Below are 283,005 nucleotides of genomic sequence, written 5' to 3'. Positions count from 1 at the left end.
TAGAAACCCTTCTTGTGTATAATAAGTTTCATGAACATGGGGCATTCACAATTTAAGTTATTATGTGCTGAAGTTTGATCAGCTGCTGGCGGCCATTTTGTTTTTGTTTTCCGACTCTATATTTTAAGGATATTTTAGCATTTGTAACAAAGAAGGTGCATTTTTAATTTGAAATTTTTTGTTGTTGTAGCAACTCCTATGGGGCAATATTGAATGTAAAGTTGTGTGTATCTCAAAACGGCCTGTTGACTACATGTACCGAGTTTCGTTACATTTGGACTTTGCGTTGAGTAGACATTGATCAATGAATCAAAGTGCTTTTAAACCAAGGAATTGTATCATTACGATGTGTTTACGTATCAAAATTATTTTGATACATTTTTGTCAGGAGGGTCTATAGATGATGTATTGTCACGGTTTCGTGTCGTCCGCACCATGTTTCGTGTCGTCCGCACCAGGTTTCGTGTCATCTGCACCATGTTGCGTGTCGTCTGCACCGTGTTTTCGGTTTTGCCGTTCACGTTCCGTGTCACGATCCTTTGTTGTCTGTACCGTGTTTTCTGTTTCAATCATCACCGCCGTCTCTGTGTTATTGTCCGCACCTGTTTGTTATTTTTGACTGTTTGTACCCAGTCTGCATGTTATCTAGTCTTTAGTTTCTTTTACCCATCGTGGTCCTTTTATTTCGCTCCTGTTCTGTGCTTCATTATTTGTTTTCAATAAAGTACCGCGTTTGGATCTGCATCTACCATCTGCCTTCTCCTGGCACTTCACACAATCATTACAGAACGAACGACACAACAATGGATCCAGCGGTCCAGCAGGCCAACTACCGGCTGCTTGGTTTGAGGCAAGGGGACCGACCAGTGGAAGACCACATCCGGGACTTCCTGGAGCCGGCACACTTGTCGGACTTCCCGGAGTCAGCCCTGGTGGTTTTCTTCAGGGGCAATTTGGACGCGTCGCTGAAAGAGCGCTTACCACCGGCGACGCTCGGCTGGTCAGCGGCTCGCCACTCACTGTGGGCATGGCAGAGGAGGACCCTACCTCACCTCCCGCGGTGGCGACCTTCAACTCGCCCATGGCTCTTCCCATCACACCTGTTCCACCAGTCAGCAAACAAACCCCCACACCAGTCGATTCCCTTGAGCCTGCACGGTCTACTTCATCTGCCTGGAGGAGGAAGAGAAGACGGGCTTCCGCCTCCCAGCCCACGCCTGCCCCGGTCTGCGGGCCAGAGCCCACGCCTGCCCCGGTCTGCGGGCCAGAGCCCACGTCAGCCACGGTCAGCGAGCCTGAGCCCTCGTTAGCCACGGTCCGCGAGCCTGAGCCTTTGCCAGCCACGGCCAGCGAGCCTGAAGCCACGCTGACCAGAAACAGCATTCCAGCGTCGCCAGTCGCATCAGCCCGGAGGAAGAGGAGAAGGGGAAAGGCCTCTGCTCTCCAGCCTCCGCCTGCCGCAGCCCCATGCCCTAAACCCCCCGTGGCTCTGTCCTCAGCGCCCAGTGAACCCAAGCCAGCGCATACCACGGTCAACCAGCCAGAGCCATTAGCCTCAGAGGCCAGCGAGCCAGTGCCTGCAGCCTCAGATGGTAGCGAGCCTGTGCCTGTGGCCTCGACCGTCCCTGAGCCAGTGCCTGTGGCCTCGACCGTCCCTGAGCCAGTGCCTGTGGCCTCGACCGTCCCTGAGCCAGTGCCTGTGGCCTTGACCGTCCCTGAGCCAGCGCCTGTAGCCTCGACCGCCCCTGAGCCAGCCTGTAGCCTCGACCGTCCCTGAGCCAGCGCCTGTAGCCTCGACCGTCCCTGAGCCAGCGCCTGTAGCCTCGACCGTCCCTGAGCCAGCGCCTGTAGCCTCGACCGTCCCTGAGCCAGCGCCTGTAGCCAGATACATTTTTGTCAGGAGGGTCTATAGATGATGTATTGTTACGGTTTCGTGTCGTCCGCACCAGGTTTCGTGTCGTCCGCACCAGGTTTCGTGTCGTCCGCACCAGGTTTCGTGTCGTCCGCACCAGGTTTCGTGTCATCTGCACCATGTTGCGTGTCGTCTGCACCGTGTTTTCGGTTTTGCTGTTCACGTTCCGTGTCACGATCCTTTGTTGTCTGTACCGTGTTTTCTGTTTCAATCATCACCGCCGTCTCTGTGTTATTGTCCGCACCTGTTTGTTATTTTGTTATCACCATGTCTGTCTATTTAAACCCGCTTGTTTCCCCTTTCCTTTGTCGTTCGTTGACGTTGTATGTTGGTATTACTTTACATGTCTGCTAATAACCTCTCTCCCTGCTGTTCACAGTTTATGTTCGCTGTCTGCGTGTTCGTCCGAGGATTTCCCTGCTGTTCGTGTTCCCTGCTGTTAACCCGTTCGTGGATCTCCCTGCCCTCCGTGTATGTTTCATTACCCGCACCCAGTCTGTATGTTATCTAGTCTTTAGTTTCTTTTACCCATCGTGGTCCTTTTATTTCGCTCCGGTTTTGTACTTCATTATTTGTTTGTCAATAAAGTACCGCATTTGGATCCGCACCTCCCGTCTGCCTTCTGCTGACTTCACACAATCATTACATGTATACACATTTTCATGCAAATCAGCCTAGGAGAAGTTAAAAAAAGTAGTTTTTACAGAAAATTAAAAATTTAAAATATTTTCGAACGGAAATAAAATCAGAGATGTACGTTTTGACTCCAGCAATCAGAGGAAAACATTTTGAAAGAATTTTGATTCTAGCCTATATGGTTGCAAAGATAAAAAGTGCTTATTATAGCACCACCTAGGGTCGAATGAAGGTGTGTGCTTATGCCGGAGTAGCGGTGAGCATCTGGACCAAGTTTGGGTTCTCTAGGACTTATAGTTTTTGCTGCCCAGATACATTTAGGGCAGAAATACAGAGTAATAATATGAAAGATCAAAAAATCAGTACAAGTCCTTGGCCCCCTAATAAATATTAATGAAGAACATATTAAATACATTTCAATGTATGGTTTTAAGTATATTATTATTCACATTTTTATTTACAATTTTGTGTATGTAGTGATACACAAGTGACCACTTGATTTCCTATGAAAATCTGGGTCCTCAAGCAACAGCATTCAAGAACCACTTGTTTGGTGTATTTATTTTCATGAAGTTAATGTTTAAATAAAGCACAAGAGGCTGTGTTAAAGTGGTTTTTACTACAGGGAGGGGGTGTTCTTAGGCATGATGCAAAATAATTCTTCCGATAAGTAATATAGTTTATTATGCTAACTGTAGGCTGTTTGTGGTTGCCAAGAAACATAGGAAATGTGAGCATAATAAGGAATGTGTGGTCATAGGTGTGCATTAATAATCATTTTACAACAGCCTTGAATGCAACTCATGCAAGCAGAATTTAGTGTCTAAAAAGGAGTAACTAGCTTTATAATATTACTTTTAAGTTTTAATGTTAACTTGTTGCCCTCCCGTAGTACAGTATATGGCCAAATATTTGGGGAAGAGCAACAAAGAGCTTTTGGTCCTTTTATTCTCAGTACATTTTCATTTACTTAATGGTTTCCGTTTTTTCTATTATAATTTGAAAACTAAATTTGTTGGAAGAAAATGTGAATGGTGCCCATCCCAATTGCCCAAAAGGTTGACATGCTTTGGTGTTGTGGGTGGTTGGTAAGGCATTGCTATGTGGTTGCTAAGGTGTTCTGAGTCATTTTTAGCACATTGTGTGGTTTCCAAGATGTTCTGGGTGGTTAGGTTGGTTTGGGTGGTTGTTGTTGGTTACTGGCCCAAGACAAACAAGCCTAACCCAGATGTCTACTATATAGAGAACATATTGTTTAGACATCTTGGTTCTGGAAATATTTTTCCAGTTTATTTCTTCCATAAAAGAGTTCCAAACCATGAACCAAACCAACCAGCTCTGATGTGAATCACAACATTACATGCTCACCATCTTTAATGAGGGCATGAACTACAATCTCATGAAGCATTGTGAATGATGTGTTTGAATTAAAAACGATGGATCATTTTCAGAGATATACAAACATACAAGTAGTTGGATAGTGTAGGGAGGCCAATTCGATTATATTATTCACAGTGTGTCATAGGTGTGGGCGGTTGCTGCTGAGCTTGTGTGATGCGCTTTGTCCGCTGTGACTCTTGATTGTTTCCCTTCGGGATCATGGGTAGTGTACTTCTTCACCAGAAACTCAGCAATGAAACATGAATATATATTTAAAATGAAGATGAAATAGCACTGACCTGTGGCTTCAAAAGAAGCATTTTCCATCGATTAACAACCTCGGAGCTTACGGTAGGCCTGTCTTTAATGGTTATAAGTTATCTTTAAAAATCAATTCCTATATGTAAAAAATTTATGGGATTTTGGACTCCCTAGTATCCTTATGTTTAGGTGTAGATGTAGGGATGGGCTTACAATGAGGTTAGGGTTGGGGTAGGTGTAGTTGTGGGCTTTAGGGATAAGGGCCAATCAGGTAGCGGGTAATCAGAATCTTGTGGGCAGTCAGACTTCGGCACAACACCAGCTGTTGTCGGCCTGACGGGTGATGAAAAACACCAAGGGGGCAAGTGGAAAGCGAAAAAAAAAAATAGGTGTAACCCCAACAGGAAGGTGACAACTACCTAGGGGGGACCCCCCTCCCAAAAGGCGAAAATGAATGAGGGGGACAAGCCCCCTACCCCCTGAAAAGGGGTCCGACATTTTACTAGGGTCAGTAAGATCCAAGTTACGCCACTGTCTGTAGCACAAGAAGTGTGGGAATTGTTAAATACCAACGTTTAATTCTTAGGGTTAGGAGCATGTTCAGATGCCTCACCCTGGATATGAGCTATAGTAGTAGTGATGCTGCATTATTTATCACCACTATTAAGTTAATTTGGTCTCACTTGCTAATTAATTCTGTATGTCATAGAATAAAGTGAAATTAATTTCAAAATTCCAACCCCTGCTCTAAAGAAGAGGCTCATATTTGTAGAATGCTTCTACAAATAAGCATCATGTCTTGCACATTTGACTGCGTGTCGAGGCTGGATGTAGGCATGGGCAGAAACTTGAGTCTTGCCCAGTCAATCAATCAATTGGGAAACATGGTTTTAAATAAAATATTAAAATGTTTCCAATTTGTGCATTGGTTAAACACAATATAGCTGTGTTGCAAACATTGAGAGTGGGCCGCCCAACCAATCACAAAACAGCACCAGAAATGTGCAGTGTTTTTAGATTCCTCTGGTAGGAGGAAATCTAAATTTGTCCAAAATTTGGTACATTGATACTACAGGCCAACAGGAACCCACAATCCAAGAATGGCCCACATTCACCCTTAGGGGGCGCTACAGGCCATGCCCAAAAGTCCCATTTTCTAGTCAAAAAATTTCAAATTTGGTACAATGATACTAAAGGCCAACAGGAACCCACAAACCAAGAATGGCCCACATTCACCCTTAGGGGGCGCTACAGACCATGCCCAAATGTCCCATTTTCAATGTGATGGCATTTCCTACCCATTTGTCCAATTCTTCTGAGACTAACATTCTTCAAGATGAAATCACTCTGAAGTACTATGCAAAGAATGGCCCACATTTGACTTTAGGGGTGCTACACCCCTCAAATATTTGTAAATATTTGATTATATCTTTTCATGTGACAACACTGAAGAAAGGACACTTTGCTACAATGTAAAGTAGTGAGTGTACAGCTTGTATAACAATGTAAATTTGCTGTCCCCTCAAAATAACTCAACACACAGCCATTAATGTCTAAACCGCTGGCAACAAAAGTGAGTACACCCCTAAGTGAAAATGTCCAAAATGCATTTGAACAGCGATGAAACACTTTCTTATGATGTGTTACATTCATACCAGCAGACAGAGAATTAAGTTTTAAGTAAGTTTTAAGCAGAAGAAATGGAAATAAACCTTGTGTAAATTGTCAGCTTTACTTTATGCTAAAATGCTATTTTTAAGGCAAAAATCGTATTCTTGAAAATATTTTTTTTATTGTTTTCCTGTAAAATAAAATCTGAAAATCCTTAAAACAAGATAAATTTGATTGATCTTGTTTTAGAAACAACACTGCATAAGAAATTTGTTTTTTCAGAGAATGTATTTTTAACATGTATATTTTGTCCTACTGTACTGACAGAGTTTTTAGTCAAAACAAGTGAAAAAATCTACCAGTGCTGAAAAAGTAATCCAAAGTATTTAGAATACATTATTGACCTTAAGTAATCAAAAGTAAACCCCCCAATTCTGACAGTATATATATATATACTAAAAGCTGCGAGTCAGACTCAGGCATCTGTTATGGCTCAGTTAGACATTTATAGGGGGACACCTTGTGGCCTGAAAGGGAATGGAAAATGTAATTATCTGAAGGGATGAGGGGATTTTTGCAGGGGACCTCCCAGTAGAATTTCGCTTAGGGCTGCCATGCTCAGAAATGGCCCTGTCCACACGTCTTGATTTATGATTGCAGATTAATGCAATTTTTTGTGAAGTGGTTTCATTATAGCAGTTGGCACACATTTTGTTGCCTCTCACATTTAAACAATCATATGCAATGTAACAAGATCTGCCAACAAACATTATAGGCTCCAGCCTCACATTGAAGGCAGCAGTTCCTTCCACACACATTTTACCAGGAATTTACAGTATGTCGGTGATGTTCACACATACGCAGATGCATGGGTCTTTGCCTTGCTCTCTTTCTCCATAGTCCCCTCTTTCTCTCATGCACTTACATAGACACAGAATGTGGCAATACGCTGAGCGCTTTCATTGCATAACTCTGGTCTGACTCATTGCTCTAGTGGCCTAATTCATCCGGCACATTTAATGGATGAGCTGAAATCCAGTCCTCACTTACACTTCTGCCCCACTTTCTTTTACTTCTTTTAAACTGTAACTGTAGAACTCCTATCTCACACCTTCTTTGGAATTTCAGCCTCCCTCCTTTCACTATTTTAGGGCAGAGACATTCTGTTACCCATTCTTTTGTGGGAGTGATGTATTTAAGTATGGGTGTAATCTTTGCAGTACTCATGTAAAGGAACGATCTGTTCTTGTTTATTTACTGCATGACATAATGTGGAGTTGTTATTCAGGTTGGATTATGTAGTGTATTGATAATAACTCAAATGACATAAAAGGCCACTTATGAATTTGTACTTTGTCAGCGTTGGGTGTGTGCATTTAGAACCAATTACTACACTTCATTCCAATATGTAGAAATTGCAGATATGAATGGGTTTTGCACAGGACACTTAAACCAATAATTTTCTAATAATCAGGGACATATCCTTCTAATTAAAAAAACATAAATGGATCCTGTAAATCTCACACTGGATCCATGAAAAGACACCCATTTGTTTCTCCCATACACTGTAAAAGTGATATTGTGCAGTTGTTACCTTGAGGAGCTATTCAACCTGATCTGATCTTTTGGAATTCCTTGATGTTGGGTTGATTCAGCCATATTAAGTTACCACACAAAGCACACAACCACTTTTTTTGTTACAGTGTAGAACTTTTAAATAGATTATATATGTTTTCCTCTTTTTTGAGTCTTAAAGGGATAGTTCACCCAAAAATGAAAATTCTCCCCTCATTTATTCACCCTTATGCCATTCCAGATGTGTGACTTTCTTCAGCAGAACACAACGATCTTTAGAAAAATATCTCAGCTCTGTAGGTCCATACAACAGATCATAATTTAAGTCCTTTTTTTACTCTAACTCTCCACTTTCACATCTGAAAGTGAAAGTTAAAGTGGAGATTGAGAGTAAAAAAAAGGACTAAAGGACTGTTTCTCACCTTCACCTTTTATACTGCTTCTGAAGATATGGATTTAACCACTGGAGTCATATGGATTATTTTTATGTTTCCTTTATGTGAGTTTTGGAGCTACAAAGGTCTGGTCAACATTCTCTTGCACTGTATGGACCTACAGAGCTGAGATATTTTTCTAAAATATTTGTTTGTGTTTTGCTGAAGAAATAAAGTCTTGTCATCTGGGATGGCATGAGGTTTAGTAAATAATGAGGGAATTTTCATTTTTGGGTAAATTATCCCTTTAAGTTTTGGGGCCACTATTACATTTCCTGAGCTGTCAAAGAGCAAACTCTGAGCAATCCAACTTTACTCTGAGCTTTTACATGTTATGGGAATTCCAGCATCCCTCCCTCTTTGGAGTGGCAAATGTATTTTTATGCAGGCCCATATCTGTCGGTCACATGATAAAAATGTTCCATTAGTGCAAACAGTCGCTCTTAAAATTAAACAGTTGTATTCACAGGGAAGGAGTTTATTCGTGCAGTTTGAAAGCATGTTTTACAGACTTAAACCCCTTAGATCACTACTGGATGCAATCTGGGGGTGGGTGATGTGTCTCTGTTGGTGAAATGTTTCTCAATAGGCATCCCTCCCTCTCCCTTTATTATTTATGTTGAGTAATTTGGGGTTGATTAAAAGAACTGATTTCAAAAGATAGGATAATGATTGGAAATGTCAATTAAGACTCGAGCTGAAGTTGGAAAGCAGTTTGTGACTGCGCTGTGTCACAGGTGCAGTGGAGGAGGTAGATTGATTTTTGAGAGATGAGAGAGAGTAAGAACAATCAAACAAAGTGAGAAAAAAATACATATAAAGTGATAGTGTCGGAGGAAATCTTTTTTTTTTTTTTTAAACTTTTTTAAAGAAGATGTGAGTGGTACTTTCCTGCGTAACCAGTCCTGCTCAACCCGCTCCGATCGAGATTTGAACCGGGGTCTCCGGCATGGGAGGCAGGGTAGGTTTACACACTACACAGCTATCTACCAGTTAAGGTGTTTAAGCATTTTTTTTGTGTGTTTCTATGTGGTTCCACGTACACTGTAAGCAAAACGTAGCGCCACGTATGAAACCAAAGAATACTTTGGCCTTTACTTGCGCAAGTCAAACAAACTCGCCTACAATGCTCTGGCTTCATCCAAACATGCATATACTGTATCTTACTATGTAGTATACCAAAAATAGTATGTCAATAGAGTAGGGTTTCCGAATCCTCAGTATTCCCAAAAGAGTTGGCGTACAATACATGGATGACCTACTACATCTGACGAGATTTTGAAGTATGCATCCAATGGACAGTGTATTATCCCTTAAAAATTGTTTATTTCATTTTCAAGACAAAAACGAGAAAACTAATTATCAGAAGGTGCATGGAGCCTTGTGCTTAAATTGTGCTTGTATAACCCGAGTAGATCATTTTTCTGGTTGTTGTTACTATGTCATATATTCAGCATTCAAGACAAAGTCACATTATTCACCTGCATACCTAAAGAACATACTTTTTTTACTGACTGAGAAGAGTGTTCTTCATCGAATACAGTATGTGATTTCGGATGCAGTTTCCGTGATTTTCTGGCTCGTCTCACTCCCATCAATTTTTTGTTATTTTAATGTCTCAAATTTCTTAGAAAAGTAAAAGCACACCTCTCTTTAGCAAGCCATATGATTTAAAGTACTATCCGTGTCTGTAGCACATATGGTGTGGATTAGTTATGGGCCAAAGCTCATATTTTAAATACTTCAAATATAAGCAAGATATAGAGAATAAGGAGAATAAAGGTAATGGGTTAATGCTGAATGACCTAAAAGCAAATGAGACCGGACAAAATGAAGGAAGATTGTGGCATCTCTATACCACGCTCATTCAGAAGGTCACATGCTTCAGTATTGAGGGAGTAGGGTGTTGGATGGGCACTGGGCAGGGCTGGCTGACCTACATTCTGCACTGCCCTTTCAGTGATATGCCTGTTTGAATCACACTGATTTTTTAAATCTATAACCAACATTACATTTAAAGGAATTATTTACATGAACTTACTATACTAACGTGTAGTCTACACAAACACCCTCACCAATTCAAATACATTATAATACTGTTTTACGTTATGCAAACCCACATACAGGTATGTACAGTATACACAAAAACACCCTCGCTAATATGTTAAAATACTCTTCCAAATGACATATATACAATACAGATAAACACTCAGACACTTCTTCCCTTGTTTGCACTCTATTTTTTTGACCTACATCTTAGGCAGCTCAGTTATGTAACCAGAGTTATGTTGCGCTCTGGAATCCCAGCGCTCCTGCAGATGTTCAGAGACAAAACATCTTCTCTTCCCACTCCATTCCTCTCTCTCCCCATTTTTCCTCTTTGTTTTCCCTCTTCTCATTTTTCTATTCCAACTTCCTGCCTCCCTTATTCTGTTCTGGGTTCATTTCTTTCATGCCTCTCTTTTATTTCATATATCTGTTTATTTTGTTTTCCTTTACTATGCTTGTATAAAGCACTTGTGTTTGAAATGTGCTATATAAATTTACCTCGCCTTTCCTCGATTTTTCAAAGCCTACTGTAAGCAAATCATCTGCAATGGAGCATTAAAGTTGAAGTAATTTTTTTCCATGTTAAAATACTTACTCCCATCCCAGTTTATTGTGCAGAGACCGCTATAAATAAGCTGTTCGGAGGTTAATTTCACTGAAAAGTTTAATCACTTTGGCACTTTCAAAACACTGTGGCTCATTTAAGCATACCAAACAGCCTGGTAAAGCAACATTGGCACAACCAATGGTATGATTTGGGGGAGGACTAGCTTGTTCTCTAGCCAATGGCAATGAGAGTGTGCAGGAAACCTAAAAACAGTTACTGTTACACTTATTACTTGTTACTTAAATTAATTACCATAGTTATTAATTAGAACAAAGTGTATTTACATGCAGATGCATTCAAAACAGTTACACAGTATGTACATGCAGTTCATTAATATTACTTAGAAAAATAAAGTGAGACAATTTTCTTTATTATTTGCTTTACGGCGAATCTTATATGCACATTTTATGTACACTATAAAAGTGTTAATCTACAAATGTGCTTCACGTGGAAACATTTAAATTAATGAACAGGTTTTTTCAACTCAAAAATATTATTTAACATGGCTGAATCAACCTGAATACATTAGGTTACACTATCAAAATGTATTTAAAGACTAATCAAATAGAAATCAGATTGATCAACAAATGGACACCTAAAGGGATAGTTCAGCCAAAAATTCTCTCATTTTTTCACCCCCATTTGTTTGAAGAATAAGAATAAATCAGCTCTGTAAGTCCATATAATGCAAGCGAATGGTGTCCAGAACTTTGAATCTCCAAACATCACTAAAATCCATGTCTTCTAAATCAATATGATAGGTGTGGATAAAAAACAGGTCAATATTTAAGTCCGTTTCCACTATAAATCTCCACTTTCACTTCCACATTCTTCTTCTTTTGTTTTTGGTGGGTTGCATTCTTCGTTCATATCGCCTCCTACTGGTCGTGACTTGTCAAAGGTGGAGATTTATTGTAAAAAATGGACTCAAATATTGATTCATTGAGTTTCTCACCCACACCTACCATTTCAGAAGATATGGATTTAACCACTGAAGTTGTATGGATTACTTTTCATGCTGACTTTTTTGGGGGGGATTGAAAGTTCTGGCCACCATTCACTTGCATTATATGGACCTACAGAGGTGAGACATTCTTCTAAAAGTCTTCAATTGTTGGTGAACCATATTTTTGGATGAACCATCCCTTTAAGTTAGCAATAGCAGACTACCATGTGTTACAGTGACATTGATGAGATTTCAGTAAGGTGTATGAATGTAAATAATGATGGCAAAAATATGTCACAGCAGAAATCTGTGTCATGCCCTGCTGCAAATGGTTATGGAATTATCTGATGATTTTCAGTTATATCAGATAATCTGAAGCAGTTCTATTTGTGTGTTATGTAATGTATTAACTTGTTCCATGTTCAAGCACTCAGATCTGTGTAGAATTCCATTATTAATGAGATCACAATGCAGCTTTCTGCTTACTCTTTCTTTAAGCTCTCTGCAGGCTGAATGACGTGTCTGCACCTCCACCATCTCTGTCTCTTTCTCTCTCCCTCTCTCTCTAAATTCCCCTTTTCTCATCCCTCTCCTCCCTTCACACTGACCTACTTTTCCACTGACCTGCTTTCAAAAGGTTCCACATACTCTGAACAAATTATAAAAAAACATTTGGAAAAAAGGGAAGAAATTAGCAAAAAAAGGCCAGTGAAGAGAACAAAGCACTGCAACTACTAAAAGTCACCTTGCTTTTGTTCTTGTGTTTCGCTCTTGCTACCGTAGCAACCGGTAGCTCAGAATTGTTCAGTAATTCTATTTAATGTGATATCATCAACAACACAGGCTCGTCTTAAAACAAAGTTTAAGTTTCAAATTACATATAAGTCATTTTCATGACAAAATTTACATGAGATGATCCCTATTTTGAAACATGGATCTTGTTATTATGTAAATGAGTGAATTGAGGTATAGGCTAGAATAGGTAACATGCTTTTATATGAAGGTTGTAAAGCAAGATTATAAGTATGCATATTACTTAATGCCACTGATATAACAAACTGGTGCTCTGGACAGCTAAAGACTGGATTATGAACTTAGCTTCAAGCAATATATATTTGTTTTTATGTCAGTTGATATCAGAACAGTTACATAACTTGTTTTCTGCTCTCCTCTATTTTTCTTCTTCTTAGAATTAGAGCCTTCTTTGAGTACTTTTTCACGATCAGAGAACACTGTGACCAGTTATAAGAACAACATCGTGTTCGTATCCAATTATCTCATGTACTTCCAAATTTTGTATAATTAGCATTTTACTTTTTTATGATATCTGGTCATTTAATCCATTAATGCATTTGGAGGAGAGATAAAAAGAGAATGCATGTGAGTGTGTACTTGTGTTTGGTTGCTGCTCGCTAGTGTGTGTGTCTTTGGGCTGTGACACAAGTGCAGTGACTTAGCCGGTGTTACATCATACTGGATGACTCTTGAGCCCTGCAGAAGTACAAAGTGTCCCTATGCATTTGCACAGCTCTCATTTCAATTAATTTGTTGTGCCAGGAGGGGAAAGGATAAATAAGTGGAAGGAGAGATCAGTCTTTCTGTTGGTCAGATTTTGAATCTTGTCTAAGCTGATAAAGTGCATGCTAAGAGTTCAGGCTAGGATTGTTTAAGGTAAAAGTTTAAAGTCAACACAAAACCCTGTTTGAAACAGGATATTCAAAATGTAGGTTAGGAATTGATTTTATCCATTGGAAATTAATTGGATTGTGAAAAGCGGGCATTAGATACCAGGATAGAGCCTTGTGGTTGGTTGGTTGATTGGTTAATAAAATAAAAGACATCAGCAGGCTTCATGACATCAGCAGAAAAGGAAAGTAATTTCAAATATGGAGCATGTTGATAGAAGAGTAATAAAAAGACTAACGGTTTCTTTTATCTTTAATAACACCAATAAATCATGCAAAGTTGACATTTCATGTTGACTTAAGTTTTACAATTGATGGGTGCATTTACGTGGTCATGACATATTTTCCTTGATCTTTTGACATACAGAGCTCATTTTACAATAAAAACATACTGTAAGTTTCAGAACTCAAAACTTCCTCCCCAAAGCTGCAAAAACATTTCCTGCTCGTGAAAGGGGACTTTCACAGGACACAATCTTGTGCCCGTATGGACTATTTTTAATAATTGTTCTATATAAACATGCACAATATTTGCACTGCTTTTAAAAAATGCTGTCAAGTTATAACTCTTTAAAGGAGACCCCCCATTGTGTTTCATTCTGCGTCTTGCTGTTTTGAGTATAACAGTGTCTTGGATGTGTTCTTGCTCCCATCTGCACTATTTTAAATAAGTCTATATAAACATGCACTAGATGTATGTCCTTACCATTTTGATGCGTTTCTGGCAATATGCATCACATTTTAATAGCAGAACAACTTCTAAAACGTCTCGCATCTCAATTTCGCTGAGAACTGCGTCCCGTCGTGTGTAAACAGACACGGGAGATGATAGATGTCGTGGCTGTCTCTGTTTTGGTCTGTTAAAGCATCCCAACATTAGGAAAGCGCGACTGTAGTTTAAAAGTTCCCGATCACATCAGGATTGTGAGTGCGGCCCATTTCACATTGGATTGTTTATGTGTGTCACACACTTCACTGAAGATTATATGTTCGGCTAATTTCAGCATGTATTTGTGTTTTTTGCTCATATCAGCTTGGATTTAATCAGTCATAGTACGATTCAAGCTTTGCAAAGGAACTGTTAGATGGGAAAGTGAAAAAAAACTATTGGACCCAACTGCAAAACCATAAGTAACCAGTTTTATCTTTCATGATTGTTTGATATTTATAGTTTATGGTGCTTTATGAGTAAAAACTTTGATACATTTAGATGCAATGTGTTGCATGTGCGTTCAGTGTAAACCCTGAAATATAATTTTTGTTGTTTTGTAACTGCCTGGTTCATTTTCTTCCAATTGAGTTACAAACATACAGTAAACTGGATATGGCTGTATTCGAGGGGCAGCAGGATGTTAGCCAGTGATAATAATGGGTATTAACAAAGCCCAAAACCAAGGGTTTCAGTCAGAGGGCCAGAGACAGGGTGCAAAAGACAACAACTTTACTAACATTTTAAGTGGACCTCATGAAGAAAAAGAAATATGTCATGACCCCTTTGTATGTGTGGGCACAGCTATGTACAAACAAAAGGTTTATGTAAAAATACTCCTGTATACATGACAACATAAGACTGCTTAAATTTAACATACAACATGTTTTATTTTTCTTGTCGCTCTTTTAGTGTCATTCTGAGGACCTTGACAGGTACGCCCTCCATTTTTTTTTTTACAAACATTTCTTTTTTTTCTGAAAACTTCGGTAAATACCACACAATACACCTGGTTACAGAGGCGAAATAGAATAACAGGACATGAAAATACATACATATTGTATCACATTGAGGTGAACGGACACATGAAAATATGAACCCCCCAAAAAGAATAATAGCATTAGAATACAATATAAAACACAATATTAATAATTATTATTACAGAATGCCAAAATAAACTTGATACAAACTTAAAATACTCAAAAGAGAATTTGTCTGTACATTTTTTACATAATGGCCAGTGCCAGGCACCTGTTTGGGAACAATAAACACAGATTGTATAAAATCTGAAGAAAAAATTCAGTGCAGAAGCAGCTTTCAGCTGTGGTAAATTCTACAAAGACAACTAGTGGGATTGATGCTAAATTTGTGGCTATGATTTACTACTGAGTGTGTAACAGTTGTGTACTGCAGCATTTAATCTGTGATAACTTTTACGCAACAGTTGATGGGTATGACAATGTAATGGGCTACACACACCAATGTATCATTCTCCTTTATGAAGAAAAACATTTCAGTTCTGCGTAACCTCAACAATTTCTTCTCATGAGGTAGCATGTGAGGCATCTCTGAAACCTGACTACAGATTATGGCAATGGTATATCTTACACTTTGTACACAGTCTCAGAAGAGGCTGCCTTGACATTTCTGAAAGGGTTTTGACTCTAATTTGGCTAAATGTCAGGTAGATTGCAATGTTTGTTTGTTTGTTTTTTAAATTGGTCACAGTGACCTTTTGGAGAGGGTCAATCCATCAAGCTCCTTTACAATGATACAATACAGTAAGGTGATAGTGATGGACAAGAGTTGAAAGGTCATTGTCACTAGTTTGCATTGACCTATAAAAGACTGAAACACTATGAAAATAACATTCAGGTATCTTTCAATCAATGTGATACAGTGAGATAAGAATGATGACTTAAAAATCTAAATGGAAGCATCAGACATCATGAAAATGAAGGACTTAACAGGAATCCAAAGTAGAGTCTCTTAAAGACTGACATGTTTTTCCTGATAAAATATATTGAAATATGATATGTTTAGTCATGTCACAGTATTATATAATCCAAGTGCTTGAATAATGCTAAAGTCCAAAGGCAGAGGAGAAGAGTGATACATCTGAGGTTTTCCTTCTGAAATCAGTGGGGGAAAAGTCCTTGTGTCTTGAACTCCATGAACCTGTGGAGAGAACTACATACTGGTTTCAGAAACTACCTGTTCATAAAGCTAAGCTACGAAACATGGCAGAGATATGTAAATATTTAAAGGTGGAGACAAGGAGTTAAAGGTTGCTATACAGATTCATTTTGTAGGTTGTTTTCAAAACAAAAAGATCATTAGAAAGAGCTCAATTTCCACTTTGTAACTTTGAGTTACTATTAAGTGCTTTTGAAAGAGTGAAAGAACAGAGCTGCATCAAAAGGTCACAATTGTTCTCGATAAGAAAACAGATCAAGAGCAAAACACTTTCTGGCTGGTGTTAAGCATAAGTAATAGACTTTCATGCAATTAACTGTACCTTTTTTTTTCCCTCTATAGGGTGGTAAAAATGAAATTTATCAAGTCCTATCTTTACTGTGTTTAAAGGATCTTGCATGCCAGTCTCAGTCACGTTTCTGGTTTCTGTCTTGCCCACCTGAGCTCCTCTTCCCATTTTTCTTCCTTAGCTCATCTTTCTCTCTGGAGGGAGATTGTTGTGTGCAAAGTTCATCTGCTGTTTCACTCTCCTCTTCCCTGCTTCCAGAGCCGCTGCCTTGCTGCTGGCTAATGTGCGCTAGTGCCAGGTATGGGTGCTGAGGCAGAGCGGAATCAGGTGACGTAGCAGTTGTTGATGCAGAATTGGGGACATCTTGGGAGCCACCGTTGGATAGTGCTCTATATTTGAGCCTTAGCTTGTGTGGCAGCGCAGTGCCTTTCATTTCGCCTTGGTTATCTCCATATTGGCAACCATCATTGGTGACCATGGTGGGTGAAGGTACTAATTGGTGGATGGCGTGATAGCCACCAATATCAGAGGAAGAGGATGAGGGCGATTCATCATCAGTGGAGGCTTCCTTATCTGAGCTGCGAGGGTCTCCGTCACTAGAGGAGGTATCCTTGCCTGAAGAGCAGTGCTCTTGGTAGAAGCCATCTGTTCTCGGGCAGCCTTCATATGCGAGCACTGGGGGTTCCTCGTTGAGAGTGCCAAGGTAGGCATTTGAGCGCTGGTATTGCTGGGCTTTTCCAGATTCATTGACAAGATCTGGGGCAAAACAATTTGGGGTGCTGTCTTGCACCTGGCTTCTACATTGTCCTTGAACACTCCGGTCTTGTTGCTGAATGACAAACCGCCGGCTTTCACTGGTATCTGCTTTGCCATATGTGTACTCATAATTTGGTGAATCCAAAGATCTCCTGCCCAGCTGTTGTGCTACCTCTGAAAGAGTCTCTAAACCATCATGTCTTATAGGCAGACTACACCCTGTTTGAGTAAAGTGCGTGATTTGCCCATTTTGTTGCGGTTGAGATACCACCTGCTGCTCAATGTCTTCAACCCTTTGGCTCTCAACAGGGTAGGAACTGCTTCCAGAACGGAAGAGGATAACACTTCTTTGGGGTGTGGCAGATGGAGGGGCTGGGGTGTTGGACCCTTCTTGCTGCTCCATTTCTTGCAGTTGGTGAGACTCCAATTGTGCAAGACTTTGATGGTCATTGAACATGCCGTTAAGAACGCTTGCCTCAAGCCTGTTGATATCCATTCCAGAGCTCTCATGCTTGATGTCATAGTTTATAGGTTCAGGACTGTCCCGTGAAGATCCATCAGACATGTCGGACAGTGATCCAAGGGGGGAGTATTTAGGTAATGTTGAGTAGCGTTCACTCCTAGTAGGCTGCTCAGCCTCTGAGGAATCAGAGCTCATCATGACCTGAGAAGCACTGGAGTATCCACTGCTTGAGTAGTATGGATTTCCGGAGGTTGCTCCGGTACCATTAGCACCATTCGTTGCCGCCTCAGTGCCATTATTGATCTGCTGGGTTTTCTCCATGTAAGAGGCAGAGGTAATAAGTCCGAATCTCAATTTCAATTGCAGGAGTTCTGTCTTCAGTCGCACATTCTCCTCGTTCAGTGCCATTACCCTGTTCTCCAGCACCATATCATTGATCCTGCGCTTCTCTCTTGACCTCTTGGCAGCCTCATTGTTCTTGCGTCGTTTTTCCCAATAGGACTCATCTTTCTTCTCATCAGAGATGAACTCGCGCTTCCGCCGACAGGATGAGTTGGGTTTTGGTTTTATTAGTCGGCCTTGACGTGGAGGGCTGGCTATTTGAGGTGATGGTAAACTCTCACTGTAGTTTGAGAAGGTTTCTAAAGATTCCAAGCTGGCACTATTGTTTTGGGTAGGAAGATTTAGGCTTTCCATTATGGTGCTATTGAGGCCAGTTTGTATAACTGGCACTCAGTGGACATTGAAATTTAAAAAATACAACTGAGTATTAATTTGTGATTAATACTCAAAAAAACACACTTAATTGTCCGTTTTCAAGGAGGACGAGATCTGATGGATATTATTTTCCTCCTACTCTAACCGGTCTTCAAAATGTTCAAGTGTCCAGACTGGCCAAAAAGATAAGAAAAAGATGGAACTCAACAAAAACATCAGTCATTGGATAGGTGTGTTTTCGAGGGTTTTCTTCCCAGAGAAGGGAAAGTTCCTTTTTTTGTTTAGCTTTCTTTCAATTCTGTGTGGTTGAAGACAACACAAGTCTGTTGACTTGGCGAAGCTCCTCCAAAAACCTTTGAAGCCAAGTTAGGTCTTGTTATTGATGGCTGACGGTGACAGTGTAAGCTGGGGTTACTGTCAGAGAACGACCTAGTTTATTCAGGCACCCTGCTAAAGATGTTGATCATTCATCAAACCTGTATCAGCTCACCGTTTTGTCCAGTCTTTGAGCAGATCTGTAGAGACAATGAAACATGATTTGTTTACTAAAAATGCGTCTACAGCAAATTAGTTTAAAAAAAAAAAGCAGGTCATACAGGAATAAATAAATGCTAAAGTAGGTCAAAGTTATTATGATTCATATATTCTTACCAAAGTATTGCCAAGTAGTTCTCCAACTACAATTTCACACAAATTCATAGACAAAGGTCAAATGATGCAATAGCCCAAAACTTATTTCTTATTGCAAGTATTTCAGAAACAGCTCAGTGCTCTAATTTCCAATCTTGACAGCAATTGAAATTCTACTTCTCTCCCTGTCCTAGAAGATCTAGAGAAATGTAGGTCAGTGGAGTAATGAAGCACGGCGAGTAGGAGATCATGGCGTGCTGCAGTAGGACACATATTGTGTAAGATACTGCACTGTCACATAATCAGAGGCACTCCTGACTGCCAGAACTGCAGGAGAGAGATCAGAAACCTGCAGGGATAGGGAAAACAATGGAGGGAGACACCACAGAAGGGAACCAAATCTGTGGAATAACCCTCCTTTTGGATACATTAATTTGTGATCAAACATCATTGAATTAGTGTAACTAAGAAAATTTGGTTTACTAAGAATCAGGAGTATATAATGTGATTCACTGTTTACTAACGTTCAGCATTACTAATGCACTTATTAGCAAATGCCTTTGGGTAATTCTTTAAACAGTATGGGGGCCAAACTTATTAAATGACTTCCCATTGAGCTATTTATTTATTTCCCATTTTGCCAATATTTGGGGTAGATTTTTCAATAATGTGATTTACATTTCTGTTTTTTAATCATTATTTATCATGTAAAACAATTAAGCCTTTTTCCTTGTTTTTGTGAGCTCATCCTATTTTGCATCTTAGCGTGAGAATCTGAGTTAATATTACATAACCACACCGACAGCTATCGCACCATCTCCAAAACACAACCTAAACATTCTCTACATAGTTTAACACTTAAAAAGAGGAAGAGGAACAAGAAAGAATAATATGAACCTTCAATTGTTATCAATACCAAACATAGAACTTAAAATATGCATGTTTAGTTTAAGCCTGATTGAATGTACCCTTATCCTAAACCGCACAGGTGCATATAACTTTGTATTAATATGGTGTATGTAACTTGTTTCATTGTGGTCCAGCTCACAGTTTTGTTGGGATTTTTAACACAATGAAAACATGGAAGCACAAATGCATTTGGCTCATACGTGACTATTTTTCTGTAGGATCGCAAATGAGAACATGGGGAGTGTGTTCCACTGACCTAGAAACCGGCTGCTCCGTAAACACTGTGCGCACACTGGGTCCACGACTACGTTGTAAAATAGGTCAGTGGGCGGCAACTGAGATTGTGAGCGTACGTGCGCGCGCGCGTGAGAGAGAGAGACAGAGAGCGCCTGAGCAATCGGGGAGGAATTATAGTGCCTACCAAAAATAGGTGCGCTCGGGTGAGGGAGGAGCTAAGGATTCTAATTGGGTACTAGAGAGGAATTTACCAGCACTGCGGAGGTATGAAAAAAAGAGAGAATACGTCAGCAGCAGAATATTAGATTAAAGCGGGCTATGAATCATGCCAGTGATGGGCAGATATGCACCCAAAGAAAAAGCAATTTCCTGAATGCAATGAGGAAGGGAGAAAGGTTACGTAATTATGGATTTTGCTTTTACATCACAAGGCTTGCAAATGTGCGATACGGTCCTGCTTTTGTAATGGCACTGATGCGTCAATGCAACCGAGCATGCAGTATTGCGCAGTTCACACCGGAGTTTGTGGCTCAATGTCAGATGGTTATCATAATTGAGGTATCACTTTGGGACATGCCGAGCAAAGTTCAGACACCTAAGTTACTATCCATATGGTGTCTGCAAACCCTATATTTAAATGGCATATATGTAACTGGTACAGGTCTATCATCATGATCAAATAAGGAAGGCAACTCTTTTCTCCCTCTTTTCTCCTTTCACCACATGCAAATTGGAATGGTTGGTTTCTTCAGCTTGTTTACTTTTCCTCTTCCAAGAACCAGAGACCACCGTTCAGGAAAAAGAGGTTGAGATCAAAGCAAACATAGTTATGCACCGTTCCACAAGGATAGTATTTACAACTGGAAAGTGTTTGCCCAGTCACATGCAGGCAGAACTGTTATGCCTCCAGAATATAAAGGCCAAGTACGCTAGTATGACTGCGAGGTATATTGTGTGGTATGTTGGCTAGATTCTTAATTGCAGGAGTTAATGCCAAAAGCACAATAGCTGTCTGAGAAAATCTATTAAATACCACGTACTGTACAAGGACCTCGGTAGGTATCGTTTTTCTGTTTAATCAATCAGTGCCAAAAGTTGCTTTATGGAACTATCGATTATCTGCAAAAATCTATACCGATTTTTAGCCCAAGTTTTTTTTACTTCCTCTTTTTTATTTCTCATCAGTAAACCTCGTCTGGTGAAATATTTACTAAACTCTTTATCTGTTGAATATATTGGTTTTAAAAAGAAAATATATAGAGCATTGTAACAGCCAAGTCTCTAATTTCAAAATAAGAGTCCCCGGAGCATTTTACGCTTGTTTATAGTTTAAAAAAAAAAAAAAAAACTCCCATTTTATAGCCTACACCAAAACGTAATTTTTCTGGTTACTATTGGGATTTTGGTTGTACTGTAAACTGTTTTGGGATTCTATTCATTATACAAATTTTTAGCCTCAATGTATTTGCCCATCATGGAATGTTTTTTTTTATTTATTATAATTTAATGGTTAAGTGATTATTAAATAGCAAGCGTGTTTGAGGAATAACTCGATTAAAAAAAAGTTTATGGAAGAACTAAACACAAAGCCCTGCATAATCTCAGTTATTAAATAAAGGTATTTCTCCTGGCGCCACGCTGGGTGGCCACTGAACAATTGTGCAACCCGACAAACCCCACGCGTTGAGTGACATTGCAATGCATTATCCAGTTTGGGAGCCGCCACGCCATATTTTATGATCAAATGCGTCGGAAGAAATGCTGACTTGCAATTAAGTATTGCCGTGCATGCTTTGAATGGTGCCGCCGCAATACACAGACATTAACTGACCCCGTACTCATGCGTTTGGATTTCGTAATGATCATCACCACCTCCCCCACGCCACGACCGTCTCGACTTGACATTGGATGTGAATATGTAGACAATGCAGAAGATAAACTGTTGCTACCTTACAGTTTTCAGTCATCTAATACTACACGATAACATGCAACGAGATGTAAAATGTAAGACACGACCACTGAAATACCAAATAATTTATCAGCTAAACATTTAGAGTCATGCCGACCTCAGTCGGTTTCCATGTGAACAATAACATGCCCTGACCACGTTGCAGGGTAGCAAACCCTAGCATACAAGTACTTTGAATAAAACACAATTAATGAATCAAACATGATGCAACACACACAAATGATGAAATATTACAAAGAGGGACGGGCACGAATTTGAACTCACCGAAGAGAAATAGCACATTCCTTTCGTTACACAGAATAATCCGCTTTTATTTTTCAATAGACCGATCTTCAGCGCCTCTGTATGCCGTTTCTTGTCCCAGGTCTGCTCTTTTTGTCTGCCTTCCTGCCCTTACAACTCTAGTTTGTGCTGCAAATATCCCGCGTGGGTCGTGATCCACTCACCGGCTTTGTGTCGATTAATGTGACTCTGCATGTGCTGCTATTCGCCGTCTCTCTCTCTCGCCCTCCCTCTTCGTCCTTATGTTATGTCGGAGGCTTTGCTCCAGTTTTCCTATTACTCACACACATACACAATCTCCTCTCGTCGTCCTCGAATGTGTGTTAGTAGGTCAGCGGTTGCATAACAGAAAGCTTTGGATGCCTAGTCACGTTTCCGTTCATCATGCCTATACGTAAGCCACCACTCTAATCGAAGTGACCGGAGGTGGCCAAAAACATACGACGTACACCATATATACTGAGCACATATTCGGCACCAATCAGAGTGCAGTTGCTCTGACACGCCTCTATGTGTCAACACTAGTTTCTCTGGAAGGAGGTTACGAGACTGAAACTGTTGCGTAAATTTTCAGAATTACATAAAATACACTTTTACAAATGATGTGTCAATCAAAGTCAAACTTCATACAAATTCAAACAATGCGATTATATATACAGTGCATTCAGAAAGTATTCAGACCCCTTCATTTTTTCCACATTTTATGTTGCAGCCTTATGCTAAAATGCTTTAAATGATGTTTTTTTCAACATTAATCTACACTCCATACCGCATAATGACAAAGGAAAACCAGATATTTGATAACTTTGGAAATTTATTCAAATGAAAAAACGGAAATAAATATCACACTGACATAAGTATTCAGACCCTTAACTCGGTACTTAGTTGAAGCACCTTTGGCAGCGATTACAGCCTTTTGGGGTATTATGCGACAGCTTTGCACACCTGGATTTGGGGATTTTCTGCCATTTCTTCTCTGCAGATCCTGTCAAGTTCTGTCAGATTGGGTGGGACTGTCAGTGGACAGACATTTTCAGGTCTCTCCAGAGACTTCGTTTGTGCTCTGGCTGGGCCACTCAAAGACATCTACAGAGTTGTCCTTAAGCCACTTTTGCGTTATCTTGGCTGTGCTTAGGGTCATTGTCCTGTTGGAAGGTGAACCTTCGGCCTGGTCTGAGGTCCTGAGTGCTCTGGACCAGGTTTTCATTAAGGATATCTCTGTATTTTGCTGGATTCAGCTTTCCTTGAACCCTGACCAGTCCCCCAGTCCCTGCCACTAAAAAACATCCCCACAGCATGATGCTACCACCACAATGCTTCACCATTGGAATGGTATTGCACAGGTGATGAGCAGTGCCTGGTTTCCTCCAGACATGACAGTTTTGTCTTCATTTCATTAGACAAGAGAATCTTGTTTCTCACAGTCTGAGAGTCCTTTAGGTGCTTTTTCAGTGTCTTGCAGTGAAAATAGGCTTCCGTCTGGCCACTTTGCCATAAAGCCCAGATCGGTGGAGTGTTGCGGTGATGGTTGTCCTTCTGCAAGTTTTTCCCATCTCCACATATGATCTCTGGAGCTCAACCAGAGTGACCATCAGGTTCTTGGTCACCTCTCTTAAGGCCCTTCTCCCCTGATTGCTCAGTTTGGGTGGGGCTCTAGGAAGAGTCCTGGTTGTTACAAACTTCTTCCATTTAAGAATTATGGAAGCCACTGTGCTCTTGGGAACCTTCAATGCAGCCAACCCCAGATCTGTGCCTTGACACAATCCGGTCTCTGAGCTCTGAACTCTGGTTTTGCTCTGATATACATTTTTTAGCTGTGAGACCTTAAATAGAGAGGTGTATGCCTTCCAAATCATGCCCAATGGAATTTTCCACAGGTGGACAATGGAAGTGTATATACATCTCAAAGATGATCCAGAGAAATGGGATGCGCCTGAGCTAAATTTAGACCAGATGAAACATACAAGGATAGACATGAAACTGTTCTTTTAATTGTTTCAAATATGTAATAATATCAAAAATGATTCATGAACTGGCCAAAGAATTTAAAGGGGCTGCATTAAATTAGAAAACATACATTTAACATAAGATGTTAAATTTCGATTTTAAATTCACTATTGTTTATATGATATACAGTATTTAATGCAGTTACATCAGAAATAACTGTAGAATGATATGAAAAAAATGATTTAAAGCATTTTAGCACAAGGCTGCAACATAACAAAATGTGGAAAAATATTAAGGGGTCTGAATACTTTCTTAATGCACTATTATATTACAGTCAGACAGTTATCTATCTATCTATCTGTCTGTCTGTCTGTCTGTCTGTCTGTCTGTCTGTGCTGGCTGGCTGGCTGGCTGGCTGTCTGTCATAATATTTTATAATACTCTATATGTATTATAGGATATTATCTACGTTTTATTGTACACATCCTACAATTACATACATTATATATATACTATTCTGTAATACATATTCTGTCTGTCTCCGTTTATACATATTCTATAAAACAAATACTACAGTTTAATATAATATACATATAATAATGCATATATTAATATTCTATGACACACATTCTATATGCATTATAGAATTGTATCTATAATACATATTCTATAATACACATGTTGCAAATCGTGTAATAACATACATATAATGCATGTAATAATATAATAGAACATTATCTGTCTGTCTGACTCCTGCTCCCTTAAACTGTTGTTCTTTTCTATTTACATAGTGATATTCATTTGCCCAAAAAATGTAGTTCATTGTTGGCAGGATGGCTTAAGAATGTCTGTCATGTATACCCTGCCCATTTCAAAACATGATACTAGCCAAGGATGCAGTCTTAGAACAGGAAGACAAGTTCAGTTTACATTCTCAACATTTTATATGTTTATGCATTCACATGTTTAGGCATATATATATATATATATATATATATATATATATATATATATATATATATGCTCTATATATATATATATATGCCTACATATTTTTTTTCCATACAAATGTGTACTCAGTCTGACTCAGTGATTCTTTGGAACATGCGCAACATGTGGTACAATTCCTCTCAACTCAGTGTATTTTTGACAGTTGCACCCATAATCTCAAGCCAGCTGCATTAATTTTTGTAGCACCTGACCTTATGGCCCATCTGAAACCACACCGGAATAATGCAACATGCTACGATCAAGAGGTGGATCTATGCCAGTTTTAGGTCTCCGCGGCAGCCCATTCACTCCCCCTTCATCTGTTGCAGTGCTGACAGACACTACACAGATTGGGAGTGTTGGTCTTGAACTTGCCTCTCCCTCCCCCTCTGCATTCTCCCCCATTTACTCACAGCTGCGTCTTCTACAGTTCCCTTGGCAACCGTTATGCTGCCTGCCTAGCAACTGGTTTTCCCTTCTCCCCCCTCCCTCCTTGCAGATAGTGAGGGGTTGATGAGGGGTACTGGGAGAGACAAAGAACCCGATGTGTGTATCTAATGTGGATAGTGGAACAGGAAGGAGTGTAGGCATCCTCTATATGGAGCTGTATACAACCACACTCACCGGTCCACTAGTAGATTTGAGTTCTAAGGGGAGCGGATGTTTGCCATTATGAGTAAGGGCATTATTTTGAAATCCTGCAACCATTTCATTCATAAAATGCAGAAATCTTAGTTAGTATTACAGCTCAGTTTTAACAATGAAATATGATTTTAAGTCTCTTTAGCTATATTATAACTTGTTGTTTTGGCAGGTTTGCTTGTAATTGGAGAACAGGAGAAAATACACTTATTTTATTACATCATATTTATCTGATATATCAACCAACCTAAAAATGTATAAACAAAGCTTAGTAGTGCCCCCACATGGTAACATTTATAACACTTTAATTTGATTAATTGAAAGACATCTTTTTTTTTGCCATTTTTACAAAATGTAATTGACTCTTTCAAAATTGACAGGGCACTCATCACATTTAACATTGGAGCTTACATCTCAATACTTATAGGGTAAAGATACATACAAATAAACATACTTGTGTTTTTCTGCCCAAAAGATTTGATCTTAAAATACAGGAGGGCCCATCTTTAAAGGAGCACTGTTTTGTCCATGAGCCTGTAAATCTTTCTTTTCAATTTACTGCTGCTTACCTATTCTTTCTTTCTGCGATGCTTGCATGTTTAACATCTAGCATAAATGCATTCATGAATCAATATCTTTGTCTCTCGCAGCTTAAAATAGCCACAGAAGTGCTGACGTTGACATTGAACTTGCCTCAGAGAACAGGACTGTGGGAATCTCTATAGAAAGTAAATGACGAAATGTTGCTTCTTTCTTCTCTATGTCTGTTAAGTGCAGTTGCGCCATTGCCTGCTTCACCTATGCTTCTTTTAGCATTGCATGTCAAAGTCACACCTTACTACAGGGAATCAATGACTTACACGCTCACATCTTTAAATGGCGGTTTAGGTGCTGACACTGCCACTGAAGTTATTGCTGTAATCAGCCAATTAGTCTTTCTCCAAACAGACCATTGTCCTCCAAAGAGCTGCCAGTCATCTGTGCTACTGATAAAAGATGTAAGGTTTTCTTGTTTTAGATACCAAAGAGGTAATGTGTGTTAATTATACCAATGTCCTTTTCAGTATCGCTCTTTTACTTTTATCCAAAGGAAGGTGAATTCTAAAAAGAACAATAAAAAGAGTTTTTTTTTTAGTGCTTTTAGTCCATGTTCATCAGCTTTGAGACCATCTGTATGCCAGTGTGCAAGTTAACAAAATTGCTAAAATTATTAGCAAATATACACATTTAAAATATTCAGTTTGTCTCTTATGGTAAAACAAACTATATTTATTAAGGACTCAATTTGTAGCAATTTACAATAAGGTTCCATTTGTTAACATTAGATATTATGTTTAATTAGTTAAAATGAACAAATAATGAACAGCATTTTTTAATCTTACTTAATGTTCATTTTAACATATACTAACACATTTTAAAAATCTAAATTTGCATTTGGTTTACATTAGTTTATCCACTATGAACTAACAATTAACAATTTTATTTTTAACTAACATTACCAAAGATTCATAAATTCTGTCAAAAAAACAAACAAAAATATATATATATATTGTTAATTGTTTGATCATGATACTAATGTTCAGGGGCATAGATTCCGGGGGTTATACCATGATCAATGGAAACATGGGTAAAGGTTTCACGCTGCTACACCCCCAGTAATTCAGCTGAATGTGGATGATTTTTTGAACTTTTGGAAGCAACAGGTCAATTTCCATGTTGATTATGTCGCCTTATTCCCCCTCTCTATGTCTACATTTCTGTCTACAAAATACACACTATAAATGGAAGTAATAGTTCACTCCAAATTAAAAAAAAACATTTTTAATCAAAATTAAAAAAATCATAATTTATTTAACTTCAATTTTGGTCAGTTTCTCACACAAAGCTATTGGATGTCTTCAAAAGACTTGGAGTAGAGAGCATTGTTCGTAATGACTACATTAATGGTGGGCTTTTTGGCCTTCTGAAGCAAGAATATGCAGTGGTCACTATGAACTGTCATTGTATGGAAAAGAGCCGTGTATAGATCCTTCAAAAAGTCTCCTTTTGTGTTCAACAGAAAATAAAAAACAGTTGATAGGTTGGAAATGAAATGAGGGTAAGTTCCTTTTTACATCATTTTTATTTTGGGGTGAACCATATCTTTGAAAGCATAAAACCTATAAACCATTACAAGAATAAAACAAAGAAAAGGCTTAACAAGAAACATTATTGCCATATGTAAAATTAGTTTTTCCATATGTAAAACACATTTTTTGTCTTATAGTACAAAGCATCAGACACAACAGTACACAAAGTATTACAGTAAGTATGAAAATGTTTTAACAGTTTAATAGCTTTTATTTCACAAATTTTCATGAATTCCAATACGTATTGAAAATTGTCAGTGGATAGTTGGACAAAAATGGCAAATGGAAATGTACTCACAAAAAATCATAAGTTGTCCTAGCGAGCAACCAGCTTCTTATTATATTTGTGTGCTACTATCAGAACAAATTAACCTGCTCTTTCTTCTGATAGGTCAGACTTCTCTCGGTCACTGATCTCAGTTCAGTTTGGAAAGAAGCTTTTGAGAGACCAGATTTTTGAGCTGGGCCACTTCTTCTGCTAAAGAACTAAGCTGGAATCTAATAGAATTGTTTTCTGTTAAGCAATGAGCATCTGTATCTCTCTGAATTGAAGGGTTATTCTGATGTGGTGTTAAACCTGTTGGTGGCACTGTGTGTGGTTGTGGCCTCCATAAACCCTCTGTCCACCCAGCTGTAGACTGTTCTCTAGAGTGTGAGGCATGGTGTATCATTGCTGAGGAGAGACTCTTGTCCATCTCCACCGGAGGAAAAACCTGACAAGAACTATCAACACCTTCAATTCCACCTGGCGTCTTGAAGCGCAATTTATGAGGAAGGCTTTTCATGCTGTTATCTTGCCACCCTGACACTAACTTCTCCCTATCTAATGAATTTGTATCTACTGCAATGACTGTATAGGGACTGAGTTCCCAGCCTGGCTTCTCTCCACCTCTGTAAAGAGATGGCCTAATGGGTTCTCCAACAGCATCATCAGAGAACTCTGGGCTTCTAATGCTTGACCCTCCAGAGATGGGGAACACCAAGTCCTCTGACACATTGGCCCTGTCTCGAATGCTTTGCACCCCAACTGGACCATCATGATGTGAGTTAGACAGTGAGTGTCGATGTGTGAGTTGTGGGTTCGAATTGGGGCAGTAGTACAGTGTTGTTCGAAACGGTTGGGTGTATGAACCAGATGAATCTGTGGGGTCTTTGATCAAACCGAATCGGAACTTTAGTGCCAATAACTCAGCTTTTAGGCGTGCATTGTCCTCAAGAAGAGCCAAAATTTTGTTTTCTACCACCATGTCATTAAACCTCTGTTTTTCACGTGAACGCCTGGCAGCTTCATTGTTCTTTTTGCGCTTGTCCCAGTAACCTTCATCTTTTTTCTCAGCTGGGATAAACTTGCGCTTGTGATGCAGTGTGTTACTGACATCAGCCTCAGGACATTCTCTGAGTCTCAAACCTCTGGGATGGATGAGAAAAGAGCGGGCTAGCTTGCTGCTGGATGTCAAAATGGACACTGCTTCTTCTGTGAAGGATGTAGCTCCATCCTGACTGACTGGATCAGGTATTTTTTCAGGGTACTTTACACTGTGTTCTGCCAGCATGATGCTTTGGTCCCTCATGCCGTGGTGATTTACTGAGAGTGTGGAGCTTAATGAATGATAACACACTCAAGGTGCTCTTTGCTTGTAAATTTTGCCGCTCAAAAAATCTCTGTGCCGTCCTGAAGAACTTTAGCTTCCCCTAGTGGTTGAAAACAGACATATAATTGAGGCGTTTGTGTGGGCTCACACATTACATAACTGTTGTATTTATATTAATGCAATATGGCAACTTTGAAACGAAAAAGTATATATTATAATTAGACAAGTATGAAACCTAGTGATAAAAAATTTGACTTCTTAAAATTGTAATCAGAAACCTTAAAAACCACAGGATACATTTTTTAATTGAATACCACTTTCCTGGTTTCCTGATAAATACGTTTATTTATAAATAAATACGAACCTTTAAAAAGAAAAATTGCATTAAATGAAATTAAAACATCATGGATATATGCCGCGCAAACAGGGTTCAAACTGAACCAGGCATGACACGTGGTCGGAATTAACGGACTCATCTTGAATATTTGGAAAGATTTAGGGTCAAATTGTTCCACTGTCAACCTATTTTAGCATCGTGTCTGTGATTTCCAAACATTCTGCACTATACACGGTAATATTCAGTGTCAACGAGAAATTTCCCAACAAATCATATCCTCTTAATAATGCGCTCACAAATCCATTAAACATATTTAATTTACTCTTTTATTCCTGAGTGTTTGAAAGCCGAACTAATAGCCTGTATCTATTTTGGGTTTGATTTACTGTCAATCAAAACCATGCAAAAAATTACCTAATTCCTGAAAGAGTTTTAAGAATGTATTAGATGTGCTTACCTCCCTCCAGTAAAACGCTTAATGGCTCACTTTAAAATCACCCCGGCAACTGTTGCAGGTCAGATGAAAATCTAGCGATAGGTTATATAAATGATCATTGCATTAAATAAAAGCACTGCTGCCGTCCTCTGTCTCATCCGCGAATGAGTCTTTTCTCATTTAGAGACCGTCGCTCATATTCTCTCCCTCAGGAGGGTTCAGTTCGGGTCCTGAGCTCACCCGGGTTGAACCGTGCTGCGTCACACCGCCCAACCCTCAACAAGCACGATACATCCGCGGGTCTGATGCACACTAAAGCTGAATTACACGCCCTTGCACAATAATTATTCGTCATAGAATGTTTTTTCTCCGTTGTAATGGGCAGCATTATGCAAATGCGTTGTTCTCTATACAGTAATGTTAGGTCAAACATGAGTGTTAATGTTATAGTGCAATTTCATTAGTAGGGTAAGATAATTATTAACTTAGGGGTTATTATAGTTTCATGCACATTTCAAACATCTTCTGTATTCCTTAAAGCTAACCCATAATCTAACTGATTGAAATTCACTTTAAAGTCACGGGATTGCTATTATGATATGCCTTCAATTAAAAATATCGGTGTCTTTATATGATATATTCATAGGCATGCACAGTATATAATTTATAATTTAAATGAATTATAAATGATCAACGTTTGAAATAAACAAAACCTATTAAAATGAAAAAGCTTTCATAGTTACAATTTCTTGTAGGCTCATTTCTCACTTTCCTAATTTAAAAATAAGCACAATGCAAATGTTAATTAAAAAATGAACAGTAAATAAAATTACGTGAGAACTATAACATTCAATAGAATTAAATTGGATTGAGGCTTGCCAAAGTCTATTAGCAAGTCAGTTCACTCTGTGGCCATTTTTGGAACGCTACCTGGGGCGCTATTTTTCTATGTAAACAAGCGGCATGCCAGTGCAGCTCCTATGTTCTTGAATGGGGAAAGACCGAAATCTCCAAAACTGTTGGTCAAGCTTACGATCAAAGAATATATTTAATATCAACAGTAAATTCTGACTATACTGGTATCATAAATTGTGCTTCTTTATCTCAGATAAAAAAAAAAATAAAAAAATAAATCCCATCTTGTATAGCTGATGCGCATGCGTGTTCTCCAGTTGAGTGACGGGCAATGTCTGTATCTAATAAGTGATTGCTCCCTTTCCTGAAGGCGGGAATTCCTTTCTACATATGTTGACCGTTGGTGACCATTAGGCATTCCAATTTCTCCCATTCATTTTAATAGAAGTGACCTGTCTCTGCTAAAGAGTCTCTGCGCTTGCAAACTGCACATACCTAAACACCTCTTAAAGCGGAATCCATGATATATTTGCACTTTCTGGTAACTATTGTTGTTGATTTTTAGAAAAAATTCTCAGCTCTGTAGGTCCAGACAATGCTATTGAATGAGTGCCAAAATTTGGAAGCTCCAAAAATGCACATAAAGGCAGCATAAAAGTAATCTATATCACTCCACGAGTCCAGACATGAGAGGTGTGAGTGAGAAACATTTTTTAACCTAAATTCTTCACCCTGCCCAGCAGGGGGCGATATGAACGAAGAATGTGAATCATCACACCTATCATATTACTTCAGAAGACATGGATTTTCCTGGAGAACTTTTATGTTGCTCTTATGTGGATTTTGGAGCTTCAAACTATTGGCACCCATTCACATTGATTGTATCCCATTTTTTGGGTGAATAATCCCTTTCATTTATATTGAACCTGGAATATTCCGTTAAGTGTTCACTTTTTCAGGCCACTGTACACACAGACATACATGTACTTATACATACACATTTGGAAATATGATACCATACTTGTTCAACAGTTATTTTGTGTTGATGCTTGTAAATGCCCTTTGTTAGTTTTACTGTTGCAGTTAATTATATTTAATTGTAATATGTATAACATGGACACTGTACCTCATCATACACAATATTCTTTTATGGTCGAGACAGACTAGACAATAACAGAGACACTTTCTTGGTGTAATTACACTAGAGCATATAACAACGTTTGTAGATAATCTTGAATTCTGAGTCTATTGAATTCAGTGCAAGGTCTGAATTTTATCACTCTACAAACAGCAAATGCCAAAACAGCTTGAATAATCACAATAACCCTAAAGACACTAGCTGTATCCTAAGGGATTTAATTGGAATGAAAGATTTCACCTGCAACATCCCCTTTTCACCCCAAAATTTCATTTAACCTAATGAACCAGAACTTGCGGTAATAGCTATGCTGAATGGAGAAAGTGACTTAGAGCTTATGAGCAGTGATTTAGCTGATCTGTAATCCATTAGAGCTCCTTACCGATCCTCAGAGCATGCTGTACTTTCTGCATCCCCTTCTTATGCATTGTTCTTGGAAAAATTAGCCATGCTTTGTGTTTGATATTGTGAAATGTCAAGACATAATTAATAAAAGACCTTTGGAGTTTTTGTTGTTTACCTCTTCACGTTTTCTTACAATGATTGCCTGTTTTAAGTCCTTCTGATCCTATTATTTTGGCATGAAGGGAAATCAGTTTTGAAATAATCCTGTTTTTGTTTGTCTGAAAATGGACTAATTCACTGAATGCATTATGTACTTTAGAGCTTTACTATTCATCATTTGTATCATTAATACATTCATAAAAAAGTTAGTCCACTGATAAGAACTATCCAGTCATTTGTATATATAGCACAACAGATGCCTTTTCTTGCAATCGCCTGGTCTTTTATGAAATGTTGTGTCCTCAGGCAGCCAGTGATAAATATCATAAAGACCCTTTGTACAGCAGCCCTTCATTGAGTTACCACAGTAACAAAGCAACATGCAATGAAATCTAATTTCTCTCAGTCTTTCTGTTAGAGATACAACCATTAGTCTCTTTCTTACCTCAAAGAACCTTCGCCCTTAGCTAATGCAATGTGCGTGGGCAACCACACAGCATGCAGATTTGGTCATATACTTAAACAAATTATTGCATTAATGCTTGAAAAATTCAGGGCACTCCAGTTTGTTCAAGGAAAAAAATTTCTTTAGATAGAGAGATGGATGGATGGATGGATGGATGGATGGATGGATGGGCTTATGCCCTTCTCTGGCCTGTGACGTCTTTGTTGGCTTAAGTACGTTAAGGGAGTCACTGACACACAAACACACACACACACACACACACACACACACACACACACTGCTCCAGGACTGATATCGCAGGGTGAGTTGAGGACAGAGCTCTGTCAACACGTACTATCTCCCTCACTGCTGCTTGCACTGTTAACAGCCTGTAGTGTGAATTTGTGTATGAGTATGTGGTTGAAAATGAATGTTTTTTATTGCATTTATAGCAGTCTGATTATTTTCAAACACACCTTTACATATTCAATATGTAAGACAATTACACCATTGGTTACCTTTTTTACCCTGTTGGTGCAATAATATCTGATTTTGTATATTCTAGATTTACCATATTATGGCAACATGATCACATGGGAAGTTTACATGTTGTTTCAGAGAGTTTCGGTACCCTAGTATGTGCCACATTATGCCGATTCACTGACAGGCACTCTCAGACATGTTTGCATCTGCTCCAGCATGTTAACCTTACTCCTGTAGCGCGACCGGAAGCACATGGGAGGCCTCGATTTGGATCCCATTTTAAAACCAGGAAGTAATCTTGTTCACGTAATCAGTGATGAGCACGTTTCAGAGGTTGCATTTTCCCTTTAAATTGTGTTTTTTACTCTAATGATGATTAAGCTTAGGTTTGGGGGTACTCTTTGTAAAATATGTATTCCTCTTCACTGTACAGATGAAAACAGCTCACTTCACAACTCGCTTTTGGCGCCCCTCCCTGGATTATTACACTCGGAAAATGGAGCTCTGAAGTGCCAATATGCCCAACAACACTTACCGCTTTGGCCACTGGGGGCACTGTTTCACATTTTGATAAGCACAGACTGAATTTAGCTAAAGAACATATTCATGGTTGCTTCTAAAACGTAACTTTTATACATTTAATCAACAGTACCTTTATTGAAAAATTGAATGGCCATTGATTAATTCCTAGTCAGAGGCAGGTGGTATTTGGGGGAGTGACAGTGTTATTCTAGAAAACATTTGATTGGACAAAATGAGTGAGTGCAATGTGAGTTGTCAATAGTTTTGGTCTGTGTTGCTGGAAAAGAGAGACTAAAAATGTTAAATGCCTTAAAGTGAACTTTTAGATCTAATAGACATGAACTAAAAAGCTGCAACAATTTCAGGGTGTCTCCTCTCTCCCTTCCTCCTGTCTCCCTCCTTTTTCTTATGTCTAGGTCACTGATCTCTGTTTAATTTCATAACTTTGCTCAGAATGATCTTATCATGCACAGCAATGCGTCTCTATGATTTAACAGAAATAGAAAGATTTAAAATTCTTGATTTTTATCATCCAGTTGTCAAAAGTAAAGAATAAAAAGCTGATATGAGGTAACAGTCAGCTGCTGTCCAGCTTCCTCCTGCTTTGCCTCTCAAACAGGTGTAATACAACACAAACCACACCCGCAATACACTGTGTCCTTCTATGCTCCCTTTCCTGAGCACACAAAGTTGTGGTGGATGTCTGACGCACAGTCCATGACCCAGGCTAATCCCAGGCTGCTAATCTCAGTTGTATCCCCCCAAATATGGGTTTAACATTGTAAACCAACAATTGTGTTACTATGACCAACAGGCCTTAATTGTGAAACTGATTGTGGTTATGGTCAGACTTCCATGAATTTTCCAGCAGGGTCAGACTTACACGTTAACCAGGGCTCAGGACATGCCCCAGATAATATGTAGATCTGATTTTGTTATTTCATCATGTTCTGTTCTAAGACGTTCTAGTAATGAGTATAGACATCATAGTGAACATTTCAATTAATTAACTAAATTACAGTACTTGAAACAAATGGACAAATAACTGTGCTAAATATTTGCCTGAAAATCGATTATATGGGGGCAAATAATGCCCATGTAAAGTTAATCTCCGAAACATGCTTTGCATTTGTTTATGATTACTAGACAGGATTTGTGGCATAATGTTGATTTCAACAAAAATCATTTTGACTTCTCATAGTTGAAGGAATAATTCACCCAAAAATGAAAATTCTCTCATCATTTGTTCATCCTCATGCCATCCAAAGATGTGTATCTTCAATAGAAAAATAAATATTTTTAAAAGAATATTTCAGCTCTGTAGGATCCTACAATGCAAGTGAATGGTGACCAGAACTCACAAGGTCCATAAAGGACATAATTTCAGCATAAAAGTAATCCATAAGACTCCAGTTGTTAAATCCATGTTTTCAGAAGTGATATGACAGGTGTGGGTGAGAAACAGATAAATATTAAGTATTTTTTTACTGTAAATCTACATATTCCCTTTCACTTCCACATTCTAGTGTGGAAGTACCTTTCACGTTCAGCCACCTAGCGCTCAGGGCTGGTCAAAGGTGGAGATTTATTGTAAAAAAGGACTTATATATTGATCTGTTTCTCACCCTCACCTATCATATAGCTTCTGAAGACATGGATTAAACCACTGAAGTTGTATGGATTACTTTTATGCTGCCTTTATGTCCTTTTTGGACCTTCTGAGTTCTGGTCACTATTCACTTGCATTGTGAGGACCTAAATAGTCGAGATATTCTTTTAAAAATTGTTGTTTGTGCTCTGCAATACAAAAAAAGTCACACATCTGGAATGGCATGAGGGTGTCAATTGTTTGGTGTACTATCCGCTATAAGGGACTTACAATGAAAGTAAATGGGGCCAGTCCATAAACATTAAAATACACACTTTCCACATTACAGTAACAAGATGTAGATATGACATTGATATAAATATTCAGACCCTTTGCTATGAGACTTGAAATTTAGCTCAGGTGCATCCCATTTCTCAGGATAATCTTTAAGATGTTTCAACCCTTTGACTGGAGTCCACCTGTGGCAAATTCAATTGATGGGACATGATTTGGAAAGGCACACACCTATCTATATACAACTGAAAACTACCTGTCTTACAGCTGAAAATGCATATCAGAGCAAAAACCAAGCCATGAGGTCAAAGGAACTGCTTGCAGAGCTCAGAGACAGGACTGTGTTGAGGCATAGATCAGGGGATGGCTCGAAATGTTTTTGGCCACATTGAAGGTTCCCAAGAAAACAGTGGCCTCCATAATTCGGGGAGAAGTGCCGTGGTAAGAGAGGTGACCAAGAACCCGATGGTCACTCTGGTTGAGCTCCATTAATCGTGTGTGGAGATGGGAGAAACTTGTAGAAAGACATTTATATAATTAAAATGCAGTGGAGCAGTTGAGGTGACAGAGGGCGAAAGTTTGCCTTAGTTTGTCATCTATAGGTTAGAAATGAGACTTTCAGAAATGACAGAATATCATATGCTTTATTAATGAATAAGATCATATAAATAGATGATCTAATATTTGATAAAATACATAATGTATCTTAAAATACATGCAAATACATTAGCACCGACAAACATAATATATTTATTTTTTTCTTGAATTTTTGTTGTTGGTTTTTTTTGGTATATAAATAGCAAAATGTACTTAACACATTAGCACTATGACATCTAAAATGTAACAGAACATCCACACAATAAGGAATATGGAAAATAAATAGAAAATTGTAAACTGAAAATACAACAACACAATCATAAAATAATATTATGTTCATTAAGTATGTAAAATGCACATCATACCATGTGGTTTAATACCATGTAGTCACTGCTGTTTTATTTGTGTAGATTGTAAATACTGACCTGTCCTGCTGTATATATTAGTTGCATATTTATGTACATGAGCTACTCATAATTCACATTCTAAAGACTTATGATGTATGCAAAATTACAGCAATGAGAGTCTTCCATACTGTCATGCATGTTGATCTAATTTTTCTATCGGAACATTTCTGAATTTATTATCTACCTTTTCGACAGTTATAATTTTATGATGAAAAGTCTTCGATACATGGCTGCTTCTTTACCGTTTCCCAAACCATACAGTCCAACTAAAGGGTCCAGATCGAAAATAAGTCAGATGGTTGTACTGTATGTAACTATAATGATGTAGCACTTGATTTCTGACCAAAGCCTGTTTTTTGATGACTGAGAATCTTGAGGGATTCCCTTTATTATTTACAGTATGTACATGTCAGTTGTATTATGTCATGAAATAGTGCTTTTTACTGGATAAAGAATGTCCAGCACCTCACCTGAATACAGGTCCTCTTAAAGACTACAAAATGTCCTCACAGTCATAGACCAAACTCTATGTTATGTATACATAACATATATACATAATAGTGTGTATGCAATTCTGTTTGGATTTCTCTGTGTGTGTGTGTGTGTGTGTGTGTGTGTGTGTATACTCTAGGGGAAAAAATTCACCAGAAGTGAGCTAAATCTGACTAAACCTCCCTTTAGGGGCATCCAGTGACATCTTCAATGTAAAAACAATTAATAAATAGAGTAAATAATGTTTTTTTTATTATAAAGTGGAATAGGGTTAATGCATAGTAAAGAAAATTTGTTACAATAGAAGTTTATGGTGTGTCCCCATTTAGATAGCTGAGTAAATGTGTGTGTGCGCCCTGCTCTCAGACATGTCTCTTCATGTGTAGTGCCAAGTGATCGGACCGACTGAAGGCTCTATGGCAGAGCACACACTCATAAGGCTTCAGTCCTGTGTGTTTCCGGAAGTGTCTTGTCAGCTCGTCTGAACGGGCGAACTTCCATCCGCAACCATCCCATGTGCAGTGATACGGCTTTTCTCCTGCAGATTATAGAAATGATTATAGAAATGGGGCATGTTTATGTGGTTTACGAGGACAAAATTATTGGTTACAAACTGGAAATTTCAAGGGTATTATGCTATAAATGTGGTTTATGAGGACATTTCTAGTGTCCCCATAATTTAAATAGCTTAAAAACATCTAAAACTGTTTTACTGAAAATGTAAAAATGCAGACAGTTTTTGTGAGGTTTAGGGGATAGAATCTATAGTTTGTACAGTAAAAAATGATTATGTCTATGGAAAGTCCTCATAATGATAGCTGCACCAACATGTGTGTGTGTGTGTTTAATCATCTAATACATTTATTCATGCCAATCCCCTAGGTATAGATATTATTGCAAAAATAAAATAAAATAAATTATAATAATAATAAAAACAAATTGTACAAAATATTTATAAATACAGTATATATATATTAGGGCTGTCGATTTAACGCGTTAATTCAGTGCGATTAATTTTACAAAAAATAACGCATTAAACAAATTAACGCAATTAATCGCATGCCCGCAGACCATAATAAGGAAGATTCCTGAGAAATGTAAGCTTATAGTACCACCTGTTTACTCCAGAGGGCAGTAAGTGAAATTTCAGCTGTATTAGCAACACACAGTTTATACAGTGAAGAAAACACTTCAGTAGCAACAACACAAACATGCGTTACGTTCTTGATTCAAAACACTTCATGGAGCGCAAATGCGAACTAAGGGATCTCAAGATGTGTTTAAAGATTGAGTATTAAACTATTTTTAACTTGACACAGTGACCTAAACATTTTATGTTTATGATGCAATGCACCTGAGACGCCACACAAGCATGTCTGACGTAGGTGTAAATTGACGGGTCCTTAAACCTTAAACTGATTGACAAATTCACTTGTGAAATGGATTGATGAACTGTATGCCAATGATTGACTTTTGATCAATAATATGGTAGAAAACAATACATTGTCTTATCAATGATGGACTCTTCTGCTACAGGAATGTAATGCATTATAATTATCTGAATATTTTTTTATTTTATATATATATATAAAATTTAATTTTTTTTGGTATTTCACATAATTTTTTAAATGACTAGGTTAAAAAATGCCCCTTGAAAATCATATACAGGTGGCAAATATTGCCCCTTAAATGGAAAAGTTAATTTCATGACACTGTTTGAGACCAAAAGCTGTTCAATAAATCAAAACTAACTCATATTTTATATTTTATTTCCAACATCATGAGGTGCATCCTGAGATGTTTTTTTTAGGTAGTATTGAAGAATATACTGTCTACTAGACACACGTTTGCTGCTTTTCCTTCACTCTCCAAACCTATTAATCCATTATAAAAAGAATAAATTCAAACATAGGAAAAACGATTTTTAGTTTACGAAACTAATTTTAAACAGTTAAGCATAAAAAATTAGCTATAAATGAGTTTTGTTGACAAATATATAGTGACTTTAAATCGAAAGGATTTTAAGATCCTGAAAAACAAAAATTAATGCAAGTGCGTCCAAACAAGTGCGTCCAAACATTATTTGGTTCATTCAGAACATCTGTATGTGTGTTTGTTGAATTGTGTATTTCTGATTACCTGTATGTGTACGGAGGTGAGCTTTGAGGTGGGAGCTCTTAGTGTAAGTCTTGTTGCAGTCCGGATATTCACACATGTGCACTGGGACTTTCTTTCTCACAGCCCCCCTCCGGATGCGCTTCCCCTCCAGATCTGCGGGGGGAACTGTGGAGTCAGGCAACATGCTCTGTTTGGAGGGATAGTGGCTGGCTGGATGGCTGTGGGCATAGTGCACTTGCTGTTGGTAGAGTCTGGGGTGTGAGTAGTTTTGAGTAAAGTCATAGTGATGGCGATGAGGAAAGACCATTGCGTCCATGCCAATCCCAGATGTCTGGACAAATTTGGAGTCTGGGAAGGGTATCAGGGGTGCAGGTTGGTGGTAGTGTCCAAAATCCCATGACTTCATCTCCATGTTGCCACTTTCACTTGCTCTGTCCATGTCATTCGCAAGATGGAAAGTAAACTGTTGGGGGTTTTCTGGTGGAGAGACTGATTTTCCAGTTTGTTGCTGCTCCAAATATCCTCCGTTAAAGAGGTCAGGCATTGAGGAATTTAAAGATCCGTCATGAGGAAGCAGCTCAGCTAGTGGACTTGTAAGGGAAACTTGGTGTCTATTTAGCCTTACCTGGTCTCTTTGTGCTCTCAAGTCCTCCATCTGGTAGAGATCAGGACTGTGAAGCTGGTCCTGCAGTAGCGGTTGCCTTTGGTAAGTGTAGTTTTGATCAATGGACAGTTCAGGTGATGAGCTGCACCAATCAGACAACAAAACCTCCAAGCTTCCCTCACTGTCATCATTGTGTACATCTGTCATACACTGTGACGACTCACAACTGCCATAATCCTTGAAGTCCATATCCAATAAGCCATTTTCAAACTTACAAGCCTTTAGAGTCATACACAAATATTTTACAACCAATATTATTGACATTCATGATGTTTTTGTTGTTGTTTTTTTTTTTTGCATTTTAAGTAGTGTATAAAAATGTCCACACTGATGATTTTGTTTGTGTTACGAGCACACACTCATACTCACACTTAGTATCAAACTAAGCATGTTTAGAAATGGATAAATTACAATAATAAAAAATTAGTCTACAGTTTATTATTACTTTCAAATATAGAGCAATGATGTATTCATTTAGTTGTCAAAAGGACCACAAATTAGGAGATAAATGATCTGAAATAATCATACCTTCATGTTTTCAGAGGCGATGCAGAAGTTTGAAAATGAACTAAACGAAGGCAGTACGGCTTGAGTCACGGCCATTCCATTTGTCGTTTTAGCATTTATTAGAGACCAATTTTATAATGTCTCTAAAAGAGGCCAATATACACGTCATCTTTGTTGTTTGTCCAAAATGGTTTCACATGTGCAAAATGCCAATGAACAAAAGCCCAGGAATTAGTGTTAAAGTCAAAATATTTACAAACAGTGGTGTAAATGCTTGTCTCTCTTTCTCCCTCTCTTTTTCACTATATCAGTGATAAACATAAGTTTAAGACCCCTGACAGTTGTGATTGTGGGTGGCGCTTAAAATTGAGCCAAGAATTTTAAAAAGTGCCATTCACTCTTTTTAAGCACAATAAATTTAAACCATTTTAACAGTATAATTAAGCAATGAAACTGATATACTGAATGGGATTTAGAAACCACATTATTGATTTTGATTGTGATTTTATGGTTTTTAATTAATATTTGTCCAACAGATGTCCAACATCTGACATTTTCATTTTGTTTCTGAAGGACTAAACTAAATGAGAGAAATTTAAATAAATACAGCACATGAATATGTCAGTTGGTGATGTTAAATCTCACTTAGATGAATTAAATAGCAGGGTCAGAAATTAAGGGGTGCTCTGAAAAAAAAAATGCAATGAAAAGTGTCAAAAATGCCCCAGAAATGCAAAATATGTACCCGTGATGAACTTTCATCTTTTAAATTTTTATATAGTTCTAAATATTTTTTCTAGGTCTACTTATACGTTTTAGCACATAAAATATGAGTTGACATTTCTTACATTTTTTGGGTAAGAGGGTAGTCTGCTTATAGGGAGTGGCGGTACTGTACCTAATGCATTTACTAATGTTAACAAAAGGAACCTTATTGTAAAGCGGTACAGATGACACAATATATTTTTCATAGTAAAAAAAGCCCTCTTAAAAGTAAAGAATGCCCCAAAAATCTAATCAAGGGGGTAAATATTGACTCTTATAGGAAAGGTTCATTTCTGACATTGGTATATACAACTAAGTTGCACAATAAATATGCAATATCTTATGGTGAAGTCATTTATATGTCAACAGAAAATGTTGTGTGTATTTGTGGTTTCATCTATGCTAACAGGCACAAACTGTTGAAATTTGAAATAGTCTAATTATATAGAGTTTTTTTTGCGTATGTGTGTCAATAATGTGCTAATTTACATATTTTACAATGTTAAATTATTTAGGATGTAAATAAAATGCTCAAATTGATTACATTAACAGATGATGATATTGCAAGTTAAGAACAGATTCTTCACAGATAGTATCAAGCGCTTACGCCAGCTAAGTGATGTATACAGTGTCGACATTTATGCACAGAACTCTAATTTCAACTATACCTTTTCCCTGAAACATACGGCATACTAAACTCACTTTACCATCTCTGTGAGTGTGCGATTCTCAGAAGCCCGGTGTTCAGTAGGTGATTATGCTCTGCAGAGCAGTTATCAGTGTGGGTAGGCTGATGAGAGGCCTCCTGTCCTGAGTGAGATAATAGAGCCCTGGGTCCTGTCTCCATCTGATGCCTTTTTCACCACAGATAACACCTCATACCCACACTTACACCATCAAACCTAAACTGTTTTTTTTGAAAGCCATTGTATTGACTCATTTGAATGTGAAAAAGTAATTTTCCTATGCATTTTGTACCATGAGACATTTCTGTCCTCTGAGAATGAAATATGCAATTAAATAAGGTAAGACCACTCAGATGAGTGGCTAAATAAACCCAAGCAGGTCTATAACATGAGAATCACTTATAAGTATACAACTATGAGCTCAGTTAAAGAACATCCGGAATATAAGCACGCTACTCTCTTGAAATGAAAGAGTGAATTAATACCTTTATTTAGACAGCTCTCGCTATTGCTACTCGATGCAAGCAGTTCAATGGTTTTCAATTCACTTTTCATCATCTAATGTAACAAGTCACAATATACAACTCACTATTTCCAACTTTACTAAAGTATGTGCATTCAATAGCTCTATAGAGTTTACTTGTAAAAGATTGGCTTTCTGCGACATCAATACACATTCTAAACAAGCTGTTCATGCTAAAAAATCATCCATGCTGTGTCTCTGATGTCACATCCCGTTTGATCTGTCACTAACAAGATACTACATTTGCAAAAAAGTTAGTGACAGAATGCTATTTTGATCTCAATACGCTCAATACTCTCTCAATACGCTGCATCTGAACATTCAAACATCCCTTCTATATAGTATGCCAAAAATAGTAAGCCAATGGAGAAGTATATCCGAATCCTCAGTACTCATAAAGCAGTATGAAAGAAATACCCAGTTGACCTACTATTTCCGGCGAGATTCTGAAGAGCGGATCGACTGGACACTTGGCGCAGAGGAGACGGCAAGTTCAAAACACTGGATTTAAAAGAACGGCAGTGAACCAAGAGACAGACGGCTCTTTTCAACTTTAAGTGTTATATTTGCCAAGAAAGTTGTTCCTTGTGCTTAAATGGTGCTTGTTTAACAAAATTTTAGTAGAATATTTGTGGTTGTTGTTATTACGTTGCATTCAGTATTAGGGACACGGGTCAATACACACATTCCTGGATGAAGTATTTCCAGAATCTATTCATACTATTCGCATGCATACCTACAGAACGTACTGTTTTACCTGCCATAAAGTGCATCCTTCATCAACTACATTATACATACTCTGACTGTACACAATTTCAGATGCATGGTTAGGTTTTGAGTTTGGAGTACATTAATAAAATTACTACTCAAATGTTTCCGAAAAAAATAAAAACAGGGGCTGTACTTCTAGTTAACTGTATAAACTGTTTGCTCATCATGCATTATACATGCACATGTGCATGTGCATGACTGCACTTTGAGCTTCTGCAGTTTGAAAGTTTTTAGAGCATAGACCGATTTTAGCAGACAAAAATAATTTGACATCCTGTCACAGGTTTTCCTGTGAGACCAGTCTACTTTCTCACAATGATGTCACTGTGAATTTGGAAATAGTACGTTGATTCAGTTTGTGCTAAACGGTGGTGTAGGTGAGCTGATCCTTGTCCTTTTCTGCATATCACGGTGGCGTTTTGTGGTCCATTCTGCATTACGCGGCGGCTCGGTTCATTTGAGCTTATCTCGGCCCATTCGGTCCGCTCAGTTTTCCCGATGGCCAGTCCTCCCCTGATTGGCCCCAAAGTGCGTCTGTCCACCAGGAAAATGCCTGGTATGCCAGATTACCAGTCCAGCCCTGTGCCTCAGCACCCGAGGGATTATGGAATCATTAAGTGTCCAGTCGATACACACTTTAGAGTCTCACCGGAAATAGTAGGCCATCTGGGTTCTTCTCGCTTACTCCTTGAATACTGAGGATTCAGACATACAGTACTACTCCGTTGGCATACTCTTTTTGGCATAATATATAGTACAGAAGTATGGATATTCAGACACAGTTTTGGTCTGTGTTTTCAGAAATGCGAAACACTGCCCCCACTGTCCGAAGTCTGAATAGTTTTTGAACGACACAGCATGTGTGAGCTCCAGTTTCCAGGAGCGCCAAAAGCAAGTTGTAAAGTGAGTCATTTTTTACGGAAGCCAGTTTTGTACCTTTTTGTTCCCTCCTTTTTGTTTCCTCCTTATCGCGACATAATTTTCTCATGATCTCAACATGTTCTCATGGGGCTCTTTTTTTGTGAGCACGCAAAGCGCAGCGCTTCGCACAACGACAGTCCGCAATGTCTTATTCAATTTTAGAATTTTTTGTGCCAGCACAAAGCGCAAGTGGCCATGGGTGGGAGTGTTTGTGCTATTGTGGGTGTATGCGCACAAACTATGGGTGTACTGTATCCACAATTTGCTATTTTCCTGATAAATAGGTCATTGCGCTAAGACGTTTGAAAACCATGTCTTAACTCAGCGCAAAGTTTAAACTCAGTTCCTGCATTTGCTGTTCGGATATTCCACCAGCAGATTGTAATAAAGTTAATGTCCCTGACAACCAGAATTGTAGCCATCTTATATGAAAACAAAATATGAGATTTGTGTTTTACTGTCATGGTTTATTTTTCAATTATTATTATGTTTAAATTTACAATTGTATTTATAGTCTAATTTGGAGGCCTAAAAGGTATTTTTCCACCTGTTGTCTTAGAGTGATTTGTATGTCACTGCAAAATGGGTGGTGGAAAAAGTTAAATGTTTGGAATTGGTAGGCTGTGATTTTTTGACCACTTCGTTATTTTGATTATATTTTAATTTCATTTGATGTGTAATTTCAAGTTAGAAATACTGTATGTTTGGTTACATTTTCAGTAAAAGTATTGAATTTATATACGATTTCGCCAAACCTACATGCGCCTAGACTTAGCGAATACTTGAAAATACCTACGTTTCATGACCATGCCCACTGACATTTTTCTTATGATTTATGGCATAGTGCTGTGCTTAATGCTAGCCCTCTTCAAATAGGGCCCATGATCTCAATTTCACAAAATTAGTTTTCTCGTGAATCCAACTGAATTTTTTCAAGATCTCAAAATAACAAAAGTAGTTTTTTCAAGATCACGACTAAAGTGTAAATCACTGCAGAATCATTCATTCAGTGTGGCAACATCAGAGGAGCAGGAACATGTCACATATCTTATTAATCAAGGCCTAACTTTGTTTCATTTGGGAGAAAATACACATAAGCTACGGTAAAAAGTGTTCGACATCCGAGAAGACTACATCGCAGGTCAGCTACGAGGATGTGACATTCGACATCGAAGATTCGAAGCTTGTGTTGAAAAAACAAAACACCTCTTACATTGAAGAATTTGTTCGGAGCTTCAATCTGTGACATCCAAAGTTTCATTCGCCTGAAAACCTGACTAGACTGCTTCGGAATCCCAAGTAGGTTTAGCTGCACGCCGGAGATCCACAAAGGGGGGCGGGATCTCCAATATAGGGTGTTGTTTCTCCAGATGGGGGCGGAGTTACTAAAAAAGGGAGCGACACCTCCACAGACGGTTAGGGTTAGGGAAAGGGTTAGGTAAGGGGCTTCTTATATCTTTGCTGGTTTTTTGGAGCTCCCGCCCTTTTATGGAACTCTGTCTGCAGCTATACCCTTCTCCGGAATCTGGTTCAAAAGAAGTGCAAATTCCAATTCAAGTTTAAACACATAATATGCAGTCACATAAGCACATTTAACTCCCATTTTATTGCAAATGTAACATCCCAGCCCACATTGCTTCAAAATACTGTCTGCTTACAAGTTGCGCTTAATTTTTTTGACCACCAGATTGATCGAGAAGCTTTGAATAATGAACCGAATTTCAATACTATTGTAATGAAAGCCTCATTGCATCAAAAAGTGTAATTTTCTCATGATTACTCCATGGATACCGGATAATGACTTCGAGAAGCAGGCCAGCAGACTCACTAGATAAGAATCCTTGACCTCGAGAAGTGTTTACTGTTGCGATAAACGTAAGATTCAGTCGTGATCAATAGAAAACAACATTTGTTGTGTCGAGATCATATAACATTAAGATGTGATCATGAGAAAACATGACAGAAAAAAGTGATAAACCACAGACCAAACAGGCTTCCGTGGTTCTTAGCTGTAAACAATTGAACAAGGTAAAAGGTTACTGGAACATTCAGAAGCAACATGCCGACATTGCATGTTTTTTCTGCCATTAATAGAGAAGCGTGTATGACTATAATTCTTTAATAGAGAATCACTATAATTATTTTCCACATTTAACTAAAACAAGAATATAAATCTAAAGGTTGAATCTATATCTAAAAACAGTGCATTCATAAAGTATTCAGACCCCTTAATTTTTTCACATTTTGTTGCAGCCTTATGCTAACACGCTTTAAATTATAATTTTTTAACATCAATCTACACTCCATATCCCATAATGACAAAGCAAAAAACAGATTTTTGATAACTTTTGCAAATTTATAAAAAATAAGGAAATAAACTTGAAATATCACATTGACATATGTATTCAGACCCTTTGCTATGACACTTGAAATTTAGCTCAGGTGAATCCCATTTCTCTGGATCATCATTGAGATGTTTGTCTTTGATTGGAATCCACCTGTGGCAAAATCATTTGATTGGACATGATGTGAAAAGGCACACACCTGTCTATATAAGGTCTCATAGCTGAAAATGCATATCAGAGCAAAAACCAAGCCATGAGGTCTAAGGAACTCAAAGACAGGATTGTGTCGAGACACAGATCTGGGGAAGGCTATTTTTGCTGCATTGAAGGTTCCCAAGAGCACAGTGGCCTCCAGAATTCTTATATGGAAGAAGTTTGGACTCTTCCTGGTTGCCTGGAGCTGGCTGCCTGGCCAAACTGAGCAATCAGGGGAGATGGGCCTTAGTAAGAGAGGTTACCAAGAACCTAACGGTCACACTGGTTAAGGTCCAGAGATCATGTGTGGAGATGGGAGAAACTTGCACAACCTGACAGAGTTTGAGAGGATCTGCAGAGAAGAATGGCAGAAAATCCCCAAATCCAGGTGTGCAAAGCTGTCGCATAATACCCCAAAAGACTTGAGGCTGTAATCGCTGCCAAAGGTGCTTCAACTAAGTACTGAGTTAAGGGTCTGAATACATATGTCAGTGTGATTTTTCATTTTTGTCTTTATCATTTTTGCAAACTTAACATAACAGAATGAATACTTTGAATACTTTATTAATGTACTGTATTGAGCTAAAAGTTGAAAGAGGAATAGAATATAGGAATAGCAATTGTTGACGCTCCATGGCAGTCGAAACACTGAACTGAATTTGTAGACAGGCAAAGCAATGAACGGCACAATTTTATCAGGGCAGCAGGGTCACTCCCAAAATATCATTGAGCAATCTAATGAGACAGTTGAGCAAGCAGTGAGGGTCTGTTTGTTCATGTGGGTTATTTACTGCATGTTTCTATAGCCTAACCTAATGCTCCATAGTACAGCGTACAGCACCAGTTAAATGTTAGACACACCTGTCTGAATGTATATATTTCTCAGGAGCATAAAAACGTTTTGATTTGAAGGCTTATTCTTAAACGCTTGAAATTACTGTAGTTTTGTATACAAATTACACTTTCCTTTTTTTAACCAAACAAATATTTTAAATGAAGAATTATTATGATTTGTTAAATCAGATCAGATCGGTTCTCAGCAGGAAACCGATGGAGTGCGAACCCCGGGTAGGGTAGGAGGTATTGCCTCAAGTGAAGAAGTTTAAGTACCTTGGGATCTTGTTCACGAGTGAGGGGACAATGGAGCGTGAGGTTGCCCAGAGAATCGGGGCAGCGGGGGTGGTATTGTATTCGTTCTATCGGACCGTTGTCACAAAAAGAAAGCTGAGCCGGAAGACAAGGCTCTCGATCTACCAGTCGATTTTCGTTCCTACCCTCACCTATGGTCATGAAGGCTGGGTCATGACTGAAAGAACTAGATTGCGAGTACAAGCGGCCGAAATGGGTTTCCTCAGAAGGGTGGTGGGCTTCTCCCTTAGAGATAGGGTGAGGAGCTCAGTCATCCGTGAGGAGCTCGGAGTAGAGCCGCGGCTCCTTTGCGTCGAAAGGAGCTAGTTGAGGTGGTTTGGGCATCTGGTAAGGATGCCCCCTGGGCACCTCCCTAGGGAGGTGTTTCAGGCACGTCCAGCTGGGAGAAGGCCTCGGGGAAGACCCAGGACTAGGTGGAGAGATTACATCTCCACACTGGCCTGGGAACGCCTCGGGGTCCCCCAGTCAGAGCTGGTTAATGTGGCTCGGGATAGTGAATTTTGGGGCTCCCAGCTGGAGCTGCTGCCCCCGCGACCCGACTTTGGATAAGGAGTTGAAGATGGATGGATGGATGTGGTGGTGGTGTAGTGGACTAAAGCACATAACTGTTAATCAGAAGGTCACTGGTTCAATCCCCACAGCCTCCCCACAAACTCCAGGTTGCTCCGGGGGAATTGTCCCTGTAATAAGTGCACTGTAAGTCGCTTTGAATAAAAGCGTATGCCAAATGTGTAAATGTAAATGTAATAAATGGATGGAAATCAGATCGGCCCAGTGCAACGTATATGGAAACAAATTTAAGAATGTATGCATCTCATGTTGAAGGAATGTCCAGAGACTTTAGAGCTGTAATTTAGGCAAATATCAGCTAAAAAATAAGAGATTTTGCTGAACATTGTTTAGCCCCCGGCAAAATTACTTCCATTTGTATAATGTTTTGACTATATTTTGACTTGTCCAAACCTAGAACTAAATATACACTAGTAGTGTATTGTAGAAAATTTCCAGGGGACATTCTCAAAATGTGCAATTTCCCTAAAGTAGTTTCAGAATATCGAAGTGAACAATGAAGTGTGGCCCATGCATTTATAATAACACCACTACAGTACAGTATATTATCACAAAATACCCTGATTTCTATTTGTTCATTTAAGCACAAGACTAGATGACTCAAAATAATTTTTAGGTCAGCATCTATTGTGGCAAATAAATAATTTCATTAAAGTAATATGAATACAATCCAATGGCCATTTAATTCGAAAGACAGATAGTAGTCCTTGATTATGAAAGAAACACCAAAAGAACACAGGGAGAGAATGTACAAGACAACAAGCACTTTGGCATTACATGGTTGTTTTGCCCTATCCATGTGACACTGTCACTGACTGACAGCTATTCAAACTTAGTGGAACATGTCTATGATGACATGCTATATGATTGACTTCATACATCCTCTAAAAATGACCATAGGACCAATTGGTTTAAAAGTAAATGAGGAAAAAATATTTTGAGAAAAAGTCTATTCATCATTTGTTTGCAGATGATGTCACAATTAAGATTGTTTGGATAGATAGGTTTAAAGACACAATATAAGTTAAATTTGTATCTAAACTTCCTGTCATTGTCATATAAAGCATCAGCACTCATGGGCCACTCACGAGGAGGGATTGACTTTTATAATGTGATGGAAGGATGTGGTTTCTTTGTGCAAGTGAATGGTATGGGAGGTTCAGTGGTGATGTTATGCATCTGTTGTACCACATAATGTCATAGAGGTCTTTTATAATATACAAATACACATATATAGGACATTTAAAGCACAGATAACTGTGAGCACGGGAGAACTTGGAATATTTGGGGTAAGCATTAGAAGAATGTCATTTTGTGGGAATATCTTCACAGCTTTAATCATCATTCTGCAGCATTTATGTGGTAAGTTTATCATCACACTCTGCAATTATCATCATTGTCATCAGAACATAAACTATCTAGCACATTGTAATCTAAGCCGCATAGCAAATCTCTTGGTGTATGCTCTTTACATACTGTAAAATCGAATTATCTGTGTGGCTATCAATATAGGACAGTTGTTTACTAACTTGAATCTTGATGAAAGTGATTTTGGGGGAAATATGGTTGAATTGAATTTGTGATTACATAGATGTTCTTCAATACCAGCTGTAGTGCTAGTCTAGCTGCTGGATAACTTTGCCAATGATGTTCACCAGCAAAACTAGCTAATAAATCTGGTCAATCTGGTCTGGTCACAATAATCTTTGTTGATTGACCAAGGAGTTCTTGCTGGTTAAGCAAGTTAGGAGGCCTGGTCCACCAAATACACTAGTTGGTATTTTTTTATCAGCAGGCATGTCTGAGTACCTCTTGGGTTATAGACATATACAAATTTACATCTACCTAATTAAATTGCTTTATCCTATCTTTCTGGTCTTAAAATGTGTTTAAGACTGTAAAGAGAATGTATTAGAGTAATATATTGACTCTTTCTTCGCACTTCCAGCTGCAGGACAGCCCTCTGCCTTAGAAGCTCCTACTTTGACCCAGGTAGCTGAGAGGGGTTCATCTGTTGAGTTGTTGTGCCAGGCCCCTCAGGGTTATGGTGGTCTGATATTTAAACTCTTCAAAGTGCAACAGTTAATAGACACTATACAGCATTCAACTGAACAGCAAGAGGCTCGCTTTATGCTTCGGGGAAAAGACATGGACAAAAATATTACTTGGTACTGTTGTCAATACCAGAACAGCATGAACAAGTACAGCATGTACAGTTATTACATGGAACCAAAAGGTGAATATAAACTCATTGTCTGCCTACCATCCATCCATGATTCTGATTGGTCAATGTATTACATGATCAAATGTTTATAAAATAATGCTAAACTGTATATTTGACATCAATATTTAATGTCCATTTATATTTGGTAAGTAGCTGCGTAAGTGAAATTTTGCAATTATGGCCATAACATTTATAATATTATAAATGTAATAATAGTAGTGTATTTATAATAATATATGTGATGCATCTACAATCATACAATGAGATATAACATATATATATGACATGATCTATATATAATGTAACTACATGTACAGTATATGAAGTTTTGCTCTTTGTGTCGAATTGTGGATCTAAGTTAATCTCTGTTGTCACATTGGCTTCATTCTAAGGCACAGGTTTAGTTTAGCGAGTTGGCAGCTGTGTTGAGGTGGGAAGAGTTTTGAGGTCACAGAGGTGTGACTGTTAAAGACCTCTGTTAGTAACCACCAAACCAAGATTCTCCACCCAATAGTAACAATAGTATACATCTTTTCATTTTTAGCGTTGTAATTCAAAATGCATCTTAATATTTTTGCCTCTTGCTTGTAGTTTTGAACAAAATTGATCTCTTATTCTCATTACATAGTTTCCATCTTGCCACCCCCCCTTTTGGTGGTGGAGCCCTCTAGTGGTCATGTAATGCCTGGTCAGACAATGTCATTCCACTGTCAGGCTCCACATGTCCCTGAAAAGGAGCTCCCAGAGGCTTTCCTTTTGCTCCAGAGGGCCATGGTGGCTCCAGACAAGCTTGTATCCCAGTCCCAGCAGTCTCACTTCACTGTGAGTGCAATGGGAAGGGAGGATGGTGGGGAGTACATCTGCCTCTACCAACTCACGCTTCCAAAAATGGGACAAGTGAACTCTACAGCCAGTCAACCTGTTCACATTACTGTAAAAGGTGAGAAGACAACTGTTGGACTAATGTGCATAATATCATAAAGTATTTCATGACCTTAAAATATCTCAGATATGATAAAATATAAGAGACGAGAAACAGAAGCAAACAGTGCTTATGCAATGGGTAGATTATTTAAAATTTTGAACTAAAATGAGTGGTGATCTGACTGAACAGGGTTAGGTATCTAAACAACCCTATAACAAACCCCTAAAGGATTAAACTTTGGCACATAACTTGTCCCACACCTCAAATAGTGTGGTTTGTTAGGAGAGATAATCTTAGTGATCTGACAAGATTTTTGCTTGATGAAATTGCGATAAAGTGGGTGAAAAGAATCCCATATACTCAGGTTAAATGAGAGGCCCGAGCTAAATTCAGAGAGAATATCATTATGGGTGTGGGCTATTTTGACTTGGGCCAGTAAGCAACCACCTAACAACCACCTAGCAATGCCCTAGTATAGATCCAGCGCTGGTATGTGATAGTTGTGCGGTATGTGTAAACCTCACTCTTCTGGCCTCAAGAGGCATACAAGAGGCTAGGGACTGTAACCTTTAGCCTCCTGGTTAGCGCACCTGCCTCCCATGCCAGTTGAATCTGGTTCGAATCCTGCTCGGAGCGTGTTGAGCTGGACCGGTTACACTAGCAATCACCCACAACACACTAGCAGATGCACAGCAAACACCCAGATCACCTTAGAGGCCATTTAACACTAAACGTGATGTGAAAAACAATTTGTTTACAAATGGTCCTTTCACACCAAAACCAATTGGAATATTTGTCACCAGTAAATTAATTCCGGCACAACTAGTTGCAAATGCAAACCACCAGAGAGCAAGTTCAAGACTCTAGTTTTACATGTGTTTTTTGTATGGTTTGTATTTACATCAGCATTACTGAATTATTGCAGGCTTGCATAGAGCACAGTGTTTACGTTTCCCTGTGCATTTCGATTCATTTTGAGGAATATAGAGACTTTGTTCTTTGTGTGAGTGGGATGCTGTTGCATTGATCTGCTTCTGTTTGCTTCTGTTTCTCGTCTCTTTTTTTATACCACTGTGGTGATGAGTTTTGCATAGAAATGTAGTCATAGAATACACACAGAAACTAGGAAGCCATATTCTTCAGCATTGACATTGTCTTGACATTACAGTTTTTGCCATATCAGTGCAGCATTAATGTTCATATAACTGTATATGTGTGTGTTTGCTCAAAGAGCTCCCAGTCCCCACTCTGTCAATATCCAGACACGAGAGTGAAGTTTTGGAGTGTGTGGGGTCTCCCTCATATCCACAAGCCTTCTTCTCATTATTTTGTGTGGGCAACCAGTCACCTCAAGCGACCTATCAGGCTTCCCTGACCCAACAGAGTGCAAGATTTCCCATACCCACCCAGTATGAAAACGGCACAATGTTTCAATGTCAGTACAGTGTGCAACTGGGCAACTCCTGGGCATTCTCTAAAATGAGCACCCCAGTGACTCTCTCATGCATTAAAGGTGTGTATTCGTCTTTTTGAATGTGACATGCTAACACTTAAAATACAGAAAAAAATTAATTCCCACAAATACAGTACACTTTGATGTTCCACTACTTAAAAAAAAAAACAAAAAAAACATTTGAATCAGAAATCTCTAGCTAGCCCATACAGAGTGATAGCTTAATTTTGGCCAAATTTGCAACCATGTCATTTTTAACACTGCTCTAGTGCAGTTTTATTATTATTAGTATTGGTAGAGGCTATTCCACTAAGTGTGAATAGCAGTAGATTCTTTTTGCACCCCGGCACAAAAACAAATCATGTAATACATAGTCCACCCGAGTATTGGAGTGCAAATGGCCACCGAGCGAAAATAGTCACTGTTTTTTATTTGATACACTTGGTCTATTTAATGCTGATGTTTCTTGTTAGAATATCACAACAATCAAGTTTTAAACTATATGTAGACACAAACTTTGGTAACATACCTTATTTGAAATAAATGTAAAATAAAACCATATACCATATACAGAAATTATTTTGTTTGACCTTCTGAGGCTGACAAAAGTTTGACATTTAAAAAAAAGTTAAGTATCTCTTTTCACTGACCAAAAAGAAAAATGAGTTTCTAAAGGGTTTAATGCCCTATTTTGTACCATTATGATTATATAGATAGAAAGTACCAAAAGATGTCAACTTAACATGTAAACTCTAATTGCATGATTTTTCAGGTCATCAATTATGCATGCCATCCTATGCAGGTAACATTCAACATTTACTATGGTCTTGTAATGCAGAAAATCAAATGTGCCCAACTGAAATAAATGGGGAATTTTTTTATAATATGTTTAATATGTGTAAAGGATCCCTGGGAGGATACCGGACAACAGGTTCCTTCAACTCAAGTGAGTAGACTTTTATTTGGCTTTCACAGGGCGCCACAGCATGCCAGCTTCACAGTAGATGTCAGCTTCAAAATAACTTTTAGCTTTGCAAAAACGTTCAGCTTCACAATAGACATTCATCTCTACAATACTTTAGGTTCACGGAACTTTCTGATCCAGACTCTCTCTCTCCCCGGTCTGCTGGCTATGTGGCCGCTCTCCCCGTGTTCACTAGAATCAGAAACAGGTGTTAGACATAATTTAGCTCAGGTGCAAGTGCCCTTACCGCTCTCTCTCTCTCTCTACGGACGGACACTTGACCACGCCCCCGCTGCCACAATATGATTAATTTATATAGCGCCTTTACAGAAAGGATGCTTTACAATAGTAGGTGAACCAATGAAGAGGGTATTGCAATAGTCAAGACATGAGAATATAAATGCACAAATCAGTGTTTCGGCATCTTAGAGACTGATAAAGGGATAAAGGCGAGCAATGCAGCGAAGGTGAAAGAAGGCAATTAATATAATAATAGAGTTAGAGTTAATATGAGCTTCAAAAGTGAGGGAGGAATTAAAGATGATACCTATAATTTTTTAGAGTACTGGATGGTGTAATGAAAGTATGTAAGATATTTGGTATGCAACATTTAGGAGGGAACTTTAAAGTGCCCTCATTCTCACACCATTATATGAAAGGATATTTGGTATGTTAAATTTAGAAGGGATTTTAGGGTCTTGAAATATGTGAGCTATGAACTAAATTAAACTGTCCTTATTGTACATTATTAGGTAATGAAATGTATAATGGAATTAGTTACATTTGACAACCATTATAAATTAGAAAAATGACAAATAATTAGATTATTTGTTTTGATAGACTCTCCATTACAATTGTAATGCAATGTTTTGTTGTTTCCGCTCACAATTTCTACTGTAAGGAATTAGCTTTAATAAGTGAATTATGATTAATTCTCTTATTGGAGTGATATTATTCTCAGGGCTTATTGAAATTAATATCACATGTATTTAGGTACAGCTTTGAAGCGAAATATTTTAGAAACAGGGATGAGATTATTTATCAAAATATACCACAGCCATTCATCTTTGAACACAGACAAACTTTATAAATATTCTAAACATAAATCTAATCTAACACACACACACATATATATATATATATATATATATATATATATATATAAAAGCAGGTTGGTGAAAAGAGTGACAGAATGTGAAATAAATGATCAGTACAGTGAAAATGAACTTTATGGGGTCTGTTGACAATACCTTAAGAACCATTTATCCTTCTTTGAGTCTACATCGATTTGCTATCGGATTACCCAAATTATTGAATTAATACACCAGCACTTTGAGCCCAATTGCCGATGTACTTGTGTGTCTTTGTGGTGTTTCCTTGCATTCTTTGTGTTGCTTGGTTCTTGGTCAATGTTTTTGACCTCTGTAAGATCGAAGAGTTATTGTCTGTATGAATGATGAGGTTGGCTTTGAAGTGAGGCCTTCTCATGGGTGTGTGAACCATAGAGTGGCGAGCTTTCTCTGGACGTTGAGTCCCGAGCTTCCTTGAACCTCACATGGCATGGACCTAGTTCCGACGAGATCCCGAGAGGACCACGAGGGACAAGTCAGAGCGAAGTCTGAGCAGTCAGCGAGCAAGAGAGACAACCGAAGAGGTCGTGCAGAGGGGCCTTTCTGACCCATGACCCTTTTGCTTTAAATTAGGTTGTTTAGAGTGTCATGACCATTTTATTGTCCAAAGACAGGCCTTCAGTAGGAAGCTGAGGCTTGGTTCATTACTTTATGATGCTGAGGAATTCCAGGATTAAAAGAGCAAATCCTAGATTCAAATCATGTCGTTTTAATTCTTCTGCATGTATAATCTAACAAATATCACAACTAAAGTCACAAGGAATTATTTTTGTAAGTGATGCTGTTTTTTTAAAAATTTTATTTAAGTTATGCTGATAGTCTGGGGAGTGGGAGCAGACCTACAAGCTATACATATTTGAATGTCAATGGCATAACAGTGGTAACTGAAACCGTGGTGGCGAATGAGTTGACCCAAAGGCAGTATACAGTGAGGGAAAAAAGTATTTGATATTGTACGTTTGTCCACTGACAAACAAATGATCAGTCTATAATTTTAATGGTAGGTTAATTTGAACCATGAGAGACAGAATAACAAAAAAACAAAATCTATTGTATTGAATTGCATTTTAATGAGGGAAATAAGTATTTGACCCCTCTACAAAACATGACTTAGTACTTGGTGGCAAAACCCTTGTTGGCAATCACAGAAGTCAGACGTTTCTTGTAGTTGGCCACCAGGTTTGCACACATCTCAAGAGGGATTTTGTCCCACTCCACTTTGCAGATCTTCTCCAAGTCATTAAGGTTTCGAGACTGACGTTTAGCAACTCAAACCTTCCACAGATTTTCTATGGGATTAAGGTCTGGAGACTGGCTAGGCCACTCCAGGACCTTAATGTGCTTCTTCTTGAGCCACTCCTTTGTTGCCTTGGCCGTGTGTTTTGGGTCATTGTCATGCTGGAATACCCATCCACGACCCATTTTCAATGCCCTGGCTGAGGGAAGGAGGTTCTCACCCAAGATTTGATGGTACATGGCCCCGTCCATCGTCCCTTTGATGTGGAGAAGTTGTCCTGTCCCCTTAGCAGAAAAACACCCCCAAAGCATAATGTTTCCACCTCCATGTTTGACGGTGGGGATGGTGTTCTTGGGGTCATAGACAACATTCCTCCTTCTCCAAACACGGCGAGTTGAGTTGATGCCAAAGAGCTCTATTTTGGTCTCATCTGACAACAACACTTTCACCCAGTTGTCCTCTGAATCATTCAGATGTCCATTGGCAAACTTCAGACGGGCCTGTACATGTGCTTTCTTGAGCAGGGGGACCTTGCGGGCACTGCAGGATTTTAGTCCTTCATGGCGTAGTGTGTTACCAATTGTTTTCTTGGTGACTATGGTCCCAGCTGCCTTGAGATCATTGACAAGATCCTCCCGTGTAGTTCTGGGCTGATTCCTCACCGTTCTCATGATCATTGCAACTCCACGTGGTGAGATTTTGCATGGAGCCCCAGACTGAGGGAGATTGACAGTTCTTTTGGGTTTCTTCCATTTGCGAATAATCGCACCAACTGTTGTCACCTTCTCACCAAGCTGCTTGGCGATGGTCTTGTAGCTCATTCCAGCCTTGTGTAGATCTACAATATTGTCCCTGACATCCTTGGACAGCTCTTTGATCTTGGCCATGGTGGAGAGTTTGGAATCTGATTGATTGATTGCTTCTGTGAACAGGTATCTTTTATACAGTTAACAAACTGAGATTAGGAGCACTCCATTTAACAGTGTGCTCCTAATCTCAGCTCGTTACCTGTATAAAAGCCACCTGGGAGCCAGAAATCTCTGATTGAGAGGGGGTTGAATACTTACTTCCCTCATTAAAATGCAATTAAATTTATTACATTTTTGACATGCGTTTTTCTGGATTATTTTGTTGTTGTTATTCTGTCTCTCACTTTTCAAATTAACCTACCATTAAAATTATAGACTGATCATTTCTTTGTCAGTGGGCAAATGTACAAAATCAGCAGGGGATCAAATACTTTTTTCCCTCACTGTATGTATAATGAATAGTAGAGGTCCAAGAACCGAACCCTGAAGGACACCTAATTTCAGGGAGACAGTAGGGCGACTGATAATCCTGCATTGAAATTGTGAAAAATGTAAAACTGTCTATCTGAGAGGTATGAAGAAAGCCAGGAGACAGCAGCACCAGTGACACCAACATCCGAGAGGCAGGAGAGAAGTAATTCATGGCAGACAGTATCAAAAGCAGAACTAAGATCAAGTAATAGAAGAATGGGGAGAGAACCAGAGTCACCAGAGAGTAGTAGGTCATTGACAACCTTTATGAGAGCAGTTTCAGAACTGTGAAGTGAGCGAAAGCCAGATTGAAAGAGAGTCAAAAATATTATATTGAACAAGGCAAGATTGTAACTAGGAGGCAACAACACTTTCCGGTATTTTGGAAATTAATAGTAAGTTAAAGATAGGGCAGAAATTTGAAAGAACAGTAGGGTCCAAGTTAAGTTTTTTAAGGACTGGAGTGACTGCCACAGTTTTAAGTGGTAAAGGGAGAGAAGCAGAAGCTAAAGATCTGTTTATGAAATGTGAGATAGGTGGAAAGACGACAGAATTACAGAGTTTGAGTAGAGATGTAGGAGCAGGATCAAGTCGGCAAGATGAAGAATTGGATTTCAGTATTAAGTCACTGATAGAGGAGGTGTTTGTAGGAGTAAAACTAGACAAATATTGAGTGGTCTGGCAAAAAACTAAAATATGATGCCTCATCTATAAAGCACTGGCAGACAGCATTCACCTTTTCCTGGAAATAATTCAGGGAACAACAACGGAGCTCATCAGATGCATGGACATTGTGAGCTGGAGGTAGGGTGAGCTTATTTATCATATCAAACAAAACCTTGGGCCTATTTCTTGCTTTATTGATAATTGTAGAGACATAGTTAGACCGTGCAGAGTTCAGAGCAATTTTGAATGTGTTGAGGTGTTCAATGAGAGCTAGATGGTGAACAGTAAGACAAGCTTTCCTGTAAAGCTGCTCAAGCCGTCTGCCAGTGACTTTTAAGGCCCGGATCTCAGGTGTATACAAGGGGGAAGTGTGGGAGGCGGAAACAGACCTAGTCTTAATAGAAGCATGCACATGCAAAATTTCAGAAATAACTGAGTGGTACTTAGAAAGCATTAATGAAGCACATCTTTAAGATACTTTTTTCTTTGATTTTTGGGAAGGCAACACAGGGAACACAGACCTGGCACTCATTGTTGGCTCTGTGTCTGCGGGTGTTCTGTTCCTCATGGTGGTGTCACTCCTGGGCTTTGCTGTACACAGACACAGTGAGTACTATATATATATATACACAGTAATAATTTTTAGTAGCCCACCTGTTTCCAGAGTAGAGATTAAGGTCTGTGATGAACTTGAGCTAGAATAGAATGTAGAATATGTTAATAAAGTCTCTTGTTTCTCATTCATGCATGTAATCCTCATTAATATAAATTGCATTGCAATCTCTCCCTGTATATTTGTAGTAAACGCAAAGAGGAGGTGGCAAAGGTGAGAAACAATAAAATTACATTTACTTTTTATTTACTCACTTCTTGTTAATAGTTATTCGCTAGTTATTAGTTATACTGTTAATTCAAGGCATGCATGACTTTGGTGTTGCTAGAACAATGCTCTACCATTTTAGCTACAGAAACAAAAATGTATTAGGTTATTTTAATAGTAGATATTTAAATAATTACTTAAAATGAAAGCACATGGATGTTATATAAAATACAAAACTATGAAAAAACATTCTGTCCACAGAGAACAAGATAAATTTTGGCAACCTGTTCACTTCAGAGATCATATTGTTGGTAAGTTATCATGATAAACTGTTTGAAGCAATGACAATTCAACCTTTTTACACTTGAATGCATACCTCAGATCTTTGGTGACCCTGGCCCTTATTTCACACTCTGTACCCTATCCATTTTTTAGTGGGAGTTATGCCCACACCTCTTTAGTATTCCTCAACTATTCTCTTCTAAATGGTGTAAAAAAAAAAGTGTGAATATATATATATATATATTCTTCAAAAAGCTGACTACAGACTACAGCATCGCTGCTTGGGAGAGACGGGTGATCCCACACACTCCATCGCTCTCTCTCACACAACCCCCCCACACACACATATAAACATAATTGTTTCTCCAATAACATGTTAGAAACAGCCCAAGCCGTGATACTTGTGAATTTTTGAATTACTAACAGAGGCTTGGACGCATCACCAGCAAAGGCAGATTCTGATCCGTCGTGTATGAAAGTAGTTCCATGTACACTCACCTAAAAGATTATTAGGAACACCATACTAATACTGTGTTTGACCCGCTTTTGCCTTCAGAACTGCCTTAATTCTATGTGGCATTGATTCAACAAGGTGCTGAAAGCATTCTTTAGAAATGTTGGCCCATATTGATAGGATAGCATCTTGCAGTTGATGGAGATTTGTGGGATACACATCCAGGGCACGAAGCTCCCGTTCCACCACATCCCAAAGATGCTCTATTGGGTTGAGATCTGGTGACTGTGGGGGCCATTTTAGTACAGTGAACTCATTGTCATGTTCAAGAAACCAATTTGAAATGATTCGAGCTTTGTGACATGGTGCATTATCCTGCTGGAAGTAGCCATCAGAGGATGGGTACATGGTGGCCATAAAGGGATGGACATGGTCAGAAACAATTCTCAGGTAGGCCGTGGCATTTAAACGATGCCCAATTGGCACTAAGGGGCCTAAAGTGTGCCAAGAAAACATCCCCCACACCATTACACCACCACCACCAGCCTGCACAGTGGTAACAAGGCATGACGGATCCATGTTCTCATTCTGTTTATGCCAAATTCTGACTCTACTATCTGAATGTCTCAACAGAAATCGAGACTCATCAGACCAGGCAACATTTTTCCCGTCTTCAACTGTCCAATTTTGGTGAGCTCTTGCAAATTGTAGCCTCTTTTTCCTATTTGTAGTGGAGATGAGTGGTACCCGGTGGGGTCTTCTGCTGTTCTAGCCCATCCGCCTCAAGGTTGTGCGTGTTGTGGCTTCACAAATGCTTTGCTGCATACCTCGGTTGTAACGAGTGGTTATTTCAGGCAAAGTTGCTCTTCTATCAGCTTGAATTAGTCGGTCCATTCTCCTCTGACCTCTAGCATCAACAAGGCATTTTCACCCACAGGACTGCCACATACTGGATGTTTTTCCCTTTTCACACCATTCTTTGTAAACCCTAGAAATGGTTGTGCGTGAAAATCCCAGTAACTGAGCAGATTGTGAAATACTCAGACCGGCCCGTCTGGCACCAACAACCATGCTACGCTCAAAATTGCTTAAATCACCTTTCTTTCCCATTCTGACATTCAGTTTGGAGTTCAGGAGATTGTCTTGACCAGGACCACGCCCCTAAATGCATTGAAGCAACTGCCATGTGATTGGTTGATTAGATAATTGCATTAATGAGAAATTGAACAGGTGTTCCTAATAATCCTTTAGGTGAGTGTACAAATGTGTTTATGGCCGTACTCAGTTTTTCCTAATTTTTAAAATGTACTTGTTCATTGAACTGTTGTATATAAGCAATATCACACTCGCAATCGTGTTATATGGCCCTAAATCAGCACCTGCTGTGATTACCTACGACACTAAGCCTGTGGCCGAATAACAGCAGTGCTGATATAGGACCATATAGCATTCTTGCTCATGTAATATTGCATATATATGTATATATACACAACAGTTAGTTCCGGTCCTCAAATCTGATTGGACGAGAGACTTTCCATGAGCACTGATGGTCTGACAGCATCAGCACACGGACGCTTCACTGTGTGTGTATCACTCCGCTTGTGTTCATGCGGTTCTAAACTAAAGTGAAAGCGTAGTGCATATCTGTTAGGAGTTACTTTCTTTATTTTTGAAATTACATATGTTAGCCAGCAAGTGGTGGCACAAGATGAGCCAGTTGGTGACGTAAAGTGAATCCGTTAGTCATTGTTTACATAGAACAGCACTCTGTGATCGCTGGTATTACCACTACATTACATAATCTGGGACATTGTTTTAAACAGGAGTGGCAACAGGTGATTGCACACGCTCCGTCTCTCTCTCTCTCTCTCACACACACACACACACACACACACACACACACACACACACACACACACACACACACACACACACACACACACACACACACACACACACATCAATCCATCCTTGTTTATCCAATAACTTGTTAGAAACAGCACAAGCCGTGATACTATTTCTGGGGGGATACTATATAAAAATGGGGGGTACTTCCTGTAACAGTGTAGTACCCCCCAAAAAACACTGTAAAATTTAAACAAGAGGGAAAAGGCCAACACGGATCAGCAGTGAGAGCAGCAGAGGGGTGACTGCTCCAGGCGGTCAGTTAGGATCCCCTTCTCCCTTCGCGGTCGGTGGCCGTTCCTCCGCTTCCAGGCGGCCGGGTTCCTCCGTCCCCCTGCAGACGGCCGCGGCTGCTCCGTTGGGGTGGATGGTAGTGACGAGAACTCTACTACGGCGTATCCCTCCTCCTTCCCGGGTTTTGGCACCAGTGTAAAGCAGTCGATGGAAATGAAACATTGCACCACTCAGGGTGGTGCTGATGTTTCAGTGATTGACTTGATTTACATTCAACATTCAGGGGCCTGGGTAGCTCAGCGAGTATTGACGCTGACTACCACCCCTGGAGTAGCGAGTTCGAATCCAGGGTGTGCTGAGTGACTCCAGCCAGGTCTCCTAAGCAACCAAATTGGCCCGGTTGCTAGGTAGGGTAGAGTCACTTGGAGTAACCTCGTCATGGTTGCGATTAGTGGTTCTCTCTCTCAATGGGGCACTTGGTAAGTTGTGCGTGGTTTGCGGAGAGTAGCATGAGTCTCCACATGCTGGGAGTCTTTGCGGTGTCATGCACAAGAGTCACGTGATAAGATGCTTGGATGGACTGTCTCAGACCTGTCCTCCACCACCCGGATTAAGGTTTGTAACCGTGCCACCACAAGGACCTACTAAGTAGTGGGAATTGGGCATTCCAATTTGGGAAGAAAAGAGGAGAAAAAAAAATTGACATTGCAATTTGACGAAGAAGTAACGTTAAAGACACCTATAGCAAGTGTAACACATTAACAGTATGATTTGGCTATTGATGTTTGTGTGAACTACTGAAATTATGTGTAAATTGTGCTACTATTTAGACTCAAAATGTGTCTGAGAAAGTACATATGTGTAGCTTATGTGTGATGTGTACTTGTGTAGTTCAATTGTATGAATAATGAATCCTGTTCTATATTTGTTGCATCATCACTTTGTTACGTAAATAATAAACATAAAAAATAAAAATTCTATTATTTTCTAATTGTCTTAACAATCGTTTTGAAAATTTGACAGTTTCTGGGTATTTTGTAGATCTATGTGTGTGGATATACACTGGGTTGGGAGGGTTACTGTTGAAATGTATTCCACTACAGATTACAGAATGCATGCAGTAAAATGTAATTGGCAACAATTATGAGATTTCTCAAGGTCAGTAATGTATTCTAAATACTTTGGATTACTTCAGCACTGGCAGATTTTTTTTCAATTGTTTTGACTTTAAAAACTCTGCCAGTACAGAATACAAAATACACATGTTAAAAATACATTATCTGAAAAACCTAAATATCTTATGCAGTGTTGCATCTAAAAACAAGATAAAGCAAACTAATCTTGTATTAAGGATTCTGATCAAGAATAAGATTGTTTCCTAATGTAAAAAAGGGCTTACTAGAGAGAAAAAAACATAATCTAACGTTTACTTTCTTGATAAAAATAAGACCGTGCTTGGTAACAAATGCAAGTAAAATGGCTAGAATGAGCATTTTAGCTTAGCAGAAAGGTATGAATATGATATAATCATAAGATATGAATCCCGAGGTTGAGACATGGAAACAAATAGAATAATGTTTGGTGAAACACCCATGCATTTAAGGATTCAAATCTTTTCATTGCTATCGCACATACTGTATATCTGCCATCATATGCACCACAAGGTATCTGATTTTGTCCAAATTACCTGATGTTTTTCTCACTATTGATTGTTTTTCCATCAGACCTCACACTGCAGCCTGTTGACATTGGATCTGAGGTAATGATGCACCATTTACCAGTTACTTAGACTGTTTTACCACTTTATTGTAACTTGTGACTATCTACCACTTTAAACAATACTATTATAAGTAATTAACTTTAAATAAGACTCCTATCAACAAAATCTAGTAAGAGAGAAACCTGTTGTCTAAACACTTGTATGGTGACCTAAAGTTACAGTATCTCATATCTCACTTCAGTGCTAAGGAACTGGTATTGAAATTTTCATTTACTTTGGCAGGAAGTTAAAAGTTCTCTTTTAAACTGTGTGAACTCTATTACATATCTTTGCATCATGCATGCAGGGTTTAGCAACATCCTCCTATTTCATTAGAATCACTGTGAGAAACACTGTTTCTGTTTTACATCACTAACGTTTAATCTATATATGATTGAATGACAACAGGACTTTGGACGAACCTTTAAAGGAAGTGCCTCTGTCTTAGAGCCCATCTACGAAAACCTTCACTAACCCCACCATTTGCTAATGATCTATGTCATTTGTGGATAGTTTACTCTGTATACTGTGCTGTTCATTTAAAACCCAACATTTTGTATGTTTGTAAAATAATTAATAAGAAATTGTTTACTGTAGTTCTTATATTTGTTGATATACTCCCTCCCCCTAACCATCCATCAACCTACCTTCCCATCTCATTTATAGATGTTTCATTCTATATGCTATGCTGTTTATTCAAAAGCTGCTACATTTTCTATATTTCGAAATTAATAAATTACCAATTGTATCCTGTTGTTCTGTGGTTTGTATTTTTCAGTGACATTTTTACAAAATTTCTCTTGTCAGTAGAGGGCTTCAAAAAAATTTTATGTCTTTGATTTATGTCTCTGATTTAAGTTTTATTGACACAAAGGATGTTGGTAAGTTCAATTCATTTCTATGAATAAGTTCAAACGGTCCTTTTCAGTGAATCGACTCTTTTTGCGTCATTACTTTAATACTTGCGTATTAAGTCCCTGTGTATCCTATTCAAAAGCTTGACTGAACATTTAAATCAAAATATCAAATACCGCCAAAAGGCAGAAAAATAAAAGCTACTGTATCTGTGTCATGGCTTCGTATTCTTTCCTTACTGAAACTCTGCAGATTATCAAGTCATAAACCATTTTTAGCTCTTTCACAATCAGTTGTGATGTACATGGCATATGGCTATTTGAAGATTCTCTACTTTGTCCTCTCTAGCACCATATATTTACTAAGAGACTCTTGGTTGACATCCGAGACAGTGTCCTGTATGCAGACAATTTTAATATCATGTCTGGCATAATGAAGCAACAAGCAATAAAAGGTATCTCTTTTCACCGTAACCAGTCAACAAGGAACTCTAGACGTTTTGTCTGTCATTTCTATTTCTGTGACATTGTGCTGGGTCAGAATCATCTACTAATCAAATCAGAAATAGTAGGTTGACTTTACTTTAGCTAACAGTCTAAGCTTACTGAAATATGAAACACTGCCCCCAGTGGGCAAAGTGTTAACTATTGTTTGGCATATGTGCACATGTGAGTTCCGTTTTCTGATTGAAACGTCCATGTAGGGGCACCAAAACTAAGTTGTTTACAGCTGTACAGGCAGTAATACAGTGAAGAGGAATGCATGTTTTATAAACTGATTTGTAACTAGTAGGACATAAGACAAAAGGACAAGGACAAAATAATTTATAAAAAATTCTAGAGCAAATACGTTTCATAAAAATAATTTCATTCAAATTTGTAAAAATGCATGCTCAATACTTGGAAGCACATGTAACTTAACCTGTCCTCTGCAAGGTCACAATGTTAAACTGCTAAACAAAGTGTATAAAAATGCAACAAATTTATAAATATAAATATCAAATGAAAGATAGGGATCTGTAAAAAATCAAACAATACATTAAGAAAACTTTAAATGATATTTTTCATAAAAATCAAAGTTATGTCTTCACTTTGCGTCAACTCCATCAGATTGTTTTTTAAATCCTCAATAAATCAGAAAATAACCTGATCAGCTTTACCTCCGAGTACCCCTTCCCACGTCCTGCTCATGATGGATGCAACAGTAGGACATGTGGTCTGGTACGTTTGATATTTTTCATAATTGAAACGGTGTATAAGTCTCTGCGGTCAGAGCTTCAACTTGTCAACTCCATCATTCTCATTATTATAATTTCTGTTAAAATTGTGGGGTCAATTTTGGCATTTTTGTTTAATTTATTGAGGCATCTTCAACTGAGAGGGTAAAAAATGGCTGCAGTGTACAACACATGGTTAAGATGGAAAAATATTAAGTTTTCAGAATAGTATGAAAACAGAAAAAAAATATATATATACAGTGCATCAGGAAAGTATTCACAGCGCTTCACTTTTTCCACATTTTGTTGTTACAGCCTTATTCCAAAATTGATTAAATTAATTATTTTCCTCAAAATTCTACAAACAATACCCCATAATGAAAATGTGAAAGAAGTTTGTTTGAGATCTTTGCAAATTTAAAATAAAAAAAAAATTAAAACATTACATGTACATAAGTATTCACAGCCTTTGCCGTGACACTCAAAATTGAGCTCAGGTGCATCCTGTTTCCACTGATCATCCTTGAGATGTTTCTCCAACTTGATTGGAGTCCACCTGTGGTAAATTCAGTTGATTGGACATGATTTGGAAAGGCACACACACCTGTCTATATAAGGTCCCACAGTTAACAGTGCATGTCAGAGCACAAACCAAGCCATGAAGTCCAAGGAATTGTCTGTAGACCTCTGAGACAGGATTGTATCAAGGCACAGATCTGGGGAAGGGTACAGAAACATTTCTGCAGCATTGAAGGTCCCAATGAGCACAGTGGCCTCCATGATCTGTAAATGGAAGTTTGGAACCACCAGGACTCTACCTAGAGCTGGCCACCTGGCCAAACTGAGCGATCGGGGGAGAAGGGCCTTAGTCAGGGAGGTGACCAAGAACCCGATGGTCACTCTGACAGAGCTCCAGAGTTTCTCTGTGGAGAGAGGAGAACCTTCCAGAAGAACAACCATCTCTGCAGCACTCCACCAATCAGGCCTGTATGGTTGAGTGGCCAGACTGAAGCCACTCCTCAGTAAAGGCACACGACAGTCTGCCTGGAGTTTGCCAAAAGGCACCTGAAGGACTCTCAGACCATGAGAAACAAAATTCTCTGGTTGAGATTGAACTCTTGGCCTGAATGGCAAGCGTCATGTCTGGAGGAAACAAGGCACCGCTCATCACCTGGCCAATACCATCCCTACATTGAAGCATGGTGGTGGCAGCATCATGTTGTGGGGACGATTTTCAGCGGCAGGAACTGGGAGACTAGTCAGGATCAAGGGAATGATGAATGCAGCAATGTACAGAGACATCCTTGATGAAAACCTGCTCCAGAGCGCTCTGGACCTCAGACTGGGGCAAAGGTTCTTCTTCCAACAGGACAACAACCTTAAGCACACAGCCAAGATAACAAAGGAGTGGCTACGGGACAACTCTGTGAATGTCCTTGAGTGGCCCAGCCAGAGCCCAGACTTGAACATCTCTGGAGAGATCTGAAAACGGCTGTGCACCGATGCTCCCCATCAAACCTGATGGAGCTTGAGAGGTCCTGCAAAGAAGAATTGGAGAAACCGACCAAAAATAGGTGTGCCAAGCTTGTAGCATCATACACAAAAAGACTTGAGGCTCTAATTGGTGCCAAAGGTGCTTCAACAAAGTATTGAGCAAATGCTGTGAACACTTTTGTACATATAGATTTGCAAAGATTTCAAACAAGCTCCTTTCAAGTTGTCTTTATGGGGTATTTTTTTTAGAATTTTGAGGAAAATAATGAATTTAATCCATTTTGGAATAAGGCTGTAACCTAACACAAAGTGGAAAAAGTGAATGCGCTGTGAATACTTTCCGGATGTACTGTATATATTGAATGTATTTTATCAATGAACTCCTTTACTGAACAATATTATTAGATAATTAAAGACTTTACACTTGTTGGACGAATCAAATTAAAATAGCATGCTTTTTAGCATGTCTAACAGATTTGACACAAATGACAGTATGATGTAAGTTATGAAGTGAATAAATGTCAATTTTCAGAAAGAAAAAGCGTTTTTATAAAAACCTGTTCCCTTACATCGTTCGTTAGCTAAGACCTATGTCTACAAATATATACATTTCAAATTACTTCAGTATAAAAAAAATAAAAATAAACATGTTTTGTCCCTTATCTCAAGAAGTAGTGTGTAAAGTGATTAAAGACAATAACAACAAGCAAACTGACACACAGATGTGTTAATGCTGAAAAATATTCAAAATAACTAACATGGTTTTTCAACTTCTGCGGGAACGTGACCCTAATTTCAACAGTTTATCAGCATGCTGACGTGTGAAAAATTAACAGATTTTTTAAAGCCGCATATCGAATGAAACTAGAGATGCTACTCTGTACAATCTAAAAAAGATTAGATTTAGATTTATTTCCAGAGGCACTTTTGTTGGCACTGCGCCAGTAGCAGTGATTCCTGGAAATCAACGTCATGCTGTTATATCACATGACGTAGTGCTCCAGAATTTTAACCCTTAAAAGACCGTGATATATTCTTGCGAACAGTGTTCAGTCGGTTTTAATTCATTTTAATTATGCGTTGCGTATAGCGAAGCAAAAATACAATGTCCACACATGTTGACACGGGGTCACAAAAGGTTAGTCTCAGTGGCAACCCTGTTATTGGACACATGCCCTGCGTCCGAAACCATGTAGAGTCACAGTATGTTCGGAATTTGATGAGAAACGCTCTTCTTGGCCGGTAAAACAGTACGTTCTTTAGGTATGCGAGAGGCAGTAAGAATAGAATTCGGACATACTAACATCCGGGAACATATGACGTGACAGCAACAACCATGAAAATAAGCCACTCAAGTTCGGTTAAACAAGCACCATTTGAGCACAATGAGCAACGTTCTTTGTGTATACAGCCCTTAATGTTGAAAACAGCCTTCCGCCCTGCAGTTCTCCGCCATTTGTTTGGAATCTAGCGTTTGAACGTGACATCTCCTCAGCTCCCGATGCATTGTGGGATAGGAAAGTGTTCAACCGATCCACACTTCAGATTGCCACCGGAAGTAGTAGGTCATCTGGGCATTTCTCGTTTACTGTCCAATGGACATACTACTCCGCTGACATACTGTTTTTGGCATACTATATAGTAGGGAAGTATGGATAATCGGACGCAGGGTTTCACTAGGATTAAACTCATCATGGTTGGGGGGCGTGGGTAGCTCAGTGAGTCAAGAGGCTGGCTACCACTCCTGGAGTCATGAGTTCGAATCCAGGGTGTGCTGAGTGACTCCAGCCAGGTCTCCTAAGCAACCAAATTGGCCCGGTTGCTAGGGAGGAGTAAACTCCTCGTGGTTGCTATAATGTGGTTCACTCTCGGTGGGGCACGTGGTGAGATGTGCGTGGATGCTGCGGAGAACAGCGTGAAGCCTCCACACACGCTATGTCTCTGTGATAATGCGCTCAACAAGCCACATGATAAAATGCACAGATTGACAGTCTCAGATGCGGAGGCAACTGAGATTCGCCAAAATACCCGGATTGAGCATGTCATTATGCCACCACGAGGACCTAGAGCGCATTGGGAATTGGGCATACCAAATTGATTTCACAACCATGACCATAGGTGTCAGTGTAAAGTCAAGGCAACACTTATCTTTTGTGTGAAAATAAATAATAAAAATAATGTATTTTCTTTTGTGTGAAATAATAATGTAAGGTTGCTTGGATTAAAATTATTATTATTTTTTAAGTGGTGAGGGGGCCTTTTACCCCACACTTGAGGGTTAAAGTGAAATAGTGTAGTGTGCAAAATATGTCCATTTATGCAAAAACCTTTAAGACAGCAAAACATTTGAGTAGAATATTAAGATGTCATTATTTAGAAACCATTTCCCAGCCAAAATCAAGTGAAATTTTGTTGTACTCGGATAAGGTTTTAAAGGTGAATAGTAGATGGAGTTTTTAATGAATAAAACATACCTCCATAACCGAAAACTTCAATCTAAACCTAACCATTAGTGTTGTAAAAACAGTGCTCGAAGTGGGCGGTTACTCGCCGGTATGCAGTACCTGCACTTCTCTAATTTATTCAACAGATCGCTGGCAGTTTTTCTTGCGTAACACCACTTCTCAGAGTTTACCGGTACGATGTAATTTATTTATTTAATTTAATATAGTGGATGGTTTGATGCGGCCCAGCAATTTCCCTAACCGTCCAACGGATTTTGGTAAAATTGCATCACATGCGCTCTCTGCGCATAACTCAGCGGCGAGATTAACAACACTCCGCGGTGAGATTAACAACACTCAGCGATCATTAGAAACTGCCCGTGGTCCAGCTACGGACCGAAGCTTGCGTGTTTAAGCTTGTCTGGGCTTAGTTCAATTACACTGCCATTTAAAACATGAGAAAATGTTGAGGAAACAATTAGTCAAATGGTACGAACAGATGTGTTTCAGCACACAGTCTTATTCTGTGGTTCTGTCTGCTGCCTATGCATTTAAGATACATGGACAAGATCTTGAAAAGGAAAATGATCGACGATGGCTTTATTGGTGTGCAGTGGGATTTTTATTTGTAATAAAAATTTTTTAAAAAAAGTGTGTCATGACAGAAAAATGGTTGGGAAACAATGGATTACGGAATAGCCTAAAGAAAGAAAGAAAAAAAAAAACCTTTAACCAATGCTATTATCAATAATTTATTCCTGAAATGTTTTTCTGAACAATGAACTGCATTTTTGCGTTTCGCAAAATAGCAATTAAAATCGCAATATCTATATATTTTTTTTCTCAAATTGCACCAATAGCTAGCTTACTCTCATCTTGTAGGCTACATGCTGGTCGTCCTTAATCCTGTTCCCCTCTGTCGTCACTCCCTGTGCCCTCCTTATCACGCAATGATCTTGCCAGCTGTACCTGTCACGCCAACAGATTTTTTCTAGTAAAAACATATTAGCAAGGCAAAGACAGCTAGCTTGTCTAATTAAGGGAAGCTAAAATATGATAGATAGAAAGATAGATAGCTTATCCACCTCCTGAGTAGATGGGGCTGGAGTCAACATTTACAATATTTTCCCTTTTTAATTTTTTTATTTGAGATGTTTGGCACTGCTGCCAATACTACAGCTTCTCTATCTTTCTTTACTTTTTTTTCTTCAGGAATACAATGTTAAAATAATTATCAAGAATACGATTTTTGCCCTAATAGCAAAGGTCTTAATAGAAAAAGAAAGAAATTATGATCCAATGTGAATTTTCTTGATAAAAAAAAAATATGATCGTGTCTGGTAACATGTGCATGTAAAATGGCTAGAAATAGCATTTTAGCTTAGCGTAAAGCTGACAATTTCCACAAGGTTTATTTCTATTTCTTCTGCTCGAAATGTACTTCTCTCTCTGCTGGTATGAATGTAACACATCATAAGAAAGTGTTTCACCGCTGCTTAAACGCACTTTGAATCGCATCATTTATATGTATAAATGTTTTCCATGTGAAAGGACTAAATATTGAATGAATCCAATGACAATAAAATGCAAAGTAATCTCTTCAGACACTTTGGGGTCACGTGTCAGCATGTGTGCTTGACTTGTGTCGAACCACGGTCTACCGAGTCCAAAGTGCAACACTCAGGCGAGCTACTGCACAAGTGGTGGAGTGGGCTACCCATCCCGTAGTGGTGGTGGTGTAGTGGGCTAAAGCACTTAATTGTTAAGCAGAAGGATGTCGGTTCGATCCCCACAGCCACCACCATTGTGTCCTTGAGCAAGGCACTTAACTCCAGGTTGCTCCGGGGGGATTGTCCCTGTAATAAGGGCTCTGTAAGTTGTTTTGGATAAAAGCATCTGCCAAATGCATAAATGTAAATGCACAAGATCATGATATACTAAGTCTGTAAATGTGGGTGTTTCTGTAATACAAATAATGGGTTATTGTTAAAGTGGTTTGATTTTATTGTAATTTGTTTCTTTTTTTTTTTTTTTTTGAAAAATTGTTCAGGAATGGTTTGAGGAACATGACAAAGAGTTCAAGGTATTTTCTTGGCCTTCACATTCCCCAGATCTCAGTCCGATTGAGCATCTATTGGATGTGCTGGACCAACAAGTCCAGGTGGGATGCCCCACCTCGCAACTTATAGGACTTAAAGGATCTGCTGCTAAAGTCTTGGTGCCAGATACCACAGGACACCTTTAGATGTCTTGTGGAGTTCATGCCTCGACGGGTCAGAGCTGTTATGGCGGCACAAGACCTATCGACCTAAACGATATTAGTCAGGTAGTTTTAATGTTGTGGCTAATGACTTTGTATTAATTTAGCAACTACATGGGATATCTGTAATTTTAAATAACATTTTCATTTAAAACGAACTAGTAAATTTAAAACTGTGATGGTGACACCCAATACATTGTCCCTAACCCATTTGACTTTCTATCTTTCTCATGTGAACACATGTGCCACTGTGAACGAGCTTCTCTCTTGCAATCATTAATGCACAAGTTGGTCAGTTGAAAGTTGGTCACTATCAAATGACATTGCATTGAAATCATGGACTGGGATCTTCATTAAAACACCTTTTGTGTTCTGCATAATAAAGAAAGTCATATGGGTTTAAAACAACATGAGATTGAGTAAATAACGAAAGAAATTAAATTGCTGAGTTAACCAATTTAAAAAAAAATGGTGAGCACCTAAAATGTACACTTTCTCCAGTGGTATTGACGAGTCGCTGCCATTTTTGCAAATTAGCATTCCCATGCAGCCTTTGCTAATGCTGCCAGAAAGAGTGAATGAATAATTCACAGGTGACTAGAGTCAGTAAAGCATGCTGTGTGTGCAGTGATCTCACTCATGACTAATCGGACGTTTTCTTTGTACTTTACCAACAGTACCATCATCACCATGGCGACTCATTTGAATGGTCATTGGCGTGTAGAGTCACAGCGGCTAAGTACTAGTACCACAGGCAGACTATATATAGGGATAGAATGGACGATGACGTCATTAAACAAGCAAAGGAATTTGTATTCAATGAAAAGCAGAATAGAATCTTGGAACGTCACCCTCTTTAATAGTTATACCCTTCTGGCAAAAATCAAAGCAATAGATATGACATAAATAAGCAATACATCCTGGTGATTGTTGTACCTATTGCAAATGAAGTGATCTAATTTTGGACTCTAAGAGCCAAACCTCTATTATGATACCAACAATTGGTATGAATGACTGAGCAGGTAGTGGGATTGTCATCTTTGATATAGGTTACCTTTCAGACACATTCATTTAATTTCACAGATCTTCAAAATATTCACAAATAACAAAAAAAGCTAATGAATATTTAATTTATTAATTCAAGCATTTTTATATCTATTATCCGTTTAACTTAGCATTTCCAATGAGTAATAAAATATCTGTATGATTACATTTCTCTAAATGTACTCTTATCTAATCTTAAAGCATAGCAATTTTATCACTATGCAATGTGTAGTATATCAATTATGAATGATTGTATAAATGTAATGCAGAGAATTTTGATTTCACTAAAATCTTTGAAACCAATGAAACACTATTCAGATATTGCCAAACATTCACAAACATAACCATTAGATGTTTTTATAACCAGTTTGACTTGTCAGTCATTTTTACAGACTCCTGCGGTGTCTTGAGGAATGTTGGGTTGGATATCCAACTTTTCACTTTTTCATTGTCTTTTGGAGGGAATGGTATGCTCTTTCATCCACCCATAATGGCACACAGTCCTCCTACTGCCTTTTCTTTAGAAGATCAGGGTGGTTTCTGTGAAATCTGATCATTTGTTCATACGCTTCATCACGCTGGCTCATTTGGTAGAATGGACTCCTGATTATTGTATACAGTATTTCAGGATGCTGTAGATTGGGTTTGGTCTCACTTGTTGTTGTTCATGTGGCCGTTCACCATCCCTGACTCCCAACGCTCTAGTAATGGGTTTCGCTGCCTTGGGATCTTTAGGGTTTTCTGTATTTTAATAGAATGAACAGGACTGTTAATGAGGACATTAGATTACATTTTCACAATGCCAACATTTCAGTGATAGATACCAGTGCAATTTTACAACTCTTGATACCAATTTCAGTACCACAGCAAAACAAATGCTAACTAATTTCTTAATTAAGAAAGGTAAGTTATCAAGTAATTATTTATGACAAGTAACTACAAGTACAACTGAATTTAACTGTTCAGGCTGGTTTCAGGACCCAGATTTCAACATTTATCTCACATAAAAATGTATTTATATGACCAGTAACGGCATAGGCCCAACGAAAGGCAAAATTATGAACATGATATAATCTGGTGTAAATCGGTCCTGCTCGACCCGCTCTGAGCGGGATTCGAACCGGTGTCTCTGGCATGGGAGTGTAGGCGCACTAACGAGGAGGCTAAAGGCTACAGCCACTAGCGTCAGCCGCTATTGCGCCTCTTAAGGCCAGGGGAGTGAGGTTTACACACAGCATAGCTACCTACCAGCTGGCTAACGTTACACTGGGAAACAGAATCAATGGAAATTTTGCTTTCTAAACAAACTTTGTTGATCCTCACTTTAAAGGAAGGTTCTGGGTTCAATACAAGTTAAGCTCAATCGACAGCCTTTGTGGCATAATATTGATTACCACAAAAATGTATTTAGACTTGCCCTTCCTTTTAAAGATGGTAAAAATCCAGTGATACAGTGTTACATCGAGTGACGTATTATTGTATATACATGTTCTTTTTCTCTTGTTTAATGTTAGTTAGGGAGTAAGAGGGTTTATTGTATTTCTTGTTAGGTTATTTAGTTGTTTGTCAGGAGTTAGTGTGGGAATTTGGTTTGTTGTTTTGGCATATGCTCACCCCTGAATTCCACTTTGGTGCTTTTAAATAAAAATTGTAAAAAGGCATTAATCTTGTGTTCCAGTTTTATGTTGCGGCCTCACCCTTGACAGGATGAAGTGAATGGGGGCCAATCCGTAAACGTTAAAATACTGTTTCAAAAGTATAGCCACATGACATAATGTAATATGAATGTAAACATGATTGCAGTGTGATAAAATCACTTACAAACCTTTTCTATGTAAAGCATATCCAATTTTATGACTGGACATGATGATGTAATGTAAACAAAACTGAAAACGACTGTAAAAATTATGATTTAAACAACATTACATCTCAAATAATACATGAGTTTTAACAGAATAATTTATCTAAGTGCTTTTATAGACTTATAAGCTTCACAATTCTGCTTTTTAAACCCTCCAAAAATTGGCCATATTCCTTCCATTGCAAGTGCCTCACTGGAACCCAGATGTGTGTATACATTTTTGTGGTAATCACCATTATGCCATAAATGCTGTCAATTGAGCTTAACTTATATTGAACCTGAAGTATGCCATTGAATGTGCACACGCTGCTTTCTTCAAAGTTGTATACAGCTTTTCAGGTTGTAGTCCAAAAACCCAGAATTTCCTATGGGTTTTTATAAAAGCAGTTTTGGATTTCAGCTTCAAAATTCACTTTTAATATTTGAAAGTGTGTAATTTATGTTGTAGAACAAAACATTCATGTATCTTCAAGTAATGTTAACACATACCTTATTTTACTCAAGAATCAAAAACTGGCATCATAAAAACCCATAGGAAAATCCCAAGGGAAAAATCCCCATGGCACATTAGCCTTCCGGGTTTGCCTACAAATTGACGTCACGACTGAACAGCTGTATTTTTTTAACGTATTACACATTCTAAAAGCCCGCTTGTGGCTTCTGATAGTGTTTAACGGTTTCAGAGGAGTTCTGTGCACGCGCCACGACCTCATCTAGTGTTCATAGTAACAGATGTGCTCTGAGTTTGGTTCTGTTTGCTTTCGTGGGCTGAGCGCGTTGAATTTAAAGTGCTCCACATTCAATTTAAATAAAATTTTGAGTAGTTCCAAATGTGTTAGACAAATAACACCCCATGGCACTGGGTATTTGTGGACAGAGGAGGAGCTGTTACAATAGAAGCACATTATACAGCTGTTTAAATGTATACTCGGCTACAAAGATGTTTATTAGCTACAGAAGAATGCAGCTGGTATAAACTCTCCTAGATATCATTATCTGAGGAAGATAAGCCTCTCTTTCAGCTGTCACTTTTAAGTGTCTGTGGTTGTGTTTGCACAGAGAGGGTTATTGAAGCTTTGATACTCACTGATTACTTATTAAAGGGTAAATTGCTTTGGTGTGTTTTTTCTTTGGTCCTTGTTTAGCAGACACTTAGTATCTCAAGCGACTGACAATACATTTATAATGGAAACCACTTGCACTCCTACTCTACCCTCCCTGGGGAACAACTGGTGTATTGTCTAACTAGATTTACATTTCCAAAATACTATTTTATCATTTGAAGAAATAGCCATGCTAGCAAAGCAGAAAAAACACTGTTCAGTGCATGTCTTCATAGTGTATATGTAGTTCAATAAATGCAAATCACAATTCAATATTCAAATAGATGTAGAAATGAAAACTGATTGGAATTTTCAATGCAAATATTACAATAGCGTCATTGCTGTCAGATGCATTTTGAATGCAAATTCAATCAATGCAAGTCAATGAGAGATTTTAAAAAATGTAGTCTTAAACTTACTTTAATCTTAAATCTAAAAATGAAATAATTGTAACATTTATAAAAACAAAAATAGACTTCTAGACACAAGAGCAAAGCATTACACAAAACAAAGTTTGAATGGAGTCTGTATGTTGCGGGGTCAGTTTAGATTAATTTGCTATAAGCAAGGGCGTAGCAGCCATGGAGGACGTGGGGGACACGTCCCCCGCTCTCTTTAAAAATGTGATTTTTGTCCCCTGCACTTTTCCAAGCTAAACCCATACCGAGTCCAAATGGTGGATTTGTATACAGTATTCTTTGTGTTTTGTTACTTTGTGCTATTTGAGTGACCATCCAGCCAATCACAGGTGAGTTTCATGAGCCGAAACAACCCTTACATAATAGGCCGTCAGTCAGAGTGTCTAATCAATGCGGATCCATTCATTTCTACAAAGATGCTTTCAACAACGCTCATTTATCCGTGTTTTTTTATCGGCATTGATGTTGATCTAAATTAATTATCTAGAGATGAGGAACACACAATATGAGTTATTTATCAGCAATGCCCTTTACTTTTGCAGAATCTTTCAAATACTAAAAGTAAATAATCCATATATCTATATATCTATATATCTATATCTATATATATATATTAATATAATACTTATATCGCACTTATATATTAATATATACTGTCATATATTAATAATGCACTGTACTGTAATTGTTGGGTTTGTGCGAGCCACCTACTGACAGCTGTCTGTTACCCCCCCCCCTTTTAAAATGACTGCTACGCCCCTGGACATAAGAGTTTGATATTATAACATACTTGGTTCCTGAGGTTAAGGGTTTAGAAAAAAATTATACAGTGCGCCTTGCAAACACATTAATAATCGAACTAAGTTACTCCCTTGTTCATGGTTCAACCAATAGGATTTGAACCTCAGACTTTTGAGTTACCACTCCAAATCTTTAAATACAACCATACTAACACCATTTCAGCTGGTATGACACATCTAATTCTGGAGTAGTGTGGAGAGGAATTTATGCTTTTTTAAAAGAGAATAATACAATGAGGTCCTCTACCTCTGACTGTTGTCTTTGTTCTTCACAAGCTTGGGGTGGAGGCCATGTCAGGTCCAGTTTTCCGGTGGACTGTTGCACTATAGAGAAAGGATATGGCCATTATTTTCATTTTTTTTAATGTTATTCCATTGAATACATAATCTATTATTACATAAATTCATGTTTTGTTTAGGAAAATATTGAAACAAAGTGTATAAAAACACAAAGAATGAATGTGTTTGGTCTACTTTCAACACTAAGAGGCAGTTATAATTAGAATACCATTCCACTACACCGCTAAGTAATGTTGAACCTTTCATACATGGAATTAGCTGTAACGTTTTTCAATAAGATTCTATTTGTTAAAGGATTAGTTCACCCAAAAATGAAAATTCTCTCATCATTTGCTCACCCTCATGCCATCCCAGATGTGTTTGACTTTCTTTCTTCTGCAGAACACAAATGAAGATTAATGTCTGCTCTTTAGGTCCATACAATGCAAGTGGATGGGTGTGGGTGAGAAACAGGACAATATTGAAGTCCGTTTTTCCTATAAATTCTCCTCTCTGCTCAGTCCATCTCCATTTTCACTTTCACATTCTTCTTCTTGTGTTTTTGGTTATTCACATACGTCATGCATATCGCCCCCTACTGGGCAGGGAGAAGAATTTCTAGCAAAGAAGGACTTAAATATTGATCTATTTCTCACCCACACCTATCACAATCCTTCTGAAGATACTGATTTTTTTCACTTGCATTATATGGACCTATAGAGCTGAAATATTCTTCTAATCACAATTTGTGTTCTGCAGAATAAAGTCAGTCATGCACATCTGGGATGGCATGAGGAAATTTTCCCATTTGGGTAAACTATCCCTTTAACATTATTTAATGCATTGGGTAGCCTATTATGAACTAACAATGAGCAATATTGATTGATTTATTTGGTTGGTATATGTTAATTTATGTAAATACAAGTGTGCATTGTTAGTTTTTTATGCATTAACTAATGTTAAGATATACAACATTACATTTAAAAAATGTATTAGTATATGTAAAAATTTACATTAACCAAAATGAATAAGTGCTGTAAATGTACTGTTCATTGTTCGTTCAAGGTAACTACTGTGTTATCTAATACAACCTTGTTTTTAAATTTTAAAGTTGCTTTTAAATACATTAAAATAAATGACAGAAAGAAAATGAAAGCTTTCTATGGTGTTGGAAGAATATGCCAAAGTAAATTATTATTTACAGTAGCAACATTATGAATTACAGTAGCAACAATAACTGGAATTTTGGAAAAAAAACCATGCTACCATGCAAACTTTTTGTAAGGAGTTGGTGTTTCCAAGAATGAGGGGGGAAGTGATTAATTTTACAGGAATAAAAGTTAATTTCACTTCCTCTCAGTTTAGTATGAAATCTATATGCCAATTATTTACATGAATCCCTGGTGCATTTGCCTATATGAAAACTAGCAATGGACTTCACTCAGGGCTTTTTCACTAGAATAGATGACTCATACAGTATTAAGACAATAAATTAAATACGTCATGACCTGACTGTGGTTCAGTAATTGAACATGCAAACACACAATGAGCACTTTAGTTAAAAAATGAATGACAAAAACACTGATCCAGACCATACTAGCTACTCTTAACCATTCTTTGCTCATTCCAACACATTTGACTAATAACACTTCATTTCAATATCCAGTTCAACTCCATACTGATGACATCACACCATATTAGCATTGTGGAAGTGTTTATTTGTTATCTGCCATGGAGATGCAATAACTACCAGCTTCAAGTCCAATAAAAAATTATTTACGTAACTGAATAATCCAAAACAGGACTGCAAAGTGTTATAAGCTCTCACTGTAAACAAAGTCAGTTAGTTTTGCAGGTGTTTGTTTGGCCATTTCATTTATGGCCCACAAATAAATATATCTCTGCAGGATTTGCTTAGGTAGACGTAAAATGTGTCTTGTGCATATACAGTCTCTCAAAATGTATTTGAACACTTAAAAATGGTGCACTAAAAATGTAAAAAATGTCACTGCCTTAATGACAAAAATATCAAATCAAGAGCCATTTAGTTTAAAGAGATTTGCTTTTTAAATAAAAAAAGGTTTTTCAAAAATGACATTTGTAAGGTTTTAAATTATAAAATGGTATAGATATTGTTAGAGTATTTGGGCACTTTCTGTCAGTCAATCTAAGTGAAACTTTTCCATAGTTAATGTGATGAACTACACCTGTTGTTACTCTGCTATAGGACACGTGTGTAAACTTGAGGGGCCTGACTTCATACATCCACTAAAAATCAACTTGGGACCAGCTGGTTTAAATAGATAGCAAAAATGGCTAGGAAAGAAAAAAAATGGATGCCTAACATCTCCCTTTGTGTTACACAAAAGGAGATGTTAAGTTGATTGGGGTTGGAATAATATGTGGTTGAGTAAATAATAGAATTTACCATTTTTTTGGTAAATTTTTATCCCCTTTAATTGTCCAAATACATTTTCTGGCAACTTTCTGTTCACCATTCACACCTTCAATATCAGGAAAGCATCAAAGGTGTGACAAAACTTACATGAGCTGCTTACAGTCACTCACCTGACATGGTGGTGGAGAACTGATCTGATTGGCGGCCTGCTGGAGTTAGGTTTGAGTGCTGAGGTGTGGGGCTAGGCATCTCCTTGCTAGATGATTGTGTTACCCCACTCTCACTTGCTTTCCTTTCCATTTTCTCTCCTTTTGCCACTAAATCCATCCCTGGTATGCTTTCTGCATCCACGTCCATGGGTGCACCTCCATAATGCCTATTTCTCTGTCTTTGTAGCTCTCTTTCCCTCTCCTTCGCCTCCTTAATGTCCTTCTCCACCTCTGGCCGCAGAGACATGGAGGACCGGAGCTTGAAGAAAGGGTTCTCCTTCACCGTGATTGAGTCTTCATCATTTTCATTTTCAACATTTAATTGTTGTCTTGGGCTAGCTCTGACAGGCCCAGCAGAATGCATGACTTTCAAGGACCCTCCATCTGTCCATGGGGCTGTGTTATAAGAGCTTCTTATAGATCCGTTTGAGACTCCAACTGTTGTGGGAATCGAGTTAGAGGACTCTATGATTATTATCTGGCCCTTGATTCCCTCAGTTAGACCAGGTCCTCGAGAAGCAGGTTGGTTGCTATTAGGAGCCCCCTGTGGAGTCATTGCTGGTGGGGTTGGAGAATTCTGGGATTGTCTGATCTCCAAAGGAGGATCAGCTTCTAGTATTCCAGAAGAACTCTCTACATTGATGGAGTTTGATCTTCTACTAAGGAATGGCACTGATTCCTTTGGCTCTTGAAAGGCTTCAAAGAGTTGCCTTTTCTCTTGAAGCTGTACCTCTTTGCCCTTGTCATAAAAACCAGGAAGACGACCAAGCTCAACCAGAACCTTCTCCCTCTCTGCCTCTGCACTTATTTCCTGCTGCATCTTCTTTCCAGCAAACTGTCTGTCCTTGCCCTGGCTTTGGTTGGGTTTTAGCAAAAGATCCTGAGAGAAAATGGGTCTCCTCGTTGGAATTTCCACAAACTCGTTAGTCCTGTCTGTTGTATTGTCCATTCCTCGTGAACGCCGTAGACTCTGTTCTCTCTTCATGGCCAAACGGATCTCCCTCTCTATGGGAGTTTCGTTTGAAGGAGATTCAACGGGTTCAGGAGCACTGACGTTAACAGGACACTCAGAGACATCTGTCGTGCTGCTGGGAGAGAAATCTGTTGATAGACCACTATCACTCTGGCTGTCATCAAAATCCATTCTGTTGACTCTACCTTCTCCCAAATGAGGATTTGTGTTTGGCTTGGAGTCTGTTTTTCTCTGTCCTTTGTTGTCCCGTTCTTGTCCCTGATCTTTAATCTCTCCCTGCCTCTCTCCTTTTGTCTCACTGGTTTCTGTGACACACACAGTTTGCTTTCGCTCTTCACCTGTTTCGCCACACTCTCTCTCCTCCCTTTCAATGTCCCTACCCCCCTCTGTCATTATTAATGGCTCTTTTACTTCAGTAGAGCTACAGGCAGGGCTACCTTGCTCTGGATTGGCTGGCTCACCTGCAACTGTATCTAGGGGCAAAGCAGCACCACACACCTGTTGCACCGCCTCATTTTCATTCAAAGCTCTTGGGTTGTTCATATCAAACTCCCCCTGCTGGACAGTATCAGACATGAATATGGATTGACTTTGGGTGCTTTGTGAAGGGTTGTGCTTCATAAGACTTTTTGAAGAGATCTTTGACCACTCCACCAGGTTTGGTGGTTCATCATTACAACTGTCCCGTCTCACCCACTGCTTTTTGGTGGTGGCAAAATCTACAGGTTTATAGTCTATGTTTTGCTCTTTGCTATTCTCTGATAGAAGAACAACTGAGTCTGAGTCCTCCTGTGTCTCTAGCTCATGCTCAGTGAAATGCATCTGTTTTTCACTGGTTACTGGCAGATTTGGTGAGTCTGTGCCTTCACCCATCTGTGTCATAATAAAAGCGTTTTCACCCTCAGTATCTTGTTGTACATCTTGACTAGTTTCAGTGTTTTCTTTTACCTTGTCCTGAATCTCAATGTCCTGACCTTCTTTTCTTTTGTAATGTTTATTTTTGTAATCTTCTTCCAGTTCAGGCTCTGGTGGCCAATCTTTACCCTGTTCACCATTGAAGTCATTTTCAATTGAACGGTTGAAGTCCTCCATTTTTGGCTCAATGGCTCCATCTGCTGATAAGGAAGTGGAGGCACTGTGAGGATGGTGAAGGAAGTCTCGGTCTGGTGATTCTGTTCTTTCTTTTTCACTAATAGGCTTTATGTCCTGCTTTTCCAGCTCTTGAGGATCTTTGGCTGTTTCTTCCTTTTCTGCCTTATGCTCTTCGCTTTTTTCTGTTTCCCTGCCTTCAGTTAACTGGGAATTATTTTCAATCCAAGCCACACTGCTGCAATTATTCTGGGTTTCAGATCTCTGAGGGCAAGTTTCCATTTTGCAACTGATCTGTCTGGAATAAATGGCTAAATGTGTTACTTTACACAGTGCAACCATGACAAAAAGCCAGATCTTGGGTCTAAGTAAAGCCTGAAACAGGCTTCCTTTATTTTATTTAATTTAAGTATAATCAACAAAGTTTTTGTTTCTCTCTTGCTGTCCGTCTACCCATCAAGGTGTCACTTTTGAACCCCTGAAGGCTTTTCCTTTGTACAGGCAACACTTATTGTTTTTGCTGATTTAATGCAAACTATAATTGGCTTATATTTCAATCCCAGTGGCTCAGGAAGGCTCACACAAGTTAGTTGCAGCCTGTCTGATCTGACTGTAACTCTCTTGGAAAACTTTTAACCAGGCCACTTTTGTAGTCTTGGTGTTTGGGTTTAAACCCTGGGTATTTGTTTTCTCAATCCCCTTCACAATTCTTTGACCTCTTGGAAGGTCTTAATCAGACTAATACCTCAAAGTCAAATCAGTTACCGTTCTCATTAAGCTCACCTTGCAACATTTTACATGGAACAACTCTTTTATTTATTTATTATTATTATAACTTACACTTAGTTTTTACTTAATCTCTTTCTAATTGCACCAGTCTGCTTAGTTTTAACTTCCTCTGCTCATAACCTCTCTCTATTTTGAGTGCTATAGTTTCATTGTCAAATGACCTATCAAACATTCACCCATGCTCATTGATCCATATGAATGTTGCCATACATGATTGAGAATGATTAACAAGTTTATTTAACTTAGGAAAACATGTGGAACTTTTTTTCACCTTCACAGAGAAATCAATAACATTTTCTGCATATTATGCATAAAGTAACTATTTAACCAGGTCTTTTGTGAATCGTATTTACATTAATCCAAAAGATCACTGGGGCATAAATTCTGTCAATTCTATAAAAGTAGACAATGGCTATTTGTCACACAATGTAGTGAATGTTTTCAGGGTAAGTTTATTTCTGTATAGGTACATAAATAATAAATAAAATAGCAGTTAATTTAACACATTGTCTTTTGGGGGTTGACTGTGGGCACCATGGACACCAGCGGTTTATGGACACTGATTTGAGATGAATACCTTTTGATTATCTAAAGAAAAAAATCTATCTTCAATCCAACATTTAGTGACTTTTCAGCAATATTTAAGCAGTAAAACGGTTATGAATCACAAAAGAATTCACGAAACAGCAAATATAGAAAATGTATTATGTTCCCTTGTTTGCCCAAGAGCTTTTATAAACATATGTGACTATATTGGAATTTAGCTTTTAGTTTAGGAGGACAGAATACACAAGTACCTTCATTTACAATAGCTTTAATAAACTAATATATAAAACCACTGCTAAAGACAACAAGCATTTGTGCAATTTGACTTTTCACTAAAACCTTACATGGAAATAGCCCTTGTGACAACTCCCTCGTGTGACAACTATCCCTGGTCTTCCCTAAAATTAGGACATTTTTTGGATGCCAGTGAATGGATAATTAACAATTTGGCTTCTGTATTGCATTTACCCATGGGACTCAAAACAAACACAAGGACTTCATGGTGTGTCATAGCCTAATGCCAATTACATAAAGGACAGATTAATAATGTTTAATCAGATTACACTATGACCACGAGTGTCAAAACAACCTGGAAATAATGATTCAGGAATAACAGAGTTATAAAGGTGTTCTGAGTGTCTTTATAAATGATAAAATACTAATTTAAAATCAAAATGATTAAATATTCATATTTGCACAAAATATATAAACAAAAAATGACTGATAACAAATTAGGTATTAATAATAAAATTAAAAAAAGAAAATCAAGAAACATGAATGTCCATCTTTAAAAATTGTTTGTAGCCAACATTTTTTGTACTTATCGTGTTTGTTTTGAAAAGTCTTAAGCAACTCTGCAATCATTTTAACATTTGATAAACTTTTAGGTTAAAATTGTCAACACTTAATGTAACCCTTAGAGCCCTCTCAAATTTAGAATGGAATGAAAATAGAAAAAAGATGGAAAAGGAACTGAACCTACCAGCTGATTAGTTGAAAGTCAGGAAAGAAACAGAGGTCACCTGGAAGACACAGGGAACTGATATTGTCCACCTGATGTACCAAGAAGCTTTGTAAAATCTCTGCCTTGCTCACACCTAACTGTGTCCTTCCCTTTCTTGGTTTCCTTCTCTCTCTAACTGTCTCTCAGTTTTGTCTTTCTCTCTGTACCCCCCCCCCCCGCCCGGTAATCAAGGTTACAATCTGTGCTGTTCTTTTCCCTCCAACCTCCCCAATGACTTAAAGCTCGAGTAAATCGCAGGCCTTGCATCACTAATCCAAACAGCTCTCTCAAAGCTCTCCTGACTGAAGCAAGAGCTTGTAGCAAATTGAACAGTGAAAGCAACTAATTTCTTTCTATGGATAACTTTTAAATTGTTCAAATATATTGTACACATGTCTCCATATTGCATCCTATTTTTTGGTCAAGCAGGTGGCCCCAACCAAAAGTCACACCATTGGTTAAGTCAATGTTTGTTCACTCTAACCTGACTGCAATTCTGTTCGGTGCTGTAGAAATTACACAGTACACATTAAACAAAAGCTGTCGTCATTATTATATTCCACCTTACCTCTTAGTAACAATTTACCAAGAAAACAGACTTTACAATAACATTTTATCAACTTAGTTTATTCATTTACCACACAGCTCTTCCAATGTAAACTTTATATACAAAATCTTCAACCACTCCCCATTCCATTAATTATAGAAACTGTACACGGCACTCAGTTAAGGCACTGAGAATTTGTATCAAACTTAAAACTTCCATGCTGAAAAACACGATGGTCCTTTGAAACTTTGAATAAAAATGATTACAAATCATTATATGGAACTGCATTTTTTACAGCTTATACAAGTGTTATACAAGTGTCAAGAAAAGGCAGCACAAAAAGTCCTCACAGAAATTCAAGTTGGATAATTAACATTAAAAAGATTATGTTAAAGCTGTATATGCTTGAAAAGATTCCAATGTTGCTTCTCGAATCAGATATGAGCTAAATTCATAGATGCATTCTTAAAAGGCATTGTTCACCCCCCAAAAAAATTTGTTTACTCAAATTTAAGTTGTTCTATATCCATTACAGCTGCCTTTCTAGTAGGACACAAAAGGAGATATTAGACAGTATGTTCATGTTGCTCTTTGCTCCATGCTGTCTAGCTCCAAAATTGACAAAAAAAAAAAATACCATAATAGTAACCATGCAACTCATGCACTGCATGTCAAGTGTTCTGAAGTCAAACGATAACTCCTTTATTTACTGTAAATCCTGTTCTCCACAATAGCTCTCGAATCTAAATCTCCTTTTGTGACACGTAAGAAAGTCATGTAGATTTTGAATGACATGAGTGGGAGTAAATAATGGAGTTTTGGGACAACAATTCATTTTAAAAAACAGAAACAACAAAATATACTGCAGAACAGAAATATACTAAAGTACTGATATTTCATGGATACACAACACTTGTCACCACAATCTTTTTATGCTCTAAAAACATTTCCATCAGGCAGTTGAAGGCACAGTATCAATTAAAACTGTCACATTGAAACAACTCATATCACTTCGGCAATAAAAAAAAAAACATCTGAAGATTGCTGTAGTAGCAGCACATATAAAATCAAAAGTAATAATTTCTCTGCAAAATATAAAATCAGGTTTTGATTCATTATGAAGGCACACAAATGCTTTATGACAGAGTAATACACCAGAATTACTTTAAGCAGGTAATTATTAGCGAACCTCATGGGTTGATTCCCATGGCAATAATAAAACAAATTTTCCTTATGGTAGTGTTAAAACCTAGTAAAGGCCTAGTGGGTCAGCAGCCAGTGCTCTAAAGCGTTAGTTCCCAGCTGGTGGCTTGTGACCCAGAAATCGGTCGCAGGTCTGTTGTGCAAGGATCTCAGACCGAAGAGAAAAACAAGGCTTCATGCAAATAATAAAATGCAGCTAATCATTTAATCATATGTTTAGGATAGTGAAACAAATAGTCTTATCAACTTTTAAAAAAGGAGTTAAAAACACTTCCCATTTCTTTAGGTGTTGACGTCAAAGGCTGTGAACCCAATCTCACGCAACAGTATCAATGAGTTTACGGAGTTACTTGGTTAAAGCTATCTAGCCAAACAGAGCATGATAGTCTGGTTCCAGAAGTAAAAATCCCATTCACTTTCTCCATAGAAAAATAGATTTTTTAACAAGCTCTGAGGTTATTAATCAATGACATACAGTGTGCTTGTAGAAGCCATTAGTCTGCGTTCTTCCTGGTGAAGAAATACACTACCTATGATCCTGAAAATAAAGCTCAACCATTCAGAGTCACAGCAAACAAACCATGGCCAAAAAAAAAAAAAAACCTCCACACTGCAATAACATACTGTTCGTGGCTTAGAACACTTTTATGAAGGATTTTTTGAAACCCCTAGGGAAAAAATGAATGGTAAAACACGTTCGGAACCAAGGTGGCTGAAAAAGTGGGCAGCCACTGCTGTGCTCTATTAGGCAGATGCAAACATGGACAGGTTGCATGACATACCCTCATCCTCAAATCCATGAACAACCCTCATCCTCAAATCCATGAACAAACCTATGCAAGTTAAAGAAAATACAACTTTGATCTCCAATGTAAAATCTGGGAACCACTGCTCTACAGTCACCAGAGTTAAAAACCTGAATCATAATCAGACACTAAAGACAAGTCATCAACATTAGCTTGCACATGGAAGCTCTAACAAGTCCTGTCCTCCAAGGCAATTAAGTAAATTTTTTGTACAGACAAGAATTATGGTCATCCATACAGTAATCAAAGAGAGCATTACAAGGAATGAAGTCTTTAGATTTAAGACTCGGTTTTGAAGGTATGCTGCTCTTTAGTAACAATACATAAGACACCCAAGGGGCTTTGAACCCTCTGCAAAGAGAAAGGATTCGTTCTGTCGTGAGTTTTGACGTGTACAGCTGAAGATCAAAATATGAACGTCTTGACATACCCACCATATTTTCAGAGAAAAAGGCAAGATGACAAAAGTGACGATGAAAAATGGGAAACACAGTCGACGGCAACAGACAAGTTCACATGATTGAACAGCATTGGCAGGTTTTTCGTTTTGGTACACCTGCATAATCTGCCCGATTGGGGCTGCTGGTATCGAGCTGGGCAGATGCTTTGGACACCAGCAAAGGCTCTTGTTCTGCAGGTGGTTTCTCAGTTCCTGCCTTAGTGGTGGAGACTGCTGTTTCTCCAACAACATCAAGGGGAACCTCTTGAAATTGGCCCAGGGAGGTGCAAATGGCCGCCACAGCCTCTTCTTTTGAGGTTTGTGGTTCTACTGCCTTGCCCTCTGCTTTGGGTCTGGTTGTTGGTGATGGTTGTGTTGTGGTATACAAGGGAACTTGGGCAACCTCAATATCATCCTCATTATCATTCAGGAGTTGCATCTCATGTAGCTCTGGGCCCATTTGCTCTTCTTCAACTGCCACATCCGAAACCACCTTCTTAGCAGAACTGTCTAAACTTTGAGAAACTTCACTTGATGCATCCAGCTCCATATCAGCAGAACTTTCGGGGTGGTTCTCAGTCTCTTCTACATCACCAGTTTCCTCTGTGCTTCTCAGTGTGTCTTCATTCGTAATGGGCATAGCAGATTCTTCTGTTGTGCTTGTGTTGTCTTCAGTGATTTCCTCCCCTTCATCTGTGATGATCACTCTTTCTGCTCTGATAATTGCTCCAACATCATCATCCTCACTGTCTCCCTGGCCAGGCTCCACCTCTTTGAAGCCAAGGAAGGTCATAGTAATGCCACCCGCACCAATAGCTTCAGAAGAGTGGATGGCCAAGCCATTTGGATGTAGTTCATCATCCTGTTCTGGGGTATTGTTGGAATTTTCTCCTTCCATACTTCCATTAACACCACCAGGTGTTGCGGTGGCAACTTCCACCTTTACATCAACAACAGGTCCTGCTTCATCTAAATTGTGGTTTTGAGTATGCACGGAGTCTGCAACTGAAACCACAAGTACAGATCATAAATCAGTTTTTAACATTCATACTTGGACGCCAAAAATGAAGTTGTCTTTAGCTGTTATTCCACCATCGGGCCAAATGGTTCTCGTAACAGAACCATGACGTTCTGTCCCGATCCGGATTGTTGGCACGGTTATGATTTATTTTTTCAATGTGGTGCTGTGATATTATAAATAGAATGGATTGACTAGGTAAGTGACCAATCGTGAGTTGCCACAATACTAAAGTGTTCCTTCAGAAAGGTTGGCTAACCGTGCAAAACATCCAGGCCGGGAACGTTTTTTTAATAATACGGTCCTGAACCAAGTGGAAATGCTAATGAACCATTACTGACTGTGCACAGAATGGTTCGGCCCAATGCAGGAAAAGTGCTTTAGGATATTCTGGTCCATAGATATGGCATTTTTGCCGTTTTTTTTTGTCTGCCAGTTACAATTGCCAGTTTGTTGCACAAACGGTGTGGGACGAATTACGCGCCAATATTTCATACTTGGGTTCAGGGCTCATTCAAATCACAAAGCTTCATTCAAGGGTTTAGAGTTTGTAGTAATTGTAATACTTACCTTAGCAAGCATCAATAATAAGATATGAATTATTTAACAGATGTCTAAAAAGAGAAAACAGACAAGCAGGTATATTTAATACAAGAGGAAATAACACAGATATTTAATACCTTTATTTTCGTCTTTTCCGTTCTCCACAATAGGTCCATTAGGAGTAGTCTCAGCAACTACTGTTAATTAGAAATATTTATGGCTATATTAGTCTGCTGTTCTGCCCTGTAGATTAGTTATTTTGTTGTTAGTAAAGTTTTTCATTAAAAAAAGATTATAGCCAATTTAGATTACAAAATCTAAGTGGGCTGAATTCCTGTGTCAACATTAAGCCTCAATTAAGCCTAAATCACAATTATCTGGGTGATTTAACAATAGAATCACTACACTTGTTTTGTCACAGATAATACTTTTTATGTAAGCAATAATCAGTCTGATGCTCATAACCAAAACACTACTCAGGCTAAAGTAAAGTAGACACACAGGTGGTTAACCCTGACACAGGTGTGTGTCAGAGAGTGGACAGGTGACATACACTCACCTGTTTCAACTGGTACCATTGCAGTCTCTCCCTATTGGATGAACAAGAGGAAAGTTCAACACACTTAGCGAGGTCATTTCATCTTAAGCAGCTCAAATTACCCCACTCTGCTGGTTAATATTTCTTTCAAGGCCATGGCACATTTATGAGTGTAACAGCCCAGCTCCTTTCCAGGAAGACTATAGAAGTTTTCTTTCATTAATATGAATTCATAAATGCAGTATGCACACAAATATTCCAACCTTATTCAAAAAACTACATTATTCTGGTGTAACTTATAGAAACACCATTAAACACAATTTAGTTTATTGATTTTCTCCATGTTTAGCATTTTCAGAACAAAGTGTTAATTCATTGCAATTTGAAATGCTATTAATGTCATATGAAAACTGCTTTAGTAAGAAGTACAGTTGTAGTATAAAAACAAATACATAGTTGTATAGTGCTACAGTAGCTCAGGTGATAGAACAAGGCATTAGCAACTGCATGAGTTTTATTCTGAGAGAAAGAATGGAATGGTAAAATGTGTACCCTGAATGCACTTCAAGTTGCTTTGGATAAAAGCATCACCATGTAAATAAATGTACATTTCAGGTTTGGGGAATATATCAGACTGAGACAGTTACAGTTTGATTTTTCCTTTTTACTGCCCTGTGTCTGTATCTCATCCCTCCTCTTTAGTTTATGATAAAGATCAGCAATCATCTAATATTTCATGGGTGGTTTAAATTTTAGGCTATACTGAATTGTAACAGCTGCTTACATGTTGTACTTCACTCACTAGGATCATTTAATTACCCATTTAAAAAAAATCTAAAATATGAGAGCTTTGCCAGATTCATTTACAAGCAGCCACAGACACAAAGATTGCTGGTCCCGCCACAAGGGGGAGTCAAGTCAATACAATTTATATGCAGAATTTATATTTGTATTTAATAAATGTGAAAGGCGCTAATTGTTGAATACACATTATTCTGTGACATGTATATGTTATTCTTAACCCTCATGTTCTGTTTGGGGTCTGAGAAATCCCAAGGCTCTTAATAAATAATTATGGGTGTGTTGTGACTTTTATTCAATGTCTGTTAGCTTTGGGACCATCTATATGTGCTAGTGTACTCCTGAAAGAACAAAATTATGTTTAAAATTAATACTCGTTAAAAAAAAAAAAAAAAAAAAGCCAGCCAAATAAGGTCCAAACTGTCCAAAAAGGCACTGTCCAATTAAAGGCTCTCTAGAATGAGAATGCGCTTCCCCTCAAAGCATTTTTCTGGGTCCAAATTGACCCCCAAACAGAAGCAACATTTCTATAACTATAATATTCACTTTTCTTTTAATTCATTAACCATTACTGAGGGTTAAAGCTAGAATAAATTCTGTCAAATGGATTTTGATTAGGTTATTAAAGGGAATGATATTAAAAGAGTTTGAGGGGAAATAAGAGTGTGATTTTGACTTTTCTATTAGCAAATTACTTTTAGACTTTGCGACTGCTTTTAATGAAGATCCTAATTGAAGTGCTTGATAACTTAGGTAATGATTTTGTGTGGTTCATCTGACCTTCATACGAGGCTGTAATGGTAAGAACTGTTGAAAAAATAAAAGTACGTACTGGCACTGACCACCACTACAGAAAACAGGTCTGTAGTTTTATGTACACATATGAAATATGTATACGTTATGTGTCAGCAAAAGCTCTGCATTCAGCTTAATCATCTTTCGTGGCATCTCACCTTATTGTTCATTTCAGCATTTGTGCCAGTTAGAGCGGGACCATCTTCAATATGTTTGTTTAGTTTGCCCTCCTCCTCTGCCAACCTCTCGGATGTTGCCTGTAATCTAATGCGTGTACACACACACACACACACAAATATATATATATTACCATGAACTTCACAGCCAACGAAATGCAAACTTATTACAAAAATGTAGGCTCAATATGAAAATCGACAATTTTATAAATGCATAAACAGCAGCAACAAAATAGAGGGGTTTACCACACAAACCTATATTTTATGTTGTCTGGGTTGTATTTTCTTTTACCTTTTGTAGTTTTGTCAATGGTTTTTAGATTAGGGCATGTCAAGCACTTTCTATGTTGGCATCTGCCAAATATGATTATGTGCATTGTATTTGGATTTTAACATTGCTTTTCCCTGCCATCTGCAACCCTTTCAGAATGGATCTGTGACCCATTACTGGGCCATGATCCACCATTTGAGAATCAATAGACTTCTGTTTTTTATATCTCCAAACTCAAAACCTTGCCACAATAGAAAACTTAAGGACATCTCTGGGTCCTCCAAAAGAGACATTTTATCAAATTTAAACCCACACACAAATGTCAAGTGTTACAGTGATATTGGGAACCTCCTTTTGGATTATTATATGCTTTAATCTAAATGTACGTACTTACACCATAATCTTGCCCCTTATTAAACACCTTCTGGCTTTTTTTATATGTGAAATAAGCATACAAGCAGTTTGTAGGGGTTTTCAGGTTTTACTATTATTATCATCAGGATAATGCGAGCACTATCAGAATTGACAAACAAGACCAAAAACACCCCACTTTTTTAGACCCTCATTAAATTCTTTCTGGAAATCAACGTATGCATTATCTCAATATAAATCTGCATTGTGACAAATACACACATTAAATGATTCGCTCCTCATTGGACGAGAAGCCTTAAACGACTGTTTACATGCCACAAAAATGTGCTCCCTAGGACTGTAAGCAGCTTATTACCGGCAAACTATGCTCAGACTAATTAAAGCTCTGCTTCAACACAGAAGAGCATCTCTGTGGCCAACTTATAATAATCACCATATCCTTAAGTCAAGCTTTTGGAGAACTAAGAAACCACCTAGTAACTGCAAAACAAACCTCACTAAAATATACCAAAAAATAGGAGTGGGTAAAAATAGTTTTTCCGATTAAATGCGATCTTCATTTGAACGATCTTGATATCAATTCTTAAATCCCAAGATCGATATTTTACTCTATGCGCAACTTGTAAAAAACATTAGAGGAAACCACTCGCATTTGCAACCAAATTTCACACTCTGCGACTAAAGTGAATATATTTGGCAACTGGCTGGTAAATGTTTACATTTTACACACCTATAGCTGGTGTGTGGTGGGCGTTCTGGCGCACTGTGGCTGCCGTCGCATCATCATCCCTATGCTATGTAAAGTGCTTTGAGTGCCTAGAAAAGTGCTATATAAAAGGAATTATTATAATTATTATTGTTAGTTTAGTCGTGAAGTGTTCAGCAGCGAGATCCTTTTACAGTGTGTTGAGAGTAAAATTGTTCAGTGTAATGTGTGTCCGAGACGAGATTTTTTTTTCATGCATTTATTTTGTGGAATTTTATAATTTTCCACTGCACACTTGAAAACCTTTCACAGCACAGTGGTTGGGAAACAATGTATTAGGTGACAGGCTTGTGCAACAAAATAGCATTGCCCACCTGTCTGAGTGGCCAATTCAAGAATGATGAAAATAAGACTAACATAATATAAGGCAACTAATGTTTATGTTGTTGCATTGGTGAAAGTGAAACATTTATATATTTTTTTTTTAATTGCAAAACTGGCCCACTCTGTCCAACTAAAATCATTTGAACACCTTGTAAGTACAAACGTCCCAGGAGGACTTGAACGCAGTTTAGCCTTAACCACAACATAACCAAGTAGTGTACCCACCCGCAACCACCCGTAACAACATACTGCATAACATCAATGTGCTAAAAACAAATAATTCAGACAGATTTTTTAAATCTTTGATCGGTTCAATTGAATCAAATGTAAAAGATTCAACTCAAATGAATCTTTTACGAATCAGACATCACTATCACGGATCTGCATTATTGTTATTTTTTTGTGGTGTTCAGTTGCAGAAGTAACGAAAGGGTCTGGAGAAATTTATCAGACTAAAAGTATTAATTTTCTCTTCAAAATGTAGTCAAGTAAAAGTCTAAAGAAATATTTACACAAGTACAAATATTAAAAAACTGTACGCATGTATAGTAACAAAGTATTTGTTCTTCATTTCTATACACCTCTGATACCCTTTCTGTTCTTCACAGTCAGTTGTTGATGAAAAACAACTTTTTCAACAAACATTTAATTCAATCATGCATCGCACAGATTCGTTTCCACTAGAAATGCCATTTTTTTGTTAGAGAGACCGTATCGGTTTTAGCACGTGTTTAACAATACAATTTAAATACTTGAAACAGTACAAATTATGATGTTCGGTAATCCTCAGCTATAAAGTGCACATTACTTCAATGTATCGATGTGCGCTGAACTAGCCCCGACAGCGCATACAAATTAACAGAGCTTTTAACGAATGCAATTCATTCTTTGTGAATTCCCCCCTTAATTTATAGACCGTAATGCAAAAAGTGGTTTAAAATATATAAAAATATGTCTTACTTGTCAAAGTGTTTCTCCATCTCTTGAGCCTTGGGGCCCCAGAGAGGCGATCGGGGCCCCGTACTGTCAGGAGACGTAGGGGGTCCTTCCATCAGCCATTGGTCTCTAAGGGACTTCCTCTGTGAGAGAAACATAGAGAAGGATTAAAGAGTTAAAGGCTGTAGTGATTACTGCTCCCTGTACATTATTAAAAGTGATTTCTTATCAGCAGTTCACACTAATGGCTAAAGAGAGGCACGGCAGCATGCTTGCCTGGTTTTGAATGTCAACACAAAAATGCTACATTTTTTTATAAAAATGTGTATAATAAATTTAGTACAAAGTACTAAATCAGAGCAAGAACGGCACAACAACATCAAAAGCACAACAAATCGCAGTCCATTCACACGAAGAGCAAAATGAAAAAATGTCATTCAACAAGCATCATTCCTGTAACATTCCTGTCTGAAAAGCTGCAAATACAGACGTGTGGAGTGATCTAAACGGTGAAAATTTCCAGTGTTATCATCTTAAAATCCACGATCCGGATCCGGATTTAAAATTACGTCAGTAATAATGTACTTCCAATTTTAAATGTATGCGGAGGAGTTATAAGCTCATATCTGGTACCATTTGAAAGCTTAGAATGTCTACTTTCTTGAGATATGCATCACTTTGGCATTTGTTTTACACTAAGTAACTTATTTACAATAAATTACATAGTTCCACCCATCAAAAGTCATGTCATAATGTGCGTTTTTGAATACGCATATTTCTCATATCGCTCAAATATGACGCACTTGTACAAACCATGTATCAAATGAAAGCTCTCATTGCCAGTAAGAAGTTCCAATAAGTCTTTTTATTGAGGTATAATCACATATCTAATACACTTCGAATGAATCATGAAGTATACAATCAACATTTGTAAACATACAAGTGAAATTATTGAATATTTGCCGTGCTACTCGCACTAGACAGCACAGTTAGCCACAAATGCTACATAATCCTTTACCTTAGGTTATTCTCTGCAAAATGAGCCGTTTTTCAGTGTTTTCTGTGGTTGTGTGCCCAAGTAATCCCTCGAGTGCAGAAACACCACAAAGTAATGTTATATGATATTCAACAATCCAGGAAAATATGTAAACATCCGATCCGGATAAAGCATATATTGCCGTAAAGCTTAGACCCTCTGCTTTCCGGCAATGTCTCTCAAGATCAAATAGACCAATCAGGGGCTGTGATATTGCATCCAGACTGTGAAGTGATCACTGGGTAGGTTACGTGCCCAAAACACACAGACGCGTCTCACCAGACACCAGAGCGCATATTTACCACTTTCAACAGTGTTTTATGTAATGACAAAGGGTTTTCTGTAAAATTACACTGGGATTTTGCATTTATAGCACTGTATATGGGTATGGGGAGACTTTAAATTTGGGTAGGCGGAAAGTACACCAAAAAAAGGTAATATTCCTCCCTTCAAATAAATTTAAATAGATATTAAACAAAACATGATACAGACAAAATTCCTTTTTCAGGTATTTGCTGACATCTAGTGGAAACAGCCAAAACTGTCTGCTTGCTGCTAGGGTTTACAGGGCTTGAGTTATATATACACACACTTTCAAAAATGAATTTATATAAAAAAAATCAAAAAGCGCCTCTTTTTTTAGGAGGGTTATTACTGTTCAGACAACATACATTTTTTAGCAGTGTTTTATGCAACTTCAAAGGGTTTCCTGTAAAATGACACCAAAACTGTGTATTTAGGCCAAAGTATGTGGGAATGGGAAGCTTTTCAATTTGGGTAGGTCAAATCCAGGCGGAAATCCCCAAAAATGGCAAGGTTCTTAAGCGGTTATGTTAATATCAGCAGCTTTTAAATGCCAATCAGATAAGAGGACCTGAACTACCTGCTGTATAAAATAAGTACATGACAATGACAATAATAGAGGTGTACTGTTAGTTATAAGTGCAGCTGCTGTAATAAAATGGTGCTAGGTAGGTAAAGTATAAATATATTAAAAACTAATTTCACAATTGCTTTTGAGTATTGTTTTCTGCTAAATCATTAACAACTGGAGTACTAGAGCATTGTTCCTAATTAACTAGGTGAAAAAAAATTATCTCCTCTCTAAAAAACATTGGATGCATTTTTGTCCCTGGTCTGAATAGGAACATTCAAAGTCTTGTTTGTTTTTGAAAACCTCACTTTGTGTGAATAGGCCTGTATACACTGCTAAAAATAGAAGAGCATACTTGGGGTTAAACTCATATTGGAGAGTTTTTACATCTGATGGTACAACTACTACTGTACATGTGACGGTATAACAAAGGTTGCATAATGTGAAGCCGCAGTGACCTTTATTAGGTAAACGTATTTGTGATATAAACTGGAAAGTTCAGAAACCTATGACCAAAAGGTTGCTCATCACTTGTTTTCCAAAAGGGAACACACATATGGGTCAATCTCAGGAAACACAATTTGTGCCAGAGAATTTCAGGAAATTTGTCATTATTATTGCACTTTATCTTTTAATTTTAAAAAAAGGTTACTTTTGCACCATATTTCCTCATATCAGGCCCAAAGTACCAGGGCTGAAACCACCAAAAATATTGTGGTAAGTGGTGGTGGTGTAGTGGCTAAAGCACAGGGCTGTTAATCAGAAGGTCGCAGGTTCTAACCCCATGGCCACCACCATTGTGTCCTTGAGCATGTCACTTAACTCCAGGTTGTTCCGGGGGGATTGTCCCTGTAATAATTGCACTGTAAGTCGCTTTGGATAAAAGCGTCTGCCAAATGCATAAATGTAAATGTTACTAACCCTAAAGCCCTTCATATCATTATATAATGTTTCAGGGTTCAAGAGCAGCGAGAGAAAATAGCAAGAAAAATATTTTGTAACACTTTAGTTAAGGGATCAGAAATTAGACAGTAATTAATGACTAATAATTGGACTTGTAAAGGACTAGTTAGGAATTATTGTTCTTACCCTTGCCTAATAGCCTTTCATATATTTTTCCTAACAATTCCTAACAATTCATATATTAGGTTAAAAAAAAAAAAAAAAAAGGTACCAATAGCTAGCAAGGTGCAAAATACATCCTTATAAGTATAAAATACATTTAGAAGCCAGAGACGTTTAATGCTTACTGAAAATAGCAACAAAAAGCATCTCTTTGCACTAAGGGCAAACAGTGTTAGATGCTATTTTCACCCCAATTAAATACTACAAACACCCTACACAACCCCTAACCTTCCCTGCTTTGTTGAAATACTATACGCATTCTACATGCATTTCATACTTAAAGCTGCACATTTACACAAAGTACTGAGAACCTATAAAAGATGTATATTGCATCATACTAGCTATTGATATGTTTTGCTTTTTAGATCAGAAATTCATTATGACAAAAGTAAATATAAAGGGGCTATAAAAGGAAGAATAAGTAATAAGCCAATAATGGGTAAATAAATACTTTATAATGCCAATCAAGTCCATAACTAGTAATTATAATCATGAATTACGGTCTAATTTCTGATCCCTAAAGTGTTACCATATATTTTGTGTAAAAAAATAAGATCGAATTTCATTTCTTACAGTATCTACAATAGAACTATTTAACTTGACAAGGACCATATAAATGTAAAGATAATGAAATCTGATAAAAACTATGAGAGAACTTTTTATGATTCCAGTCCCTTAAATATGATCTCAGAAAGATCAAAGTATTATTTTTAAAAAGGAATTGTCACAGCATAACAGGGTTTAAGAGAAAGTGATGAACAAACACAAATTCTGAGAGAACTACATTTAATAGAACTTGATTTTACTCTACAGTATATAACCAATTACATTTCAAACTGGCTGAAATTAACACGGAAAACGAACTTTAAAACAAAAAAATAGAATTAATATCTTTAGAGGTTCTTTTGCATTGCACACTAAACAGACTTAAATATACCAAATAACCTCACTAAATTCAGCAGAATTATATCCATATCTTTAGATTAAAAGCAGACTAAATTATAGGGCTCTATAGCAGATTCAATTATTTTTGAACAAATTCTTATGTAATGTTGATACGCCTTGTTTTTTCATTTCCTGTTGAGTCAATTAATTACAAGTGTGTTTTTAAGCATATCGTCTATTTTGACAAAATTGTTTTAGACTTGTCTTGTCAGTTTTGGAATATTTGTAATGTTTTGAGCTTAACTGAGAAGGCCCATGTCTGTCTGATGTTTTGCTGGAGGGCAAGATTCTGCTATAGGCTGAAGGACAGCAGGACAAAATCTTCTGCAAACATGAGACATTTGCCTTCAGAATCTTGGAGTAAGAGTGGGTTCTACAGTCTTAATTCCTGTGCCAGTTCATTGATGTGTATTGTGATGTAATGTGTGGTGTGTGGTTGAATTTGTGCGGGGAATTTCCATTTCCCAGGATGCTCAGCGTAGAGCTGGAATATGTTAAAGCAAGCAGTTAAGTGTTTTAAAAAAAAAAGTGCGTTTAGAAAGAAATTCAGTAAATAGGGATATGTTTATTGTTCCGTTATGCTGGGGTTGAAAAGAGGTGTTTTTATTTTTGGGGGGTTACCATGACAGAGAATGTGGGGTGTTTAGCTGGGGCCTGGCTTGTTGAGTGATAAGACTGTTCTTTAAGTTGTGTAAAATAAAGTGTTGTCCTTGAATCAGCAAACATGTAACACTCAGTCTCCTCTTCATTTCCACATCCACCCACACCTTATGCTACAGTATATTGAAGAGTGCTGGCCTTAAATTACTACCCTGTGGTGCTCCGTAACCTAAGGCAGGACAGTTAAGAAGGTATTGATTAAATGCTATTGTAAAAATCAATGTGCGGACCCTCGTTCCAATTTGAACTAAGGGCAGTTTTTTGACATCAGTGAACCTGTAAAAATTTTGCTTTGGTTGATGCAGTGTGTACAGATATTTTGTTTGGAAGTCAGGTTAACATTTTTTCAGCAGATTTCGCTCTGAGGAAAGGGAGAGGTCTGCTGTTCAGGATGCTGCAGATGATTTTACTTTGGATGCCGTTTACACAAATTCCACTGTAATTATTAGGGTCTCTGCCCCTTAAAACTATGAAAATAAGTTAGTTCCACATGATGGGGAGTATACCTGACCTGGAGATGATACTGAAGTGTTTTAGATGAACCAGCTTCAATTTGCAGACTGTTTCATATACAATTTCATCAGCACCCATCAAAATTAATGATATGAGAGTTAACATTTTTCTATCAATTTGATTAAAGAATCCAAATGTTTATTTTAGACATTTAACTGAATATTCTGGGTTCAATACAAGAACACAACGATTTTTATAAAGAATTTTTATAAAATTCTCAGCTCTGTAGGTCCATACAATGCAAGTAACACCATTGTAGCTCCAAAAATCACATCAAGGAAACATTACAGTAATCCATATGACTCCAATGTTTAAATCCATATCTTCAAAAACGATATAATACGTGTGTGAGAAACAGAACAATATTTAAGTCCTTTTTTACTCTAAATCTCCACTTTAACTTTCAGATGTAAAAGTGAAAGTGGAGATTTAGTAACAAAAATTTTGATCCGTTTCTCGCACACACTTATTCCTTCTGAAGATGTGGATTTAACCATTGGAGTCTTAGGGATTATTTCTGTTTCCTGTATGTGATTTTTGACCTCGATGTGACCTTTTGCTACAAAAGGTCTGATAACCATTCCCTTGCATTGTATGGAACAACAGAGCTGAGATATTCTTCTTTTTGTTTGTGTTCTGCTGAAGACAGTAACTCATACAAATCTGGGATGGCATGAGGGTGAGAGAATTTTCATTTAGGGGTGAACTATCCCTTTAAGCTTAACTTGTATTGGATTATTCATTTATTCATTAATTTAAGGTCAATTCTAGACATCGTAGTTTGTCATATAGGGCTCTTGATTTAAAATTATTATTGAAATGATTGGAGAAGGTGTTAATTTCTGATCATGAGATTTGTTAAGTGTGTCTTCTGTTCTTTATGGGCTATTCACAGAGCAAGATTTGTTTCCGAAATGCCCAAAGTGACAACAAACAAAAGAGTTGAAGAGACAAATATATAATTATATATATATATATATTTTTAAATGATGAATAACTTACCAATGAGCCAAAACATTATGACCACACACAGGTGAAGCCACTCCTAGCAGTGGTGAGCACCTACTGACAGTGGTCCGAGGAGGCACAAACCGGCGACAGGGTGTTGGGCATCCAAGGCTCATCAATGCGCAAGGGAAACAAAGGCTATCCCATCTGGTTTGAACCGACAGAAAGTCTATTGTTGCACAAGTCACAGAAATTTTTAGGATAGTCATGGGAGGAATGTGACAAGTTCACAACACACGGGGCATCACACCCTGCTGTGTATGGGGCTGTGTAGCTGCAGATCGTTCAGAGTGCCCATGATGACCGTTGTCCACCGGCAAAAGCACCTACTGTACCAATGGATATGCGAGCATCGCAACTTGACCTTGGAAGATGGTCATCTGGTCCGATGAGTCTCGCTTTCTTTTACATCACATGGACAGCCATGTTGACGTCAATTTGACACATGCCACCTACCTAAACATTGTTGCAGACCAGGTACACCCCTTCATGGCAATGGTAATCCCAGATGGCAGTGGCCACTTACAGCAGGATAACGCACCCAGTCTTGGTGCCAGAACCCTCAGGACACCTTCAGGGGTCTTGCAGTATCCATGCACAGCGGGTTGGCGGTGTATTGGCGGCACGCGGAGGACCAACAGCACATTAGGCAGGTGGTCATAATGTTTTGGTACAATCACACCTATTTACTTCCATCGTTCCAGAGAATTAAAACATTTTTGAAAAAGTAAAAATACACTATTTTGTCCAAAAAACAAAACAAATACACACACACACACACACACACACACACACACACACACACACACACACACACACACACACACACACACACACACACACACACACACACACACACACACCTCTAGAACCAGATTGTCCCCTTCCCATTATAATGCACTTTAATATATGTCCCGACCCAACATCCAGTTTCAATTGGAACAAGAATAGGAACACGGTTCGTCACAGTTTGTGGTCTTTAAAGGAAGCAAAATCTGCAGTGTCAGATGGACTGTATTTTGCATTAAAGCATGTCAATGACTGAAGTGTGTTTCACTTTCATTCAAGTATGCAAACTGTTCTGAGAGAAAATGCGCAGGGCACTGTATCAGTTGAATTTCGCCTTTGATTCATTTTTGTTGGGTCACTTTGTATAAATGGGCCTTTATTCTGCAGTGTACAGGCTTAACATTTTAATGTATTATTTGTATTGTTTTAAGAAAAAGGAAAAGAGCAATAAAAACTTGAATTATTGTTGGTATTAAACAAATGAAGATGCCTTTTTCAGCTGAAAATTTTCGACGCTGAAAGGTTAGTCTAAAATTCCTGCTGTGCATAATGTACTTTCACTCTTCTGCTTATTTCACCTTCACCAGCAAAAACAAGTAAAGACACATTTCTAAAAGGTTATTTCTACTATCAGGACACCAAGAGTGGATTTTATTTTCTCTAGCAGTAATAAAGCAGGGCTATCAATCTATGCACCACAGAAACTGAACACAGAAGTTATCTAAGGTTGTAAAAGAGGTCCATTGTAGTCATGATGGCATTGCAGCAGTTTAACACAAGCCATCACAAGATAGCACTGGCTGTCTGATCAAACCTGACTAATGCACCTTTAGTTACATGCATGATATCATATAATCAATATGCATCTCAAAAACCTACCCTATCACAAACTCACCCCAACCACATACCTTTTGTGCAAAGGCCTACAGTAGCATTTGCAATAAAAAACGTTTTTTTTTGGTGAGGAAAATAAATTACATATTGAATGTCACAGCTTGCTAAAGTCACACAGCAATGTCATTGCTGATATTTATTACCAAGGGCTTCCTACATGTTTAAGAGGGAAAACATTATATATACTCCGTATCACTCATTGGCTCTTTGAGGGTCATAGGTCATGCGTGTAATACTTTCTCCCATGCCAGCTTAATTTGCGGACACAACTATGAGCAATTTGTAGGTTGATTCCCATGCAAAGTGTAAATATTATGGTGCTACAAAAATGTTTAAGCACCCTGACCTGCTTGATATTTGGCTCAACCAATTGCATGAGTTTAGGGTGGGACTATCCTTTTGTCAGGCCAATAGAAAAAGGGGGAGTGTTCGGGAAACCTGTTTGAAAATGCTCATCCATTCTGCAGTTCTGTTTGGTGACATTAGTGGTGCAGAAATGATACACTTTGCCTTTAACATAAATGTGCACATACGGACTGTGTGAAAAATTTGTCTTGGAACTGACTAAGAACACAAAGGAATAGGAAGAGGGAACGCCAATATTGAAGTTTGTGGGAACAATGGGGAAAGAGTATGTAAACAAACCTTTCTACACACACAGGCACATGTTCACACACATTTCATTTCAAAGGAGGCAAGAAACTCCCAAGATTAACACTGCAGTTCTCAAGAAGGGTGTGTGTGTGTGTGTGTGTGTTTACATATGCCGAATACTAAATGATTATTAGCATGTATGGGTGTTTAAGACATGACTTTGTTGACTGAGTACGGTTGTGCGATACAGTTGAAGTCAGTGAAGTTTACATACACCTTAGCCAAATACATTTGAACTCAGTTTTCACAATTCCTGACATTTAATCATAGAAAACATTCCCTGTCTTAGATCAGTTAAGATCACTACTTTATTTTAAGAATGTGAAAAGTCAGAATAATAGTGGAGAGAATGATTTATTTCATGTTAAATTCCTTTCATCACATTCCCAATGGGACAGATGTTTACATACACTATGTTAGTATTTGGCAGGTTTATCTTTAAACTGTTTAACTTGGGTCAAATGTTTTGGTTAGCCTAGCACAAGCTTCTCACAATAATTTGCTGGAATTTTGGCCCATTCCTCCAGACAGAACTGGTGCAATTGAGTCAGGTTTGTAGGCCTCCTTGCTCGCACATGCTTTTTCAGTTCTTCCCACAAATGTTCTATCTGATATAGGTCAGGTAATTGTGATGGCCACTCCAATACCTTGACTTTGTTGTTCTTAAGCCATTTTGCCACAACTTTAGAGGTATGCTTGTGGTCATTGTCCATTTGGAAGACACATTTGCAACCAAGCTTTAACTTCCTGGCTGATGTCTTAAGATGTTGCTTCAATATATCCACATAATTTTCCTTCCTCTTGATGCCATCTATTATGTGAAGTGCACCAGTCCCTCCTGCAGCAACTGTCTACATCTCAGCATCTCTAGGAGACAGAATGTGTCTCCTTTCTGAGCGGTATGACGGCTGCACGGTCCCATGGTGTTTATACTTGCATACTATTGTTTGTACAGATGAATTTGGTACCTTCAGGCATTTGGAAATTGCTCCCAAGGATGAACCAAACTTGTGGAGGTCCTCAATTGTTTTGGCTGATTTCTTTTGATTTTCTCATGATGTCAAGCAAAGAGGCACAAAGTTTGAAGGTAGGCCTTAAAATACATCCACAGGTACACCTCCAATTAAGTACACCTCATATCAGAAGCTAATTGTCAAAAGGCTTGAAATAATTTCCTGGAATTTTCCAAACTGCTTAAAGGCACAGTTAAATTAGTGTAAGTAAACTTCTGACCCACTGGAATTGTGAATTGTAAAAGGGAAACAATCTGTTTGTAAACAATTAGTTAATCTAACGATTATTAGGACGATTATTTGACTATTCGCCGATTATTGCAAAGATTATTCATTAGCTCTTAACCGATTATTCAGCTTGTGGCCCAATTAAACGTGCTTACTAACAATAAAGAGGATAAAATCATCTTTTAAAAATACCTCTAAAAGACATTCACTGAATTAACGGGAAAAAATACTTTGTTTAATTCAGTAAAGAAATTCACTGCAAAAAATTATATTATCAAGATTTGTATCTTGTTTTCCATTTAAAATTGTCTGAAAAACAAAATATATTTACTTGAGAAGCAACAAATAAGATACTTAGACTTGCTTTAAGAGAATGTATCTTAAATATCAGTGTATTTTGTATATATGTGTGTATTTTTTCACTTATACTTTTGCGAGTGCAGTAAAGACAAAACATTTATTTTCAAGATATATTCTCTAAAAGCAAGTATATCTTACATGCTGCTTCTCAGGTGAATGCATCTTTTTTAAAAGGATTTAGATATTTTCAAACATTAGCATTTTATATTATATTCAAAATTCTCAGAAAACTATTTCTTTCTTTTGCATTATAGCTGCTAAAGAAAATGTACATTGTTTTAAAAGAGTTTTAGATATTTATATTTGAACAATAAAACAAGCCGAAACAAAAACAAATCAAAAACCTATTTTGTTGCAGTGTATAATGGGGTGAAGACTACCCTCTCTCACCTTTCTGTTCACTTTAATCCATCTTTAACTCACTAAAAAACGAACTCACTCTTATTAATAAAGCTGCATATATTGCCAATTTTCTTCACAATAAGAAATGCACAGTGACATATATTATGATTCAATAAGTTGAGCAACGTTATATTCTAGCTGCATTGGGTGCCGGGTGCAGTTTCAATCTCTCCCTTTAGATCGGGACATTTGCGCAACTAATAGAAGAGGCGCTGAACACACAGAAAAATGTTTGTAGTTATTTACATGATCTGATTCTGTATTATTTTAACTTCAATAAAGCTATAACGCATTAAATATAACTGCATTTAAGATGTAACGCCAGGGTGTTTCCTTTAAAGAGCTCCGGCTCCGCTTATTCCACAACGAGAGTGCATCTGTATTTACTTTTGTATTTTTTTGGTATAATTCCCTCATACTTTGCGATCTACATCACCTGAAGCTGTTTGGTAAGTTTTGAGTGTATCTGGACTGTGAGCTTTGTAAATTCTTCCTCTCCTCAGTCAGGCGCTGCAGTACTGCTCTTGCGTGCCATCATTACAGTTTTATGTGATCCCATGTTACATTAAATGAGATCAAACGACTATTCGACATTTTCTTTATTGTCGACGTTGTCGATAATGTCGACTAATCGATTCACCCCTAGTCATGCACATAGTAGATGTCCTAAACAACAAGCCAAAAATATTGTTCGCTAATATTAAATCTGTGGCGTGGTTGCAAAAATGACTTTTAAGGACTTTAACCTAAGAGTATGTAAACTTCTGGCATCAACTGTATAGCCGAAATAATAAATCACTCACTTGCAAATTAAAATGTACTTTAATCTTTAATTAAAATTAGTTTTTTTGGAAACTGACATAATGTGTATGGTGTGTGTGCAGATACATTTCCACCCCATGACGCAGCTGATTTATCATAAACATGACCTGACATGTCTGGCTGCAGAATGGGGTTAGAGGTTAAACAGGTATGCATGTATCAGGCATGTAATGTATCATGTTGTACAATTTGTGTACCATATGATACAATACATAGCCTCACGATATGAGCACCCACAAATATTTTTCTCAATCAATTTTTCATAAATGCCACAATAATGTGTGCATTGGCAACAAAAAGCAGAGCTCTAAGTAACTTAAACAACAGCACTGCATTTAATTTGATGATTGTTGAGAAAAACTAATATGAATGCACAATTGTAAGGTTTTTCTTGATAGAATAAGGTTTTCTACACTCTTGTCATCTATATTTGTATAGCACTGTATTCATAATTCACAGTTTTATAGAAATAAGCAGCTTTATAGAAAATAATGCCTTGTTTTTTTAAAGCCCTCTGTGAACAAGCTGAAGTGATTGTAGCAAGGAAAAAAACTCCTTTCCATGTTATTTTGTGGTGAAAAATAAATAAATAAATTAAACTTTAGGAACCTGACCTCTGATTTTAAGATGTACATAATCATACAATATTTTTAAGTGGCTTGAGCAAAAATCGATCTGCACAAGCCCTCTTCCCCCATTTCACTTTGCATGTAAACGTTTCCGGTGTTATTACTGCGCAAGTGTTCACAAAGTTGCTTACATTTTTAAGTCAAAAGCAGATAATTATAAGCCTCATTTAATTGTGTTGTTTTTTGAATAAGCTGTTTTTTAGGATAGTTATGACTCTTATGAGCATCTTACTGTGCATGTCATGCTCAGTGTCTGCTACTGTTTCTGCCTCACAAATCCACTGATTTGCAGCGTAAATAAAGCAAAGATTTGCATGTACTGTAGCACTATGACACCACTGTTGGCTGATTCGACAAGCTGTACCACTACAGTACAATCTACTTGGCATTTACCATCATTCTTCATGCCTAATGTACTGGAAGTGTGTTGCTCTGTTTTTCCTGTGAGCACACAGCACCGCCTCTCACGGGAGGAGACTGTTCCGCAGCTCTCAATATTGCACTGCTTGGTTTTAATTACACTATAATGTGTTTGTTTATGTATTGTATGAAACATATGGTATTATATAGTGAGCTTTATTTTGCATGATACAATACAATACGGTATTCTTTTTTACACCCCTAGTGTGTGTGTATATGTAAAAGAGAAAGGTCACACCTTAAGCTGCTGAAGTCTCAGTCTTTCATCCTCTTTCTCTCTCCTTACTCGCTCTTGTTCCTCCTGTATCCGCCGTTTCTCCTGAAAGCAAAGAATATAACAGACTTTACATGATGCATGCTTAAAACACACCTAAGAATGCTGGATACAAACACCTCCTGTTCTATACTGACAGCATTACAATTGTGCAGGTACTGTGGTTTTAAAGGAATTTTCTGGGTTCAATATAAGTTCAGCTCAATTAACAGCATTTGACATTTCATTTTAATCTGACCCTCATTTATTAAAAAAGCAAAAATAACAGTTACAGTAAAGCACTTACTCTACAACATATGTGAATGGAGTCAGTACATAAACGATAAAATACACTGTTTCAAAAGTATAGCTACAAGACGTAAACTTTATACATTTTAAAATGGTTTTAGTGTGGTAAATGTAAGTGTGAAATTGTAATTTTGGCTATATCTTCATATACATAAGGCGAGTAAGTGCTTTTATCATACTAAAACCATGTAACATGTATGATGTTTACATCTTGTAGCTATACTTTTGAAACTATGTGTATTCACGGACTGGCCCCATTCACTTCCATTTTAACTGCCTTATTGTGACAGAAATTTGTGCATTTGTTTTTTTAAATAAAATATATATTTTTTAAATCAACATTATACCACAAACTGTGGTTGAAAAAATCCTGGTCACTGATTTGGTTTGGCTATGACCTGTTGTTTTGATCGTTGCTCAGATAGAGCTAGCAGTTTTTCTGTGACCTTAAAAAAAAAAAAAAAAAAAAAAAACACCTCTGTCCTTACCACTATCGCATGATGCACACCTTAAAAAACAGCCTATGTTGGACATACTGTGTGTCTTGTCTTTTCATACATTTCATAAACTTTTGAAAAAGTATGTAACTTTTTTCACACATTCCAAATTTTTCTTCTTGTAACTCAAAATAAAGAGAGCTTTCACATTCTTATAATAAATTAGTGATCCTAACCGAACTAAGACATGGAATGCTTTCTACAATTAACCCTCTGGGGTCTGAGGGTGTTTTGGGCCCTGGAGAAGTTTTGACATGCCTTGACATTTGTGCTTTTTTTCAGTTGCTTAAAAACACATTAATGGCTAAAGTCTGATAACACTGTATTCAGCACAAACTGGGCTACAATAATATGTGAGCAACATGTATGTACAGGTTTGTATTTTTGAGAAATAATGTTTATGCATGGTTTTTGAAAAAAAATTAAATAATTTTAAGTCATTGAAATAAGACCATATAACATATACTAAACATTTGTCCACAAGACTTTTGAGAACTGGATCTTGTAGCCTAGAGTTTTTGCTACAAAATGATGTGAAAAACATCCTGATCACTTATTCAAACAAAACAATATAGTAATTAAACTTTTGTAAGACACTTTTAGTGTTGAAAGCTCATATGCGAGGAGGCGTGAACTATCATGAATATTGAGGACACAAAAGACCCCTCCCTTGGGCATATCAATGAGGAATGTGACTGAAAGAGAATGAATGTGAGGAGACTTAACTATCAAAATCAAGTTAAAATAAGTTACATCTTTACATAAAGACTTTACTTAATTTTATACCTACACTACCATTTAAAAGTTTTAGAAGTCTCTTCTGCTCACCAAGACTGCATTTATTTGAACCAAAATACAGTAAAAACATTGTGTGAACTCATTTACTCACAATTTAAAAGAACAGTTTTCTATTTGAATATATTGTAAAATGCAATTTGTGATCAAAGCTGAATTTTCAGCATCATTACTGCAGTCTTCAGTGTCACGTGATCCTTCAGAAATCATTACAAGATGGTGACTTTCTAATATGGCATATTTAAAGTGCATTTTACTCATTTAACCTGAACACATATTTGCAAGCACAAGCATTGACGATAATGAGGCAGCATAAACACTAGATCAAATATATTCTAAATATTCATAGAATTTTATATCATATTACATATCATATTTATATCATACAGCATACAATTGAAATACCTGCTTTAGCCGAAACAACATTTACATGTAACTAAAACTTGCTTATTAGGACATATTTCAAATGTCAATACTCTGAATCCTGGCTTGCAAGTCTGGAAACAGTTCCACTAATAAAATATGAACATGTTTATATAAAATAGCATGTCAACTAAAGAAAACTAAATTTTATCCTCGGCTGGATCAAGTCTCTCTTCAAAATACAAACGTTCATCGGAGTCCTGCTTTTCTTCTGAGGAAATGTTAACTCTTCCTTCCTATCCAGGAGTTTCATCGCCTGTGTATCATTACAAACACGCAGTAAAATGAATGAATTGTTTACATCAAACCTCTGAACATTTTCGGGGGCGTTCACCATTTCCCTTGATCACCTCAGCAAATTAGCGTATGAATAGCACGCTCTGCTGGTGGGTGGGATCACATTATCTATATTTAGAAAAACCGGTAAAAACTGTACATCGCTTTGTTTCATACAGATTACATTGCAGTAGAATATTTGTTTTCATTTTATTTTATTTAAAAGTAGAAATCTTAAGCTTTTAGACATATGTTTCATGTTTGTGTGATAAGTGTTCGCGGAGTTTCAGTTCATTTGTGACGCGTTTCAGAAATATGCTCGTGAACACAGAGACTGCTGAAAGCTCACCCTTTTATTATACAAAGCACAAGGTTTTGTTGTGAGTGTACACAAATAAAAGTAGACCCTTTATAGTCTCTAATGATGTCTTACACTTATCTGTATACCCAAAAATGACAGAGTATTTTAAGTTGTTTCCGCTGTAATGACGAATATATCCAGCAGGATGCGCCGGCGCATTCGTCGACCCCAGAGGGTTAAATGTCAGGAAATGTGAAAAACCTTTTAAAATATTTGGCTAAGGTGTATGTAAACTTCTGACTTCATCTGTATATACACTTATTCCAACATGACTAACTTGCGTGGTAGCTTGCCTGATAGGGCGCTGGATTTAAAATTGGAGGATCACGGTTCAAATCCAGCCTTGAACTCAAGCTGACCTGTGACACAAGTCTTAGAAGTAGCACGTAATGACATGGTTGCTTCAGCAATTGTGGTTTTTAGGTTTAGGCATAAAAATGATCATCTCCTGTGCAGTATATTTTAAAATACTAATGTTAGGTTTAGGTGTTGATTTGGTAAGGATGTCTTTTTAAATGTCAAAAGTTGTCATGTTCACATAAATTTAATGAGATCAGGCTGTTACCTTTCCAAGGCGAAATTATGCAGGCGAAATACAGTCAACTCAAAAGGGAATATCACCGAATGTGTATTTTGAGCGATGGACTTCCTGTGGTGAAGAATTCCCCCCAGAGGATTTTGCATGGAGTTTGAGTTTTGTGAACTTTGACACGCAAATTTGCCGTGTTGACCAATAGGAAGTTTCTTGGTTTGGCAGAGAGCTCTATATAGGTGTTGCTTCATCCACAGCTACACTGAATATTAACAATGGACAAGTATATCATTTTAGCTGTGAGCTTTTTTCCCCCTTTACTATCCCAATATAAAGTGCAGCTTTAAAAAGTGGCTGCTTGGCAATTCTTTTATTTTTTTGCTGGTTTCACACGTGCTCAACATCCACCCACGGCTTCTTTTGGAGACGAGACCTTTGATATGTTCTGGTTTTAATAGGAAATATGTCAACAAACACATGTGCTCGTCAAGCCATTTTATGAGAACTACAATGTTTTAGTATTTGTATCCTAGCCAACTGTAATAAACACAACATATCTTGTATGTGGACTTGTTGATGAAGCATCTTCCAAACATCGTTTATGAAAATGTAATATACAAAAAAGCTGTGAAAAACACTTCAAGATGTGTTTGTGTATTCTCAAAGAGTATCATCTTTCCATCCGGATTATTTTACAAACACACTTTTTTTAAATTTAGTCTAATCCACCTTGCCTCTTTTTAATGTTTAAATGTTGAATTTCTAACATAATCGAAAAACAAGCATTAAAAAAGCTCACTACATAATGAATGCTTGACCGCACTATAAAACAACAGGTGGAGAGCAGGTGAAGAAGATCTTTGGTGCAGTCATTGCTGTAGTCTGGTGTAGTTTTACCCTGACCTGGACAGACTCCATCACACTTAATAATTCAGAGGAAACAGAAAGCTTTGGAAACACAGCTAACACCAGTTTCCATGCCTATTTGTGGGTGTTTAAAAATAACAGTCGTCTATTTGTTATTGCAATCATGCATTTTTCTGTTAAAATGAATCTGTAACTGCTACCACTGATATGGCAATAAAAACGGTTGTCACACAGCACCATATAATAAAGTGATGGATGGATGTGTCTATATGTTTAAATAATTCTATAATTCTATTTACTGAATGGTGCTATCATTGCAACAAGTTAATCAACTGCACACTGTGAGCAGTTTCGCCTGGTTTGTCATATAATGATGAAATGTCTTCTGTGTTACCTACCGCTATAGCCTGCAGTCGCTGCTGGTATTTCTCTGCTTCATGTTCCATTCTGAACCTGCAATATAAGAGACATTATATCAATTAATATCTTTTGTTTTTATTATTATTAGATTGAGTTTCTTTAAACAGGCTGTTAAGCACTTTCCAAACAGCTGTTAGCTCAACACTAGACTTCAGCAACAGTAAAAGCATGTCTTTGTAGTTGTATCCTACTTTATTTTTAAAGGACAAAAATAAAAAAAATAGGCCATTTGAATCGTGCGTCATCTTCTAAGTCTTCTGCTCTTTTATAGTGGCTTGCATGTTCACTCAAGAACTTGCATTGTTTAGTGCTAAAAACAATGCAAGTACTCTTTAACTACTTTCTCACCAAAACCTACTGTGCTTATCCCAAGAAGACTTGGGATAAGCAGCACAAGTTAAATTGACTACTTATATGCTGATTTTGGGTCCTTTTATAAGCTTTTAATTCACTATCAACTACAATTAGCACAGAGATCTTTAGGCCTATTAAAACATCTTTTGTTTCACACAAGACCGAAAGTCATAAGGGTTCGGAACAACATAAAGGTGAGTAAATTATGACAGAATTAACATTTTTGGGTGAAAATTTCCTTTAACTTTGAAAAATGACACTTCACCTTTACATATATATCCTACATTCTTAGAAAATCCTTTTCATCATTCTCTCTAGCTGTCATACATGGCCTGAAGTGCTAACAGAAAACACACGGTTCAATGCAACAATTTCACCTTTAGCTTTCAGTGCTGAATAAAGAAGCCTGTGTGTTACTTTCAGCACACACAATCAAATACCAACGTTTGATCCTTGTTGATGTTCATACCTGGAACACCCCTGCAGCAGGGAGTCTGTTTCAAGGGAGGGGAAAAAATATGGGCGTGTGTATGATAAATAAATTGAGGTGCACAAGGATGAACAGAATAAATATTCCACCTTTGTCTGAGTTTGATCCAGTGAATACAGCACAATCGGTAAATTACAATCCATATATGAAGATTTAGGAATAGTTTGGAACCCAAAAATGGAAATTCTGTCATTATTTAATCACCCTCAGGTCATTCAAAACCCATACTACTTTCATATATGAACAACTCATTGATTTTAGGATCCAGTCTCACAGTTAACAGTTCACAGGAGTGGAAAATTATCTGTGAATAACCATTTAAATTTCGGTCTGTTTAAGTATTAGAAATTAGCTTTTATATTTAGGGACAATATTTGCCCGCTGTATTTGATTCTCATGGGCCTTTTTTTTTAAATTCCATTTATGATGGATTTTTTTTTCTAACCATTCAGGAACTCTTGCGTGTTCCTAACTTCCTGCCAGCAGTCGATGCATCAGTGTTGTAAGCACAATGGCACGTTCATGCAAGAAGTCATAAGCACACGCTTTGTATACAACAGAGGAACAAACGACACACAAGAGTTAGTTCATTTCAAACAGCAATACATCGCTGACCAGAAGCAATGATTTAAAGTTAAAAAGGTTTAATTATCTTTGTTTCTTACACCAACCTGTCGATTAGCTACAGAAAACTTTAATTGATCGACTGGAATCGTGTGGATTACTTTTATGCTGCCTAAATATGCCTTTTGGACCATCAAACAGCCAGCAGCCTGATGGCACACATTCACATGCTGAAATCAGCTTCTAAAAATCTTCACTTCGGTTCTGCTGAAGAAGGAAAGTCATGCACATCTGGGACGGCTTAAAGCCAAGTAAATCATGAGGATTTTCATTTTTGGGTGAACTAACCCTTTCAATTCTGATGCTGGTCTGTTTATCACACAACACTTCGCATGCTTTCAGAAGACTTGGAATGTAGCACACAAGTCACCTTTTATGATACTTTCAGATGCTTTCATTTAGTCATTTTGGAGCTTGACAGTCTCAGTTCTCATTCACATTAAATAGAAAAGAGTGGTCAGAATTTCTCCTTTTGTGTTCTATGAAAGAAAGAATTATCATACGAGAGTGGATGACATGATGGGGAGTAAATAAATAATGATGGAAAGTAGGGATGCACCAATACCAATTTTTCTCTTCTGATTCGATTCCGCTAACGGAAATCTCAGTATCGGCCGATACCGATCCCAAGCCAATACCAGTGTTGTTTTTTTTGCATAATCAGTTTAGAATATCTTTACATTATTGTGTGGAACTAATTAAGAGTGCTCTTTAATATGTAAAGAAACAAACCTCAAACTACACATTATTTCAATATAAATGTATAGATTATTAAGAAACACTATTATTAAATAGAATACTGGATAATGTACCAGCAAAATTAACAGTAATTCCAGTCTTCAGTAGAAAAAAAAAAAAAAAAAAAAAAGTGTTTTTTCCCACAAAAAAAAAAAAAAAATGTCAGCTTGCATTTGGACTTTCAAGGATTCAGATCTCTCTTTTTTTGTTCAATTTAGTTGGAAGACATCAGTCCACTTTTCATTCACACAGTTATTTTTTGGAACCCATTCAACTTAAATATAGATATAAATTGTAAACAAATACCAATGATGACAATAATAATAACAACAATAATAAATTGTTATTAATATCATTATTATTGACTTTTAATTTTAAATACAACAGTAATATATTTAAATCATGCACTTTTTAAACCTTAACACCTTTTGGCATTCTAAATTCTCCAGGAAGTCCTGCATGTTTGCTTCTTATTCAAATTCTGGTAAAATTCCAGAATAGCCACGAGTGCATCACCAGCCTGTGCGCGAGTTTGTGTCAACAGAGCAGCACCATTCACTAACTCGCTCATACCATACATTTACTTATTAAACGCAGCCTTTTGTGATTCACAGAACTATTGCACGTCTTCTAGTGGCTGTGAATAAAATGCACGAGTCATATGAACTTATTTAATGGTGTTTTTATTGTCCTTTTGTCATTTTTGGAGCTTGACCATAACAAACAAGACTAACACACAGTATCGGATTTGGATCGGGCTCGTCGGACCGATACCCGATCCATCTAAAAGCTTCAGATTTGGAGCAGATACCGATCAAGCTATCAGATCGGTGCATCCCTATTGGCAAGATTTTGAACACCAGCTTTTAAGACCCCTGATTTTCTATCACAGAGAATGACAAGACTTATAAATTCCATGTCAAATGAGGTCTTGACTGTGAGAAAGAACTTTCCAATATTTCTCATGTGCTTTGTGAATGGGGAGAGATATGCTTTTACCAGGATATAAAGCGTTTACTCATCTTCTTCCCCAAGGCTAATGGGTAACTTCCAAACGGCCGCGAGGGGAAGAGACTGTCTCAGAGTTCTAAAGACAAACTTTGCCGAGAATAAACACGAACAAGCCTTTGATGATTCACTCCTCAGGTTTCAACATAAAGTTTGGTGCTAATTAAAATCTGAAGCTCTGCATTTACATCAGGCCCAAAAAAGATTCAGAGAAAAAGAAAATAGAGCGAGAACGAGCAAGAACGAGAAGGCGAGAAACAATACACTCCTTCGCCTTCTCTTTTGTACACTTTATTCTCAGGTGTGTCCAACCCAGCTGTTGCCATGGCAACGTGCTGCCCTCTACAAAGGAACAATGACACCAACACCAGCTGTGCATTTAGATGTACAGTAATTGTGACCTGGAAATTGGTCTAGAGTCTGAATGTGTGAGCTACCTCTGATGTTTGATTAAATAAATATTCCAGGTTCAATACAAGTTAAGCTCAATAGACAGCATTTGTGGCATATTGTTGATTACCACAAAAAATTATTTCTAATTGTCTGTTGTCACTCCTTTTGAAAATTGAGGTCACAGTGAGGCATTTGCAATGAGAGTGAACAGGGACTTACATTAATTATTTGTTTTATGGTTTATGGTGTTACAGTGTCATGACAACGAAGTTGTAATATGGGATATAACTTTACACTAAAAAGTTTAGGAAGCGATTTTATAACACAAAAATCATGTAAACATGTATATTGTTTATGTCTTATAGCTATACTTTTGAAACTGAGTATTTTAACGCTTACGGACTGGCCCATTCACTTACATTGGAAGTGCCTCACTGTAATCCAGATTACTGCTTTTTTTTTTTGAGAAGGGAACAGTACAAATTAATTGTGGTAATCAACACATTTTGTTTGCCATTTACAGTCTTGTGCAGTCAAAACCTTTCAGGTATTAGGAATATTTCCTCCATGCCATTCCATACAACAACAAAAAAGCCTCAACAACATGCAGTTCTCTTGCTCTGAAATAGCCTTGGTTAACTGCAGGTCATTTGTCAAATTTCTGCATGGGTGACCTCTATTCTTGATGCGTTACTAAATGCAGAGCAATCAAGCTAGTAACTCAGGCTGTCACTGAGCCCTGAATGACGTCAACACAAAGATCCAAACAGAGTAGAGAGCAACCACGCAGAAGCTGGTGCAGTAACTCCAAGTATGCGCCCCCAGCTCTGTATGACACACTTCCCTGCACTGGCCTGTAGGCTTACTGCTCTTGTTCTCTCCATTTTTCAAAAAGTGATGGAGGATGTTCCTTAGGGGTGGGAATCGCACGGTAACTGACGATACGATATCACATCGATATCTAGGTCACGAATCATGTTACAATATTATTGTGATTATTTTTGGTGTATTGCAATTCAAAATATATTGCGATATTTCACTCAATGTTTATCATTCGTCTTCATCGGACTTAAGAGAACAGTTTCCAAATCACCAAATGCCTCGATAAATTAATATAAAACTGGCAGTTTACAAAACAAGGCCAGTTTACAGTTGTGTGCAAAAGTTTGCATACCTTTGGAGAATTGGTAATATATGTGCCATTTTTAAAGAAAACATGAGTGAGCAGGCAAAACACATTTCTTTTATTTCTTATGGGATTCATATTCAACTGTATTTTATAACAGAATGGCACAATCATAAGAAAAAAAAAGAAATCACCCCTGTTCAAAAGTTTGCACACCCTTCGTTAGTGACAGCATGCAGTATTTTTGCCCAAATTCTTGCAGGTGGAATAGCTGCCCATTCGTCTTGGCAAAATTCCTCCAGCTCATGCAAGGTCTTTGGTCGTCTTGCATGAACCGCAAGTTTGAGATCTCCCTAGAGTGGCTCGATGATATTAAAGTCAAGAGACCATGATGGCCACTCCAGAACCTTCACCTTTTTTAGCTGTAACCACTGGAGGGTCAACTTGGCCTTGTGCTTAGGGTCATTGTCGTTCTGGAAATTCCAAGAGCGTCTCATGCGCAGATTTCATGCATAAGAATGCAAACTGTCTGCCAGCATTTTCTGCTTACATGCTGCATTCATCTTGCCATCTATTTTCACAAGATTCCTCGTGCCTTTAGAGCTCACACACCCCAAAACATCAGTGAGCCACCAACATGCTTCACAGTGGGGATGGTATTCTTTTCACTATAGGCCTTGTTGACCCCTCTCCAAACATAGCGCTTATGGTCGTGACCATAAAGCTCTATTTTGGTCTCGTCACTCCAAATTACAGTGTCCCAGAAGCTGTGAGGCGTGTCAAGGTATTGTCGGGCATATTGAAAGTGTTTTTTTGTGGCATTGGTGCAGTAAAGGCTTCTTTCTGGCAACTCAACCATGCAGCTAATTTTTGTTCAAGTATTGTCGTATTGTGCTCCTTCAAACAACCACAGTCTTTTTCCAGACCAGCCTGTATTTCTCCCGAGGTTACTTGTGGGTCTTTCTTTGTACCCTGAACAATTATTCTGGCAGTTGTGGCTGCAATCTTTCTTAGTCCACCTGACCATGGCTTGGTATCAAGAGATCCCTGAAATTTCCACTTCTTAAGTGATTGAACAAACTGGCATTTTCAAGGCTTTGGCTACTTTTTTTAATATCCTTTTCAATCTCTATAAAGTTCCCTTACCTTGTTACGCAGGTCTGTTGATAGTTCTTTTCGTGGCTCAGTATCTAGCCTGCTCAGTGCATCCACGTGAGAGCAAACACACTTATGGACTATTCATATACAGACACTAATTGCAATTTAAAAAGCCACAGGTGTGGGAAATTAACCTTTAATTGCCATTTAAACCTGTGTGTGTCACCTTGTGTGCCTGTAACAAGGCCAAATATTCAAGGGTATGTAAACTTTTGATCAGGGCCATTTGGATGATTTCTGTTATCATTAAGATTTCAAAAGGAGCCAAACAACTATGTGATAATAAACGGCTTCATATGATCACTATCCTTAAATAAAAAAAGTTTTGTTTCATGATCAGTCATATTTTCAAAATCAATGCCAAAATGTCACAATTTCTGTCAGGGTATGCAAACTTTTAGCACAACTGTATTTCATAATATCCATGTACAATGCAAAGCCATAAGCATATAAGACCATAATGTCTCCTTATTTCTGTGGTTATGTCAATGTAGTTAGTCTTTCCAAAAATAAACTATAGGATTTATGAATACAATAGTAGCCTAAAATAGTAGTGTTACAATAAACATTATTTATTGTAACACCATTTCAATACACAAAAGAATAAAAAATTTCACCAAAAAGGTTAGGTGTTTTATAGGATACAAAAATTTTGGTGAAAATACCTGTTAATGTTACTACTGTAAAATCATAATACATTTTAGTAAGTAGTTCTAGTTTAGTCATGGGGTTAAAGATTTGATTATTGGCTGAATATAATAAACGTATGAATCCCAGAGAGAGGAGACCATGCTACTATCGGTTATGTGAATTAGGCCTAATCTGTGAATTAAAAATGTGGACAACCCATACAACCATAAACAACCCATACAAGACCAACACTGACTGATACACAAAAAGAAAGAGTCCAGAAATGAGAAATGTAGCAAGTGTGTTATGAGGATTTGAAGCAAACTGTTTTAAATGTCATCTTCACCCTGCAACTGAACAATTCTGAAAATAATAATCTCCATAGTAAATTTGCTTCTTTTCATATCAAATGCCATTAGGATGTCAAATTATTGTATTCATTTTGAAACATTACCTAATTAATCGGGCTGTAACGGTTCATTCATCTCATGATATTGTTCGGTTCACAGTAACTTTAAACAAACCCTGAATCAAGAAGCATTTTAATTAATCAAAACATTTCAAATTTAGCACTGTTATTAAAAGTGCTAAATGATCCATCGATACTGGGATTAAAAATCAGCCTAGAACCGGGCAATTGTGACACCAAATGGAAATATTAGCTAATAATTAGTTTTGCTGAAAATATGGAATAACATTATATACATATGCTGCTTATACTCGGTCACCGATTACATACATTGAAAATATTTTAAATTAAAGCTGTATTTTCTAAAATGATATTGTCTCTGACTACATCTAAATATTCTTTTCAAAACTACATATTTCATGGTCCAAGTCTGTGATTATCCATTTAAATAATGTCCCTACTTAAAACCCTACTGGAATGTTCTGATGAAATCAAATCAGACATGACATTTGACATAGCATAGCATTATTATACATATTCAGCATTATATATAGAAGATTTATATGGCACCATCATCAAAGCTCTGTAAAATTGTATTTTCTCCCACGCAGTCAGAGTATATCACTTGATCTTACGCATCAGATAGACATCAGATTCCCTCTCGGCTTCTCTCTCCCGCTCCCTGTATTAAATTCGCTTAGATGGTTTCACATTCAGTTCTCAGAGATTCAGCAAGTTACTGCATTTTGGAGCTCCTTGTGTGGATTGAAGTGATGTTCATGTATATTCCCACATTGGAGTAGAATGTCACGTGTATTGGATAGGGACGCTTGTAAGATAAAAAAAAAAGACCAATCTCCACGATGCGTATTGTAAAATCTTTGAACCGCAATGTATCATGCCAAAATACACTGTTACACCCCTAATAATTAAATGTGTAATTGCATTTTGGTTAATTACATTTCATTCAGCACTTCATATCTAAAAGGTAAATTAATGAGAAAATGCACTATTTTAACTGCTGGATCAATACTTGCGCTCTGTCCTTTTACAAGAGCGCATGCATGTTAAACAGCATCTACGCTGCACAGAGAGATATGGCTTTACAGTCCAATAGAAAGAAACTATTTCTTGTGTTTCAATGTGTGGATTTCTAATGAAAAAATGTGTGAATTTCACGCACCATGAACATGGAATGTGCAGGGATAATTAAAATGTTGCGTAGATGTGCAAACCCACTCAGATATTCGTGTTTTTGTTCCTGCAGTGAATTGATGTTGCTCAGACACTTGTGAGGACAGTTCTAAGAGTGTGCTAAGTGTCTGAACGCTCGTGCGTTCCTGCGACTATACCTTGGCGAGTCCAGAATATTATTCGCTCTGTGCCAAATATAATTGCAGTGTGTGCTTGTTTAGAAGACTGTGTTCGCTCCATGTAATTTTTGTGCTCTCTCTCTTTGTCTGCTTACACTAACGTTATCAATGCAGCACTGGCCCGATCGGGCAAATAACAGTTCTAGCAGCTAGCCCAATCTCCTCTAACAGTGGCCCCGGAAAATTGTGCAGTCCTTATTGTCGAGCCCTGTTTTGACTGAGCAGCCATTCTCAATGGCTTTGCTCTGACCCTATGCTCCACTGAGTGAGATACTGTCAGCTGTGACTGTTCAGATCCTCACATCAGTGGTGATGAACAGAGTTGCTACATTAGTGCGTTTAGAAAATGCTGGGAATAGTTGGTAGCCTTAGCAACAGCTACATGTGAAAATTATTTGAACCGGGTTAAAACAATTTGCGTATTTGAGGATGAAATAGGCTAATCAATAACTGGATTTGCCAGGAAAGTGACCAAATATTTTGGAATTAGGCACATAGACGCAAATAAATTTGATATCCACAAGCAAAACTTTGTTCTGCTTTGTTCTCTTAGTTATGTCTGTGAAACAGTCTATACTTGTTTTCTCTACACATTTTCCACCTTTTGTTTTCCATGCAATCACTTGTGGAAACTGCTGTGCATTAATTTACTTTTATTTCAATATTTCATAAGAAATGTCTTTTCCACTTTGTGGGTCTTTTGTTTAACCTAATTCTTTGTTAAATAGCAGCTACCACCTAGCAGGAATTCTAAATGGACATACTAGTGCTAACAAACCAGTGTGAAACCTGTCAACATGGCACCTGGTGTCCGACATGCAGAGGAAACACATCTGTGTTCAACTAGCCTTGAATGTTGGCAGTGAAACGGCAACAGGAAACGGTGTTGGTGCGATTGTTGAGTGTTTAGAATCTTGCCCTGCCCGGATATTCATATCTCACTTTTGTGCAAGCAGAGGGTTTCAAAAGGAGCATTAACAACTGGTACCTAATTGCCAGCAGTCTACTGTGAAAAATAATTGTTTAAACATTAGCAAGATTTTCAGATTTCTATAGTGACCGTTATATTTCTTTTTTCCCACAAAGTACCCAGAAATTATTTTGTTAAAGCTGTTACCATCTACACTTTTACACTGATCTGAACCTCATTACGTTCCACCATTGTAGTAGTCCTCATTTCCGAATATGCATACTTCCTTAATATACAGTATGCTAAAATAATGCATCAATTCAGCAGTATGTCCAAATGCTCAGAATTCAAAAAACATTAGGAGAGCAATCATCGGATGACCTACTGCATAAGCCAAGATTCAGAAGTTTGCCTCCAATGGACAATTTACTTTAACATAAATGACACGGGATCTGAGAGGGCATTGTTTTCGAAACGGTGAAAAAAAAAAAACTTGGGTCAGACACGGTTTCCAACTGTGTGTGTATGTCTGACATTTTAATACTAATATATATATATTAGTATTAAAATGTCAGACCTGTAAGTATAAATGTAAGCTAATTAGACCTGCTGCCATCTAGAGTGACATTATAATAAAACAACCATAACAAAAAACATTAATATGTGCCATAACATTATTGTTATTTTATTACTGACTGTTTACTAGTCTAAAATAGTTACTTAAAAACTTGAAACCATTCTACCATAATTAACATAATGTTATTATTTGTTGTGCTTTTGAAGCTGGTATTGAGAATCGTCACATTTCACTACCGACTGCTGTAATTTTGGTATTGTGATAATCTGTAGCCTTTATTGTGCATGGTAGATTTTGCTGCAATAACATGATGAAAAAGTAGATCTCATCTCCAAAAGTAGATCGCACTAAACTTTTCGAATTCTTCTCATACCCCCCAGTGTAGACACACACAAATATTCACGCTGATACAAAAATTATCCAGATCCAGAAAAGCATGTTCTGCGGTACTCCAGGCAAATTCCACAAACTTTATTTATTGTAGTGCAGGTGTCTCTGGCACAGTGAGAACTGAAATAGGGCTGGGCTGTGGAAAACTGCCACAGTGAATCAATGCTCTAATAGAAGAGAATAGTGGCTGCCCCCAAAGTAGTAATAAAGTCAGAATTATGAGCTAGGCATCTGGTGATTAAGCAATTACAAAGTTTTATGGATTTACATAGACTAATATTGTTTTAAACCCTTTTCCATACAATGAAAGCAAACAGTGACCATGGAGTGTCAGGCTTTAAAAATGACAAAAATGCACCATTAAAGTGGTCCATGTGACTCATGCACTACATTTCAAGTCTTCTGAAGCCGTATGATGAACAGACCAAAATGGAAGTTATCCACTGAAAATCTTCCCCTCCATCATAACATTTTATTTGCACTTCCGCATATTAAAGGAGTCATGAAATGGAAAATGAAATTTTCCTTAATATTTAGACATATAAGTGGTAACTGTACTATAAAAACATACTGTAAATGTAATAACTCAACTTCCTCCTAGGGACGGGAGATATACTGGTAGACACGATAAACCGGTAGTCATTTGGCAACCGGTATACACTTTGGATTATCATCTGTATCACGGTTATGTAAAACCGCCACCGCAAAATTTAGTCTAAGCTAAATTTTGGGCCATCGAAGCAAATTCAATGATATTATTATCACGTTCTGAATATGGTTCTCATCTTACACCCGCAGCTGTGTTTCACATGATTTTCTTTCATGCTTGTGTGCGTGTGTCCAGCATGCTTCCAGATTGGTCCCAATAGACTCCTGTGCTACTCAACACGGTTTCCCTCTATTGCTGCACAAACTTCAGAACTTAGAAATGTTTTTACCTTAAAGCGCTATGATGAAAATCAAACATCTCAAATGGTGAGAGAGCCTGACATTCTACACTGTAAAAAAAATTGACATTTTTACAGTAAAATACTGTATAAATGCTACAGAAATAAAATGTTAATTGATTGATTAATGATATAGTTTCTCTACATGTTTATTGGACATTGCTCCTGGAAGAGCCACTATTGATGAACTTCATGTCATCATGTGCCCTTCTGTAGTTACTACAGTGATTAACAAATACCAAATGAAGTAAAAATCAGATGTTTACAGTTTCAGAAGGCTAATATCAAGTTTATGACATTTTGTACTGTAAATGTAACATTTTTCTTTTTTTTTTTTTAAACAGAGTAGCCAACACTAACAAGGAAAACAGCTAAAACAAAGTGTCATGCACCAACAATTGTGTCATTTGTCATGCTGATTTTTTTTAACCACATCACCATTAATTCAAACTATGTTTGATATTACAAAACAAACCGGCTTTACTTTCAGATATTCTAATATTGTCAACAGAGACAAGAGCAGAAAATCAGACTGAAATGTAGCATTGTAGTAAGGTTGATTAGCACTTTTCAAATACCACCAATATTTGTTTTTTTTCACAACAGGCGTCGTTTCAAAGCAGCTGTACATGAAACTATGCTACAACAGAAAATTAATATAATGCCATATACGATTTTGGTAATATTGCCCACCCCTACATCCTCCCCAGTCTAAAATGAGCATGAAAAGTTCCCACCTTTTTAAAACCATTTGTTTTGAAAACTGTGTTTGTGACATCACGAGACATTGCTCAATTGTATTTACATGCCCTACATGTCATCACACCATTCTTACCAGGTTATCCAATGTGCACAAGTGTTGTGTGCATGCCTGTTTACATTGAGACTTCAAACTCAGGGAATAATCAGATTACTTCATCTCATGTAAACACAGGTTTATGTTGTTGGTTTTCTTGAATAAGCTGATTTTTACAAGTTATCGATGTGTTGCTGTGCATGCAAAGACATTCATGTCTAATGGTTCACCGTTCTCTGAAAATATACAGGATGTAACAATTCAAAAATGAAAACAGAAATGCAATAAAAGGTTATTCTACAACAGAACAAACCAAAAATAATCGTTAAAAGCAAAGCACTCCTTCAACACACTAAACCCCATGCATCCTTGTATCTTGTTGTTAGTTTTCTCTCATTGTTAACACAAAACTAAATGCATAGCAAGGCATTCTCAGACTTGCAGTGTAAACATGGGACTCCAGCCAGAAAACATTTAACGACACTCAAAATCTACCCTATTGTTAATTTGCTGAAAAAGCAGTCACTGTTTAGTCAGCAGGTATAGTATGTTTTGTCATAACTCCTTTGCATTTACATAATCACAGCCATTCCCACACACGCAACACATTGGCACTATTGTGTTTATAATCTCTGCCTCCTGTAGGCCACTAGACACAGGTTGAATTGAAAGAAATTCCTGTCTGTTTGACTCCATGATTGTTTTGTGAAGCCTCCACAACAGAGCTTTGTTTTTGCTGTTGCACATAACAGGCATGTGTACTTAGAACTACAATTTAGATTACACAATACAAAATATATATTTTTTAATTGTACTTTTTTGTACTTATTTAACTGTAAATACTTGAGATGCTTTTAAAGTTTTAAGTGATGTAAATATATATATTTTTTAATGCTTATTAGATTATCGTGTAATTACATTCATTAGCAACATGCGCTGAGGCCAAATTGTGAGTCACATCTCTCGTAAACAGCCTGACTGAGTGACCAGCCCCAAAAGAAGGCCTGCAACATGCTGCCTTTGTAGAAAGCAAGACAGCTCACTATGTTTTGGATCAGAGGCATTAGCTGCCTAATTTCACATTATGCCACATTTCAGTCTGATGTTGTTGACCAGTATTAGAATTCTTATAAACTTTCCTCAACATCTTCTGAAAGTAATGCAACTAAAGGAAATATCCATAAGTTAAAAAAGAAATAAAATAATATACATGTTATATATATATTTTAAAGTCATCTCTGTAGGGGCCTGAGTAACTCAGCAAGTAAAGACGCTGACTACCAACACTGGAGATGCGAGTTCGAATCCAGGGTGTGCTGAGTGACTTCAGCAAGGTCTCCTAAGCAACCAAATTGGCCCGGTACCTAAGGAGTGTAGAGTCACATGGGATAACCTCCTCGTGGTCCCAAAAATGTGGTTCTCGCTCTTGGTGGGGTGAGCTGTGCGCGGATTCCGTGGAGAATAGCGTGAAGCCTTCACAGGCGCTATGTCTCCATGGTAACAAGCTCATGCCACATGATAAAATGTGCAGATGGACATCTCCGACACGGAGGCAACTGAGATTCATCCTCCGCCACCCGAATTGAGGAGAGTTACTACGCCACCATGAGGACTTAGAGCGCATTGGGAATTGGGCAATCCAAATTGGGGAGGAAAAAAAAAAGGTTTGGTGCCATCTACAGGTGCAAAGGCTTAACTTGGAAAAACTGGTCAATTAACTAATCTGAATGAATCTTTATGGTGAATGGAATCAAAAGAATCAACTCACTGAAATTAATCAAAATCACAAACACAAAAACATAACTTCAATTCTCGCAGTCTCACTTGAAGCCGCTCCACATTCCTCCTCCATTTGTCAGACAGAATAATGTATTCCATGTACATGTAATGTGAATAGAATGAGGTGCACATATCTTTACACATGGTGGTGATTTTTTAACCACGATAAGAGTTAATCCAAAATATACACCGGTTGTCAGATATCTACCGGTTTATCTTGTCTACCTGTATGTCACCCACCCCTATTTAGAGGATGTACTTCTTAGCTGTTAATAATCTAGGATAGGGCTGGGCAATAAAACTATATAGATATACATCATGATAAAAATCCACGATAAGCTTTTGAGGAATTTTCGATATTTACTGCGTGTCGCTGAAACACGAGCAGTTCGGCTTTCTCAGGCTGCGTATCCACAGGGCGGACGAAATCCGCTCAAAAGGCGCTCACAGTGCTAGGAGAGAGCTTGCTCCACACCGCTGCCAATCCTACGATCCACCTTGCGAGCATGACGCTCGGCTTTCATAGGAATGAATTGAAAAGGCTCTCAGCTTCGCTCAACGCGCCAGTGGTAATGTAGGGTCAGACTGGATGAACTTGCTAATGCTAGTTGCCTTGTTAACAATTAGGTTACATCGGACACCGGGTTGATTCCATCCGCACAGCAAGATTCATGACAACGGTTGCACCCTCTCATCGTCTCTAGTGAAGAGCATGCCAGAACAACAGTGATGTGGACAACAGCTCTTATCTTTCTGCGCTGTAATCTTGAATATTGTTCTCTAGCACCAAACATGCATAATGTCTGCCCTGTCCCGCTTCACACGCGTTGCCTCTTTTCCCTGCATGTGTGTAAACATGAAGTGCAGCATGAATTAACGTGGTTTCAAAAGCACCTTTTAGACCATAACAATTTTCCCTTCTAAATGTATATTTATTAATGCGCATGTTACGAACCTTTACTAATAAACAAATCGATTTCTGTTCTAATTTTGTGAAAATTAGAAAAAAAAAATTTAAAACGTTTTCAAAATTTTCCCTTGGGACAACCCTGAGCCCACATTAAGCATCATTCCAAAGTTACAAGGGCTTCTATGCCCCATACTTTGGTATCTGAATCTAAAAGAAATATAAAAAAATATTCCATTTTAAATGTAAAATTATTCCAAACAAACACTTGACTGCTGTCACTATGCATAGATGATTTTTTAACATTAATTTTCAATTGATAAACGGTAAAATTGGTAAAAGATCCCGCAGACCCCACTGCTTTGGCTGTCTCTGGACCCCCTGTGCAGTTTTGTAGAGACCATTTCTTCAGTCAACTTTGAAAGAAAAAAAAAAAAAGTGCAATGTGTAAACGTATATCGTGATAAATATCGATATCTAACAATATGATAGATTATGGCCAAAATCTTTAATCACTAGGCCTATATCGCCCAGCCCTAATCCAGGAATTGTCCTGTGACCTAAACGTGTGACCTCTTACACCTTGTCCTAACTAGAAGTGACACGATAAGATACCAGTGATGCGATACTGCAATATTCAAACACTAAAATGAAGACAATTGACAATAAAAATAAGAAAACATCAATCACAAATGGAAAAGTATGTTTATTGAACGTCACTCATTTTCTCACATAAGCACCATAACGCTTTCTACAGCAAGCCCCGTGAGCATAAATACACAAATCACACACATACACAGGGAAAAGTTACTTTATAAATCGCATCCTTATTCAATCAGTTACAATTGTTTATGTTCACGTGGTCCTCCTGTTGTTATTTTGGCAATCTCCACGTGACAGGGAAGCAGAGAGAAAGTCAGAATGAGCCGGTATGTCTCTCCTCTGCCATTTTGAACCGGTGTGTGTATGCGTGTTTGTAACAGAGGTCTGGCTGAAGAGAACAAGACCTCAAGCACAACATTGGTAGGGGTGTCGACACCCTCGGCCAAAATCAGGTTGTTCTGACCGGCTAGTGAGATGCCTCTTTAATATACTGTAAAAATAATAATTTTAGACCCCTTTGTTGACTGCACTGTGTGGTGCGACATCGCAGAAATATAGAGACCATTTCAAAAATAGAAAGCCCCGTCTCTCGTCGTGTGTCGCGGGCTGTTTAGGACACCATTTACCCACCTTCATCATATCCCAGGTGTGTATTACTTTTTTCACCAGAACACATTTGAATAGATTTTTTTTAAGTATCTTAGCTCAGTAGGTCCTTAAAATGCAAGTCAATGGAGATTTCCCTTTTAAAGCTCCAAAAATCACAGACTGTCAGCATAAACATTATCAATACTCCAGCGGATAATTTTATGTCTTCTAAAGCAACATGATTGCTTTTGATGCGAAAAAGATCAATATTTAATACTTTAATAATAATCAAACACTTTACGAGGGGGTGGAGTCCAAGCGGTCTCTTGTATGACGTATTCTCATTGCCTTGGATACAGACCCAAACCCACCATTGTGAACAAAGGAACAGATCAATACACATCTAAAACAAAACAAACTAAGGTACTGTACAGCGTTCCTCCTCATTTGTAACTGCTGCTCTTGCAGCTGTGAAGCAAGTACGTCAGTTCTCGTGTTTAAAATGCCAATGCGATTACTTCACACACTCATACCGCTGTAGAACAGAAGCATGATTTAGAGTAAAAAAAAGTACATAAATATTGATATTTTTCACATCAAAAGTGATCGTGTCACTTTAGAAGACATTAATTTAACAGCTGGAAGTATATGGATCAAGTTTTTGCTGACTGACTGTGATTTTTGGAGCTGCAAAAGAAAATCACCATCCACTTGCACTTTAAGGACCTACCAAGTTAAGATAATTTTCTATTTTTCTTCAAATATGTTCTGGTGATGAATGTCATACACACCTGGGATATCATGACGGTGAGTAAATAATAGGCCTGTAATTAACAATTATTTTGCTAATCGACTAATCTAACGATTATCGCACCGATTTATCATTAGCTCTTAACCATCTATTCAGCTTGTGCCCCGACTTTAAAGGTTGTGTTAAACAAGCTTACTAACAATAGAGGACAAAATAATCTTTTAAAAATACCTCTAAATGACATTTACTGAATTAAAGGGGGAAATACTTGAGTTTAATTCAGTTTTATTTCTTGTATTCAATCTAAAATTGTCTAAAAACAGCAACATATAAGATATGTAGACTTGCTTTGAGACAAATAAGTGTATTTTGTATACAAGTATATTTTTTCACTTGGTTGTACATCTGTGAGTGCAGTAAAGACAAAATATACTTTTATTCAAGATTATTCTATTCTCTAAAAGCAAGTCTCAATATCTTATACACCGATAAGCCACAACATTAAAACCACCAGCCTAATATTGTGTAGGTCTCCCTTATGCCACCAAAACAGCAACAACCTGTATCTCAGAATAGCATTTTGAGATGATATTGTTCTCACCACAATTGTAGAGTGGTTATCGGAGTTACAGTAGACTTTGTCAGTTCAAACCAGTCTGGCCATTCTCTGTTGACCTCTCATCAACAAGGCATTTCCATCCACAGAACTGCCGCTCGCTGGATGTTTTTTGTATCATTCTGAATAAATTCTAGAGACTGTTGTGCATGAATATCCCAGGAGATCAGCAGTTACAGAAATACTCATATCAGCCCATCTGGCACCAACAATCATCCATGCGATTATCTAACCAGCCAATCGTAGAAATCTGACAACTGGTATACATTTTGGATTATCGTCTCCATCACGGTTACACAAAATCACCACCATGTGGCAAGAAATGTGCACCTCATTCTATTCACATTACACATACACAGAATACATTATTCTGTCTGAGAAATGGAGGAGCGGCTTCACGTAAGAATGTGAGAATTGAAGAAACTGGGTTTTTGGGTTGTTTACTCTGGTATAGAATGTACTTATTACATTTAATAAATTTACTCTGGCGTTTGTTAGACAAGTACAATTTAAAATCACAAAGAACACCCTTCTTGGCATGAATATATACACCGATCTGCCACAAAAAAGAAAACCAACTGCCCAGTATTGTATAGGTACCCCTCGTGCCGCCAAAACAGCGCTAAACAGCATCTCAGAACAGCATTAGCTATAGCATAGCAGTTACAGAAATAATCAAACCAGTCCATCTGGCACAACAATCATGCCACGGTCCAAATCATTGAGATTAGTAGTTGACATATGGATTTTTAATGGCCTATGGATATTAATGGATATCCAGAGAGCAGGGATGGGCCAATACAATGCCGAAATGTCACACAATTTAATATAGTAAATAAACATAAAATTTATTTTTAAAATAATAATATATGTGTTTTTTCTTTTTCTCCACTCTTATTTAGCACTATATTTACTCATTTTCACACAAAACTATAACACACCATATACCACAAAAAGCTCAACTACTGCAAGACACCCCTGGGGCAGATTCCAAATGATGAGATCACAATGATACAAATGGCATGTAAGCCTGGAAAACAATAGACACAGACACAATCTGATCTTTTCTCACAGGCACTGTACATACAGTTGACTGTCCCAAGGTGCGATCACAATTTCAAGCTGCTGTTGTCAGTACATTTTTTTAAATGTAAAAGGTGCAGTGTGTAAATTTTTCGATGTTACAATACTTTCTCCTATCCCAGCTAAATATATGGAGTACGCCATTCATAGGTTGGTTCATCTGAAAAAGAGTAGCGAAACATTGTGGGTCTGTGGAACCTTTTAAAACCTAGTTGTTAGTTTGAGTATCCTAACCAGGCTGACACAGCACTGGCCCAACCAATGTCGTGAGTTTGGGGCAGGTCAATATGTTTCCATGGCAACCAGTTTGAAAACATTGTCAAAAGGTGCATTCACAATATGTCAGAATTACCATAATTATGAGATTCAGACATGTTAAAAGCATTCACATCTTCGTAGAATTATTAATTACAAGTTGTAAACTTGGAATTCTTTAAAAGCTCCGACTTAACAGTCGTGATGTCATGTAAAAAGAACCAAAATGGGCAGCAGCCTCAACATTTAAAAGTATTTGTGGCGGAATGATTGTATTTTAGTAAATTGAGTGTTGCCGTTTATGTCTAAAAAACATGTATGGTAGGCTGCCATATTATTGTATGTACAGTGCATCCGGAAAGTATTCACAGCGCTTCACTTTTTCCACATTTTGTTATGTTACAGCCTTATTCCAAAATTGATTAAATTCATTATTTTCTTCAATTCTACAAACAATACCCCATAATGAAAATGTGAAAGAAGTTTGTTTGAAATCTTTGCAAAATTATTCAAAATAAAAAATTAATGTTTTGTACATAATTATTCACAGCCTTTGCCGTGACACTCAAAATTGAGCTCAGGTGAATCTTGTTTCCACTGATCATCCTTGAGATGTTTCTACAACTTGATTGGAGTCCACCTGTGGTAAATTCAGTTGATTGGACATGATTTGGAAAGGCACACACACCTGTCTATATAAGGTCCCACAGTTAACAGTGCATGTCAGAGCTCAAACCAAGCCATGAAGTCCAAGGAATTGTCTGTAGACCTCAGAGACAGGATTGTATCGAGGCACAGATCTGGGGAAGGGTACAAAAAAAAATGTCTGCAACACTGAAGGTCCCAATGAGTACAGTGGCCTCCATCATCCGTAAATGGAAGTTTGGAACCACCAGGACACTTCCTAGAGCTGGTCGCCCGGCCAAACTGAGTGATCGGGGGAGAAGGGCCTTAGTTAGGGAGATCAGGGGGCAGGGATGGTCACTCTGACAGAGCTCCAGTGTTTCTCTGTGGAGAGAGGAGAACCTTCCAGAAGAACAACCATCTCTGCAGCACTCCACCAATCAGGCCTGTATGGTAGAGTGGCCAGACGGAAGCCACTCCTCAGTAAAGGCACACGACAGTCTGCCTGGAGTTTGCCAAAAGGAACCTGAAGGACTCTCAGACCATAAGAAACAAAATTCTCTGGTCTGATGAAATAAAGATTGATCTCTTTGGCCTGAATGGCAAGCATCATGTCTGGAGGAAACAAGGCACCGCTCATCACCTGGCCAATACCATCCCTACAGTGAAGCATGGTGGTGGCACCACCATCCTGTGGGGATGTTTTTCAGCAGCAGGAACTGGAAGACTAGTCAGGATCAAGGGAAAGATGAATGCAGCAATGTACAGAGACATCCTTGATGAAAACCTGCTCCAGAGCGCTCTGGACCTCAGACTGGGGCGAAGGTTCATCTTCCAACAGGACAAGGACCCCAAGTACACAGCCAAGATAACAATGGGGTGGACTACGGGACAACTCTGTGATTGTCCTTGGGTGGCCCAGACTTGAACGCAATTGAACATCTCTGGAGAGATCTGAAAACGGCTGTGCACCGATGCTCCCCATCCAACCTGATGAAGCTTGAGAGGTCCTGCAAAGAAGAAATGGAGAAACTGACCAAAAATAGGTGTGCCAAGCTTGTAGCATCATACTCAAAAAAGAATTGAGGCTGTAATTGGTGCCAAAAGGGCTTCAAAGTTTTGAGCAAAGGCTGTGAATACTTACATGTGATTTTTATAATTTTTTATTTGTAATAAATTTGCAAAGATTTCAAACAAAATTCTTTCATGTTGGCATTATGGGGTATTGTATGTAGAATTTTGAGGAAAATAATTAATTTAATCCATTTTGGAATAAGGCTGTAAAAAAAACAAAATGTGGAAAAAGCGCTATGAATACTTTCCAGATGCACTGTACATAATGATTTTTATATTACAAAGCTACTGAAATAATCATTAAATAATGTACAGCAGGGATCTACAAGATCTCCATACCCCCTCCATAAGAAGACATACCTTTACCATGCAGAATATATATTTTTTAAAAGGTTACTAATATGGTATCTTCATCTCATGTGTGTGATCAATTTTATACACATTTTAAAATTACATTTCATTAGGAGGAAAACAATGACTGAGTGCACCATTAATTGTGTTGTTTAGAGTGTCACCATCTTGTGTGTGTGAAACGTTAAGGAGTCTATGCCAGTTTGATCATCTCAGCTGTATTTATTTACACCAGGCAAGTAGGCTATTATTCTGAAAGCAATACACAACTAATAAAAAAAGAAACTGTAGGCTGTCATCTGCTGAACAGCACAGCGCAACCAAGGCAAAGCAGATGCATTTACTCACGCGACCCTCTACTGCAGCGCTGCTGAACCTGATGTGTCGCGCTTTGAGCGGCACATGATAAGCATGGGCGCGTGAATGATTTGTCTTCTGCTGACTAGCTCAGTTTCGTCACACTTTAATAGTGTTTAGCATTCCAATCAATTCATAACTAAATACACAAGATGCGCGAATGAGCAAGAATTAAAAAGTGGAAGCTTTGGCATGCAGGTATGAGGAACTTCAACATCTCGATGGATTAAAATGCATACACTTATCCATATCGCTCACATGAAAGTTATTACAAGTGCCAGTGGTGGATCAAACAATAACTGGCAGACCCCCTGTTGAAGACCCTTACTGCAAGTGATTTTATATCACACCAATTTACTTCTTGTGGCAATACATTTGAAACTGTGCATTTAAATGTTTTTAATATAGCCCATTCATTTACATTGTAAGTACTGTTTTTCTTTTTTTATGAATGAGGTACAAGTCAAATGTATCAAATGGAAGACGGGGATTGTGTTCAGGAAACTTTGTTTAAAACTGTGACAATTTTTGCAATTCCATTCACTATTCAGTTAATAATTTTTTTTACACATTTCAAGAACACACTAAATTAATGTCCTGACATTAATATAAAAAAGGTCCTGAAAAAAAAAAAAAAAACACAGCTGACTTCTCTTATTTCAACTCTTCACCCTCCTACTTTGATCCAACCGCTTGTGTAATAACATTACATAAACCTCTCTAGGGAGGACCAGGGGTTGCTGGCCGACAGATAGCTGATAGTGTTGGCCTCCATGGGCATCTCTCTTTCTTGCTTGGGGTGTTATTGAGCTGCGCTGGGAAGCTAGAAATGGATTAATGGCCTCTCTGTCAGCTGCTCCTCCGTGCAAAACCTTTTCGCCCCTGTACAATAGAGTCTATGTTCAGACAGGAACAAGCTCTTCACAAACTCAACATTTCTCCATCTTTAATATCCTCTGCACAGACCTACACCCAGCCAAAACTCGATGGAACTCATAACAGCAAAAGCAACATCACACCATCACAGAAAATTTGTAATATTGTTTACGAATGCTATGGAGGTCAAGCACTGCAAGTAACCCTAAATGGTATGCATGGAGGAGTGCAAACATCATGATGAACAAAACTGCACACTTATGGAACTCCCACTGACAGTTTACAGACCGTCTGGTCATTTTACATATTGGTCAGATGCTGACTTCTTGTCCAAGTGGGCGGTGTTTGCCTGAATTAGCTGCAAAATGGACCAGACACAAGGCTAATTTGGTGATTGTAGATCAGCTACTGGGGATCTACTGAGTTCTTGCACAAGCACAGAAACAAAAAGGTTGAGTCATGATGAGTCAATAAGTTAGATAGTGAGCTAATCATCAAGCTGAGATTCTAACTATTATGTATGTAGGTGTTTGAAGTGCTATTATCTGCCTACTTAACTGTAGAGCTGGTGAGAAACTTGATTCGATTTAAAATGACTTAACCGCACTGTTTATTCTAAGTGTCAGCTGGAGTTCCTCAAATATTCCAAAGCCTGCGCCAGAATGTCCATCTTATCGGAGCAAGCTGCATTTAATCAATTTAGGAAGTTTGTCAAAAGCTGCAGGAAATGTTGCACTGGAAAAGAAAAGGAAATGAAGCTGCATTAGGAAAGGTCAACCCTCATCAAAATGCATGACGACAGTTTGCCTGATTATAAACTGGAAAAGCCATCAAATCCTCTGATACATAGGAGGATTTCATATTATTTCACAACAAAATGTGCCTTTACATTGCTAAAAGCTGCTACAGCTTAGGCAGATTAAAAAATGTCAACTTGTAGGCTATTTGTAATCTTCTCAAGTCATACAGGAGGATGACTTTCTTCAAAATCAGTATCCATTAGTCATAGATTAATTTTGGAGGTATCACAATTAGGAATGCACAAATCTGATACCTGGATCGGCATCAATACTGATGTTTTTAGATGGACTGGGTATCAGCCCGACGAGCCCCATCCAAATCCAATATTGTGTGTTAGTCATGTTCGTTACTGTCAAGCTCCAAAAAAAAAAAAAAAAAAAAGAACCATTAAAACACCATTAAAGTAGTCCTCATGACTCGTGCATTTTATTCAAATACACTTAAAAGACATATGCGAAAGCTCTGTAAATAGCTAAAGGCTGTGTTTAATAAGTAAATATATAGCATGCATGCACAGCGCCAGCGTGTTAGTGGATGCCGCTGCTCTGTTGACACACACCCATAAACACGTGTAGGCTGGTGATGCACTCGCAACATTTGAACGCTTCATCTCTGTAGTTCAGGGATTCTCAATGGGGCGGTACCGCACCCAGGTGGGGTTCAAAGGATGACAGAGGGTGCTGAGAGCAAAATAGTAGAGATGGGGCATTAAGTTACAAATGGGGGGGGCGTTTATTAGACATAATCAAATCTATCGCCAAGTTCCTCTTTGCATTAGATGTTTATTTAGACTTGGGAGTATATCAGTTGGTTCTCCATTATACAGGTTGGTATGCATTTGTACTGCGGTTCGTCTGATTTTGAAGTCTAGCAACGCATCTGAAGTATCTAGTTTAGCAGATTCAAATACACAGGCGGAGGCATAATCTCGGCTAATGCACCAGTATGGCTCTGTAGATGGATACGGCTCAGTGGACAGAGCAGCACAAGCGCAAAGCTCTTAAAGGTGTTCATAAAAAAAAATATGTTGAGAACCACTGCTGTAGATGCTCAATAGTTTGGTTTTGAATGGCAGTGGAGGTGCATTTTACAAGAATATGCATAAGCCAATTAAACTACTGTGATCTAGCCTACATACAGACACTTACAGGACTTCTGGAGAGTTCAGAATGAGAATTATCAATATTATAAGTTTACAAATTATAAAAATATTTAAGATGAATGGATTCCAAAAATTAACTGTGTGAATGAAAAGTGAGCTTACAACTAAACAAGAGAGAGATCTGAATCTTTGAAATCCAGATAAAAGTTTTCTACTGAAGACTTGGACTGGAATTACGGTTCATTTTTCTGACTAGTTAACAAAAGTTCTTAATAGGCTATACATTTGTAATAATGTGTAGTGAAAGGAGTGCATTTCTTTACATGCAAAAAATTAAAACAAACGGGTATTGGATCAGCCGATAAAGAGATTTCAGATATTGGAATCAGAATTGAAAATGTAGTATCGTTGAATCCCTAATTAAAATTGTCACAATTTTTCTTTGTGAAGTTGTGCTGCAAAGCTTTGTTTGAACAGCTTGTGAGAAACACAGCCATGTATGAGCAAAGGCCATGGATCTAGAAGTGACTTCTGGGTCATGGGGAGATAACCACAACCAGTGCGTGTGGACTCACAAGCAAAGCGTCTAAAATGAATTAAACAGGGCTAGATTAAATTTCTGTCAGCCATGCAAACGGAATTGTCAAGTGAACGGTTAGCTGCAAAGGGACTGTGTCTGGTTTTATTTCAAGAGAATGCAGCAAAAGGATTATAAAAGCCCCCTGAAATGGCTTAACGACAAAGGCGAATTCTCAGGGCCAGCAAAGATTTCTCTGCTGGCCTAACATGGCAAATAAATAAATATTTTTCAACCTTTCATTCTCACCTTTTTGCCCATGTATTTTTAATTGCCTTCCATGCTTAATTAATCTACAAACATATAAAAACAAAAAGTTTATCCAGTCAGAATTTATTCCTTGATGCTCATTAACAAAGTGACAACCGTTTCACAAATCGCATGCCGGAAGCAGTGCGTGAGTCTGAGCTCCACCCCCTCAGGCCTTCAGAATTTCCACAGAATCCCTCAAAAGTGCAAATGAATGAGCAACTTAAGTCCGATTCATTAGCCAAACAGATTGATTTATTTGTTCTTGGTGGATGTGTCCCAGTGGAGGCCTTCTAGCTGGCCTTGAGTGACACAATCACGCTTTAAGTGGTGTACAAGAGGGAAAAGCAAAAGATCAAGCGGTCTGACGAGTCGGCTATCATCACTGCTGGTATTGCCATTGAGAAAGAGATCCTTATGGATTTAAAAACACAAGATTTTCTGCATGATTGTGTGATTCCTTAATTTATTAAATGGGAAAGGAGGGCTGATTTTCACCAAGCAAATTGGTAAGTGCTCTTTGCATTGTTATGGCAACATCAGGAGTTTTCTAAGTGTAAATTAGGCTGCTTGAGCATTCAGTGTCAGATCAAGTTTTGAAAAGTGCTGTGTTCCATTCAACTCAGAAAGTCAGATTTTCCAACTTCCAACTAGGAAAACTTGGAATGCGTCTTTAAGTAAGAAATTCTCAACTCCGATTTTATCGAGATGAAGGGGCATGATGTCACAAAAACATGTCGACACTCAGAGAGATATACAAAGTGATTAACATTCACTTTATTATGTAATATCGATAAATGAGTTAGTTTCCACATTACATAATATTAAAGCTTGTGTAACAAATGCCTGCAGAAACAGGTATATATAATCTCTTATAAGGTCAATTATAATCTCTTTTGACAATCGTAATCCTGTCAAACAAATGCTAGCGCTGCAGCGTTGTTAATCAGTTGGGTTGCTAAGAGAGATCTCTAATGAGAGTCAAACCCCTACTAAGCTAACGGGAGCGTTGCAGTTCAGAATATTGGGGAATGGAATGAATTTATGGTCGGAGATATTAAGTAGGAATATTCCACATCCAACTTCAATGAAACGCAGCATAACAGTGTACCCTGACGAAATGAAATTTATTGCAAGGAACATTTAAATTGCAAATATCATTAGATAGATTTGTCCAGGTATTACAGACCTCCTTGGTAGATTCATATGAAAAAATTTGATTTTTGAATGTCTGATCAGGAGACGTTCATTTCACAAAACAAGTCATGCTGCAGTTAAAATTAGGCTTGCTTGAGCATTAAGTGTCATTTCAAGTTCTGGCTTTCGTGCGTGGATGTGTATTTAAAATATCAATTGGTATTACTAGTTAGCAGCGACATAATGCATGATGCCCAAAGGCATAGTGTGTCTTATTCATTGTGAAACTGCATTTTCTTAAATGGCATGAATCACACTGAAGGCCTAAACTTTAAATGCACGTCCCACCACTGCTTAACGTGCCAAGTTTTCCTTCCTGTGTTTATGTATTTCCTATTGAAATGGAATTTGGGTGGGAGACATTTTCAAAGGGTCCATTTTTGAGTGGGAGACATTTTCAAAGGATCCATTTTTTTTTTTTTTTCAATAGCCAATAGGCATTAGTTACATCAAAACCATGACCCATGATTTGCTTTGTTAGTCAATTGCAGGTGGTATAAGGGAAAGGAACACTCATTCTAGAGAGCTTTTAAATAGACAAAAATCTGTGTACTGCAAGATGAGTCATCAATACATTTGACAGATTTTTCAGCAAGAGTTAAAACTGTAAATGCATTTATATGCATATATACACAGTTTTACTGACCAACTGATCAAAGTATACTGTAGGTCTCTGTGGAACAATAATGGCCGTTTCCCAATCTGTGGGTGAATTCCAATCGGGATGGGTGTTTTTCAACTATTCAATTAAAGTAAGGAATCTCAATGTAGTAATCAGTGCCAATTTTCAAACCAGGATGAGCATTTCAGAATTTAGGACCTCTCTGAGCAATGAAAGTAGGGAATCTCAATTTAGTAGGCAATTTGTGTAAAGTGGTTGAAAACGCCCATCCCGGTTTGAAAACTACTGATTGGAAAACACCTATTTTGTTCTGAAAGTCTCAACCAATGGGTGCTGCCATGATAATACTAATTGCAGTTGATGTGCGTTATGGTTCTCCATATGAAAAACTACCAATACAAGCATTATAGATTGAGAACAACAACCATTATTACAAAACATTTTTGTGTAAGCTCAACTTGTGCAGCTGTTGGCTGTCATAACAACTAGGCTACTGATTTCCATGTAACTCACCTCAAGCCATAGCTTCACATCATCCACTCACTTGTTAAACTTTGATAGGTGAGGCGCTATCAAAAAAAATAAATCAGTATTTGCGACCCTCATTTATGAGCAGTTGGGCACTATCAATGTCATTATTTTTTTTACTAATTTATTACACTAAACATTATCAAATTATCCACTAAGAACATATGTGGAATCACTCTGTGTGATCACTCATGGAACACTTCTGCATTCAGGTAAAAGGTGGATAGTTTCCTCATGTAAATTTTGAGGAGTACGCTAACATACAGATGGCCTCAAAGCTAATACACATGGACTAAAAGCCATAAAGCTCCTCCATAGGGTCTTTAGTGTCAAAATGAAATTCTATTCACACCTCATTTTGCTTCCATAATCTGCCGCCTTTCTGTGAAAAAGGATATTCAATGAGAAAAATGTAGAGTCTGGGTTGATTTTATCCATCGGATATTGACTGGATCATGAAAAGGAGTTATATACCAGAATGGAGTCAGGTGGTTGGAGGACAAGGGTTGAAAAGTACAGACTTGTAAAACCAGCCAAAAAAGAAAATAAGTTGTTTTAGGAGGCAAGTTATTAGATTTTGATAAAAAAAAAAAAAAACACATTGAGACAACAATTGTGCACAATTAAGCCAGACCATTAAAAGGAGGTTAAATTCATGTTGAATGATTGTTGTGGTATACACACGTTTGTGACTTAGAAGGGCGGATAATGCAATGTTTTGTACTTTAGTTCCCTCTTTCTAGGACACACACATGCATAACAGAGAGGAAGGGAAGAGGTCTAGTCAAGAACAGGAATGTTAGTGTTGTGCCTATCCCTCTTTGGCCCTTTTTCTCTCCGTCTGGTGGAATGCCCAGAGTCTGTCTGCTTTTTGTCGGTTTATAATTTAATGCTCCGTCTCTAAATCAAAACAACACCTCCAAGCTACGTTTCAACAAACAGTAATTTCAGTCAAATGACTCGCTCTTTTTTTTTTTACAGGCTTGCGCTGAGAAAAATGTTGTTATTGCTCAGATGTTGCTCTATAGTTCTAGAGACTACACAGAATTCTTAATTATGTTTAATTGAAAAATCATCTTTGCCTCCAATGTTTCTCCTAAAATTCCAAAAGGGAAATAGAAACTAATGAGATAATAGTCAACATACATTAAGAATACAGAGCTGTACAATAAATGTGGATGTAATGCTCAGATAATTTGTTTTTAGAATAAAATTGTCATGAAATGTTTGGGTTCTTACTGAAAGACTTGATTCCAGACTTTGATTATTAGAGTATTTTCAGAATTATCTGAGAAGCAGAAGTGTCCATTTGTTCTCCATTTAACCTCATTACTGTCTAGAAGAAACAACTGCGATATTAGAGAAAATATTTGTCTTTCCAACAGGTGGAGGGGTTCACTGAAAACAGTGTATTGGGGTTGGGATTTTGTGTTCTATAAAACTTTATTTCACTTTAGCAAGAGGTTCTTCTAAGTTTTAAATGTATGTTCTTTAAAGAATGTACATTAAAGAAAAGGGGAAAACATTTGATATAATATTAATAGTCATGTTACACCATGTTCCAACCAAGCATGACAGAGAACTCAATTGCATCTTCCAAAATAAAAAAATGTTTTTGCCTAAAGCAGCGTTATCAATATTTTTGCACGATAAGACATGTTGTTGGTTGCTTGGTTTCTATTTTCATCTAAATAGCACTGGGTAGCCCCACCTACAGTGAAAGCTCATTGGTCCAAAAACCCAATATAAATGTAGTTCCTCAAAGACACAAAAATTTACAGGTGCATCTCAAAACGTGAATATCGTGACATTTTTTTTTTGTCATTTCATTCAAAAAGTGGAACTTTAATATATTCTAGATTCATTACACATGAAATTAAATTTTTCAAGCCTTTTTTTGTTGTAATCTTGATGATTACGGGTTACAGCTCATGGAAATCAAAAATCCAGTATCTAAACATTAGAATAAAGAATTTATTATACAGAAAATGTCGACCTTCTGAAAAGTAAGATAATATATGCACTCAATACTTCGTCGGGGCTCCTTTTGCTCGAATTACTGCATCAATGTGGTGTGGCATGGAGGCAATCAGCCTGTGGCACTGCTGAGGTGTTGTGGAAGCCCAGGTTGCTTTGATACCAGCCTTCAGATCGTCTGTATTGTTGGGTCTGGTGTCTCATTTTTCTCTTGGTTCAGGTCTGGCGAGTTGGCTGGTCAATCAAGCACAGTAATACCATGCCAGCAAACAAGTTACTAGTACTTTTGGCACTGTGGGCAGGTGCAAAGTCCTGCTGGAAAAGGAAATCAGCATCTCCATAAATCTATTCAGCAGATGGAAGCATGAAGTGCTCCAAAATCTCCTGGTAGATGGCTGCATTGACTCTCGACTTGAGAAAACACAATGGACTAACACATCATCACTGACTGTGGAAACTTCACACTGGACTTCAAGCAACTTGGATTCTGTGCCTCTCCACTCTTCCTCCAGACTCTGGGATCTTGATTTCCAAATGAAATGCAAAATTTACTTTTCATCTGAAAAGAGGACTTTGACCACTGAGCAATAATTATTTGCAGTAATTTGTGTAAAAGGAGCCCCGACCAAGTATTGAGTGCATAAATTAACACACTTTGCAGAAGGTCGACATTTCTGTATTATAAATTATTTATTCTAATATTTTGATACTGGATTTTTTATTTCCATGAGCTGCAAGCCGTAATCCTCAAAATGACAAAAAAAAAAAAAAAAAAGGCTTCAAATATTTCACTTTATGTGTAATGAATCTTGAATATATGACAGTACCACTTTTCCACGATATTCAAAAGTTTTTGAGATTCACCTGTATTTGATGTATGGGACTTGTAATTGAAAATAATATATAAAAAAGTGTGAAATCTTACAAGAAATTCAAAATAGAAAGATGGGAATAAAGCCAATGCAGATAAAACATTTTTTTTTTAAAAAGGCCCAGATGGCAAGACACCTGTTCTGACGGGTCCCGACAGAGCTGTGGGATTTTGGGTTTTAAAAAGCATGTCACCTCAAGATGACAACAACTGTCATTCCTTTTCTACTGCACTTCACATAAATTCACAGAAACAAACAGCCCTGATACTGAGACCAAAGAGCATCAAAAAGCAGCATTTTTATATCACTTTTAATAACACTGGAATGTTCATGTTCAGCTTCAGTTATCACGGTCTGTGCTGAATCGGCTTATTACTGACACAAATATTTAGATGACATCACATAGTGGTTTAACATCACAGCAAGAAAGTGAACTTAATACATAGAAACAGATATATTTTTAAGAGACCTTTCTGAAAGTGAACCTTATGTGTGTTCTATATAAGGGTGTAATCTTTTTCAATGTTAAAATATTTCTCCTTTTCAAACTTAATATGCAGAGACAATTATAAGTAAACCATTTGTAGGTTGCAGCCCTCTAAATTGCAAGTAAATCCCTTGCATATAATTTTGTGCTATGCAACTAAAATATCTGTTATTAGCCACTGGCTAGAAAATCTAGTGGCGAAGAAGAACTTAAGCACTGCAATCCTTTTACTGAATAAGAGGCTGGTGATTAAGAAGCTGGATTCAGCCTTATGTTTAGCTGCGTGTTGTCAAGTGAGTGCCCACTCTAAAAGACATTTAGCTTTTTTGGCTGCAGTGGGTCCCCAGACTGTTTAAAAACATTCTAGGTTTAAAAGCATGGCTAGAGACCAGTGTAAGGCACCTGTTGGACATCTGCTAGAAGGTAAAAGTGTTGCAAAACTCGAGAGCTTGTAGATTTGAATTTGAAAACATGTACAATAAATATTTCTACAATCAAGTCATACACATTATGCAAGTTAAAGTTTCCTTTTGCTTCTATCGGTGCATTTAGAATCAAAGATGAGACCCGTACACTCCATTTTCATTTCACGTCTCTTAATCTTCTTTCTGTTATTTACAGTCAGTTGGTGATCAAAAGAAACAGGAAGGATGAGGGAAAAACAACCGTGCAACTACTCTCTCATTAATTTGTGGCAGAGATCTTCTATACAGAGATAACAAAATCTGTGCCTTCACCATAGGAGGGAGTGTAACTGTCAACTAACTTTGTGTTACGATAGTGTGGCAAATCGGGTTCCCAATGTGGAAAGGAGGAAGCGAGGACCAAGTGAACAATCCACGTCAGACATTTAATAAACACTTTTCAGTGTATAACAAAACAAAAACACACTGCTTTTCAGCCAGCATTAATAGCTTGTGTATACTTATTTGAAAAATGTGTATGAATTTGCCAACAGTGAGTACAGCTTTTCTCATCATTGAAAGTGCAATTTCATGACATCATAAAAATTTATAGAATGTGACATTTCAAAATATTTACACAAGCTAAAAGGTCATAAAAATTAATCAAAAGTGAAATATGAAAAAACGTACAGTCTTGCATTCTATATTGCATGCAGTCATATCTATGAATGTAAAGATGCCTACTACTCAGTTTGCTTAATTTCTTTTTCAGTTGCATTATGGGGCAGTCACACTAAACTCTGTGCTCCATTCACACCCATTCAAACGTATCTGAACGCGTGAGGCCAGAAAAACAAGATAATGCGAAGAAATTTTGTACAACGCTGCTTATCAAAGTTCAAGCTTGGTGAAATCTGAACAGTGAATTCGTACAGCAAGAGGACTCGTGACTAATTGAAGACCAAAAATTCACACCCAGAAATCTTGACAATACAAAGAAATCATATTTTAAAGCTGTGTTTTATTGTTGCAAGAAAGCATGTAGATAATATATTTTAACATTTGTAATATAGTATTATTTGTGATGTATTATTTACTTACACAAGAAGCCCTCCCTGACATCACATCCTGGTTCGGTGCATTTCCTCCCCCAAAATAAAATAAACAAATAAATTGTGTGCTCCAAGCCTAGTTTGACTGACTATCTACATGTCGTTAAAGTCTGGCGATTCTTTCACCAATGTGTCCGTAGAGGGTTGGGTTGATTCCCACAAAAAGTGTAATCATTGTGGCTCCGTGGCGCTTTCAAAACAAACTGACACTGCAACTTTGGCTCAACCAATGGCATGTGATTGGGGCAGGGTTACATGTATGTTAGACCAATGGAAGATGGGAAAAATCTTAGTAAAATCTGTTTTAAATAAACAATTCCATTTAAGTAATTATTTCTGTGATTATGTTTGGTGTTTGGTGATGCTAGTAGTACAGCCATAACACGTGACCTTTAACAATCACTTCCTATTGTGCATACTACACAAGTATTTAAAGCACTGGATGAAATTGCCAATACCTTTGAAAAGATATTCAAGTGTTTTGTTTGAGGCATTTAGGCCCTAGTAACAAGTAAATTAGATAACAGAGCACAACCGTATTCTTCCGTATTCAAAAGTGTAACATCCGAATTTAGATTTACCTGCCCTTCAACACTGGTAAAAGAAACAAACTGACCAACATGGTTTTTGTTTTTGGTTTTACATGTAGGTCAGATGACCTCTTGTCTAAGTGTAAGTGGCCAGAATAAGCTGCAATGTGCCCTAGACTTTATGATGATAGTCTACGAGACTAGCCGTACTGTGAGTCAAACCACAACAAGTTTCAGCAGACTATGAACAAGACGAGAGGTTACAAAATTTATCCGAAATCCATCCTGGCTTCTTTTAAGCTCCGCTCTCATTTACTCATTTTGACTTTAATGAACTGGAGACACAGTAAACCATGGTCAAGGATTAAACGCATCTCTTTCCACAATGTGCACCCAAAAGCATACTTTCCCCTCCAAGAGTCCTGCTCTTTTATAATGAATCATTTTGCACTAGATATTCTTAAGATGATGGGAAGCAGGCAACATGACATGTAACAGCTCGTTTCTGTTGTTGTCCGGGATTAGTGATTTTCTTAAACAGGTTTGAGGAAGAATGTAAGACTAGCCTAATCCTGCCTACACCATACACACAGATTGCCATCAGCAAACCTCAACAGCAGGACGAGGAGGACATATTTCCTCAAGCATGTCATTATACACTGTGAAACACAATTACTGACCTTCCTCACATACTTGTGTCCACTTATAGACAGCCTTGATTCATCCAAGCGGCTGAAATTTCCTCTGAGTAGTGCCCTGGTCTGTGTTTTCTGCGGTTTGAAACATGGTGTAAACTGAGTTAAAGTAAGTAGTACCTACAAAGAGCAGTTTGTGCAAACTAGTGTCGTCACGGTACCAACATTTCAGTAGTCTGTACTGATACCAGTGATATTTCACGGTTCTCTATGCCAATTTCGATACCACAGCAAAAATAAGCCAATATTTTAATGTGCTATTGAACATATAAGTTTAGTTATTTTTAATAATAAGAATAATCATTTTCCAGAACATGTTTTAAAATGTAATCATCAAAATAATTCTTAACTTTTAATAAGTGAATATAAAACTTAACATGTCATTGCATTTTTTTTTTTTACCAAACTTTTATTCAACAGCTGTCTTGCTTGTGATAAATTGATAAATTATTGTTATTAGAGAATATTACATTACTATACATTTGTAATATATTTGTATTAAATATTGTATTTAATTTCTTCAATTTCAAGCATTTAGTTTTTATTTTTAATCATGCATTTATTATGACGTGTGTTTTTTTGCCGGAAGCTTCACTTCCAGTGAATGTGGTAAGTGTATTTGGTCAATTTGAAATGTTATGTTTTAAATTTTATTACAACTCTAGTTTACACGTGCCGTGTGGTTCACAGTGGTTTACTGCTCTGCTGTCTCAAACAACGTGAATGATTCTCAATATCTGTTTATATTCAAAGTGTACAGCTCATCAATGCTAAGATTGCAGCCTTCAGTGGATTAATAAATCACACTAGGACATTTGACTTGTATTAATTGTCTATTTCAGTGTAAAAGGAGTAACAGAGCACAGGTTCATAAGTCGGTGTCAGTCGGAACATTTTAAAGCTGTCGTGTGTCATATAGAGCACAGGTACCGGATCAGTCGGAACTCGGTAATGCAGAAACACTGGTATCATTCAATCTTTTTTATTATACCAACTTAGTACCAAAGTACCGGTACTTTTGACAACACTAGTGCAAACCAAACATATTGCACTAATAATCTATCAAAATGGCCTAGTAATTATAGTCCATTGGATGCATATGTGGGACACATTTAGAGTGATTAGGTGACACTTTATTGACCCCATATGCTGCATAAAATGCACATTACTGCTGCTCTGTTGATCCAGTCACACACAGTAATGAGCTAGTAATTGAGGGGAAATTAAAACTGAAAATGGAATTCCCTTTCCTGATTTATAGGTGCTGAAGTCAACATGAAATCAAAATGAATCCCATTTTCTCTCTTAAAACATGTTCCTGATCATGTCATGAATGATTCATCAGAGTGTGTTAATCCAAAGAAAAAAGTGCTCTAACACACTTGCTTCTGTGCTGCCTTTGAGATACGTTACTCTTAGAAATGACACATGACAGGTCAGAAACCATAGAGATGCCAATAAATACAAAGTGACTCAAAATATGGATATTCAATTTTTAGATAACAAGGCCTCATTTTAGCACCTCTACAGCAAGTTTTCCTGATAAAGTGTAGGGAATGGAAATTGTGAGGTTCCGGTGCCAATTCCTCTTATAGGATTGAGATTCCTTAACAGTTCAAGTAACGATTCCAGTAATTCTTTTAGTATTTTTGAGGAAAGATTCTTTGAGAATGATAGAAGAAATTCTTATTGGATTTACTACCCTCTGCAGTCTGTTGCCAAATTATGAGATCAGGGTACGAAATCAGCACCCACCAAATGCAGTTGTTTAATGCGCAGTGGTGGGTAATTTTGCTCATCTACCCACCACTGTGGCAGGTGTAAGACGTCTCGGAGTGACAATTGAAAAAAAATGCTTTTAAACACAGACACGCATTTGAAGAAGCACACTTGATTATATTTTGAAGAACACACAAATACAAGTGTGATTCTCTGGAAGTTCAGACATTGGCACTTTGATGCTCATGCACAGCACGAGCATGTCTCGTGGTACAGCATACAACTAATTTTGCACTATATTTCTCAATTTCACACAAAACTAAAAAAAAAAATATATATATATATAGTATTTTAAATGGTAGATAACAGTTTCTTCAGAATCCTGTTTAGTCAACACATTTTAGTAATTTATTTGCACATGAAGAAGCTGTTCACATATTAGGAAGTAGGAAATAACACAACAGCCCAGCAACCATGGATGGCATTTCCACATTAGCGATCACATTTACTCAAAAAAAAAAATACAAAATCAAACCAATTGTACATATAGTGCATAGTGAATAATGCTGTGTTTCATTCAAATCGGATGTGGGTTATTCCTACTAAATATCTCTGACATTTTTTGATTCTGGTTGATAGAATATGCGCGTCAAAGTAAGATTTTAGACGAGCGCTCAACGGGAAGAAAACGCTGGTTTTTCATGAGGTTCGTGAATGACATTTGTTTAAACAAGATCTGCATTTTTGCAAACGGTATACATAATAAAATAAGTTTTATTGATATTTGCCTTTTATCATTTGAAAAGTTACAGGGAACTGTTGAGGAGAGACTGTTAAAATACATGCTTTAGAGGTAAATAATGGAGCGCTCCACTGGATCTGCTGAAGTTGTGTGAGGTTGGTTTATTACATCTGTTTAAATGGTATATGTGCATTTTTGCAGACGATATATGATATTAGTTTTATTGATATTTGCCTTTTTCTCATAAGACATCACCTTCACAAAATCAAAACGATTTTACATGAATAAAAGTAACTTATGTTTTGACAAAAGTTTATGGTTTATGGTTTCATATTAAATAATCTAAAAGGTAGAATCTATAAGACCTCATTTTATATCAACAGTGGCAGTTGTAATTAAAAGTTTTAAGATGTGTTTTAGCTAGTATTAATTTTTTCATAAATAATTTGTTATTATTATTATTACTAGGGCTGTTGATTTAACACGTTAACGTGCAATTAATTTTACCAAAAATAACGCATTAAAACAATTAACGCATTTAAATCGCAACGCTTTACAAAGAGATTCAAGCTTGTAGTACCACCGGTTTATTCCAAAGGGCAGTAAGTGAAATTTCAGCTGTGTGAGCAACACACAGTTTATTACAGTGAACAAAACATTAACAACTCTTCAGGGGACACACAACATAAACGTGCGAACTAAGGGATCTCAAGATGTGTTTAAAGATTGAGTATTAAACTATATTTAACTTGACACAGTGACCTGAACATTTTACTTTTATGACGCAACACACCCGAGACGCGACACAAACATGTCTGACGCAGGTCGTATGGTCTTTACCTCACACATATTTAATTACCAACAATGTTAAACTGTTACACCGTTTTTACCCAGTCAATCTTTATTTAAGAAACATGCTCCCTGAAATAGATCCACTTTGCTCCTTCAGTAATGCTGTAGATTAATCTGCCCCACACATTTTTTGGGAATGTGTCCACGCTGTAGTATTTGAGAAAATTTTGTTTGTCTGTACGTACCTCTATTTTAACTCGTTTTTCTTTGCTTTATAAAAGACGTTTTATTTGGTTTTCACAGTTTTGATAAGTTAATATTTTCTGATTAATCTGTTTATTTTTCTTGCCAAGTTTTTTTTATACAGAAGTGTGCATTTATGTCTATAAAGCCCCTATTTGCAATTTTGTAAAGACTTAAAATATTATTTAAATACTCTTTGTACCTCCAACAACTCCAAAGCATTGAAAACCATTGCTCTATGTAATGAATATAATGTCTTGGCATTATTGTAAAATATTATTGTGAACTATGTATACCCCTGGCTTGTTTCTAAAAAAACAAAAATGTCTGGTGCAGGTGTACATTGACGGGTCCTTAAACAAGCCCTCATAATTCATCTCCAACTGATTGACAAATTCACTTGTGAAATGGATTGATGAACTGTATGGCAATGATTGACTTTTGATCAATAATATGGTAGTAAACAATACATTGTATTCTAAAGCTGCTTTTTGTATTGTCTTATCAATGATTAAATCTTCTGCCACAAGAATGTAATGCATTATAATTATCTGAATATTTTTTATTATATATATATATATATATATATATATATATACACACACACACCTAAAGGATTATTAGGAACACCTGTTCAATTTCTCATTAATGCAATTATCTAATCAACCAATCACATGGCAGTTGCTTCAATGCATTTAGGGGTGTGGTTCTGGTCAAGACAATCTCCTGAACTCCAAACTGAATGTCAGAATGGGAAAGAAAGGTGATTTAAGCAATTTTGAGCGTGACATGGTTGTTGGTGCCAGACGGGCCAGTCTGAGTATTTCACAATCTGCTCAGTTACTGGGATTTTCACGCACAACCAATTCTAGGGATTACAAAGAATGGTGTGAAAAGGGAAAAACATCCAGTATGCGGCAGTCCTGTGGGCCAAAATGCCTTGTTGATGCTAGAGGTCAGAGGAGAATGGGCCGACTGATTCAAGCTGATAGAAGAGCAACTTTGCCTGAAATAACCACTCGTTACAACCGAGGTATGCAGCAAAGCATTTGTGAAGCCACAACACGCACAACCTTGAGGCGGATGGGCTACAACAGCAGAAGACCCCACCGGGTACCACTCATCTCCACTACAAATAGGAAAAAGAGGCTACAATTTGCAAGAGCTCACCAAAATTGGACAGTTGAAGACTGGAAAAATGTTGCCTGGTCTGATGAGTCTCGATTTCTGTTGAGACATTCAGATGGTAGAGTCAGAATTTGGCGTAAACAGAATGAGAGCATGGATCCATCATGCCTTGTTACCACTGTGCAGGCTGGTGGTGGTGGTGTAATGGTGTGGGGATGTTTTCTTGGCACACTTTAGGCCCCTTAGTGCCAATTGGGCATCGTTTAAATGCCACGGCCTACCTGAGCATTGTTTCTGACCATGTCCATCCCTTTATGGCCACCATGTACCCATCCTCTGATGGCTACTTCCAGCAGGATAATGCACCATGTCACAAAGCTTGAATCATTTCAAATTGGTTTCTTGAACATGACAATGAGTTCACTGTACTAAAATGGCCCCCACAGTCACCAGATCTCAACCCAATAGAGCATCTTTGGGATGTGATGGAACGGGAGCTTCGTGCCCTGGATGTGCATCCCACAAATCTCCATCAACTGCAAGATGCTATCCTATCAATATGTGCCAACATTTCTAAAGAATGCTTTCAGCACCTTGTTGAATCAATGCCACGTAGAATTAAGGCAGTTCTGAAGGCGAAAGGGGGTCAAACACAGTATTAGTATGGTGTTCCTAATAATCCTTTAGGTGACTGTGTATATATATGAGATGCGCCTCACGTCTTACCAATTCCAAGCCGGTCCGTTTTGTTGCCAGCAGCGCAGGCAATAACGTCACAGCCGCATGTAAACATGTCATTGGCGTGGAAGATCTTCACTGTGAGTGAAGACTATATAAAGTTCGAAATGTGTAATAATTGTAAGGCCAAAGTAAACCGTGGGGGAACCACCACAATAACTTTCGGATCAACAAACCTAATTAGACATTTATAACACCGTCACCCAGCTGAAAATGCCCATTTTAAAAAAGAAGCTAAAAAGTGAAAGCGGCTAAAGCTAGCCAGAGCTCAGAGCCAATCACCAGTCAGCAGCCTCTCCTATCATCCCTTGGAATGAGCAGCGAAAAGACCAAAGCAATTACGAGGAAAATTATGGAATTCATGGCCCTGGATGACCAGTTGTTCTCCATAGTTGAGGACAGAGGCTTCAGAAATCTGATACATTTCCTCGATACAGACTATGAGGTACTTTCCGACATCGCGTTGCCAGAGTTGTTTAATCTCGTGTCATGTCACACACGCAGCCTGTTATCTGTCAACATTTGGGTACACAAATCCGGGAGAGGGGAAGGGGGGTGCTGGATGGCAGAGGCAGGCTAAATACATACAAATTGTGATTTAACGTAATTTTTCCCACCGTGTCCGATATTAAAATCAGTGCGACACACATTGCAAAAGGCGTGGGCATTGTCGATATGGCTTCGGGATATGAAATTTAATTATTCCAGCTGTTTTTAAATGTACATGTATATTTAGTTTTTTTCACCAGAACACCAGCCGAGTCTTCCTCTCCCCTCTACCAGTGATGCTTGATTTAACATCCCGCGTCTACTGCCTGCGCAGATATCAACAGCGCAAATGGGTTGTAGGTTGCCAGGTTGTGGTCATAAATGATTTGCAATGTGTATGATGTGTCAATTGTGTGAGTAGGATGCGTTTCATAAAAATCTGGCAACTGGACCAACTTGGAATAATATACTGATGCGATTATTCATATAACGTGGTTTGGGCCATACAAATTACGGGAGTTTTTTTGGGAGAAATAACAAAACGGGAGACTCCCAGGGAAAACGGGAGTGTTGACAGATATGGTTACAAGCCGTTCCCGAAGCAGTGCTCAGTTTTACAACTGATATTTGTACATCTAACGTAAGTTGAGCGTATTGAAAACTTCAGTTTTTCAGATCTATGTAATTGTTTTGTTAGACGAGTAATAAAGAGAGAAAGGTCCATTTATAAAAATAGTGGAAAATGACATCTGTTATATAAAGCAACTCATTTGCAGTTAATTGTTATTTCTACCTCTTTCTACTCACAGAGCACTTTATTTTGAGAGTGGTTTAAGTGAGAGAAGATCCTGTAACTCAGTGCAGTTTGGGGGAAATTGTAATGTTTAATAATTTATTTTATTATGAAAATAAAATTTAGCATTGAAGAAAGGTAGATTTTGTTTGTATATGTGGTCAATAATAGTTCTTAGAAAAAAAATAATAAATAAATAAATAAATAAATATCGGTATTGGCAGGTCACACTTGAAATCGAAATCGGCCAAGAAAATTGCAATCGGTGCATCTCTAATATATATATATAAAAAAAATTATATTTAAAGATAACTATGTATAATTATATATTGATATAAATATGTATAATCTTTATATATTGAATTATTGTTTTATGAGTGGCTTTCTCAGCAAATATTTGTATATGCAATTAATTAATCGGGACACAGTGTAATTAATTTGATTAAAAATTTTAATCGATTGACAGTGCTAAATATTACTATTATTTAAGACTAGCTACACTGACCTAACCATGGTCATGTGTAATATGTTTTTTCTGTTTGAATTATGTTTGAAATTAGGAAACAAACAGGATAATAATGGGCTCTTAAATTTTTAAAAGGGGGAACAGAAATCTTCCTGTCACTTTTGTTGTTGACATCAACAACAACAATAATGTCACTTGATGCATGTCCTTGAACAAAACTATGCAACGCAAAAAGAAATCCACTACAGTGTGTCGCCACTTGATGTCCAATGTAAAATCTGTGTCCTGAAGCAAAACCAGTTAAAGGTACAGACAGGAGCAGTCTGGCTGCGCTGTCACACAACTACAGTACATGTTCATTATTAAGAATCATAGGACATTAGCTTAAAAGCTCACACAGCTGATGTAATTGGAGAATTTTTTTACACATACTTCAATTGAAAAAAAGGTTTCAAGTTTCAATAATAATAATAATAAAGCGTTTGTTCAATCCCCAAAAAACTTTCACTCCTTTAAGGGTCATTGTAACTGATAATAATAATAATTGTGTAATACCGTATACCGTGATATATCCTGAGACTTTTATCGTACCGTGAAAATCTCATACCGTTGCAAACTAAGCCGACACACACATAAACACTTGCAGAGGCTCATGATGCGCTGCTCAGCACAATATGTGGTGGCTCCAGACAAACTCTCAGATGTAAATGATCAATAGTTCAGTCCACCTATAACATACATAGAGAACAGCACCGAACAAGCATTTTACCATATATTGAATAAGAAACAGATTACACTGTGAATTAGCCTACAAACAAACATTCAAACACAGACTTCCTGGAGCACTCAGTGACGGACTTTCAAAAATAAAACCCTTAAGAAATTACAACTGAACTGCATTACCAATGTATCGAAAAATTATTATTATAAATTACAATAAAAACTAATTGGGTTCCAAAAATGACTGTGTGATTGAAAAGTGGATTGATATACTAATAAAACTAAAATGAAATAAATAGAGAGAGAGAGAGAGAGAGAGATCTGAAACCATTTACAAGTCCAGATACAAGTAAAAAAAAGTGTAAAGAGAACTGGCTTTTCTACTGAAGACTTTCACTGGAATTACTGTTATTTTTTGCTGAGTAATTAACAATTAAGTTTTGCACATGCTCTTATGTAATTGTTTTTTGTCTTACTATTTTATAATGAAATAATGTATTGTTAGAGGTTTGTTTCTTTACAGAAAGAGTACTCCCAATCAGTTTCACACAGTGAATTATAGATATTCTAAACACATTAAGAAAAAAAAAACAACAGTGGTATCAGATCGGGATCATATCGGCCGATACAGATAGTTCACATTAGAATTGGAAGAGAAAAAAATTATCGTTCCATCCCTATTTCATACCCTGGATGAGATCATTTCAGATCATATGATTCCAGCATTTTTAGAACCAGTTCTGAACAAGAACCGATTCTCGGTTCCAAACCTTAATAAAGGCTCCAATCTGAAAGCACATTTTCCTTTTGCAGTTCTTTGTTTTTATAAAAAGTTGAACACTCTTACGTCTTTACCTAGCACAAACCAATGTCAAACCAAATGTAAACACACGCAGAATCATTCTGGATAAAAGCACCTGCTAAATGAAAGCACAGTTGGAATGATGTGTTGATCACCATCCAGGACAAGCACTATCCATTTTACAAGATTGCTTCAGTTACATTTGATTGACAGTGTTGAGTCATTACAACTAACAGTTTAACCAATTGAACAGCATGACTGACATCAAACTACACAGTGTGTGTAATCATTAACAACACTCTACTACCCTGTATAATCATATACCTCTTGATCTTAGGGATGTGAAATTTGAGACAACATCTCAGCACATCACAGAGATGCAAATCTTTGTAACATGTGAACAATGGGGATAAGGAGGAGCTTGAAAGGCCAGACATTGACTGGATACCAAACACTCGAGTCAATAAAGCAGCTGAAGTAATCAACTAAGCAGATAATTGGTGAGGAAAGAGCAGACACATGATAGAAAAGTTCCTGGCAAGAAAATCTGAGTTGTTTGGGATATTGAGCAGATAAGCAGGTAATATCAATATCTGTATATAAAAAAAAAAAAAAAGCAAGCTAGACCAAAGGTAGGACTGGGCTGTACATTGAAAATTCAAAATATAGTATATTTGCAATCGTTTTGCTGAAGATATAAAATGAAGTGATATAGTAAATGTTGTAATTTTAATGTACTTTTAGTTTCCTAAAAAGTGTGTCATTTGATACATTTTGCAATCATTCCTTGTCTAACAACTTGCGTATGAAAACAGGGAGACGCGCCTCCCTAGAGGGGAGCCAGAGCATGTCAGAGGAGGTGGAGACATAAATTCCCCAAGTGAAATCAAAACATACATAAATACTATAAAAATGTATTGTGAATATAGATGAAAATTATTGTCTTAACAGACCATAGTCTAGCTTAATAGACCTTCACTCTATGGCGTTATAATACTGTTGATGTTGTGAACGCATGCATATCATGCGAGTGCACATCCATGTACCAGTTGCGCGAGTGCAAATCTCTCCACTCACACGTGGACGTTCTTACTGGACACGTGCTCTCAAATATATGCTGCTCTATGAAATCTACCTGCTCTTGCTCAGAGAGTGCGTGTGTGACAGTGTGCACTCAAAACATGTCATATGCACTCGCAAATCTATTTTAAGGCCACATAGCTCTTACTTGTTTATTTATACAAATATTCTGCCTATGTAGATGTGTTATATCAAGGGAGAAAGATACTAGAGATAGAGTAATCAACTCATCATTTGGCCGGTAACATTTATTTATTTTTTGGTTGGAAATGCAGCATAATACACGGAACAAATCAAATCAATAAACTTGTTTTTGTATCAAACTGTCATTCCAGAAGAAATTCTAGAAGTAAATTTCACCCTCTCACTTGGAGACATATCTCTGCAGAACAAAAATGGGTTTTTCCCAATCAGTGGGTATTTTCAAACCATTGAGATTCACTACTTTCATTGGTTAGTTTAGAAATGCCCATCCTGGTTTGGAAACACTCAATGATTTCTACACTGAGATTCCCTACTTCCTTGCACATTGACTCATCTCACTGTCTGAAAAAGCCACCCAACCAGCAAGATGCCAAAAATGATGTTATATTAAGTTAATCAGGTCTGAGAGAACACAAAATGTGATGTAACCAAATGCTACGATTTTGTTAATAATATTATAATCAACAACAATAATACCTGGATAAATAGCCTTGATGTTGTATTAATGATACAGTAATCATTTTTTATTAACCACATTTACTTTATAAATCTAGTGTTTGGCTTCTAGCAGGTGAGTAACTTTTCTTATGGGCTGACAGACAGCAGCAGAGGTAGGAGGGTGTAATAAGTGGAAAGTTTAGCACAGCAGAAAAAACCCAGCTGATTCAGAGACTGCGAGAATGAACGATTCTCTCATTAATCGTCAAAAGTTTCTAAATCACAGAAAAAACACAGCAATGATCATTTCCGTAAAATATTACGCCAAGACTGATTATCGGGACAAAAAGGCATCCCAACTGTCAGGACGTAGGACACGGCTCATAAAATTTACTCCGTCCCGGTTTTATTGGGACGTCTGGTCACCCTGAAAGCATTGCTGAATGAGTCTGTCAGATTGAATTAAAGGTTATTATTTCTATGTAAATTTGTAAACTTTCCTTGGGGGGTGGGGGCTTACTGTCCAAGAATTTGAAAACCCCTGATTTTTGCAGATCAGTTTAAACTCTCCGTTTCCTACAATCTACTCAACTCATTCAATTATTTATTTGTGTCATCACTCGAAAAAGTTCACTAATGTTTCTGCATGGCATTTTAACTGTACCAAAATGTTTTAGGAAAAATATTTTCAGATGAATATTGCTTTTTATTACTATGTAGTGTTGCATATACCTATTGTAATATATTGGCATTGGTGAATCAATGTAAATTATTAAATATCAGTGTTCTTTGTGTTTAGTGATAAACAGGGTGGATTTTATTTATTTAATTTAAATACTTTAGTATGTCTTTTTGTTTTACATCAAACATTTTGAATCTAAATTACTGTTTGGTTGAAACAATGGTTACTCCGACTGCAAAAAAATCGAATAAAAAGAATAATAATTTCAGAGCAAAAACTGTATAATTACCAAGCACCCAAGTAACAAAGGCTAGTCTGAAATATTTTAGAACATTAAATTTAAGCAATTTGAGCAAGCCTTTTCACAGTAGTAGTCGAATCTAAATCATATCTTACTGCTATTCATAAATTACAAGCATCCCTAACTGCCCTTCATGAAAGCAGAAGAGATTATTCAAGTCACGTATTAACAGCGAGCCTGGTTTAAAAATATTCATAGAAATTCAGTGTTCATTACTAATTCTCAGCTCCATATGGCAGAGATGACAGAAGAGTTGTGACCTCATATCCTTCACGCTCTGCAGGTATCAGAGCATCTGCTTGGTTTAATGACACCTTGTGTGTCTTATTCACAGAATATTTTTGTGACAAGTTTTTGAGTTCAAAACTATGTATCTGTGATAGATCAATTTTGATAGGTCATGTTAAGGTTACTGGATAATTGTGCCTGGACTGTGTACGGTGGTATTTTAGAGTTAAAAGATCCCAAAGTTTGTAGGTTTAAACCCTACAGAAGGTGATCTATGAAGTTTAATGTGATCTCATGTTACATTAAATGAGATCAAACAACTATTCGATAACAAATATTTATATCAAATGTTTTTTTATTTTCGACATTTTTGATAACGTCAACTAATTGTTTCAGCCTTAATAACAACACAGGGGTGGGTAAACAATGACTGAATTTTCTTTTTCTGGGGGTGAACTAACCCTTTAACATCTCAGACAAGAAACAAAAACTTGCTAACATTCCATTATAGAACTGTACAAAGTTTGTCAAATTGGGTCCAATTCACAAAGAACATCTCATGTATAAAACAAAAACAAGACAGCACAGAGCGAGACCTCTCTGGAGAGCCACCAAGCCCCCAGAAAAAGCACCAGACAGAGAGATCCACTTGGTAAACTTTACACTTATTACCTGTAGGCAGTTTAGAAGGGTGTGTTAGCTTCCTAAGGCCAGGCAACTTCTCTTTCATGAGGTAATATTAAGCTTGGCGTGACAGCGAGTCCGGTGGTGATGTGATGGTAAACTGCTGTCTATTTTAACAAGAATGATTTATTGATTTATTCCGTCAGCAAAAAAAGTGTTTTAAAAGCAGTTTATTTTTGCGATTCCATTTGGAGGCACAGAATACTTCAGCTTTAAGTATGGAAGTGCTCCTGGATGTGGTTCTTTTTGACCTTGTACCTTAAGTTCATCATGTGGTCGTATCGTGTGGAAGATGCAATATTAAAATGCAAAGCACTTATCACAGGATTAAGGGGGCTTGGTAAAAGTATGGGATAAGTCCTGTTCACACCAAATATGTGACAGATTTGCAAGATGAATTGCAGACGAAAGGTCTACACATCAATCACTCTAATGAATCAAATGAAAAACAATTTCACTTCTATACAATAGGCATTCTACAAACATGTTTATTTTGTTTTCATTCGGAGACCTTATTCAGCTGTTTACGGGCATATAGCATCTGTGTTATTTATAGAAGTAAGATGAGTAAAGAGCACTGATACCTTACAAACCTTCAAATTGTGGGCGGATGATTTGTCAGACCCGATGTGAATCACCCCATTGGAATGCATTGTTCCTATACAAAAGCTTGATCGGAACTAACATTCACATCGAAAAAATAAACAGACTTGGCATGAATAGACCTTTATTAGAACATGCAGTCGGAGCTGGTTTAGGTGCCCTATTCACTAAAGGAATAATGCCAAAACGGCAACGGTGCAAACACAGCCACAAAATCGCTGCCGAACACACTTTGCACATGCAATTCTGATCTTACAGGACAACTCTAAATGCTATATGGCGAAGGATACAGCAGACCACCATTATATGACACTAGGGTTGAAACGATTAGTCGACATAATCGACAACAAAAAATTTTACAAAAATGTTAATTGTCAAATAGTTGTTTGATCTCATTTAATGTAATATGAGATCACATTATACTCTAATGATGATGCACAAGAACAGCACTGCAGTTCGCGCCTGACTGAGGAGAGGAAGAATTACAGGCATTCAGGCACACCAACTAGTCGATTTTGGTAATATAAAGTTCTATGTGTGTGCAAAAAATTCAAGCACCCACTGTTTTTCTGTGGTTCTCCACAGCAGTTCCCCATCAAAAGTAAATATATCTCCTGCAGCTAGCCAATTCTTTAGCCAGCAGGAGGCTGTGAAACAGTCCAAGCAACCCACATTACTGATGCGTACAAAGACAGCAGCGAGGGATGATGGGGAAAATACTCTGTATAGAATTACACACTGAGCAATAACCCCTTTGGCCTCAGACTCTTTTCTTGAAGGGAGGGAAAATGCATAAACTTTTTAGAACACAAAATGAAATGCATCTAATAGGATGGCACATCTCCCCAAGTAGATTTGTTTAAACTCTTCGCAGACAAGTTTTTTTTCTCAGGTTATTTGTCCCCGATTATGCTGACAGTACATATTTGGCATGCATTCTCAGATTGAAAAGACTGATCCATTCCTCTGCTAAATTGTCCTGGCACACATGTAGGTTTAACGCCTACAGAACAGGCTTCGGAGGAACCCAAAGAACAGGATCATCTCACCAGCAGCACCATCTTGCAGCATTTTATATGTATATTACACAAATCATCATGTACCCATTAATCTTGCATTGTGTTGGGATTTGGATGTGCCCCATTTTTTTATGACTAATATTACTTTATCTTTCACGTTGCGCTATGCTACATCTTATCCTACTCTATACTGTAGCAGTCAATATTTTGAACATTTAATTAATGTTTCTTATGTTTTCAAAAGCGTTTTGACCTCAAGGCTCATCCTTAAATTAGTTTTGTAGGCAAATATAAACTTTTTATATATATTAAATCTTTACAAAACAACAATGTTAATAAAAAATTACAAAATGGTTGGTTTTCAGCATTCAGTCCTTCAGTGTTATTCAAAAAGCATCCCAAGTGGCACCTCATGAAGCTGGTTGAAGGAATGCCAAACATAAAATAAAAGTTGGCTACTAAAATAGTGTTATTTCATAGTGATGACTACTATTTCTATAAAATTTATAAAATTGTTATAATAAATGGACAGGTGTGACCAACCTAATGACTGATAGTTAATTTGTGTAGCCTTTCCAGTTTCAAGTAGTTGTTTCTACAATAACTATAAGTTTAATCACCAGAAAGAGAGAACATCAGTTAATCAATATTTGTCAAAAAGTGTGTCCAGCTTGAAATCGAGATTGAAAGTAATGCTTCAAACTGGACAGGCTATTTTTCTTGGGATAAGTGTGTGTTTGACATCCATGACAGTGAGGAATTGCCCTTCAACAAACTGAACATCCATCACCAGAGGTCTAGGAACACTCCAGAGAACCTTCAGCAGGATACAACTGGCCAACTGAAACCATTTCCATTCTCTGATTTCCATTCTCCCATTCATTTACACACCCTCTGCTATCTATATCACTCAAATTTCTCCAGCCGAATTATTTTCTGTCTGAATCTTGTTCACTCTACTTTTCACTCTGGTGGACCTCATCACTTCATAGATGAAAAAGCACTGGATGGATTTTTTTTTTTTAACCCTCTATTGCATGCAATATGATGCAAAAAAAAGTCTGATTAACTTTTCTTGCATACAATTATTACTAAAATCAAAAGCAAAGTTTGAAAAATAATAATTGGGTGGTTGCAATTGTTTTAGGGAATGTTGTCTGAAGGCAAAAATGTGTGACATTAGAAAAAAAATTATTAAGGATAGGTTGTTTAAATGTTTGTAGTGACACTGAGAGACTACACAAGATATGATGAGAGATATAACAAAATAAAAAATAAATATACTATGTGTCAATTGCTTGTCTGAATGCAGTTCTCCAGAGCATGTACATCCAATTTATACATGTCTGCATCAACATAATGTTTATTGGTTTATTCAAAACCATCTCTTCATTATTCACTTTTTTGCCATCTTATATGCATCATATGCTTGCAAAGTGAAGAAAATGGGTTTTTTACCCTGAAGCACCTTCCCACAACAGAGGGTTAAAACACAAGAACAGGTTGGAACTCCACCAGTAGGAAGGGCTTCCAGCTCTGCTACAGTTCACGCCAGGACAAATTCTTGCACGGACAAGTAGGAGTCTTAGAAAGCTCCAGGTGTATGTTCTCTCTAATCGTTCAATTAGGTGAATTTTAAGAGCTCCATTTTTTTTCCATTATGTAGTTAAATACTTGCAATGTCCAAATTTTATGTGTGCTTTTGAAAATGACTGCAGCATGAAATGGGGTTAGCAACTAAAGTCGCTTTGGATAAAAGCGTCTGCCAAATGCATAAATGTAAATGTAAATGTAACTAATCCTGAAAAGAATCAGCTGATGGTAGTCTTACCTTGAATTTGGAATACATACTTAGGTTTTAATACTTGTGTTTTTTTACAACTATGGGTTATTCAGATAGAACAGAATCATCACCTAAAATAAACATACTGATCCTTGCATCAAATGACAACTGATAGCCTGTGAAATCTAATATGATGCATTAATCAGTTGCCATGTAGTTTATGGGATTAACAGTATAGGCTTCAACAGAGTATTGCACTCCCATGCACTTTAAACACGAAGACACCTGCTTGGCACGTCAAGTGATTTCAGTCTACTTTAAGATTAATGTTAAAAAGATTAACGTCATTCATGCATATTCAAACTTTACATAAATTACCATAAGCATAGTTACTTTCTAAATGCCAGTTCCAACAATTATTGTTACTACTGCTAAATCATATTAAAGTTATAAATAGTAAATAAAGAGGTCTCCTTCAAGCTGTGCAAGAAGCTTTCATCCATTTCTGGATGACTTAAGAGCTTCCCTTTGAAAAGTTTTGGTTTTATATTAGTAAAAATTAGGCTGCTGCAGTAACTTACAAAAGTAAATATTTTGGAGGAAATTATGGTTATGGTATAAAGTTCATACACATAGTAGCTTGTTGGTCAAGAGTGAAAACTACCTCTATGCCAAAGTGACATTTTTAGTTATGTTTAAGCAAGTGTAACTTCAATGCATTGAAAAGTTACGTGCGATTATTTCTAAAAACGTGCGAGGCAAATTGTCGTCAGAACTATGAAAAAATAGCCACCTGTTGAATTCTGTACGGCCGTGAAACATGTAACGCAACAACCACAATAGTTTTCAAACATCCTTACCTGATACAGCGTGGCCCGTTGATACGTATTTCCTTCCCAACAGGTATAAAAAGTATACGGGAGAAAAAGCTGAAAGCGGAACTGGCGGTTAATATTTAAACACTAGTTTGCCGCGCAGGGTTACGCTGTAACATCAACGCCGAATGCGTGAAGTCGATAAACGTTAACGCGTCTGTTGTAAGAACGAAACACCTGAGAAAGTTCGCCAGGAGCTTCTCATAATTTGTATGGTTTCAACTCAACTTTGTAAACCGGTTCGTTCATAACGGGTGCCAAAATACATAAAACGCCGCTGTGACCTAAAGTTTAAAAAAAATTAGGTTCAAACATCCACTGAAACTTTGTGCCTCTCCCACCTGACGGATGTCATGCACATCGAATGAAGAGACTTTAGTCGAGAGGGTTCTGGTTACCTGACTCGCAGTTCCTGTTTATGAGGCCAACCCACTCCTGGCAAGAGGTATACTTTTTTTTTTTAATAAAATATACTTTTTTCTTTCTTTCTTTCTTTCTTTCTTTCTTTCTTTCTTTCTTTCTTTTTTTTTTCGTTGACTTTTTTGGCATTAAAGAAATTAACTGCTCATGTTTTGTGCAGTTAAAGCAACTTCTGACCCATTTAAATTATCGGTGCATCATCAGCTAAAGAATGGACCTTTGATGTTCAAGAGTGAACTTTTGTTATTTTAAAATCAACCACATGAAGACATATACCTGCCCATGTTCTACTGTAAACATTATACAGCAATACCACAAGAGGGAAGACCTTTGTAAGAGCATTTCAAATAAGTTTATATTAATCTGAATTTTCAAATTAATTTATATAATTTTTTTTATGAATTCATATTATCTACATGACAATTTGAGTGAAAAATCGAACTGAAATAAAAACAACAAAAAGTATTAATTTAATAATTTCCTAGGATTTGGTATGATTTAAGAACATTCCAAAGATCATCTAGTGTGCTTCAAAATACAAAGGAGTTAACGCGGTCTGTGTCAAAAATATATAGTGTTTCAAAAGATCTTATTGTGGCATTTCATTGATTTCAATTATTTAATATCCTATTATCCAATATTATTTTGCAGTTTTAAATGTTTTTGCAGTTTTAGACTTTTTACCCACTCTATATTTCATATTCGGGTCTGCACCAGTTTTTTTTTTTTTCTTTCTGTTTTGTTCTTTATATATATATATATAAATGATCCATGCCTGTCCAAAAATCCACTGCCATTTCCATAAAATTGATTTGGCCACTGTCCACATTGCATAAATAAATCTGGGTGTGCAGGCTCACTGCGACCTACTTTGGATCTCTGCTGCAATGCTCTGGAGGAGTCCTATAGAGGGATCCAAGACATGGTGAAACTTGTAAGGTATGTGTAAGGACTGTGACTGTTCCACAGCATGGCAAGAGTTGCATGCATTCAGCCTCCTGTCATCGATTCAGTTTCCCTTGTTTTTGCCATGTTTATCATCTGATAAAGATTGAATGGAAGGAGGGAAATCACCACAAAATGGTTAAAGTTGCAGGACAATTAAATGTGGCTGCTTTCAAAACTAAAGGATGAAAACAGGGGCCTGAAAGAAAGAAAAGCTTGTAGAAAATGAAGAACGATACAATAATGTTTTCTGGAACTCCAAGCATTAGTTTTGAGGTTTAAAATGGATTGCCTGATTTAGAATATTATGTTTATTTTATTATAAAGGTTTGTTATTGTTTTTAAAAAAGGACTTAAATATTGACAGGTTCTCACCCACACTTATCATATTACTTCTGAAGACATGGATTTAACCACTGGAGTTGAATGGATTAATTTTATTTCAAAATCTCCATGCCCAATGCAAATGGGTAGTACCATTCTCTTGCATTGTGAGGACCAACAGAGCTGAGATATTCTTCTAAAATAATTTGTGTTTAGCAGAAGAAATAAAGTCATACACATCGGGGATGGCATGAGGGTGATTAAATGGTGATGGGTTTGGGTGAACCGTCCCTTTAAGTACCTTTCTCAAGCACATTAGAGATGATAATTCATCACTCAGTAACCTTCCAGTTCACAATTCACGTTTGCCTAAGGTTGTGATCTATCCAGCCCATAGCTTTAACCTATGCCCTACTATCACCTTTTTTTGGTGCACTCAGTAACTTTTATCTTTGTGTCATCTTGGACTTACACTGACACTTAGTGGCTTGAATGTAGCATCATTTAAAATCAATAGTTTTCAGTTTTAGATGTCATTGTAGAAATGTTGTTTTCAAAGTCAGAAAATGTATTACTTTAATCAATAAATGAAAGTGTCAAATAACAGGAAGGTTACTGAAATTAATCTAGTTGTATTCAGCTGGTCATGTGTTTCTAACATGGCAGCCCCCATGTGCGGATGACCGCAATTCATATCGCAGGTACGCATTGCATTCTCAAGGGCGCTATTTTGGGCAGTAGTGTGAACTGGTCAGTTTTATTTCTCAGTTCAACTGCTATAATGGCAGAGGAACAGTTAAGCGAACATTGCTAATCACGCAAGTTAAAGTCAATATAATTATAGCAGCAGTAACATAATAATGCACTTTATGCATGTTCAGCCAGACCGCACATTGGCAATGTGTTGGCCAAGTGCTCGCATCTGCATAGTATGCATACACATGCACACGTACTTGCCTAAAGTACGTTTCTGGTCTTAAACTGAAACACTATGGAAGCAATGAGGAAATTGCATGAATCACATCAGATTTTTTTGAGGTTGTGGCATGGCTATGACCAAATGCTTTGCTTTTGTATAGTTTAGGTAAGTCTGTAGACAAACTTTGATAATTCTTATTTTAGTTCAGATTTAAACGAAACTGTATTGCATGGCTAAATTTACTCTTTGTTTTGTTTAGCTTGGCTGCAGTTGACCCAGAACATTTGCAATCTTTCGCATAGATCATCCAAGGGATTCGAAAATGTTAAGAGTGCACAGGATCATTTCTCTCCTGAGGCATGGTGCCTGAGTTTCCATGGGAACTGCAAATTCACCTCCCACCCTACATGTAGACCTTGTGATATTTTTTAACAATGTCAGGCAGCAATATTAGCTTGATCTAGGTTGATCTCTCTCTCTCTCTCTCTCTCTCTCTCTCTCTCTCTCTCTCTATATATATATATATATATATATATATATATATATATATATATATATATGAGAGAGAAACATCTTATGTATATACACACACACATAAGATGTTTCACAAAAGCATTTGTCTTAAGATGGTTATTTATATCTTCAGCTTTAGCGTGTCAATAGGAAATAGAAATGTTAGACTCCCAAACATTACTTGTGCAAATTGAAAATATTAGAATAGAAGAACATGGAGCCCTGCAACAGATGTCATGGCCCCCACAAAGCCCCCCTTTATATATATATTTATTTGTCGCTATTGACCTTTTCACTGTAGCGCCATCTTTGATTTTTATAAAGCTGTATAAAGTTCCTAGATCCAATCTGATTTTCCACAGCTCGTGTTGTCTGGTGTTTCTTGACTGCCGAATTTTCTTGGAAACAAATATTTTGTTTTGTTTTGTCAGCAAAACTGTCCAAATACACGTTAAACTGCAGTATAGCCCATTGAAGAGACTGGACATCTATCCCTCACAGCCTTGTTGTCATTCCCGTCAAAAATCAAAGATGGTGCGAGCATGAATAAGGGCTATATTCCAAGTCTCTGAAGTCATACTTCAGCTGTCATTCACTGATAATTTTCCCCTCCACTAAAGCTCTAACATCTCAATTGCGATTAGCGCTCAGATTCACAAATGGCATTTCAATGCATCACGACAGGTTTGAAGTAATTTAGTCCAAAACTTTGTTCAATCTCACATTGTTTGTAAACACAAAGTGCCAGTTTGAATATGTGGGATAGTGAGTGAGATTGAAGAGCTGCAGTGGATTGCAAGATTTTCTGTGTATAACAAAATTTTGTCTCAAAAGGCTTGCAACATAGTGCATGTGTAAAAATTTACTATTTTATAGTTTGTGATACGTTCTGAGTTTGTGGGTAAAGGAGGAGTCAGGAAACAACAAAACAGGTTCAAGGTCAGTCTTTTTAATTAGTGGCTCTGATACACAATTGATGGTAACGTTCGAAACATAAAAAAAACTCGCAGGTAAATCAAAGCACTAAATAACAAAACACACTCTCAGTTCGGGGCTGTTGGGCTTTCTGGTCGCTCTCTCTCCCACACTGTAACTCTGGCATGCCTTTTCAGGTTCCCTCCACTATCACTATAATTAGAGACAATTGTTAGAGTACTCACAGCCCAGGTGATAAGCCTTACCACTCTCCCTCTCCCACGGACCACCTACTCCCCCCCCTTTCTGGAGAGAAAGTCAGCCACAACCATCTGCGTCCCCAGTCTGTGGACCACCTTGAATTTAAAGGGCTGAAGAGCCAGATACCAATTGGTGATCCGTGCATTAGAATCCATCTTGCAGTGTTGCCTTTGCAGAGGAGCGTGATCGGAACAGAGGGTGAAGGCCTGCCCCAGCAGGTAGTAGCAGAGGGTAAGAACAGCTCACTTAATCGCAAGGCATTTCTTCTCGATGGTACTGTACTTTTTCTCCCTGAAGAAGAGCTTGCGACTAATAAACAGCACTGACTGTTCCTCTCCTCCAACCTCAGTCTAGAGCACCGCCCCCAGACACCTGTCAGATGCATCAGTCTGCAGAATAAAGGGGAAAGAGAAGTCAGGAGCATGTAAATTCTCCCTCTGCAAATTTGCATAGTTGAGCACCTCTGCCATAGAGTCAGCATTGACATTCTTGTGTTTGGAGCAAATTCTCCTGTGTTACCTGCCCCAAAGTGTGGAGTTTTGCTCTAAGGCCAAAAGCGTATTGAATTTGGTTTTTGCTATTTGAAGGTCCTTCCTCCCAAGCTTCCCATGTTTTTGCTATTTGAAGGTCCATCCTCCCAAGCTTCCCATGACATCAAGCACACTGTGCGGCCAACGCCCATACAGTAGCTCAAATGGGGAAAACCTTGTGGAGGATTGCATGACCTCTCAAACTTCAAACAACAGGGGTTCGAGCCACTTATGCCAATTATTAGCATCTACTTGTACAAACTTACGAATCATGTTTTTCAAGTTCTTATTAAATCATTCGACCAACCCATCCGTTTTGGGTGATAAACACTGGTGCAAATCGATTTAATGCCTTATAATTCATACAGTTTGCGTGGTACACATGACGTTGTGCCTTGGTCAGTGAGGATTTCCTTTGGAATCCCCACTCGGGAGATAATTTTGAAGAGTTCCTCCGCTACACTATGTGCTGAGATGTTGCGTAGAGGCACTGTTTCTGGATATTGCGTTGCATAGCCCACCAGAAATAATACAAAGTGATGCCCACATGGTGTGCGCTCTAATGGCCCGATGAGGTCCATGCCTCATCTCTTGATGGGGACCTCGATCAATGGCAGAGGGCGCAATAGCGCATACCATTTGCGTACATTGCCGTGAATGCCCGTCCAAAAGAAATGGGCTATTATATGTTCAAAGTGTTTTCTTGACATAAGTGAACAGCCATTGGGTTATAGTGAGCCGCCTGGAAGAGTGTTTTCCGACAGCTCTTTGGTACTAATAGCTGAGTTGTATTCTCTTTGGGCTGAGTGTCCTGTGTCACTCGATACAACCGCTCTTTAATAATAGAAAAGTATGGATATGTGAGTGCAACATTAGGCTGGAGCTGTTGACCATCAGTTACTTTCACTTGGTCAAAAGCGTGCGTGAGGGTCTCGTCATGTGACAGCTCTAGGGAAATCCCTGAGTATGTGAATTCTCTCATCTACATCATCATGATGCAGAGCAGACGTTGACAGCCCTAGCACCACCTCTTCAGCCATAGCATCGGACGTCACACAACACCACTTTGCAGGACCCATCCACACACATATTACCCTCAATACATTTTTAAAACTAGGCTAATTGGTTCCCAGAATTAGTGGATGGTTGAGGTGGGAATCAACCACGTCCTCGACTCTATGCCTTATACCCCTGAATCGTATCTCAATGGTAATCACTGGATACTTATGAATGTCTCCTTGCACACTCCTCGCCTTGCATCCATGAATCCGAGATGCCGGACAGTGGCACTGAACCTACTCGGACATTCCTCTGGGAAGTTGGGAGACAAACTACTCCAGTACCACCAGATCTACAATGTCCATGGCGCCAAGTGTTTCTTCAGCCAGCAACCATTTCCGGCAGGCATCTCGGAGCTGTTGTGCAAAGGCGAACGGGTGGATGTGCCTCCTGAATCTCAGTGATATAAAGTGCTGGTGACTCTGCAAATGGGCTCCGACCAACCCGTTACTGGATGACGTTTCTCATGTGTTGGTAATCAAAGAATCTAGCGGTGGGGAGTTGTTGTGCGGTGGGGTCTGTGGGAGTCACAGCATCAGCCCCTTCTCTGACGATCAGTCTCCGGAACACCTGCCGGTCCTCCACTTGTGCCTGGTGTAGGGCTTGGAACCATTGTTCTAGCTCCAGGCATACCTCCATGAGGGCTTGGAGTTGTTCTTGCTGGATGCGAGTGAGGGACTTAATAACTTTGTCCAGCGGTGTAGACTCCATAACAGCGTTATCCTCCAAAGCCAGTTTTCAGCACCATTCTGATACGTTCTGAGTTTGTGGGCAAAGGAGGAGTCAGGAGACAACAAAACAGGTTCAAGATCAGTCTTTTAAATTAGTGGCTCTTGTACACAATTGACGGTAACCGTCAAAACATTAAAAAAAACTTGCAGGCAAATCAAAGCACTAAATAACAAAACACTCTCTCAGTTCGGGGCTGTCTTGCTTTCAGGTCTCCCTCCGCCATCACTATAATTAGAGACAGGTGTTAGAGTACTCACAACCCAGGTGACGAGCCTTACTGCTCTCCCTCTCCTGCAGACCGATCGATGACCACGCCCCCTGTGCCACATGGTTATTTTATGTTTGTTTGATTTTTTTAGGAAATTGACAGCTGGAGTCACTATGAAATGTTGCTGTATTAGAAAGAGCTGTAAATCAAAAGAATATAAGAGAATCAAGCGCATACAAGTTTTACAGCACCATGAGGGTGAGTAAATAAAGAATTTGTATTTTTGAGTGAACTGTTCCTTTAACTTCTGTGAAGTTACTAGCAAGACTTCCTTGGTCATCCAGAAAGACCTTTCCGGTCAACCAGCTTCATCAGCGAATTCGCTCATTGAGGATTAGCAGATGTAGGTCCTTTGCAGGTCAACCAGCTAAACCATGGAAATGTATGCTGGTCATAGGTGATTTGTCAGCAGGGTCTCTCCTCACAGTTTCTCCTCTACAAGCTTTTCCATTCCGTCTTTATTTCGCTCTCTTCCTCTTCATCTCTTTTCTCCAACACTCACTATCATAGGCACTAAATGAATAAGCTTGATTTTTGCTCTTGAATGCTGGTACATCAGTCCAGGCAGCTTGTTCACTGCAAATCTCTAAATGTAGAGAGGGATGGCGCTGAAGCCACTAGCTATGTGTGTGTGTAGAGAGAGAGATGCCGTGAGAGAAGGATAGAGAGCGAGATGTGTGGCAGTATGCTTCTGCTGAAGAGACAGCATGCAGAGAGCTGAGTTAAAGAGGTGTCTGCTGTTTCATTGATACACACTTCCAAACCACTTGTGCTCACGTCCAACCGAAATGGCTGGAATTTAGCGCCTTCACTTTCAATACTGCTACAACTAATAGAGGTAAGCACTCTCTCTAGCTCGCTGTTGTGTTTGTAATGGATGCATGTGTTCTGTGGGCAGAGATTCAGGCGACTCAATAAGCCGGCTGTAATGGATTCAGTGCTTTTGATTGTGAAGGCAACAGAGGTGACACTAGATCAAGGCGGCTACGGGGAGAAAGTGTGCTCAGGGCTCTGACCCACACTGGGGATTCCTAGTGCAGTGGCCCCATCACAGATACTTTTTAATTTTCTTCTCAACAAAAGTGATATAAAGAAGAGATTTGTGCACAAACTGACACAGGAGGCAATGATACACTATGATTGTGTGTGTGTGTGTTTAGTGGTGAAAGTATGTATTTCAGTTGTGGGTGCCCAGGACACACAGGCTAGGTTAGGTGAGAAAATAATTTGTGAATGAGGCTTGCAAAATCTGTGGATGTGTTTGGACTATGTGTGTGTGTGTGTGTGTGTGTGTGTGTGTGTGTGTGTGTGTGTGTGTGTGTCAGGTTTTGTCTACATTGTGGGGACCAAAGGTACCCATAAGGATAGTATAACCTGAAAGTCCCCCAAGAATTGTTAGTACACTTCTCCTTGCATTTTTCAGTGTGAACACACTGCTCACTACTTAAACTAAAAATGGCATAGAATAGTGCTGCAGAAATATGTTATTATGGATGCAGCCTAATTAGATATTTACAAGCAAAACTGTATTACACTTTTTTTCTGAAATGTCTGTGAAAGAATCTGTACTTATTATTCTGGCAATTTCCTCAGCACAAATAATCACGTGCACAGCCTTGTGTACAAGTGAAGGAAAGTCTACAGGGGCAATGACCCCCTTAGATCCAGCCATGGTACAGAACGCATTCGAACAAATGAGCTTTTACACAACAAGCCCATTATGGTCAAATGCAATTTCAACTAAATTTGACCACCTTCGAATGTGGTTGAAGTGGACAAATTTAAAAACATTTTGGACTAGTTTACACCTGTCTTTCACGTTGTTTCCATTTCAAATGGAACACTCAAAACACTTCTTAATACTAGGTGTAAATGGTGCCTAAGTAGGCGGTTCCTGGCGAGAATATGCAGCAGTGTGGACCAGATTTTATGCCGCAAGTCAATAGTCTGGCTAGAGAAGACTATGTGATTTCAAAGTAATGGACTCTGAGTGTGGACGTGTCTTGGCTGCCATGCAGAAGATGGGTCTTTGAGGATAAAGCAGCCAGTCAGCATCTGGCATTGTGGTTTTTTGCACTGTGGCTGACGGGATGTGCATAGACCCATGTGCCCCTGTTTCTGTGAGTGCCCTTCGAGCATGGAACATCTGAGCACTGTCATAACATTAATTCTGTTGGTTTAGATCTTACTGGATTTTCTCTAATCTTTGAGTCCTCTGCTGATGTTCAAACCACAACAGCTGAACGATAGCAATAAATTAAGTTATAATATAAGTTATCTGATAAAGATCATTCATGTCATACACTGTTCCAGACATTCAAATACTGGTTGAAATACCAGTTAGGCCATTTGGTTAACAAAGCACACTGTATTGATCATTTCAATACCTGACAGGCACATGTAATATCTGTATCTGTGCTATTATTGGGCTTTTCAAATATGGAATTGGTTACCCGGGATTCACACTGTTCATATTTTATTCTTGAATAGTAATGCTGGGCAGTCAAGTTTTGAGATTTCACACTGTACATTTATAAAACATAGGTTTATATTCTTATTTGCATATTTGTAATGTTAACAACATTAACTGGATAAGTACAGCACATGCCAAGCAAGCAACTTTGTTTTAATACCTGCTTGTCCATCTGTGTTAATGTCATACATTAAAGACAATAATAGAAGGAAAATGCTGAGGACGGTTTGCTGTTACTGTTTGACATTTTTAACTGTTTCCTTTGAAACTAAACACAGCATGTGAAAGTTTCTGTGAATTGAGTAAGTGCATGAAAATGTAATGAGGCAACTTTATGATTGGTTGTCTGTTGCTAAACAACTATTACATTTTAACAGCACATATATCACTGAAATCAGTGTCCTGAGATATCACACCTGTCTCTGTGACAGCTCTAGACACTGAGTGGCACTCTGCCTGTCTGTTTTTCACATTCAAGTTTGCTGACATGTCTATGGAAGGCAGGATTTTGGAGAGAGGGGCGGTAGTCAGTAAAATGGCGAAAAGCTCTTACTGCACCATTAACCCAGGGTTAAAGGGAAAGTTCACCCAAAAATGTAAATTCTGTGATTGTTTGCTCATCCTAATGTTGCTCCAAACCTCTGTTGAGTTATTTTCTACCATGGAACACAGAAGTGAAAAAATGTAAAAGCATCTTCACATGCTTTTCGCCATATACTGTAATTATAGTGACTTTGGGCTTTTAAGCTCTGAAAAGGACAACAACAAAAAAAAAAACATTTGAAAGTAATCATGCACTATATACCAATTATTTTGAAGAAATATAATCACTTTATTTATTTTTTCTCTTTCAAATCAAATCATTGATGAACATACAACACTACCTAAATCAACAGCCAAAGTATTTTTAGCAAGTCAGTCCATCTTTGGAATGCTTTTGGGCAGACTGGGCAGCTATTTTTATGTAAACATGTGGCATACAAGTGCAGCTCCTATCTACGTGAATGGGAAAAGACAAATCTCCAACATGGTTGGCCAAGATTACAACCAAAGAACATATTTCAAATCAGCAGTTAAATCTGACAACATCATAAATTGTGCTTCTTTACCTCAGATTATGCTAAAACGCAATTTTCCCAGCTTGTCTAACTAAAGCGCATGCACGTTATTGAGTTGATTGACAGGCGATATCTGTATCCAAAAGGTGATTGGCTCTTTTACCTGTAAGGTGGGACTTCCTTTTCTGCGTACATTGACTGTTGGGCATTCCAGTTTCTCCCATTCATTTGAATAGAAGTGACCCGCCTCTGCTAAACGGTCCCTGCTACAGTGGTGGTTGGACGTCAGGAACATCAGTCCTCACTGGTTCTTGTGCGTCTCATGACCATACACACCCTGCGCTCAGTTGCCATATTTGAATTGGGTGCTGCTATTGGGAGTTTATCAACTTTAGATCTGTTCAGTCTATTCATCACCTAAAGTGGCTCATATTCCTTCAAAAGAATTGGAATATAGTGCACAAGTCGTATTGACTATGTTACAGTGTTTTGGGATTTGTTTTTTCATGGAAAAAAGCAAGTCTTATGTTGATATGATGGTGAGTAAAGGAGGTCTGCATGGGACTTAAGTTAAATCCCAAACTGGCCCGCACCCGAGACCGTGTGACATGACGGATACTGTCAAATTTTAAGCCTGAACCCGAAATCGCTCACTCTCTTTAAAATGTGTTAATTTGTTGCTGTACGCTGTATTATATTTAAGCATTGTAGGCAACATTCGTAAGAGTAACAGTGCACATGTACATGGCCACCAATCACAGCAGAAAGGACAAAACATTAGCTTACCGTTTATCAAGCATAGAAACATTACCGGGTGAAGAACAATCTGGAATCATGTGTAACAGTGTTATGTCACATAAAGCCCTCTTTACAACCTGAACTTCTCTGAACAACAGATCTAATTATTTTAATATTCTCATTATTATTGTTAAATTATTATTCAAAGTCATGTTTTAAAACCAAATTAGCAAGTGATCAAGAGATTGCAAATACAATGGTTTTGATGTGCACTATGGTGCTAGTGGAGACTTCTTTTCTATCTTGTTCCTGTGGTCCCTCCTGTCCCTTGTGCTCTCCTTCAGTAGCCTATCTTTACCAGTGACCTAAATTTGTCTTCTCTCTCTGTTGCTAATAGATTGTATATTTTAAAGAGTTCAGAGGATAGATGTGTCATGAGAGGTGCAATAGTCTGCCCTTTTAAGATAGAATGCTTGCAAAAGTACACCTACAGGATGCTCATTTTTCCTGCGTTGTGTGTTTGCTCTAAATGTAGCGGTCCATTTTTCAGTTTGGTGAAATTTTATGATGCATATCAGCAGCCTGTCTGGGTGTTTTTAAATGAAAGCACTGCATCACTAAACCCTCATGTAAGAACTGATGTTTACATGGTTCACTTTCAAGAGATTCCACTGTAAAGTCAGTACATCACCCCACCACATCATGCTTTTAGGCACAAAAGCTTATCCAGAGGCAGCTGGTCCTTAGAACAAAAACTATAATGCGTTAGTGCCACTGTCACTTCAGAAGAAAGCTTTGAAACTAAAAACAGATCTTTACACTGGAGAACATGACTGAAGTATTTGAAAATTGCTGTTTGGTTTAGTGTTTGATATTGTACTGCTATAGTTTGTCCAGCATGAACAAATTGTTGCCCTTATGTTATTGTATGGTTCATTGTTTGTGATTTTAGTGAGAGCAAATTCGTAATAGAAACATTCTATTTCCTTAAAAACCTTGCTGATGAGTATAGCTGGTGACCATTACAGTATGTTATGTGTTTTGGATACTGGTACCAGTAATGCTGGTGAGCTGGTGTTTCTACCTCACTTTCTTCCAGAAGAGAGTGCAACAGTCTGGTTCCGAAAGAAAAAATTAATTAAGGCGAATTGACCTTAAGACAAACCTAATGTGAGCTCAGAGGTTGTTAATCGATGGCTTCTGTTAAAGTCATCAGTCGTGTTAAAAATCATGTTAAATAGCAGAATTCCAAGAACTACATTACCCATGATCCTGAAGAGAAAAGATCCACCAATTAGAGAATCGCAGCCAACCAAACCTGCCAACCAAGCTCTGCTGCCACCGCCCACTTTCATGCTGTAAATGACGCAATCAGGTATGTCTAGTAGGTCTACACTCTCAAACTACTTATATATTTGCGTATATCTGAATATTTTGCTTACAATTTTAAATATATTGCTTGTAGACTAGTAATCAACTTCAAAATGAATAGTTATATTTTTCCAACTTTTTTATTTAATTAAATCATTTGCAATGATTCCTGGGATTGTTGTTCATTCCCTCTTGAAAAACAGTAAGTACACAGTCTTGTACCTTTGTCTCTTTGTCCAATTTTCAAATACTTTCTTTGCTTCAAATCAAAGTTTGTAATGTTCTGATGCACCTCAGAGCTGGTTGTTTTGGTTCATGGCTTAGAACTCTTTTACAAAGGGTTTTAAGAAATCCCTGTGGAAGAATGAATGATAAAAATACTTCCGGAACCAAGGTGTTTGAAAAAGTGCACAGGCACCGTTGCCCTCCAGATGAGAATATTTAAGAAACTTTCTTTAGATTCTGTCCATACAATGACAGTTCATAATGACCTTGTCAATCGCCATAAAAAAATACAGAAACAAAATTACCATAAAAGTAGTCCACGTGAACCTATATAGTCCAAGCCTTTTATTTATTTTTATTTATTTTTTTGTTGCAAAAATGCCACCAGGTTTGATATATTATATGGCAAAACACCACTGGTTCACCAACAACTTTTAGCTGATATGCAGCATGACTATACAGGGTCCCTACCAGGCTAAACCAGCCCCAAACTAGCGTAAATCAGCCAAGTCCAGCATGGAAACAAAAGTCAACCGGAAAGGAATCTTAAAAAGATCTGTTCAAGGAAGGTTTTCAAAAGCTAGCATTCCCTGGGAATGAAAAATAGTTGGGAGCTTCCTATTTGTAATAAGTACTTTATTTGTGCCCTGAAGTTCTCTTCTTTCATGATTTAAAGTACAGAAAATGTCTTGTGCTTCACTTTAATTTGGTTAAGTTACATACCAATTATAAGTTAAGCGCATCTCAATTGGTGCATAAAATCACTTTCTTCCCTTTTCGATCTGAGCCTCAGCATTTTTAGAAGATGATTTTTAATGGCTCTGTTCAGATGGTGACAGCTACAAGATGTTGGTGTTGTAGTGTTTGCTTTAGGGCCTGAGGAACATATCGCTAAGACACAAGCTAAACCTCATGTTTTATTAATCTGTCTTTTTCCTCACTCTTTCCCTCTTTATATAACAATGGTAGAGATAAGGTAAAACACCCCATGAGTATTAGGGTCCCAGAAGAGAGCTTATATTCATATTGTTGGTCTTTTTAGCTGCGTATTCAAGGGCAACGTGTGTGAGTGTATGTTTGTGATCTAACATCAAACTTAGAGAGAATATAGAGAGAATTGTCTGCTCTCTTAAGGCACATGTTCTTTCTTTCTCTCTGTGCAAATTGATGGAATACGATTCTAATTCCTACCTCAGCTTCTCATCCTGTAACTCATCATGTGTTCTGCACAGTGGGAATTCGTTTTTTTGTTTCACAGAGTCCCTGCTGAAAATGGAATGAGCAGTCGCTGTGCTGGTATTGTTCCTGATGCTGCACTGCTAGACTGGATTTTAAGAAACAGTACAAAGTTGGTGATGTGGGGGGATTATTATCAATGCATTATAGATATATGGATCATCTCATGCCAAAGTGTTACTGCTTATGGTATAACTGCATTAATCTGTCCATTTAATGTGCTGTAATACCACAAAACATGTAATTGCATCTAGAACCCTATGTAAATTTATCATGTGGTTTATAATCATGCAAGGGTTCAAAATGTATATGTGATTTAAAAAAAAGATATAATATGCGAGCGTGTATTACATAACGAAATGTGGTCTGCATGCTCAATCTTGATATGATGCTCAATCTTGATACTGATATTCCTCGAATATTCTGGGGCCGGATTCACAAAACATTCATGTAAACATTCTAGTATGGTATTGAAAAATACCTCCCTTTGGTATTTGTGGTTCGTGGTCTTAGATGTTAACCCTTTTTTTTTTATGATAATGATAAAAAAATTTCTTCCCTGAAGTAAAAACATTCAGATTCTGCATTTCTTTTGGGATTTTATGCTTTTTTTTAATCTTATTTAAATGTAAATTTCAAAATGTTACCATTCATTTGCTTAAACAAATAAGCATATTTTTGAAAACTAATTCAGAACCCACACTTCTATAATTTGAAACATTAAGAAAATATGAGAATGTGACAAATTGGTGGCAGATTTCTGCCATCTGGTAAACAAAATCTAAATAACATGTCTTGAAAACCATTTCATGCCAGTAAATGTTTGTAGCCACCTACTGTGCAGACTGATGCTTGTTGTAACCTAACTTTATATTTTAAGATTTAAAAAATGTGGATGTATATTTAGACATTAACAAACTATTATTTGTCAAAGTTTATTATTATACATTTGATTTGAAGTGTTTTGCAGTGAATGTCATTATGTTTGCAATCAAACCTGACCATGGTGTTACAAAGAGACACAGAGAAAGACACAGAATAAGCATTTTTCTACCAATAATTTATTTCAAACATAAAAATGTAATAACTCAAAGTAAATGCATAAATATGTCAAGAAAGTTAACATCAAGAAACAGAAATGAACTGCAAAATTCTGGAAATTCAAGAGGAGTATAAAATTTCAAACTTTCTATGGTCATTTTCTTTTAAATGTGTGTGTGTGTGTGTGTGTGTGTGTTTGTTTTGTGAGGGTTAGGTTTAGGGGATATAATCTATAGTTCGTACAGTATAAACATCATTATATCTATGGAGAATCATAATAAGGATAGCTGCACCAACATGTGTATCTGTGTGTGTGTGTGTGTGTGTTGTGCATTTTGAGTGTGTTATTGTCTCACCCCTTCATTTCTGAGTATGTGTGTTTAGCATTGGGACTAACTGGGACTGAGTCTAACCGGTTAATTTTTGTGTGTGTGTACGTGTGTTTTGTGTGAGTGGGTGTGTATGTTTTGCACTGAGGATGTTTTAGAGTCTTTACGCCCACTTTGACATCGAATCAAGCCCAATTTTTTTCTTAAAAATAAATCAATAAAAAAATGTATGCTCAGATGGCAAATGGAGGAAACGTCAACAAGTCTTGTACAGCTCAGATAAAGGAAACCATTTTCATTAAACAAGGAAAATTTATTTCGGTCAAAAAAGGCTGAATACCATACCATACTGTACACAACTTTACAGCTGAAATAATTCACTAGTTTTAACAGAAGAATTAAAGTAAGTGTTTTTAAACATTTATAAGCTTTACATTTCTGCCTTTTATACCCTCCAAAAATTGGCCCCATTTAAAAAAAAATATTGTTTTTTTGAGGTAATCAACAAATGCTGTCGCTTAAGTTTGACTTGAACTTTCATGGACTTCTTGGACTTTCATACTTTTCTGTTTGAAATACTTCTTAGGAATATTCCTTATCTTTTTTCTTCGGTAAATTCTTATGGACTTCTTATATTTTATCCTAAGAACTTTCTAAATATGTATATACTCAGATTCACAGGTAAATGTCTAAACCAACCTGCTGGGCATTACTGCTTGCCGCACCTCTGCACCCCCGGATAAGGACCTAATGGGTCAGCGGAAACAGTTCCTCCCCACCCTTTTCCTCTTCTACTTGCTACCTCACCACATATAGCAACTGTTCTCTATTCCTACTTTCTCACTTTTGATCCCCCCACTTTTCATCCTTCTTTCTCCCTTTTTCTTCTTCCTCTGTTGGCCCCTGGTTAGGGTTTGTTCTAAACCTTAACCCTAAGTTCACTTCTGCAATTAATTCAGAATGAACGCTGCACTCTTGACATACAGAGTCCATTCAATCTTTGTTTTGTTGGCACTTTCATAATTTTTGTAAGCTTTTTTAAAAGTCTCCCATTGATTTACAGTTATAAAATGTTCAGAATTTAAAATGTAACCAACAAAGGGGTCATCATGGTAATATCTGCTGACTGAACTACAATTGGTCTTTCTTACATCTATTTGTTTGGTATGTACTTTGCTTTATCTTGTCTTTCTTGCCTATAAGCTTTATTAAAACTATGCCTAAATCTATTCTTTTGCTGCCTTGCAAAATTTCCAGGATATGCCTATTTTAAATACCCGATCCCTTTGTGTTTTGTTTTTTTCAGGGTGACTCACTGATATACTGCAGACAGCGAGATGGACAGAAGGAGAATTGTCGGGATGGGGGGAGTTAAGAGGAGCACATATATAGTGCCATGTTTCCTGTTTGTAGAGGTGAGTTGTAGACTAATCAACGCTTGTCTACTTCTCTTCTCTTTAGCTGTTGTGTACCCTTCTTTCATGCTCAATGTGTCTGTCTGTCAACACCTTCATGATCTGCCCTCTAGTGGAGCTCAAGTGAATTTAAATATTACTTTGAAGGGTTAGTTCACCCAAAAATCAAAGTTCTCTCATGATTTACTTACCTTTTAGCCAGATGTGTATGACTTTACTTCTTCAGCAGAAATTAATGAAGATTTTTACAAGCCCATTTCAGCTGTGTTTGTCCATACGATGCATGTGAATGGGTGCCATCAGGCTGCTGGCTGTTTCACGGTCTAAATGGCATATTTAGGCAGCATAAAAGTCATCTACACGACTCCAGTCCACCAACCGAATCGATACACCAACCGAATCGATACGTTGGTGTAAAAATAAATAGTTAATTTAAGCTTTATTATCTTTTAAAAATCGCTTCCTGCCAGAAGTCGACGTATCAAGTTAATGTCACGTGACACAAGCGCAATGGCGTGTTCACGCAAGAAGTCAGAAGCATGCGCTTTGTTTACAACAGAGGAAAGAATGTCATGCAAGAGTTAGGTCAGTTCAAACAGCAATCCAACGCTGGCCGGAAGTAATGATTTAAAGTTAAAAATATTTGAATTATCGATTTGTTCCTTACACAAATCTATCAATTTGCTTCAGAAGACATTAATTGATTGACTGGAGTCATTTGGATTCCTTGTATGCTGCCTAAATATGCCTTTTTGACCATCAAACAGCCAGCACACCCATTTACTTGCATTGTTTGGACAAACTGAGCTTAAATGGGCTTATAAAATATCCTCTTCATTTCAGTTCTGCTGAAGAAGGAAAGTCATACACATCTGGGATGGCTTTAAGGGATGTAAATCATGAGAGAATTTTCATTTTTGGGTCAACTAACCCTTTAAGTCTTTGAAGGGTTAGTCTTACAAGCACCACTATAGTCACTAAGTTGGTATTGTCTATATAAACATATCAGTAAAGTCACAATGGGAGAACCCATGCTTGTAGTTATTGAAGGGATAGTTTACCCAAAAATGAAAATTCTGTTATGGAAAAAAAAACTAATTTACTCACCTCATGTCTTTACACATGTATGCTGTTATTTTTTTTCTGGAGAACACAAAAAGATACATTTTAACTTCTATGAAAGGACTGTTCATACTGTATGACCATAGGTGTCAATCTCCCAAAAGGACAAAAAGAAAAAGTAGTTCATATGGACAGTTATGATCACTATTAATTGTTTTTGGTATGGAAAAGAACTGTTTGAAAATTTGACAAAATATCTCCTTTTGTGTTCCACTGAAGAAACAACAGCATCCGATTTTGGAACAACATGAGTGTTAATAAACAGTGACTGAATATTTATTTGTTGGTGAATTTTTCCTTTAATGGAAGGAGTTGTTTACTCAGATTTTTATGTCTGTGGTAAAAATGTTTGATGTTTGCCTGAAGGAAATAGGAGAGTAATGCGGTTTTATGAGACTCAAAGACTGCTCTCTAGAAATGCACTGCCTTTTTCAATAAATGTGGTATGGGATGGCAGATCTAATAAATAGACATACAATCTATATACCTGGCAATGTTGCAAGAGTTACTGAACCTACAATAAACCTGAACAATACTGTTATACTTTGATATGATATCCATGATTAATACTGTATGTTTGCCACTGTTGTGTGACCTCTTTTCTCATCTCTGATCTTCCACCCTTTATTTCTGAGTACTCATTGACTCCGAGTACAGCAAAGACCCTCAAAAGTGCTCTTAATTAATCCTGCTAATGAGCAACGTTAGTGCACACAGTGCCTGATTGCCTCAGTCACCCGAGGCCCAGAGCAGAAGCAGCAAAGATTTCAGCTAATATGTTTGCAACAGTCTAATATACACTGATCAGCCACAACATTAAGACCACCTGCCTAATATTGTGTAGGTCCCCCTCGTGCTTCCAAAACAGTGCCAATCTACATCTCAGAATAGCATTATAAGATGCTATTCTTCTCACCACTATTGTACAGAGTGGTTATCTGAGTTACCGTAGACTTTGTCAGTTCGAACCAATCTGACCATTCTATGTTGACCTCTCTCATCAACAAGACATTTCCATCCACAGAACTGCCCCTCACTGGATGTTTTTTTTTTTTTTTTTTATCATTCTGAGTAAATTCTAGGCACTGTTGTGCATGAATATCCCAGGAGATCAGCAGTTACAGAAATATTCTTATCAGCCCATCTGGCACCAACAATCATCCATATGATTATCTAGTCAGCCAATCGTGTGGTAGCAGTGCATAAAGTCATTCAGATATGGGTCAGGAGCTTCAGTTAATGTTTACATCAAACTTCAGAATGTGGAAAAAATTTGATCAAAGTGATTTTGACAGTGGCATGATTGTTGGTGCCTAACGTGCTGGTTAGAGTATTTCTGTAACTGCTGATCTCCTGGGATTTTCACACACACACAGTCTCTAAAAGTTACTCAGAATGGTGCCAAAAACAAAAAACATCCAGTGAGGGGCAGTTCTGTGGACTGAAATGGCTTTTTGATGAGAGAGGTCAACAGAGAATGGTCAGACTGGTTCGAACTAACAAAGTCTATGGTAACTCGGATAACCGCTCTGTACAATTATGGTGAGAAGAATGACATTTCAGAATGCTATTCTGAGATGCGTATTGGCGCTGTTTTGGTGGCACAAGGGGGACCTACACAATAATAGGCATGTGGTTTTAATGTTGTGGCTGATCAGTGTAGAAATTTGATGGCACTAGGTTTGTGTGCCAGCACAGCAGAGCATTCACAGGCTTTCCAAAGACAGTTCAAACCTGAAATCCGCATGTACATATTAGCATAGTCAAATCACAAACTTGGTGCCAAATTCAGTGTCAGCTAAGATAGGTGCATAGCCCATCTGTCCCTGTGTAATATGTACAGACAACTATATAATTTGTAGGTTGATTTCTCCTGCTTGTCCTACCAATGTCAAGCGAGTAGAGTGGAAACCTGTTTTCTCATTATCAATCATTATTTTTGTAAATCCGTTTGGCGTCACTAGAGGAATAGAAACTTTGGCAGTAACTCCACAGCCTGTCGTTCTTGCCATTTAGCAGATGCTTTTTATCAACTTAGAACACTAATTCAATGCATGGCCAACTCCTTGCTTGAGCCTTGGTTTACATGTTCAGCACGTCCTTAGACCAAAATACCCACAGTCCACTCACAAACCATCAGAAGCAAATTGCACATAAAACTGGTAAGATCCTTTTGAAATCAATACAGCCTGATATTTAACATCCCAATTTTGTATTCATTATTTGACTAGACTGTAAAAAGTTTCTACAAAAGAAATTGTTACACAAAAACAATGTAATGAGTTCATGTTACAACCATACTGATGGCACTGCAAATTTAGCAACAGTAGACTGAAAGTTCTGCTGCCGAAATCAGTCTCCGCATACCGAAATTCGTACCAGTGCCCCTAGTGGCCAAAGCTAGAAGAGTTTTTGAATGTATGGGCATGTGTGAGATCAAGTCAAAGAGTGGAGGCAAAAGCGAATGGTATTTTTTGTTACAAACGATATTATACAGTCATTATTAACAGGATTGCATATTTTATTAATTCTACCCTCCAACCCTAAAACTAGCCATCAGTGGAGTAGAAATGTCATTTTAGAGTGAAAATGCCACTTCTGGTTCGCGCTCACCATTATTTATGTGAACACAATAACTTCCTGGTTTCCATGGGAAGGAATGCATGTCTTTGAGGTTTCTTGCAAAACACATATTATTTGTGCCAGAGGGAAAGGTGAACATATTTGAATCAATGCTAAATATCTAATGGGGGATAGTTCTTGTTGGTAATTCGGTAGAATGTGGTTGGTTTCAAGGTACATCAACTTTCAGAAGCAATGCCGATTTCCTGTGTAATCATGTTGGTTACAACAAAATACACTACTATTTGAAACGTTTAATCTAGCCTTCTCCTGTGGCATATAATCCTTTGTTCTACATTTATATCTCATTATCAGATTCGTTTGGTAGCTCTGTATCAGGCATTTTTCTTTCCCCATTTCTTCAAGTTGTTCCAGAAGTGTTTTGGCTTAGCGCTGTGTGAAAATTTTTAATATACCCATGAATAGTGTAGCTTACATTTAACATGTCTTTGTTTTATGTTTTCAAACCTAAAATGTTCTGTTCATTTCCAGGTTTGAATTAGATTTTAAACTTTTGAACCCCAATCAAACTGCTCTTTAGCTATAATGTACTGTATACAGTAGTATGCAACAAGGAGATCTCTTTATACTCACATTTAACTTAGTTACCACCCATCTCAGTCATGTAGCAGACACTTCTCCAAAGTAAGCTACAGTACACTACTCAAGGCCTCAATGGTGACACATCTATCCTCCAGTTTACAGTTCATGTCTTCCAGGATTTGAACCTGCAACTTTTGTAATACTAGCCTATGCTTCCACTTCTAAGCTAGCACAACCCAGTATTCTTGTAATTTTTAAGACGTGTTGTGTTAAGGATCAGTTTTTGAAGTACCCACTCATTCCCCCTAAGGAGATAACTCATTCCCATTTTGATGTTCAGTGAGTGTTTTGCTGCAGATTAGATAAGACCAGAGATAAGAGACTATTTCTGAACTTCCAGAACAGCAGAGGTGGGCGGAACACAGTGTTTGCCTAGAGAACGGATCATTACTTTGATCAAAATATGTCTTTGTTCATTGCAGCCCAAACAAACACAGCTAGCTGGAAGATAGAAAATTAGATAAACAATACAACGTATTGCATGAAAATTTAATGTGTAAAAATAAATAAAATATAAAATAAAAAAGAAGTATACGCACCAAAGAAATAAATATGCTTATACAGTGAAAAGGTTAATAAAATCACCAAAAAGTGACACCAATATATGTCTATGCATGAGAAATTAACTAAAGAATCTGGTGGAATTTGAGCAGTTTGCAAAGCATAAATTAAATTAAGTATTACTCTGCAAGAGTTTACCTGGTGTCTCTGTTTACTTGCTCAGCAACTTAAAGTGTCTAGTCTTAGCACACTTCTAAAGCCCTAAACCATATGTACTAACCTTAAGTAACCCTTACCTTTCTAAACCCTTAAGCCTGATATTAAGCTTTGTTGTACAACACACATCATATCTAGGGTCCATAATATTATAGTGACTTTGGGGTGGGCTTTTTTAATTTGGGCCAGTAAGCATCAAGCTAGCAACCACTCAGAACACCCTAGCAACACACAAACAATCAGAAGCAAATTGCACACAAAACTGGTAAGAGCCTTTTGAAATCAATACAGCTGGATTATTAACATCCCTGTTTTGTATTCATTAATTGATTAGACTGCCAAAAGTTTCTGCAAGACATTTTTACACAAAAATGGATTGAAAATGGAAATAACTGTTATTGTTTCCAACATGATAACTGGAAACCACTCACTCACAATGTCATGAGTTCATGTTACAACCAGACAGATGGTACCGCAAATTCGGCAACAGTAGGTCGAAAGTTCTGCTGCCGAAATCAGTCTTTGCATTCCGAAATTCGAACCAGTGCCCCTAGTGGCTGAAGCTGGAAGTGTTGTTGAACATAAGGGCATGTGTGAGCTCAGATCAAAGAGTGGAGGCAAAAGCAAATGGCATTTTTTACTTACAAATGATGTAATACAGTCTTTATTTTTTGCAATTAACATTTTGTATTAACTCCACAAAACATATATACAAGAGCAAAACAAGTACAAAAAAAATACATGGAATCATTCAAACATTTAAACCCCACAACCACCCCTCCCTATCCCCAACCCCACCCTAACCCCCAACAAACACCCCTGTGGTCATATAAAAGTATATTCGGATGGTTACAGACACATATAACAATAAAAAGATTATTAAATATATATAATAATATTTACAATAATGTCAGCCTTCTAAACAACCCTTTTTCAAAGGGTGCCGCCCTCGCCATCTCTGAGCACCACTCATGAAATAATGGCGCTCCAGCTGACCTCCAACCCCTTAATAGAACCTGTCTGGCGATCACGAATCTAGTTAGGACCCAACTCTTTATAATATAGTCATTATTAACAGAAATGCCTATTTGATTAATTCTCCCCCAAACTCTTAAAACTAACCATCAGTGGAGTAAAAAAGTAATTGTAGAGTGAAAATACCACTTCCTGTTCAAGCTCACCATTTTTTTATATGAACGCATTAACTTCCTGGTTTCCATGGGACCAGAACACTAAAGCTTCTAAACCCTTAAGCCTAATATTTAGGTTTGGTGTTCAACACACTTAATATCTAGGATCTAGAATATCATAGAGACTAGGGGGTGGGCTCTTTTAACTTGGGCCAGTAATTATCAACCTAGCAACCACCCAGAACACCCTAGCGACCACAGAGACATGTGCTAACAACCACTCATAATGCTTGAAACCACATTACAACATCCCTGTGACCACCTAAAATACCTTAGAATCGTGGTGGTGATTTTTCCACAGACAATTCACATATTGTTAAGGGGAAATAAAATCTTATCTTACATTTCTTTCACCTTTGAATTCTTAATTCAGCATTCTTTTGAAAACTGTAAATGTTGTTTAAACAAACAACAATGGAGGATATTCGAATGAGTTCTGTTCAAAGAGTTTCACAAACCCCGTTTGTTGTGGAACATAAAAAGAGATATTAGAGTTGTTTTTTGTCATTTTCAAGGACATTTCATAGGTTACACATAGAATTACGAGGGTATTATGTTCTAAATGTGGTTTGTGAGGACACCCCTAGTGTCCCTGTAATTCACACGGTTTTAAAAACATACTAAACAATGTTTTTTAATGTAAAAATGGCAAAAGGTTTCTGTGAGGTTTAGGGGTAGGCATTGGGTTAAGGGATAGAATATATAGTTTGTACTGTATAAAAATAATTATGTCTATGGAGAGTCCTCATAAAGATAGTACCAACGTGTGTGTGTGTGTGTGTGTGTGTGTGTGTGTGTGTATGCGTGTGCGTGTGTGTGTGTGTGTGTGTGTGTGTGTGGCACCAAAATGTCTTATTAGTTTTACATAACTTTTTTGTTTGTTTGTTTGTTTGTTTAGAATGTTTAAAAATACAAAAAATGTTTTAGTAAAACAAAAATATTCATTCAATTATATAATTATCAATGGTTTGACAGATTGAATAGCCCTCTAAATACTGTTTGGTTAAAAGAAAACTATCATGTGTCGTGTCTTGTCAGTCAGTGTTACAGTGCTCTAGGTTAGTAAATTAAATGAAAGAAATCTTAGTAGATAAAACATAAATTAACAGTCAACATACAATATTAGCTGTGAGTCTAAATTTGTTTTTAACTAATTTCACGAATAGCCTTTGAAATGTATTGTGTGAACAGCAGAGGGCACAATTATCCCATAGATTTGGCCCTAAAATTGCCTGGCAACTGTCTTATGAGACTATAAAACTGTTATATTGATTTGATTATACACATCTTTTTTTGTTGATATTTTTTGTTTGTTTTTTGTCTGTCTGCTGTTGTGTGTAAGGAAAGCTTTACTGTTAAAGAAATGACTCTCTAATGGAAGAATATGTAAATTGAATATAAATACATCTACTGACTATTAGATCACCTTCCTGGAAAAAAATAAAAATAAAGTCTAAGTTGGTTTCCTGGGTTTAGCTGGTTTGTCAGCACTGTAGTTCACCTGGTCTACCTGGTCTCCAAGCCTGGCCAAGCTCGTGTTTAGCTGTTCGGGCATCTGGTCTCCCAGTCTGACCATCTGTCAAGTGCCCAAACCCCTTTAAAACAGACCAGTCTGTCCCAGATGGGAGATGAGCTAACCACCATTTGGTGGTTTAAGATGATTTTTTAAAATAGGACAATTCCTATTTGTTTTCCCTATGCATTAATGCTAATAGCTAAAGTTAGCTGGTGAGATTGAAAGACATCTTTCTCTCTCTCTCTCTCTCTCTCTCTCTCTTGATTTTTTTTTACTCTTTTTTTCTTCAGTTTTCTCCATGTTTTGGCAGAGTTGAGTTGAGTATGAAGGTTGAATTTTTTATGTGCAGGCACAGCAGTTAAATATAAAAAAAACACAAAAAAAACTGACTAAGCAAAAGATTGTGAGAAATTAGGCCACAAGAGTGGGAATGCTTTTTAAAAGTCCTTTGTGTAATTAAAAAGGTGACATACTGTATTTTATTTTAAATAAAGTTTACCCTTTCTCAACACACAAACTAAGAACAGTGTTTAAAACTTTAAATAGCAAAACTGGATTAAACCAGCTAAGACTAGTGTAACTTAACTAATGTTCCTGAAGCTAAATAAGTAGAGCATGGTGATAGCAATTACAGGGCCATGGGTTTGATTCACAGGGAACACTGGGTTTCCATCCAAATATTTTTATGCGCATTTTGAAATTGCGCATAAGAAATCCTGAATGGAAACGTTTGATATGTGAATAAACGTTCTAAATTGGCTTACAATTGAATGCCTATTTAGTTAAAATGCTCATTAAGAGTAAAGACGCTGACTACCACCCCTGGAGTTCGCGAGATAAGCTGCGTACACACTGCCAGCTCTTCATTTGAATAAAGTTGAACTTGTCTCAACTTTGTCGTGTCGCTGGACACACCCACATTTAGTCGCCAACGGTCGCGACAGCTCGTGTTGCAGGAAGTCGCTGTGCTCTCATTGAAAATGAATGGGATGGAGTCACTGTCGTGCGCGATGTCGCTGGCAGTGTGTACGCACCTTTAAGCAACCAAATTGGCCCGCTTTCTACGGGGAGTCACATGGAGTAACCTCCTCGTGGCCGCTATAATGTGGTTTGCTCTCAGTGGGGCGCGTGGTGAGTTGTGCGTGGATGCCGCGGTGGATGGCATGAAGCCTCCACACGCGCTATGTCTCCGCAGTAACGCACGTAAATAAGCCACGTGATAAAATGCACAGACTGACATATCAGACGCAGAGGCAACTGAGATTTATGCTATGCCACCCGGATTGAGGTGAGTCACTACGCCACCACGAGGTGCATTGGGAATTGTGGAGTAAAAGGGGCGTTCTGTTGTGATATCTATGATAAAATGGGCGTGTGGCAGGGCGGAGGGCGGGGCCGGGTCCCGTATTAAGGTGCGTACACACTGCCAGCGACATCGCGCGCGACAGCAACTCAATACCATTCATTTTCAATGCGAGCACAGCGACTTCCGGCGACACGAGCTGTCGCGACCGTTGGCGCTAGATGTGGGCGTGTCCAGCGACGCGACAAAGTTGAGAAAAGTTCAACTTTGGAGCGACTAACTGAAGCGACAGCCAATAGGAGAGACGACGGGAGAGCTCACGTGATCCTTCTCTCTCTCTCAGCTCCTGCAGTAACGGAAAGATGGATGAAAGGCTAATTCTTGCTGTTAGAAATGTTCCAGTGCTCTGTGATATGTCTCTTCCCACGTTCAAGGACATTTTTAAGAAAAATACTGTGTGGAAAGGTGTATCTGAGATCGCGGGATTTTATGGACCCAGACAGACCGGCATTTGCATTTTCAGCCGCAGATAAACAGCCGCTATGGCAAACAGCACGCCTTGTTTCTCATTCATCTTTGATATAAAGCATTTTATGTACTGATTCCATTTATATTTAGTCTTTTCCCTCCAAAATGTTTGTTTTTAGTGGCAAGAAAAGAGATTCGCTGTCAACAGCAATGGAATGACATCCGTGAATGTCATTTATAAACGTTACTAGGCAACCAGTAGTGGGAACACCCACTAGCGACTTCACCGCCAGCCACTGGCGACCTGCAGCGATAAAGTCGCTGGCAGTGTGTACGCAGCTTTAGGCTAATCAAGCCTCCGTGAGGGATAAAGGTCGACTGCAGAGGATCGTGCGGGGGAGAGAGATAGTTTACGGACATGTACGTCATGTGAGTGTTTGTCTTTTAAGTTTATCATTAAAACTATTATTTATATTGTCAAGCCAGTTCTCACCTCCTCCTTTCCATGGATCCCTTTACACTGGTGCCAGGGGCTTGATTAGCCTAATACGGGACCCGGTCCCGCCCTCCGCCCAGCCACAGGACGAAAAAGACGTACTTGCATTGTAGGGGGGACCGAAGCTAAATCTAGGGACCAGAATATCATATAACTGGTGGTGGTCTTTTTTTACTTGGGCCGGTAAGCAACTGGATAGCAATGCTGTGGCAACCATACACAACACCCTAGCATAGAGGTGCCAACTTTTGCAAAAGTAAATACCTCACATTTTCTTCAGACAATTAAAAAAATCAAGTTTGTTCTGTTCACCGTAGAAAACAACGCTAATACCAAATTGCTTCCAATTAGGGCAAGTTTTTAAATTTTCATGTTCTGATGTGGCTTTACCTTAGCAACATTAGCCAACAAAGAGAACCCTATGTGCCAGATGTCTGAACAGGATTTGTTATGGGTGGCCACCAAGCAGACTAAAGCTGACAAAGCTGATTGCATATTTGTGTTGATAGCTTTTAGATGGGCGAGAACTGAAAACTTGTGCTCATGTTCAATGCTGGGTAAGAGCTAGAAATAACATGAAGACGCACACAGCAGGAGGAGGAGATAGAGGCAGCCAGCAGAAAACATCTCAGTAGTTTCTCTTGAACTAGAGTGAAGCAATGACTAGGCAATAGTCAATCAAATAACTTTATGGAATGGATTTTGCAGAATTGTTTATCTTGAACTCAAGCACTGAGAGATGATAAAATTGTGCAATTATCCAAGACCAGGAACAGAACTGGCCTTCTTGATCAATTTGTTCAAGCTTTGGAATCCCTCAGCATTCCACAGCTTAGAAAAACACACTGGGTATTGTAAGCATAATTGTAGATAAGCTCAAACACCTGCAACTACTGAAAGTCTCTGCTGGAAGTAGCACCTGCTCTGGCTTTTCTTGTATACTGCAACTGTGTTCGACCCTAAATAGCTCTTCGTCAGGTCAACATGACGTTTTCGGCTGATTTCCTACCTCAGGCCCAAAGTACCAGGTAGATATTTATATACTTTGACCACAATTTCAATAGATAATTGAATAAGTTGAGGCATTGAACTCAACATGGTGCAAGCTGAGTTGTCAAAGTCAAAATCAATTCTTCGTGCTTTGTACAGACAATATTTTGTCTGTAAAACAAATCAATATGATCAGTAATGGATCACTATTGTTTTTCCTATAACAGAGTTCAACTTGAGCTTGACAAGGCCAGTATAATTGTAAACATAATGTAATTCTGATAAAGACTGTAGGGGAATTTACCTCTGTTTGGGTAAATAGGATGTCATAAAGATCTGCATACAGTAACAAGAGTTGAACAGAAAGTGTAAAATGATTCAAAGTGCTGTTGGCTAGTTTATGGATTGGCTTAAAAAGATGTGGGCCGCTCACAGAAACCATGTAATTTCACAAGACCCCTTTTTCAATGAAATCTGCCTGGTAGTGGGGATATATTAATGTATGGTATTCCAAAAGAAATCACTCCCAACACCTACAAAAATATCAGGAGTATATCAGTGTATCAGTGGTCACACAAATGCCACTGTGTCCTAAAAATAAATTAAGGATTTATAATATCTTACTGTGTATTACAATAGGAAGGCATTGTTTGAAGTTGTTGGCATGTTTAGGAAGCAAATGACAAAATGTGTCTTTTGACTGTTTGTTGTAATTTAGTATTTGAAAAAATAAATTATGAAGGGAATATATTTGGGCTCAAATGACAAGGCTGCAATAATGAGTTTTGGACCAGGGCATTATAGATTAAACCAATTGATATGTGTTTACTGTATAAATAAATCAGAACATTAGCCGCTGTGAGGTTGAGCTGAGCTACAGCATGTTAATGTTTCACAGGACATTAATAGAAACTCTGACACAAGTAGGTTATGGGTCCTGTAAGTCATCGCTTATGCATGAACATACAGGTGCATCGACAGTACATGTGCATATATGAGTGCATGCAAATGCTCTTACTGTATATTTTAACCATCACTTTCTATCTATCTGTCTCTCTCTCTCTCTCTCACTCTCTTTGAGCTGTCTTGTGTCCTCTCTCTCTCTCTCTCTCTCTCTCTCTCTCTCTCTCTCTTTTTCTCTCTCTCTTTCTGATTTAATAGATTTTAATTAATAATTAATAAACGATTAATAATTTAATAAATAATTAACGGGGCAGTGGTGGCTCAGCGGTTAAGGCTCTGGGTTACTGATCAGAAGGTCGTGGGTTCAAGCCCCAACACCACCAAGACACCACTGTTGGGCCCTTGAGCAAGGCCCTTGAACCTATCTGCTCCAGGGAGCCGTATCATGGCTGACCCTGCACTCTGACCCCAGCTTAGCTGGGATATGTGAAAAATAAATAATTTCACCATGTATATGCAGAAATGTATGTATAATGTGTGACAATTGGTCAAATTAAAATTAAAATTAAATTAATTAAAATTAAATTAAAATTAAATTAAAAAGTCAGGCTCAAGCTATGTCAATACTAAGACATAACATGCTGTTGTGCAATGTCATTTGACTTTTTTCTTCTTCTTCTTTTCTCTTTGACAAACCTGTCTTAAAATACATTTAATGTATGTTTTGGACAAGAGAGATATAAAAAATGTGTAATATTTGCGGGCCTCCATGTCAGGTTTGAGAAGCACATTTTGGTGTCACATTACTTCTTCAAAGTATTAGAGGCACAAACTAACATATTTTGGTGGGAAGAAGGATTAGGTATGTGAGAGAACCTATTATCGAACATAAAATAACATAGAGTAGAGTAGCATGAAAGTTTGCTGGTTTTAATTACATAAAATTTCCATACCGTCAACTTGTTTATAAATTGCAGTGTTGCCTGCATTTGTCAAACTCAAACATACAACCCTGTTATTAAAGTTATTCGAAGTATTTTAAAAACATGTTTTTCAGCATTTGGTCTCAAACTAGCTAGCTCAGAGTGAGTTTGCAAACCCTGTTACACAACCTGGACTCATAGAAACACATTACTAAACAGTAATAGTAAATCAGTAAAAATCTTACAGTAAAATTGGAAACAGTAGGATGACTTTTCAGTAGCTAAAATCGGTCTGTGTCTACCGAAATTCAAAACACTGCCCCCAGTGGCCAAAGCGGTAAGTGTTGTTGGGTGTATGTGCACGTGTGAGTGCACGTTAATGTCCACGGAGGGGCGCCAAAAGCGAGTTGTGAAACAAAATGTTTTAAGCTGTATGGGTTGCATATTTTATAAACTGTACCCCCCAACCCAAACCCCAAACCTAAACCAAACCATCAGTTGAGTAATAAATGTAATGTTAGAGGGAGAAATGCAACCACTGAATCACGCTCGTCACTGATTATGAAAACACAATTTATTCCTAGTCTGGGATACTTATTTTGTAATTGTTAAAAGGTTGTTTATGTATTTTTTATGTTTATTGCTAGAAAATACAAATTCTCACAAATCAGGGTTTTAAAATATATTTAGACCAAATTTTGTTGACAGGTTTGCTACATTTGCAAGATTTTAGGCCCTATTAAGGAAAGTGGCATTTCATAATTTCTCACAAAGAAAATGAAGCTATTATTTGCTGCCACAAAAATTATGTTTTACTTCTAGCGATGTATCTATTTCCTCTCCCGCTGTGAGCACAGATGCACACGCCCCCCATCCCTCTCTCTCTCTCTCTCTCTCTCTCTCTCTCTCTCTGATCTCCCTCCGAAGGCTGCTCTATCACTCCCATCCTTCCTCCCTCACTCTATAATATTGTCACCACTTCCCCTCCTCTCCTATTTTTCTTCTCTCCCTTGATTATTCTCATCTGTCTTTTTCTTTATCATGGAATGCTTTTCATTCTTTATTTGTGTCTTCCATGCCTCTTCTTTTATTTCTATTGATAGACACAGCTGAAGGGATTCTTGCCATTCTCCAGGTCTCAATTCATGCTGCTTTCTCTCATTCATCCAAGGCACAAAATCTTCTGTTACTTTTCTCAAGGAGGGAGAAAATCTTCTTCTTTATTTTTCTCTTTTTGTTCCTCAGCTCGGCCGAAGATTCCGGATTCGGCCTCTGTTTCATTCCAGCCCCATTATCTACATTCTAGCTCAGATTGTAGGATCTAAACTGGAACCATGTTCTATTTCCAGCTGGTGATCATGGCCGGAACGGTTCTCCTGGCATACTACTTTGAATATACGGACACGTTCCCGGTGCACATCCAAGGGTTCTTCTGCTATGATAAAGCCTTCTCTAAGCCATATCCTGGACCTGAAGATGACAGCAAAGCTCCTCCAGTGCTGGTGTATTCGTTGGTCACCGCCATCCCCACCGTCACTGTAAGAGTTTTACTGCCTTTCATAAACTCACACTTTCGCTTAGTGCTGCATGTGGGATCATTAGTGAGTGTATTTAGATAGGAATTATTGTGAATGTAATTAAAGCATCTATCACTTTAAAAATTAAGTTTACTTGCTCTTTTTCAAATTTAGATTATAAAATGAGAAAAGGCATTGATGAAAGCTGCAATTTTATTACCTCCTGAAATTCCTCAGGTGAAATGAAAATAGGCACAGATGAGATTATTGTTATTAAGCTGTAAAAGTAATGTGAATGGCAACATTTAAGTAACATTTGTATCTCTTTTTATCTTTTTGATTGCAGACAAAAGGCAAAAGTCTCTGATTACTTTCTATTTAATTTATTTGGCATCAAGGAGAAATAATCACATTTAAGAGTGAATCATAATGTTAGTAAAAATAAATGTTGGTAGTGAATACCTTTTAATGTCAATGACCAGTTTAATGCTGTTTACCAGCATTGTCTATGTTATGAGCACATTCGTGCTGCTTTTGGCTAGTCATTTGTGCCAACATTTCCCAAAATAAGTAGATCAGTTTGAAATTGAAGCTTGTCCAGGCTGTTTTATTTAGCTGTGTACTTTAGAAATGGATAAATGCAAATGAGGCAATAATAGCATCTGTATGGCCAGACAGATACTCTATGCAAGTATGCAAAAGCAGATGTGAATGCCTGGCCAATGCATTGCAAGTATGTGGTCCAGTTGTACATACTTGAAATGATAGTTCACCCAAAAATTTACATTCTCTCATTATTAACTCACCCTCATGATATCCCAGGTGTGTATGACTTTCGCCAGAACACATTTGAGGAAAATTTGAAAAATATCTTAGCTCAGTAAAAATACAAATAGTGGCCTGAGGGGCAGATTTCTGAAACGTGAGATGGCAGGATTCTCTTCAAGCTGCTTTGCCATGACAGATGTATGAAAGAGAAAACTGACCAGGAAGACACTAATGAGGTCTAATTTTGCTAATGAACTACTGTATTTGTGTAGAAGATGTTTCTGGCCTATATTTGACTTAAATTGGCTAGAAACATACTTTATGCAAGTACACAAAAGTAAACCTGAGCATTTGGCCAGTGCATTGCCAACGCATAGTTTGGTTACATCCATTTTTGCATTACTGTGGTGTTACTTAATTGTTCAGCAATATTTTCTTCTAACTGTTGGTCCCCATTACAGTTCTTGACTTTAAAGAGAAAACTCTGCGCACTTTGCTCATTTTTTTATTATTTTCAAGTTATAATCCGGTGAGATTCAATACACCTGGTTACATATTTGTTCTTTGAGGTAACATGGCAAAGAAGTCAAAATCCTCGGGCTCTGGAGACATTAAAAGACACTTACGTGCTCAAGATTAAACCTCTGACAGGCCTGCAGACCGGGGACTCGATTGAATGTCACGGCGGGAGAAGAAATCCAGCGTCAACTGTCCAACTTGCCTGTGATGCTGACGAAGGTTGTTGATTACTTGGAGGATCCTACTGTACGTTTATCAATTAAGGTGATGGAAACAAAATTCTCTGAGTTGGTTACAAGAGTGGCAGATGTTGAGAAATGGATTGATTATCTGGAGTCATCCCAAAGTGAATTATCCGTTAATCCGCTCGCGAACAAAATAGATGTGGAAAATATTTAGGAAAAACTGAAAGATCTTGAAAATAGGAACCAAATAAATAACATTGGATTATTGGATTGTTGGAATTCCTGACCATGAAGAAGACAGAGATATGGTGAAATTCCTAGATGAGCTCTTCCCGGATCTGCTCGACATAACATGCCATAAGCTGGAAATCGAGCGAGCTCAGAGTTCTTGCTCACAGATCGGTTTAGGGAAACAGGCCTCGATCAATTCAGCCAACTTCTTGAGATCATCCGATAAAGATCTCATGTTGCATGAGGCGAGGAGCAAAGGAAAGTTTTTTGGAAGAATCGTAATATTTTCTTGTTCCCAAGTTTTGCGAATTCAACATGAAAGCAAAAAAATTCTCTTGAATCTGAGATAACCTTTCAGGAGCTTGACAAGGTAATTAAGGCCTTACCTACAGGCAATGCTCCGGGGCCAGATGGTTTTGCCGCTGATTTTTTTGGATCTTATGCTACAGAATTGGCTCCACTTTTGTTAGAAGTTTATACGGAATCATTAAAGAATGGAAAGCTTCCCCCAACCATGACACAAGCCTGGATCAGTCTGATTCTTAAAAGGAAAAAGATCCAAGCGAGAGTAAAAGTTACCATCAAATTTCCCTGATCCAGCTAGATCGAAAAAAATTATCAAAACTTTTGGCTAACTGGTTAAGTAAAGTTATGACATCTCTATACATAAAGATCAGGTGAGGTTTATTCTGGGCTGTAGCTCTTCTGATCAATGAAAACATAAGGCGCTTCATCAATATCATATGGTCAGTAGTGAATGATCAGTCTCTGGTCGCTGCCATCTCACTTGATGCCAAAAAGGTGTTTGATATAGAAGAATGGGATTATCTTTTTAAGATTTTGGAAATGTATGGGTTCGGGAATACATTTATTGGTTGGATTAAGTTACTTTATAGACACCCTGTAGCAGCGGTACAAACAAATGGATTAATTTCAGATTATTTTAATCTGAATAGGGGCACTCGACAGGGTTGCCCTCTTTGCCCATTATTGTTCTGTCTTGCCCTAGAACCATTAGCAGCCACGATAAGAAAGGAGGGGGATTTTCCAGGGGTGATGGATGTAGGTGTGGTGCATAAGCTTCTGCTTTATGCTAATTATATTTAATTATTTGTCTCTGACCCCACTAGATCTATGCCTTGCCTCCACAGTATTATTAATTCCTTTTCCAAGCTCTCAGGATACAAAGTCAATTGGTCTAAATCCACAGCTGTGACTCTGACAGCGTACTGTCCAGTAACAGCCTTCCAGCCAGGCGCCTTCCAGTGGCCCAAACTGGGCAATACGAATTTGGGTATTTTATTCCCAGCAAATTCGTCTTATTTAGTTAGAGTTCATTTTGACCCTTTAATAAAAAGTTTTTCAAGCTTCATTACATTTATCGATGATTGGGAAGGTTAATGTCATTAAAATGAACTGTGTTCCAAAATTAAACTACCTGCTACAGTCACTCCCTACAGATATCCCCCTCTCTTATTTATAAGCAATCTGATAGCATAGTGAAGTCCTTCATTTGGAATGTTAAGCATCCCAGACTACATTTCAACAAATTACATAGCCTGATTGACAAAGGATGACTAGGCCTACCCAAGATTTAATTTTATTATTATGCTTTCGGTCTCAGGCATTTGGCTCATTGGTCGTTGCACCTCCCTGGTTTTCTATTGAACAGGAAGTCCTTGCCCCTATTTTGCCATTGCGAATCCTTTCTATCAAACTACCCAGAGAAGATAAGTCATACCCCGTTATTTCACATTTGCATGTGATTTGGACAAGAGTGGCCAAAGTATTTAATCCGAACATTTATTTAAATGTTGCCTCAAGCATATGGCTGAACCCCAAATTATGTATCATCAAGTCCACTTTCTGTTCATCAGAGTGGATTGTGAGGGGGGGTCGCTACACTTGGCGACCTGTTTGAGAGTGGAGTTTTGTGATCTTTTGAGAATTTTGGTCATCATTTTGGGATTCCCAGATCTCAGTTTTATAGGTATTTACAGCTGCGCCACATACCTGTACCCCCCCTGGGAAGGCAGGTGCTTTGGGAGAGGTGATTGCTGCTTTTGGAAAAGGTCACAAGGCATCAGTGTATTATTCCCTTCTAACTCAAAGTCTGGGGGATGGAGCTTTAACTTCTATCAAGAGATTGTGGGAGAAAGATTTTAATTTGGTATTGGAGGAAGGAGTGTGGACTAGGATTCAAAAAGAATGTTAAGTCTGCATCTAGAGATGCAAGGGTTCGCCTTATGCAATTTAAGATTTTACATAGATTTTATTGGACCCCCTCTAGATTATATAGGCTTGGTCTTAAAACCACACCCACCTGCTGGCCATGCCAATCAGAAGTTGGAGACTTTTAAATTATAACATAAAAAAATTGGCTTCTGACCAGTCTCATGATCAGCAGGCAAATATTTTAAGGGGTTGGAAATGGAATGGAGCACCCTCTTTTTCAGAGCGGTGTGTGGAAATTAGGTGGGTAGCTGCATTTGAGGAAGTGGTAAGCAGAAGGCAGGGGTTTAGGGACGTATTTGTAAAAAGAAATGGGGCAATTATTTAGTTTTTTGGGGGGACTCTCGGGGAGGAGATGTGGAGAGTGTAGTTTAGTTTAATTATGTATGTTTATTATTATAAACATGGTATTATATTATATTATATCTTTTTATTTATTTATTTTTTTGGGGGTTGTGTGCATGTGTTATTATGTGGGACAACAGGGGTGTTTGTTGGGGGTCAGGGTGGGATTGTATTAGTGGGGTTGAATGTAAAGTGTTGATTCCTTGTGTATGTGTTGGGTACAATGTCAGGAAGAAGAGCTACTGCTGCTCTCTCTCCTTTCTGGATGTCCAGGAGCATGTAATTTATGCAGTCAGGACATCTTGTCATTAATATTTAGGTCAGACCAAACCAAACCTAAGTGACATTAACAAAGTCAGATGTCCACAGTGTGATGCAGAGCTGTTAATGTAAACTGGAAGAGCTAAATGCTTCAGCCAAGAGTCTCGATTCAGTTAGCCTGGAAAAATGTCCCAGTGGTGTCAATTGGTTCATTATCAGCGGGAGGGCGAATTAATGTCTGTCTCAGCCAACATCACACAAACAGATGGTGAGCTACCACAATATCAGACCTCAGAGGGGCTTTCTTCACTTTTGAGTATTTTTAAACACACACACACACACACACACACTCATCTGTGCAAATGAGAGCAGAAGGTGAAAAAAGCTCACCGTCCTTTCCTGCATATAGAGCTGACAGCAGCACGCACAGGGACACCTGTCAACTGAGGTTTTATTTAGACAAATCTCTCTGTGTGTGTGTGTGTGTGTTGAAATTGTCCTCACTTATATAGTGAAACATGACGAGATGAGGTGTCCTCACTAATAAAACAAGTGTGTCTTTGTGGGTTTTGTTTTTTAGGGGTCCATGTGGATGTGGTTTGCTTATTTTTAACTTCAATTTTTTTTCTTTTGATGTTGATGTGAAAAATTTACTGGACAACTGGTCTTTGTGTCACCCACAGTTAAACATATCTCTATAGGAATTGTGTGTGTAGTAACACACAAAGCTTCCTTTGTGTGTTACTACGCCTACTATCTCTTTGTCTTGAGGATGATAGTTTGGGTCCGCATCTTCGCTCTGTGTGTGTGTGTGTGTGTGTGTGTGTGTGTGTGTGTGTGTGTGTGTGTGTGTGTGTGTGTGTGTGTGCGTGTGTGTGTGTAAATATGTGGGTTCTCAGAGTGTGTGTGTGGGCAGTTGGAGGTTTATATCTTTTGCTGCAAGCAGAATCTTGAAACAGTGATAGTGAATATGAAAAACTCTCTTGTCAGTTCTAGCATCTTTAATGAGGCTGCTTTTCCCGCTGTAAACACACATATGAACCACGCCGGAGGGTTTAATTACTGAGACATACGGCCTCACCACATCTGAAGATGTCAAGTGGTCCTCTAATTCACAGCAGACACAGTCTTGTGTGTTCCCTAATGAGCGGTGTGCCACAGAGTGCTGGATCAGGGTCAGGTGCATTTTATTACAACTAGTTTCTGACTGATCACACTGTGAATGTGGCATCAGGAGCTCAGAAGTTCTGCTGCTGAAATCAGTCTGTGCTCATCAAAATTCTAACCACTGCCCCCAGTGGCCGAATCTGGAAGTGTTGTTGGTTTTAAATGTCCACAAGTTGGCACCAAAAGTGAGTTGCATTTTTTGCTGTAAAATATACAATCAACAGGAATCCAAATTGTATTAATCCTTTTACTAACCCTACTCCTTAACCCAAACCAGATCCCTAAACCTAACTGTCAGGGGAGTAAATCTTTTTATAACAAAATGTCATGCTCACCATTGTTTATGTGAATGTTAGTTCTTCCTGGTTTCCATAGAACTAAAACCCACATCTCAGAGGTTGCTCACACAATGCTCTAGAGGGAACGGTGAACACGTTTGAATTGAAGCAAAAATGTATGATGGAGGGTGACACTTGTCAGTCATTTTGGAGAATTTAATGAATATTCATAACAGCATGTCTATTTCCTGTATGATCTTGTTGTTAGTTTAACAGGTGGAGTGATATTTGATTAAATACAAATCCTCCATTCTTACCAACACATTAAAGGAAAATGTGAATACAAATAATTTAAATTCTGTCATCATTTACTCTTAAATCATTACCTTAAATCATACCTTAAATCATTCCAAACCTGCAGTGATGGGTGAAGCTTTTACCTTAACTATTAGCTTAACTAGCTTAGCTTAACTAGTAGCGAGGTGGAAGCTTAGCTAGTTTTTAAATCAAGTAGCTTTTTAGCAGCAGAGTTATATTTTTGATTAGGTAGCACGTAGCTTTGACAAAAGCTACACCGCTACATCATACATCACACCTGTTTACGACATCCAGTTTTAAATCAGAACTAAATGTCCAACTCACAAATTAATCCCTCATCTGAGTCAGGTTTTTACAATGAATTGGTCACATTTTATAGTAAAGCTGTCTGAATCGGTTTGCAATTCAGTCTGAATAACTCACAAAGCTCACGCGCATGTTGCTGATAATTTGGTGCACGTTCTCATTTGCCAACACGCTTGCAGAATATTTTAAAATATGGAAAATAAAGATAAAATTAGTCACAGTGGATCTACAATCATTGGAAACCAAACCTATAAAAGCATCCTATCGTTTGCCAGTGATGAAGATGGTCTTTATTTATTTTTTTATCCCCATATCTCCCAATTTTAAATGCCCAATTCCCACTAATTAGTAGGTACTTGTGCTGGCGTGGTTACTCACCTCAATCTGGGTGGCGGAGGACAAGTCTCAGTTGCCTCTGCATCTGAGACAGTCAATCCGCCCATTTTATCACGTGGTTCATTGTGCATGACACCGCGGAGACTCCCAGCATGTGGAGGCTCATGCTACCCTCACGATCCACGCACAACTTACCATGCACCCCACTGAGAGCAAGAACCATTCATTCTTGCAACCTTATGCCATTTAGATATTTAATGTATATGCCTCCCAATTTGCTCTTTTAAATTTCCACCTAGATATGTTGTTCTCTACAATTTCAGTTACATGAATACCTATTTTACAAAATATTGGAAAATGATAACTACCTATTGTAGTGTCTTCCCAGACATCTCATAAACAATACATCCTAAAACCAGTGTTAAGTCTATAGAGGAACAACTACCCCAAGCAACATCAATTCTTGTGGCTTTACCATTGTTAAGACATACAAATCCCTTCCAGTCTATAAATTCCTCTACTATATTTCCATTATGATTATTATCGAGGAGGTTACACCATTTGACTCTACCCTCCCTAGCAACCGGGCCAATTTGGTTGCTTTGGAGACCTGGCTTGAGTCACTCAGCACATAATGGATTCGACCTCGCTACTCCAGGGGTGGTAGTCAGCATCATTAGAGGGTAGGGAGGGTAGAGTCACATGGGGTAACCTCCTCGTGGTCGTGATTAATGGTTCTCACTCTCAATGGGGTATGTGGTAAGTTGTGCGTTGATTGTGGAGAATAGCATGAGCCTCCACGTGTGGAGTCTCCACAGTGTCATGCACATCGAGCCACGTGATAAGACTGACAGTTTCAGAAGCGGAGGCAACTGAGACGTGTCCTCCACCACCTGGATTTACCAGGCGAGTAACCGCGCCACCACGAGGACCTATTAAGTAGTGGGAATTGGGCATTCCAAATTGGGTAAATAATAAAAAAAACTTTCAAAAAGTTTACTGATTATGGAGAATGCAAGCCTCATATTATATGTGTACAAAAAAAAAAGTTGAAATCACATTTAGATATTGTGCTTCAAGGATATATAGCAATAAGGAGAGACAGATAAATAGGCAATGGTGGTGGGGTGATAGTGAATCAGAATATGAATCACTGATAGTAGAAATAATTTCACGAGCACAGAATATAAAGGTGATATATTATTATAATCCATGTGATAAGTTGAGCAGAGAAATATTGGAAACGATTATGAGAACAGATAACCACAAAGTAATATGGTGTGGGGGTTTTAATGCACACAACTCTTTATGGGGAAGTGGTGATAATAATCATAATGGAAATATAGTAGAGGAATTTATAGACTGGAAGGGATTAGTATGTCTTAACGATGGTAAATCCACTAGAATTGATGTTGCTTGGGGTAGTTGTTCCTCTATAGACTTAACACTGGTTTTAGGATGTATTGTTTATGAGATGTCTGGGAAGACACTACAATAGGTAGTGATAATTTTCCAATATTTTGTAAAATAGGTATTCATGTAACTGAAATTGTAGAGGACAACATACCTAGGTGGAAATTTAAAAGAGCACATTGGGAGGCATATACATTAAATATCTAAATGTCATAAGGTTGCAAGAATTGGATAGGAGGGAGTAGAGGATATGTAAAACTTTGTATAATACTGCAGAGGAAGTTACTGGCAAAAGCAAAGGATCAAAAAGAAAGAAAGTAGTACCGTGGTGGACAGATATATGTAGCAAAGCAATATAAACTAGGAATAAGGCCTTTAGGAAGATTGAAAGAACTCACACATTTGAAGATCTCATTTTATATAAGAAAGCGCAAGCAGAAGAAAGGAGGGTAATTAGAACTGCAAAAAAGTATTAATGGAGGGATTTTTGTAAATCTATTGAGGAAGTAGACATTACTGAAGTGTGGGGCATGATCAGGAAAACGGGAGGAATACATAGTAAATAAATAGAAAAGGAAAGATAATAACTTAAAATCTTTAAGTGTAATATTGCATCTGTTTAATAAAGTATGGAGGATAGTCAGACTTCCTTCTTCGTGGAAGTATGGAGTGATTGTTCCAATTGAAAAGCCCGGTGAGGATAGCTCTAAAGCTGACAGTTATAAGGCAATAGCACTGACATCCAATATGTGTAAGATTATGGAGCATATGATTGTACACAGGCTGAATTATGTGCTGGAAAAGAAAGGACTTATATCTCCATATCTGAGTGGCTTCCGTAAAGGGCGTAGTGCAATGGACGCTGCTCAATGTTTGAAAGGAGATATCAGAAAGGCACAGGCTAATAATGAAGTGATAATATATGTGTGTTTTGAAATAGAGAAAGCTTATGAGATGCTTTGGAGAGAGGAACTTTTAATAAAGCTAAAATATCTGGGTATTGAAGGAAGAATGTACAATTGGATAATGGATTTTTTGTTTGATAGAACAGTACAAGTGAGTGTGGGGTCATCTTATTCTAAAATCTATATAACAGACAATGGCACACCACAAGGAAAAGTATACAACCCAATACTGTTTAATATCATGATAAATGATGTATTTTAGCAAATAGAAATAAATATAAGAAGGTCACTATGCTGATGATGGAGCCATATGAAGTGAGGTTGTAACATCTCACATGTAATAAAAGTCATACAGTTAGCAGTAAACAAAGTTGAGAAATGGGCCAATACTGTAAATAGAGTTTCAGATTATCAGTAGCCAAAACTCAGGTGATATATTTTACAAAAAGTAACAAAGTTCCCAAAGTAAAAGTGAAACTCTAGGTTGACCTTCAGTATACATGCTCAGAAATTACTGGAAGGTATAAATATATTAAGGTGTTTAGCAGGAGCTGAATGGGGTGCAATTAGAATATCATTAAAATGAATATATTGTGCACTGATTAGGTCTACACTGGATTATGGTCGTATTATTGACAATTCAGCGTCACCAACTCTGATAAAAATAAATTGAAACAAGCTTTATGAGTATGTTGTGGTGCTTTAAGATTATCTCCAGTACCTGCATCGCAGTGTTTATGTAGATTAAAATTGACAATGACATATTGGGTTAATTTGAAAGGACATTCTGAGAATCACCCTGTAAAGAAAGTTTTGGACGAATGCTGGGAGCATGGAAAGTTTTGGATGGACACTAATAATGATGCACAAGCAATGGGTCTTACAGAAATAACAATAAGTCCCATTGTTGTAATACCAAGTATACCTCCCTGGCTGGTCCCTATGCTTAGAGTTGATCTCCAACTACGTGATTCATAAAAAATTATCCCTAAGGAGTTTATTATACAACAATATTTAGATCAGGCATATTTCTCAGTGCTCAGTATATATACAGATGTTTCCAAGAATCATAACTCTGGTCCCACTGCTTCAGCAGTATATATTCCTAAATTCAAAATCAACATAAAGAAGAGGATGACTGATGACATTTCAGTATTCACAACAGAATTAATAGCCATTTTATTAGCCCTAGAATGGGTAGAGAAAGATCAGCCCATGACCTTGGTTATATGTTCTGATTCATACTCAGCCTTAACTAGTCTCGTAAGTGGGCAGTCTTTCATCAAGACAAGATATAGTTTATGAAGTTTCCTGTGGGTATCTGCACATGTGGGATTCTCAGGAAATGAAGTAGATGATGATTTGGCAAAACAAGCAACTGAACATCCAGAAGTTGACATTTACGTACCACTAAGTAAGGCAGAGATTAAAGGGAAATACGACATAGATGCATTCAAAGTGGCAAGAATTATGGGTGGAAGAAACAAAGGGGAGAAAACTTTACAGTATCCAAAAACAAGTTAGTACTGGGAGAATTGTTCAAAATAACAGGAAAAATGACATAATCACCCGTCTTCGAATAGGGCACACTGGTTTAAAGGTGCAGTATGTAAGATTCAGAAACCCTTGTTATTAATGACACCTGTGGCCGTTAAGTGAACTGCTGCCAGCTACCTGTTCCTCATGCACTCAGTCCATAGGGACGCGAGCGATCGAGCATCAACCAAAACAATGTTGTAACGTACAAAGTGACTGAACATGATCCACCGGCATCATGCTGACAGATGAGGTAGCATAATTAAAATTCCATAGTTATGATTGTTTAACTAGAAAATTTGAGACTAAACTAAACTAAAACTACTTATCAGCTAACATAGTTACACATAGCTGATACACACATACAGCTATATACCGGTACTACCGAACAATACCAGACAGTTTACAGTTGCAATATTGTATGTTTTGAATGTCATATGTTGTACCATGATTAAGAAACCAGCATATTTGCTTAAATTTATCCTGTATACCTGACATTTAGAGTAAAGAGAAGATCGTTGAATCTATTTTAAAGTTACGAAGCAAGGTAGCTTGCAATTCGTCAACGTTAGCAGGCAAGATCAAGTTAGCTAAAATTACACAGATCAATCCTTATGGCACTGTATTTCACATGCTTTGCAGTTATGTAAGCTTACCTGTCCAATAAGAAGAATGCCAATTTAGGGTCTGTTTTGATCCCCAAAACCGAACGATGGTCCCTCCAGGAATCAAATGCCTTGCCGATGTTTACTCTACTTTTCGCTCGAACTCGATCACTTTCCTGCTTAGCTAGACTGGATGCAGTAGATCTTTTTTTTTTTTTTTTTTAATGTTTGTGTAGGAGTCAGTGTTGTGCTGGGAGCCGGACGTTTGCTGGATCCCATCTCTAAGATAACGTTAGCTAGTGTTGCAGTTTGTTGTCTCTGTTGAATAGCGGAAGCACTGAGGCAAGGCTCTCGGGAGCACGCATAAACGTCACAGCCTTTGGATTTTCTCGGTAAAAGCAACCCGGTCCCTTCAAATGAAAATAAGCCTACAGGCTTTAATTGTCAACCTAGGAAGTCCGGGAATGTCACATTTTTTAAGTTGCGTCACAAGCTGTTCACATATTGGCAAAAAAAGGCAAATATTACATGAAAATTGTTAAATGTTGCACCTTTAAATTATTCATTATCCAGAATAGGGCAGTCAAATAGAAACTCTTGAGCATGTGCTCTTAGTACGTACAGCATATGAAAGTGAAAGTCATGAGCTTGCACAGATACTTAGAACAATTGGTGTAAATAACCTCACATTGCAAAATCTCCTTAGTAATTCCCCAGGACAAACAAAAGTACACAGTGCTTTATTAAAATATCTCAAAACAACAGTACATTTTTTATAGTGTACTACATATTCTAACCACTACCCAAGAATATTAAAGTACAGTTTAGCAGCATTCTAATGAAGTCTACAAACGCTGACAAATACACTTTAAATTATTCATGCCTCTATCTGAGCTTTTGGCAGTGTGTTTTTCTAGTAAATATGGCAGAACTAGTAAAGTCTTTGTTTTTCTTTGATCTAAAGAGAGCTTTGGCCCAGCAGAGGTGCGCAGCATCATTCAGTGACATGCTCTCAGAGTCTGTTGGTGCCTGATGTCACATCTGTGTATTTATCATGCATGTTTGGGGACTGTGTGCTCCTGTATGGCAGTAATGCGAGTATGCCATAAGTGTGTTTCTGTGACCTCATTCTGTTTGGAAGAGAATTCTCACATGAAAGAAGAAGAAGAAGAAGAAGAGAGAGAGAGAATGCATGTGCCTGCATATGGGTGAGAAGGATTACACATTATATGTATGTTCTTAGTAAGTGTAAGAAGAAAACTGTAAAAATACTACAATACATTTTACCTCTCTAAGAAGTGGGTAAGAAAGGCAGAGAGAGAGAGAGTAACATATGTAAAATATGATGATATTCTCATTGAGATACACATCACCCGCACTCAGTTCTTGTAAGTGTACACCCAGAGGATGCATTTAACCTCTCTCGCCTTAGATTAAGCCAGCCGCATTTGTTAACACTTCTACTCAGCCTTGCTAACAAAAAAGAGAAAAAGTTGGTCATGTGGGCATGGAGCAAGAAAATAGTAATACAGAAACAAATATGAAACATATATGAGTTGGCATGCACAAATAATAGTTTATCAAATACCAAATGAATCATAAATAAAAATCAAAAGGCTAAAAGTCTGCATACCAATGCTCAGATCGACAGAGGGTATATTCATAATGGTGTACTACCATTCTAGTCATAATATTGTTGCAGTATGCAGTCTCTCACATGCGCTTTAAACTGACCTTCCATTCAGAGTGTAATGAAAAAACTGGACTAATAAAGAGCGTTTTTTTAATAACATCCCCTTCTTGGCTCATTATTTCATTGGACAGAAAAATGTCATATTTTACCGAAAATGTTATTGAAATTGCACAATAAACGAATTTAGGTGAATCTTTCAAAACCTGTCATGAACATGTCCAGGACTAATTTCACAAAAAAACGAAATAAGAAATGTTATTTTGCATGAAGAAAATAAAGCATCATTTTAGGACTATTAAGATTATCATTCAAATTCATTTTCATCTCAGTTAAACAAATTCTCAAAAGCTAATTATTTTTCATGTGACAACAATGTAGAATACTACAGTTTGAAATGTGCATTGTTACTAATAATCTGCACAGCATTCAATACAACATCACATGGCAAATCGACATGCTGCTTCCAAATTTTCATGTACCCTGAAATCGATCCCATTCAGCTTTTATTATTATTATTATTATCTTTGCATCAATTAAAATGTTTTTAACTCTCCCTGTGGTGGGACTGATAGCATATTGCAGAAACCAAGGCATTTGTTCTAGTCCACTGGAAATAAGTATATAATCACATTCACATAATCAATGCAAGCGTGATATAGAGGCAAAATTTAGGGTTAGGTTTGGGGTAGGGGGTAGAGTTAATCAAATATGTATTACATAATTTATTACCAAATATACAACTTGCTTTTTGCACTACCTTGTGGATATTTGACGTGGAATCTGGTAAACAACACTTCCAGCTTCAGCCACTGGGGGCAGTGGTTCGATATTGGTTCGTACAGACCAATTACTGCAGCAGAACTTTCAACCACCTGTCGCTGAATTCACAGTGTGATCAGTTTTTTAGTAAGCAGTACACTAACATAGCCAAAGACTTGGGAGTGGAGACCTACTGTGGCTAATAGACTGTGAGGAAAGAGTGAAGTGGTGCTGAAAACTATGACAGGGGAATAGAGAGAGAGTGTGACAACTGAGCTGAGATATGCTGGATTTTTTGGAAGATTTCAAGATGAGTTGCCATCAGCATGCAACATCATGTGGTGTATTTCAGAGTGAAACGGGATATTCAATGAGATAAAGAAATTAATTTAAAAAAAACCTGTAGGCTGAAACTTAATATTACCCATCAGGAATTAATTGAACCGTGACTGGAGGGAAGGGGCTGAAATATAAGACGGTTCGATGTCAGCCAAGAAGGAAGACATTTCAGAGGCTGAGCAAGTTTTTTAATGAAAGATTACAAAGTCTACTTTTTATTTTTCTCTAGAATAATTTGCTCTGATGAATCGTTCACAGTAAGACCAGGAACATGAATTAAGAATTTAAATGAGGTCAATTATGATTTCATGTTAAAGAAGAGAAATAGACATGACAATAAAGGAGAGAAAGAGAAGAAGAGTGGAAATGAACTGGTTGTGGTTACACTGATAGTGGGATGACGCTAACCCAATTACCTTGGATGCTGCTTGGAGAGATGCCTGCAGAAAGACACAAGGACAAATTCCTTAAGATAAGGAATGGCAGTGTGTGAAACACACAGAAAGGACAAGAGAAAAGAATGACTGAATAAAAAATATTTAAGAATGAAAGAAAGATTGTTGAAACTATTGATCTATAATAACAGTGGCCAGATAGCCAAACTTAACAGTGATGACATTCTGGTACTGAATCTTTGTTTGATGCATTGAAATGACAGCTAAAAATCTAGCTGACATTCTAATCTGCTGACAGCATGTGGAAATGAATGTAATATTTGATGCGCTGCCTGTCTAGTTGTGATCTGTATTGGATTAGCAGGAGCATGGATGCCTCAGCTGTCATACTGATGCCATGGTAACGCTATGATAACAGAGTGTGTTCTGTTGTATCTTAAAAGACTTGAGCATGTCACCCAGAAAACATCCTAAGTGGTCTTTTAGTCTCAAGAGGATCAGGAAAGCCAGCTGTGCAAGCCGTGTGTGTGTTTGAATAGTGTCCAATAGAGACTGTGTGCATTTTCTGCAACATGATCACAAGGGAAATCGACATGGAGCCTGAAATCGACCACATTCTGCTGAATTACTGACAAGGGCCATCCCCTATCAGACATTTTTGCATCAGTTCAAATGCAGTCACCCTTCAAACACTGGGGGCAGTGATTTGAATTTCGGTAAGCACAGATCAATTTCAGTAGCAGACCTTTCGACCTACTGTCCTCAATATCTGAGTTCAATCAAACCAAAGATCATTTTTTGGTGAACAGTCCCTTTAACATATCTTACAGTAGCAAGCAATTTTTCCTCTTCTCTCTTGAAAAGATAATCTTGCTTGTTTAACAAACAACCCCTTTAAGGCATATGGAGTGAACAATTAATTATTAATATTGCTGTGTGTCACTGTGCCCTGGAAGATATATTGTACTGTATATACCCAGTCCATCGAGAGAATTGGGTTGACAGATGAGAAGTGGGCCAATGCCCAAGGCATTGCACTGCTGGTCCAATGACCAGCACTGTTGGTGGTGACTTTGTTCTACTTTGCAAAACTGTTAAGTGTTGTTCAACTGTTGTTCGTGCTCCACATTGCAGAAAAGGTTCATCACCAGTATATGTTGCATTTCAAATGTTTATCCCCTTCATGGGATGCTGGTGTCCCCTATAGGCTTCTTAACTAGCTTAACAAGCAAGCGATCCTTGGTCAGCCAGCTTCAGGTGATGTTTTACTAGTTAACACCATAACTAGGCTGGTCCACCAGCAACCAAACCACCATTAGCCAACCTGGTCTTGAGGGGTCTAATATGGTCTCTAAGGGGTCAGATGAGCTCTAACATGGTCTAATGAGGTCTAATAGGAACTGATGGGATCTCTTGGGGGATTATGATGTCAATATGGATCTTATGTGGTCTTTGGAGGGTCTGATGAGATCTAATGTGGTCTGATGAGATCTGCTTTGGTCTGATCTGATCTCCAGGATGTCTAATGAGTTCTTATGGGATCTGATGTGCTCTCTATGTGGTCTAATGTGGTCTGATGTATTCTCTAGAGGTCTGATGAGGTCTAATGTGTTCTGATGTGGTATCTTGGGGATCTGGTGATGTCTAGTGGGGTCTGATGAGGTCTCTAAGGGGTCTGATGAGGTCTAATATGGTCTGAGAGGGTCTGAGTTGGTCACTAGGTGGTCTGATGAGCTTTGATGGGGTCTGATCTGTCTGTCTGTCTGTCTGTCAAACTTAAAGCTTTTACAATTATTTCAAACTCGCAGCCAATACTTTGTCAAACAAAAATCTGCATTTGTTTTCAAGAAGAAATTGTCAGAACCTTCAGATCAAGCCAAATGGTGGTGTTTGTGTGGTTTATTTTTTGACTAACATTCTGACACCTTCCACTATAGACTGCAGGGGGGTTTTAACTTTACTAAGTGTCTGCATTTTATGGTGCTCCACTTTTCTGCTTGAAGCTTTTCATTTGACAGCATTCCCAGCTGCCATGAAAACTGTACAAACACTGTAATATGATTGTATGATTTCCACAGGAAACAGGCAGCCCTGTCAATCTTTTACCCTCTTTATCTCTCTTTCCTCCTCTTTCATTTATCTCTCTCTCTCTATGTTTTGATTTTGCTATCAGTCTGTTTCTCTCACCATTTCCCTTCGCTTTGAACTCCATGGCTTCATCCCTCCCCTTTTCCGTCTGTCTTTCCCTCACAAGTCTTCAGACTCAGCAGTGCTGTTTCATCAATTAAACATTGGAGCACTTAACTTCAAAAACTTCCATTAATCCCTCACTAAAGACAACATTTTTGTCCTCTCTAACTACAACTTCTAGAGGACATGTTAAACTGTTTGTCTTAATTTAAAGAAATGACACTGACAGCTGCTTCCCTGCCTGTTTATTGAGGATGATGTTGTCATGGAGGTTTGCTGCTTGTGCTGAACGCTCAAAAAGCTGTGCTGGTTTGTCAGTTGTTGCATTCTCATGAACTGTATCTAAACTAGAGCAAAGTGGTAGCTGAAAATGTCATAGTCATGTAAAGTTGAAGAATTTGTCATAATTTACTCACTCTCTTGTCGTTCCAAACCCATATGATGCTCTTTGTTGCATGGAACACAAATTAATTTTAGAGCAAAGTGTCCATGCTGCTCTTCTCCATACTGGTTTGGTGAGTAAACGATGGCAGTATTTAAATCACTGGGTGCACTATCCCTTTAAATGTTCACACCATTTATTAATTGAACACCCATTTTATATTTTATATCATTAGAATCATGCAGAACTAAGCCCAAACTAAACAATACTCCTCTATCTGCATATTTCAGATTAAAAGTTTTATTGGTTGCTCCTTCAGCATGATGCACAACAAAACATTCATATTCAATCAACCTTTATCCTCTTTAAACTACATTACCCCCCTCCCAATCCCCAACCCCCAACAAACATCCATGTGGCCAAGCCTGAGAACACATGCAGATAAAATTCATATATATATTTTTCAGCCAACAGCCGACTCTGTTATGTCTGATCCCCAACTGAACATTTTCAGCAAAGGAATGCAGAAACCGTGGTTCACTCCTGTCCTCCATAAGAAATGGACTCAAAGCCCAGAACAACAGACTTCTCTTCACTAAATTATAGACAAACTGTCCATAAATGAACATGTTTATCCCCAGGACATTGTGAATAGGTTCATTGCTGTCTTGTAAAGTGTACTTTTTAGTTTGTACTGTATACTGTTTTATGCATGACTTACAACAGGACTACCAGCTAATGTAAAATTATTTAGTATCATGTTTCCTACCAAATGAATCCTTGTGTGACACCCTGCACAATGGTATATATAATTCTGACAGCATGCATTGTATGCTTGCTATATTAATCAGAGCATAAAGGGGCACACATTAACAACTTACCCCCCCAATCATGCAAATGAGTCAGCTTCCAAACAAAGGAACATTTCCCACTAGGCAAAAACCGGACTCAAGAGGAGGGCCTCCAGTAGAAGTTAAAAGGACATGTCCAGCCTTTTTCTTTCTCTTGTTCCCTGGCTTTTTCCACTGGATCTGTCCCCTGACCCCCTCGTGCTGACCATGAGGTTGCAGGCTGGCAGGCCTCAACACCTCAAGCCATGTGCAACTACTTGGACCATAGTCAATGAGTTCATCCTAATTTCTTCATTCAGTGTGGAAGAAATTGATTGCAACTTGAACGGCATCGACTCGAGGAACCATCAAGACGTTATCCTGTGACTGTATCCAGGCTCTCTCAACAGCCAAGGCAATTGAAAGTATCGTACCAGTAACTAACTGAACATAGTTTAGTATAAAACATGAAAACCCCTTTGTAACAAAGGTGCTTTTAAATTAAGAGCTCGATGGTTCTCTCAGATGGTCAAAATGACTCTTTTCAAAACTGCATTTCCCCTATTCTGTGCTGGTTTCATTTTATTCCTGTTCAACTCAGGTGGAAGTAACCAATGAGCTAAATGTCTGAGACCAAATGCATAATAATAAAACTAAATCTTGGGTAGGCCTAGCCCACCTTTGTCAATCAGCCTATGCAACTTACTTTATTGAAATAAGAGAGGGGGACATCTACAGGGAGAGATTGTAGCAGTTAGTTGAATTTTGTAATACAATTCATTTGAATAATATTAACCTTCCTAATCATAGATAAATGCAATGAAGCCCACCTGCCCACATCGCTCGAAATCCTTTTTATTAAAGGGTCAAAATTAACTAACTAATTGACACAAATTTGCTGGGAATAAAATGGCCAAATACTTTTACCCTGTTTGGGCCACTGGAAGGTGCCTGGCTGAAAAGGCGTTACTGGGCAGTACACTGTCAGAGCCAAAGCTTCGGATTTTGACCAATTTTGACTGTATACTGAGAACTTAGAAAAGGAATTAATAATTCTGTGGAGGCAAGGCATAGATCTAGTAGGGTCGGAGACGAATAATAAAATATAATCTGCATAAAGCAAAAGATTATGCGCCATAACTTTCGACACCACCCATGAAAAACCTCCTCCATTCTTATAGCAGCTGCTAATGGTTCCAGGGCAAGACAGAACAATAATGGGGAAAGAGGGCAACCCTGCCGTCTGCCCCTATCCAGAATAAAATAATCTGAAATTAATAAATTTGTTTGTACCGCCACTATCGGGTGTCTATTAAGTAACTTTATCCATCCAATAAAAGTATTTTCAAACCCATACATTTCCAAAATCTTAAAAAGATAATCCCATTCTACTATATCAAACGCCTTTTTGGCATCAAGTGAGATGGCAGCGACCTCGGCACTTTTAATATGCCCTTCCAATTCCACGAGTTCTTGTGCCATTTTTTGGTGTATGAGGCATACAGTATGATCCGGCCCCTAAGAACCGCCTTTAGCGCCTCCCAAGCCACGCCCACATACTGAGGATACTGAGGCCTAGTTGGTCTCCATGTAGACATTGATTTCAGCCTTTAGCATTTGTTGGAATCCGGATTTTGCAAAAGGAATACATTAAAGTGCCAACTATATGATTTATTTTTCTCCGTATGTGGCAACACCTCTAAACACACCAGGGTGTGATCTGAGACTAAAATGTTTCCAATTGAGCAATCAACAACAGATGAAATGAGGGACTTAGATATATTTAAAAAAATCTATTCTAGAGCCAATCTTATGGACTGAAGAAAAAATGTATAGTCTCTACAGATGGGTTCAAATGTCTAACCAAGATTTTTACATATCCTGTGAAGCGTCATTGTTGCTCTAGGGACACGTTTGCTTCACTATGATCAAGGACTGAGTCCATCTATAGATTAAAATCTCCTCCCACTATTATATCATGAGGGGTGCCAGCGGCTTGCAGCATAATTTCAAGACCTATAAAAAAAGCCTTGATCAGCAACGTTAGGTGCATAAATATTTGCCAAAATAAGACTTTGTCCCTGAATTTCAGCTAAAACCATAATGACTCTTCCTAATTTATCTTTACTCTGTTTGAGACATTTGAATTGTAGATGTTAATTTATCAGTGTAATGAATCCCCTGTTCTTACTAGAACCAACACTATAGAAAAAATACCCACCCCATATCTTTCCAAATTTTTCAGCTTCCTGCAGGGGAAGGGGAGTTTCTTGAAGAAACACTATATCATATTTCTTATGCTTAAGAAGAAATAGAAATATCCTTCCTTATTTTTATAGGGTGCCCCAACCTTTCACATTCCATGTGGAGAGACACAATCCACATTTAACATTTTGACATGTAATAACAAAGAGATTGTTTGTCAAATACAGGATCATATAGAACACATTTCAACATTGGTGCAACAGACAAACACCGAACATTCCCCAGAACCAAAAAAAAACACAAAGAGTGTGTAGCTTCATCCATAAAACTGTCCTAAAGGTGTATTATTCTACAAAATATACTCCAGCCGCAATGCGGAACCAGCACAAAAAGAGTTCTTCAGACTGTCAAACAAATTTTCAGTGAGCCAGTCCATTTGGCTGCAACATGAGTACATGCAAATTACTTACTAAATCCAATGACATTGCAAATAATACTCCACAAAATAAACTCCAGCCAATAGGCAGTACCAGCACAAAAAAAACTTGCAGGTTCCTCAAACTGTCAAGCGAATGTTCAGTGAGTCGTCCACCTGGCCACAAAATGAGCACCATAACACGACTCACTCACTCTATTGACTTTATGAAGGACATCACTTGTTGTAAGCATGTGAATATTTTATGGCCATCCTTAGCATCTATTCTCAATTTGGCCAGGAATATCAGTGCAAAAGTGACCTTCCATTGATGTAAAAGTTTCTAGCAATCCTTGAATCGATCACGTTTTTCTCGTGTTGAGTTGGCAAAGTCTGGGAACAAGAAAATGCTGTGGTTCTTCCAAGAAAGCCTTCCTTTAAACCTCGAAACACGTAACACAAGATCTTTAACGGAAGATCACAGACATTTGGCCAGAATTGATCGGGTCCAGTCTCCCTTAGCGAATCACCGAGCCGGAACCCTGTGAGCTTGCACGATTTCCATATTATGGCTCCCTGGTCCGTGGCCTTCTCAGGGTGTCAGCCTGAGCTTGTAAGTGTCTTTTAATGTCTCCAGAGCCTGAGAATTTTGAATTCTTTGACATAATGTCCTCCTAGAACTGTTATGGAACAGAATGTATAGAATCTCACCGGTTTATCATGAAAAGGATTAAAACTAGCTAAGTGGTGTCCATAACTCCTCTCATCTATCTGCATATTGAATTATGCTTTACTAAGAGTACTAATAGTTCCTTTAATGTTTAGCACAGAATGAACTCAGTGTTTGTGGATTGAGTTTTGCAACTCTTAATAACATATATGTTAGAGGTGTAATGTGTGTTGAGGATTTTAAGAGAATAATGGCTGCCACTATTACTGCTGCAGAGAAGCAGAGCACTCTTATATGTCAAGGATGTTTTTGTGAAATATACATTCTCTCTGCCCCTTTTCTTTTTGTCTGTCTTCTGCTCTCACTCTCACTCTCATACTTTCCCTTTTCCCGTTTTTGTAATGCAACAAGCACCAATATGCCACACACCAAAAATAATACAAAGCACCTCACTAAACATTTGAAGGTTACTTTGCAATTCAGGCTTTCATGTACCTGAATAATTTCCATTTCCTGTTAGAGAGAGGGCTGGAGTGGCATCTATGAATCTGAGGCATCAGGATGCAGACAAGAGAACTTTTAGCACAAGCAAGAGCGCAGGATAACAAGCACCACTTTTACCACACTGTCACACACGTCAGACTGTAGAGGTTAAATGGTTAAAAAATTTCAGAAGTCAAGTATACAAAGGAATGATGGTTTGGCTGGCTAGCCTCTGCTAGTAGATGCCGAACAGCACCATCTTGGCCCACAAAAGAGTCTGATCCCGGGCAGTAGCTAGTGGGATGAAAGGTGGAAATGATTCTAGGGGCCCGAAGGTCCAAGGGAGCCTACAACAAATTCGAAACTGTATTTTTTTACTAGGTAAGGGGCCCAGAGCAATATACAGTCAGGGGGCCCAGACTTCCTTGCTACGGCCCTGGTCTGATCTCATGGAAATTGTGACTTTGGTGATATTTTTGCAAAATTATATTTCGTGGTCAATACACATAGGTTACAGTGAGGCACTCACAATGGAAGTGAATGTGGCCAATTTTTGGAGGGATTAAAGGCAGAAATTTGAGGCTTATAATTTTATATAAGCAATTACATGAGCTGTACATTTGTTTAAATTGTCATTTTCACAGGGTTTTAGGGTTTGTTGACATCACATTGTCATGGTAACAACGTTGTAAAATTGGCTATAACTTTACAGAGGTTAGTAAGTGATTTTTTTCTCTCTAAAATCATGTTTACTCACATATTGTGTACATCTAAGTTAGTATTTTAATGTTAAAAAATAGCCCCCATTCACTTCTGTTGTAAGTGCGTCACTGTAACCCAGATTTTTGCTTTTTATAAAGAAAAGGAGGGCCAAGTCAAAAGTAATTTTTGTGGTAATCGGTATTATGCCACAAATGCTGTCGATTGAGCTTAACTTGTATTGAACCCAGAACATTCCTTTAAATAAATAGATACAAATAATTCTGAGATATAGAATCTTGATTCTATGAGACCAGGTTATCAAAAAGCATCTCCCTCTCCATTGATGTGTAATTTGAAAGATTTATTTATTTATTCATTTTTCCGCAAATATTGAATTATATTAGGCCTTGTACATTTTTGTCAGAGCACAATTCTTTGAAGGGCTCTTAAAGTCATTAAAGGGACAAATATTTTCCCTTTCTTCTGCCTTTGACATCACAGCTCAAGATAGTTGCTAGTGAAGGGCTTTGTACGTTCTTGTGGTGCCATTAGCCAATAACCGCTCATCATTTTCCAGAGTGATTAGTCACATGGCATCTATAGCTCAGGTGATTGGATCAGATCACCTGATTGCAGAATTGAGTGTGCAAAGATGACACATTGCTCTTCACTGAATCTTGAAAGTTATCTATGAATTCTGATAAATTTCAATGTGTTTTGGATCCAGTCATATGGTCTTGCTTTCCTTGAAAAATTTCAACTCATCAGATCATGGTTTATTTGTTTATTATTTTATTGTTTATTTAATGAAAACATATATACGTACATATGTTTACAAATTAAAATACATAAAAATATGTACACGAAACACATTAATACCCACATACAGTATATACGTACTGATTATACACACCCGGTCCCTTATCAGGCTAAATAAACCTCCGAGAGGGATAAAGGCCGATGGCAGACGGTGGTGCGACGAGAGAGAGATAGTTTACGGACATGTCCATCATGTGTGTTTTGTGTTTTAAGTTAATCATTAAAATTGTATTTATATCGACAAGCCGGTTCTTGCCTTCTCCTTCCCATTGACTGCTTTACAAACATATAGATCATTAAACATCTATATAACCTTGTATTAAACTGTGCACTGGGCATTGTATGTTGTAAGGCCAGCATGTATAAATAAGCCAGTATCGATGAAATTATAAAGCTTGGGATTCAGAAGTCATGTTATTTTAATGCTGTCCCATTAAGGTATATTGAGTAATATATATAAATTGCAGCTGTACTGGTACATTTGGCATTTAAACATTCATTGAATTGAACATGAGAATCTATTATTGTCCTGGAAATTGGACCAATTTCTTGTAAATTCTGGATTCGAAGCCAGAGAAGTCATGACATTGACGAATGAGTCCTCATATATTCCATCAGTTTAAGGAAAGTAAATATTGTTGTCCCCCTTACCCATCCAAATATCATTCCTGCTTCTGTGTTTTGCAGATACTGCTGGGGGAGCTCACATCCTTCTTCACTAAACCTGAGGATGTACAGGAGAAGACGATCGTAACGGCTGACTGTTGTTATTTCAACCCACTGCTGAGACGCATCGTCCGTTTTCTAGGTAAACAATGTTTAGATGTTCACCAGCATATGTTGAGTTTGAATGCTGGAGTTCAGCATTGCTCCCCCAAGTATGCTTATAGTCCATAGAAACAAACCAGATGAAATAACGATTGATGCGCTTGAAACTTTTTTTATTTATTTTAGTCTCTCTTAACCTTTCTTATCCTTTTGCACTTAGGTGTGTACTCCTTTGGCCTCTTTACCACCACCATATTTGCCAATGCAGGACAGGTGGTGACAGGAAATCAAACTCCTCACTTCCTGTCTACATGCCGCCCAAACTACACAGCGCTGGGCTGCCATTCACCAATGCAGTACATTACAGAGCGCCGCGCATGCACTGGGAACCCTTACCTCATCGCCTCCGCCCGCAAATCTTTCCCCTCAAAAGATGCAGCGCTGAGTATGTACTCTGCTGTTTATACGGTGGTGAGTACTTCCTGTACACACATCACTATCCTCTTCTCCTCTCCATCATTAGTGCTGACCCTAATTGACATGTGTGCAGTTTTGATAGAGCAGCCACTCTCTGTCTCATTCTTTTGCTCTAATGGTATCACTTCTAATAATGGAAAAGATGATTCAGGGTACTTGGACATGGTTGATAGGTTGATGGTATTTTGTGCCCTTGTGGACAAATGAATGAACGTTGGCTATGTTTGGAATGGAATGCTATCTTACTTCTAACTGAATACTGTGCAGTATAAACGTATGCCTAATATTTTTACATTGTTGTCACTTACCTCATCTCATTAGATTTGAGTGGCTACTAGATGTCATTTTCAAATTAAAATCAGTTATTGTCCGTCTGATCAATGTCCGTCTGATCAAACAAATAAATATCTGTAAACTGGCGCTGTAATTACTAGTGCTGCAACTAACAATTATTTTGATTAATCTGGGAATTATTTCTTCAATTAATCAGATTTTTTAAACCAAAATAATTATTAACTGGTTTTAATAATTAATATATATATATATATATATATATATATATATATATATATATATATATATTTTTTTTTTTAAGATATTTTATATTTTTATACATTTATGATTGTTTTTAAATGTAAGAATATAAAATGCATATACTTTTTCACCAAAAAAAACATCAATCTGACTTTCATCATGCAAATGCATTTTTCACTACTGTAAAATGATGTTATTTACAGAATTTCTCTGTGGATAGTGCACATATTAAAATGATAAGTAATTAAATTCCCTGTTGATTATTTCAATTACCAATTATTATTTTTATTGAATAGTTGTTGCAGCAATAGTAAGTACATAATTCCAGTTAATTAATCACACTAGAAATCAAAGTCCATGTCAAGCACATTGCAGATTATGGGATACAGTTTTTTGCGCAGTGTGCTCTTTTGTACACTGTACATTTTGGCAAATATAGTAGGTCACCTAGGTAGTTCATATGCACAAAATGTAGCCAATTAAGCGTAGCATGTTATCATGCTAAACAGGTTTAATATACTAGTATATGTAAACAACTAATGACATTATTATTTTTATATTATTTTATAGTTTTGAATACTAATGCTATGTGTATATCTTTGTGCATATTTAGGGGCCGATCAAATTGAACACATTCTTGCCCTAAAAAAGATAGGTGCAGCACAACAGAATGCAGGTGTTTTGAGGCACATTCTTAAAGTTTAAATTTTTTGTTAACTTGACACAGCATCTAAGTAATGTGCAAAATGGCCAGTGTAAATGGCCCTTAATGTGTGTTTCTTTTGTATTTGATATGTGTTTTCTGCAGATGTACGTAACTCTGGTTTGGCGCACTAAAGGCACAAGGCTGACCAAACCCACTCTGTGTCTGACTCTTCTGTCATTGGCTGTTCTGGTCGGCATCGTGCATGTAGCTGAGTACCGCAATCACTGGTCTGATGTTCTAGCAGGATACCTCACTGGGGGAGCCATTGCTGCTTTTCTAGTAAGGATCTGGCAAACCTTGATATCCTAGATTTGAGCTGCAAAATTTGGCTGAAGTTCAGCCAGTCTTGCATATGCATTATGGGAGCCAAACCGTTCCAGGTGTTCTTCAGTTTAGGTCTTTATTACAATTTAAATACTTCTACTACACACTTTAAGTGTGTACTTCACTGTTAGAAATGCAACAATGAACTTGCGTAGCTAGAAGCGTCTGTGTTCACATACTTTCTTATAGTTTGTTTCGGGCTTTAATGAGACAGTGTATGCTTTTAAATATGTACTGTAGCAAGCCAGTACAGCAGATACAGTGCATTTTGAAAGTATTTAGATCCCTTCATTTTTTTGACATTGTGTTATGTTGTGCCTTATGCTAAAATGTTTTCAAAAACAAATTTTCACATCATCACTCAGGGACAACTCTGTGAATGTCCTTGAGTTGCCAATGTGAAATTTTAGCATAAGGCTGCAACATAACAATATTTGAAGAAAAAAAATTAAAGGTTCTGAATACTTTCTGAATGCACTGCACATACGTCATTGCATAGCTCAAACCTACATCATAAAATTGCATTTTGATACCACAGGTCCACCAGCTAGACTAACACTAAACCAGCACTAACTGCTGGTTTAAGCTGGTCTTTTCAGCAGGGAGGATCATGTATTCCACATTGAGTTTCAAATTCACTTGCATTCCATAGATCTCAGACAGTTGAATCCGATCTAGACAGGTAGTACTGGGGAGGAGGAGGGTTTCAGAGAGAAAACTCTCATAATGCACTGCAGTGAAACCAGCTTACCTGCAACAACTTAAATGTCAATTTAAATGTTAAACAAAAAGAGACTATACAAGTTAATTGGCTAGCAGATTACATGTTCAAATGACCTATCAGCTTGTGCCATGTCGAGATTCATGACTGAATTTAGAATATTTTTTTGTCATTAGCAATTTTTATTGATTCCAAAATTAAAAGTTAACACAGACAACACATGAAAATACAGAATCAACTTTTATCCATATATGTCCCCCCACCCCCCCATCACCAAACATACAACATACAACATATATCCCAGTGGTCAGACATTAAATAACAACAGACACACATATAAACATGCAGTTTAAAGAAAATACTCTATGACATAAAAAGACATAAAGAAATTAAACAACCGAGAAAAAAAAGATTCCACATATTAATTACTGAATTATCCGGTTGTCTCTCTCCACTACTCCTCCCCCAGAAAGGCCAAATAAGTGCCCCACTTCCTGCTATAATCACCCACCCTGCCCAGTAGTCTATAAGATACCTCCTCAGAAGCCGCCACTCACCACTCATAAAATGAGGGTGCACCCGGTGACTTCCATCCCCTTAGAATCACCTGCCTGCCAATCATCACGCAAGGAGCCAATTTTTTATGTTTTTATTGATAATATTAATACCCGCCCCATCACCCAAAATACAAAGTCTGGGGCAGAATAAATTCTTAAAATAAAAGAGTGCCCAAGACCTCACAGACAAATCTCTGCACCCCTGACCAAAACTCTTGAATCTCAACACAGGACCAAAAACCATGAGCCATATACCCATCCTCCAACTGGCATCGCCAGCAAGTAGGTGTGTCTTTAAGGCCAAGCCTATACAGTCTAGAGGGGGTCCAATAAAAACGATGCAGTATCTTAAATTGAATGAGGCGCACCCATGCATCCCTAGACATAGACTTGACATTTTTAAAAATCCTACCCCATTCTCCATCTTCTAGTCCTAAATTCAAGTCTCTCTTCTTAAGAGATGTTAAAAACCCATCCGCTAGACTCTGAATTATCCAGGAATAGTACGCAGAAGCTTCATGACCTTTTCTAAAAGCAGAGAGCACCATCTCAAGAGTGTCTGACGTTTTAGGGGGCTGCGTACTACACCCAAAGGTGGTACAGAGTAGATGGCGCAGCTGTAAGTACCTGAAGAATTGAGATCTGGGAACCCCAAACCACTGTATAATATTTTCAAAGGATCTCAATGCTCCATTTTCATACAGATCACCCAGCATAGCAACACCCTTCTCAATCCATTCTGTCCAGCAAAAGGGGGACTTGTTAATGCACAATTTAGGGTCTAACCAAATACTTGCGGCAACGTTCAGGTAAATGTCAGAATTGAGTATGCAGGAAAATTTTGTCCACAATAACTGTATGTGTGAGATAACAGGATGTCTTTACTTTTCAAGGCAGCTTGGTAGGAAGACATTGCAATGGCAAGATAGGGGCAAGGACCTCCTGTTCAATAAAGAGCCAGGGAGGAGCTCTTTCAGGTGGAAGCGACCAATGCGCCAAATGTCTGAGACCAAAAGCATAATAGTAAAACAAAATCTTGGGGAGACCCAACCCACCTTGGTCACTTGGCCTGTGTAACTTTTTAGAATGCATCCGAGGACGTTTACCATTCCAGATAAATGATTTAGCTATACTATCACATTTTTTAAAATAAAAGAGGGGCACTTCAATGGAGAGAGACTGAAATAGGTGGTTACATTTTGGTATATAATTCATTTTAAAACATTAACCATCATAGATAAATTTAATGAGGCCCACCTGCCTACATTGCTCGAAAACCTCTATATTAAAGGGTCAAAATTAACTCTGACTAAACCACATACATTTGCTAGGAATAAAATACCCAAATACTTAATACCCTGTTTGGACCATTGAAAAAAACGGCTGAAAAGCCGTTACTGGGCAGTACGCTGTCAGAGCCAAAGCTTCTGATTAAGATCAATTATCTCTGTTTTCTGAAATGTTTAAAAAGGAATTGATAATTATATGGAGGCAAGGCATAGATCTAGCGGGGTCGGAGATGAATAATATAATATCATCTGCGTAAAGCAGAATCTTAAGCGCCATACCTGCCGCCATCACCCCAGGAAAATCATCCTCCTTTCTTATAGCAGCTGCTAATGGTTCCAGGGCAAGACAGAACAATAATGGGAAAAGAGGGCAACCCTGCCGGGTACCCCTATCCAGAGTAAAATAATCTGAAATTAATCCATTTGTTTGTACTAAAGTAATTTAATCCATCCAATGAAATTATTTCCGAACCCATATATTTCCAAAATCTTAAAAAGATAATCCCATTCTACCATATCAAAGGCCTTTTCGGCATCAAGTGAGATGGCCACGACCGGAGACTGATCATTAGCCACTGACCACATGATATTGATGAGACGCCTAATGTTATCAGAAGAACTACAGCCCCATATAAACCTCACTTGATCTATATATATAAGAGATGTCATAACTTTACTTAATCGATTAGCCAGAAGTTTTGACAAAATGTTTACATTTTACTGGATCATGGAAATTGGATGTTAACTTTTACACTCGCTTGGATCTTTGTCCTTTTTAAGAATCAGACTAATCCGGGCTTGTGTCATGGCTGGGGGAAGCTTTCCACTCTTTAATGATCCATATAAGCTTCTAACAAAAGTGGAGCCAGCTCTGTAGCATAAGATTAAAAATATTTATCAAAAAAAAGCATAGCATCTTGCCCTGGAGCCTTGCCTGTAGGGAAGGCCTTAATTACTTTGTCAAGCTCCTCCAAGAATCAAGAAATGTTTTTGCTCAGTCATCAATTTAGGGAGTTCTATTGATTCCACAAAGTTTCTAATATTATGACCAGTAAACGAAGACATGGGGCTATAAAGATCAAGATAGTACAGTATAAACTCTTTAAAGGCGTTATTAATATCAATGGCCGAGGTAAAAATTTTACCACCAGCAGATTTCACTGAGGGAATGGTAGAAAAAGACTCTCTCTGCTTTATATATATAGCCAAACATTTTCCTGCTTTGTCCCCCGACTCAAAGTATGTCTGTCTTGCCCTGAATAACCAAAACTCCACTTTCCACGACAAAATAGTATTATACATGTATTTCAATCGGATCAATTCTCTGAGGCCATCAGATGACATATGGCACTTCAGCTCTGCCTCTGCACTTTTAATATTTCCTTCCAACTCCACAAGTTTTGATTTTTTGATGAATGAGGTATACTGTATGATCCGACCCCTAAGAATTGCCTTAAGTGCCTCCCAAGACACTTGGTTGCCCCAACCCATTCACATTCCACGTGGAGAGAGATAACCTACTCATATTAACATTTGACATTTTTATGTAATAGAAAAAATAAATTGTGTGTCAAAAACAAAATTATAAAGACCACATTTTAGCGTTAGTGCAACATTTAAACTCCGAACTTCCCCCCGAACCAAACAAACAGAAAAAAGAAAAACGTGTGCATTAACCTTGCACATGACAGCACCAACCAGCATCAATCCCTCTAAACTCAAAAGGTCCACGTGCACCTAGGAGAGCACCCGTGACAACTTTGCCATCGGATTGCTCAAATTTGCCTCACAAATTTGCAAGGCAAAATTACGTAACAGAAAATACTTTGTAAAATAAACCTAGCCAATAGGCAGAGTAAATATAAATAATGTGCAGATTCATTCACAGAACTGTCTTGAAAGTGTGCTCCTCCACAAAAAAAAAGCTCCATTCAGTGTCCTCGGACAGACAAACGAATGTTCAGTGAGCCGGCTGTCCATGAGTGTAGCAGATGACGTAATCATTCCAATGTCCCATGAAAATACTCCAAAAATCAAACTCCAGCCAACAGGTGGCATAAGCACAATGAACAAACAGATTCATACACAACTGTCCCAAAGCAGTGTAATTCCACAAAACAAGTTCCAGCCGCTAGGCGGAACCAGCACATAAAGAAACAAAACAAGCATCCCGGTTCCTCGGATGGTCAAAAGTGTATTCAGCAAGTCAAATGCACTCGGAGGCCGCATGAAAGAATACACCATGACTTACTCAGTCCGTCAACTTTATAAAAGACATCCTTTGAGTAGGCATGTAGATATTTAGCGATCACCCATTGTGTCCATTCTCAATCTAGCCGAAAACTTCAGTGTAAAAGCGATCTTCCGTCAATACACAAGTCCCTTGGAGTGTCATTCCACAAATCAAACTCCAGTCGCTATGCGGAACTAACACAAACAGAAACAAAAATTACGCCCAGCTTCCTCCGACAATCGAGTCAGTGAACAGCGAGTTGATCCACTCTCATGGGAAACACCCGAAGGTTAATCACCCATTGTTTTTATGACCGACAATGCTTGTTTTGGGCACAAAATACCTTGCGACATCCCTGGTGTCTATTCTCAGTTTGGCCGGAAACATCAGTGCAAAAGCGATCTTCCGTTGACGTAAGAGCTTCTTACATTCCTTGAACTGATCGCGTTTCTCTCTTGTCAAATTTGCAAAGTCTGGGAACAAGAAAATATTGTGATTCTTCCAAGAAAGATTTCCTTTGCTCTTCACCTGTCGCAACATGAGATCTTTATCAGATGATCTCAGAAATTTGGCCAGGATTGATCGAGGCCTATCTCCCTCAGCAGATCTCCGAGCCAGGAATCTGTGAGCTCGCTCAATTTCCAGCTTATGGCCTGTTATGTCGAGCAGATTCGGGAAGAGCTCGTCCAGAAATTTCACCATATCTCTGCCCTCCTCATGCTTAGGAATTCCAACAATTCCTGTGGCTTCTATTCTTAAGATCTTCAAGCTTTTCAAAAACATATTCCAAATCAACTTTGGTCACTAGCAGATTAGCAGATAATTTCCTCTCCGATGACTCCAGAGAATCAATCCATTTTCAGCATCCACCACTTTTGTAACTAACTCAGAGAATTTTGTTTCCATGGTTCGATTGCTTCCAATCAATCAACATATTACAGCGAGATCTTCCAAGTCAGCAACAACCTTCATCAGCATCACAAACATGTTGGACAGTTGACGCTGGATTTCTCCTGCTTCGCCATCCAAATCGAATCCCTGGTCCACAGGCCCGTCAGTGCTCTCATCTTGAACACGTTAGTGATGGGTCATTCATGAACGAGTTGGCTCTAAGAGCCGGCTCTTTTAAGTGAACGTTGGGAGCTAGCTCGCATATCAGAAGAGCCATATATATTTATAAAAATACAAAAAAAATTAAGATATGAATAATCAAAAGATTGAAATTAATAGACTAATTCAAAGAACAAAAAATAAATAAAATAATATAGGCCTAAATGCTCAAGCACACACATTCGTTCTGACTGTCTGCTCAGACTAAAAGCTTCACCTGTTGTTCCTGTCAATCAGAAACGCAGTGTCAACCAATGAACCAAAGATGCGTGAGGGAGGGCGGAGCCAACTTATTATGTCGTTCAGATTGTATTAGTTTTGAATTGTTACATTTAAATGCACTTAGTTTAAATACATTAAAAAAGTTTAAATTTAATTTTAAATACACATACTGTCTGACTTGAAAAAAATACTTTTTTAAAGAGCCGTTTGGGAGCCGGCTCTTCTTGGAGAGCTGAGCTGAACGAGCCAGCTCACTAAAAAGAGCCAGAATGCCCATCACTAGAACACATAAGTGTCTTTTAATGTCTCCAGAGCCCGAGGATTTTAACTTCTTGGCCATGTTTAGCTCAAAGAGCAAATCTATCACTGGGTGTATCGAATTTCACCAGATTATGTTATGAAAATAATAAAGTGTGCAGAGCTGTCGCTCACATGCTTGCTTCTCGCATTGCGTCACATCTCCTTCAAATTTAGAATAATTTTAACACAAATCTGTTTAAGAACAAATACTAACAAGTGTTTAGTGAGTCTGCAGCTAATCCACCTGCTCCAGACTCCTTCCTTTATCCTCTTAAAGCAAGTCCAGTCACAAACATGCCAAGGATTTAGCTGAACATGCTCTGGGCATAAAGTCCCTAATCCGCAACAGGCTGATTCATCCATAATCCTGCATTGCCATAAATGCCTTATACAACTTTGTAGTCACAATTAACCTTCTCTCATTTCTGCTCTTTTTATTCTTCTAGGTCACATGTGTGATCAATAACTTCCAGCAGACCCAGCCTCCGCTCCCACCTATGCCACCCCTTCTGCAGTCCCCGCACCCAGGTCCCCCACTCAACATGCCCATGGTGGCCATGCCCTGCATAGAAAGTCCACTCGAAAAGTTAAGTGGCCCTAAGGTAAGGGGTTATGGGTGGACACCATGATAGGGAGGCAAGGCATGGGATATCTAAACAAGAGCACTGTGTTTTAGCTAACTGTATGTGATATAATGTACTGTTCTTCACCTGAATGAAGTATGCTGCCTACATGGAGTTGTTGTATAGTCTTAAATAATAGGATCATATATCAAGCAGCATGTACTAAATAAAAAATTATTTCAAAGTGTTTCATTAGCAGTGTTGGGGAGGTGTTAACTAAAAGTACACTTCCTTGTCTTGCAAACTTTCTCACCTTTCCCTAAATGTTTATTTCACAGGAAAATGTTGCACTGTTTCTTATTTAAGCCACTCTCTCCATCTCACACTCTTTCAAAAACATTTGTTTTCTCTGCTCAGCAGGTTCCAGGGGTTTTGTACACAGGCATCACATGACCATCAGCCATACCTGTCCCCCGCCCCTCCCGATGTTCTCGTCCACTCTCGTCGCTCCATTTCCAGCGCAGTCTAGACATGCCTTCTGAATACTCCACCTGTATCCGCCCTAGACCCTCTCTTATAAGATCATTCTCGACTCAAGTCTAGAGCTGTCCCATACTCGCCTCTACTGCCCCCTACTGGAAGACAGAGGCAATTACAGCAATATTGCTTATTTTAGTCTGGATTGTTTCATGTTTGTATTATTCATCTTGGTTTCCCTCTCTTGTCTTTTGAGTGGGTAATTTAATTATTATAATTTTTTATTTTTTTTTTAAAGGAAAATGTTCCAGCTGATAATAAGCTTCCACAGATTTCGTAATGATTACAGTGCATTGCTATTATTAATTAAAGGTGTTGATATATGAGCGTTCTGTGTCCATTACAAAAAGATTTTCTCATGTAATAGCCATACATAAACTGAATATCTACTGTGAGATTATTATTTACTGAATTGAAGGGTGAAGAATAAAAAATAATACAATTCTATTTTTAATATAGAGGTATTGGTAGGTTGTAGCACTCAAGTAAACGTATTTGAAAGAAATTAAGTTGATTATTTTACAGTTAGCACTATCTTTATGGCTAAGGTTACTTTAAGTATTCTCTATCAAGTAACCATGGGGAAAAAAAACATTGGATTATTCCAAAAAAAAATCTAAAATACATTGTATTATAGATCAATAATAAAAGAGAATTGCAGCACTATAGAATTGTCTAGAATTGTACAGGATGTAGCAAATATGTACAAGATGTAGTTTTATATCTTACATTGTTTATAATGTTAAATGTTCAAATGTTTTTCCCCTTTTAAATTGTTAATTTCTTCATGTACATATCCTAATTGACGCACTGACATTAAGTCAATGTATTAAATTAATCCCAAACCAAAAATATATGAGACCTCAGACTTTATCTAAGGTTTATTTGGGACAACATCTGTATCACCAGCCTCTCAACTCACCTCAACTGTCTGACAGTCCGAGTCTTAACATAAGATTATATACTTTTGTAAATAGATCTTTTTCACATTGAGAATGCCATTTTAGAATAATAATAATGTGTTACCATTAAATAACGTAAGTCTAAAGACGTAACTTCATGAGACTTGTGTTAAACAATCGTTTGTGGTTATTTTGAGAGATTACGAAACTGAACAGAGGCAAATATTCTGTAAAGCTTGTTATCAGACATTTTGTCTATTGACGTTAACTGCTATTTTGTAAGCCAGCATTTTTAAAAATAGTTTGTTCACTGAAGGAGGTGAGATAAAGCCTCTGTATGTAACGCTGTGCTTGGATGTGACTGTTCAGGTTTAGCGGCCCTTTTTTTTTTTGTAAAAAATAAAAAATACACCTGAAGAAGTGATTCTTGCGGTACAGAACTGATTGCTAATTTAACGTTTGATAAAAGAAAATGGCTTGAATTTATGATTGCACTGCCCCCTGGTGGTACTTGAAAATATAAATGCATGAAACGCACTACAGTCAAAATTGGTCACACATAAACATTCCTTATTATTACTTTTTAACATTTTAACATTTTAGAATAATAAGTAAATTAATTACAATAAGAGTATTAAATAACATTAATATAACTATTTGAACAATGCTGTAAATATATATATACACACAGGGTTGGGGAGTAAAGGAATACAAAAAGTTTACATAAAGTAAAATACAAAATATAAGTAACTGTATTCCACTACAGTTACAATTTCAGTCTTTGGTAATTAGAATACAGTTACATTAAAACAAATATTTTGATTACTGAAGAGATTTCTTTGCATTTTATTGTCATTTGTTTCATTCAATATTAAGTCCTTTCAGATGGAAAACATTTATACATATAAATGATGTGATCCAAAGTGCGTTTAAGCAGCGGTGAAACACTTTCTTATGATGTTACATTCATACGAGCAGACAGAGAAGTGAGTTTGAAGTTTGGGGCAGAAGAAATAGAAATAAACCTTGTGTAAATTGTCAGCTTTACGCTAAGCTAAAATGCTATTTTACGTGCACATGTTACCAGCGCAATCATATTTTTTTATGAAGAAAATTCACGTTGGATCATAATTTCTTTTTTTCTAGTAAGTCCTTTGATATTAGGGCAAAAATCATATTCTTGATAATAATTTTTTTATTGTTTTCCTGTAAAAAAATCTAAAAATCCTTAAAACAAGATCAATTTGATTTAAGTTTGTTTTAGAAACAACACTGCATGAGATATTTAGATTTTTCAGAGAATGTATTTTTAACGTGTATTTTGTCTTACTGTACTGGCAGAGATTTTATAGTCAAAACAAGTGAAAAAATCTACCACTGCTGAAGAAGTAATCCAAAGTATTTAGAATACATTACTGACTTTGAGTAATCTAACAGAATACATTACAAATGACATTTTACAGCATGTATTCTGTAATCTGTAGTGGAATACATTTCAAATGTAATCCTCCCAACCCTGATAATATATCTATATATATCTTCTTGAGATCAAAAGGTTTTTAATGATCATCATAATAAACTGAATCAAGTGCATCCAAATTTTGACAGGTTGTGTACATTGTACGTAATGATAACGTTTAAATAAATTTGTTCAGGAATGCAAATTGACCTTGTCTAATATGTGCACAATAGTCCAATAATGGACACTTTAGGTTTATGGTTAATTCTGTGACAATATTGATGCTCCATATTTTTGTTAGTGTTGAAGTTGGGTTGTTGATAAATGACAATAACTTTCTTTTCAATATCAAGATTTTAGGTGAAAATGTATATGAATGTATAAGAGAAAGTGTGCATTCTAGATTCAGTGACTGGTCGCCGTTTCTTTTCTTTTTTCATCTTTGTTTACCATTGTTAAACAATATTCTTGGTTCAATACAAGTTAATCTTAATCGACAGCATTTGTAGCATAATGTTGATAATCACCAAAAAAATGTCGCCTTGTTCCTCCTTTTCTTATAGAAAAAAAAAAGCTAAAATCTGGGTTACAGTGAGACATTTCCAATGGAAGTGAATGCGGGCCAATCAGTAAATATTAACATACTGTTTCAAAAAAATTATAAAATTAAAAGGATCACATTTGTGTCTTTAAACGCTCCAAAAATTGTCCCTATTCTCTTCAACTGTAAGTGCCTCACTGTAACTCACTGTAACACTGATTAAGTAGGGATGAGTCAAAAAAACAATTGTGGTAATAAACATTCTTTAATCAACAAATGCTGTTGATTGAGCCTAACTTGATTGAACCTGGAATATTGCTTTACTTCAATAGTTCTGCGGTGTAACAAATGAATTTTCAAAGTACAAATATTCCCTATAAACTCTAATTAAAATTCATGAACACAGCATGCATAATAATTATAAATGAATTTAACAGTAATAATAATAATATATTAGTAATAATATTAAAATCTTGTTTAACACTTGTGTGATCTAAGGGACATTTTTGTCTTTTTCATTTTAGTTTTTTCAATGATTTTGGCTGTTTTAATGCCAATGGCATACATTTTGCCAAAGGTGTCTATTTTGGGGGGAATTTTGATATTTACATTTACATTTACGCATTTGGCATACGCTTTTATTCAAAGCGACTTACAGTGCACTTATTACAGGGACAATCCCCCCAGAACAACCTGGAGTTAAGTGACTTGCTCAAGGACACAATGGTGGTGGTCGTGGGGCTCAAACCAGCGACCTTCTGATTAACAGATATGTGCTTTGACCACTACACCATCACTCTCAACCTCATTTCCTATAATACATCTATAATACACTGTGTACACAAAATAATTACACTCAGGACCTTGAGGACATACATTCCCCCATTGAAACGCATTACAACTGCAATATTTGTGCTATTACAGCATAACATTATGAATTCTATGATATTATGCTTTCATTCCAGAGCCCTGGTTTCAAAATTAAACATTTTTATATTTTCCTCCAGATGGAGCCATTTTTCTTGTGTTTTCCCTATGGAGCAAATACATGCTTTTTTCCTATTTTCTGTTTACTGTATTATAGAGCACTGCAGGCCAATTGAATAAATGATGCAGCTAATATTGTGTGAGTGTGTTGGTGTGGATATCAGAGTGTGTTTTGTATGTGTGTATTGAGAAATTTGTGTATATGTGTGTGTAAAACAATGGTGGCACTATGTAAACAACTGGCATTTAAAGGGTGAAAATCCTGAGTCAGTGAAAGTGGAAAATAATATTAATAGATAATATTTTTATGGCAGTTTTTTTTTTACATGGACATTTTTGTCTGTGTGAGGGTTTTTTTTATTTATCTGACACTGCACAAAAAATTATAATGCATAATAATCAGCGTTGTTGCTAATCACTGACATATCCCAGACTGTGATCCCCTTAGCATTTTGTATATGGAAAATAATTATTTTTTGCAGTTTTTTTGACACTAACATTTTTGTACACCTCTGAGTAATTCTTTTATTGATGCACAAGTTTAAATCGTTTTTTGGATGCTGTATAGTAGTCCACCACTGTGACAAATCATTTCAATTGCCCAATTGTCTTTCTCCCTCTGGGAGTAAAATCAACAAGAAACAAATAACAAGGCAATCACAAACACACTATGAAGAGAGACCAGGACCAGCCTGGCCACTTTTTTCACATTCATTATCATCTTGTCTAACACAACCTATGTAGGCCTGGTATTATTGCAATGGATAAGATAACAGATAGTGCAGAGTCTATAAAGCAGGACACAGCCGAACAAGGTGCGAGCAGGGTTTAGAAATCTTGTATGCTCATTTGCTGTCTGCTCATCTGGTGTGAAGTTGAGTAGTAACAAGCCTTGTCTTGCAAATGTATCTTTCCATCTTTCATGCCATTGATTTTTTCTGATGAAGGAAGGAGGAAAGAAGGTAGAGAAGGCAGTGGACCTGTGGGGTTGTGGGGAAATCCAAAACCATTGCTGCAGAAACAACAGACCACTCCTTTCACTGTGCGTTAGCTTTTCTCTCACACCATATAAGGCAGAATCAACCCACCTGAGGCCAGATAGACACTTATGCCACCTAAACTAGTCATTCTTGGATCTCTGTCTGTTTTGCTGTGGGCATCTGTTTTGTTACATTCCATTGAATTCAGTCTTAATCTGCTTTCTAAAAGGGATACTTCACTGAAAAAAATTAATTCTGTCATTATTTACTCACCCTCATGCCAGTCCAACCCTGCATTTCTTTCTTCTGTGAAACAGAGGAGAAAACTCTTCAGGCGGCTCTTTTCCATTACACTACAATGAGGACAAAGAAAACACCTTAGTTCATCCAACTTGCATTATGTAACAAGTCTTCTGAAGCCATCTGATAGCATTGTGTGTGAAACAGGGTGAAAATTAAGCTGCCATAAACTTGAAATCTTAATCTCAACCAAAGCCCTGAAATGTCATTTGGGATCACGTCAGATTTAAGCATGGCACATTAATGCGTCAAACCATGTTTGATATCCAGCGCCATTGGTTTTCGAGTGTCATGACTGATCATGATGTGGCAGTTTGAATATAAGGAATGGTGGATAAGGAATATTCTGGGTTCAATACAGGGCCGCCACTGGCCAAATTGATACCCTATGCAGAGTTCCAGGGGTTCGCATGATATGAGCGTGAAGCAATCATCTGTGTTCCGCAACTGCTTTCAGGTCCTTGAATAACGTATAACGTGTGAGTAAGGGCAGCCGGTGGACTTTCTGGTGCCTGCCAAGGGTAAGATGGTGCCCCCCTAGGGAGTTGATGCCCTACGCAGACTGCGTAGTCTGCTTATAGGGAGTGGCGGTACTGGTTCAATACAAGTTAAGATCAATCTACAACATTTGCGGCATATTGTCAATTAATAATTTTGACTCGTCCCTCCTTTTTCTTTAAAAAAGCACAATTTGAGGTAACAGTGAGGCACTTACAATGGAAGTGAATGGGGGCCAATTTTTTTGAGGGTTTAAAGGCAGAAATGTGAAGCTCATAATTTCATAAAAGCTCTTACCTTAATTCTTCAGTTAAAATGTTTGTATTATTTCAGCTGTAAAGTTCTTTAAATGGTCATATTTAGATTGTTTTATGGTTTTAGGAAATTGTTAAATTTGTGAAATAGTGCATAACTTCACACATAAAAGGTTACTAATCAACTTCATCACACTAAAATGATATTAACATGCATATTGTTTATGCCTTGTGGCCACAAGTGCTGTCAATTGAGCTTAACTTGTATTGAACTCAGAATATTCCTTTCAGAGCTGCAGCAGAGGGCGAGATTTTCAGTGAATAATGACTTAAATTTCGATTAAATATAACACACAAGTCAAACAAACTTCTTTTAGTGCTTTTTCCCCTTTTTAGAGCTTGACAGACATGGTCACTATAATTATACAGTATGTAAAGAGTGGCGTGAAGATTCTTAAAAAAAAAAAATTGGTTCCACAAAAAAACAGCGTTAAGCTAAACTGTAAAAAATGGCAGAATTGTCATTTTTGGGTGAATTATTCTGTTAGAAACTTCAGTACAGGATTAATTGGACATATCTGTCCATTGTCTGCCTTTACCTGTGAACTTACTTGTTCTTTGACCTTTTGATTTGTCCACAATGGAGATCTGTTTACTTAAGTGACAATAACAGTATTACTTACAATAATCAATGCACAAGTCTGTCAAACCTTCACTGACACACACAGAAAAATGCGACGTCTATAACCTTCCAGCCAATGGAAAAAACGTCTCTCTCTCTATCGCCACCTCATCAGTGCGACTCTTCAAATCTACCAAGAAAAATCACTGCATGTTTGCAGGTACAGACAAAACTCTGCATTCTTTCACCCACAGACACCCTCCACCAGTAGCTTCACTGCAATCTTTTAACTCCATGCATTTACCATATTGAGTTAAATATTGTGACATAGCATCATAACTGTCTGAACTTCTTGATGTAAGTATGCAGTACTCAGATATACCAAATCACGATTTTGTAGCATTTCATTAAAAAGTATTGCAATTTTCATATGGTTAGCTGACATATTTTTGGTACTATTTTCCAGCAGTGCGGCACATCATCTAAAACTATTTAAACAGCTTTTGCACATTCTTTAATGATAATTATGCATGCAGCTTTTAAGATCTGAAATTAATTGAGAAACTACATGTAATATTTGTACTTATTAAAACTTATTTTGTTGCACTGCAGAACCATTTGAAATAAACCAGTGTAGGCTAAATCATCAAAAAAAGAGTGAAAAACTAATAGAAGAGTGACCAAATACTGGACTGAGATATACACTTTCCCTTTATGGATTCATATAATGTTTTAGCTATAGTCTTGATGTTGATCAAAAGTCCACGGACACATTATTATTGTGTATTGTGTCAACTACCCAAACAGTGAGGCTCAAAATTCCACTAGTGAATATGCTTCTGTTTTGCATTTATTCTCATTTAACACACTTTTTTCATTACAAATTATATTATCAGCACTATGAATAACAATTTGAGTGAAAAGGTTTTACATGAATATCTGAATTTCATGCACACGAGCTGGCATGCACTCCACAAGTTTATGTAAAACCTAATAATCCATAATACAATATGATTTAAAAATCACCAAAGAGTTTGTGTGCATCAATGGAAGCAGGAATAAACAATTACTGCTGTCACAAATTTAATCTACACAAAAAAGCCTTAAAGCCCTAAAAAGCCTACCCTAAGGTACCTGTTTTAGAGCGCTGAGAAATGACCAATCGGTGAAAGCGTATCTCCTGATTGACACTGCCAAAGCAGCGTTAAATGAATTAGAGTAGGCGAGGTGATGATGTTAAGCCACGCCCATACAGCTGGTTTAAGAGACAGAGGGAGTTTGTCAAGAGAAGAGAGGAAACTGGTGAGGAGGACGCCGCCGATGACACAAGAAAGTATCGCAAACTCTACTGTTTCACGTTTTTTCGGATACGTTTCTTGTATCCGTGTTATACTCTGTTGAAAAGTTGGAGATTTGGATTAAGCAGATCTTCTCAACTAAAAGAAAGCAGGTAAGTGCTACACAATCACCTGCGCGCGCACACCTGAAACAGTTCTTCACAATCAGACTATGCACGCGCCTCTAAATATGTTTGAATAATTGTTAAAATTCATTCAAGATATTTTTTTTTTCTTTTCTTTTCTTTTCTTTTTTGTGGAAACTACTAATAGTTTAAAGACTTTGAGAAACATTTATTTTTAAAATATTTTTTATTCATATTTATTGCTACCCAGAAGAGAGTTAGCACGCGCGAGAATGCTATGTTATTCAACATATTCCCCGCTAACATTTAAGATGTGCTGCTGGCTGCTTGCGCAACAGGCCCAGCTGCTTTGAGACCAGTTTCTAGAGCAAACACGACCTGATTATACACTCAGCCCTGAGGATACACATTCAGATGATACTGAGTGCTCTTTGAGCAATTTGAACATTACAACAGTTGCCAAGTTACATGAATGTCACTTAATTGCTTTGTACTAGAGCTGTTTCACATAGTACTTCTGTTCAATGCGAGCATTGGTTTCTGTGTTGCTTGTGACTATAATTATCTATCTCTGAGCTGTTGGGATTTGAACTGTAAGCATGATTGAACGTCAGCCAAGATTACGCATGGGATGGGGAAAACGAGCTGATTTAGGGATCAAATAAGGCATGGCACTACAGGTGACCACAGAAGATCCGACTTTTTAAAGTAATAGTTTGCCCAAAAATGGAAGTTTACTCCGATGTGTGACACTTCTTCTGTGGAGCACAAATGAAGATTTTGAGAAAATATATTTTGCTCTGTAGGTCCATAAAATGCAAGTGAATGGTGATCATATCTTTGAAGCTCCAAAAAGTACAAAGGCAGCATTAAAGGTAATCCATGCTATTCCAGTGGCTTAATCCATATCTTCTGAAGCAATCCAATCAGTTTTGGGTGAGAAGAGACCAAAATGTAACTCCTTTTTCACTGTACATCTTGCCATTTCAGTCTCTAGGCATGATTATGATTTCAAGCTCAATTACACTTTCTAGTGTTAGACACATGCACAGAGCGCTAGATGGCACTGGGAAGTGTAATCGAGCTTGAAATCATGATTGCCAATGAAACTGCTAATGTCTTAAAGAAAGGAGAGAGAAGAAAAAAAAGAAAAGTTTCATTTTGGTCTGTTTTCATCCAAAATAATTTGGATTGCTTCAGAAAACCTAGATTAAGCCACTGGAGTCATGGACATTTTTCACACTAGCGCCATCTTTGATTTTTAATGGGAACGACAACGAGGTTGTGAGGGATAGACTTGCAGTCTTTTCAATGGGCTTTTCTGCAGTTTAAGTGTTTTTGGATCGTTCTGTGGACCGAATTTATAAAATATCCTATAAGAACATTCAGTATACAAAGAACTCCAGACAACATGAGTTGTGGAAAATCAGATTTGATCTAGCAGCTTTAAACCGCTTTAAACCTATATCATTTGCGCCATTGAAGAGATGGTAAGTCTATCCCTCACAGCCTCGTTGTCATTCCCATTAAAAATTACAAAAATGGCACTAGCGTGAATAAGGTCTACATGGGTAACTTATGCTGCCATTACATGCTTTTTGGAGCTTCAAAGTTATGATCACCATTCACTTGCACTGTATGGACCTACAGAGCTCTGATATTCTTCAAAATATCTTAATTTGTTCTGCTGAAGGAAAAAGTCTTCCACATCTGGAATGGCATGAGGGTGAGTAAATGATGAGAATTTTGGAAATATGACCTGGACATGTTGTTTAAAGGTTTTGTGACATTCACCCTTTAACAAATATAGCCTACTTTAAGTAATGTTACCAGGTTGTGTGTATTTGTGCTAGCCAGACATATCCAGTTAGATCAGGTTTGACAGAAGGAGTGATTGTTTTTAATTCTGAGGTGAGTGAATTTCCTCCATTTTAAACTGAGCTGAAATTTTGCAAACACCATTATGCATGGTTTCGGGCTGTTTTCGCTGTTCTCCTGTTACTTTTTAATGGATTCAGAGAACAAGCTGTAACATGTTTCATTCGAAGGTCTTGCAAGCTTCAAGCTTTGGAGGAAGTGTCAACGTGGTGAAACAACTTTTCTATATCGACACCCTCCAAAAACCATTTAACTTTTTGTTCTCTCGAAATGGCTCTTGGTTCCTCTGCTCAAGTTGTTAGACTCTTGTCATTTGAAACTTCTTTTAAAGCACCTAGTTTATATCAAATCGAATAACTTTGTCACACGACCATATACAAGTGCAACAGTGGGTGAAAGTCTTGTGTGCAGTTCTGAGCAACATGGCAGTCATGACAGTGATGCTAAATATTTATTATAAACCATTTACACAACACAATTTACATATCAAATGTACACTTAATTATACAATGTACAGTAAAAAAATACACACAATATAGAATGTGCATACAATAATAATAAAGTGTATATACAGTAGTTGTATTATAATTATACTACAATTATAGTATAATATAATTATGACAGTCCAGTGTGAGATCAGATTAATAAAGTGCAGTGCTGATGTATATTGATCGTGAGCGATCAAGTGTTCAAAAGTCTGATTGCTTTGGGGAAGAAGCTATCATCTAGTCGGCTGGTGCAGGTCCTGATGCTGCGATGCCGCCTGCATGATTGTGGCAGTGAGAGCAGCCCATGGCTCAGGTGGCTGGAGTCTCTGATCCTCTGAGCTTTTTTCAGACACCGCCTGGTATAGATGTCCTGGAGGGAGGGAAGCTCACCTCCGATGATGTGTCTGGCAGTTTGCACCACCCTTTGTAGGGCTTTGCATTTGTGGTTTGTGCTGTTGCTGTACCAGGCAGTGATGCAGCCAGTCAGGATGCTCTCTATAATGCTGGTGTAGAACCGTGTGCGGATGTGGTGGTTCATTCCAAACTTCCTCAACCGTCTCTGGAAGAAGAGGCACTGGTGAGCCGCCTTCTCAACGGCCTCCGTGTGTGGACTGACCATGCTAGTTCCTCAGTGATGTGGACACCGAGGAACTTGAAGCTCCTGACTCTCTCCACTGGTGCTCCATTGATGGTGATGGGGCTGTGTTATCTGCCTTTTCTCCGGAAGTCCACCACAAGCTCCTTGGTCTTGCTGAAGTTGAGGGAGAGGTTGTGCTCCTGACACCAGCGTGTCAGAGTGTGCACCTCCTCTCTGTATGCTGTTTCTTCATTGTCAGTGATCAGACCTACCACCTTCGTATCATCAGCAAACTTAATGATGGAATTGGAGCTATGTGTTGCCACACAGTCATGTGTGTTTAGGGAATACAGGAGTGGGCTGAGAACACAGCCCTGTGGGGCTCCAGTGTTGAGAGTCAGTGATGAGATTTTGCGCCCCATTCTAACCACCAGACATCTGCCTGACAGGAAGTCCAGGATCCAGCTGCACAGCGAGCTGTTTAAGCCCGGAGTTTCAAATCAAGCTTGGATTTTATCAAGTCTTTCTGCTCTCCTGATCTGGAATTTCTCATGTTTCTGTGTCTACCATTCTGGCTATGGTTGAAATAAAGTGACAAACCTTAATGTGTTATCCAGTAGAAGTTCACAATGTGCACACGCTCTCATACTGTCATCTGTATTTAATCACAGCGACTGAGCTGCTAATAATCTTGCAGACAGAGATGACACCCGGCTAATCCCCTAATCCCTCTCACACTCACTCTCTCATCAGTATGCCAAAGTTGTTTTCAATTGTTTCACTTTCTGGTTACAGTACTTAATCATTTATTTTCCCATTCTCACTTTGTCCACATACCACTTTACCTTTCTTGCCTCCTTTTTTTTTTTTTTTTTTTTTTTGGCTGCACTTTATTAGGGATTGGAATGGGGCTGTGAGTATATTCGTAGTCTGACTAGGCAGTAGACTTTCACTCCAAGAATCCTTGCAAGCCTTTTTTTTTCCCTACACTTTGATTTGAGGCTCCTGTGGCAAATTCAATTGATTTGGAAACATGATTTGGAAAGGAACACCGGTCTATATAAAAGGTCTCACAGCTGATAATGCATATCCAAGCAAAAAACAAGCCATAAGGTCAAAGGAACTGCCTGCAGAGCTCAGACAGGATTGTGTCGGCACAGATCTGGGGAAGACTACAAAAAAATATTTGGCTGCATTGAAGGTTCCCAAGAGCACAGTGGCCTCCATAATTCAAAGAAGTTTGGAACAAGGACTCTTCCTAGAGTTGGCCCACTGACCGAACTGCGCAATCTGGGGAGAAGGGCCTTTGTTAGAGAGGTGACCAAGGACCTGATGGTCACTCTGGTTGAGCTCCAGGGATCATGTTTGGAGATGAGAGAAACTTGAAGGACAACCATCACTGCAACACTCCACCGATCTGGCCTTTATGGCAGAGTGTGACCGACTGTGAGAAACAAGATTCTCTGGTTTGAAATGAAGATTGGTTGGAGTCCAAAAAGATCAGTCACCGCTTCTCACCTGCGCAATACCATCCAAACGGTGAAGCGTGGTGGTGGTAGAATAATGCTGTGGGGGTGTTTTTCAACAACCGGGACTGGAGGACTGGTCAGGGTTGAAGGAAGGCTGAATGCAGCAAAATACAGATATGCTTAATGAAAACCTGATCCAGAGTGCTCAGGACCTCAGACTGTGCTGAAGTTTCACCTTCCAACAGGACAATGACCCCAAGCGCACAGCCAAGATGATGCAAGTGTGGCTTAGGTACAACAATGTGAATATCTTTGGCCCAGCCCGAGCCTGGACTTTAACCCACTCGAACATCTCTGGAGAGACCCGAAAATGTCTGTCCACCGACAGTCCCAACCTGACCGAGCTTGAGAGGATCTGCAGAGAAGAATGGCAGAAAATTCCCAAATCCAGGTGTCCAAAGCTTGTCAAATCATCATATGCATTTTCTCACCCTCTCCCTACCCTTATCTTCCCTGCTTTGCTCCTCTCGTCATATCTAGTCTACTGTCTTGTACTTGAGAGACTCTCTCAGCACTGCTCTTCAAACTAAGTCATGGATTTGATCAACTGGTCTCTCAACGCAATTGACACCATCTTCTCGACGAGAAGCTTGGGTTCGGGGGAACCTGTCTGCCCTGACGGAACGTTCGCAGCTGGCTACACGATGGACGCGTGGGAGAGGTGGCGGGTCGTGTGTCTGGCGGCTCTTTCCGTGGAGGACGTTGAAGATATCTACCTATTCGGTACCATGATAACAGGTCTTCTGCTGATTGGATTAGGCATTGCCCTGGTTTATCGAGGAGTTAAGAAGACGGTGACAGCTGTCCAAAGCCTCACAAGGCTGCCCGTCATGATTGAAACAGTGGGCAGAGCTGTCTGCACTCAGACTGGGTCTATGAACCAAAATACGGATAACATCATGGAGAAGCTCACAGCTTTGCAAAGGCAAATGGATCGTTTCAGAGACCAAAATGGACCAGGAGAATAGCCGTGTAAATTAGAATGCGGCTACTCTCCTTAAGACCAAACAATCCCAATCTTATCTGTTTCGCCGCCCTCAACCAGCACTGGCCTTGGCCAAGGCCGCTGTTGGAACAACAACTCCCCGGAAGAGCACTGCAGTGAGCCACTCGCGTTCCTTCCCCGACTCCCCAGACACCTGGTGATTGTTGACTATGTCTGGGACCTGATCAAGGTTGTCTCCATGGCAACTTGCTGTGTATCGCTATGACAACCCTGCGGACTGAGGCACCTAGATTAGATGCTGGCATAGCGACTCTCCAGGCCTACACACACATGAACTCTTACACATATATACAGATATGCAATCATCCGCCCGATACCCTATCCCTCGCCTTCGCCGCTTTGTACCCCCAGTCTGACAGGCGGGTCTGTGACCAGCGCCGAACATGGCTGCAGGTCCGGATGGCTGCTTGCCTGTGCTGGGCCACCTCCACCCCCAATCCCTCCCCTGTTGCAAGTCTTGTTCATGTTGTAGAGTGTACTGATTATGTGCTAATGTTGCTGAGGTGTTTTTTTCCCTGTTCCCACACTGTACTTCTTAAGGAGCATAGTCTGGGGGCTGCCTTTTTTTTCTCCTCTCCTCTCCTCATGTCATGCTGTATTTCTTCTAATTCCCTGTCTTCCTGTCCTGTCTATCCCCTTGTCATATGTATGTTTGTATGGACAGGTCGATGGCCAATTTCACTGGTTTACTATGTGACAATAAAGGACTACTACTACTATGACTTTTTTTATTTATTTATTTTTATTATTATTTTAAGTATTTCATCATAAGGCTGCAATATAAAATGAAGGGGTCTGAATACTTTCCAAATGCCTTGTGCATGCCATAAAATCAGTGGACATCCTGTAATTAAATATTTGGCAATATCTTCAAGCATTATTCATCTTTTTGATAATGGGATCAAATGAGCAGATTCAGTTCATATCAAGCAGCACTGCTAGACACAATCAGTTTTTGTGCTAGGATGTGCTGTCGAGCATTGACCTCCTGAAAATGTGTATATATGCCAATTGTAGCCACAGAAGGTGGGAAAGAACATTTTAGGGAGGGGAGATACTGCATTAATTTGTGTAATTACCTTTTAATAGTAGTCTATTTAACACTTAAAGCAAAGTCCACACACAAATTAATTCTCATTTACTTGCCCTCATGTCATCCCAGATGTGTATGAATTTCTTTCTTCAGCATGCAAATGTCTGGCATTCATGTTGAAAACAAAATTATGGCAAAAGCCAAGCTAAAAGAAATGCACTGTACTTTTGCGATCATCACAACTCTACTTGAAGGCCAGATTTTACTCTGATGTATGAAATAAATGTAGAGGGGCAAAATAATTGAGGTAGTACCCCTTTCAGAAGGATGCCTGATCAGGTGAAAGTATTATTTCATGGGACTGTATTGCTGAAAACAGGAATACAACACTTGATTGAGTAGAGTAGAGATTTGTATGCAGTTCAGGAAATTAATTTTTGCAAGATGTTGTCTCCAATTCACTTCCTGAATGTTAGTCTTCTGATTGGGATATTCTGTGACCGTTTTTGAGCCACAATGTTCATGCCCTGCCGTTAAAGCTAGAGATGGGGAGGTCCACTGCAGCTTTTACAGATGGTTAAACTTTTTGGAATTTTTATCTATTGAATTATATTTATTTTATGCATCTTATGAATGAGCCATTTTGGTTTTTATCACTGAGATTATATTGCCATATCCTCCCAATGGGTACAAATTACTAAACTTGTGTATAATCTATCAGAAATCCAAGTAATGTTTCATATTTGCCCTCTGATAATTTCTTAAGTGACTTTTTGTGATTAAAAGTCTCTAAAAAGAGTCGTAGAGCTCTATGCGTATGCCGTATTGGGTTACATTTTGAATTTATAAAATTATTATTTTTATTATTATAACTTTACATTTTCTGAGGTCTAGGGTCTTAAGCAGGGCGTGGCAGATAATTAGATTCTTTGTTCTAACTGGTTTAAGAATTACTACTTCAGAGCAGATGTGCCATCCACTTCAAAGAAATGGGAGTCTCCCTGTGTGAATAAACCTCAGCAAACACAAAATTGAAGGTGCTATATCTCGGACCCAGGATCCGAGGATTAAGTACTGGTTAACCTGTTTAAGAAGATTGTCTAAGGGACATAATACTAGTATGTAAAATGGTATAGTCATTGTATTCAAGGGTTGATCCTGTCAAAAGCTGTAAGGGATCACGTGATGCAGCCACTGAACTGAGCTCCTGGTGTGCCTCATCAGTTGCCACTATCTCACTGGTATTAACTCGCACGTGAAACTTTTTCTATAGGACTTTTATTATTCATTTGAAGCGACACCACCATTTAAAGGGTAAGAATCTTAATCTAACTATTTTCAACACTCCAACTGTGATCTCCATCACTGCAAAGATGGCAGCTGACCAAGAAAAGCCAAATCTCCAATGCTAATTTGTAATTCTAATAACTAATTCACCTGTCACCTAAATAAGACAAATGGCATCTAAACTTCACTGACCAAAATCAAGTCGTTACTCAACATGAGCTGAGCAGGTTGACTAGATGCAGACTTGGGTAGGTGCTTACAAGGATAACTTGAGACACCTGCACTCAAATTGAGAAGATTGAAATGGAGCTTTATTTTCTGAAAGACAAAGCAGATTACCTTAGCAGGAGCTCAAATATGAAGATCACAAACGTCCCAGAGAAATCTGAGGGCAATGACAAAGTCTTATACCTGGAAAATCTCATACCACAACTATTAGGGAATGATAACATTGCATCCCCGATCACCCTGGAGAGAGCCCATCACCTGGAAAGACCCTCAGACTGGATCAGACCCATCATTGTAAAATGTTTAAACTACAGGGAAAAAGACAAGGTACTCCGGTTGGCCAGAGAAAGAATTTATGCATGGTCTTCATCTTCCATTTGTTTCATCCACTCCGTAATTGTAATATTACAATTAATGTCAAGAATTGGTAATTTTTTTTTTTTTTGTTCTTGAAACATGAGATGCATGCCCTTTTGTATATTTTTATGTAATATAAATATGGCAGGTCGATTGAGCTGTATCTCACTAATTGTCAAGAGGAATTAATTCCCCAATGAAGAGAGTCTTAACATATCTGAAGAAACAATACTTCGATATCGCGTTTATTCAAAAGACCTCCGATCTCACTGATCTAGAAAATATGAAGCTAAGTAGGGACTGGGTGGGCCATGTTTTTATTTCTCGTTTTCATCCAAGGCGAGAGTAGCAGCTTTGCTCATTAACAAGAACCAGATATTTAAGCTGAACCCCACCGAAAAAGATAAAGAGCAGTATATCTGTTTTTATACACTGCGTAATAAATTTGAATAAAATATCGCCTATATTTTTGTATGGCCCAAACATAATGACCCGGCATTCTTTTAATAACTTATGAAACTTGCTACAATTGAAGGCCAGTGCATTGTTGGTGACTTTTTAACCTGGTTTTGAATCCATTAATGGACCGTTCTTCACCTAAATCACACACTGTCCAAATCAGTGGTAGCACTAAATCAAGGAATGAAAATTGGGATTAAGTGATGTATGGTAATCGCACCATCCAAATAAAAAAGATTACTAATTGTATTTGCTTCACAATACCTACACAGGAATTTGTTTTTGACCTCAGACAATATTATCCTGTCAAAGCTTGCTCCCATCTAGCCGCCACTCTTTCCAATCACAATCCCATAAAGATGGAGCACCAGAGGTGGGACCAGTTGAGTCTGCCTCTCATTGATTGAGATGCAGGGGTAATTTTATTTCTTTTGATTACTCCAATTGATGTATACATGGAAGCCAATTTGAATTCCTCCTCACTCCATTATTTGGGAAGTCCTTAAGGCTTATATGAGAGTGCACATGTCATATGTGGCCAATAAAAATAAGGGAAGGAGAAAAGCATTATTCCTACTAGAAAACAACATCAGAATATTGGAACAGGACCACTCCATGACAAAAAAGAACCGGAGTCTCCTAACACTCTAGCTCAAAAACTGGCCATGTACTACAATGTCTGCACCAGTAAAGCTGAAGCAGTTATGGCTAGAACAAAATATTACTTAAGAATTTGGCTACAAACTTGCATGGCAGATTATGAAGGAAGCTTCTGAAAAATATATTTACTCTATTAAAGCGGAGGATGGTAGATGGTTAGAAGATCCAAATGATTTTAATTTGGAATTCAAAAAAAATAGTATCAAGCACTGTTTAAAACCAAACTTAATACTGAAATAAAACAGTTTCTAGATGCAGTGTATCCGGAAATTATTCACAGCGCTACACTTTGTCCACATTTTGTTATGTTACAGCCTTATTCCACAATGGATTAAATTCCTCAATTCTACAAACAATACCCCATAACGACAACTTAATCTTTGCAAATTTATAAAAAAAAACGGGGGGAAAAAAAAAAGATACTGGGTGACATCAGCTCACTTCACATGACTCATCATGAGAAGCATTTAATCCTGCTTGCAAGTACTGCAGCAAAAAAATGTATACTTATAACTGGAAATCTGAAAAATCCCGGAGCAGAAACACAGCGGCAGCTCCAGCTCCACTTATTCCACAACGAGAGCGCTTCTGCTAGATGTGTATATTTGCATTATAATTCCCTCATGCTTTGTGATCTATATCACCTGAAGCTGTTTGAAAAGTGCATCTGGACTGATCTGTTTTCTTCCTCTCCTCAGTCATGCGCGAGCTGCAGTGCTGCTCTCGTGCATCATTATAGTTTAATGTGATCTCACGTTACATTTTAAATTCGATAAAATGAATATTCGACAAACATTTGTCTCGACAATTTGTTGCCAATTAACACCGACTAATAGTTTCAGCCCTAGTTTTAACTGAAGAATTAATGTGCTTTTTATCAGCTTCACATTTCTGTTTAAATCCTCCAAAAACTGGCCTAGTCACTTAAATTTGTAAGTGCCTCACTGTAACCTCTAGGAACGAGTCAAATAATTTGTGGTAATCAACATTATGCTACACATGCTGTTGATGAACTGAACTTTTACTTAACCAGAACATTCCTTTTTTTAAGTTCAGTGGACGAAAGTCATACAGGTTTGCAACCAAACGTGTTGACTGAATTTTTAGTGAATGATCACTTTAAGAGTACATGTGAACATCGGAGATACTCAACAGTTACATTTAAAAATGGCCGTTTAATGTTGGCAAAATGCATTAAGATTTTTGGCAAATTAAATGCTGAGAACCTTGCTTTAATAAATGTATATGATTTATAAAATATTTTCTCTTGTTACCTAAAGTAGTAGTATTGTTTATGCACTGTATATTACATATTTAAACTGCTCTAGTGATTTGAGATGTAGCCTAATGGCTGTTTAACTTTCACTTCACCCTGCAGCTAACCAGTTCTTGTTGCATTCAAGGCATTTTAATTTATTTTGTTGTTGTTTTCACCTTTCTTTGTGCGTGGGGTTTTTTTATTTTTATTATTTTTTTATATATAAACGGGAGCGCCAATGTCGCGCGCTAGCACGATAGTTTTAACACATTACTCGCTTACAGAGAGGTGGTGCCACGCCATTCTCATGTCGTATTAACTGGTTTATAGATCTGTAACAAGTTAAGAATTCAGAAACGTCCTCCCTGCACACGCTCACATTAAACCCAACATGCGTTTGAGCTGCCAAAAGCCGGACATAATAGGGAGAGAGATGCAGAAAAGATGAATTATTCGTCCAGATTGTGGAATTGCAGTTTGATACATAAACGACACTATTGATTTGATAATCTGTATGGATTGGTTTACCAGTTCTCAGCTACATATTAAAATTTATAAGAGATTGCAGAAATTCACCACATTATAAACATGGAACATGTGGGATTGATTCAATTGTGCTCCATACCCACATCCATGTGAAATTTTATAATATTAATGGGTCAAATATCACTGAAGAGCGGTGCAGAAAACATTGCTGTGTTTAGTACGAACTATATAATGCAGCAATGGTAAGAGTAACCACATTTCCTATGCTTTTGCCAACATGGCAGTTATTGTCTTTTGTAGTACATGTAAAAAAGAAAATGCAAATAAAACAAAAAACCATTGTACATCCATGGTGCTTTTTGCTTGTTGTCTGGTGTGTATTGTGCATTTATTCCCTTGGGTCCTGACGTAGAAAGCCTGTGTCCATATGTGGCTTCATTGAGTAAAGGATTTACTAAACCTAACAGACTGTTCTGCTTCCGTTTTCTGGTTTCTTTAGTCATGTGTAGGAGAGCCCCAGAAAAAAAATCCGCTAGTGTGACTGGCTTAAATGAATGGTTCACCCAAAAATGAAAATTCTCATTTACTCATCCTCATGATCAAATCGAAATATTTAAGCTCTGTAGGGCCATACAATGCAAGTGAATGGATGCCAAAATTTTGTCTCTCCAAAAAGTACAGGCATCATAAAAGTAATCCATATGACTCCGGTGGTTTAATCCATATCTTCCAAAGTGATAAGCTAGGTGTGGGTGAGAAACGGATTAGTATTCATATCCTTTTGTTAGAAATTCTTCTCTCTGCCCAGTAGGGGGGCAATATGCACAAAGAATGTGAGTTGCCAAAAACACAAGAAAAATTTAAAGGTTTAAATTCTCATCCCTGGTCATTCAATTTCCACTTATAGTAAAAATGTACTTTAATATTGATCTGTTCATCACCAACACCATTATATCACCTCTTAAGACTTTCTGGATTACTTTTATAATTGTTGATTTGGAGCTTAAACTGGCACCCATTCACATGCATTGAATGGACCAACAGCGCTGAGATGTACTTCTAAATTTCTTCATTTGAGTTCAGCAGATGAAAAAGTCATACATGTCTGGGTAAGGGTGAATAAATTTGAAAATTGTAATTTTTGGTTGAACTATTCCTTTAAAGTCTGCCTGAAATTGTACCAGTCCGATTTCTGTTATGGCGGATGTGCTCACGTTTATTTTTTAAATGTATATTTAACCCTACTTATTTGACTGCCATCCTTCAAATATTAAATTGCACATTCTGTCATGTATACTCTTAGGAAATTGGTACAGTTTAATTTAAGGTATGACCGCATCACTGGGATTGTACCATTGTTTTAAGTTTTCTAAATTTTTTTATATATCCTGGCACAAAATGACCAGCTAGCATTTCACTAATATCAGCAGCACTGATAAGTCTGAAATGAGTACTAGTCAGGTGAAATCACACTAACATTCTGTTTGGATTATAAGAGCAGATGGTTTGCTATAAAAGGATGGAAGAAGTTTCCAATCATTGTGTTCTTAGCAATGTTTACCTCTAAAGAGAGATGTACAGCCATCATCACTTTGCATCAAAATGGCCTCATTTGCAAGGAAATTGCTGCAAAGAATATTGCACCTGAAAGAACCATTTTCCGGATCAAGAACTTCAAGGAGAGTGGTTAAACTGCAGTGAAGAAGGCTTCAGGACGCACCAGGATGTCTTCTCCTGAGGAGTCTGCTACGGAATAGTGTCACCACCAGTGCAGAGCTTGCTCAATATTGGCAGCAAGTTGGTGTGAGTGCACGCACAGGGAGGCGAATACTTTTGGACAATGGCCTGGTGTCAAGAAGGGCAGCAAAGAAGCCACTTCTCTCCAAGAAAAACTTCAAGGACAGACTGAAATTCAGCAGGAAGTACAAGGATTGGACAGCAGAAGGCTAGTGTAAAGTTATTTTCTCTGAAGCCCCCTTCTGACTGTTTGGGACATCTGGAAAATCGATAGTCAGGAGAACATTTCGAACATGGACGGTCTCATCCTGAGACAGTCCATGTGTGGGGTTGTTTTTCATCCAAGGGAGTGGGCTCTCAATTCTGCCCAAAAACACTACCATGAATAAGGAATGGTATCAAAACGTCCTGCATGAACAACTTGCAATCCAGTGATCTTTGCATTTTCCAGCATGATGGAGTACCATGCCACAAGGCAAGAGTGATTAAGTGGCTCGGAGATAATTTTGGCTCTGTAGCCAGGCAAACCCCCGGATTTTAATCCCATAGAGAACCTGTGGTCAATCATCAAAAGGCGAGTGAACAAACAGAAGCCCATAAATTGTGATCGGCGCACTAATAAGTCACGAATGGATCGCCATCAGTCAGGATTTGGCCCAGAAGCTATCCAGCATGCCAGAGCAAATTGTAGAGGTTATGAAGAATAAGGGTCAACACTGTAAATATTGACTCTCTGCATAAATTGAGTTTTTTGCCAATAAAAGCCTTTAAAACTTATGAAGCACTTATTGTTTTTCAGTATACCATAGAAACATGTGGGGTAAATAAAAAAAATCTACAAATACTGAAGCAGCAAACTTTGCAAAACACAATGTCACTGCCAATACTTTTGGCCACGGCTGTACTTGGCACTATTTGTACCCAAAATAAGAAAATCCAAAGGGTCCCCTTGATTGATCCACCCTGATGACTGCTGAGTGTCTACAGGAGTGTGGAACTTGTCCTCTCTCTTTTTTTTTTTTTTTTTTTTTGAGAATCTTAAACTATTGAAGTCCTATGACTTTTTAATCTTCAAATGGGGATGTGTAAAATGTGAAGTCTTAAACAAACCCAACCACACATGCTTTCTCTTATCCTTCTAGCCAGAATGTCAGATGCAGAGAAGTTCCTCTATGCTGACCGCAACTCTATCAATGACCCTTTGGCCCAGGCTGACTGGGCCTCTAAGAAGCTGGTGTGGGTTCCCTCAGAGAAGCTTGGCTTTGAGGCTGGCTCCATCAAAGAGGAGACTGGAGATGAGTGTCTGGTGGAGCTTGCTGACTCTGGGAGGAAGATCAAGGTGAACAAGGATGATATCCAGAAGATGAACCCACCCAAATTCAGCAAGGTAGAGGATATGGCAGAGCTCACCTGCCTGAATGAAGCTTCGGTTCTGCACAACCTTAGGGAGAGATACTACTCTGGACTCATCTATGTAAGTATTTCAGAAATGTAATTATGGTATTGCAATTCAGAGAATAAATGAGCGTGCTACGTGTAACATTTAAAATGTTTAAAATTGCGGTCAACCTGTGTCATAGGATGCATCGTGGTGTAAGTTGAACATTTGAGAATGTCAATGCAGGAATGTAACAGGCATACAAAAAAGACATTTATAGTTTCAATGTACAAATACAAACATTTAATGACCTGATGGTTTCATTGAACCAGAAGCATCTAGCAAAAAATGTTGTCCTTGTCTCTGTTCCAAATCCCAGTGACCTACCTCACTGCAGTACATAAGGGGCAGTTCACCCAGAATGTGCACCCATCTGCGCTGTCTTTTCACCTTTTGCGCATTATTTTTAAAAGAACTAACTTTTTAGAGAAACGTCTCTTCTCTGCATTTTGTTCCATATGTTGCGCTGTCAAGCTTTTTATTTAATTTAAGAGTTTTGTCTGAACAGCCCCCTAAGTCCATCATAGAACCTCATAAGTGTTTTATTTGGAACATTCTATAGACAAATTGCACTCATTAGGCAACATGATTGCATTGGAAATCAGCATGCTGCTTCCGAATGTTCATGTACCCTGAAATCGACCCAGTTCTGCTGAATGACTGACAAGCACTACCTCCCATCAGACATTTAGCATCAATTTAGAGGTGTTCACTTCCTTGTGGTGCTAGTTACTTTGTGTAAAGAAATTTCAAGATACTGGTTCTTGTCCCATGGAACCCAGGAAGTAATTGTGTTCACAAATAATGGTGGCCATGATTTGAAGGTCATATTTTCACTCCATGATTGCAAGGTTGTATTTTCACTCACAAATTAAAATGTTATTCATTTTGTTATTTCATATAGTTAGATTAAGATTTTGGGTTAGGAGTAGGGTTAATAAAATGGGCATTTCTGTTGACCTTTGTCATTTAAATGCTGTTATGGCGCCACCCTGTGGACATTACACCAACAGTGCTTCGACCACTAGGGGTAGTGGTTCAAATTTTGTTTGAACAGACCGATTAAAGCAACAGCACTTTCGACGTACTGATGTTGAATTCAAAGTGTGATCAGTCTGCCTCACCTGAAGTGCATCGGAGAAGTCGCGCTGTGGATGAGGTTTATTCCATTTGAATTATTGCCTCTGTAGGCAGCTCACTAGATTTTGGAATGGCATTGGTCAACAGGATTTTAAATGACAGTGATTTTCATGACAAATGGCGTAATGCAAAATCATTTTTGCAGACATACTCTGGCCTCTTCTGTGTGGTGATAAACCCATACAAGTATTTGCCTATCTACACTGAGGAGATTGTAGAGATGTACAAAGGCAAAAAGAGGCACGAAATGCCCCCTCATATCTACGCCATTACAGACACTGCATACAGGAGCATGATGCAGGGTGAGAACTGTAACGCATTACATCACATTCTGATATGATTTCATTTGATGTGGTATAGTGCCAAAATGGCACTTGCTTCATTGTTTGCTTTCTGGCTGATTGCTATGACTTCATACAAGAGATTACAATGCAAATTTTTTTTTTTTTTTTTTTTAGATCGAGAGGATCAGTCCATATTGTGCACGTAAGCTTGACTTGGCTCTCAAATACCAAATAGCCAAATTTTAAAAGAATAATTCACCCAAAAACAGATTATTTTTGTCTTAATTTCCTCTGCCTCCTGTCTTTTTCAAACCCATATGACTATGGAGGAATTTTTAATGAATATTTCAGGCCGTCTTGTCAATACAATGACAATTGGTGTCTCACTAAGCTTAAATGACTCGGTATCATAAATGTAGTCTGTAGCTCGTGTTTCACATTGTCTTGTAAAGGCATACGTTTTCATTGAGAAACAAACTTAAATGCAAGTAATTTTCATTCAAAATCTTGGGGTCCCTTGCACATGCATTGGAGAAGCTTGTTCAAATTGATGCATGTTTATGCAAGAGTTTTTTTTATTTTATTTAAGGCACTATTCTCTGCTTTTAAAAGACAGACCATGGTATTCATTATAAGCATCTCCTTTTAGGTTTCACATAGTCATATGGGTTTGGAACGGTAGAGGTGAATTTAAAGCATTTTTGGGCTTCATTTAAGTTCTTGTACTTTTTTATTTATTATTTCTTCAGAGGTGAATCAGGAGCTGGAAAGACTGAAAACACCAAGAAAGTAATTCAATACCTTGCACACGTAGCATCATCCTTTAAAACAAAGAAAGATCAAGTGAGTATCAGTCTTGAGAGTTGTGTGCTCATGTTGGTGTATGGTTGAATTGAGCCTGTATTACTTTCCTGTCTACCTCTACTGTCCTATAGATGTAACTGTATAACTCTTAGTCACACCCACTTCTTAATTACAACCAGTTTATCTTCCTCATACAAAATGTTTTGTTGAAATTGGTCTTTTCCCATTTTTTTTTTTCATCCTCGTTATGTTTCTTTCTCGTTTTTTTTTTTTTTTTTGTCTCTTTTTGAAACTCCAAGAAGTCAGTATAAAAGTAATCAATAAGTGGTTAAATATCTTAAGAAGCGAATATGATTGGTGTGGTCAGGGCCGGCGCTACCTATAGGCGAACTAGGCAGTTGCCTAGGGCCTCGGCCTTGGAGGCAGGGCCTCCAAAACATACACATGCTTATCCACCAATCAAGAGCAGCAAAATACTATGCTGTTTGTCCATTGGATATAACAATTGTCATTCACCTGTAGTTAAACCAATTAATATCACCGTTTACATGCGAGTCACTCCCAACCTCTGAATTTATGAATGAAGAGATTGTAGATGAATAAACTTTTCTAAACTTTTCTGCAAATTTATCTGATGGCGCCGAAACTAACTCATCCTTCAGGGACTGCTAAGCGTAAAGCTAAGCAGGCACGCAAAGAAATTGCAGCTCGTGATTCAGGTATCATTGAGTGATTGTAATGTATTGTAAAAAATAAACTGATTCTAACGATCAGCGTCATTTTGAGATAGATCATTTGACGGTTATTTCCAGTTCAAAAGAGCGAGCACCGTTGATGGACTGAATTCGCTTCTCACACTTTGAATCCGAGCGTATGTAGCTACAATGCAGACTTTTGTTAGAAAAAAGAAATACGTTCTAAATAAACCGTCCGAAAGAGTCTGATTCGCGGAAATGAATCGGACTTCCAGTCACTGTTGGAGAGAGAGAGGCGAATTCATGATTAACTGTTGAACTGAATCTTACAAAGGAGTCGATTCTCCTGAATGGAATCGATTACAACCTGTGGAATAGAATCTTGAGTTCTAACGCCTCTGAATCAAGGAATCGATTCTTTTAGAATCGATTTCCAGCCCTAGTCAGGAGCTGACTCGCAAAATACTACAGAAAAAGTCAAGTTTATCAGTCAAAGAGCAAACGCACTATACTAAAGCATTGTTTATTATGTTTTAAAACGGTCTGTATAGCTTCTAAAACGCAGATGTTTAGCCTACATTAACTGCTCTAGTCTACCATAATAGACTATAGACCATAATAGAATATTTATTGAAAATAAGTATGCAATCTTAAGCATATGAATAAGCACACAATTAGAGTTGACAAAATTAACTTGTCTTTTCACTTCCACTAGCAGCTGATTTGTGTATCATAAGGTATTTCTCTACAATACATACCTAATATGACTATATTTAGTCTATCAAAAACAAAACTGTTCATTATCCCAAATAGTGGGTTAGTGTGTTACCATAAATAAATTATTGAACAAATTACTGCAAAAAACTTCCTGACTGCTTACAAAAAAAGATGACTTTTCAGATGACTTATTTTTTTTTTGTTTACCTTAGTTACATTTAATATGCACATTTAAGTAAAAATACTGATAACAGGTTTTGTATAAATAAAATGGTTAGGAATCATATTTGTTTTCAAGTCTTTTTTTATTAAATGATGTTTTATTAACAAAGTTCGGGAGGAGCACATTCAGATAATCAACGAGATAAGAGGTGTATATATATACTGCAGACTTACCCCTGTTCATTGACAGTTTATCAGCATCCCTCCACCACCCCCATCTCCTCACTTTGATTTTTAATAATCTCTTATTGGATGTAAACCACACAATGCAATCCAATGTAATACTGTGTAAATCTGGCCAAAATTCAGAGCCTGGAGCCCTCCCCTGGACAGCATGCCAAATACGCATAATCTTTACTCTATTTAATTTGATGTAAGTGTGAACTCGTGAATTCTGAAAGGTGGAGGGGAGGAGGGCATGGTGGGGGGCCTCCAACATTTTGCCTAGGGCCTCCAAATGTCTAGAACCGGCCCTGGGTGTGGTTGAGAAACGGATCACTTTAACATTCTTGTGTTTTTGGTGATTCACATTCTTCGTGCATGTCGCCGCCTCCTGGTAAGTGAGAATCATTTCAGGCAAAAAAAACAGGTAAGTCGTCGTGGAATTAGAATTCACCCGATCTGTTTTATAAATGTATTATATTGTGAACGATTAATCAATGCAATTTTATTTTTTTTATTTAATTTTTTTTTTACCTTCAATCTTTAATCAATTTCATAACTCTTGTAGTGATATGACAGATTCTCTCTGGTGATGTGTGCAGGACTTCAATCATTTAGTCCGCTTAAACCCTGCCCCTTTCTTATAAACGTCACAAACTTGCGCAGAGTTGAACGAAGCGTCAATTGCTTGTTTGTGAAGATGGCAAGGTGTATTTTCGTCTGTTTTCCTTAAACTGTTGTTAGTTATAACCTTAACCCAATTTTCTTGGTTATGGGTCAGCTGGCTTGAATTTATATTTCTAATGAGGATTGACTGCGAATTTCACGCCTGAATTGCTGAGGTGATCTCTAATGAATACAATGCTTTGGATTCCTCTGGAATTTGTTTATTTATATTTTTGAAGTTATCTTGATGTACAGCACAAGTATTTTATTTTTATATTTTACATTTTCCCTTTTTATATTGTGATTCAAAATATTAAAATATGGTTATCTTTTACACATTCGTTTTTCAACGGCTACAGTCTCTTCATAAGCAAAGACCACGATGTGCTTGTGCGTTTGTCATTTTGATCATAAATGCGTTGATCACTGCTCAATTTCACCGTTATCTGGTCCTGACTCGAGCAGCACAGCGGTAGGTGCGTGTCCCCTGCAAACGTTCACATGCGCTACCGTTCTGCTATGCGATGCCCATATTTTCAAAATCGAATGGATAAACTCAAATCCTTTTTTTTTTTTTTTTGATTAGCTATTTATTTGTGAAATAGCTAAGTCACTACTGAATTGAAATCAGTGGCAACTTCCATTTCATGCCGACTTTATATATTGGCAATTTAAGGTAAATCTAGCAACCATATTTGGTGGGAGATATGTATTTAAACCAAACCAATGTGGAATGTCTATACGACCTTATAAAGGGTGACATTTAATATGAAATACTTAATTTGATCAGATTTTATTTCAATTTATTGATTTTAAGGCTTTTGTCTACAAAAACAAACATCAAATACAAAGTAATTGTAAATGATGTATATCATAACACAATAAACAAAATCCTCTACTGTCACCGTAAAAAAACAAAAATGTGGATTTAAATTTCCATTTTTTTGAATTGTTGGGAACATTTCCTTGATGTTCACAGTTGTCTGCAGATTTGGATTTCCTTAAGTAATTTCATATTAGCTTCACATCAGAGCCAACACAGATGGTCTCTATACTGTCTGCAGAACCACTAAACACATTATGTAGGCCTAAAATTTGGTTTTTAAAAAGCTGAGGATTTTGCAAATTTTTTTGATATCTGGGGCATTTTATTCACTTTCTGTGGCATTTATGCCCCAAACCCTGCTTGGTTTCTGACCATAGTTTGAGACTACTGTCATTTGGACCATTGACGTTGGAATTCTGTAGTTTTAACATTCCTGTATCAAGTCTAGACCTGTTCTCAAGTGGATCTCAAATGACTGAGTATCTGCAGTTTTGTTTTTGTTTTTTTTTTTTGTTTTTTTTCCCAAGATGAATAATGCATTAAGGCATTGTAAAGACACAACGAGCCTCATGTTGTTGAATGTTATGCCATATGGTTACCAGGTTGAGCATGTTCCAAGTTTCAGTCCCACTTCATATTTGTGCCAATATTGATGTTTTTTTTTTTTTTTTTTTCATCATCCAGAGCAGCGTCACCCTGTCACATGTGAGTTTTACCTCTCCCAAATTCCTCTCTCTGTCCCACCATATCATCTTCCCCCTTTTAAATGCCCCCTTTCCTGGTCACGTTACCTTTGGCATGCTTAATTATATGGTTTTGTTGCAACATATACTAACTGCTTCAGCCAATATAAATTCTAACACTTGTAGCACAGATCTTATTGTACAGATGGTCTTCCAAGCATTATAAATGCATTGGAAGAATACTCAATTTGCAACAGTTGCAAAAAAGGGGTGTCAATTCTCAAAGATTTTCATTGGCAAATTCGTAACCTGGGTCTGTACTGATGTTTCTGGAGAGTTTTGACGTAACACCATCACGAATGCTTTTTGGTTGATGCAATTTTGAATTGTTTCTTACCCTGTTCATTCCCCCTTTTCAATTGAAATTCTATTTGCTAGGGTGAGTTGGAGAAACAGTTGCTTCAGGCTAACCCAATTCTGGAGGCCTTTGGCAATGCCAAAACGGTGAAGAACGACAATTCTTCTCGATTCGTAAGCACTCACTGACAAAAATCCTCTTCACTTCTCTGTAATCCCACTCTGCCTCAACACAAATCAAGAAGTTTTTCTTTCACAGGGAAAGTTTATCAGGATCAACTTTGATGTCAATGGCTACATTGTTGGAGCCAACATTGAGACCTGTATCCTTTTCAATTTCCTAAGTGTCTTCTTAGTCAATAAAATGTTGGCTTGTTAATATTTTAAAGCTGTGCTGCAGAAAGGCAACATGCTAACTTACTGTTAATCCTTTAACAAGCAACTTTTAGATCTGTTGGAGAAGTCTCGTGCGATCAGACAGGCCAAAGATGAGCGGACCTTCCATCTTTTCTATTACTTGCTCTCAGGATCAGGAGACAAGCTGCGCAGTGAGCACCCCCTTAAATATTCAAACCAACACACACACAAACTTCTCACTTGTCATTATATTAACATTTGAACTTTTATGCCAAAAATGTGTCCTGTTTGTTCAGATGAGCTTTGCCTAGAGGACTACAAGAAGTACCGTTTCCTTTCAAATGGAAACGTGACCATTCCTGGTCAACAGGATAAAGAAATGTTTGCAGAAACCATAGATGCCTTCAGGATTATGAGCATCCCAGAGGACGAGCAGACAGGTATAGAGACTTGGAACAAGGCATGCTTTCATCTAATCTATAATGCATCTAATCGCTAAAGTATGTTATGGGTTTGTGTATAGTTTCTCGGGTTCAAGTTGTGGTTTTCATGTGTTGGATTGTTTTAATGCAGATGCTTCTAGTTATGCAAGTTAGATTAGTATACTGTTGAGTTCCAAAATGTATCAGACTGCAATTCATAGTGCAACGCAAGTGCACATTGCATTCTCAACGTTGCCACAAGGGGCGCTATAGCGAGATTAGCGTGAACTGTCTGCTTGACCGCTTCTAATTTATTGAATCTTTTGAGACCACTACTGTCATGGTGAAGCATCAATTTGAAAAGAATATAGCTGAGCAATTTAGTCAATATATTTTAAAGCAACTTGCCAAAATAAGACACATACAGTTTAATGGCACATACCTTTTGAAGCTAACTCCATCGCCCCTTAAGTACAGCGGTTTGTTCCGCCACAGTAACACAAGAACACGCGTTAGGAATGTTCAGCAGGACTGCATGTGCCCGTACTTGTATAGAGTATGATTCGACCTTTTAGTTTTATTGACTGAATTAGAAGTTTGATATTTTGAGGTGTGATCTGCTATCGACGTGGTCTGGGGTGTTAACCACTTGTCCTTATCTACTAACAAGATGCATGACATTTTGTTGCTCGTCTCATGGTAGATGGCCCCACCCACAGTGAAAACTCATTGGTCAAAAATCAAACTCCACATATTTGACGTTTAATGTACAATGTAATGTTTGTGATTTTAACTTGTTCCTGGTTAGGACACTGTGTAAGATGGGTTCTTTGCTAATGTGTCTCAGGTCTTTTGAAAGTGGTGTCTGCAGTGTTACAGCTGGGAAATATGAGTTTTAAAAAGGAACGCAACTCTGACCAGGCATCCATGCCTGATGACACAGGTCTCACTTTCTTCATTTAACTTACAAATTAAGTGGATTATTAAATTTAATTGCACTTTTAAATTCTGGCAGTTATCACTCTGGTCCATATTCACTAATAAATGCGTACATGATTTTGTGTGTGCAGAAAATTTCCTACAGATTTGTAACTTCCTACTAAATTTGGGAAAAAAAAAAAAACTTGCATGGTAAAATATTATCAGCTGTCGTTGCCAGAAATCGAGCTATTCTATTTTATTAAATGTTTTATATGTATCTCACAAATGTGCGTACACATCACATTTTTTGTGTGTGTGTGTCTTGTATAACAATGTAAATATGCTGTACCTTCAAAATAACTCAACACACAGCCATTAATGTCTAAACCGCTGGCAACAAAAGTGAGTACCACCCTAAGTGAAAATGTCCCAATTAGCCATTTTCCCTCCCCGGTGTCATGTGACTCGTTAGTGTTACAAGGTCTCAGGTGTGAATGGGGAGCAGGTGTGTTAAATTTGATGTCCTCGCTCTCACACTCCCTCAAACTGGTCACTGGAAGTTCAACATGGCACCTCATGGCAAAGAACTCTCTGAGGGTCTGTAAAAAAGAATTGTTGTTCTACATAAAGATGGCCTAGGCTATAAGAAGATTGCCAAGACACTGAGCTGCAGCATGGTGGCCAAGACCATAACAGGACAGGTTCCACTCAGAACAGGCCTCGCCATGGTTGACCAAAGAAGTTGAGTGCACGTGCTCTGCGTCATATCCAGAGGTTTTATTTTTGGGAAATAGATGTATGAGTGCTGCCAGCGTTGCTGCAGAGGTTGAAGGGGTGAGTGGGTCAGCCTGTCAGTGCTCGGACCATATGCCGCATACTGAATCAAATTGGTCTGCATAGCTGTCGTCCCAGAAGGAAGCCTCTTCTAAAGATGATGCAGAAGGAAGCCTGCAAACAGTTTGCTGAAGACAAGCAGACTAAGGACATGGATTACTGGAACCATGTCCTGTGGTCTGAGACCAAGATAAACTTATTTATGTTATTAAACTTATTTATTTATTTACTCATTATAATACTGGTCTACGGCCCAGTCTCCAAACACACCTCCAAGATGACCACTGCCTTGCTAAAGAAGCTGAGGGTGAAGGTGATGGACTGGCCAAGCATGTTTCCAGACTTAAACCCTATTGAGCATCTGTGGGGCATCCTCAGGAAGAATAGAAGGTGGAGGAGCACAAGGTCTCTAACATCCACCAGCTCCATGGAGGAGTGGAAAAGGACTCCAGTGGCAACCTGTGAAGCTCTGGTGAACTCCATGCCCAAGAGGGTTAAAGCAGTGCTCGAAATGAATGGTGGTCACACAAAATATTGACACTTTGGGCCCAATTTGGACATTTTCACTTGGTGGTGTACTCTCTTTTGTTGCCAGCGGTTTAGACATTAATGGCTGTGTGTTGAGTTATTTTGAGGGGACAGCATATTTACACGCATACAAGCTGTACACTCACTACATTACATTGTAGCAAAGTGTATTTCTTCAGTGTTGTCGCATGAATAGATCTAATCAAATATTTACAAAAATGTGAGGGGTGTACTATTTTGTGAGATACTCTGTGTATATACAGTATAACAAATACAGTGTGTGTGTGTGTGTGTGTATATACACTTATATCTATATTGCACAATTCTTAAGTCGTAAATTTATGTGCAAACTTATTACTGTCTGATTAGTGAATGAGGCCCATTTAAAAAAAAAATGGCCACACAAAATATTGACACTTTGGGCCCATTTGGGTCATCAATAGTGAGCTAACGGGTTATACTGATCGTTTTCTCAAAATCCTTAATGTTTAAAACCATTATGCATATGTTTTCATTAAACCAGCCCTAATTGTCCAACTTATCTCTTATTAGCTGCCCAGAAGGTGTGCCACCTCTTGGGCATGAACGTGACAGATTTTACACGTGCCATTCTCACCCCACGCATTAAAGTGGGCCGTGATTGCGTTCAAAAGGCTCAGACTCAGGAACAAGCAGAGTTTGCTGTGGAAGCTCTGGCCAAAGCCACGTATGAGAGACTGTTCCGCTGGCTGGTTATGCGCATCAACAAGGCTCTAGACAAGACCAAGCGTCAGGGAGCTTCTTTCATTGGAATCCTGGATATCGCTGGGTTTGAGATCTTTGAGGTGTGGACAGATTGTGGAAAGCATTTTGATCAAGATTAATCTTCTAGGCATCTCAATTAAGGGAAAGTCTTTCACTGATATCCCACTTTTTCTCTCTGCAGTTGAACTCATTTGAGCAGCTCTGCATCAACTACACCAATGAGAAGCTTCAGCAGCTGTTCAACCACACCATGTTCATCCTGGAGCAGGAGGAGTACCAGCGTGAAGGCATTGAATGGAGCTTCATTGACTTTGGCCTCGACTTGCAGCCCTGTATTGAACTGATTGAGAAGCCTGTGGGTTTATTCTTTCCCCTCTAAACTTTGTAGGATAATTTGTTCAATCACTTTTGTGACATTGACCAGCTCCTGTCTCCATTTCTCAGACTGGTCCTCCAGGCATCCTAGCTCTTTTGGATGAAGAGTGCTGGTTCCCCAAAGCCACTGATAAGTCATTTGTGGAGAAAATTGTCCAGGAACTGAGAAACAACCCCAAATTCCTAAAACCTAAGAAGCTCAAAGACGATGCTGATTTTTGTGTTATTCACTATGCTGGAAAAGTGAGTGCTCTTATGAAGCTTTGTGGTGACCCCATAGTAAATTTAAACCTTGGAATGATTTTAAAGCATCCCATGCACCTTTTTTGTGTTGTCCATTTGCAGGTCGATTACAAGGCCAATGAATGGCTAATGAAAAACATGGATCCTCTGAATGACAATGTGGCCACTCTGCTCAACCAGTCAGGAGACAAGTTTGTGTCTGAGCTCTGGAAAGATGGTACGAGACTATGAAGGTGTTTTTATCTTCAAGATTTAGGGATATTAGTTTGATCAAGACTGTAGATGGCACTCATGATTTTGACGACAATCCACCTGCTACATCGAGCTTTTGTGTGTCAGGCTTTTAGGTCGTCATAGAGCAAAATGAGTCTCTTTCTGCCAGTGTTTATTACGCAGATGGTCTGCTGCTGTTCATACTGTAGACTGAAAGACTCCACAGTTCAACATGTATTGAATCTGAAAAATTCCTTGAATTTTCCAGATTCAATACAAGTTGAACTTAATCGACAGCATTTGTGGCATGATGTTGATTTAGAATATGAATATTTGTTTTTATGGCAAAGGCACATCACGTGTCCACCAAGGCAATTAAAATGGAAGTAAACCAGGCCTAATCTAGTGTGATTTTATATATTTCAACTTTGTCATGAGGTACTTTCGCATGATGTCCGCAAAAGGATACCAAAAATTTTATGTAACTTACTAGTTTGCCAGACTATTTTCTTAATGCGTCAAGTTTGTTTTCAACGTTTGCTGATTTGTCTCATTGTTTGATTACGTTCATGATGTTGGGCGATTTAAACATTTCCAGAAGCCTTGTGTGTGTGCAACTTTACCTCTGATCTTTTGCGTTTTAAAAATGAATAAATACTTGTCCCTAAATTAAGATGATCAACTTTATGCAAGAAATGCTATCAATTGACCTTAACTTGAATTGAAATGGAACATTCCTTTTTATAAACTCTTGTTGGTTCCCCCCACCATATCTTTGTTTTATGTTGTCTTCATCAGTGGACAAAATTGTGGGATTGGACAAAGTGGCAGGAATGGCTGAATCCATGCATGGAGCTGTCAAGACCCGTAAGGGCATGTTTCGTACAGTGGGTCAACTTTACAAAGAGCAGCTCACAAATCTGATGACCACCCTCAGGAACACCAACCCCAACTTTGTCCGTTGCATCATTCCCAACCATGAGAAAAAGGTGTGAAGGATTAATATTTTCTCTCATTTGCTGACACATTTGTATGGCCTGAAGCCTCATGTGCTGCAAAGGCCTTCTTTTGATGGTCTCGTGCAATGTCACTTTTTTTTTTTTTTTTTTTTTAGGCTGGTAAATTGGCACATAACCTGGTTCTAGATCAACTAAGGTGTAACGGAGTTCTAGAAGGAATTCGGATCTGTAGACAAGGGTTCCCCAACCGCATTATCTTCCAGGAGTTCAGACAAAGGTGTGTATTTACAGCTGGATGAAGTTGAAATGTTTTATTGCATGAATGGCACATTTAACTTGCTGTGTGTTAATATTTAGATGGACATGATGAATTGGTTTCTGTAGGCCTCCTTTATCTGCCTTAGTACTTCTAGCCTTTACATGCTTTTGCCCTAATGTGCTTTCAGATACGAGATCCTCACACCAAATGCAATCCCCAAGGGCTTTATGGATGGAAAGCAGACCTGTGTCCTCATGGTAACAGATGATGCACTTTTTATGCAATTTATAACGCACTGTTAATGTGTGAACGTTTTAATGTCTCGCGTGTAGATCAAGTGCATATAACATTCTTGTCTGTCTCAGATCAAGGCCCTGGAACTGGATTCTAACTTGTACCGTATAGGTCAGAGTAAGGTGTTCTTTAGGGCTGGAGTTCTTGCCCACCTAGAGGAAGAGCGAGACCTGAAGATCACGGACGTAATCATCACCTTCCAGGCCTGGTGTAGAGGCCATGTTGCTAGGAGGTAGAGACTTTTTTAAATTATGGATCTCTTACCCAGGACCTTGCAGCTATTGGGATTTGAGACCTGCTAGACCAAATAATTGTCTGGGTTTGCAACCTTTTTAATTACTTTTGACTGAATTTTATGCTAGACAACAGATTATCGATTATGTCATAGACGACAGATAATTGAAGGTTTCTGTACCGTATAAGATCGTAATGAGGTGTTAAATGAACAGGGCTGCTTGACAATGTGAGCTTTATTTACATAGAGCCTTTGCCAAGAGACAACAGCAGCTGACAGCCATGAGGGTAATCCAGCGAAACTGTGCGGCCTACTTGAAATTGAGGAACTGGCAGTGGTGGAGACTCTTTACTAAGGTACACATCCAACAATTAATTGAATATTCTATAGTGAACATGTTTTCAAAAGATTTCAAAGTTGTTTTGATATTAGTGTGTATAAAATATATATATTACATTCATACACACAGCAAAAAACATCAGTTTTTTCAGGACACTGGATTTTTACAAAATTGTCCTTTTACAATAAAGATCTGTAAGTTATTTGTATTTTAAAGGATTTAAACAATGTTTTCCATGCTTGTTCACTGAACCATAAACCATTAATCAACATGCATCTGTTGACCACTTGTAACGACACCTCCACAGGATCGGTACATCCGAATATCACACCTGCAAGACAGGTACAGAATGGCAACAACAACTGCCAGAGTTACACCAGGAATGATCAATCCCTCCATAAGTGCCCCGCAATAGGCTGAGAGAGGCTGGACTGCGGGCTTGTTGGCCTGTTGTTTGGCAGGACCTTACCAGACATCACCGGCAACAATGTCGCCTATGGGCACAAACCCAACTTTGGTGAACCAGACAGGACTGGCAAAAAGTGCTCTTCACTGACGAGCCGTGGTTTTGTATCACCAGGGGTGATGGTCGGACTTGCGTTTATCGTTAAAGGAATGAGCTTTACACTGAGGCCTGTACTCTGGAGCGGGATTGATTTGGAGGTGGAGGATCTGGCATGGTCTAGGGCAGTGTGTCACAGCATCATCGGACTGCGCTTGTTGTCATTGTAGGCAACATCAACGCTGTGTGTTACAGGGAAGTTATCCTCCTCCCTCACGTGGTACCCTTTCTGCAGGCTCATGAGACAATGCTTGTTCTGTGCATGATTTCCTGCAAGACAGGAATGTAAGTGTTCTGCCATGGCCAGCAAGGAGCCCGTATCAATTCCATTCAGCATGTCTGGCTTGGACCTGTTGGATCGGAGGGTGTTCTGCCATTCTCCCCCCCCAAAAAATGTCTGTGAACTTGCAAGTGCCTTGGTGAAAGTGTGAGGTAACATCTCACAGCAAGAACTGTCAAATCTGATGCAGTCCATGTGTAGGAGATGCACTGCAGTACTTAATGCAGCTGGTGGTTACTTTTGACCCCCGTTCAGGGACACACAATTCCATTTCTGTTTGTCACATGTCTGTGGAAATTTCAGTTTATGTCTTTGTACATAATAAGGTTCAACTACTTACAAATATTTACACATGTTAAGTTGGCTGAAAATAAAAGGTGTGTGTGTGTGTGTGTGTGTGTGTGTGTGTGCCCCAACATTAAAACCACAAGCCTAATATTGTCCCCCCCACTGCTACCAATACAGTGCCAAGCACGGAACGGTTATCTGAGTGTCCATAGACTTTGGGAGTTGGCGCTTGGGTTAATGTTTACATCAACCATCATAATGAGAAAGCTAGAAGAGCATTCTATGCTATTATGACATTCCTGTAACAAACTGGTGTAAAATCTTTGATAGTATTATAATGCCTATTGCTCTGTACAGATGTGAGGTTTTTGTGCATTCACTGCCAGAACAAAACCCCCTGAAGCACACATTTTTAGACTGAGGTAGTGTAGGGTGTGTTCTATTACAGTGTTTCCCAGAGTGAATGTGTATCTGGTGTCCTGTAATCTGGCTTTTGTCTGGAAGATCATAAATGTACTTTTATTCAGATTGACTTGTTAGGGCCCAGTTCTGACAGTAGTTCTCCAGCAGGTCCAGGTGCTGCTGTAGCCTTTGTGCAGTAGCTGACAGCAGCACCAGATCATCTGCATAGAGAAGAAATGTAGCTTCAGAATGATTTAGATTAAGACCGGGTGTTGCAGATTGTTCCAGTAGCACTGCTAACTCATTAAGGTAAAAGTTGAACAGAGTTGGACTCTAACTGCAGCCCTGTCTCACTCTTCGCCCTTGAGTGAATTCTGTTCTTTTATTGCCAATTTTATCTCTACCAAATCTTATGTTTTCAGACAACAGGTGCAGTGTCGTACATTTTACCCCCAATGCTGGATTGTAGAATTTTCTAATATAGACCATCATGCCAAATGGAATCGAATGCTTTTTTTAAATCAACAAAGCATGCATACATTTTGCCTTTGCTTTTTTTTGATGAACGTGCTGGTTGACTAGCGTGTGAATGTGGTCGATGGTGTGGTGGTTTGGTAGGAATCCAATCTGACTCTTACTCAAGACATTGTGCTTTGTAAGAAAGGCCTGTATCCGGGAATTCAGGATACAGCAGAAAGTCTTCCCCAGATTGCTGCTTGCACAAATGCCTCATTAGTTATTGGGGTCGTATTTGTCTCCACTCTTATGTAATGGTGTATTAAGCCCATACTCCAGGTGTCACGAAAATGGCCAGATTGCAGAATGTATGAAAAATAAACATGGTCACACATTTTACATTTCTACACACTTAAACAATATTGTTTTGTATTTCTTATCTCGGTCAACCTTGTCAAAGACCAACACTTTCTCTAGGCTAATGCACATTTTATGAATGCATGTTTGTCTGTCAGAGATCTGAAAACGATGGGTGCTTCACATTTCCAAAATGTTGTATCCTCATTTCTTCGCTCCTCCATCCTTGACCCCATGACATGGAAACCACAAGGACCGAGTATGAAAGAAGCTTAATGAGGACACTTGAGCAAGGAAGCACAGGAGCTTCCTATGCAGAGGAATTTTGGTGGGAGCACCTGACTCGCACTTAAATTCTCTTCCCTTCACATCTGACACAAGTTTTAATTCATGTTTCACCTTTTGCAATTTACATAAACTATAATTGACATACTTCAAAAGTGCACTTGAATTATTTAGATTAATTATGAATATATTAATAGTTTCACGTTTGCGTGAACATGACATTTTTGTTTTACAAATGTATCTTCGATTCCTCTGTCCTTGTTTCTTTAAGAGGGTGAAGCAAGGAAAGGAAACGAGGGGACACAATTTCAGAAATGAGTAGCACCCATTGCGTCTATATCTCTGTCTCTGCAGGTGAAGCCTTTGCTACAGGTGACCAGACAGGAAGAGGAAATGGTTGCTAAAGAGGAAGAGTTGGTCAAAATAAAGGAAAGACAGCAGCAGGCTGAAGACCAGCTGAAAGAGTTTGAGACCAAACAACAGCAGGTACAGTAGACGTGTGTCTCTCTCAGCAGGTCTATGTGCCTCTACAGCATATGTGTCTACACCTTTCTGAGATGACTTGGTGTCCATGGTCTTACATTTTATTCACCATGATAGTTAAATGCAGAGAAGTTGGCACTGCAGGAGCAGTTGCAGGCAGAGACGGAGCTGTGTCAAGAGGCTGAAGAGATGAGGGCTCGTCTTGCTGCACGCCAGCATGAGCTGGAAGAGATCCTGCATGACCTGGAGTCTCGTTTGGAGGAAGAAGAGGAGAGGGTCACACAGTTTCAGGCAGAGAGGAAGAAAATGCAACAGAACATTGTGGTGAGGAAGGAGAGGCAGGGCCATAACCACCATTTGAGTTAAATCAATATGTGTTTTTAATGGTGGATACATGTTCAATATTTACGGTCTCCTAATAACTATTTTGTCATACAGTACTGTGCAAAAGCCTTATGCGCTAAAGATGTTTCACAAAAGTATTTGTCTTAAGATGATTATATCTTCAGCTTTAGTGTGTCAATAGGAAATATATATGTTAGACTCTCAAACATTACGTTTGCAAATAGAAACGATTAGAATAGAAGAACGGGGAGCCCTGCAACAGATGTCCTGGCCTTCACAGAGCACCCTACTGAACATTATGTCAGTCTGAGATTACAAAGAGAACGTGGCAATTAAGAGCCTAAAGACATAGAACTGTTTCTCCAAGAAGCTTGGAGCATCCTTTCTGCCAACAACCAAGGAAATAATACCTGTGTACAGGTATACCTAGGAGAATTGGTGCAATTTTAAATGCAAAGCTGGTCACACCGAATATTGATTTTAGCTGCTTTTGTTTACTGGACTTTATATGACATTAAGTGATAGATAAACTGTCATTTTTTAAGACAAGTGCCTAACTTTTGCACAGTACTGTATTTTTTCAATAGAGTACCAGTTCTCTAGAGTGCAGTTGTTGGGTTCCGGAATTAAAAATCCCTTAATTTTCTTCATAGGCCTATTGATTTTTTTTGGACCGTACTTATAAACCTTAAGACATACTTGCCGTGAGCTCTGAGGTTGTTAATTGGTATTATATGCTGCACTCTAAAGAGCGCTTTTGGGTGGTAGATCCATTTAAGCGTAACTGTTAATCGAGAAATGAGCATAATTCTACACCCAACGTTTTTGTAATTGTGTTACGCTGGAATGGAGAAAGGGAGAGTATTGCTACTTTGAAATAATGGCAGCAGTTGGAAATCTGTACTATCAAAAACATAACATTTTTCTCAGGATCTGGAGCAGCAGCTGGATGAGGAGGAAGCTGCCAGACAAAAGCTGCAGTTGGAGAAGGTTACCATGGATTCCAAGCTGAAGAAGATTGAGGAGGACATTATGCTGCTTGATGATCAAAACATCAAACTGGCCAAGGTTGGACAAATGAATGATGATTTTGCAAACCTTACAAAAAACAACCATGGTTTAGCAGATGGCAACAATGAAGTAGCTCCAATTCCATTTTAAATCTGTAAGGTCCGCTATTGCCTCTTCTAAATACCTACAGAGACTACCCATGGTATGTGTGTATATGTGTGTGTGTGTGTGTATATATATATATATATATATATATAATTTTAGCTTAACCTTCATAAAAAATAAATACTATTTATATAGTTAAAGGAATGTTCAAGGTTCAATACAAGTGAAGCTCAATCGACAGCATTTGTAGCATAATGCTTTACCAAAACTTTTTTTTTCGATCATCCTTTAAAAAAAGCTAAACGGAGCATTTTATCATTAAAAAAATACGCTTTTCCATTTATGCCTCAAACCCTCCCAAAATTGTTTCACTGTAACATTTTATTTACATATGTATGGAGGGTCAAGAAAAATCTATTTTTTTGTGGTAATCAACATTATGCCACATTCTCCCAATCGAGCTTCACTTGTATTCAACTTGGAACATTCCTTTTAAGTGCTTTTTGTTCTGGTGGTGACAGTGTGTACCCGTGAATGCTTACAGGAGAAAAAGCAACTGGAAGAGCGGCTTTCTGATTTCACCACCAACCTTGCCGAAGAGGAGGAGAAATCAAAGAGTTTACAGAAACTCAAGAACAAACATGAGGCCATGATTACAGACCTTGAGGGCAAGTAGTGGTCCATCCAGGACCTTGAAATAAGTTGGCAAAAAACATTTTTATTAGATGCAGAAGCGTGCACACCCCAAATATAGCCCAAGAATTCTGATGACAAATTCTGTACTTGCTGTAATGAAAGCTTAAGACATGTCTCCTTTGCTGCCTCTTTCCATTTTTTTTTATTACTTAAATACATTTCCGCCTCTAATTTTCTCTTCCAGATCGTCTACGGAAGGAAGAAAAGTTCAGACAGGAGCTGGAGAAAAACAGGCGAAAACTGGAGGGCGATTCTTCAGAGCTGCTCGATCAGATCGCAGAGCTGCAGGCTCAAATCGCTGAGCTCCGCGCTCAACTGGCCAAGAAAGAGGAAGAGCTCCAGGCTGCACTAGCGAGGTGAGAATATTTTTTTATTTTTATGTTTTTTTTTATTGGCCATAGACCCATATGAAACCCAAGTTTGTAGAGGTTTACATAAAATTGCATGGCTAAACATACTGTGCTGCCATGAGTAAGTGCCCTCAAAGTTTAGTTACTTTTTTCCAAGCTATCTCCATCAGATTTAGATTTCAGTATGGATCAATGGAGGCAAATTGATCTTGCAACAAAGCAGTGTCCCAAATTGACCCATTCTTAAATGTTTTCATCTCGCTACTACTATAAATATTTCTGATTGTAGGATTGAGGAGGAGGCTGCACTGAAGAACGCAGCCCAGAAGGCCATTCGTGAGCTGCAGGCTCAGATCTCTGAGTTGCAGGAAGATCTGGAGTTGGAGAAGGCTGCTCGAGCTAAAGCAGAGAAACACCGCAGGGACCTGGGAGAGGAGCTGGAGGCTCTGAAGACTGAGCTTGAGGACACTCTGGACTCTACTGCAGCCCAGCAAGAACTCAGGTCAGCATTGAGCAAAACTAATGGGGGTCGTGTGAAGATGACTTCAGATCAATTTAAGGGTAGCAATTAATTCTGCAAATCTAAAAGCTAATGTAAGATTTTATATTAAAAATTATTTCTCATATCCCAGCTTAATACACAGAGCCAACCATATGCAAAAAATGTGTATGTTAATTTCACCGAAAAGTGTAAAACAAAGCATTTCTAAATTTTAAGCAGCCCATCTAGCCCTACATATCAACACTGGCTCGACCAATGGTGAGCTTTTGATGTAAGACAAGTAGTTTTCTGGAATCTGTTTAAAAATGTCAAAGAGATGAGGGAAAAAAACAAAAAAAAAAACAGTAAAAAGATAGAAAGGTATTGTGGTATTCTGCATCACCATCTCCAAAATGCTCCCATCTGTCTGCAGGACAAAGAGAGAGACTGAAGTTGCTCAGCTGAAGAAGACTCTGGAAGATGAAGCTCGTGCACATGAACAGCTCTTAGTTGAAGTCCGACAGAAACATAACCAGGCCTTTGAGGAGCTCAATGAACAGCTAGAGCAAGCCAAGAGGGTAAGAAAGGCCTCCCTATGATACTACTACGGAAATGGATATCATGTCCTTTTCTAGTTACTTCAGAGCGGACTCTGTAATGTCACAGTTTGTTCCATTTTATTCTCACTAACTATATAAAAATGGGAATGTTAACTTGCCAACTGGAACTGAGTGCATCTCCCTTCCATCTACAAAACCTGGGAAGATAAGTGATTGCTAACACTCCCTGTTGTGTCCCTCAGAATAAGGCGTCTGTGGAAAAAGCTAAACAGGCTTTGGAGAGCGATCGCAATGAGCTTCAGATCGAACTTCAGTCTTTGTCTCAAGGTAAAAACGATTCGGAGCACCGCAGGAAGAAAGCGGAATCCCAGCTCCAGGAGCTACAGGTCAAACATGGAGAGAGTGAGAGACAGAAACATGAGCTGGCTGATAAAGTGGCGAAGATGCAGGTATTGAGACCAAAAGGCTAGAGTTTTTGGGTGATTCTCGTAAAGCCGTTCAAGTCCTGGTTCTAAAACAAATTGTAAACTTTAGACTGTAAATGGGCCATTAAGACTCCTTACGTTGTAACACTATTTTCATGACTGTTGGGCACATTTTACCCCCCAATTCTTAACGCGGAGTGAAAAAAAAAAAAAGATTGTAATTATGATATAGCAATATGGGGGAAAAAATATATAAAAAATTCTCCTGATTTGGAATGCCAAATTTCCACTACTTAGTAGGTCGTCATGGTGGTGTGGTTACTCTCCTCATTCCGGGTGGTGGAAGACAAGCCTCAGTTGCCTCCGCTTGAGACAGTCACTCTGCATGTTATCACGTGTCTTGTGCATGACACCGCGGAGACTTGCAGCATGTGGAGCTCCTGCTGCCCTCCGTGATCCACACACAACTTACCATGTGCCCCATTGAGAGCGAGGACTACGAGGAGGTTACCCCATGTGACTGTACCCTCCCTAGCAACCGGGCCATTATGGTTGCTTGGGAGTCCTGGCTGGAGTCACTCAGCGCACACCCTGTATTCGAACTCGCAACTCCAGGGGAGGTAGTCGGCATCAATACTCGCCGAGTTACCCAGGCCCCCTAAAGATAATTTTTAATTGTAGTGTTTAAACAAAGTAGTATCTCTAGGTACTGCCTTTCTTTTTTGCAGTTCCCCTCTGGCTAAACAGCATGAAAACAACAGCAAAATGATCTATATGTAATCCAAGTCTTGTTTTAAGTAAACTGACTTTATGTTGGTGGGCAATTTTTAAACAGGATTTTGTACAAACTTAAAGTATCTTTGAATTCCATCCCAAATTGTTTGCAGAAGTGCACGTAGGTGCAGTGTCCATTTATTTGGCTGATTTAAGGCTGTAGTTGATATAAATTTATAGTATGTATTCTATTATAAGAGTGTTCATCTTATGAACAAGATGATTCTGTCGTAGGTCAGCGAGGTGTGCCTCGTAGTCCGGCTGGAAGCTTGTCTGTTCATTTCAGTGGGGTCCATCCTAATGAAAATCATCATTTATAAATTGGTTTACGTGTCCTGAAAATAATGTCTTAATCTCCTTCAGATTTATTTATGCAAATTAAAATTGGCATATTTGCATAAAATGTGTCATATATCACAAAATATGACGTTGACATTTTCTTTACAGATTTAGTGAGAATCGCCCATTTAGCACAGTATGATGAGAAAATTATCAGAAAGTTGCTACTTTTACTGGATGTTTGTGTTTAATTAAAAATGTGTCTTCAATATTCAGTTGGAGCTTGATAATCTCCACGGCACCCTGTGCAAGGTGGAGAGCAAATCTATCAAAGCTGCAAAAGATTGTTCCACTGTTGAGACTCATCTTAAAGACTCGCAGGTACACATGCATAGACTGTTACTGGCCCTACCACTATTCCTTACACCAACCTCATGATCTCTTTGCATTCCTCTGCTTGTTTTACTTTCTGGTTAGGCATTGCTGGAGGAAGAGACCAGGCAGAAGCTTGCACTTTCCACTCGCCTTCGACAGATGGAGGATGAACAGAACAATCTGAAAGAGATGCTGGAGGAGGAAGAAGAGTGCAAGAAAAATGTTGAAAAGCAGCTGCTCATCGCTCAAGCTCAGGTGCTAATGCTGATCTTGGAACAGTTTTTGCTTGTGAAGTTTTATAAGCTAATATAAACTGAAGGTGCTGGCCTGTGACCCTGTTTACACCTGGTATTACTGTCTTGGGTTATCCGGTCACAAGCAGACAAGAGCTAAATAAAAGCGTGAACTGGATACAATGTGTCTTGGAGACTTTTTGAGCGTTCCAATAACTCAAACCACCTTAAGTGCTTGATCCATTAAAACCAGGTGTATATGACTAATTGCTTCAGTCTCTGGTTATTTGATCACAAGTGATCAGACGATGTTGTACCTGTTCTATAAAAAAAAAATCTTTGTTTCTCAGTTGGCTGAGATGAAGAAAAAGGTTGAGCGGGAGGCCCAGACAGTGGAGAGTGTGGAGGAAGGGAAGAAGAAACTGCAGAAAGAGTTGGAGAGCATTATCCAGCAGTTTGATGAGAGGACTGCTGGCTATGATAAACTGGAGAAGACCAAGACGCGTCTGCAGCGAGAACTAGATGACGTCCTGATAGACCAGAATCATCTCCGTCAGACTGTTCAGGAGCTGGAACGCAAACAGAAGAAGTTTGACCAGGTAGGAAACTTTTTCTTCAAAAACATTTCAGAGGATGGTTTAGATAATCTGGTCATTTTAAATCTCCGAAGCATTAAAATACCTTGATTTGTGTAGATGTTGGCAGAGGAGAAGTGTGTTTCTTTGAAGTACGCTGAAGAGCGGGATCGTGCTGAAGCAGAGGCCCGAGAAAAGGAGACCAGAGCCCTGACACTGACCCGAGAGCTGGAGGCTATGACTGACTTGAAGGATGAACTGGAAAGGACCAACAAGCAGCTCAAAGCGGAGATGGAAGATCTAATGTCATCCAAGGATGACGTCGGCAAGAGTGTATGTGATTTACTCAAGCACCCAGTTCAATCAAAATTTGATGAGACAATATCTCTGTTCCAAAACATGGCAAGCTACTTACAAAGACAGCATTTTAAGGGCCCTTCACACCAAATTTGTATTTGTTTTTATCATTTTTCTTTGTAGACATGCACTAGATTTTTCAAAAGTTGGGGAGGAGGAATCAAAATAGTCATACCTCACACCATTAGGTGAAATAGTCCACTTACAAGTTCACTTATCTGTTAGCCTATCATCTCACTCGCATGTGATTTGTCAAGTCAATAGGCTCACATGGCATAAGCTGATACATCTGAAGTCAGAAGTTGGCATACACTTTGGTTGAAGTTATTAACTCCACAGATTTAATGAGCAAATTATAGATTTGGCAAGTCGTTTAGGACATCTACTTTGTTTGAAAAATTACTTGTCATGCACAATAATTACAGACAGATTGTTTCACTTTTAACTGACTATCACAATTCCAGTGTATCAGAAGTTTACATGCACTTAGTTGACTGTACCTTTAAGCAGCTTGAAAATTCCAGAAAATGATTTGAAGCCTTGAGACAATTAGCCAGTTAGCTTCTGATAGGATGTGTACTGAATTAGAGGTGTACCTGTGGATGTATTTTGAGGCCTGCTAAAGTGCCTCTTTGCTTGACTTCATGGGAAAATCAAAAGAAATCAGCCAAGACCTCACAAGAAAATGTGGATGTCCACAAGTCTGCTTCATCATTGTGCGCAATTTCCAAATGCCTGAAGATACCACATTCATCTGTACAAACAATAGTAAGTATAAACACCATGGGACCACGCAGCCATCATACCACTTCGGAAGAAGACCCATTCGGTTTCCTAGAGATGAACGTAGTTGTTTGTTGTTGTCCTGGGATTGATTTGCACTTTTCACACCAAAGGACCTTGTGAAGATGCTGGAGGAAATGGGTAGACGAGTATCTATATCCACAGTAAAACGAGTCTTATATCGACATAACCTGAAAGGCTGCTCAGTAAGGAAGAAGCCACTGCTTCAAAACTGCCATAAAAAAGCCAGACTACAGTTTGCAAGTGCACATGGGGATGAAGATGTTGCTTTTTGGAAAAATGTCCTCTGGTCTAATGAAACAATTTTAACTTTTTTGCCATAATGACCATTTATGTGTTGAGCAAAAGGGGTGAGGCTTGCAAGCCAAAGATAACAATCCCAACCGTGAAGCATGGGGGTTTCAGCATCATCGTGTGTGGGTGCTTTGCTGCAGGAGGGACTGGTGCACTTCACAAAATCGATTGCATCATGAGGAAGGAACGTTATGTGGATATATTGAAGCAACATCTCAAGACATCAGCCAGGAAGTTAAATGTGTCTTCCAAATGGAAAATGACCACAAGCATACCTCCAAAGTTGTGGCAAAATGGCTTAAGGACAAAATAGTGGCCATCACAAACCCCTAACCTCAATAGAAAATTTGTGGGCAGAACTGAGAGTGTGCAAGCAAAGCCGGCAAGTAAGGTTTTCTCAGAAGAAAAAGACCCAGAAACCACTTGCGAAAATGGATTTTTTCCCTATCAGCTTGCATGGTTAGGTCTGCTTTTGGCTATGACACAGAAGCGCATCTAAGCTGTAGCCAGATCAGGCACTGGCACACGTCGCTGTTTTGGGTTATGTATTTTTTATTTTTATTTAAAACATTTTATTGATTCACAACATTAACCAACATCAATCAACATTTAACCTCCACTATTACTTGGCCTAGCATGTGTGGATTTATTTAAACCAGGGGTGCCCACACTTTTTTGTGTGATCTACTTTTAAATGACCAACTCAATAAGATCTACCAACTAAAAAAAAAAAAAAAGAATTATAGAAAATGCTTGTTGGAACTACTGGACTACTTTTAAAAGAACCCTGAACATTTACAAAATTACCATCAACCCAATAGATGCATAGCCAAATATAACACTTGGTTGATGTCATAATATTTAAATGGTCATCATGCCATGGAGCCTCAGATCAGTGCAGACCTTGTTTTGCAGAGGCTAATGTTAAAGTAAGGCTAGACTAATTTTATCAAGCCAGCTACTTTTTTCTCGATAGCAAGCCAGTTACAATGTCTCTAGCTACAAATTTAATAACCACAAGTTCACACACATACACTGTATGGCAACGTAGATTTGCATTGTGTTCTAACTTAAAATTATTATTGAAATCATCATTGTGCGATATTGCCATTATTGATTACAGGACGCAAACGTTACTGTGTAACTAGCGGAGTTTTAGCAAACTACTCTTCGGCCTCTTGAAATCTGCAAATGGCAACAACAGTTAACTTTGCTAATAGTCACATCAGACTCTTAGCTCCTCCTGAAGGTGTAATTTGTAAGGTGTGCACAGTCTCTTTTTGGAATGCTCTAGATTTCAACGGTTTAGCAGAGACTGGCCACTTCTGTTAAAATAAATGGGAGAAATTGGAATGCCCAACAGTCAACTGATGTAGAGAGGTAGTCTTTTACAGGTAAAAGAGCCAATCAACTAGAATGCGCATTAGCTATTTATTTTTAAGTGTAATCTGAGATTTAAAAAAAAATCACTTTTTTTTTTTTTGTCAGATTTTATTGCTGATTTGAAATATTTTCTTTGTAATCTTGACCAATTGTTATGGAGATTTCGATCTTTCCCTTTTAAGTAGATTGGAGCTGCACTTGAATGCAGCTTGTTTACATAGACAAATTGCTGCCATGGAGCGTTCTAATGATGGCAGCCAAGTGAACTGGCTTGCTAAAAGACTTTGTTCCAAATCATTCACAAATTATCTAATTTTAATTAAGATGTCTGACTTCCTATGCAAGCAGTACACAGCAAGGTAGCTCTGTGTAGGTTTTGGAACAGCTAATGTGTCTACAAGCCAAGTTAAAATCACTACATTTATTATTATTATTAATAATAATAATAATAAACAACATTTGGTGCAGTTTAGCTCTTTGTCAGTTGCTACCAAAGATTGAGGTCTGAAATTATAGGACCCAACTCCATTTTGTTCTTTCAGGTGCATGAGCTTGAGAGGGCCAAGCGTGGGATGGAACAGCAGTTAGCGGAAATGAAGACTCAGCTGGAAGAATTGGAGGATGAACTGCAGCTCACTGAGGACGCTAAACTGCGTCTGGAGGTCAACATGCAGGCCATGAAGGCCCAGTTTGAGAGAGACCTCCAAGGCAGAGATGAGCAGGGTGAGGAGAAACGGAAGCAGCTAGCCAAACAGGTATGTGCTAAACTGTCCCAACCACAGAAAAGCACTACCAAATTGGGAATTTGCAATGTTTTGACACTTCCAAGGAGCTGTTTTGGGTTTTAAGTTGCACACTTTGCTGCTCCAAACCAAGGGTTGCAGCCCTTTTCCAACACCTCTTTCTCACTTAAATGAAAATTGAAGGGAAAATGTGTGATTTGTTGGATATAATAATTGTATAATTACCTTTTTTGTTAAAGGACAAATTAGGAGAACTGAAATTTAACACATACTGCACAACTAGTTTATGTTTTTGTTTGTCTCTGTCAGGTGCGTGAGATGGAGATGGAGCTGGAGGATGAAAGAAAGCAGCGTGCTCAAGCCGTATCTTTGCGCAAGAAACTTGAGCTGGACCTGTCTGAGTTGGCTGCTCAGATTGACTCTGCAAACAAGGCTCGAGATGAGGCCCTCAGACAGCTCAAGAAACTACAGGTACCTATTTTTAGGTATTACTGGCCATTCTGATAAGGATCAAGGCAGTCACAAAGAGAATCACACCATGTTCCAAAATGTTATTTTAATACGTAGAGGTACAAATAAAAACTGAGTAAAATAAAATCAAGGTTAATTTAGAGTTTCTGTGCTTGAGTAACGCCAACAACCTTGTTTTCCCATGTGCTCTCGACACGATCAGTGCGTTTTGTCTAGTCCTTCACATGGCGGTACACAATAGTACAGTTTTTCTCACCTTTTACCAATTGGAACATACCATTTCTTTAAAGTTAATGCTCACATTCCCATTCTTGTACACACTTACATTGAGTAAATAAGAATGAGTGTTAAAAATGAAAAAAATAATACATTAAATATTACTCATAAAATAGAGATGCTTCGATCGAACTGCCACTGATCGTATCGGCCTATATTCACATCCTATGGTGTGAATGGTAATTTGGTCAATCGCATAAACCGATCGCTCATGATGCAAAAGACGCACAGCTCTTAAGACTTCAGCGGCTCTGTCATGGCATCACAAAGCATAGATATTCCTACATCACGGATTGTAGAGAATTCTACAATAGTATTGCAAGACAACAAACTTGACTTGCCGTCACAATTTTTTGCCCCTTTTAAAATTTTTAAAATTAGAGACCGTAGAGAGATTGGATCATTGGGGATGGACTGGGGGAATGGGAACCCAGGCCAGATTCAGAACTAGAAACCATGTGTTCTGCTAGGCCACTGTTCCAACATGGTATCTTAACATCTTTCCCGCTCTTACTTTTCAGGCCCAAATGAAAGAACAAACAAGAGAGTTTGAAGATCTGCGTCTGTCCAGAGATGAGGCTCTTAACCAGTCCAGAGAAAGTGAGCGCAAGATCAAGAGCATGGAAGCTGAGATCATGCAGCTACATGAGGTCTGTCTTCTGTATTTGTCCTAGTGCATCCTGGGTCAGAATTGCATAAATTTTTCACAACCATAAGTTAACTCTTAAATTAGTTTGGAGTCTCTTTTATTTTTGGGAGAGGGCATTTTGAAGACATTTCACTCTGTATGTATCTGTAGAATCTGGCTGCTGCTGACAGGGCAAAGAGACAAATCCAGCAAGAAAGAGATGAGCTACATGATGAGATCAATAGCCAAAATGCCAAGAAGTGAGTCACCCGCTGTTATTGTGATGCACTTGGATTTTCATCTACAATTGTTAGACAATGCATGTATATCTTGCCATGTAGAGTGGCTTATATTGGCTTTTCTGTGTCAGCTCTCTGGGCAGCGATGAGAAGAGGAGACTAGATGCACGTATTGCTCAGCTTGAGGAGGAACTTGAGGAAGAGCATCTCAATGTGGAACTGGTCAATGATCGACTAAAGAAAGCAACACTGCAGGTATAGCACTGAGGGGTTTATGATGAGGCGTGAAGCTGTGATTTGGATCACGTCAGATGTGAAATTGGTAAACCAATATTGGATCAAACAACTAATTGTCTTGATTGAGCATTACAATGAATGAATGAAGGTTTTGTGAATGATACATTTGATAAGTCTGACTATCAGTCTGCAAGAAATGAAATGATGAATTTCATGTTGGTTATTTGTTGAAGAACGGAGGATATCACATGAATGGCACTGTACCTCTTTCACATTCACCAACGTGTCAGGCGTTCTGCATTGTGTTGCCATCCGTTATGTGATGTGTTTTTTTATTTATTTGAATCTCAGGCTGAGCAAGTAACAGTGGAGCTGTCTGCAGAGCGCGGTAACAGTCAGCGTCTGGAGGGTTTGCGCTCTCAACTGGACCGCCAGAACAAAGATCTCAAGCAGAAGCTGCAGGAGCTGGAAGGAGCTGTGAAGAGCAAGTACAAGTCCACCATTACTGCTTTGGAAGCCAAGATTGCACAGTTCGAAGAGCAGCTGGATGTTGAGATTAAGTGAGTGATGGTAGTCATACTTGAGTTGAAACATCCGTATTTGTAAATTTAATTTGATTCAGTCAATTTGAGTGAAGCTATATTTACATGGTGTCTATGTGCTAAAATCCTCAGGGAGAGGCAGCAGTCCATGAAACAAGTGCGCCGTGTAGAGAAGAAAATGAAAGAACTGTTACTTCAGGTTGAGGATGAGAGACGCAATGCTGACCAGTACAAAAATGAGGTGGGTCTCATTGTAGACTTGCTGTACAATAAAGTTGGTGCAAAGACAAGAAAGGAAATGGTCAGTTTTTGTGGTTCTCTTTTCCATACATGAAAGTGGATCGAGTTTTATACTGCCACGCTGCAAAAAGGACAAAAGCATCATAATTGATATACTGTAAATTTAAATTATACTTTTGTGCGCTATATTTCAAGTCTTGTGAATCTAATGGCCCAACTTAATCTGTCAACGTGTAGTCAAAACATTTATGTGGCTTCATGTGAGACTGAGTTTAAGAAACACAATGTTTTGGCAGCAAATTCAGTTACATTTCATAAGCACTAAATTTGCTTCATCTTACGCGTGCATCTGTTTCGTGTTTCATGTGAGCGTTGTATGTGCCATCACTGGAGCATGCAAGTCAAAGTGTGCGAGTTCAGCTGGATTCTCAATATTTACCGGAGAGTGGTCACGGTATCATGGTATCACTCATGCTACTCAATCATTTTCGCCAGGGGTGAAAATTTCATCAAAATGTTGGGGGGGGACAATAAACATAATTCTCAAGAGCAATTTTTGAAGGGGACACAAAGGGGTTTTTTGTTGTTGCCCCTTTGCATTTGTATTTTATTTCTTAAACAATTATTTTGAGAATATCGTTAAATTATTTAAAATACATGTATTTTAATGATATTTTAGGGGGTGCAGCGTATAGATGGCAATATGTAACTATAGAAACATGCCTGTTGATGTTACTGAATTATTCCCAAATAAAGTGAAATTGAATCAAATTAAAAGGGTAGTTCACACACACATTAAAATACTGAAATAGTAACACGAACATGTCAAGTCCTATTTGTAAAACAATTTGAGTTCACTTGACTTATGATGTGGAACTTATTTTTCTTTTCATTTTTATTCTTGAGTGGTAATAGTTTATTCAGAATATGCTTAAAGGGATAGTTCACCCAAAAATGAAAATTCTCATTTACTCGCCATACCAAATGTGTATGACTTTCAGTTTTCTGCAGAAAAGATTTAGTAGAAAAACATCTTGGCTTTGTTGGTCCTCACAATGCAAGTTAATGTTTACCACATATTTGAATCTCCACAAATCACACAAAGGCAGTATAAAAGTAATTCATTCCCCTCCAGTGGTTAAATCCATGGCTTCTGAAGTGATATGATGGGAGTGGCTGAGAAACGGGTCAATATTGAAGTCCTTTTTACCATAAATCTCCACTTTCAGTTTTAAATGCCCCTTAAAATTAATTCCATTTTGCTCCCTAATGGAAAAGTTTGTTTGTGACCCTGGTGACCGTCCCTAATTTGCTTTCATGCATAGAAAATAACATTTGTATTTTTTCTTTTGTTTCATGGAAGAATTAATTTCATACAGGTTTGATATGAGTGATACAATTTTAATGTTTAGGTGAACCGTTCCTTTTAATATATGGGAGTGCTACTTGTGTCAAGTTGTTCATAACGTATAATGAAATATTCCTTTCAGACAGAGAAATTGAACGCTCGTTTGAAGCAGCTGAAGAGGCAGCTAGAGGAGACTGAAGAGGAGGCGACTCGAGCTAACACTTCCCGCAGGAAGCTGCAGAGAGAGCTGGAAGATGCCACTGAATCTGCTGATGCTATGAACCGAGAGGTCAGCACCCTAAAGAACAAACTCCGGTATGTACTCTGTGAGTAGTGCAAAGCAGCATGTTTGTTTCTCCAAATGAGAACTTTTCAAACAAACATTTAACTGAAAATTTGTATACTAATGATGTGTCGTATTTATTCACAACTGTTATGATGGTCATGTTACTCCTACAGACGTGGAGATTTCTCTGTCAATGTACGTCGCACGGTTGGACGCACTGGTGCGGAGAGTGATGAGGAAATGGACCAGAAGAGTGAGGTGTCTGATACGACCCCTGAGTAAACCGCCCAGTTCTGTTTATTTTGGTTTCAGCATATAAAAGCTGAGCCCTTGGTTATTACAGTCAAGGACATTTTATATGCCACCAAGCTTGTTATTTCTGTCTAAATGTTTTTGTCTGCTTTGGGAGCACGTGTATGCTTAAGGGGTTTCACAGCAATTTGTGATTGGTCTCGAGTACCGGTTTGGCTCAAAATCCGCATTAAAACAATCCATTCTCCTTCCTATGACACTGAAATGGTTAAGTTAACCCTTGTTGTTTACCTTGTGGATGAACTGCCTTAAAATGCATTGAATAAATATTGGTATTTATGTATTATACACAGGGGACAAATATATATCTGATATCCATTTTCAAATAAATTAGTAAGTAAAATAATTTAGCAAAGATGAATATTTGCAAGATTGATGCTTATCAGCCAAAGAGAGATTTTAAACCTACAGTAGTTATTGTTTTTTAAAGAGCACTTCAGCACCAATTAAGCCTTTTTATAATAGATTTTTCTAGGCGCAATGTACACTTTTTCAACCACTTTCACTCCGTTTTAAAATGTTTTAAAATGTATTAAACACTGCCTTATGTCCATAAAGTTCTCACTCGGGAGACACTTGTGGACCACTTATTACTTTTGTTAACTTTGTTCTGCATTTTTCACTCCTATACATGTAAGATTCCTTCATAACGTTATGAGGTGTTCACTTAGGTGGTGGGTTGTGTAGTAAAGAATACATGTAATTTGTTCCCTGACTTTGATTTTTGCTGCTTTGGAATGTATTCTTTAACCATGTATTTCTCTGCTGTACGCTTGTAACTTTCCTCTCCATTTTGAAACTTCTCATCTTGATTGGCCTGTCAAGAAACTTTCCAGTGCAATGGTAGTATTTAGGATATCTGTGTATTTGAAAGCCAAAAATGGTTTCCCTCTCTCTTAACACCACATGCTATTTCATTGATTCAGATTATTAAAGCTTTGTCTTTTGTACCCTCATGTTTTTCCTGATGATTTCTTCTAATGGTTAACCCCATAATGCCTTATCATTTTATACATGATTTTCTAAAGCCACTGAGTCTACATAAACATGATCAAAACTTTGAAAACCTTATGAACGCAATGTACTTGATGTCTACTACCTCCTGGGTGAACTTCTGAGCTCTTCTGGAAGTAAAAGATCTTGTAATATCATTTCGAATATGGCTGCCATCGTATTGCGACGCATGTGTATTTTGCAGTGAAATCTTTGCTGATTTTGATCATTACAATTTAACGGTGTATTATTAGGGAGATTTCAAAATGTGTATTTGCTGAAATAAAGCAAATTGTGCTTGCTTCAAATTTTTTAGATAATTGTTTAGAAAAATCATGTTGATGTGCATCAAATATGATACAACAGGCTTTTACATTACATTTGTTTGCACAATAATAAATCACTGCTTTGAATGCTGATTTAGACTTTTTGTATGTACTTTAATACTTGCAGCCTACTGTCATTTTAAAGACCTCATTGTTGTACATTACATGCTACTGTATCATGATGTCATCTTATTAGAACCTCCTGAGACCAGCAAACAAAATCCAAATCACTTTACAGATCTTTATTGTAAAGGGTTTATACAATGTTTTCCATGCTTGTTCAATGAACCATAATGAACATGCACCTGTGGAACGGTCATTAAGACACTAACAGCTTACAGACAGTAGGCAATTAAGGTCACAGTTATATAATCTTAGGACACTAAAGAGACCTTTCTACTGACTCTGAAAAACACCAAAAGAAAGATGCCCAGGGTCCCTGCTCATCTGTGTGAATGTGACTTAGGCATGCTGCATGAGGACTGCAGATGTGGCCAGGGCATTCTCCCTCATGTGGTACCCTTCCTGCAGGCTTACATGACCATCCAGCATGACAATGCCACCAGCCATACTGCTCGTTCTGTGCGTGATTTTCTGCAAGACAGGAATATAAATGCTAGTGCTTTGGAGGATGTTGGGGTAACATCTGGTGCAGTCCATGAGGAGGAGATGCACTGCAGCACTTCATCCACCAGACACTGACTATTACTTTTTATTTAAAGGGCCATGAAACCCCATAACCACCAAGATTTACTACTGTGACAAGTATGGGCTTAAAGGGATAGTTCACCCAAAAATGTACATTACATTTAGTCACCATCATGCCATCCAAGATGTGTGTCTTTCATCTGCAGAACACAAATGAAGATTATTTTTTTTAAGAATAACTCCATACAATGCAAGTGAATGGTGATCAGAACTCAAAAGGTCCAAAAAGGACATAAAGGCAGCTTAAAATGAATCCAAATCTTCTGAAGTGATATTGTGAGCTTTATTTAGTGTTAAATATACATTTTGTAATGTGAATAATTTTCATTTGGAAATGTATCTTTGGTATTTCAACATCAATTCCTAAAAAACATCACTGAATACACAAAATAGTTACACTCGGGACCTTCAGGACAACATTTTCCTCATTGAAACCCATTAAAACGGTGACATTTTATCTCAATTCCATTAAAGTATAACAATGAATTCTGTTATATTACCTCTACCTGTCAGTGGATTACCAGCTTTCTGACGGACAGGCAGCAGCTTGTGAGGCAGGGAAAATTCACTTCCACCACCTGTACCATCAGCACTGGTGCCCCCCAGGGATGTGTGCTCTCCCCACTTCTCTTCTCCCTGTACACCAATGACTGCACCACCAAGGACCCCTCTGTCAGGCTCCTGAAGTTTGCAGATGACACCACTGTCATCGGCCTCATCCGAGATGATGATGAGTCTGCATATAGAAAGGAGGTTGAACGGCTGGCTTTCTGGTGCAGTCAAAACAACCTGGAGCTGAACACGCTCAAAACAGTGGAGATGATTGTGGACTTTAGGAGGAACACCCCAACATTGTCCCCCCTCACCATTCTAAACAGCACTGTGGCAGCAGTGGAGTCACTCAGGTTCCTGGGCACTACCATCTCACAGGACCTGAAGTGGGAGATACACATCGACTACATTGTGAAAAAGGCCCAGCAGAGGTTGTACTTCCTTCGCCAGCTGAGGAAGTTCAACCTGCCACAGGCGCTGCTGATACAGTTCTACACAGCAGACATTGAGTCTGTCCTCTTCACATCAATAAATGTCTGGTTTGGTGCAGCTATGAAATCAGACATCAGAAGACTACAAAGGACAGTTCGGTCTGCTGAGAAGATTATTGGTTGCCCCCTGCCCCCCCTTCAAGAACTGTACACTTCCAGAGTGAGGAAAAAGGCTGGTAAAATCACTCTGGACCCCACTCACCCAGCCCACTACCTTTTTGAACTGTTGCCTTCTGGCCGGCGCTTCAGAGCTCTGAACACCAGAACCGTCAGACACAGGAACAGTTTTTTCCCTCAGGCCATCCATCTAATGAACAATTAAATTGCCCCATTGAGCAATAAATATGTGCAATACACAGTTTAATTTTAATTTTAATTTATATTATCCAACTTATCCACTTCTGCCATTACTTACATTGCTCTGTACATAATATACTGTTTTTGTTCTTTATATACAGATTGTATTAGATTTGCACTACATGTGTGTATGTGGGTATGTATGAAGGTGAGTGTATGTACGTATATGTATAATTATTTATTTTGTGTTCTTTTTTGTTTTTAATTACCTATGTCTTGCTGCTGTTTTTGGTATTGTTTGTATTGTTGTTGACTGGAAGCTCCTGTCACCTAGACAAATTCCTTGTATGTGTAAGCATACTTGGCAATAAAGCTGATTCTGTTTCTGATTCTGATTATGTTTTCATTCCGGAGCACTAGCTTAAAAAATATTATGTATATTTTCCACCAGATGGCGCCATTTTCTCGTGTTTAGCCTATAGAACAAATACATGTTTTTTTTCCTATTTTCTGTTTACTGTATTATAGACTAGAGCACTGCAGGCCAATTGAATAAATGATGCAGCTAATATTGTGTAGGTGTGTTGGTGTGGATGTCAGAAAGTGATTTGTATGTGTGTATTGAGAAAT

General features: G+C 38.1%; 7 protein-coding genes across 15 annotated transcripts; 2 read left to right on the top strand and 5 right to left on the bottom strand.

The window, feature by feature from the left end:
• Positions 1–13,417: 13,417 nt before the first annotated feature.
• LOC127653629 (uncharacterized) lies at positions 13,418–22,689 on the bottom strand. 2 transcript variants are annotated; one of them, XM_052140365.1, is made up of 2 exons: positions 22,236–22,689; positions 13,418–18,741 (listed from the first exon to the last, which is right to left on the bottom strand). In XM_052140365.1, the coding sequence occupies exon 2, from the start codon at positions 18,203–18,205 to the stop codon at positions 16,409–16,411; it is 1,797 nt and encodes a 598-aa protein (XP_051996325.1). In that variant the 5' UTR covers positions 18,206–18,741; positions 22,236–22,689; the 3' UTR covers positions 13,418–16,408. The 2 variants fall into 2 exon arrangements, with proteins under 2 accessions (XP_051996325.1, XP_051996328.1); XM_052140368.1 differs by having other exon boundaries at positions 22,418–22,689.
• A 5,254-nt stretch (positions 22,690–27,943) lies between these two features.
• Positions 27,944–30,555, bottom strand: LOC127653631 (uncharacterized). Its single transcript, XM_052140369.1, has 2 exons — positions 30,348–30,555; positions 27,944–29,653 (listed from the first exon to the last, which is right to left on the bottom strand). Exon 2 carries the CDS (start codon positions 29,530–29,532, stop codon positions 28,378–28,380), a length of 1,155 nt encoding a protein of 384 aa, XP_051996329.1. The 5' UTR covers positions 29,533–29,653; positions 30,348–30,555; the 3' UTR covers positions 27,944–28,377.
• A 6,336-nt stretch (positions 30,556–36,891) lies between these two features.
• Positions 36,892–41,224, bottom strand: LOC127653632 (Kruppel-like factor 1). The gene is made up of 3 exons (XM_052140370.1): positions 40,962–41,224; positions 39,791–40,652; positions 36,892–38,189 (listed from the first exon to the last, which is right to left on the bottom strand). The coding sequence occupies exons 1-3, from the start codon at positions 41,034–41,036 to the stop codon at positions 38,014–38,016; spliced, it is 1,113 nt and encodes a 370-aa protein (XP_051996330.1). The 5' UTR covers positions 41,037–41,224; the 3' UTR covers positions 36,892–38,013.
• A 32,080-nt stretch (positions 41,225–73,304) lies between these two features.
• LOC127653522 (uncharacterized) lies at positions 73,305–85,124 on the bottom strand. The gene is made up of 4 exons (XM_052140212.1): positions 84,960–85,124; positions 80,542–82,940; positions 77,942–78,018; positions 73,305–74,252 (listed from the first exon to the last, which is right to left on the bottom strand). Exons 2-4 carry the CDS (start codon positions 82,922–82,924, stop codon positions 74,163–74,165), a joined length of 2,550 nt encoding a protein of 849 aa, XP_051996172.1. The 5' UTR covers positions 82,925–82,940; positions 84,960–85,124; the 3' UTR covers positions 73,305–74,162.
• A 50-nt stretch (positions 85,125–85,174) lies between these two features.
• Positions 85,175–161,445, bottom strand: LOC127654205 (paralemmin-1-like). 3 transcript variants are annotated; one of them, XM_052141284.1, is made up of 9 exons: positions 161,075–161,444; positions 144,546–144,635; positions 111,599–111,653; positions 107,126–107,206; positions 94,540–94,658; positions 91,829–91,934; positions 90,096–90,126; positions 89,674–89,733; positions 85,175–88,980 (listed from the first exon to the last, which is right to left on the bottom strand). In XM_052141284.1, exons 3-9 carry the CDS (start codon positions 111,644–111,646, stop codon positions 88,049–88,051), a joined length of 1,377 nt encoding a protein of 458 aa, XP_051997244.1. In that variant the 5' UTR covers positions 111,647–111,653; positions 144,546–144,635; positions 161,075–161,444; the 3' UTR covers positions 85,175–88,048. The 3 variants fall into 3 exon arrangements, with proteins under 3 accessions (XP_051997244.1, XP_051997245.1, XP_051997243.1); XM_052141285.1 differs by lacking the exon at positions 144,546–144,635 and having other exon boundaries at positions 89,674–89,730; positions 161,075–161,445; XM_052141283.1 differs by lacking the exon at positions 144,546–144,635 and having other exon boundaries at positions 161,075–161,443.
• Positions 161,413–226,186, top strand: LOC127654206 (phospholipid phosphatase-related protein type 5-like). Of its 6 annotated transcripts, none has more exons than XM_052141287.1 (8): positions 161,413–161,534; positions 177,753–177,861; positions 192,064–192,252; positions 216,206–216,326; positions 216,507–216,757; positions 218,106–218,282; positions 225,206–225,345; positions 225,743–226,186. In XM_052141287.1, exons 2-8 carry the CDS (start codon positions 177,784–177,786, stop codon positions 225,849–225,851), a joined length of 1,065 nt encoding a protein of 354 aa, XP_051997247.1. In that variant the 5' UTR covers positions 161,413–161,534; positions 177,753–177,783; the 3' UTR covers positions 225,852–226,186. The 6 variants fall into 6 exon arrangements, with proteins under 6 accessions (XP_051997247.1, XP_051997246.1, XP_051997249.1 ...); XM_052141286.1 differs by lacking the exon at positions 161,413–161,534 and adding an exon at positions 168,670–168,813; XM_052141289.1 differs by lacking the exon at positions 161,413–161,534 and adding an exon at positions 168,670–168,813 and having other exon boundaries at positions 225,206–225,361.
• A 7,516-nt stretch (positions 226,187–233,702) lies between these two features.
• On the top strand, positions 233,703–280,411 carry LOC127653936 (myosin-9-like). Its single transcript, XM_052140807.1, has 41 exons — positions 233,703–233,852; positions 247,951–248,282; positions 249,532–249,688; positions 249,845–249,872; positions 250,420–250,513; positions 254,447–254,467; positions 254,884–254,976; positions 255,062–255,125; positions 255,252–255,350; positions 255,456–255,599; positions 256,429–256,524; positions 258,417–258,688; positions 258,790–258,963; positions 259,053–259,226; positions 259,329–259,443; positions 260,238–260,428; positions 260,554–260,675; positions 260,845–260,914; positions 261,023–261,183; positions 261,434–261,542; positions 264,511–264,642; positions 264,757–264,963; positions 265,915–266,052; positions 266,645–266,768; positions 266,981–267,152; positions 267,436–267,648; positions 268,061–268,205; positions 268,430–268,636; positions 269,942–270,046; positions 270,143–270,295; positions 270,624–270,872; positions 270,969–271,181; positions 274,229–274,441; positions 274,739–274,900; positions 275,698–275,826; positions 275,976–276,064; positions 276,175–276,298; positions 276,632–276,840; positions 276,955–277,063; positions 278,553–278,725; positions 278,870–280,411. The coding sequence occupies exons 2-41, from the start codon at positions 247,956–247,958 to the stop codon at positions 278,976–278,978; spliced, it is 5,886 nt and encodes a 1,961-aa protein (XP_051996767.1). The 5' UTR covers positions 233,703–233,852; positions 247,951–247,955; the 3' UTR covers positions 278,979–280,411.
• The last annotated feature ends 2,594 nt before the right edge of the window (positions 280,412–283,005 follow it).

Source organism: Xyrauchen texanus, chromosome 13 (genome assembly GCF_025860055.1).
Source record: "Xyrauchen texanus isolate HMW12.3.18 chromosome 13, RBS_HiC_50CHRs, whole genome shotgun sequence".
Lineage (NCBI taxonomy): Eukaryota > Metazoa > Chordata > Actinopteri > Cypriniformes > Catostomidae > Xyrauchen > Xyrauchen texanus.
Note: the sequence above shows the minus strand (reverse complement) of the source record. Positions and strands in the feature narration are given on the sequence as shown.

Bases quoted from the DNA above. Each gene is read 5' to 3' on its own strand.
- LOC127653629 (XM_052140365.1), bottom strand. From the start codon at position 18,205: ATGGAAAGCCTAAATCTTCCTACCCAAAACAATAGTGCCAGCTTGGAA.
- LOC127653631 (XM_052140369.1), bottom strand. From the start codon at position 29,532: ATGAGGGACCAAAGCATCATGCTGGCAGAACACAGTGTAAAGTACCCT.
- LOC127653632 (XM_052140370.1), bottom strand. From the start codon at position 41,036: ATGGCCGTGACTCAAGCCGTACTGCCTTCGTTTAGTTCATTTTCAAAC. The intron at 40,653-40,961 runs GTATGATTATTT...ATGACTCTAAAG, and splicing joins TCGCCTCTGAAAACATGAAG to GCTTGTAAGTTTGAAAATGG. The intron at 38,190-39,790 runs GTAATCAGAAAT...TATAATCTGCAG, and splicing joins TCACCTCCGTACACATACAG to GAGAAAAGCCGTATCACTGC.
- LOC127653522 (XM_052140212.1), bottom strand. From the start codon at position 82,924: ATGGAAACTTGCCCTCAGAGATCTGAAACCCAGAATAATTGCAGCAGT. The intron at 78,019-80,541 runs GTGAGTGACTGT...CTTTCTCTATAG, and splicing joins GTTCTCCACCACCATGTCAG to TGCAACAGTCCACCGGAAAA. The intron at 74,253-77,941 runs GTAGAGGACCTC...ATTAAAATACAG, and splicing joins AACAAAGACAACAGTCAGAG to AAAACCCTAAAGATCCCAAG.
- LOC127654205 (XM_052141284.1), bottom strand. From the start codon at position 111,646: ATGGAACATGAAGCAGAGAAATACCAGCAGCGACTGCAGGCTATAGCG. The intron at 90,127-91,828 runs GTGAGATGCCAC...TTCATCCAATAG, and splicing joins ATGCTGAAATGAACAATAAG to GGAGAGACTGCAATGGTACC. The intron at 88,981-89,673 runs GTATTAAATATC...TTGTGGTTTCAG, and splicing joins CGGAAAAGACGAAAATAAAG to TTGCAGACTCCGTGCATACT.
- LOC127654206 (XM_052141287.1), top strand. From the start codon at position 177,784: ATGGACAGAAGGAGAATTGTCGGGATGGGGGGAGTTAAGAGGAGCACA. The intron at 177,862-192,063 runs GTGAGTTGTAGA...TTCTATTTCCAG, and splicing joins CATGTTTCCTGTTTGTAGAG to CTGGTGATCATGGCCGGAAC. The intron at 192,253-216,205 runs GTAAGAGTTTTA...TGTGTTTTGCAG, and splicing joins CCGCCATCCCCACCGTCACT to ATACTGCTGGGGGAGCTCAC.
- LOC127653936 (XM_052140807.1), top strand. From the start codon at position 247,956: ATGTCAGATGCAGAGAAGTTCCTCTATGCTGACCGCAACTCTATCAAT. The intron at 258,689-258,789 runs GTGTGGACAGAT...TTCTCTCTGCAG, and splicing joins CTGGGTTTGAGATCTTTGAG to TTGAACTCATTTGAGCAGCT. The intron at 275,827-275,975 runs GTCTGTCTTCTG...ATGTATCTGTAG, and splicing joins AGATCATGCAGCTACATGAG to AATCTGGCTGCTGCTGACAG.